Genomic DNA, 230,708 nt, shown 5'->3' with positions numbered 1-230,708 from the left:
AGGGTTAGGGTTAGGGTTAGGGTTAGGGTTAGGGTTAGGGTTAGGGTTAGGGTTAGGGTTAGGGTTAGGGTTAGGGTTAGGGTTAGGGTTAGGGTTAGGGTTAGGGTTAGGGTTAGGGTTAGGGTTAGGGTTAGGGTTAGGGTTAGGGTTAGGGTTAGGGTTAGGGTTAGGGTTAGGGTTAGGGTTAGGGTTAGGGTTAGGGTTAGGGTTAGGGTTAGGGTTAGGGTTAGGGTTAGGGTTAGGGTTAGGGTTAGGGTTAGGGTTAGGGTTAGGGTTAGGGTTAGGGTTAGGGTTAGGGTTAGGGTTAGGGTTAGGGTTAGGGTTAGGGTTAGGGTTAGGGTTAGGGTTAGGGTTAGGGTTAGGGTTAGGGTTAGGGTTAGGGTTAGGGTTAGGGTTAGGGTTAGGGTTAGGGTTAGGGTTAGGGTTAGGGTTAGGGTTAGGGTTAGGGTTAGGGTTAGGGTTAGGGTTAGGGTTAGGGTTAGGGTTAGGGTTAGGGTTAGGGTTAGGGTTAGGGTTAGGGTTAGGGTTAGGGTTAGGGTTAGGGTTAGGGTTAGGGTTAGGGTTAGGGTTAGGGTTAGGGTTAGGGTTAGGGTTAGGGTTAGGGTTAGGGTTAGGGTTAGGGTTAGGGTTAGGGTTAGGGTTAGGGTTAGGGTTAGGGTTAGGGTTAGGGTTAGGGTTAGGGTTAGGGTTAGGGTTAGGGTTAGGGTTAGGGTTAGGGTTAGGGTTAGGGTTAGGGTTAGGGTTAGGGTTAGGGTTAGGGTTAGGGTTAGGGTTAGGGTTAGGGTTAGGGTTAGGGTTAGGGTTAGGGTTAGGGTTAGGGTTAGGGTTAGGGTTAGGGTTAGGGTTAGGGTTAGGGTTAGGGTTAGGGTTAGGGTTAGGGTTAGGGTTAGGGTTAGGGTTAGGGTTAGGGTTAGGGTTAGGGTTAGGGTTAGGGTTAGGGTTAGGGTTAGGGTTAGGGTTAGGGTTAGGGTTAGGGTTAGGGTTAGGGTTAGGGTTAGGGTTAGGGTTAGGGTTAGGGTTAGGGTTAGGGTTAGGGTTAGGGTTAGGGTTAGGGTTAGGGTTAGGGTTAGGGTTAGGGTTAGGGTTAGGGTTAGGGTTAGGGTTAGGGTTAGGGTTAGGGTTAGGGTTAGGGTTAGGGTTAGGGTTAGGGTTAGGGTTAGGGTTAGGGTTAGGGTTAGGGTTAGGGTTAGGGTTAGGGTTAGGGTTAGGGTTAGGGTTAGGGTTAGGGTTAGGGTTAGGGTTAGGGTTAGGGTTAGGGTTAGGGTTAGGGTTAGGGTTAGGGTTAGGGTTAGGGTTAGGGTTAGGGTTAGGGTTAGGGTTAGGGTTAGGGTTAGGGTTAGGGTTAGGGTTAGGGTTAGGGTTAGGGTTAGGGTTAGGGTTAGGGTTAGGGTTAGGGTTAGGGTTAGGGTTAGGGTTAGGGTTAGGGTTAGGGTTAGGGTTAGGGTTAGGGTTAGGGTTAGGGTTAGGGTTAGGGTTAGGGTTAGGGTTAGGGTTAGGGTTAGGGTTAGGGTTAGGGTTAGGGTTAGGGTTAGGGTTAGGGTTAGGGTTAGGGTTAGGGTTAGGGTTAGGGTTAGGGTTAGGGTTAGGGTTAGGGTTAGGGTTAGGGTTAGGGTTAGGGTTAGGGTTAGGGTTAGGGTTAGGGTTAGGGTTAGGGTTAGGGTTAGGGTTAGGGTTAGGGTTAGGGTTAGGGTTAGGGTTAGGGTTAGGGTTAGGGTTAGGGTTAGGGTTAGGGTTAGGGTTAGGGTTAGGGTTAGGGTTAGGGTTAGGGTTAGGGTTAGGGTTAGGGTTAGGGTTAGGGTTAGGGTTAGGGTTAGGGTTAGGGTTAGGGTTAGGGTTAGGGTTAGGGTTAGGGTTAGGGTTAGGGTTAGGGTTAGGGTTAGGGTTAGGGTTAGGGTTAGGGTTAGGGTTAGGGTTAGGGTTAGGGTTAGGGTTAGGGTTAGGGTTAGGGTTAGGGTTAGGGTTAGGGTTAGGGTTAGGGTTAGGGTTAGGGTTAGGGTTAGGGTTAGGGTTAGGGTTAGGGTTAGGGTTAGGGTTAGGGTTAGGGTTAGGGTTAGGGTTAGGGTTAGGGTTAGGGTTAGGGTTAGGGTTAGGGTTAGGGTTAGGGTTAGGGTTAGGGTTAGGGTTAGGGTTAGGGTTAGGGTTAGGGTTAGGGTTAGGGTTAGGGTTAGGGTTAGGGTTAGGGTTAGGGTTAGGGTTAGGGTTAGGGTTAGGGTTAGGGTTAGGGTTAGGGTTAGGGTTAGGGTTAGGGTTAGGGTTAGGGTTAGGGTTAGGGTTAGGGTTAGGGTTAGGGTTAGGGTTAGGGTTAGGGTTAGGGTTAGGGTTAGGGTTAGGGTTAGGGTTAGGGTTAGGGTTAGGGTTAGGGTTAGGGTTAGGGTTAGGGTTAGGGTTAGGGTTAGGGTTAGGGTTAGGGTTAGGGTTAGGGTTAGGGTTAGGGTTAGGGTTAGGGTTAGGGTTAGGGTTAGGGTTAGGGTTAGGGTTAGGGTTAGGGTTAGGGTTAGGGTTAGGGTTAGGGTTAGGGTTAGGGTTAGGGTTAGGGTTAGGGTTAGGGTTAGGGTTAGGGTTAGGGTTAGGGTTAGGGTTAGGGTTAGGGTTAGGGTTAGGGTTAGGGTTAGGGTTAGGGTTAGGGTTAGGGTTAGGGTTAGGGTTAGGGTTAGGGTTAGGGTTAGGGTTAGGGTTAGGGTTAGGGTTAGGGTTAGGGTTAGGGTTAGGGTTAGGGTTAGGGTTAGGGTTAGGGTTAGGGTTAGGGTTAGGGTTAGGGTTAGGGTTAGGGTTAGGGTTAGGGTTAGGGTTAGGGTTAGGGTTAGGGTTAGGGTTAGGGTTAGGGTTAGGGTTAGGGTTAGGGTTAGGGTTAGGGTTAGGGTTAGGGTTAGGGTTAGGGTTAGGGTTAGGGTTAGGGTTAGGGTTAGGGTTAGGGTTAGGGTTAGGGTTAGGGTTAGGGTTAGGGTTAGGGTTAGGGTTAGGGTTAGGGTTAGGGTTAGGGTTAGGGTTAGGGTTAGGGTTAGGGTTAGGGTTAGGGTTAGGGTTAGGGTTAGGGTTAGGGTTAGGGTTAGGGTTAGGGTTAGGGTTAGGGTTAGGGTTAGGGTTAGGGTTAGGGTTAGGGTTAGGGTTAGGGTTAGGGTTAGGGTTAGGGTTAGGGTTAGGGTTAGGGTTAGGGTTAGGGTTAGGGTTAGGGTTAGGGTTAGGGTTAGGGTTAGGGTTAGGGTTAGGGTTAGGGTTAGGGTTAGGGTTAGGGTTAGGGTTAGGGTTAGGGTTAGGGTTAGGGTTAGGGTTAGGGTTAGGGTTAGGGTTAGGGTTAGGGTTAGGGTTAGGGTTAGGGTTAGGGTTAGGGTTAGGGTTAGGGTTAGGGTTAGGGTTAGGGTTAGGGTTAGGGTTAGGGTTAGGGTTAGGGTTAGGGTTAGGGTTAGGGTTAGGGTTAGGGTTAGGGTTAGGGTTAGGGTTAGGGTTAGGGTTAGGGTTAGGGTTAGGGTTAGGGTTAGGGTTAGGGTTAGGGTTAGGGTTAGGGTTAGGGTTAGGGTTAGGGTTAGGGTTAGGGTTAGGGTTAGGGTTAGGGTTAGGGTTAGGGTTAGGGTTAGGGTTAGGGTTAGGGTTAGGGTTAGGGTTAGGGTTAGGGTTAGGGTTAGGGTTAGGGTTAGGGTTAGGGTTAGGGTTAGGGTTAGGGTTAGGGTTAGGGTTAGGGTTAGGGTTAGGGTTAGGGTTAGGGTTAGGGTTAGGGTTAGGGTTAGGGTTAGGGTTAGGGTTAGGGTTAGGGTTAGGGTTAGGGTTAGGGTTAGGGTTAGGGTTAGGGTTAGGGTTAGGGTTAGGGTTAGGGTTAGGGTTAGGGTTAGGGTTAGGGTTAGGGTTAGGGTTAGGGTTAGGGTTAGGGTTAGGGTTAGGGTTAGGGTTAGGGTTAGGGTTAGGGTTAGGGTTAGGGTTAGGGTTAGGGTTAGGGTTAGGGTTAGGGTTAGGGTTAGGGTTAGGGTTAGGGTTAGGGTTAGGGTTAGGGTTAGGGTTAGGGTTAGGGTTAGGGTTAGGGTTAGGGTTAGGGTTAGGGTTAGGGTTAGGGTTAGGGTTAGGGTTAGGGTTAGGGTTAGGGTTAGGGTTAGGGTTAGGGTTAGGGTTAGGGTTAGGGTTAGGGTTAGGGTTAGGGTTAGGGTTAGGGTTAGGGTTAGGGTTAGGGTTAGGGTTAGGGTTAGGGTTAGGGTTAGGGTTAGGGTTAGGGTTAGGGTTAGGGTTAGGGTTAGGGTTAGGGTTAGGGTTAGGGTTAGGGTTAGGGTTAGGGTTAGGGTTAGGGTTAGGGTTAGGGTTAGGGTTAGGGTTAGGGTTAGGGTTAGGGTTAGGGTTAGGGTTAGGGTTAGGGTTAGGGTTAGGGTTAGGGTTAGGGTTAGGGTTAGGGTTAGGGTTAGGGTTAGGGTTAGGGTTAGGGTTAGGGTTAGGGTTAGGGTTAGGGTTAGGGTTAGGGTTAGGGTTAGGGTTAGGGTTAGGGTTAGGGTTAGGGTTAGGGTTAGGGTTAGGGTTAGGGTTAGGGTTAGGGTTAGGGTTAGGGTTAGGGTTAGGGTTAGGGTTAGGGTTAGGGTTAGGGTTAGGGTTAGGGTTAGGGTTAGGGTTAGGGTTAGGGTTAGGGTTAGGGTTAGGGTTAGGGTTAGGGTTAGGGTTAGGGTTAGGGTTAGGGTTAGGGTTAGGGTTAGGGTTAGGGTTAGGGTTAGGGTTAGGGTTAGGGTTAGGGTTAGGGTTAGGGTTAGGGTTAGGGTTAGGGTTAGGGTTAGGGTTAGGGTTAGGGTTAGGGTTAGGGTTAGGGTTAGGGTTAGGGTTAGGGTTAGGGTTAGGGTTAGGGTTAGGGTTAGGGTTAGGGTTAGGGTTAGGGTTAGGGTTAGGGTTAGGGTTAGGGTTAGGGTTAGGGTTAGGGTTAGGGTTAGGGTTAGGGTTAGGGTTAGGGTTAGGGTTAGGGTTAGGGTTAGGGTTAGGGTTAGGGTTAGGGTTAGGGTTAGGGTTAGGGTTAGGGTTAGGGTTAGGGTTAGGGTTAGGGTTAGGGTTAGGGTTAGGGTTAGGGTTAGGGTTAGGGTTAGGGTTAGGGTTAGGGTTAGGGTTAGGGTTAGGGTTAGGGTTAGGGTTAGGGTTAGGGTTAGGGTTAGGGTTAGGGTTAGGGTTAGGGTTAGGGTTAGGGTTAGGGTTAGGGTTAGGGTTAGGGTTAGGGTTAGGGTTAGGGTTAGGGTTAGGGTTAGGGTTAGGGTTAGGGTTAGGGTTAGGGTTAGGGTTAGGGTTAGGGTTAGGGTTAGGGTTAGGGTTAGGGTTAGGGTTAGGGTTAGGGTTAGGGTTAGGGTTAGGGTTAGGGTTAGGGTTAGGGTTAGGGTTAGGGTTAGGGTTAGGGTTAGGGTTAGGGTTAGGGTTAGGGTTAGGGTTAGGGTTAGGGTTAGGGTTAGGGTTAGGGTTAGGGTTAGGGTTAGGGTTAGGGTTAGGGTTAGGGTTAGGGTTAGGGTTAGGGTTAGGGTTAGGGTTAGGGTTAGGGTTAGGGTTAGGGTTAGGGTTAGGGTTAGGGTTAGGGTTAGGGTTAGGGTTAGGGTTAGGGTTAGGGTTAGGGTTAGGGTTAGGGTTAGGGTTAGGGTTAGGGTTAGGGTTAGGGTTAGGGTTAGGGTTAGGGTTAGGGTTAGGGTTAGGGTTAGGGTTAGGGTTAGGGTTAGGGTTAGGGTTAGGGTTAGGGTTAGGGTTAGGGTTAGGGTTAGGGTTAGGGTTAGGGTTAGGGTTAGGGTTAGGGTTAGGGTTAGGGTTAGGGTTAGGGTTAGGGTTAGGGTTAGGGTTAGGGTTAGGGTTAGGGTTAGGGTTAGGGTTAGGGTTAGGGTTAGGGTTAGGGTTAGGGTTAGGGTTAGGGTTAGGGTTAGGGTTAGGGTTAGGGTTAGGGTTAGGGTTAGGGTTAGGGTTAGGGTTAGGGTTAGGGTTAGGGTTAGGGTTAGGGTTAGGGTTAGGGTTAGGGTTAGGGTTAGGGTTAGGGTTAGGGTTAGGGTTAGGGTTAGGGTTAGGGTTAGGGTTAGGGTTAGGGTTAGGGTTAGGGTTAGGGTTAGGGTTAGGGTTAGGGTTAGGGTTAGGGTTAGGGTTAGGGTTAGGGTTAGGGTTAGGGTTAGGGTTAGGGTTAGGGTTAGGGTTAGGGTTAGGGTTAGGGTTAGGGTTAGGGTTAGGGTTAGGGTTAGGGTTAGGGTTAGGGTTAGGGTTAGGGTTAGGGTTAGGGTTAGGGTTAGGGTTAGGGTTAGGGTTAGGGTTAGGGTTAGGGTTAGGGTTAGGGTTAGGGTTAGGGTTAGGGTTAGGGTTAGGGTTAGGGTTAGGGTTAGGGTTAGGGTTAGGGTTAGGGTTAGGGTTAGGGTTAGGGTTAGGGTTAGGGTTAGGGTTAGGGTTAGGGTTAGGGTTAGGGTTAGGGTTAGGGTTAGGGTTAGGGTTAGGGTTAGGGTTAGGGTTAGGGTTAGGGTTAGGGTTAGGGTTAGGGTTAGGGTTAGGGTTAGGGTTAGGGTTAGGGTTAGGGTTAGGGTTAGGGTTAGGGTTAGGGTTAGGGTTAGGGTTAGGGTTAGGGTTAGGGTTAGGGTTAGGGTTAGGGTTAGGGTTAGGGTTAGGGTTAGGGTTAGGGTTAGGGTTAGGGTTAGGGTTAGGGTTAGGGTTAGGGTTAGGGTTAGGGTTAGGGTTAGGGTTAGGGTTAGGGTTAGGGTTAGGGTTAGGGTTAGGGTTAGGGTTAGGGTTAGGGTTAGGGTTAGGGTTAGGGTTAGGGTTAGGGTTAGGGTTAGGGTTAGGGTTAGGGTTAGGGTTAGGGTTAGGGTTAGGGTTAGGGTTAGGGTTAGGGTTAGGGTTAGGGTTAGGGTTAGGGTTAGGGTTAGGGTTAGGGTTAGGGTTAGGGTTAGGGTTAGGGTTAGGGTTAGGGTTAGGGTTAGGGTTAGGGTTAGGGTTAGGGTTAGGGTTAGGGTTAGGGTTAGGGTTAGGGTTAGGGTTAGGGTTAGGGTTAGGGTTAGGGTTAGGGTTAGGGTTAGGGTTAGGGTTAGGGTTAGGGTTAGGGTTAGGGTTAGGGTTAGGGTTAGGGTTAGGGTTAGGGTTAGGGTTAGGGTTAGGGTTAGGGTTAGGGTTAGGGTTAGGGTTAGGGTTAGGGTTAGGGTTAGGGTTAGGGTTAGGGTTAGGGTTAGGGTTAGGGTTAGGGTTAGGGTTAGGGTTAGGGTTAGGGTTAGGGTTAGGGTTAGGGTTAGGGTTAGGGTTAGGGTTAGGGTTAGGGTTAGGGTTAGGGTTAGGGTTAGGGTTAGGGTTAGGGTTAGGGTTAGGGTTAGGGTTAGGGTTAGGGTTAGGGTTAGGGTTAGGGTTAGGGTTAGGGTTAGGGTTAGGGTTAGGGTTAGGGTTAGGGTTAGGGTTAGGGTTAGGGTTAGGGTTAGGGTTAGGGTTAGGGTTAGGGTTAGGGTTAGGGTTAGGGTTAGGGTTAGGGTTAGGGTTAGGGTTAGGGTTAGGGTTAGGGTTAGGGTTAGGGTTAGGGTTAGGGTTAGGGTTAGGGTTAGGGTTAGGGTTAGGGTTAGGGTTAGGGTTAGGGTTAGGGTTAGGGTTAGGGTTAGGGTTAGGGTTAGGGTTAGGGTTAGGGTTAGGGTTAGGGTTAGGGTTAGGGTTAGGGTTAGGGTTAGGGTTAGGGTTAGGGTTAGGGTTAGGGTTAGGGTTAGGGTTAGGGTTAGGGTTAGGGTTAGGGTTAGGGTTAGGGTTAGGGTTAGGGTTAGGGTTAGGGTTAGGGTTAGGGTTAGGGTTAGGGTTAGGGTTAGGGTTAGGGTTAGGGTTAGGGTTAGGGTTAGGGTTAGGGTTAGGGTTAGGGTTAGGGTTAGGGTTAGGGTTAGGGTTAGGGTTAGGGTTAGGGTTAGGGTTAGGGTTAGGGTTAGGGTTAGGGTTAGGGTTAGGGTTAGGGTTAGGGTTAGGGTTAGGGTTAGGGTTAGGGTTAGGGTTAGGGTTAGGGTTAGGGTTAGGGTTAGGGTTAGGGTTAGGGTTAGGGTTAGGGTTAGGGTTAGGGTTAGGGTTAGGGTTAGGGTTAGGGTTAGGGTTAGGGTTAGGGTTAGGGTTAGGGTTAGGGTTAGGGTTAGGGTTAGGGTTAGGGTTAGGGTTAGGGTTAGGGTTAGGGTTAGGGTTAGGGTTAGGGTTAGGGTTAGGGTTAGGGTTAGGGTTAGGGTTAGGGTTAGGGTTAGGGTTAGGGTTAGGGTTAGGGTTAGGGTTAGGGTTAGGGTTAGGGTTAGGGTTAGGGTTAGGGTTAGGGTTAGGGTTAGGGTTAGGGTTAGGGTTAGGGTTAGGGTTAGGGTTAGGGTTAGGGTTAGGGTTAGGGTTAGGGTTAGGGTTAGGGTTAGGGTTAGGGTTAGGGTTAGGGTTAGGGTTAGGGTTAGGGTTAGGGTTAGGGTTAGGGTTAGGGTTAGGGTTAGGGTTAGGGTTAGGGTTAGGGTTAGGGTTAGGGTTAGGGTTAGGGTTAGGGTTAGGGTTAGGGTTAGGGTTAGGGTTAGGGTTAGGGTTAGGGTTAGGGTTAGGGTTAGGGTTAGGGTTAGGGTTAGGGTTAGGGTTAGGGTTAGGGTTAGGGTTAGGGTTAGGGTTAGGGTTAGGGTTAGGGTTAGGGTTAGGGTTAGGGTTAGGGTTAGGGTTAGGGTTAGGGTTAGGGTTAGGGTTAGGGTTAGGGTTAGGGTTAGGGTTAGGGTTAGGGTTAGGGTTAGGGTTAGGGTTAGGGTTAGGGTTAGGGTTAGGGTTAGGGTTAGGGTTAGGGTTAGGGTTAGGGTTAGGGTTAGGGTTAGGGTTAGGGTTAGGGTTAGGGTTAGGGTTAGGGTTAGGGTTAGGGTTAGGGTTAGGGTTAGGGTTAGGGTTAGGGTTAGGGTTAGGGTTAGGGTTAGGGTTAGGGTTAGGGTTAGGGTTAGGGTTAGGGTTAGGGTTAGGGTTAGGGTTAGGGTTAGGGTTAGGGTTAGGGTTAGGGTTAGGGTTAGGGTTAGGGTTAGGGTTAGGGTTAGGGTTAGGGTTAGGGTTAGGGTTAGGGTTAGGGTTAGGGTTAGGGTTAGGGTTAGGGTTAGGGTTAGGGTTAGGGTTAGGGTTAGGGTTAGGGTTAGGGTTAGGGTTAGGGTTAGGGTTAGGGTTAGGGTTAGGGTTAGGGTTAGGGTTAGGGTTAGGGTTAGGGTTAGGGTTAGGGTTAGGGTTAGGGTTAGGGTTAGGGTTAGGGTTAGGGTTAGGGTTAGGGTTAGGGTTAGGGTTAGGGTTAGGGTTAGGGTTAGGGTTAGGGTTAGGGTTAGGGTTAGGGTTAGGGTTAGGGTTAGGGTTAGGGTTAGGGTTAGGGTTAGGGTTAGGGTTAGGGTTAGGGTTAGGGTTAGGGTTAGGGTTAGGGTTAGGGTTAGGGTTAGGGTTAGGGTTAGGGTTAGGGTTAGGGTTAGGGTTAGGGTTAGGGTTAGGGTTAGGGTTAGGGTTAGGGTTAGGGTTAGGGTTAGGGTTAGGGTTAGGGTTAGGGTTAGGGTTAGGGTTAGGGTTAGGGTTAGGGTTAGGGTTAGGGTTAGGGTTAGGGTTAGGGTTAGGGTTAGGGTTAGGGTTAGGGTTAGGGTTAGGGTTAGGGTTAGGGTTAGGGTTAGGGTTAGGGTTAGGGTTAGGGTTAGGGTTAGGGTTAGGGTTAGGGTTAGGGTTAGGGTTAGGGTTAGGGTTAGGGTTAGGGTTAGGGTTAGGGTTAGGGTTAGGGTTAGGGTTAGGGTTAGGGTTAGGGTTAGGGTTAGGGTTAGGGTTAGGGTTAGGGTTAGGGTTAGGGTTAGGGTTAGGGTTAGGGTTAGGGTTAGGGTTAGGGTTAGGGTTAGGGTTAGGGTTAGGGTTAGGGTTAGGGTTAGGGTTAGGGTTAGGGTTAGGGTTAGGGTTAGGGTTAGGGTTAGGGTTAGGGTTAGGGTTAGGGTTAGGGTTAGGGTTAGGGTTAGGGTTAGGGTTAGGGTTAGGGTTAGGGTTAGGGTTAGGGTTAGGGTTAGGGTTAGGGTTAGGGTTAGGGTTAGGGTTAGGGTTAGGGTTAGGGTTAGGGTTAGGGTTAGGGTTAGGGTTAGGGTTAGGGTTAGGGTTAGGGTTAGGGTTAGGGTTAGGGTTAGGGTTAGGGTTAGGGTTAGGGTTAGGGTTAGGGTTAGGGTTAGGGTTAGGGTTAGGGTTAGGGTTAGGGTTAGGGTTAGGTTAGGGTTAGGGTTAGGGTTAGGGTTAGGGTTAGGGTTAGGGTTAGGGTTAGGGTTAGGGTTAGGGTTAGGGTTAGGGTTAGGGTTAGGGTTAGGGTTAGGGTTAGGGTTAGGGTTAGGGTTAGGGTTAGGGTTAGGGTTAGGGTTAGGGTTAGGGTTAGGGTTAGGGTTAGGGTTAGGGTTAGGGTTAGGGTTAGGGTTAGGGTTAGGGTTAGGGTTAGGGTTAGGGTTAGGGTTAGGGTTAGGGTTAGGGTTAGGGTTAGGGTTAGGGTTAGGGTTAGGGTTAGGGTTAGGGTTAGGGTTAGGGTTAGGGTTAGGGTTAGGGTTAGGGTTAGGGTTAGGGTTAGGGTTAGGGTTAGGGTTAGGGTTAGGGTTAGGGTTAGGGTTAGGGTTAGGGTTAGGGTTAGGGTTAGGGTTAGGGTTAGGGTTAGGGTTAGGGTTAGGGTTAGGGTTAGGGTTAGGGTTAGGGTTAGGGTTAGGGTTAGGGTTAGGGTTAGGGTTAGGGTTAGGGTTAGGGTTAGGGTTAGGGTTAGGGTTAGGGTTAGGGTTAGGGTTAGGGTTAGGGTTAGGGTTAGGGTTAGGGTTAGGGTTAGGGTTAGGGTTAGGGTTAGGGTTAGGGTTAGGGTTAGGGTTAGGGTTAGGGTTAGGGTTAGGGTTAGGGTTAGGGTTAGGGTTAGGGTTAGGGTTAGGGTTAGGGTTAGGGTTAGGGTTAGGGTTAGGGTTAGGGTTAGGGTTAGGGTTAGGGTTAGGGTTAGGGTTAGGGTTAGGGTTAGGGTTAGGGTTAGGGTTAGGGTTAGGGTTAGGGTTAGGGTTAGGGTTAGGGTTAGGGTTAGGGTTAGGGTTAGGGTTAGGGTTAGGGTTAGGGTTAGGGTTAGGGTTAGGGTTAGGGTTAGGGTTAGGGTTAGGGTTAGGGTTAGGGTTAGGGTTAGGGTTAGGGTTAGGGTTAGGGTTAGGGTTAGGGTTAGGGTTAGGGTTAGGGTTAGGGTTAGGGTTAGGGTTAGGGTTAGGGTTAGGGTTAGGGTTAGGGTTAGGGTTAGGGTTAGGGTTAGGGTTAGGGTTAGGGTTAGGGTTAGGGTTAGGGTTAGGGTTAGGGTTAGGGTTAGGGTTAGGGTTAGGGTTAGGGTTAGGGTTAGGGTTAGGGTTAGGGTTAGGGTTAGGGTTAGGGTTAGGGTTAGGGTTAGGGTTAGGGTTAGGGTTAGGGTTAGGGTTAGGGTTAGGGTTAGGGTTAGGGTTAGGGTTAGGGTTAGGGTTAGGGTTAGGGTTAGGGTTAGGGTTAGGGTTAGGGTTAGGGTTAGGGTTAGGGTTAGGGTTAGGGTTAGGGTTAGGGTTAGGGTTAGGGTTAGGGTTAGGGTTAGGGTTAGGGTTAGGGTTAGGGTTAGGGTTAGGGTTAGGGTTAGGGTTAGGGTTAGGGTTAGGGTTAGGGTTAGGGTTAGGGTTAGGGTTAGGGTTAGGGTTAGGGTTAGGGTTAGGGTTAGGGTTAGGGTTAGGGTTAGGGTTAGGGTTAGGGTTAGGGTTAGGGTTAGGGTTAGGGTTAGGGTTAGGGTTAGGGTTAGGGTTAGGGTTAGGGTTAGGGTTAGGGTTAGGGTTAGGGTTAGGGTTAGGGTTAGGGTTAGGGTTAGGGTTAGGGTTAGGGTTAGGGTTAGGGTTAGGGTTAGGGTTAGGGTTAGGGTTAGGGTTAGGGTTAGGGTTAGGGTTAGGGTTAGGGTTAGGGTTAGGGTTAGGGTTAGGGTTAGGGTTAGGGTTAGGGTTAGGGTTAGGGTTAGGGTTAGGGTTAGGGTTAGGGTTAGGGTTAGGGTTAGGGTTAGGGTTAGGGTTAGGGTTAGGGTTAGGGTTAGGGTTAGGGTTAGGGTTAGGGTTAGGGTTAGGGTTAGGGTTAGGGTTAGGGTTAGGGTTAGGGTTAGGGTTAGGGTTAGGGTTAGGGTTAGGGTTAGGGTTAGGGTTAGGGTTAGGGTTAGGGTTAGGGTTAGGGTTAGGGTTAGGGTTAGGGTTAGGGTTAGGGTTAGGGTTAGGGTTAGGGTTAGGGTTAGGGTTAGGGTTAGGGTTAGGGTTAGGGTTAGGGTTAGGGTTAGGGTTAGGGTTAGGGTTAGGGTTAGGGTTAGGGTTAGGGTTAGGGTTAGGGTTAGGGTTAGGGTTAGGGTTAGGGTTAGGGTTAGGGTTAGGGTTAGGGTTAGGGTTAGGGTTAGGGTTAGGGTTAGGGTTAGGGTTAGGGTTAGGGTTAGGGTTAGGGTTAGGGTTAGGGTTAGGGTTAGGGTTAGGGTTAGGGTTAGGGTTAGGGTTAGGGTTAGGGTTAGGGTTAGGGTTAGGGTTAGGGTTAGGGTTAGGGTTAGGGTTAGGGTTAGGGTTAGGGTTAGGGTTAGGGTTAGGGTTAGGGTTAGGGTTAGGGTTAGGGTTAGGGTTAGGGTTAGGGTTAGGGTTAGGGTTAGGGTTAGGGTTAGGGTTAGGGTTAGGGTTAGGGTTAGGGTTAGGGTTAGGGTTAGGGTTAGGGTTAGGGTTAGGGTTAGGGTTAGGGTTAGGGTTAGGGTTAGGGTTAGGGTTAGGGTTAGGGTTAGGGTTAGGGTTAGGGTTAGGGTTAGGGTTAGGGTTAGGGTTAGGGTTAGGGTTAGGGTTAGGGTTAGGGTTAGGGTTAGGGTTAGGGTTAGGGTTAGGGTTAGGGTTAGGGTTAGGGTTAGGGTTAGGGTTAGGGTTAGGGTTAGGGTTAGGGTTAGGGTTAGGGTTAGGGTTAGGGTTAGGGTTAGGGTTAGGGTTAGGGTTAGGGTTAGGGTTAGGGTTAGGGTTAGGGTTAGGGTTAGGGTTAGGGTTAGGGTTAGGGTTAGGGTTAGGGTTAGGGTTAGGGTTAGGGTTAGGGTTAGGGTTAGGGTTAGGGTTAGGGTTAGGGTTAGGGTTAGGGTTAGGGTTAGGGTTAGGGTTAGGGTTAGGGTTAGGGTTAGGGTTAGGGTTAGGGTTAGGGTTAGGGTTAGGGTTAGGGTTAGGGTTAGGGTTAGGGTTAGGGTTAGGGTTAGGGTTAGGGTTAGGGTTAGGGTTAGGGTTAGGGTTAGGGTTAGGGTTAGGGTTAGGGTTAGGGTTAGGGTTAGGGTTAGGGTTAGGGTTAGGGTTAGGGTTAGGGTTAGGGTTAGGGTTAGGGTTAGGGTTAGGGTTAGGGTTAGGGTTAGGGTTAGGGTTAGGGTTAGGGTTAGGGTTAGGGTTAGGGTTAGGGTTAGGGTTAGGGTTAGGGTTAGGGTTAGGGTTAGGGTTAGGGTTAGGGTTAGGGTTAGGGTTAGGGTTAGGGTTAGGGTTAGGGTTAGGGTTAGGGTTAGGGTTAGGGTTAGGGTTAGGGTTAGGGTTAGGGTTAGGGTTAGGGTTAGGGTTAGGGTTAGGGTTAGGGTTAGGGTTAGGGTTAGGGTTAGGGTTAGGGTTAGGGTTAGGGTTAGGGTTAGGGTTAGGGTTAGGGTTAGGGTTAGGGTTAGGGTTAGGGTTAGGGTTAGGGTTAGGGTTAGGGTTAGGGTTAGGGTTAGGGTTAGGGTTAGGGTTAGGGTTAGGGTTAGGGTTAGGGTTAGGGTTAGGGTTAGGGTTAGGGTTAGGGTTAGGGTTAGGGTTAGGGTTAGGGTTAGGGTTAGGGTTAGGGTTAGGGTTAGGGTTAGGGTTAGGGTTAGGGTTAGGGTTAGGGTTAGGGTTAGGGTTAGGGTTAGGGTTAGGGTTAGGGTTAGGGTTAGGGTTAGGGTTAGGGTTAGGGTTAGGGTTAGGGTTAGGGTTAGGGTTAGGGTTAGGGTTAGGGTTAGGGTTAGGGTTAGGGTTAGGGTTAGGGTTAGGGTTAGGGTTAGGGTTAGGGTTAGGGTTAGGGTTAGGGTTAGGGTTAGGGTTAGGGTTAGGGTTAGGGTTAGGGTTAGGGTTAGGGTTAGGGTTAGGGTTAGGGTTAGGGTTAGGGTTAGGGTTAGGGTTAGGGTTAGGGTTAGGGTTAGGGTTAGGGTTAGGGTTAGGGTTAGGGTTAGGGTTAGGGTTAGGGTTAGGGTTAGGGTTAGGGTTAGGGTTAGGGTTAGGGTTAGGGTTAGGGTTAGGGTTAGGGTTAGGGTTAGGGTTAGGGTTAGGGTTAGGGTTAGGGTTAGGGTTAGGGTTAGGGTTAGGGTTAGGGTTAGGGTTAGGGTTAGGGTTAGGGTTAGGGTTAGGGTTAGGGTTAGGGTTAGGGTTAGGGTTAGGGTTAGGGTTAGGGTTAGGGTTAGGGTTAGGGTTAGGGTTAGGGTTAGGGTTAGGGTTAGGGTTAGGGTTAGGGTTAGGGTTAGGGTTAGGGTTAGGGTTAGGGTTAGGGTTAGGGTTAGGGTTAGGGTTAGGGTTAGGGTTAGGGTTAGGGTTAGGGTTAGGGTTAGGGTTAGGGTTAGGGTTAGGGTTAGGGTTAGGGTTAGGGTTAGGGTTAGGGTTAGGGTTAGGGTTAGGGTTAGGGTTAGGGTTAGGGTTAGGGTTAGGGTTAGGGTTAGGGTTAGGGTTAGGGTTAGGGTTAGGGTTAGGGTTAGGGTTAGGGTTAGGGTTAGGGTTAGGGTTAGGGTTAGGGTTAGGGTTAGGGTTAGGGTTAGGGTTAGGGTTAGGGTTAGGGTTAGGGTTAGGGTTAGGGTTAGGGTTAGGGTTAGGGTTAGGGTTAGGGTTAGGGTTAGGGTTAGGGTTAGGGTTAGGGTTAGGGTTAGGGTTAGGGTTAGGGTTAGGGTTAGGGTTAGGGTTAGGGTTAGGGTTAGGGTTAGGGTTAGGGTTAGGGTTAGGGTTAGGGTTAGGGTTAGGGTTAGGGTTAGGGTTAGGGTTAGGGTTAGGGTTAGGGTTAGGGTTAGGGTTAGGGTTAGGGTTAGGGTTAGGGTTAGGGTTAGGGTTAGGGTTAGGGTTAGGGTTAGGGTTAGGGTTAGGGTTAGGGTTAGGGTTAGGGTTAGGGTTAGGGTTAGGGTTAGGGTTAGGGTTAGGGTTAGGGTTAGGGTTAGGGTTAGGGTTAGGGTTAGGGTTAGGGTTAGGGTTAGGGTTAGGGTTAGGGTTAGGGTTAGGGTTAGGGTTAGGGTTAGGGTTAGGGTTAGGGTTAGGGTTAGGGTTAGGGTTAGGGTTAGGGTTAGGGTTAGGGTTAGGGTTAGGGTTAGGGTTAGGGTTAGGGTTAGGGTTAGGGTTAGGGTTAGGGTTAGGGTTAGGGTTAGGGTTAGGGTTAGGGTTAGGGTTAGGGTTAGGGTTAGGGTTAGGGTTAGGGTTAGGGTTAGGGTTAGGGTTAGGGTTAGGGTTAGGGTTAGGGTTAGGGTTAGGGTTAGGGTTAGGGTTAGGGTTAGGGTTAGGGTTAGGGTTAGGGTTAGGGTTAGGGTTAGGGTTAGGGTTAGGGTTAGGGTTAGGGTTAGGGTTAGGGTTAGGGTTAGGGTTAGGGTTAGGGTTAGGGTTAGGGTTAGGGTTAGGGTTAGGGTTAGGGTTAGGGTTAGGGTTAGGGTTAGGGTTAGGGTTAGGGTTAGGGTTAGGGTTAGGGTTAGGGTTAGGGTTAGGGTTAGGGTTAGGGTTAGGGTTAGGGTTAGGGTTAGGGTTAGGGTTAGGGTTAGGGTTAGGGTTAGGGTTAGGGTTAGGGTTAGGGTTAGGGTTAGGGTTAGGGTTAGGGTTAGGGTTAGGGTTAGGGTTAGGGTTAGGGTTAGGGTTAGGGTTAGGGTTAGGGTTAGGGTTAGGGTTAGGGTTAGGGTTAGGGTTAGGGTTAGGGTTAGGGTTAGGGTTAGGGTTAGGGTTAGGGTTAGGGTTAGGGTTAGGGTTAGGGTTAGGGTTAGGGTTAGGGTTAGGGTTAGGGTTAGGGTTAGGGTTAGGGTTAGGGTTAGGGTTAGGGTTAGGGTTAGGGTTAGGGTTAGGGTTAGGGTTAGGGTTAGGGTTAGGGTTAGGGTTAGGGTTAGGGTTAGGGTTAGGGTTAGGGTTAGGGTTAGGGTTAGGGTTAGGGTTAGGGTTAGGGTTAGGGTTAGGGTTAGGGTTAGGGTTAGGGTTAGGGTTAGGGTTAGGGTTAGGGTTAGGGTTAGGGTTAGGGTTAGGGTTAGGGTTAGGGTTAGGGTTAGGGTTAGGGTTAGGGTTAGGGTTAGGGTTAGGGTTAGGGTTAGGGTTAGGGTTAGGGTTAGGGTTAGGGTTAGGGTTAGGGTTAGGGTTAGGGTTTAGGGTTAGGGTTAGGGTTAGGGTTAGGGTTAGGGTTAGGGTTAGGGTTAGGGTTAGGGTTAGGGTTAGGGTTAGGGTTAGGGTTAGGGTTAGGGTTAGGGTTAGGGTTAGGGTTAGGGTTAGGGTTAGGGTTAGGGTTAGGGTTAGGGTTAGGGTTAGGGTTAGGGTTAGGGTTAGGGTTAGGGTTAGGGTTAGGGTTAGGGTTAGGGTTAGGGTTAGGGTTAGGGTTAGGGTTAGGGTTAGGGTTAGGGTTAGGGTTAGGGTTAGGGTTAGGGTTAGGGTTAGGGTTAGGGTTAGGGTTAGGGTTAGGGTTAGGGTTAGGGTTAGGGTTAGGGTTAGGGTTAGGGTTAGGGTTAGGGTTAGGGTTAGGGTTAGGGTTAGGGTTAGGGTTAGGGTTAGGGTTAGGGTTAGGGTTAGGGTTAGGGTTAGGGTTAGGGTTAGGGTTAGGGTTAGGGTTATTTCCTACCCCTCTTTGTGTCTCTTTGGGGACTTGGAGTGGTTGCAAAAATGTCCGGGTTGGGAGCAGGGCACTGCTTTCCAGCCTCTTGGCCATTGCTGAGCAGAGCCAGGCGTAAGCCCTGGACACATTGGTAATACTCTGGGACACATGGAGCGTGTGGCACGTTCAGCTGTGCCCTCGGTGGGCAGCCACGCTCAGGGAGGTGATGACCAAGAGCAAGGGGAGCCTGGGCAGCCTCTTCTGCAAATGGTGCAGAGCATCGATAAGAGCCCCTGAGCCCAGAGCAGGACCCAGGGCCCAAGCTCAAGTGCATTTGGAGAAAACAATGGCTCTGTGCACTCAGTGTCACTCCAGTGCCACCAAATGCCATGCTCTGTGTGGCACCAGGGCCATTGAGAGGGTGCTATGGCCACTGAGGTGTTACTGAAGCCTTCAAGGGGCCATCTTGGCCATCAAGGGGAGCTGTGGCCATTGAGGGGGCATCTGTGTGAGCCACTCGCCCCATCAGCACCCATCCATCCACCAGCTTCATCAGTCACAGGTGCATGCAAGGTCCTCATTTAAAATCCAAGACTCTCTGGCTCTGGGCTGCTGGTGGATGCCCAAGAGCACAGGGAGAGCCCTGGCACAGAGCAGGGCTGGGACCTGGCTGGCTGCTCCAGCAGGGAGGCCAGCTCCACATAGACTTAACCCTGGAGTATTTCCTGTGTGTGGAGGAACGTCCTAGTGCTCCACCAGACCTTGGCTTTTTGGCAGAGTTGTGCACTTTAAAATTGTCATTATTTGAAATAAGCTGCAGCCCCAATTACATCTCCCAGCACTTTCCCCAGTGGAAATGGTGTTCAGAGAAGTGGAACAGGTTTTGAGCTGTGCCCACAAAGCCTGAGAACAGAGAAGACAGTGACATGTGGGTATGGAGACAGCCCCTGGAGAACAAAAGTACTCATTATTTCAGGGGAAGAATAAGACAGGATGTTAAGGAGCAACTTAAAACAAATTTTAAAGTATCTTCTTGTGAAGAGGCAGCTATGGAACTTGCTGCTGAAGTGTGTCTGCCTTCTCCTCTCCAACTCTGAGCTGTGTTCCTGGAGGAGGGGGTGGCCAGAGGAAAATGAGTTGGGAGCTGCATCCAGTGCACACTCACAGCTGCTGGAGGCTTGGTCACTTCTTCATGTGCTGTTCCTGGCATTTCCCTGAGCAGTGCCCATCCCTAAAGGATTAGGAGGTGATACCTGTCCCACGGTGGGGGGCAGAGCCTGCTGTTCCACCCTGAGCTCTGCAGCTGTTGCAGCCTGGCTGGCACCTGGTCTGCAATGGGTCTGACCACAGTGAGCCCTGGAGGGACCTTGCAGGGATTGCCTTCACCCTCAGGGGGCCTTGGGCAGGGGGAACCACCCCTAAACTGCTCCCAGGAGCTCAGGACCCTGGCTGGGTCTTGAAATCTCAACTCTGAACATCTCTGCAGTGATGAGAGCTGTCCCAGCATCTAGAATGTCCAGATCCATCCAGCCTGCCATGTGTGGTAGCTGGGAATGGAGCAGGTGCAGGATTTCTGACGATCTCCATTGTCATCAGTGAGTTTTGTCTGCTGGCCATTCCCTTTCTCAAACTTTTCCCCAAAAGTAGTGCTACCTGTTCAAACTCCAGCCAGGGTGTGACACAGCCCCAGGGCAGTGCTGTCCCCTGTGCTGGCACTGCTGGGACACCTCCAGTGCTGGGGACAGCTCTGGAACCCTCAGGACAAGAGAGACACCGAGGGGCTGGAGCGTGTCCAGGGCAGGGAACGGAGCTGGGAAGGGGCTGGAGCCCCAGGAGGGGCTGAGGGAGCTGGAAAGGGGCTCAGCCTGGAGAAAAGGAGGCTCAGGGGGGACCTTGTGGCTCTGCACAACTCCCTGCCAGGAGGGGACAGCCGGGGGAATTTGGGATCTTATCCCAGGGAACAGGGACAGGAGGAGAGGGAACGGCCTCAGGCTGGGCTGGGGAGGCTCAGGGTGGAAACTGGGAAAAATTCCTCCAGGGAAAAGCCTGTCCAGCCCTGGCACGGCTGCCCAGGAGAGTGATGGGAGTCCTCATCCCTGAAGGGATTTAAAAGCCATGTGGATGTGCCACCTGTGGGTTGATGTGGAAAGGGTCCCCTGTGTCATCTGGCTGGAACTGGGAGCTGTGGGGGTGCAGGAGGGGACTGGGGGGCAGGCAGGGGTTTGTGGTGGGGCAGGTTCATGTTTGGTGTGCAGGTAGGGGTTTTAGGGGCAGGCAGGGGCTCAGGGATACAGGCAGGGAATTGGGGTGCAGGCAGGGATTTTGAGGGGTGCCAGGGGTATGGGGAGGCTGTCAGGGGTTTTAGGGGCTGTCAGGAGTTTGGAGGGAAGTCAGGACTTTGGGGGGAAGGCAGGGCAAGGTTTTGGGGTGTAGTCATGGTTTTGGGGGGCAAGCAGAGGTCTAGGGGCTGTCAGGGCTTTGGGGGGTTTCTAAGGGGTTTGGGGGGCACTCAGGGGTTCAGGAGGCAGTCAGGGGTTTGGGGGCAGTCAGGGGTTTGGGGAGCAGTCAGGGGTTCGGGGAACTCTCAGGGGCTCGGGGAGCTCTCAGGGGGTTTTGGGGCTCTCAGGGGTTTTTGGGGCTCTCAGGAATTTGGGGTGCACTCAGGGTTTTGGGGAGCTCTCAGGGGTTCGGGGGGCAGTCAGGGGCTCGGGGAGCAGTCAGGGGTTCGGGGAGCAGTCAGGGGTTCGGGGAGCTCTCAGGGGCTCAGGGAGCTCTCAGGGGTTTGGGGGCTCTCAGGGGTTTTTGGGGCTCTCAGGGGTTTTGGGGGCTCTCAGGGGTTCGGGGTCGGGGGGAGGCACTGCCCGCAGGTTCCGGCAGCCGCCACCAGAGGGAGCCACAGCGTCACCGCCCTGCGGTAGCGGCAGGGGCGGGACCGGGATTGGGAACACGGGGTGGGAATGTTGGGATGGGGATACAGGGATGGGATACAGGGATGGGGATACAGGAATGGGATACAGGGATGGGATACAGGGATGGGGATATTGGGATGGGATAAAAGGTTGGGAATACTGGGATGGGATACAGGGATGGGATACAGGGATGGGGATAGAGGGATGGGATACAGGGATGGGACACAGGAATGGGATACAGGGATGGAATACAGGGATGGGGATACTGGGATGGGATAAAAGGATGGGGATACAGGGATGGGATAGAGGGATGAGATAGAGGGATGGGGATACAGGGATGGGATACTGGGATGAGGATACGGGGATGGGGATACAAGGATGGGATACTGGGATGGGAATACTGGGATGGGATACAGGGATGGGAATGTATGGATGGGAATATTGGGATAGGGATGCAGGGATGGAATGCAGGGATGGAATGCAGAGATGGGATGCAGGGATGGGATACAGGGATGGGATACAGGGATGGGATACAGGGATGGAATACCGGGATGGGGATACAGGGACGGGGATATGGGGATGGGGATAGAGGGATGGGGATATTGGGGTGGAAATATTGGGATGGGATACAGGGACGGGATGCAGGGATGGGGATATTGGGATGGGATACAGGGATGGGAATATTGGGATAGAGATAAAGGGGTGGGAATATTGGGATGAGAGTATTGTGATGGGGGAATAGGGGTAGGAATATTGGCATGGGGACACTGGGATAGGGATACTGAAAAGGGTGTTTTGGAATGGGATACTGGGATGGGGGATACTGGGAAGGGGGTACAAAAGTGGGGGAACTGGGATAAGAGTGCAGGGATGGGACAACTGGCATGGGGGTATTAGTATGGGGGAACTGGGATTAGGAATTGCAGTGGAAGTACTGGGATAAGGGAACGGGGATGAAGGAGCTGGGATGGGAGTACTGGGATGGGGACACTGGAATGGTGGTATTGTGTTGGGGGCACCAGTATGGGGTGAGTTCCAGGATGAAGGAGAACCAGGATGGAGGAAGGTAGTGGGATGCAAGCACACCAGGATGCAGGAACGCTGGGATGTGGTCTGGAATGGAGGTACTGGGATGGGCGCACTGAGGTGGGAATTCTGGGATGGGGTGAGCACCAGGATGAAGGAGCACCAAGATCAGGGAAGGTGTCCTGGAATACAGTGGGACAGGGGAGATTACAGAGCACCAGGACAGGGAGCATCAGGATGAGGAGGCTGTTGGGATGAGAGAAAGTGCTGATGGGTGAGCACTAAGCTGAAAAAGCACCAGGCACAAGCCCACTTATAACCTGTCTGTTACAAAGACTGCTGGTGCAGGACGCAGGGATGGGCTGGTTGGGCTGTGCTTGGTGTCAGAGACCCAGTGATGCCCAAGGGGTGCCCAGCTGCCTCTGAGGTACCAAAGGCTCTGCTCAGAGGGCAGCAAATACCAAATACCCTGATTTAACAGCTTGTTCTTGTCCCTCTTGTTCTGTCTCTCCGCTGAGAGACGTGAGAGAGGCAGTTCTCCTCCTCTGCCCACCCGTGCTCACAGCACTTGCCAGAGCTGGACTGGGTTTGCCCAGGGGAACCTGGAGGATGAAGGCTGTCCAGGACAGGCTATTTGTAGGGGGTAGGCTGAGAGTAAAGTCTCATTTTTAGGGAGCAATAATCTGTTTTGGCCGCTCCCAGGGATTACAGCACCACAGGCCTTTGGGGAGCAAGCTGTTTGCTTCCAGTTCTGTGTTTAATAGATAAAATCCTCTCTTGGAGCTGTTGAACCACTGCTAGAGCAGGAACTCACAGAATGGTTTGGGTTGGAAAAGAGCTTCAAATACCACCTCATTCCACCCTCTGCCATGTGCAGGGACAATTTCCACTGTCCCAGGCTGCTCCAATCCCATCCAGCCTGGCCTTGGACACTCCAGGGATCCAGGGGCAGCCCCAGCTGCTCTGGGCACCCTGTGCCAGGGCCTGCCCACCCTCCCAGGCAGCAATTCCTTCCCAATATCCCATCCAGCCCTGCCCTCTGGCACTGGAAGCCATTGCCTGTGTCCTGTCCCTGCATGCCTTGTCCCCAGTCCCTGTGCAGCTCTCCTGGAGCCCCTTCAGGCCCTGCCAGGGGCTCTGAGCTCTCCCTGGAGCCTTCTCTTGTGCAGGGGAGCAGCCCCAGCTGTGCCAGCCTGGCTCCAGAGCAGAGGGGCTCCAGCCTTGAAGCTGAGTGGTTTGAGCCTGAGAGCTGCCTGTTCTGAATTCCTGAAGGACATACTCATTCAAGATCATTCAAAGACCATTCAGTTCAATGCTGTAGTTAATGGCAACAGATTCTGATGGCGTTGGTTTGCTTGCAGGTTTTTTTCCTCTTCTGTCTAGAATGTGCGTCAAATGTGATCTCATAGATATGCCAATTCTACATTTAATGGCATTTTTAATCCCATCTTCTTATGAACAGCCTAATGGAATAACAGAATTTTTCACTCAAAATAAAATATGCTTTTTTGCCACTCTATTCCCTACTCAATTTTGATCACCTGAGCACTGAACCCTGTTTATTTCTATTTTTCCCCTTCCTGTTTTTCTACCCACCTAACTCACAGGCAGAGTAAACTTTAAACCTTGGTCTTTGGGCTGTATGTGACCGTAAAGCATTTGGAACCAGCAGTGCTTTTGTTAACACAGCCAGGGGGTCCAGGCTGCTGGGATGTGAAAGGATTCAGCTGACTAGGAGTATCCCAAATCCTAAAGCTTGATGAGGTCAAAGGGGCAGGGAGCTCCCTGGCAGGCAGACAACAGAGGAGGCTCACAGGCACCAGATCACTTCTGGGTCTCTGCAGGGAGAGGCAGAGTGTTCTCCTCTCCACCAACCCTTGTAGAGCTCCAAACAGAGGTTGGACATCTCCCAAGGAGGGGTCCTGCCCCACCCAAGGCTGTGTTGTGCAGGTTGGACTTGGACTTTCAGGAAGGCCATGAGGTGGGGAAAAACCAGGGGGGCTGCAACAGGTGAGGTTGGAGAGGGAAATTGAACCCCAGTGTGGATTGAGTGGGACTTTCCAATGTTTCCTTGGTTTGTGCTGTGCCCAGACATTCAGTTTGGGCTTTGATTTTGGTTTAGAATCTGAGGTATTTTAGAGATCTCTCTAAGATCTCCCCCTTCAGTGGAGGTCGTGGAGGTCCTGTGTCATCCATGAGCCCAGGCAGAGGCCTTGGGGTGTCTCAGATGGCATAAAACATCAGTGTCTGGGCAACTAATCAGAACCCTTTCTATTTGTGGTGTTGGTACCACTTTGGGTACGAACCAGCAACAGCAAATGCCACTCTGCAGCACAGCAATGTTTGGGTTTGTTCTTAACCAAAGAGCAAGTCAATAAAGGGGCATTCCACCAGATTTAACTCTGACCAGGAGGAAAAGTTTTACACACAAGACAGACCAAAAACATCTTTTTTTTTTTTTATTTTATTTGGTGTTTTATTTGTTTGTTGGACTTTTGGGGTTTTTTTAACAAAATTATATTTCTCCCCCTGCTCTCCCAAATCCACAGGAAAAATATCCTGATGTCCATTCTGCACGTGACTGCTGCTAGACAAAATCTGGGATGGGAATAATGGCAACAAAATCTGTAGTAGAGAAGTGTTCCAGGCAGGAATATGGTACTGGCATATGGTTAGTGCGTGGCTGGGGATGCTGAGGGTTATGGTCCCTAAGAATCAGAGAATCCCAGAATTATTTGGGTTGGAAGGGACCCTAAAGTTCCCCTTGTTCCACCCCCTGCCAAGGGCAGGGATACTTTCCATTAGACCAGGTTGTTCCAGGCCCCCTCCAACCTGGCCTTGCAGAGACACAGTCCAATGGTCTGAGAAAAATTGATAAATTTTGTGTTTCAGCAGCACTGGTGGGGAAATGTGGCTCCAGGTGAGTTTTCTGAACACCCAGGTGAACACACCAGGAACTGTGCTTCTCCTGGGTCAGGTGCTGAACAGAAACAACCTCTGTGAGCAAACATATCCAAGGCTGGAGCAGGCTGAGTGCTGCAAGCGAGGAGAACAAGACCTGCTCCTCTGAGTGCTTATTCAGGACCTGACTCAGGTGTTGCTGAGGCTTTGCTGCCAGTAAAGGCTCAGATGTGGGAAAAGGACTGGAAGAGGAGGCTGCTGGTGCATCAGGGTCACTTCACTGAGAGCCTATTCTCACCGAGATCACAAGAATTCCTGTAATTCATTCTTTGTGTGACTATGGCACAAATCCCATAGAAAGCCAAGAAAATACCAGCTGCTACTACAGGTGCTGGCTCAGAGGCAGAAACGCAGCTCTGTTTGACTATGCTTTATGTAAACTTTGCTGCCACGTTTCACCTGCCATGAACTGCAGCAGGAGCCCAGGGCGGTTCCAAAGGGTGAAGCTGCTTTCTTCAAAGCCCTTGGATGAGGTGTGGGATGTGGTGCTGCTGGGCCAGGAGAGGCAGCCAGATCCCTTCTCTTGTCCCAAACAGGTAGTGGTGTTAAGAGGAGGGAAGGGGATGGGGAAGGATGGGGCTGTGGATCTCAAGGATTTGTGCCTGACATGGAGTTAGTGATTCCAGGGGGAGCAGGGAGGAGCTCCTCAGTCTGGTGCTTGCTGGAGGTTTTGTTCTCACAGGGACAGAAAGGGCTTCTGCTGCTCTGAGGATTTTTTTATTCCCATTATTATGGGGAGTAAAGAATCAGAGAGTCTCAGAATGAGTTGGAAGGGACCTTAAAATTCATCCAGTCCCAGCCCCTCCACGAGCAGGGACACATTCCACTGTCCCAGGTTGCTCCAAACCCCATCCAACCTGGCTTTGGACACTCCAGGGATGCAGGGGCAGCCACAGCTGCTCTGGGCACCCTGTGCCAGGGCCTGATCATCCTCACAGACAGAAATTCTTTCGTGTATATTTTCCCTTATATTATCTGGATCCTTCCTTTATTTCTTGCTGGTATATTCCCATATATTTTGTGGATGTGGTGTACCAGCCCCTCTGCCACACCCTTTCACCCCAAAGGAATCAGGCAGCAAAAGACAAAGACACACAGAAACTATAATTTCACGCTGAAAATGGTAAACAGAAACCTTATATATTTTTGGGAGTATCTTAGTTGCTTGTGGCCATTATATGTGTTATCTGGTCTTTGGGCTTGCTAGCATTGTGAGGGGTCACAGAATTCCAGTCTGCAGAGACCCCAAGGATCTCATGGTCCAAACTTCCTCGGCAAAAGAAGCTTTCATTCATATAAATCCTAATCTACTAAAACCCAAAACTGTTGTCAGTCCAGACAGAATCCCTGGAAGTGTCCGAGGCTAGGTTAGACAGGGCTTGGAGCAGCCTGGTCTAGTGAAAGGTGTCCTGCCCATGGCAGGGAGTTGGACTAGAGGACCTTTAAGGTCCTTTTTCAACCCTAAACTTCTGAGATTCTGTAGCTTTTTTATTTTACTTTTTTTTTTCATTTTTCATGTGTGTTTTCTCCCCAGTCCCTTCAGTGGGACAGTGCCCTCGCAGGGTGGTCACAGCCCTGCCACAGCCAGGGGTGCCACAAGTTTTGGCGCTTCCCTTTGCATCCGAGCACATCCAAATAATCTATCCAGGATTTCCGAGGCGATGTTTGCAGGTGGATCTTTCCCAAGGGGAGCAGGAATGGCTTGGTGAGCCAAGGCCAGGAGGGATGGTGTCCTCTGATGTCTTCTCTCCCACAGCCCACAGAGCCCCACCCTGTAATCCCCAAACAATGCCCAGCGATTCACTAAAGCCCCAGCACACTCTTTTAGAAGCCTCTACTAAATGAACCCAAAAAAAAAAATAAAGAGAAGCAACTTGATTATAGGCTCCAGATGATGAGGAATCCACCACAGGCCCAAGTCCCACACCCTTCATTTCCTTTGCTCTTAAATGCTTGCAACTAAATTTATCCATCTTTCATGTCCTGCCATGCATACCTGTATTTCTTGATAATTTCTTGTTCAACTAAACTTGCTGTGTCCCGGAGAGAACAAATAGAAGAAGATTTATTCAGGGCTGTTTTTGTAGCAAAGTTCATTCCTTTCTGAAATCAAATCCTGCTTAGGAGAACACACCTTATTTAGGAGAGGGAATCAGGTTTTTTTCTTCTTTAAAACTGTAGAAAATAATTTTCTATCACCACACCTTCAAAATATAATGGATTTTCTCAGTTCCAGGACCTGGATGGATGATGGCATGAAGAGCAACTACTATTGCTCTAATTGCCTGCACTTCAGCCACTGTGAACAAAGCCCAGCTGAGGAACATGGGATTATTATACAGAAATTAAATATCATCTGCTGGAAACTATATTATCTGGAATCCAAAAGCAGGCCTTTCATGAAAAGCAGTTTCTCTCTGCAGAGTGCACTTAATTGTGCTGCTAGTACTTTTTAATTAGTATAATTTGGAAATTGAGTTAAATTAGACATTTTATTTCAGCAGTAGAAGAAGGGGCACTGGAATATCTGCTGACTGAAGGGCTCTGCCTGTTCACTTTTGGTCTAGCTCCAAAGACCTGCTAATAATTATGGAGCCAAGCTAAACAGAGATGAACTCAGCATCTTCCCAGGTTTTACCATTGCTTCTGAAACAAGGGAAATTTCCTCACTCAGTTCAGGGAGGAAACCACCTCCCTGTGTCCTAATCCCTGGGGAAAAACAGGGGTTCTTCCCCAAGTCCTGATGCACAGGAAAGCCTGGTTGGTGTGGTCATCCCTTCCCAGGGGTCCCTAGCTGGGGCAGAATACAGTCATACTATAGAGACATATTAGAAAAGCAAGATTATTTTACAGAGAAAGCTTTTTTTTTTTTTAATAGCATTTGAAGAATTCTTCAAGGAAAATAATGGGAAATCTGAGAGCCATTAGCAAACCTGGGTGCAGAGCTGGAGACAAACATTCTAGCAAGGCCTGTTGCAACAGGATGAGGGGTAAAGGTTTTAAACTAAAAGAGGATGGGTTTAGATTAGATGTGAAGATGTTTTTTACAATGAGGGCGGTGAGGCCCTGGCACAGGTTTCCAGAGAGGTGGCAGATGTCCCATTTCTAGAAACCTCCAAAGCCAGACTCCCCCAGCCCCAGTGCCCTGAGCTCTGGGGGTGAAAAGTGTCAGTCAGAGCAAGGTGAAATACTTCTCATTATTTCTGTCATTTCTGGTGTCACACACTGAGTATTTTGGGGCAAATGAATAGAAGGTTTTTGTCAAGCAGTATCTGAGGTAGAGGGGATAACTTGTGTTGGGCAGGTCAGCTGGTGCCTTCACATTGTTGGTTATTTGGGCAGCTGCAATTTCCTCTGTCTGATGTGTGCCTGCTACCCTGTGTGTAGATATGAGGGTATCAGCACGTCTCTATTTTGTCCCAGCATGGTTAATATAAACCTGCCCTGCTCTGATTCCCAGAGGCCAGAGCATGATAAAATACCTGCCATGTGCCTGACGTGCCTGTGGTTTGATATTTTTATCTCTTTTTTTCTCCTATCAAAAGCAAGAGCATGTCAAACCCTTTTTTATCCTAACAGCTTTTTCAGCAAAACAGGGAATGAAAACATTTCCCTTTTCTCTCCAGTCACCTTACTGGGAAGGCAATGGTGTCAAAACTGGGGTGCCAGCTCTCAGCAGCTGCTGAGGAAAGGAGGGCAGGGTGTATTTTTACCAAACTACATGATAAGATGCAAAGCCTGCACGAAGATAAGCTCACTTACTTTATCGGTGGACAAAGGATAAGTCCTGGGTTCTTGCCATTGCTCAGCCTGAGCTGCTGGCACATGGAAACCACAAGTTTATGCGGTTAAGGACTATCATTTCATAGCATGGAGATGCCCAGTGGGCAAAAGAGGATGAGAGACTTGGGTGCTCTGAGGCATCACATCTCACTGGTGAAAGGAGGGTTGTGAGTCCTTCTCCTTGGAGGAGCAGACTCTGAGCAACCCTGGTTGTTTCTCCACTGCACATAATATGTAAACTATGGTTAGCTGACAAAAATGCACATTTTCCATGCTCCCCCATGGCTGATGGGTGCTGGAATGCTGTTTGCTGCCAATCCTCCTTCCTTTTTGGTGGCTGTGCAGGAAGGGGGAGAGGGGATGTGGCCAGAAAGGGAGGATCTTCCTATCAGCAGGTGAGTCAGGGCCAGGGAAGGCATCATTAGAAGGTGCATGAGAGATAACAGAGGGTGCAGAGAGATGACTGCAGAGGATGTGGGCTCCAAGGAGCAGGAGAAGCAGGAACCTGGGCTGCTGCCATCAGCAGGTGTGGGGTGAAGGCCTCTTTGATGAGCTCTTCCCCACCAGATTCTGGAAGGTTCAGCAAGGGAGCTGAAGGAGATGAAGCACAAGGCTGTAGTGTTACAGTCTGAGAGACTTCTCATTTTCCCAAAGAAAATTCTCTCCCAGGACATGTCCTGAGGACCAGGAGCAAATATTCAAAGAGTCCTTGCTGGCCTGGGGCTGCTGTTATCCCTACAAACACAGGGCTGATTTGCACCTGGCGCAAGCTGACTCACAAGGTGCTTCACCAGCAGGTTAAGGAGAGCTGTACCCATTTCAGAGCAGAAAAGCTAAAGCTGAGAGCACAAGGCTTTCATCTGCCTAGACCAGCAGCCCAGGTCATCCAAGCCCAGGACCACTGAGTCATCCTGCCTTCCGCCTCTCCCCAGCCAAATGTTGGGCCACCAGCCCCATGGAAGTACCAGCCCCAAGGCAGAGCCAGCTCAGATGGTGCAGCCACCCCAGCTCTCTGTGGTGCCCAGCTTGCTCTCCTCAGCCTTGCACATGGTGAAAAATATCCCGGGACCAGAGTACTTGCCCAAAGTTTGGCTTTCTTGCTACTACATCACTCCAGGCAGACTTTTGACACTACAGTTTGCTTAAAAATCAACAGTTGTCAATAAATCTGCCTGTACACAGTATGATACTGAGCGATGAAATGGCCAAGACAGAGACCCAGAGAGTCATGGAGTGGTTTGGGTTGGAAGTGACCTGTAAAGCTCATCCAGTCCCACCCCCTGCTATGAGCAGGGACACCTTCCACTATCCCAGGGTGCTCCAAGCCCTGTCTAGCCTGGTCTGGAACACCTCCAGGGAGGGGCAGTTACAAATGTTTCCCTGTTTTCCACAGGGAAACCTGTGGGGAGGGCCTTCCCACCCTCATTGTAAAAAACTTCTTCTTTATAAATAATCTAAATTCACACATTTTTAGTTTAAAATCTTCACCCCTTGTCCTGTCACTATAGGTCTTACTGAAAAAATTTACCCTCACCTTCCTTTTAAGCCCCCTTTACTGAAAGATTGCAATAATTTCTCCCCGGAAAATCGTATTAGAAAAATATTTTGCTGTTGTCCTCTCTCCAGTGTTCTGGATTTCACATATCCCTCATTCAGTGAAATTTCCCTGCTTCTTCTCCCACTCCAGTTATTAGCAATTCCTTCCCAATGCACAACTATAAGCAGCATCACAATCCTTTGATGCAATTAATATGCACAATAAGCGATTATGGAAAAAAAATCCCATTTGCAGCCAGAGGAAGAGAGAGATTTCTGGGTTACTGTAATATTTTCTGGCCAGCCATGCCTCTGCAAAACATGCTTGTCAAAGTTTAATTTGAACTCTGGCAAAACTGGAGTTATTAATGTCCCTGTCAGAGATGTTTTCTGTCACCCTGTGGAGGTATCTGACAGGATCCATCCTGCTTGGTGTGAAAGGACATCCTTCATCACCATCCCAGATCCCTGCACTGCCTCTGCCAGCTCTCTGCTCAGCCTCCTCAGCAGCCTGACCTTTGCAAATCCTCAGGGCTAGAATCGTGGTGATCCTTTAAATTGGTAATTTGTTCTTACCTGGATAATCATACTTCGTATTTCTGAGGCATCTTTAATCCAAAAATGTAGCTGTGAATTAAATTGGTGGAGGAAAGTACAGTAATTTCACGACTATAAGGTGCACCGGATTATAAGGTGCACCTCCGGGAGTTGGCAAATTTCGCAACTTTGTACATTACATAAGGCGCACCGGACTACAAGGCGCACTTTTTTTTTTGCAGAGAGGATCCGTGCCACGCACAACAAAGTAACGAATTAGTAACAGAATCGCGCTATTGCGGGGTTTACTGGCTCGGCTCGGGACCGGGTGGGCTTGGTCCACTCGGGGCTGCCGCCTGTGCCAGGCACTTCTACTGCTCAGCGGTGTCAGGAGCCAGTGCCACTCGGTGGTGCCAGCAACCCAAGCCATGCCACCAATGCCGGGAGCCCGTGCTGCCCCAGTGCTCTGAGCCGTGCCGAGATGCCATCAGCCTGAGCCATGCCACGATGCCATAAGCGTGAGCCATGCCACAATGGCAGCAGCCTGTGCCGCCCCGGTGCTCCGAGCCGCACTGCGATGCCGTCAGCTTGAGCCATGACGAGATGCCGTAAGCCCGATCTGTGCCGCGATTCCATAAGCCCCAGCTGTGCCATGATGCTGTAAGCCCGAGCTGTGCTGCAATGTAGTAAGCCCGAGCAGCGCTGCAATCCCGCCAACCCATGCTGCCCCGGCACTTCAGGAGCCTCATGCCACTCCTGTTCTCTGGGAGCTCTGGGCAGTGGCACCCCCGGCACTGCGGGAGCCCCATGCCGCAGGAGCCGTGGCCACCCCGAGCCAACCCGCAAGTGGGAGCCGCGGCCACCCCAAACCATGGGACCCCCAGCGCTGTTCCCAGGGTTCCTGCGGCACCAGGGCTGCCGCAGCATGGGGCTCCCGCGGTGCCAGGGCTCCTGCAGTTCGGGGCGGCCGCGGCTCCCACTTCTGGGTTGGCAAATTTCGCAACTTTGTACATTATATAAGGCGCACCGGACTATAAGGCTCACTTCTGGATTCAGACCAAAATTTTAGTCAAAAGGGTGCACCTTATAGTCATGAAATTACTGTAATTAATTATGTCCAGGTAGTCTCATTATTCAACTGAATTATGTGAAATATGGGAAATTAAGGCTATAATTTTAAGCTACGTGGGAGGTCAAGGAGAAAATCCAGCTGTTCTGAGTTGCATCTTCTCACCTGTAGCAGCAGATGGAAAGCAGCATCAGAGCAGGATTTCAACCTTTCCAGAGTAAATCAGTGCTCACAAACCCAGCTCTCCAGGAGCCCAGGCCATTCCCATTTCAGACCTCCTCCAAACACCAGTGAATTTAGCCTTGACTTGCAAACAGCCTTGGCACCCATGACTGTGCTGGATAAAAATGACCTTCTAAAAATAACTGGGAAGTAGGGAAAGGAGTCTGCTTTCATACTCAGCATTTCAACACCAGCTTCCCCTCCCACCACAGCCAGGCATTGCTTCACCCGTGGGTACCCTGCTCTGAAATAGGATTTATATATATATACATATATATAAATACATACACATACACACACACACACAAAGGAGAGAGTATTGACATCTTAGTGCTGTCTGGCCACATTCACACCTCATTACCTCTGTTTCTCTCTAGGTTTTCAGCCAGGCTGTCTCACACCATGAGGTTTGGACGGAGCAGGGACTGCTGGAACTCCACATCTGATGCCTCTGGATCCCAGGCACAGACAGACATCTCCCTTGGGAAGGGGGACAGATGCTTGGGAAGAAGAGCAGAGCCACTCACTCAGTCTCTCTCAGGATGGGAATAAAGACCTTGTCTGTCTCCAGTCCTTGCTCCTACAGTGGGTCTATTATTTCTGTTTTTAAATGACGTCTATTTGCTTTCAATTCAACTGCAGCCTGACCATAATAAGAATCAGTCTAATTCTGGCAGGAAGATTGTTGACCAACTATTTTAAGTGTTTGTTTTCCTGTAGAAGTCTCTGAGGGAGCATCTGAGCACTTAATGGCCATGGCCACTTCCTAGAAACCCACTGAGGTCATCACTGTGCCTCCATCCAGCAGATACCTCCATCATCCTACCTATGCTGGAAGGACTTGGGGAAGAGAAAAGGAATTCTCATTTTAGTTTAATTTTTGAGTACCTGTCTGTATGTAAAACTGAGAATTCCACGGAGGGGATGTATGATTGGAGCAGAACATAGTGCATTGAATTTTGCCTTCAGCCACTCTCTCTGAGGCCTAGATTTGCTCTGAGCTAGAGAGGGAGCCCCAAGCTACCAGCACACCCCAGCTATGAGCCAGGTACTTCATAAATATTCTGTATTTCCCCTTTGAATCAGTAGATTCCTGCCATTGCTTAGGCATTTTAAAGACTTTTGCCAGGGCAAGACCAAAGATTGGCACAGCATTTTTTGAGTTGCAGCTTGTGCTCTCAAATATCTTCGTGTCCCCAACTGCTCTTTCCGCCTCGCACTATTTTCCTGGGACAAAAGTCTTGAGGCTGGAGCGCTTCCCACTGGCAGAGACCCAACAGCTTCCACTGAATTAGGTAGGAGAGAGCTTAGGAAGAGCTCCTAAGGTCTTCCCAGGCATGCTCAGTGCTCCCCCAGGAGCAGCCCTGAGAGGATGCTGAGGCTGGATATGTGTCCCAGCACCTTGTGAACTCCATGCTTGGCAGCATAAGGAGCCAGACAGCCTGCCTGCATTCCCTCTGCTGAGGCAATGCAGGGACTCCCCTGACACCTCACTACCTCCCTAAATACATGCTTTTAATAAAGAGCCAATTTAATTTCTCAAACACTGAGTCATCTCGTGTTATTACCTGGCATATGGTACCCAGAACAGCAGCCACAGCATCTCTTCTGTGAAAGAAGGATGTTTCTGTTCCCTCCTCCATCCCCAGCTTTTACAACTCCTCTCCCTCTTTTCCTTTTAAGCAGAAATCCTCTACTTTCCCAACTTCCCTCCTTTCTAAGCAGTGATGGGATTAAGCCAGGAGCAGGGATGAAAGAAGGAGGTTGTGAGGTGCAGCTCAGAGGGGCTGAGGGGAGCAGAGTTCCTCCCACTTGGGCACAGAATCACAGGATCACAGGATCATGGGATCACAGGATCAAGGGATCACAGGATCAAGGGATCACAGATTCACAGGACCACAAGATCTCAGGATCTCAGGATCACAGGATCACAAAATCACAGGATCACAGAACCACAGGATCACCAGATCTCAGAATCACAGATTCACAGGATCATAGAATCACAGGATCACAGAATTACAGGATCATGGGATCACAGGATCATGGGATCACAGGATCTCAGAATCACAGAACCACAGGATCACTAGGTTGGAAGAGACCTTCAAATCGAGTCCACCTCAGCCCTAGAACCTCAATTAAACCATGGCACTATATCCAGTCTTTTTCAAAGCCATCCAGGGATGGTGACTCCACCACCTCCCTGGGCAGACCATTCCAGTATTTTACCACTCTTAATGTAGAAAAACTTTTCCTCATATCCAACCTCTATTTCCCCTGGCACATCATAAAGCTGCACAGCTCCACTTTGCTCTTTGGACCTGGAGCTGTGCCAGCTCCTGGAGAAAAGTCCCCAGTCACCAGAAAGCTGCCCTTTCTTCCTGCTGGAACACGTGGATAATGAACGCCATGAGCAGCATGGCCAGGGAGCTTCCAACCCATGTGAGGGTGGGAGGGCTGCAGTGGGGCAACAGACACGGCTCCTTCTCCAGACTGGCACCCACTCCTTGGGGATTTGCCTTTAGCCACCCTGCTGTCACCCTGCTGTCACGCTGTCCACATCTCCCCCAGCTCCCTCTCACACTCCCACAGAGGCTGCTCTCCAAAGGATGGGTCATTTCCCAGAAATCTCAGGCTGGAAGTCGTGTGCCCTGATCCAGCATCCAACCTCCTGACTCAGAGTCCCCAGTCCCGCCATCTTTCCCCTTCCAGCAGGAATGCAGGCGAATGCTTAGTGGCATTTTGTGACATTTTGTGATGTTTCTAAGCCAAGGATGCCTTGAGCATGTTGGGGTAGGAGTGGGGTGCAGAGAGAAGTCCCAGCATGCGGGGCCAGGAGCCGGATTTTCACCTGCCAGTGTGTTCACATGTTAATATATTATGGGCTGGTGTTCTCCAGAGAGAGCGAGTTGCTCTAAATAACTATCTGCAATGAATTGTTTTCAGGTTAAAGCTGATACTGGAATTAAAAAAAAAATTATCATTAACACGAGAATGGGTCCCACCTATTTCTCTTCCAACTGCTTCATACATCCATGCGAAATCCTGGGTCTGGGGACTCTTGGTTTAGGGGCTTGGGGGCTGGTGGGGATGTGGGGAGGCTGCATGAGGAGACGAGCTGGGAAAATGGGATGTGGGCAGAGCCGTTTTCTGCCCTGGTGAGCTCAGCAGCTCAGCTGTCACTGGAGAGATGCTATTGGCACACAGATTAATAATTAAACCATAGTATTATCATAGATAAAAATACGAAAATCTAGGCAGTCCCCCTTTGCTTAAAATACAACAAAATAAAAAGAATCTGGAGCTAAATTAACAATGTGCTCTCCCAATTACAGCCACCCTCCGGTGAATATCAGGTTGTCATGACAACCTGCCCAGCAAACGATAAGGCCCAAAATAAAGCACAGCAGGGAGAGAGATCTTTGGAATCCGATTTTGCTGTCAAAGTAGAATTAAGGTTTCTTCAGAGGCCAGCAATTCTGGTGAATTTATGGTTGCAGTCCTTCCGTTGGTGTTCATTAACGTGATCCATTTATCCGGATGAGTGTGACGGTAGGACCAGACAGGGAGCAACAAAGAACCCATGGTTAGAAATAAAGTTAACCTCTTGAATACAACCCAAACCACAAGAAAAAGGGGATGATTCTTGGGTGGGTGTTTTTGAGAGCCTGGTGTGGTAAGTAGAAAGGGGTTTAAATTGGTTGTAGGAACATTTCTGAGTGGCTTTGAGCACCAGAGACGAAGGGATTCAGCAAGCTAGAGAGGTGTATAAAAGATGCTTAAATTCCAGGTTTTACGTTTCTTCTTCATTCTCAGAATTTTGTGTGTTTATATAGAAACACTTGGTTTATCTGCCACGCACAAGGACCTTGGCAAGTTTAAGAACTGGGCCCATGCAAACCTTATGAAATTCGACAGGGCCAAACGCAAGGTCCTATATGTGGGTTAAAGTAATCCCAGGCACAAACACAGACTGGCTGGAGAACGGATGGAGAGCAACCCTGGGAGAAGGGAAGGAGCTGGGGGTGCTGTGGGTGAGAGCTGGACCTGCCCCAGCCTGAACTCCCCTGCCCTGGGCTGATCCCCCAGCGTGGGCAGCAGGGCAGGGGGATTGTGCCCCTGTGCCCCTGAGCTCAGGTGAGACCCCACCTGCAGAGCTGCCCCAGCCCTGGGCTCCAACAGCACAAGGACGTGGAGCTGCTGGAGCCAGTGCAGAGGAGGCCACGGAGATGCTGCAGGGCTGGAGCCCCTCTGCTCTGGAGCCAGGCTGGCACAGCTGGGGCTGCTCCCCTGCACAAGAGAAGGCTCCAGGGAGAGCTCAGAGCCCCTGGCAGGGCCTGAAGGGGCCCCAGGAGAGCTGCACAGGGACTGGGGACAAGGCATGCAGGGACAGGACACAGGCAATGGCTTCCAGTGCCAGAGGGCAGGGCTGGATGGGATATTGGGAAGGAATTGCTGCCTGGGAGGGTGGGCAGGCCCTGGCACAGGGTGCCCAGAGCAGCTGGGGCTGCCCCTGGATCCCTGGAGTGTCCAAGGCCAGGTTGGACAGGGCTTGGAGCAACGTGGGATTGTGAAAGGTGTTCCTGCCCACAGCAGGGGGTGGGACTGAATTATCTTAAGGTCCCTTCTCACCCAAACCATTCTCTGATGCTGTGAAACACCTGCAGCCACCTTCTCTTCAGCCCAGTTTAATCCCCCCAACTCCTCCTTAAAGCCCAGCTGGATGCAGCTTTGTCGCAAGGATAGGTTTGCAGCTCTGAACTGAATCCCGATGGATGCAGGTAAGGACATTACAATCAGTTTGCCCCTGCGCTGTGTGTCGGGTGGGTTTGTACCACCCCAAAGTCTGCTCTGAGCCCCGGGTGCTCTCCCACCTGCCCTGAAGGGTTGGGGACCCCCAGGGTTTGGCCATCTGGGTTTCACTGTCAGATGCCCAGCGTGCAGGACCTTGTCACATCCCAGGATTGTGGGATCCGCAGGTCCCTGCCAGGCCCCCGAAGGGCTGGGGTGAGGGGGATCTCTGTGAGACCCCGGGTTGAGGGACCAGCAGATCCCCGTGAGGTGCGGGGTGCGGGGGGTCCCTGTCAGAATCCCGGCTCGGAGGGGTTCCCTGTCAGATTCCGGGGGTGCGGGACTCTCGGATTCCTCTCACATCCCGGGATTGCGGGGTCCCGCTCAGAGCCCAGGCTGCGGGATGAGGGGTGCCTCCCTCAGAGCCCCGGGAGAGGCGGGAGGTGCCCGTCAGATCGCGGGGATCCTTGTCACATCCCGGGGCTCCCGCTCACACCCCGGCTTTGTGGGGTCCGGAAGGCTCCCGTCACAGGCTTAGGGGCACGGCTGCGGGGCTGTCCCGGTGCGATCCCAGTGCGATCCCCGCCGTGCGGCCCCCCCGCCGCGGGCAGGCCGCAGCCCCGGACTACATCTCCCGTCAGGGCCGGCGCGGGCCGCGGGCGGGGCCCGGCGCGTCACTGCCCGCCGCCCCGGCCCGTCCCTCTGCCGAGCCCGAGCCGGAGCCGGAGCGTCCTCCCGGGCGGCGCCCCCGGAGCCCCCCGCGTCCCCCGCGCCCCTCGCCGCGCCCATGACCCCCTCAGCGGGGCACTGACCGCGCCCGGCCCCGCACGGTAAGCGCGGCCCGGGGGGGACGTGACACAGCAGCGCCCGGGGCGGGAGCGAAGGGGGGCAGCGGGGGGAGCGCATCCCGGCTTTTGTCTCCCTTGGAAAGACGCGAACCCCGCGGCGGGGTGGGGGGGTCGTGCCGCCGATGGAGCCGGTTTCTGGGCAGGTCTCGGCTCTGGCGGTGTCGCGGCGGCCTCGCCTCGGGGGGGTCCCCCCCGCTCGGTGACAAACCGTGCGTGGCCGCGGCCCCCCCCACCCCGGGATGCGGCGGTCCCCGCGGAGAGCTCCGGGGCTGGGTTCGGGTGTGCTCCCGGCCGCTGGAAGCTTCCCGGTTTGGCTGGAGAAGGGCAGGGCTGCCCCCCAGCCAGCCCCGCCCGCGGCGAGCCCCCCGTGGGCAGGAGCACGGGGAGCGCAGGAGCCGCGGCCATCGCCGGCCCCGGTGCGGCAGAGCCGGCGGCGGAGCCCGCACGGCAGCACCGGCAGCACAAAGGTGCCAGCGGAGCATCCCCGCGGGGACACGGCCCCGTGCGGTGCCCGCGGCCGGGTGGTCCCGGCTGGGAGCAGCGCCCACCCCGCGGGAGCGCCGGGCCCCGGGCTGGGTTCGGGTGTAGCGATCGAGGGCTCGCCGGAGACCCGATTTTGTTGTCGTTTTGTGGTTATCGTTTTCCTGCAGAGTCACTCTCTGGCTGCACGTGGTCTCGGGGGCCGTGGTGGGTGACAGTAGGGGACAACAGATGCTGTGGCAGCGGAGCAGCCGGCAGTCGTGAGATGTTTTTTTTGCCACAGCTGCCCCCAGCAATGCTGAGCGCTGGGGGCACAGTTGTTGGGTGTCACTGGCCTCCCCGAGCCTCAAAACTCAGCCCTTGGAGTTGTTTTTCCATAGCGTGAGGCTAAGGTTCACCTCCGGGGCCGTTCCCTGCGTCAGGCTGCTTTGGAAAGGGTGAGATTCCCACCAGTGAGATCCCACAGTGGATGGATCAGCAATGCCATTAGATTGGAAAGGGGCAGGTGCTGTTTCCCAGTGTCCCAGAACCTGGGTGCTTCTCTCAAATGGGCCATTTCCACCTGCCCATGAATGCCACATTCATTCCTTCTCCAGTAATCCATGCTGCTCTTTCTCCACTGCTCAGGCAGGTATGGGATGAAGCTTGAAATCCCAGCCTTGTTAGCAGAAAATGAAGAGATGGGGGGAAGCAGAAAATAGACTGAGCTTTCTGGCTGTTTTTTCAATGCTGAGATGCCAAAATAAGACCAGAACCTAGGAAGGCTTTTTGATGATGGACCATCCTCTGAGCATCCAGATTCTGCCAGGGGGATGGCACATGGGATGGTGAAGGAAACCTCCCACTCTTCTTATGATTTATGTGACCCTGACAAGCAAATATTCACACTTTGTCTCCAGTGGAGAGCATGGAATGGAGAGAATGGAAAAAGCAATTTTATTGTGTCCACCAAAATAATTTTTCCCTGTGAGGATCATAAAGGCTTTGCTCTGCCATTGCTGAGCCCAGGGGTCCAAGCGCAAAACCTTGTGCTGCATTTTATCCCCTCAAGCCCTGGGTAAAATTTGTAGGCTGTGGTTGCCCTGCTCTGTGTTATCTTTGGCACAGACGAGCAGTGGCTGTTTTGGGAAGCTCAGGCTGTGCATTTTTTTTTATAATTTATCAGATCAGATTGCTTTTAAAGCAGAGGAGCAGCAATTGGATGCTGCTGCAGGTGAAGGTGATGCAGGGCAGTGACTTGTCTCAAGTGAGAGTTGGGGGGAGAGGTCCAGCACCAAGCTGGATGAGACTGTGGATATGAACTGAACACCAGCTCTGCCTTTGTGATGTGGTTTGGGAGAGGACTGAGGTACCTGAGGGGCTTTGCTGGGTTTGGCACGTTTTTTTCCCCAACTAAGTCAGCCTGATCCACAGATAGGATGGGAATGGTCTATGGAGGATACCTGAGAGCCATGAAAAGGAGAATACAAAGCATGGAAACATCCTTGATGGATGTTAGCCCTGGATCTGAACTGTGGAAGGGAAGATGGTGGAGGGCTGGGCTTTATCTCCAGAAGTCTCTTCTGCAGCACTTGATCTTGGATGAGGATAATACTCTTCTTTTTGCTCTCTGGAGTATCCTCACATTGGGGTGAGTGGTTGAGTTCACTCTGCGTGATTTCCTGGTGAGGACAAATTTTGCTGTGGTGACTCTCCCCTTCTTTCTCGTTTTGTGTCTCTCTCCTGTTTCTCCTTGCAGCCATCCTTGCTGCTGCTTGATCTTTTCCCAGCAGGAAGGGTGTGAAATTGTGGTCGTTGTCTCTGGTTGAGATTTTGCCCACAGGTCTGCAAAGCAGCAAGAAAACCCTCCCAGACCTAATTTAATTTAATGTTCTTGCTGCTCAGTTGAGTATTTGGGGTCCTGTATATTTGTGAGGAGCTGTACCTAAAAGTATAACAAGCCCCTCTGTTTATTGTGGAAGCTGGAGACAGCTTTTTCAGAAGCTGTTTGGGACACATTTAACATTCTTCCTTTTTGTTTTGATGGAGTAATTAAATATCATTAATGATTTAACTGTTCTTCAGATTGGCAGAAGTGTTAAGACATTTATGTTACACCATTGTTAAGTTTCAGAGTTGACAGTTTGCTGCTCTTGTTTGGGGTCACATCAAGTTGGGGAAAGGACAACACAAGATTGGAGGCATTGAGGCTTCTGGTTGAGTAATCTCCATAAATGCCTTGGGATGTTGTTGTGAAATTCCTGGGAGAAGGGGCAGTTCTGCCACTTGAGGATAATTAGCAGATTACTGTGTCATCTGAAATGAAGGGTTACTGTAGCCAACCAATCATCTTCTGTTTGTTTGACACCCTGGCTATTTTATTTCTATTCATTTATATGCATTTTTGTGCATATATATATATGTATATATTCACTTACAACATAGACGCCTTGCTGGTGATCCTAAGAGAGGTGTGTTTCCTGCTCATTTCAGACTGAAATGGGAACAACATTGCATGTTCTTAAAACCTCTGTGCGTTTAAACTTCCCTGCTAAAATGAGAGGTTTTATTTCTTTCACATCTGTCTTGCTGGATTTTGCTTTGTCATTGTCAGTCTTCTGAAATGTAGAGGTACCTCTGCAATGGCCAGGAAGAGCAGGTGGTGTCTCTATCATGGATGGATTGCAGAACATTTGTGGTGGAAAATTAACAGATTTGAGATTTTTCTGCTTTGAGTTAGCTCTTGGAGAGTCCTCTCAGGCAGTCTGTGAGATTTTAGCACCCCAGGTCGGCTGGGAGCAGCCTTGTGCTCACTCCAGAAAGGCCACTTCTTCCGTCTCCTGTCCTGCAGAGACAACCCTCCACCCCTCCTGTCCCTGGGAGTGTAGCAGTCATGGTCCAGGAGAAGAAGAACTTGGTTTCTGTGGTGACAGAACCAAACTTCTGCCTCTGCTATCTCTGCAGGACCAAATCCTGCCATGCCTGTCGGCCAGGAACCTGCTGCAGGTGTATTTCATAACGCACAGACATTTATCGAGGGCGTCTCCTCCCACGGCAGCTGGCTCAGCTTCATCTCCTTCCCCAGTGTGGTTGCATCCGTGCAGGGGGTGGTGGAGAACATCTGCATTTCCACCTGGATGGGAAGGGATATGGGTGGGGTAACATGGATGTGGCTGGGACAGAGAGATGGGGTGGTGGGTGGCTGTGTGGTGTCCCCATCCCCTGGTGTCACTGTCACCCATCGTGCCTTGGTGACCTGAGGGTGCACGTGGCTGCCCACAAGCTTCTTATTTCTCACTGATGGTTTGAATGGGTATGTTGGGTTTGTGTGGCCAGGTTTTAGTTATGGGGGGGCTACCAGGGTGGCTTCTGTGAGAAGCTGCAGCAGCTTGCCCTGTGTCCAGCACAGCCAACGCCAGGCAGCTGCAGGACAGAGCCCATGCCATCAGGAATGATCGTGATGTCTCTGGGATAACAGATTTGAGAAGGAAGTAAAATGGTTGCCAGTCACTGGCAGTTGTGCTTGCAGCCAGAGAAGAGTGGAGTGAGAAGATGTGGGAGCAGCAACTCTGCAGACACTAAGTCAAGCCAGAAGGAGAGGCAGGAGCTGCTCCAGGTGCCAGAGGTGAGATTCCCCTGCAGCCCGTGGGGGGCACAGGGATGCAGAGATGCACCTGCAGCCCCTGGAGGAGCCCACAGCAGAGCAGGGGGATGGCTGACAGAGGCTATGATCCCGTGGGAAGCCTGTGCTGGAACAGGGTCCTGGCAGGGATGTGCTGATGTGTGGGAACAGGAGCCCATGCAGGGGCAGGTGTCCTGGTAGGACTTGTGACCCCATGGGGACCCATGCTGGAGCTGTCTGTCCTTGTAGGACTGCACCCTGGGGAAGAGTGACCCACACTGCAGAAGTTCATGGGGAATTGTTACCCATGGGATGGAGTCACACTGGAGAAGTTCATGTAAAACTGTCTCCTGCGGGAGGGACCCCACGGAGCAGAGGAAGGACTTTGACTTCTCTCCCTGAGCAGTGGCAAGAACATCTTGTTCTGAACTGATCATAACCCTCATTCCCATTTCCCTGCACCACTGGGGGAGGAGGTAGAGCTGGGAAGGAGGGAGGGGTTGAGGGGAAGGTGTTTTTTAGATTTATTTTACTTTTCATTATCCTGCTCTTACTATGTTGTTAATGCATTCAGTTAACAGTGCAAATTCGAGTCTGTTTTGCCCACAATAGTGTTTGGAGCAGGATCTCTCACAGTGCTTATCTCAACTCATGACCCTTTTGCTCTATTTTCTCTCCCCTGTCCAGCTGTGGAGGGGAGTGAGAGAGCTGCTGCCTGGATTCCAGCCAGGGTCAACTCACTGCAATTTGCCTTGATACAAGAAAAAAACCCAACTTCTCCCTCCCTATGGAGCAGGCTCAGCTGTCTGGGGCTGTTTTGTATAGGCTGTTCCACCCTGGAGAGGCTTCACCACCACCAGAGCCTGCCCTGCACCAGGGCAGAAGCTACTGGGAGACACACAGCTGCCACCAGCTTGCTTACCCAGGCACCTGCGATGAGGAGCCATTAGCAGGGTTCATAATTAATTCTGAAAAGTGCTTTTGAGCTTGTGAAATCCTGGAGGAGCTGTGTAGCTTGGCTGGCATTCACCGGGACCTTGGGAGAAGCTGGTGTTCCCAACTAAGCTGTTTCCAGTGGTGTTGGGGGGCTGCTGGCTTGGGATGTGAGTAGTTGGGTTGGAATGGGAGGGGTGGCACAGGAAAGTGTCACACTGCAGCAGCCAAGGTCCCTGACATCAGCTATACCCATGGCTTGTGTTTGGGATCACACCCCACGCACCCCCAAATTAGTGTTGAGAGGGTCTGCTGCAAGGTCAAGCAGTGATAGAATAAGGGGGAATGGCTTTAAGCTGAAAGGTGGTAGATTTGGATGTTAGGAGAAAATTCTTCCCTGTGGGGCTGCCCTGGCACAGGCTACCCAGAGCAGCTGTGGCTGTCCCTGGATCCCTGGAAGTGTCCCAGGCCAGGTTGGATGGAGCTTGGAGCAACCTGGGATAGTGGAAAGTGTCCCTGCCCATAGCAGGTAGTGGAACTGGATGGTTCCTTCCATTTTAGATTCCTTCCAACCCAAACCATTCTGGGATTCTGTGTTTCTGTGAAATAAGCAGTTGCAACCCTGAATGTTTCACATATTTTGATTAAATCTCACGAGTCTGTCTGTGCTACCACAGTGCTTTTCAACAACAACAGAAATGCGCTTCAGATTTTTCAGGGGTCTTGGCTGTCACCAGCATTGAGCTCTTTTGTGAAGCCAAAGCTTTGTGAGCGACATGGAGCTGGTTTTAGGTGGGGCAGCCTTGGGTGAGATTGGGGCTGGGGCAGCTTTGCAGAGCTGGGCTCATCTTTGAGCTGCTCCTTCTCACATGTGCTCCATGGGGATGTCATTTTTGGAGCTTCTGCAGGTGGCCTTGAAGGATGTCAGTGTCTGTGGAAACACTCCTTGGTGTTCATTGGTCAGGGATCTTGCAGGAGTCCACCTGGATTGAATGTTAAAGAATTTTTTCATCCTGCACAGAAGTGTGTGCTCCAGTCACTGGCAGGAGTATGGTGTAGTCTAGGTCCAGCCAGCCAGACCAAAGAAGTAATCTGCAAATCATGGAATCAGAATCATTAAGGTTAGAAAATACTTCTAAGAGCACCAAATCCAGTCAACAATCCAGTACCACCACCACATTCACTACTAAACCATGACCTCAAGTGCGACATCCACCTGCTTTTTGAACACTTTCAGGAATGGGGAGTCCACCACTGCCCTGGGCAGCCTGTGCCAGTGCCTGACAATCCTTTCAGGGAGAACCTTTTCCCAATACCCAATTTCAACTTCTCCTGGTGCAGCTTCATCCCATTTCCTCTCATCATGTCACTTGTTACCTGGAAGAAGAGTCTGGCCCCCACCTGGCTGCGCCCTCCTGTCAGGGAGCTGTAGAAAGTGAGCCTCTTCTTCTCCAGGCTAAAATGCTGGTTTGCTTTTGGGTGCTTTTGCATTTCCCTGTATTACCCATCCAGAAGCAAATCCCCTGGGGCTGGAGGACTCCTGGGCGCCGTGTGCACCTGCAGTGAAGCCAGGGAGCATTTTAATAACATGCCATCAGAAATGCCATGTTGTGTGTCTGGGCAAGAGAAGAAAAGGAAGCAGGAAGGGTTGTGGTTGTGCTGTGATTGTCAGCTGGAGGTTAATTACAGTGTTTTATGTTTAAGGGGGTGTTTGCACAGTGAGAGGAGAGAGGAGTGTATCCCTGAACCCACAGGAATTATATTCCCTTAAATCAGGGCATATCGTTGATCCAAGGAATGTGTCTTCCCAGCCAGACGATCACCTTGGAGGCGTCTTTGATTGTATTTTTCTTTGGCTCAGGAAGCTGGACTGATGATCTTGAAACTTGCAGCAGTGATTTTTGCAGCAGGAGGTTTCACAGGAGGGTGTGGAGACTCAGGGGGTGCTTTGGGAAATGATTTCTGTATTTTTCTTGCCACGTGCATGTTTCATCTTTGTGAGTGAGCAGATGAACCAGATGAAGTTTTCAGGGTCCTGTCTGTGATGTCTGCAGAGGCCTCTAAAGGAAGAGGAGGCCATGGGTGTGGATAAAGGGCTGTGCTGTGGCCGTGGATGGTTTTCTCTCCCAGCTTTTCCCCCTTCTTTTGAGATCAGCAGTTTCTCACACCCTGACAGCAGCTCTGCAGTGAAACACACACTTCTGGAAAGCTCTTGTGGTGGATGCTGAGTTTTCTATCCCTCCCTGCATCCCTGCTCTGTCCATTCCTATGCCAGCCAGGCACAGGCAGACGAGTGTTTTTCCTGCTTTTGCAGGTGCTCAGAGAAGCATCAGTCATGGGCAGGACATCACAGCCCTGTGGAGTGCTTGGTTGTCAGCAGAGCCGCAGCATCCCTCCCTGCCAGGATGCTTTTAGTGCCAAGATTCACCTCAGGGCACTGGTCCTCCCCCTGCTCCTGCATTTTGGAACATCTGCAGAGCACACATTGTTTTTCTCAAAATTGATTCTGAGAAAAAGCACTTGCTTCACATTTTTTTTGATAGATATATTTTTTTGTCACATAGGCTGAAAGATTCATTTATTGACTGCAGTCACTTTGAAGCTTCTCCCCTGTTTTTGTGCTTGTTTTTTTGTTTGGTTTTTTTTTTTTCCAATGAACAGAAATAAGGCTTGTGCGCTCGGACTGACTGTCACTCGCTGTTCCTCCAGAACCTTTTTAACCCTGGGACTAATATCAGCCAAATTTGACAGAGAAGGGTACATCTTGGAGATAAGAACTTAAAGGCTGTAAGAAAGAAGGTGGAGAAGGGAAATGTAAATTCCTTCTTGTCTGCAAGGAGAGGCTGCATCAGTTGTGAACTTAATATCTGTCTGGGTGCAAGCAGGTCAGTTAATTCTTAAATAAATTACTTGAGTAATTCACTAAAATTTATTTAAGGAAATAAATAACCCAAAACATTTTGGACACAGGGAAGGAGGCACTGGCTGTAGGGATGCTGCCAGGTGTTGGGATGATGCTAGATAACTTTTAAAGGTCCCTCCCTAGCCAAACTCTCCTCTCCTCTCTCCTCTCTCCTCTCTCCTCTCTCCTCTCTCCTCTCTCCTCTCTCCTCTCTCCTCTCTCCTCTCTCCTCTCTCCTCTCTCCTCTCTCCTCTCTCCTCTCTCCTCTCTCCTCTCTCCTCTCTCCTCTCTCCTCTCTCCTCTCTCCTCTCTCCTCTCTCCTCTCTCCTCTCTCCTCTCCGACCCTCTCCTCTCCTCCCCTCCCCTCCCCTCCCCTCATTTTGTGCTTGTGCATGACCACTGAGCTTGCAGCAAAAAGCTGGTGGCTGATTTCTTTCCAGAGTCTCCTGCCTATACTGTATCCTGCAGTTCATAAGGATTTTCCAGCCTTGATCTTAGCCTTGCCACATGTCTGCTAGGATGGATAATCAAGTGTTATTCTATGACTGCTCCTGATAGTGATATTCTGTGTTATCACCTACAAGCTCAGAGTCTTTGCACTCTGAGATGTGGGTAAATTCTGTCCCCAAAAGCTTGCTCGGACACTTTCCAGTCTCAATGCAGTTTTTCATCAGGACTGAGGTCACAGCTGGCAGCATCACCTGGAGAAAGATGAGGCAGTATTGCAGTGGCTTTTCAGCATCAGCCATGGTCCATGAACTTGCCTTGGAGCTGGAGCTGCTGTTAAAAGTGATTAGTGAGCCTCCAGTTCCCAGAGGAGCCAGGGATGATGCTCTGCCCCTCTCTGCTATTGTTCCCATTACAGCTGCAGCAGGAGGCTGCCTTTTCTGTCCCTTTCCCTTCTGCTGTCACTATGGGCACTTTGATTTTTTTTTTTTAAACTTTTGTTGGTTTTTTTTTTACACCGGGGAATCTCTTCCTTTTTTGTCAGCTCAGAGAATGACTTTCCTTACGCTGTTCTCTATTTAGGGCTGTGGGGGAGGAAATGACTCAGCCTTTCCCCCACTCTGATTTGCACAGTCATCCCTTGCTGGCTTTGCCGAGTTTTTTCCTTGTGCACCTCCAGTTACTCTCGCTTCATTCAGCAGGAACATTCCCACCTTCTTGCTGCACGTTCTGGCAGGGAAGGGCACAGTGGGGAGGGATGAGCCCTCAGCAGGATCTTTCCCTGTGTCAGGAGGAGAGTGAAGCAGCGAGCAGGCCGTGCATCCAGACCTGTGGCAGCTCCAGGTCTCCTGTCCATACGGACATCTGTGGAGGAAGGGCCAGCCAAATGGAATTTCGAGGGATGGCCTGGCCATACTGTAAAAAAAAAATGATGGAATATGATGTCATGGGCTCTCCCAGGAGGGGAGGCATCTCGGGTTGAGCTGCTGGCACTGCTGGAGGATGCCCTGCTTGCCTGGGTGATGGTGGGAGAGTGGGTGTGGGTGATGGATGGATGGTGACACCAGCTCCGTGCAGGACCGCTGCCAGCTTGCCTTTCATGGCAGGGCTGAAACGGCTGCTAAATACCAGGGAGGACACACTGCCTGCTCTGCTCTCCACAGGGCTTTCAGAGACTGCTGCTCAGCAAGGAAGCCAATAAATCATCTGCCACTCTAAGTGATACCAGGCATTCAGTGTCCCATGTTCAGTACGAAAAACAAGTGCATTAATTTTGGGTTAATTATTCTCCTACCCTGGAAGCCACTATAGCTCTGCTTGTTTCTGAAGGGAAGAAGGGTAGATGAAAAGAATATGAAGCTCCCAAGCCCCCTAGTATCTTTCCACTCTGCTCCCAAATCAGATACTCAAACCCTGAAAGCAATTTCGATCTGCTGAGGGAATTCCAAAGCATGCATGCTTTGCTTTATAACACAAGGAAGTTTGGCAGCCAAAATGAATATTTGAGTGGTGATGGAGGAGTGCTGGGAAGCACAAAGTTGGTCATCACCTAGAAATACTCCAGTAACCTTTCTTGGGTGTAAACTTGCTTGTGTTCATCTTTTTTCTCCTCTTTTAAGAAATGCAGCAACATCATGAACGTATCCTCACACCTATGCTCTGCTCAAGCCATATCAACTACCCTCTGAACAACTCTATCTATTGATTAAAGCATTAAGAGGAATGTCAGCTTGGAAGCATTTTTTAAATTTGATTAGCTAATTATTTTAACAAAAAAAGAGTTGAACTTTGATTAAAAATACAGAGGGGACTGCAGTTACTGTGTTTTAATGTGCTGGAAGGGAGGTCAGAGCACATAACCAAATGAGAGCATTGGTCAGGATGCTAATGAGGAGAGTTTGGAGGCTGAAGGTCAACAGTGTGTATGATATCTTCTGCGTGACCTAGGAATGTGGAAAATTACTTGTGTGTATTTAATGGGGGCTGCTGGTTTTTGGCTAGTGAACTGTAGTGATTGTAGGAACTTCATGGTTGTGTGAAGCACACAGAAAACACTTGAGTTTACCATCTGTAGGATGCTATTCCTGTGTGAAGGTTAGGTTTAACTTGGATCAGTCAGACAGTGGAGTAATTACATCCTGAAGTACTTAATCAATTCAGAGAATCATACAATCCTGGCATGGTTTAGGTGGGAAGGACCTTTGATATGCCGTGTGCAGGGACACCTTCCCTGGTTACTGCAAGCCCTGTCCAGCCTGGCCTTGGACACTCCAGGGATCCAGGGGCAGCCACAGCTGCTCTGGGCACCCTGTGCCAGGGCCTGCCCACCCTCCCAGGCAGCAATTCCTTCCCAATATCCCATCCAGCCCTGCCCTCTGGCACTGGAAGCCATTGCCTGTGTCCTGTCCCTGCATGCCTTGTCCCCAGTGCCTGTGCAGCTCTCCTGGAGCCCCTTCAGGCCCTGCCAGGGGCTCTGAGCTCTCCCTGGAGCCTTCTCTTGTGCAGGGGAGCAGCCCCAGCTGTGCCAGCCTGGCTCCAGAGCAGAGGGGCTCCAGCCCTGCAGCATCTCCGTGGCCTCCTCTGCACTGGCTCCAGCAGCTCCACGTCCTTGTGCTGTTGGAGCCCAGGGCTGGGGCAGCTCTGCAGGTGGGGTCTCACCTGAGCACAGGGACAGAGGTTGGATATTCCTCAGCTGGCAGGTGGGAGAAGCTTGCTGGTATCAACACAGCTGTGTGGACTGCAAGCAGGAGGCTTCACTAAACCGTCCTGTGCTGTTTGTTGTTGTTTGGGCTGTTCTGAGGTCTGTTGTGGGCTGTAGGGGCAGGTGGGATTATTGAAAAGGTGTCCAGAAAGTAGCAGCTTAGAAAACAATGCTCCAGTGAGGGAGTGTTGGCCTCCTCTGTTAAGAAAAGCAAATGTCTTTTGGAAGGTGGTGGTTTGATTCAAATCAGGGCCAGGAGGGAGACTGGAAAGCCCAAGCAATAGGTGACTGGCTTCTGTGTTCTGGGCTGAAGACTGGGCCCCAGTAATAGATGGCCAAATCTGAGACAGGCAGATGATGGCACAGGTGGGAGGAAGAGCTGAGAACAGGTCAGGGCAGTGAGCACATCCTCCTCTTTGGTCTGCCCTTCCTGTTTGCTTGATCTGGGGTCAAACATCTGGATGTGATCTCAGTCCAGCCTGCATTCTGGGCCTGCAGCTGTGGCTCTTTCAGATCTTCTAGCCCTGAGGCTGCCAGCATGGGCAGAGCTGATGGCAAACCATCCAGGAAGGAGGAGATGAGTAATACAAAGCTTCTGTCTCCCTTTTTACAGGGAAAAGTACATGCATACCCTGTTCAGCACTCACTGCAAGGGACCATCCTCTGCCTGTCACAGTAGGCAGCTTTGCTCAATGGGATTGTCATGTACTTGAATTTCATGTCAGCCTGTTTCCTCTCCTAAAGGTCAGCCAGACCCCTTGCTGTGTTAAGAAGTTTCTTTTGGTTTTGATTAAGCTTGAAGTGCATCTTTCTCGCTTTGTCCTGGAAGTCTGGGCTCAGGGAAGGTCTCCCTAGCTAAGATCCTGGAGTTATTCTGGGTGGAAGTAAGCTCCTCCGGTCCAGCCCAGCCCTCTGCTCAGTGCAGAGCCAGCTTCTGCATCAAACCTGCTCAGGGCTTCCTCCAGCTGAGTCCTGCTGCTGTTTCCAAGCTGCACACCCAGATCTCACACTCAAGTTACATGTTGGCTGCAGAACCAAAGGAATCAAAGCAAAGGAATTTTCCAGTATCCCACTGGAGTTTCCCATGCTTCACCTACTGATTCCCAGACCTGGAGCTGAGCAGCTGCAGCTGTTTGCTGCTGAAGAAGGCTTTCTCCTCCTGGTGTTTACTCGTGCCCCTGCATTCTTCTGCTGGGTTTCTCAGCTCCTGGAGCATGTCACCACTCCCTGGCCGAGGATCTGCCTGTGTGTGCTGGGGAGGCTTATCGCCAACTGACCTAATTATTGTAATCTCGCTCTTCCCTAGATAGTGCAGGTTTCCTTGGCTCTCAGGAGGCTTCACGGGTTTTTCCAAGCTGTTCTTTGATTTATTGTCCATCTCTTAATAATATTCTTCTTTTGCTCAGGCTAGGTGAAGCCAGAGAACGTGGGTTGTAGCCAGGGAGAGTGTAACACTTGTGAACTGCCTTTCCTGCTCCAGTGGCCATCCTGCTGGGCTTGGTGGTCCCAGCCTGCCAGACTTTCCAGGCATCCCCCCTGCAGGGATTTCTTTGCAGCCACACTCTTCATCACAGCTCCCTCCTCTTCCCCCTGCCCTGATTGTACACGTGCATCCTCTTATTGCAGAAATCCTTTGACTGCCAAAGATAACAAGTGAAAATTGTGCACTTTCTGCCCAGCTCTTGGATGGAGAGTTGTTGTCCATCCCTTTTTCTCTTTAGCTGCCCGTCCCATTCTATTTGTTACCTATCCCTTTTTTTTTGTTACCTATCACATTTTTTTTTCTTTTCTATCCCTTCTTTTATCTTGCCAATCCCATTTTTATGTCCCTTATCCCCCATCTCATTTGTATTTTTCTTCCTGATCCCTGGGTTTTTTTTGGTTTGTTTTGGGTTTGGTTTTTTTCATTGTTTTGTTTTTGTTTTGGTGACTATCATTTTTTATTTGCTATCCCTTTTTTAATTCCTTTTGCTGTTCCCACTGTGGTTTCTCCCTTCAGTACTTGCCCCTTTTCCTGTTTACAACATGTTTATTTGGCTAAGGTATAGGCCAGGTGCCTTTTAGAGGTGCCAAATTATTTTTTTTTTCCTCGCAAGACAGGGATTTGCAGCATGTTAACAGGGTTTAACATGTATTTCAACATTAAAAAAATAAAGTATAGGACAGAAAAAACCCTAAATCCTACCTAACAACAAAACAGTGCAGCCTGGGATGAATTTCCTCCATTCACGCACTTCATTTTCTTCCTGGAAGCTGTAGCTGGGATTTTGGAGCTAAGAGCTCCACGGCTGGGCAGAGAATAACCCACGTAACATGGTGCCTTCCTTGCAGGAGCAGGGCTTACTGCTAAGCTTCCCGGTTAAACCACCTGATGGGATCAGCAGAGGTTAGCAGCACCGCAGGGGCTTGGTGGCAGAGGGCTTGGAAAACAAGTCAGCAGCACTGCCCTGGGAATCTGTTTTGTTTGGCATTTTTTTTTTATCCCCTTACCCCACGCGAGATCCAGTTGTACCTGAAAGGGAGTGGGAGAGGATGGAGCGGGGCATCACATGAGGCTTTATCTGCATCAGGGTTTCTGCAGCCCTGGGTGTTATCTTGTGCAGTGCCTGTAGTCTCTGGAGAGTAAATATTTTCTCCTGCGGCAGAGAAGCCCGTGGAGGAGCTGGGAACAAGCCAAAGCAGAGGCATTGCTGGGAGGCTAAAGCCTGAAAGGGCTGGGCTTGTGCCTGGTGTTCCACCTTGCCAGCAGAATTAGGGCTGTGCCAGTGCCTCTTTTGAGGGAGTGTGGATTCCCATTTTCCTTATTTTCCTCTTCTTTAGGAAAAAAAGGTGTGTGTGAACTTTCCTGAGGTTCCTGACTTTTTAACTTTCAAGTGAATTACAGTAACACTTTAAATTACATCTTCTTTCCTGAAGCACTGCTGCATCCTTCGGGTGGGTACCCCAAGTTATCCTCAGATTCTTAGTGAATACTCTCCAACACCAGGCCATAAAACAGATAGTTAATGCTAACTCAATTTTTTTCTTAAACTGGTCTGTTGAAAAGTCATAGTACTAAGGACAGTTGTGGGGGATGAGAGTGTTTTTAGTTGGTTTCAATGAGAATAGATATTTTTATTTGATTCAAACAGGAAACAAAATAATGTCAAGTCCCATTTCAATCCAATGTGAAATCTGGCTTTAATTATTTTACACCATAAGGGAGAGTTGTGGAAATTCCATGTACATCACCACAAAATAAAAGAAAAAATCCTTTGTTTAAAAATACAGAATTCTAAAAAAAAAGTGAAACAATTTTTTTCAGTGTTTTCTTCCCAGTGGTTTGGCTGCAGTGACATGACCAAAACTATTTAAAATTCATCAAGCCAAATCTGGGCTACTGGCAAACAAGTAATTTTGAAAATTCTTACTGTTTTTATGTGATAGGTTCAGATTTTTGTTTCTTCAAGGGTAAATTCCCTTCCTCTGGAGACTGTGACAGAGGAGAAACATGACCCTTGTCCCACACTGGTTGAGGGGACATGCATGGCTTGAGTACCAGATGTCACCTCTGGTTCCTGATGCTGGAAGGCCTTTGGAATTCATGGATGTGTGAGAATACTCACCAGCAACAGGGTGTTCCCATGGACAGGGTCTTCAGAGCAGCTGTGGCTGCCCCTGGATCCCTGCCAGTGTCCAAGGCCAGGCTGGACAGGGCTTGGAGCAGCCTGGGACAGTGGAAGGTGTCCCTGCCCATGGCAGAGGATGGCACTAGATGGCTTTGAAAGTCCCATCCAACCCAAACCATTCCATGGTTCTATGAAAGCTTTTGAAGGAGTGGAAAGAACCTGTCCAAGCCCCAGAGTTGTGTGTTCATCTTGGCATTCTTTGCAACTTCCTTTGAAGCCTTCAAGTCCTGCACTACCTCAGCACTAGGAATGGGATTTATTTTCTTTATCATTCATACAGTATAATTTATTGCAGAAGTGCCTTTTCCAGTTCCATGTTAAATTCTACTGCTGAATTGTTGGGTCATTGAGACCCCTCAGATGGACATCCCTACCCTGTGCTGGCACCCAAAAGCTGGGAATGGTGGGGCTCTACCTTCAAGACCCTTTTATGTGAGACACCATCTGTATGCATATCACTAAGCAGTCTCTTGATCGATCAAATTCCCCCTTATCTCTTTTTTTGTTTCTTTTTCTGCAAAACACTGTAGTTTGGGCTCTCTATTTAATCTGTGAAGTCAAAGGTACATGAATAGCAGGTGTCCTGCTGTGATGTTTCAGCTGAAGCTGCTGATGATTCTCCCCTGTGCTGCACCTGCAGCCCTTCCCCCATGATCCCATTGCGCTGCTGCATCCTTTGGGTGGGTACCCCAGGTTATGCTCAGATCCTGTGGATTGTCCTCAACAAATAATTATTGCTAACTCTAGCTTTTTTTTCTTCATTAGCCTGTAGAGAAATCATGGTGCCAAGGATAGTTGTGGGGGATAAGAGTATTTTTAGCTGGGTTCGATGAGAACAGATCTTTTGTTGAAACAGGAAACAATGTCAAGTCCTGTTTCAATCCCAAATGAAATGTCTTAAATTATTTTGCACTATAATGGAGAGATGTGGAGATTTAGTGTACCACAAAAGAAAAGAACAGGGTTAGTGTTTTATGAGAGAGGGAAGTGAGGCAGGATGGAGGAGCTGGTGACACCCCAGTCACACATGTAATGCATGGCACATTTGTGTCTGTGGTTATGCAACACAAGCTGGACACAAACAGCACTTCAAGGGTATTTTGGGACAAATTTTATGTTCTCCTCCCCAGTACACCAGCAGCAGCACTGGGACTCAACAAGGCTTTCTTGCAGTGCGTGAGGGGAGCCTACAGGAAAAATGGAGGGAGACTATTGAGGTGACAGGATGCAGCTTCAAACTGACAGAGAGTAGATGTAGATTAGATATTAGGAAATAAGTAGGTGGTGAGGTCCTGGTACAGGTTGCACAGAGAATTTGTGTCTGGCACATCCCTGGAAGTGTCTAAGGCCAGATTGGATGAAGTGTGGAGCAACCTGGGGTAGTGGAAGGTGTCCCTGCCCATGGCAGGATGTGGGACTGGAAGATCCTTTTCCAGCCTAAAGCATTCTGTGGTCTGAGACCTGGAGTTAGCAGAAGGGACTGGTGTCAAGGTCACTGACAGCAGGGAGGATTAGAACACAGGGTTGGTGAATCCCAAAGCTGTCTTGATCAGGGCCAGTCCCAACTGTTCTTGCTGCTGGTGGAGGTAAATAGACACTCCCCAAGCTCATGTTCATTTCAAAGCAGTTTACTTGTCATGTCCTGGAAGTATGTGTCTCTCTGTTTGCTTTGTAATAACAAACTCCTCCCTGTCCTGCTCCTGCCTTCCAGGGCTCAGCCGGGTTCCCTGGATGATAAATGTAGCTGTGCAAGTGCTTGCAGCATCTTTGCACCCTGGGGGTCAGCAGGCTGCTCTTCCCACCCCCATTGCTGGCTTCTTGTCATCCCTCACTCACTGCAGTATTACCACAGGTGGAGTGGGTCCACCTGGGAAGGGAATTTTTGGAGATCTGCGGCAACATTGCTGGTGCAGAGCACCCAACAGAGTGATGTCTGGGAGTGATTGCGAAAAAATGCACTTCAAGCCTCAAAAAGGAGGCTGGTGACTGGCCAGTAGATCCCAAAAATTCCTGTCTGGGGAGGTGCTTGGTATTTTTGGGCTGGTTCCCTAAGGCAGGCGTTTTCTTGGTGAATTGATTCAAGCTGCCTCATCAGCTGCTGGAAGGAGGTAAAAGCTGGGGATGGATTTCAGAGAAGAGTTAAACTCGTGGGCTTGGTTCATGCTGCTTGTACAAAGCAAAGCTTGGAGGATCTGGTTTCCTCCTGCCCTAGTCTGGGCATTCCTGCTGCTGTGACATTTGTCAGTGTGGGGCGTTCACAGGGAGCCCTTCCCTGCCACACAGCAGCATCCTTGAGCTAGGTGAGACCTTTGGTGGGTGCTGTGGGGGCTGTGCTGCATCATGTTCCTTCCTGGGACAGCTGCTGGGAGTCCCGTGAAAAACCTGGGTCCATCTGGATATCACATATTGTTTTCCTAAGTGCAGTGGGAAATTATGTGGGAGAATATGGTATTAGATCCCTGTAGGCTGGAAAGTGGATTTGGGGCATCTAGGAAGAAACTCTTTTATGGAGAAATTCTTCCCTGCAATGGTGGTGATGCCCTGGCACAGGTTTCCCAGAGCAGCTCTGGCTGCCCCATCCCTGGCAGTGTCCAAGGCCAGGTTGCATGGGAGTTGGAGCAACCTGGGCTGGTGGAAGGTGTCCCTGCCCATGAGATGAGGTTTAAGGTCCCTTCCAACCCGAACCAGTCTGTGATTCTGTGATCTTCACAAGCTGTGGGAGCTGCCTTAGACAATGCTCTTTGCCCACAGCAGTCACAGGGATCTCAGCTGAATTCAGATGGTCCCTCTGATTGAAGTGGGAGTCACTTTGCCATTACACAATCAGTTGCTGAATGAAAGCTGTCTCGACCACATCCAGTCCATGTCTCCAGGAGCAGGAGCTAAGGAGGGCACTGTGTCCAGCCCCAGGTGAAGGTAAAGCTTCTTGGCTCAGTCTGGGGTCAAAAATGAGCGAGTCAAGTGCCTTGCTGGGGTCTCTGTCAGGCTGTGCCTTTCTCTGCCAAGCAGAGGCTTCCAAAAGTTGGGAAGAGCATGGGGGATGCTGGCCATGACCACCTTTATCTGGCCATAACCACCTTTGTCATGGGTGAACTTGTTCATGTGGTGTTAGACACTGACCCCGCTGGATTCATTCCCTTTCCTCATGTGCTTCTCCAGGCCTTTTGTTTGGTTCCCTGAATATTAATTTATTATTATAACCAGAAGCAGTATAAGGAAACATCTGCTTTTCCTTCTGCATGTACAGAATTGCAGAAGGAACTGTACTTTCCCCAAATCCTGTTCTTTTCCACTAGAATATTTAGAGTATCTCATCTCATGGCTACTGCCTATATGGGAACTGATAAGGTCAATGACTGATGGTCCTGGGGTGGCTGTGATGTAAAAACAAATCTGCTGCTTCTTTTATAACTTAAACATTAGAATGTGGTGGAGTAGTGGGGGTCTAGAGGCAGGTTTGGGAAATTTCATTTGTTTGTGGGTGTAGTTGAGTGGGATTTTTAGGGTTTTTTGGGGTTTTTTTTGGAACTGAAGGTAGTTAAAGATTCAGAAAATCTCTGAATATATTCACTTGTGCATAGTGTTTTTCAGTAGAGCTTAATTAGCTCAGACAGGACTTGGTAAGTTATTTTTCACTTTCCCCTGCAATGTGGCACAGGTTTACTTGATGATTTCTCTTTCCAGTTCTAGCTGAGCAACTCATGTTAGACAAAATGCACAGAGATCCCTGTCAGTGAGCCAGCTGTGGGTCAGAGGGAATTGTCTCTCCTTCAGCTCTTCCTCATGTAACCCCATCCCAACCAGCCGCATACCCAAGGCTGGGAAGGATTTTCCCTTTGGTTTTAGCAGCAGGAACCCACAAAAGGTTTGCTTTTAATGGTGCAGAAGGTGGCTGATGTTAAAGGCATGTTGCTTCCTCATTCCTATCTCATCTTCAAGAAGCGTTGAATTTGGGATGCACCAGAGTCTCCCCTGTCCCTATCCTTGCTGCACAGAAGAGCTTCATTTCCAAAAAAGGGGAAAGCTGTGATAAAGGGAAGCAGTTGGTGGGGGTGGAGGTGGGAGTCCTTAAGGATGGGAACCTCATGAGGTTTAACAAGGCCAAGTGCTGGAGCTGCAGCTGGGTCAGGGCAGCCCCCGGGATCAATCCAGGGATGAGCAGAGGGAGCAGCCCTGGGAGCAGGAGCTGGGGGTGCTGTGGGTGAGAGCTGGAGCTGCCCCAGCCTGAACCCCCCTGCCCTGGGCTGATCCCCCAGCGTGGGCAGCAGGGCAGGGGGATTGTGCCCCTGTGCCCCTGAGCTCAGGTGAGACCCCACCTGCAGAGCTGCCCCAGCCCTGGGCTCCAACAGCACAAGGACGTGGAGCTGCTGGAGCCAGTGCAGAGGAGGCCACGGAGATGCTGCAGGGCTGGAGCCCCTCTGCTCTGGAGCCAGGCTGGCACAGCTGGGGCTGCTCCCCTGCACAAGAGAAGGCTCCAGGGAGAGCTCAGAGCCCCTGGCAGGGCCTGAAGGGGCTCCAGGAGAGCTGCACAGGGACTGGGGACAAGGCATGCAGGGACAGGACACAGGCAATGGCTCCCAGTGCCAGAGGGCAGGGCTGGATGGGATATTGGGAAGGAATTGCTGGCTGGGAGGGTGGGCAGGCCCTGGCACAGGGTGCCCAGAGCAGCTGGGGCTGCCCCTGCATCCCTGGAGTGTCCAAGGGAAGGCTGGACAGGGCTTGCAGTAACCAGGGACAGTGGAAGGTGTCCCTGCCCATAGCAGGGGGTTAGACTGGATGACCTTTAAAGGTTTTTTCCAACCCAGACTGTTCCGTGATCCTATGATTCCCAGGAGGAGAGGACAAGCTGGCTCCTCCCAGCATAAAATCCATCCGGGAGTGGCAGCTCCAGCGTTTTGGCTGGTGGCCAAGATGTGTTTCTTTCAATGCTGCTACAAGTTGGTGTACAGGCACAAAAATGCATTTTGTCAGTGAACCACGGGCATGATTTAATAGGGATTAAGCAGCCTCCATGCCTGCCCTGCTGCTGACCGGGGTGCGCTGCCCCCGCCCAGTCCCTCCCATCGACAGCCACCAGCGGGATGGATTACTTCAGCAGGTTGACATCTCAACTTAGAGTTGGATGTGTCTTTTAGGATTACAGAGCTTTTCACTGCCCAAGTGCCCATTATATTGCCTGGGTGCCTGGAAAGAAAAGATTTCATCCCAATAATGGTTTCCCTTCGTTTATTTACAAAGGGCGATGCGCAGCGGCCAGCACGGGTGTGTGAGCAACTGTGTATGGATGAGCTTGTGGTTGTGATGCTTTTATTTAGGGTGTGGGCTATGCTCTCTGCCTGCAGAGCGCTGCCTGCACAGCCAGCTTTGCACCCTGGCTGCTGCTTCCATGGGATTGTGGCTCATCCCTTGGGGTGCCAGAAGAGCTGGGCAAAAAACCAAAAAAACAGGTGTTGGTTGCCTGAGGATTGCAGCATGCCAGGTGAATCACAGAGGGGCACACACAGGTGCATGATGCACATGTGCAAGCTCATCTGGCAGGAGAACAGCCTTGGTTCTTGTTTTCCAGCACAATCCCTGCAGCCAGCACGTCCTACCCAGCTGCCAGAGTGATGCTGTGTGCTCTCCAAGGAGAAGCAGTGCAGCTTTGAAGAGGAGAGCATGTGTGAAATGCTGTTTCTTCAGATATTCATAATAATTGTTCAATACCTTTACCTGGCAAGATTTTCCTTGTAAAGGTGAAAAATAACAAGGGTAAGATGTAACGTGGGCTCTCATTCCAGTAGCTTATAGTAGAAGCAGGGGAATGTGGAAATTGATTATGTCTGGCTTAAGCCACAGTTTGTAGCATGAACCAGTGTAAAATAGGTTATAAAACTCAGGCTGTTCACAATTCAGGGGTTTGTGGTTGCAGGCTTTTTATGGCCTGTTTCAGATTTTATATCTAGAAATGCTGGCGCATTTGCATGTATTGAATTTGTGTCAAAATCTGTGAGCATTCCTGCTGCTGCTGCAGCCAGAGTGATGTTCCTGCAGTCTCCTTGCCCTGACAGCCCCTGCAATGGAGCATCCCCCCACAGGATGAGCCCATAAACCCACCTCCACTCACCTGATGTTCAGACAGTAGTTTTCTTAGTTGTGTGATGTTTTTTCCTTTCCTTTTTTGATAATGTCTATCACAAGCCAAAGGTAATGTCTTCCCCCAGGCAAGGAAACCCATCTGGTGGAAAACCACTCCAACCTCATGCACAGATTTGACACACTAAAAGACTTAATGTTTCTAAAGGTGATGTGGGTTTGGTTTAAAGAGAAAAAAGATTCACTTTCCAACCACAAAGAGATGCTTATTTCAGGGAAGCAAGCTACATAATAAATGATTGTCTGGGTGAAAATGAGGGATTTCTGGGTTTCTGGTTACTGCTCTCCCTTCCCTGCTAGATCAAGCTGGCTGTTTTGGGTTGGATTCTGCAGCACTTGTCTGTCCCTCTCTTTCCCCCCCCAATTAATTTCTGTGTTTGTTTTGATGGCTCTGTTTCAATGCACTGTGGTGTTTGCCTGCTGGGTTCTGTGCCAGGCTCGTGAGCAGCACTGCAACGTGGCAGCTGGTGGACTCCTGTCTGTCACTGGGGCTTTTCTGCATCACCAAGTACCAGAAACGAGACCTGAGACTGGAGGGATGATGAAATACATTAAATGTTCAGCCAGCTGTGGATGCATCAGTGTCTGAAAAGCCCAAGGCTGGCTCCCGCAGTAAACACTCATGTGGTTTTCAAAGGTGTTTACGTTTTAATTAGAAAAGGGTCAGATATGGAGTATAATAATTTCCATTTCTGGGCTTGATGTTTTGATGTCTGGAAAGGTAGTGGTTTTGGAGCAGCGTATCCAAAAAAGACACGTGATGCTTTGTGGAGATGCTGCAGTACCTGGGTACAGGGAGTCATGGTTCATCTCTGTTGCTTTTATTTTCCATAGTAACTGTTCCTGCGGGCGGCTGGGTACGAGAGCTGCCTGCCAGCAATAAAGATAAACTGCTCGTCTCATTCTCTGAGATGCTCTCACCACTCGAGAAAGACACATTGCTAATTGCTTGTTGTTGGAAATGGGCTGGATGAGGAGAGGGAAAATATTGCTGCAGAAGGGGCTCATTAAAAGGAGATGTTGGGAATCGAGCTGTGCTGATGGCCAGGAATTCCAGCCCCAAACGCAGACAGTCAAAGGTCTTTGTGCCTGTGCCGCTGTCAGAGCGTGAGCTTGTGGGTGTTTGTTTGCAGAGTCGAGACACTCAGGGTGTTTCACCTGACCCAAAGGTGCTGATAAGAAGTTGAAGGGTCTGCACTTCCCTGGTTGTGTGGTCAAAGCATCTCCCTTGTCTGGCGCTGCAGGGACTTAATCCTTCTGTGCTCCAGCAGCAGCTTTGGGAAGCCTGGCTTGGAGTCTCAGTGAGCAGGAAATGTGAGGGAGGTGATGATGGAGGGTTTGACCGTGAGCTGTTCCTCCCTGCCCAGCCCCAGAGAGGCACTGAGCAGGAGAGGGTGTCACCTCACCCTGAATATCCATTTCCACCTGCACAAAGTGATGTCCAGCATCACTGTAGGGGGCAGGGGTGGGAGAACAATAGGGTGGGTTTTGGAGCCTGCACGAGAGATGTGAAAGTTGTTGGTTGCTCATGAGAGAGGATGTGATGTCTGGAACTGGCCTGGGGCCTCTCCCTCTGTCTCCCTGGAGATCAGTTTGATTTGGTTTTACCACCCTCCCGTTCAGGCACAGACAAATCTGGGCTGCTGAGCTGTTCCTCAGTTCATATCCCAGGTGTCTCAGAGCAGAAGGGACCTGCTGGATCACAGTCTGTTACAAACACCCAAGGGAGAAATAACACAAGAGGGATGCTGGCTGTCTTATCACAGAACATTCTGGAAGCAGGTGGCTGCATTGCTACGTGAAGAATTTGCACTGCAGCTGCCTTTTATAGGAAGCATCTCTTGTTCCTAGAAAACTCTGGGATGATAAATTCCATGTGTCAAGACAAAGGCTTCCAGGGATCTGCCAGGATAACTCTGTAGCCTGTCACAACTTGTCTCTGCAGCAGCTGGCCTGTGATGGCATTTCTGAGAAATAAATATTCTGTGCACGGAGGATGCTCTGCATTCCTCCTGACTTCACTTTGGAGTCATGGAGGAATGGAGGATTGGCCTGGGATTTTCTCAGTGTTTAGCTGAGAAGGATAAGTAGGGAAGAGACATCAGTTTTCCAATTAAATATCAATTAGTCAAGCCTAAACAGCTGAGGGCCATGTTGTTGGAGCTCTTGTCCTTTATTGGGCTTTGGTGGTGGTTATACCTTTCAATAATTGAATTTCAGTTCAGGTGAGAAGAAGCCTGATGCACAATGTAGTTCTGCCTGAGCTCTGTATTTTGAGATCTTTCCCAGTGACCTTTTCTAGGCGTTGGCATTGGGTATTAGCTCCTGGCTGTGTAGTTGTCAGGAAAATACACTTCCAACTTTCTCCATTTTGGTTGTGTGTGACAGTGTGGTGTTCCTGTTTTCTCTTGCCTTTGGAAGCCACAACCTTCAAAGAAACTCATTGTGTGTTCAAAACCATTTTAAGAGCGTAGCATCCGTCCAGGGGAAGCAAAACACTGGGAAAATCAATCTTTTGTTTTCTTCCCTTTGTTGGTGCTCAGTCGCGTTGGACCTTGCGTAGGAGCAAGGTGTGCTGTTGTTGTCCTAATAGCAGGTAAGGGTGTGAGTTTGTCTGGATGAATTGGAGCAAGAACTGGCTTGCTCTTGGGTCACCCCAGCCCCCTGCAGCTCTAGGCTGGTGCAGAGGGGCTGGAAAGCTGGAAAAGGCCCTGGGGATGCTGGTGCTGGGACACCTCCAGTGCTGGGGACAGCTCTGGAGCCCTCAGGACAAGAGAGACACCGAGGGGCTGGAGCGTGTCCAGGGCAGGGAACGGAGCTGGGAAGGGGCTGGAGCCCCAGGAGGGGCTGAGGGAGCTGGAAAGGGGCTCAGCCTGGAGAAAAGGAGGCTCAGGGGGGACCTTGTGGCTCTGCACAACTCCCTGCCAGGAGGGGACAGCCGGGGGGATTTGGGATCTTATCCCAGGGAACAGGGACAGGAGGAGAGGGAACGGCCTCAGGCTGGGCTGGGAAGGATCAGATTGGATATTGGGAAAATTTTTTTGTGGAAAGGACTGTCCAGCCCTGCAGAGCTTCCCAGAGCAGTGGTGGAGTCCCCTTCCCTGGAGGGATTTAAAAGCTGTGTGGATGTGTTGGACATGGGTCAGTGGTGGCCTTGGCAGTGCCAGGGGGAATGGTTGGACTTGATGGTCTTGGAGGGCTTTCCAATCTAAACAATTCCATGTTTCAATGATTCTGTAAGAATTGTTTTAGGATGATCTCTTTATGGGTAGCAGTACCCAAAGTGGGTTCCTTCTCCATTGTTGTTCTTCACTTATCAAACTCACCACTTGTTTCTACAAGTTTAACAAGCCTGGAGCACCTTTGGGAGAAAGGGAATGAGCCTACAATTGTCATTCTTATTATTTGCTGATGAAGGGTAAAACTATATAATTGCCAAAAAAACTGCATAATCTTTGCTAGAGCAAGAACCCCATTTAGATCACCCTTAATAACAGCTATTAATAATTATATATTACAGTAATGCTGATAATTGCTAAGTTATAATAAGCAGTTTGCACATCTATTGACTTTTTCTGCTGATGATTCCTTCTTTAATGGTCACAGTAATGAGCACAACATGAGCTCTGTAAAATCATAGGATTCTACAATGATTTGAGTCAGAGAACACCTTCAAGATTCTTTATTCTACCCCCTTGCCATAGGCAGGGATGTATTCCACCACACCAGGTTGCTCCAAGGCTCATCCAAACTGGCCTTGAACATTTTCAGAGATAGGAAAGATTTGGAAGGTAATTTTCAGGCCCGCTCACTTCGGAAGGTAATTTTCAGACCCCCCTAAATTACAAACTGTGCTTTGAAAGTAGAGGGGAGAGAAGGGGGAAGTGGGAAAAAAAAGGCAAATTTGAGATTGATCTCTATTTGTAATGATTAAGGAATGTACCTGGTGTCTGGGAATCCTTTGTGGTAGGTGCTGAGCCAACACAGAGCTGAGGGGTCACTGCTTCATTAAGAGCTCTCACCAATATTTGTTTGCTCTGTGTGGGAAGATAGTAAATGCTTTGATGCTCAAGTGTGGGTTTGGGTTTTTCTTTGGATACCTTTTTTCTGTTCGTGTTTTGAGGGCAAGGTGAGAAACCAGCTCTGGCCATAGATCACCAGGAAGAGCTGGAGTTTTCTTCCTGTGGAGTGATGGTTTCCTTTAGAGAGAGGTGAAGGTACCACAAGATGAATTGACTATAGAGTTTCCCACTAGAGATGCACAAATATCTCAGATATGTGGCTTATGTTTTTTTGCTGGACCTGATGACTTGTGACTTGTTTCCTTTCAGTTTGCTGTTTCTCCTGTTGCTACTTGACAAAGTGCTGGTTGTGCACTGTGGTGAGCACCCCAGAAGTGAGGCATGTGGTAGTTCTTCCTCTACTTCACATTTTATCGTGGATATTGAGGGGGGTGCATCACCAGGGCAGTGCCCTGGGCTTGATTTCCTTCAAAAAACCTTGTAATACACAAAAAAACCTGTTTTGGGTAATGTGAGGCCCGATGAGATGGAGGATAACCTCTGACCCTGCTCACTCCATCCTGAGTGATGCCACCTGCATCATTTGTCCCCTGCCTCGTGCCATCTCTCCATGCCATCACACCCTCCAGGACTCACAGGAGCCTCCTATTCTCCCAGCTCTTTCTTTAGCATTTCCTGTTTGATAATTGGTGCTTTCCATTTGGTAATTGGCACTAATTAGTGAAAAGGGGAGAGGCATGCCCTCCTCCAGGGCTCCACACTCTCTGGGGCTCCTTCTTTTTTCTTTCTTGACTTTCTTCTTTTTTCTTTGTCCTTTTTAATATGGCATATGATTTTTGTTCAGGAGCTAATGTGTGATATTGGTCTACATAATGAGCCTTTTTGACAGTCTGGGCACATTTGGGAATAATTCCTTGAGCAGATGAAATCCTTAGGCCAGAATTGCTCATTCTCGGCAGTTTCCAAATGAAGCCACAATTGTTCAGAAGTGACAGAGGAGAAAATAGTTGAGGAGCTGGAAACTACATGAGCTGGGAACAGATATTTTTTTTTTTTCCCCCTCCCTCTGGATGGCATGTGACTCACTCCAAATTTGCTTAGCAATTTTATACTTGTCTCAAAGAAGATTGTAAATACCCATTCCTGGTGAAGGAGAGGTGAGGAATGGAGTTGTTGTGTCCTGCAGTGTGCTGGCAGCTCCCACATCTTCTCCCTCCCAGCTGCAGGGAAGGAGGAATATGAGATTTAGCACAAGACACTGGTCCAAGTCCTGGTTCTTTCCAAACACAGAGTTATAAAATATCCTGAGCTGGAAGGGACCCACAGGGATCATCCAGCCCAGCCCCTGTCCCTGCACAGATACCCCAACAATCCCATCCCTGGAGCAGTGTCCAAACTCTCCTGGAGCTCTGGCAGCCTCGGGGCCGTGCCCATTCCCTGGGGAGCCTGGGCAGTGCCCAGCACCCTCTGGGGGAAGAACCTTTCCTGAAATCCAACCTAAACCTCCCTGGCACAGCTCCAGCTGTCCCCTGGGTGCTGTCCCTGTCACAGGGAGCAGAGATCAGCCCAGCCATGCTCAGCCCAGGTCCAGGGGCTGGTGGTTTCCTTTCTTTATGCTGCTGCTGGCGTTGAGCCATGGAGAAATAGGAAGGAGAGAGAATTATAAATCCCTTTCATCTTCCATAGAGGCAGTTTTCTGCAGCAAGAGGTTTTAAAAGTGACTTCTGTTGTGATCTCTGTTTCACCTCCTCACTAGACCGTTGACAGTCACAACATTAGCTCAGTGTTATTTACTGCCACTGCCCTAGAGAAGCTTTTCAGTTATCATCCTCTTTCTCACCCGTATTCAGCTCCACTAGTGCTTTGGATTTATTAAATTAAGCATTTTAGTGTGAGATTTTTTTTCTCTTGTGCATATGTCTGGAGGTTTTTCTGTAGCTCGGGATTTAAGCAGGAGGCCAGGAAATATGTCTGTTGTCCTTAAATGCAGGATGGAACATTTTTTGCTTGCCTAGAAGCCCTAAATGCAACCACCTAGGATTATTATAAATTGTATTGGAAATACAGATGCACAGCAAAAAAACATCCTGCCTGTGGTAACCGATAGGCTTTTGTCTGCTGGGTTTTTTATTCTTTTTTTTGTAATTACCGGAGAATAACCGCTTGCTGTGGTTTTTTGCCCCGCTTCCTCAGGCCCCCTGCGTTCCTGGCGTGTCCCCTGAAGGGATGGAGAGCTCCTCAGTGGCATCAGCCTCCTCGGAGGCGGGGAGCAGCCGCTCCCAGGAGATCGAGGAGCTGGAGCGCTTCATCGACAGCTACGTCCTGGAGTACCAGGTCCAGGGGCTGCTCACAGACAAGACCGAGGGCGACGGCGAGAGCGAGAAGACGCAGTCCCACGTCTCACAGGTGGGGTGGAAGGCTCACTGTAGGGTGGGAAAGGGGCTGGGGGCACACTGGTGTCTTCCAGGCTGGGCTGGGGATGTGTGTTCTCAGCTGAAGTAGCTTTTCCCAGGGTGATGTGAAGTGGGACGTGATAAAACCCTGGGTTTGGGGCAGCTTGCTTGTTCAGGGATGTATTTGAGGTGTCCAGCCCGCTGTTAGCAGTCTCATGATGCTGGGTTTGGTTTTTTATGGTCACAAGGTACATTCCTGAAAGTGTTCCTAGCTAGGTTGGATGGGGCTTAGAGCAGCCTGAGATAGTGGAAGGTGTTCCTGCTTATGGGAAGGTGTTCCTTCAGGGGTGGAATGAGATGGAGTTTAAGGTCCCTTCCAACCCGAACCATTCCATGATTCTGTGTATGAAGGATCCCATCTTTATCTGCTATCAGCAGTGTTTGATCTGATCTCTCTGAGCTCTACAGAAGCTGAGGATCTGACCCAGAGGTCTAGGCCTGTTTTATATCATCTGAATGTAAAGAAATTACCAAACAAAGGAACCTTTTTAAGAGTAGATTTTGGTGAAGAGGTCTTTTACAATTTGAGGATCAAAGCCCTTAGAAGTGGGAGAAAATATATTTAAAAATCTAGTGATCCAAATTGTTTAACCCAATCCAAATTTTTTTAATGCAAGGCTGGAAGATGTATGTGTTTGAAGTGATGCTTTGAAGGGGCTTCAGGTCAAACAAGTTCTGCTTATTACTGTATCAAATTCAAAAGTATTATTGAATTAGAAATAAATTAATAGAAAAAATTCTATAACCTTTTCCAGCCTGTCCACTGTGCTACCAATAAACCCAGGCTCCCTCTGCATCTTAAGCACAAAAATTTCTGATTCTCATGGTGGTCTGTGTACATTTATTGCATTAAGATCCTTGACTGCAACAACCAAATCCATCTTCCAGTTGTGGAAATGGCATTTTAACTTTCCTTCCTGGCCTACCCTGGAAAAAAAGGAGCTGCTGGGTTTTTAATGTCAGTTCTGAGGGTGTTCTCTTTCAAGGTGGCTGGGTTTTATTTTAAAAGAAAAATTTATAATAATGCAAGATCTGAACATTGGACTTTTTAATTAAACCACTTTTAGAGGCACCGCAAGTGAAGCAGCTAAATGAGGTTGTATCCCAGACCATTGATGCAGAAGTTTAATTAGGATTTATTGTGAAACTCCATCAAAATGCAGCATTTTCTGTTTCTAGGGCTGTGTATTGGACAAAAAGTGAGGATGGGCTTCTACATGCATTTATCAAACCATGTCTTAATGAATGCACTAAGAAGGAATTCTCTCTTGTCTCACAAATTTTTTTTTGTTTTTTTTTCCACCTATAAGAAATAATCAGGAATTTTTGTTTCTGGTTCTCTCTTCCTGATCAGTTCTTAGCAAAGCAAGGAATAAACAGGCATATATCCTGCAGCTGACTGGAGTAACCCTGGTGGAAGCCAGCCTGATGGAAGGTGGCACGTTCCCTCTTAATGAGAGCTAGAGGGAGAAAGATGGATTTAGAGGAAAGGCACTGGCCTGAAACCAAGGAAATTGTTAACTGCGCGATTCTACCGACAACTAAGTCTTTAATGTTGTGCAAGTTACTTAATCTCTCTGCAGTTTGTTTCCTTATGGCTTTCTCTGCCTGAGAGTAGATAAATCCATTCACCTGTGTGTGTGAGTTGCTTGGATGGTACCACATCCCTGGATAACTGCTCTCCTTGCTGGGGAATGGAAGGAAAGGCACATCCTCCACACTGCTCCCAGGGAAGCTGAATCCATCACCACTTCACAGAATTCCAAAACGTGGATGTTCCCATGATGGGGATGTCCCCAGCCTTGCTCTCACCAGGAAAAAAGAGGAAAATCAGAGAGAAAGGCGATTTTATTTTGCTATGGAAATACTAAGGAGTGAACTGTACCTTGAAGAGACCTTTCCATCCATGTATTTGCACTCAAAATTGTTAAAGGAGATGGGGATACATCTGGTAAAAGGCTCTCAAGAGTGATGGCATCATGAGCCTGTCCTAGGGGTCAGCAGAAGTGGCAGGAGAGTGATGAGCAGCTCTTTATTAAGGGGAGACTGTGAGCTAGAACGGCTCTCTGATGAGGGCAGGGATCATGGGCAGTTGTAGTGAAGACTCTTACTTTGTGGCCTCATCCACAGTGAGCTCTCAGGTGGTTGTTTGTGTGGAAATGACTTTTCATTTTCTTGGCACATCATCCTTGGTGATGGTACCAAGTATTGAGTGTCTCTGGAGCAGCTAAGTGCTTCCAGCATGGAAGATCTCAGAAGTGGGGCTGGTCAATCTACATTTTGTTGAAGGAATGACAAAATGACTTCAGAATTAAGCAACACCTTTTATGTTTGCCAAGTGAAAATTGCTTTTTTTGTTGTTTATCACAAAAAAAAAAAAAAAAAGATGCAGCTCTACGTTTCTTTAGGGAGCATAAAAAAAAGGCAACAAGTGACATCAAATTTAATTATTTTGGTGGAGACACCTTGCTGCCCAACCTTGGGGCAAGCTGGCCTAAGAATCTGCTGATCCCCTATGGCCATGCATGGCAACAGCCAAACCTACAGCTTCCATACTCATTTTCTGTTTTGTTTAAAATGAAAACACAGGGTGTTGGCTGCTCAGAACATGTATCTGTCCCTGAAGCAAACAGAGTTGGAAACAAGAGCTGGGAAAAGCAGAAATTTTCCAACTTTCCATGGAAGAATTCCATGGAAATAAGTGATAAAATCAAATCGCCCTAGTGTGTATCACACACCTGGGATTCCAGACACTGTCAGAGTCAGCAAGGAGGTGTTGGGGCTGGATTTTATTGCAAAACACCATATCAAGTGCTTTCCTACAGTTGTTCCTGCATCTTCCCTCTACCCTCTGTCAGCGGGTGGAGCATTTCCAAGCCAAAGCCTTTGGGATCATCCTCAAAAAGGAGGGGGTGCCACACGTGTGCAGCGATGCCCGCGGCTGGACGGTGTTTTCTGTGCGCTGTGGACTGACGCAGCAGTTTTGCCCAGCCCAGCTATTATTTTACACAATCCCTTTTTTTATCCCTTTTGCAGTGGACGGCGGATTGTAGCGAGCAGCTTGATGGCAGCTGTTCCCCATCCCGAGGGAAGGGCTCGTCGTCTCACGAACATAACCAGGTAGGGTTTGTGTTTAGTTCCTCCTCCCCAGAACTTTGCCCTTATTTCTTGCGCTGCCTTGCCTGGGAGGTGCTGCCAGCTTTCTCTTTCCTGTGGAAGGGGAGACATATCCCTCTACTTGCCATCCAAAAGCTCGTTCCTGCCCAAACCACGGGAGGTGGGCAGCATCCTGATGTGCGGATGGATGCTTTGACCATGAGCTTAAAGGGGAAAAAAGAAGGAGTGTCACATTTATTCCAGAAGATTTTCTTATTGCCACCTGTGCGAGGAAGCTGTTAGCTGACTTGGAAGTGTGAGATGTAGCTGGAATGAGGGATCTTTGTGTAGCTGGGCTTCTCTGTTGTGTGCTGCAGCACAACGATGCTGTTACAGGGAAGAGCATGAAACAGCTGGGAGGGTGAGCTGGCAGAAGAAGCAAAGCTGCACGTGCTGAGAGCCTGTGTTGGTCATGCAGTGACAGGTGTGAGTCAGTTTTGGTGCTTGGAAATGGTGTCAACATGAGTGAGGAGTGTTTACAAGCACTGCTGGAGGTGGCTGTCCCTCCTGGTGTGAGAACCCCCATAGAAGAGGTTTGGGTAGGGTGGGGGCTTGTGTTTGATCATTGTCATCTAGTTGATGAGCTGCTGTGTCACCATGCACCATGAGATGATCAGCTCTGTGAGAACAGCACTTGCCTGAGGAGATGTGAAAATGAGGTGTCTGAAGGAAGGGAAAAGAGCATTTCCAGTTGCTGTGGCTGGTGGATGTCCCACCCAGAGAAGTGGCTTCAAGTTGGTGGCTTTCATACTCTTGCTCTGCTTGATGTCACCAGATTCCTCTTGTGTGTGGGATCCATGAGGGGGAATTTGGGAGCCTCTTGCAGGGTGTACAAGAAGCTGTGCCAGTTTGAGCAGGGCATTTTGGGCACAGCTTCCTCCTACATGGAGCCATGCTGGAATTCCTTGGCCGAGGGATGGGGGCTCAGGCATCCCTCCCTCCCATGGTCCCAGGAGGTTGGTAGCACCTCTACCAACACCTGCAGCCAACAAAGGCAGGGTGTGGCTTTGTGGAGGCTGTGTGCTGAACAAAGGCACTGCTTTGGATGAGCTCCTGAAGGTGCCAGACGGAATTGTGGATTTAATTTATTACAGCTTTGATCTGCTTCAAAATATTCAGCAGCAAAGCCTCATGCAGGCTCCCTCCCAGCACTGCAGGCAGCTGCTGATGTTCAGCTGGGAGGCTGGCCATTTCCATAGGCTTCCTTGGGTAGATCAGGGGCTTTCCCTGGGGAAGAAGCTCCTTGGCTCTTCACCCCAGGGCTCTGCTGACATGCCAGTGGCTGGTGGGGACCACAGGAGGATGCAGGAATCATGCATGGGTGTTACTTTCCTGACATCCTCCATCTGCCTGGTGCCTTGCACTCTTTTGTTTCAGCTTACATGGGTTTATTTGGTTTTCCTTTTTTTTTTCTTTTTTTTTTTTCCTTTATTCCCCCTGGGAGTTAAATGTATTTGATCTCCTCCTAAAGGGAGCTCCTTTCCTACACACAAACACCATTCGCTGTTGCCCAAGCTGCTTATCCTGTGTTTGGGCTCTCTCCCAGCCTGCAGCAGAGCTGGTAATTATCTCTCTCCATGTTTGGCTTCCTTTAACTGTGAGTAACAAATTTTCCTTGGCACCAAAGAGGAGCTGCAAGCTATTGTTCCTCTGTACAGGCAAGCATTTCTTTCACTGTCACTGATATATGAGTGAAACGCTGCTGCTGAGGACCAAGTGCAATTTATTACCATTCCTGGCTGTTTTCACTATCATCTTTCCATATTAAAAAAAAAAAAAATTACTAAGATGTTCGTCTTGAATTACAATTATCAATCACTTTTCTAACCTGCTAAGGAAGAAGCCAGCTAATTATTTCCCAGTGGAGCAAGGGGTTGGGTTTTGGGGGTGTTTTTTTACTTTGTTTGGGGTTGGTTTTGTTTCATTTAGTTTTGTTTTTTTGGTTTTGTTTTGGGTTTTTTTTTGTTTGTTTGTTTTTGTTTAGTTGGGGTTTTCTGTTACAGTTTTTTATGTATTTGAGGGGCTTGGGCAGAAAATGGAATTCTATTTTTTCCTATTGTGTTTCCAGCTGAGATCTCTGCGTTGCCAGTCTTAGTTGAAAAATACTTGGATGTGAGATTTCTGCTGGCTTCAGCTAATGTGAAAATGTGGGTTATGTATCAATGACCATGGTATGCCTCACGTGGTTCTAACCTGGCCGTCAGAAAAGGCATTTATATGGAAATCTAGGTTAGTCCTGGAAATATATTCAGCATGTGGTTCATTTTCTGTGAAGACAGAGTAGTCCAGGCTTGCTTTTTCAGAAGTAATTGGCTTCCTAAAGGTTATAGGGAAGCCTAGAGAGAAGATGACTTTCCCATGCTTGAAAATCCCCCTATGCATCCCCGAGTACTTGATGCCTTTTCTGAAATTCTGGGCTGTATGCTCCAGCAACATTAAGAAAAATGTGCATGTATATAAGCATTTATTGATTGTTGTTGTACAAGTGGGGGTCTGAGAGCAGTTTCTGAATAAAATACTATATAAAGGTGAAAATAAGTGTCTTTATGCAACCTGCAGTCCAGGATATTCCTAAATTGCTGTTTTCTGATGTTGTTGGGTGTCTCTGGAAAAGAGCACCCCAGACTTGTCCTGCTGTTGCACTACTTGGTGAGACATGTATTAGCAGCTATGTGAGACTCAGATGGATGTCAGTTCCCATAGATAGGCAGGTAAGCATCCCATACAAAGCAGTGGGTTAAAAACAGAAATTTCCCCCTGAAACCTCCTGGTCTTTCCAGTTCTGTGGGTGGGTGGCTGTGAGAAGATGGTCTGCTCATGGGGGAATCTCCTGAGATACATTTTGTGAACTCATGTGCTGAGAAAACCGTGGTCTTACAATTACATTCAGCTCATCTGTAATTCTTGTTTCCTACTGGGATCTCTCTGTTTGCTGCATGGCGTGGCCATGTTCCACTAAACTGCCAGGAAGTTTGCCAGGTCTTACCATGTGTGAGCCTTTGGGACAAAGACCAGGTACTCAAAATATTATTTGAACACCTTACTGCCTCCATAAATGAGGAAGGTTTAGATAACAAAATAATTTTAAACTCTTTTATGTTTGGATTTTTCTTCCCCAAAAAGAGCCAGTGGGAAGTTTTTATATAATACTTTATTTGCATTCCCCTTGTGAGGCTGTGGCAAGTAGGAAGCTCTTTGATATATTTCTGAGAGCAATTCGTTAAGTAAAAGAATTCTGGTATGGTGCATATTGAGGGAGCCAGCAGAGCTCTTGGTACATGAAAGGCCTGGCAGGAGCTCCATCCCAGGCTCCCCTTACGTAAAGGGCAGTAACAAAAACCAGAACTCTGCGGGTTTGTGCCGTTTCTCTAGGCAGTGGGAGAGGGAGAGCTGGCCAAGTCCCTCCCTTCCCCAATGTGGCTGGCTGTCACCCATCATCACCAAGCAAAAGCCCGTGTTGTTGGCAGGCAGCAGGACTTTGTTTCCTTCCATCCCTGGAAGTGTTCCAGGCCAGGTCGGACAGGGCTTGGAGCAGCCTGGGACAGTGGAAGATGTCCCTGCCCATGGCAGAGGATGGAATGAGATGAGCTTTAAGGTCTTGTCATTCCATGTCCATGTCTTGTAGTCATGTCTGGAAAAGCTGCCATGTTGCCAAAGCAAGGGCAATAGGAGGTGTGGGGCAATGTGTGAAGGCTGTGTCTTGGGTAACAGCAGATTTCAATGCACAGAGGAACTCAGTTTTAATGGAGAGTGGAAAAATCAATTTATCTGTGCAGGTTTCTCTTGCAGTCCAGAGGCGTCAGTACTGCTTGACTTCCTGGGATCAACCAGGATATCTCACTGGTGGATGCTGAAGAAGAGGTGGGAAGGGGTCATGGCCTTGGGCAGGAGCCATGTCACTGGGTCCAGACTACTGAAGTTAACTGTGAAATTGTCCCACTGGCTTAAGTCCAGTGACATCAGCAGGCAGTGTGTAATGCCCCAAATTCTTGGCTAACCAGATAGGGCTGGAGAGACTGTGGATTGGCAGAATCTCTTAACTAAATTTAGAATTCATTTTCTCTGTGCTGTGGAACGCTGTGTCTCGCTTGACTTGCCCATCCTTGGGTCCAGATCTGAAAGAAAACAAGAGGGATGACTCTGGGAGCACTTTTAGAAATTATAGAATGTTATGGGGGTGGAATGGGCGTTAAAAATCACCCACCTGTTCTGTCACTGTAGCTCTTGATGCAAAGTCCCTCTCCAGCTTCCCTTTAGGCTCCCTTCAGATACTGAAAGGTTCTGTGAGGTGTCCATACAACCTTCTCTTCTTCAGGCTGAACAGGCCCAACTTTCTCAGCCTGTCTTCGCAGGTGGGGTGCTCCAGTCCTTTTATCCACCTCACAGCCTCCTCTGGACTTGCTCCAACAGTTGTTTTTGTGGGGAATATGTTTGGGGTTCTCCATCCCATTGACCTGGTCATGTCATAGCCCAGGGCCAGTTTGTACACTGATTTTGGCTGGGGTTGTTCACCATGCTGAGGATCTGTTGGGGCAGATGGATGCTGGCTGATGCTGTAGACCCTGTTTTTGTTTTTCTAAGAGACAAAGAGAAAGCAAGAGATAAACACTGGCCTTGCCAGTGAGTTCATGTTGATGTATGCCTGCCTGATGAAGGAAGAAAGTAGACCTCAAAGTGGGGTGACCTGCCCATGACAAAAGAGCAGCTCTGAGAAAACCAGTCACTTTTCTGCCTGTAATTGCTGGATGACACTTCCTCATTTAGTGAATGCAGCCCTGCTCAATTATGGTTAGACAGGACTGCTGAGAAAGAAATCAATTCATTTAGCTAATATATAGGTGTAACTTTCTCTGGGACTTCTGTTTGGGCTTGGCCTCATAAAGCAGCAGTGCCTCATGCGAAGCAGACACCTGCCTGAGTGTCAGGAGGTCTGGGAGGGAGTTGCTTCACTGCTTTGCTGCCTGCTTTGGAGAGCTATTGCTGCTTACTGAAGATGGGGGATATGTCTTCTGGGCCTGGTGTCACCAGTGACTCGTATGGGAGTGACTCGTGTGACATCTTGTCACCCTCATTTTCCATCTGGGTAGAGAAGACCAGGTGATGCCTGTCTGTCCATTGTAGAGCTTCCCACACTCTTATTTTTGTGAGACTTTATTCACCTTTGAGGTCTCCATCTTTCCAGGTTTGGATGAATAGATCAGTCAGTGCTGGAGTGCTGGAGGGAAGGGACTACATGAGCGATTTCCTCTGAGGCTGGCACAGGACCTTGCTGACGGGTTTCCATAGCATGTCTGGAGTTCTCAGTGCCAATCTGAGAGCCCTCAGTGTTCCTCCTCTTCATCCTTGTGTGTAAACAGGCGACCTAGCACATCCTTGGCTAGCTTGGCTCTTCCAGTGTTGCCCAAAAAACACAACCACACAGGCTTGGTCCTTTCCCAGGTAGTGCAGAAAGATGATGTAAGGTTCACCTCCTACTTACAAGTTCATCAGGTCCTTTGGTGCTGTGTTGTGACAGAAGTATAGATAAAACCTCTCCTTCCCTGGTGGGAGAAGAGCTCAAAGTGATGTTTGGTGTCCCTTCTGCAGATTGGAGAGGGCTGGAGAAGATGGACATAGACCTGGGAAGGAATGGAGCAGAGTCAGAGGAGTTGGGGTTTCTGCATGACATTTTTATAACAGTCTCTGATGTTCTCATGTAATACTTTGAGAAGAAAGAAGCTAGAAAATTTATTAAGATATTTACAGTAATCTTATGGTTGTTTTGTTGTTGGGTTATTTTTAAAGGAGTATTTTGAGTTATTAAAATAATTAAGCTTTTGGTTTTCCTTAATAAAATTGGAGTGGTTTTTCTAGAATAGGTCTAGGGAGATACTTGGAGTGCAGTGCAAAAATTCTGCGTAACAGGAGGATTTGGCAGCTGCACAAATTGGGTGTGTGAAAACCTCCACTGCAGAAAAACCTCAAAAAGGGGCCTTTTGCACAATAGCTGTTTTCTGTTCTGATCAGGAATAAGATCAAAGTAGAGGAACCATTTGAAGGACTAAGGATCTCCCAGGTGCAGATGTCAGACCCCTGTTATGCTGGGGAATATCTCAGAGGTTTTTGGGGACCTGAGAACTCCATCAGCTTCCTGTTGTATATCCTCTGACCCACCTATAAATGCTGTACATTGAATATTGAAATTTTTACATACAATTGAACATGAATCCCATCCAGAATCCGCTGATACCTTCAGGACACTTAAAACTTGTGCTGCTGCCAGGGTTGAGCTACATCTCTACCAGCACAGCCCACTTCACCCATACTTATCTTCACTGAGACCAACCACGTAGGTGATCACTGCGTTTCCATTTATGGCTTCTGCACTGGGGAAACTTATCTTTTTTTTCTGCAAATAGGATTTTCAAACTTGCACTGAAGCAGCAGAAAATTTTAACTCTTGAGCTGGCAAAGGCAGCAGGATTAATTAGTTCATGCCTCAAAGAGCTCGCTGCAAAGGTGAAAATTGCAGTGTAAGTGAAACATATGATTATTGCTAATTAAAATGCAAATGTTAGATTTGACAGCGAGTTTCCAAAGAAGGACTGCTGGCAGTGGTAATGTGTGTGAGCCTGGCTGTTCCTGAGAAGGTGCAGAGCTTGGCCAGAAGGATTGTCGTGGGTTTGAGCAGCTTCTGGGAATCAGCCTCTAGAGGGGAGGTGTTTTCCCTCCCAGCCCCAAAGTGTGGCTTGGAGGTCCCATCTCCTGCTGATGAGTGTAGACCACAAATGGTAGGTGAGGGAGCCCAAATAAGATCTGGGAGCAAGAGTTCAAGACTGTTTGGGGAATTGGGAGAGACTGGGAGAGCCTTGGTTTTTTTGAGGGTGCGACAGAGTAACGGGGCCAGGTGAAGGGGAATTGGGTCAGAAGGAGGCAAGGGATGGAGTGCTTCATGCCATTACAGCTGTTTCTTCAGTGTTATCAGCTTTGGCAGTCAATTCTGTTCCTGCAGCATGCTGGGTTTGTTTAGCGGAAGCTCATGGTGATGCAAGGTGGAAGGAGAGCAGTGCCACATCTCACCAATGCCAAGCCACAGCTTTCTGCTAGAACTCCAGCCAGTTCTGGAGTTTGAGAATGAGTTTTTATGGGCTTTGCAATGATGCTGGTGAAGGGGTTTTGCTGCTTGGGTGGTTTTTTAAGGAACAAACACTACCTGCATCCTTTCAGCCACTCCTTGAGCATCACCCGTGAGGTTGGTGTGAGCAGCCCAGCTCCCACAGAAGGTCTGCAGAGAGGGTCCATTTCACCATGAAATAGCTTTATTACAGGACACAAAGCCACCAGAAATGTCTGGGATTGTTTCTGGGGTCGTATTTTCATTTTGGAGATTTCAATCTCCCTCAGTAAGGTACCAGTAAAAAGTTGTTCATCTATGGCAATTAGTCAGAAATTTGGGGTAAATACTGAGCTTGGCTGTGCTGGTGAGTTTGAAAATGAGTGTATTCAGGCCATACTCAGTTTGGACAGTTTGCATCTTCAGCAGACATTTCAACAGATTTTAGTGTGTCAATTTTATTTTCAAAAAATTTGTTTTTCAGTATTATTATCAATGCTTGATAAAGATAAGGAAGGTAAACAGGGTGAAATCTCCAGGCCATTAATTGGAGCCAGGAGACAAGCTGGTTTATTGAAATCACCTGTGATTGTGATCTAACTGGTTTGTGCTGTATCCAGTGTCTTTTCTTGGTGGACATTGATGCATGGTGATACCAATATTCTCGTTTCTCACAACGGTTTTATTGTGGCCAATTTCATTTATATACAACTTGAAAACCAGATAATCACCTCTTTGAAGTCAATACTGCAATGTGTTTGAACTTGCTTGAAACTTGCTAGGTTTTAGGGTGGAGAATGTCCAGCTGGGGTGCTGCAGAAACCAGCACTGGAGTGTTTCGCTCCCAATGCCTTGTGTTGGGTGAGTACTTCCATGATTCATGTGTGTGAAGGTTCATGCTGGACCACTGGATAGCACCACCTTAGATGGTTTAGGTTCTGCTGTGCAGCTGTCTCCCTGCCTCATCCAAGTCAGGAGGCAGTGCTGGAGCTGGGGCCTGGTCTGTGTCCTGTAATTAGTGGCCTGGACTGGGCTGTTGTGTTCAAAAGCAGTTTGAGTGGTGAATCCTTTTGGCTTTTAAGGCCAAGGTGGCCCTGCCCTTGCATTGCCAGTGGCAGTGTCTCCAGGACCTCGGGTAGCCCCATGAGAATGTCTGAGACATGAGAAACCCTCTTGAAGTTGTCAGCTCTCACACCAGTCCTAAAACATAGGCTTCCCTTTGTATTTCCCAGATTTTCAGGGTACTTGGAAGAGTTGAGTATTCTGCACTTTGTGATATCCTGGGATTTTAATCACTTTAGGTCACTTCAAAAGCCTCTCTCAAGCCTCTGAACAAAGCTTTTGGAGCAATTACCTTGACAATATCCACCTTTCTCCCCAAGGACCTTTTGGGGTGTTTGGGTAGAGCTGGTCAGGTGAGTTATTCTGGTTTTCAGATGAGTCATTATGCCTTGAGGGCTGAACAAGAAACCTGCAGTTTGATTGACAGCACAACAAGTGAGAGAATAAAGGAGAACATCAGGCACAGTTCCTTAAGAGGCAAAAATAGTCATTTGTGAATGTGTTTCCTGGTGAACTACAAGAGTCCTCAGCCATGTGAATAACTGTACTCCAGCAGTGGGCTGAGCAGTGGGAAAACTGACTGAGAAGTTGGGGCCTGGGAGGGGAATGGAATGGAATGGAATGGAATGGAATGGAATGGAATGGAATGGAATGGAATGGAATGGAATGGAATGGAATGGAATGGAATGGAATGGAATGATTTCGGTTAAAAGGTACCAATCATCATCCAGTCCAACTGCCTGCTTGATTCAGGGCTGACCAAAAATTAAAGCATACAACTATTGGCTTTGTCCAAATACCCTTCAGCAGCTGTAGAGTATGTGACATTGATGAATATGCATAATTAATCCTCATGAAGATAGAGAAGGTAAGTATTTTTTTCCCCAAGCATACACTAGAGCATGAGGGCCAAATCTTATCTTCATCAGAGCCTCCCACAGTATCATCCCTTTGCAATGTGTAAATAGAACATGCCCTCATAGGAAACCCCGCAATCAGGATGGTGGGCATGGTTTTGTAGGTGCAGGCACAAGTGGCCTGGGAGCTGGAGCTCTCCTGTTCCACTGGGTCAGTGGTTTTGGAGTGTGTGGGACGGCGTTGCCCTTGACTAAAGCAACCTGTTTGTTGTTTTCAGGAAGAGTGGGATCACAGCAGCAGTGGGAGCACAGGATCCCGGCCAGGGTCGGGCTCCAGGCAGGGCTCTGGATCCAGGTCTGGCAGCCACAGGAGAAGCAGCCAGTTCAGGCAATCAACCAAGGTATACCTGGTAGTGACATGCTGAAGCTGTGTCCTGTGCTTGCTGCTTCTTGGAGGTGTCCCCCTCACGACATGTTTGTGGTGCGTGTCACACGTAGGCGTGGGTGCATGTCAGCTGTGAAGGACGCTTCAAAGACTTGTTTAAATTCACTCACAGTGTGTGACCCGCTGAGGTGTGCTGAGTGGCTTAGCATTGGCAGAGAAGTCCCTAGTGAGCTGGTAAAGGGCAAAGGAAATAAGGATTTTATTCTGTATTTGAAGTCTTGGAGTATTTCAGTTTTTGGAAATCAAGAAATATCTGTAATTATGTGCTAGCAGGTCTTCATTACAAGGTGAAAGATGAGTGGACAGCACATAGATGTCAACACCATAGGTGTTAAATGGTGACCTTGAGTCCAGCTGCTTTCTGTGTGAGTTGTCTGCAGGGCTAGATGGGGAGTTACCTTCCTACCCTGCCAAAGACTGTAAGAATTCACTTCTTATAAGGTTTTAGGTTCATCCTTGAACTCAAACTAGGGGCCATTGCTTTTAGTTTCAGTCAGCCTGTGTCCTGTCGTCTCTTGGAGTTGCTCTCCTTTATGGACCTGTGAGCACCAGTTGTGCCAGAAGTGGATGACAGACTGAGGTTTGGAACCAGTGGTCAGAGTCCTGGTCCATTCATCCATTTCATCCTCTTGAAGATCTTGAGGAAATAGCTTTTCCTTCTGAGCCATTCTGTGGTGGGAAAGGACCCACAGAACTAGGTTCTATCTAGAAAGTGATGGTCCTTTTTGGTGGGAATGAGGCTCAATATATCCTTTCCTCTTTCAGCAGGGATAATACTGTCTTCCTCAAAATTTCTGTATTTTTATCTGTATTTTTCAAAACCTGCAGTTTTCAATGAGGAATTCCCAAACTGGAGCCTTTTCAGACAGTTCAGTATCTATCTCATCTTTTTTTATTTTCTACCAAAGTGCAGCCAGGGGTTTTAGGCAGCTGAGAAGGAGGAAGAGAGGGGGAAGCTCCTCAAGCTCAAAACTGAAAAATGCCTAAGTAATTCATGGCACAGGATAATCCCTGAATTCATAGCAGGGACCCAGGTGGCCACTTGGTGTTGCAGTGATGATTTAACCTGGTTGCAGTTGTGCAACAAAGGGCATGATTTCGTATTTTTTTTCTGGAGGATGGGAACGAGGCGAGAGGTGGGACGCTGAGCTGGGCTTTAGAAAGCTGCTGCGTGCATGCAAATGCTGACTTTGTGGGGAATTTGCTGAAGCTGCATGCATGGTAAATAGCCAGAGTCCACGTGGGCCTGTCCCTGTTTGTGTGGGCAGCTCCAGGGGCTGGGCAGCAGTGGATGGAGGTCATTTGTGCTCACAGGGGCAGGAGGACAGAGGTTGTGGATGTGCATTTAAACCACAATGTATGCAGGATCTGCTTTACTGGATGTGTCATCTCTCAGTACTGGTGTTACTCTTGAAAGCGTCTCTCTCAATTATCATTCTGAGTGAATTAATTTTCAGCAGTACTAACTCCTTCTCAGTGAAAGAGATTATCTAAAGCTGAGGGTTGGGTCACTGGGAGTTTCATGTTAAAATTGCTGATGGTTATAATTGCAGTCCTGGGGGGGACTGTCAGCAAGTCACTACTTTTCTTAAATACATGCAATTTTTAATCTCTTTTTTTGTACCTGGATTTGAGAATTATCTTTTTTAAGTCTTACTATTAAGTCTCAGCACTGTGCTGTGATCATTTTAGTAAACTCCCTGCAGCACAGGGCTGCAAGGCTGCTCCCTGTGAGCTGACACAGGGACTGGTTCTAAAGACAGGACACAGAAGACCAAAACGGTGTCTTAAAATGGCCACAGTGACTCACGACTTAATGACAAGGGTGTTATCACTGGGCCCTGGCGCCGTCTTTGTGGAGTCTGGCTAATGCTTGGAGTGTCTTCAAGATGTTATGGGGACATCTTCCAGAAGGACCAGGTTTGGGTGAGGGTATCCAGCTGCTGCCTTGGACCTGCAATGGATTTGTCTGCAGGAAGAGGTTTCTCTTCTTTGTGTGATAGCCATGATAGCCTGCACATGCGTGCTTCCATTATACTGCATTTGGATACTTGTAAGGATTTAAAAAACTAATTCCTCTCCTTGGTGGGAGAAGTGTGCTTACATTTGCCTAAAATAAAAAGCTCATATTCTGTAACTTATCACGGGAGTTATTATGTATTTCTGGTAGTTTGTTTCTGAGCAGAGACATGTCGACTTGCAGATCCCCAGGGGTTAAAATCATAATCCATAAACCCCTTGGAGGAGACTTAAAAGGGAGAAGTGTGTCTGTGTTTGGAGTTTCTGGTGTCTAAATTGGTTATGCTGGAAATGGCTGTGAAGTGTAACCATCTGTTCGCTGAGGACATGTGTCCCTGACATTGGTTGGGAAAGTGTTGCTCACTTTGTGAGCAGATTGAGTTCTGGGACATCATTAAGAGATGGCCACATTTTTTTATGGGTTTCTGATGTCTTGGTTAATACTAATAATATTTGAAAATAACAGAAATTATATGACAGGGAATAGGTGGCATCCACCTTCTTTAGCATCTGTTTTGCCAGAGTGGAACCATTTGGACTGAGATATTTAAATAATCTGAACATGTGCAAGATTATGAGTAATCTGAATAAGAAACGTTATGGGGAAAATTGGTTAATATGCAATTCCCTGTGTGCAATTGAATGTATTCATTCAATCCATCTAGACTGAGTCAAGTCTGATTTCCTGGATGGTCTTGAATGGCAAAATCCAACCTCCTTTACTTCACTCGTAAAGTGTGGAGAGGGCAGCCCTCTTTGTGCAGGGAGGACAGCTGATGACTGTGAAGGAGCTTTGAATAACACATGTGAGGTCTTGGCTTTAGATGCTGATCCTTTGGGTTGTCCTTTTTGACAAAAGCAGCTGCACAGGAATATTCAAGGTGTTTCACAGTTGGCTGGAGGTTTCTTATAATACCCATGGAGAAAGGCCTTGGTGGTGCTGGTGCCAGCAGCTGGACAGGAGCCCAGGGTGGCCAGGTGGGCAAGAGGCCAGTGGCCCCTGGGCTGTGCCAACCAGGGTGTGACACAGCCCCAGGGCAGTGCTGTCCCCTGTGCTGGCACTGCTGGGACACCTCCAGTGCTGGGGACAGCTCTGGAACCCTCAGGACAAGAGAGACACCAAGGGACTGGAGCGTGTCCAGGGCAGGGAACGGAGCTGGGAAGGGGCTGGAGCCTCAGGAGGGGCTGAGGGAGCTGGAAAGGGGCTCAGCCTGGAGAAAAGGAGGCTCAGGGGGGACCTTGTGGCTCTGCACAACTCCCTGCCAGGAGGGGACAGCTGGGGGAGTTGGGCTCTGCTCCAGGGGACAGGAGGAGAGGAACGGCCTCATGTAGTGCCAGGGGAGGCTCAGACTGGACATCAGGAGGAACTTTGTCATGGAAAGAAATGTTGATCATTAGAATGGGCTGTCCTGGTGTTGGTGGAGTCCCCATCCCTGGAAGTGTTCAAGGAATGCCAGGATGTGGCACTCACTGCTGTAGGCTGGGGGACAAAGGGGGTTCAGGCACAGACCCTGGAAGTGTTCAAGGAATTCCAGGATGTGGCACTCACTGCTATAGGCTGGGGAACAAAGCGGGGATCAGGCACAGGTTGAACTCGGCCTTGGAGGTCTTTTCCAACCTAAATGATTCTGTGATTTAGTGAATCTCAGCCTGCCCCCTGGACCTTGATGGGTCGTGGTTGTGGACACGGGGCAGGAGGACGGTGCTGGAGTCAGAGCTGAGTTTGTGCATTGTCTGCTCCTTGTGCACAGCTCTGTGTCCCCAAGGCTGAAATTGTCACTCCTTGCCTTCACAGCACACTTCTGCAGCACGTGAGGGGTCTCTGCATTGCATGGGTTCACACAGGAACACAGAGCCAGGACTCCTCCGTGGCTGTGGGAGAGGCTGTGCCCTGGTCAGTATAGCTCTATGTGCCTCCCACCAAATAACCACCTTTCCATCTCTCCTAGAATGGCAACAAGGACAGCAACCTTGACATGCTGGGCACAGACATCTGGGCTGCCAACACCTTTGACTCCTTCAGGTAAGCTGGTTTTAAAATGCTTTAAGAAAAAGATGGACTCGTAAGATGGAATGTGCCTTATTTTAGCCCTCACCAGTGTGTCCATCCTGGTGATGGACCACCAGGCACCAGAGAGTACCCTGGTAGTACTGACATCACTGCTCCTCCTCTCCCTCCCCATTTAGCCTGTGGCACCAAACAGAATCTATTTAAAGCATCCTGTGTGCTTTGGAGAGGCCACTGGATGGGCTTGCAGTACAAACACCCGAAATCAGTATCGGTACAATTACTTGTAGTGACCCCAGAGCTGCACAGGCAAGACTTGAGTCAGCTCTGGGCTGCTGCTCTGGGATTTTACTCTCCCATTAGCTGGAGGTACCATCATGTGTTGACTTCTTAGCTGCCAGGAAGAACTCTTCAGCTGCTGTCACAGTGTGGGGAAAGTAGTGAATCCTTTCTGTCCAGTTTTACAGATAATCTGCAGGTGTTGAGTCTCTGAAGCAGACAGGTTGTGCAAGACCACAGATAACATCATTTCATGGACCTGTTGTGATACTCTCTTGGTACAGAGAGCAAGTATATCTTGCAGAGTGTTTTCTGTATCAAAATTAGAGGCTTAGATCAAGCAGCAAGAGCTCTGTGTATCTAAAAAACAAGAAAAAAAAATTAAAAGAGATGCGTCAGTGTAAATTGGAGGCTCACATCCACGTGCTCTGCAGCAGGGAGTGGGGAGTGGTGCTCCCAGAAATGCCAGCTTTCCTTGTCTGCAGGCTCTGATGTGTCCTCTGCTCTTCAGATCAGCGGTGTTTAACTAGTAGTGGAACTTCCTTTCTCTGTTTTTCCCTGTTTTTCTCTCCTAGTGGTGCAACGTGGGACTTGCAGCCTGAAAAACTAGATTTCACCCAGTTTCACAGAAAGCTGCGAAACACCTCCAAACACCCATTGCCTCACATAGACAGAGAAGGGTGAGTGCTGTGTCTGCAATACTGTGCTCTCCAGGAAGGTCTTTAACTTCTCCTCTGCTCTAGGAACTCTGGCTTGGTGGCACACCTCAGGTAGAAGACATGGGAAGAAGCACTGGACTATTTAGAGTTTGAGAATGCCATGATCATGACAGGAGTCTGTCTGACTCCTCTGTCATCCAGTTCTAGGCTGGAGTGGAGTTGTTCTCTGTATTTTTGCATTGCCTGATAGATCTGGATCCAAGTCTCCTAGACTCTAGGGTGCTAAATTTAGACATCTCTGGATATTGGAGGAAAGATCCTGGCTCAGTGCTGACCTGGTTACACTACCTGTGAAAGACAGGGCTGTTCTCCCCAGCAAGAGTTCAGGGAAGGAGAGAACAGCAACATGTTTCATAAAACTGTGAAATCATTCAACAGCTTCTTTTGGTTGTGACAGCCTCCACAACCTTCCTTAGTATTTTTGGATTCCTTACTGGTTGTTGGTCAAACCAAATAAATGTGTGGTGGCACTAATGGCTCACCAGTGTTGCTTAGATGGATGTCACCATTTCCCTGCAGGTTCTCTGCAGATGTAGAAACAATCACTCCAGGTGGAGGTCAGGCTCTCCTCTTCTCTCTTCTCTTCTCTTCTCTTCTCTTCTCTTCTCTTCTCTTCTCTTCTCTTCTCTTCTCTTCTCTTCTCTTCTCTTCTCTTCTCTTCTCTTCTCTTCTCTTCTCTTCTCTCTTCTCTTCTCTTCTCTTCTCTTCTCTTCTCTTCTCTTCTCTTCTCTTCTCTTCTCTTCTCTTCTCTTCTCTTCTCTTCTCTTCTCTTCTCTTCTCTTCTCTTCTCTTCTCTTCTCTTCTCTTCTCTTCTCTTCTCTTCTCTTCTCTTCTCTTCTCTTCTCTTCTCTTCTCTTCTCTTCTCTTCTCTTCTCTTCTCTTCTCTTCTCTTCTCTTCTCTTCTCTTCTCTTCTCTTCTCTTCTCTTCTCTTCTCTCCAACCCTCTCTTCCTCTTCTCTTCCTCGAGGAAGGAAAAAATTAGAACAGAACTAAAAGGTGGGGGTGCAGCTGATGTTCCATCACTGCCTTGTTTGCAGGGATGGAAATCTTCTCTTGGAGATATTTTTCTGCTGATAATTTGGTTTTGCCAAGGTACTGACCAGTGCCATATGCCTGGTCTGCACTTCTTGTTTAGAAGACAAGTTTAGAATTGTTATTATAACAGTTGATTTGGATCAATTAGAAACATCTAGCCAGGCCAGAAATCCCATACCAGCCCAGGCTCAGCCTCTTCAGTTGGCTCCTGTACCATAAACAGACAGGAAGACTCAGATAGCCTTTTTTTTTTTCTACTCAGTACATAAGGTATACTGCAGGTTTATAAGAGCAATTTTCAGAACATTCAAAACAATGTAACACTAAATTTCTAAGTCACTAAGTCTCTTAGTCGAGTTCAATCCCATTTTTCAGACAAGTTTGAAGAACGAGATGAAGAGGCCCTCTGTAAAATAAGGCATAATGTGCTTCTTCTGTAAAAGAAGATATAATATGGTTGATGGCACTTGCCAGGTGATCATGTCAATGACACCTGCTATGTGCAGGGAGGATGGAACAGGGTTGGTGTTACAGTTTTCCTCTGGTTCCTGTATTGTGAATGCCCACATTGCAAACAGGTAAAGGAGGTAGTGTGGAGGAGAGGTATTTAATCACTTCTTAATATTACAGCTGTAAAAGTGGAGTAAGAAGTAGTGTATCTGCAGAAATTTAAGCAGATGCTATCAGCACAGAACAGTGCATGTCCCAAAATGCATGCCATGTAAATAACCTGCTAGAACAGAGGAAGCACAAAGAAAGACAAAATTGTTCTTATTTTTTCACTTCTAAAGCTGACTGTATTGTGCATTCATCAACTCTCTGTGATGAATCTGTGCTGAGATTCAGCTTGTTGAGCCTCCATGAGTCTCCACCTGCTAGCTAGGCATTTTCCCCTCTTGCTTGAATGGGAAGCTTTTTTTTAACAATCTAACTGTGCAGTGAAAAAAAAAAAATAGGGGGGTAAAAAAGGACTATGCTGTTCAGTGTGTGTTTTCAAGACTAAAATAAGCATTTTATTCCTTAGTCTGATCAGTTGCCCAAGGCTGGCCATGTAGTTGCATCCAGTTTTGTGACCTCAAATGGCTTTTGTTTGGGTGAAACATTTTCCTCCAGGAAGACACCTGCTTTTATTGGAAGATGCTGTTTGTTGGCAAGCTGAATAATCAAAAGGGGAGCTGTTAAGAGAAAGTGGGGAACTGTACTATGTTTCTGACCTGAATTCATCTTTCACTGGCTTTATTTTCCAGTGCTCACTCTCGCTCTGCTTGTGCTCTTCCAGATCAAACATCCTTTTGTAGCTGGTATTTTCTCTTCTTTCCAGGTATTTCCCAAGCACATGCATCATTTGAGTTTTTCAGGTACTCTAAGGAATTTCTCGAACGCCTCTGAAGTATGATGCCAGTGCTGCCTGTGGTCCTGTAGCTGGGGCTCAGCCATGCTGTCTCTAGAGGAAAGCTGCCTTCATCCCCCTAATCCCTGCTTCCTCTTCATCCCCTACCTTTAGCATCAGAAATTCAGCCTGGGACAGCCCCACCCTTTTCAGATTACTTTTTGTACAATATGTTTGTGGTCTGACCTGCAGCTGGCATTATTTGTGCCCAGATGTGTGACATGATTTTTCTCATCTATATCAATGCTTATTATATAAAAATATCTTTCAGATGTGTGTTTCTGTATGTGTATGCCACTATATTTTTACCTTGGTAAGTCAAAGTCAGGATTTTATCTATGATGGAAAGTCAGTTATTGAACCCATCTTGTTTTCAATAAATACAGAATCACAGAATGGTTTGGGTTGGAAGGGGTCTTCAAGACCACCTAGTCCAACCCCCCTGCCATGGGCAGAGACATCTTTTACTAAACCAGGGTGCTCAAGTTGATTAAGGTTAATTAAGTTGCTTCCCTTCAGCTTGCTGGTTTTTGAGCCTGATACTTCAGCACATGCTGTTTTTCTCAATTGTTTCTTCCCATTTCCTCTAAGTCCAAGATCTGTTTTTCTCTGACTTCTAGGCAGTGATAACCTGAGTCTGCTGCTACCAAAGTCTCTACTATGTCATATTTAACAATATATCTTGCTTCTAACTGACAAAACAAAAATTATCATTCTTGCATAATAAAAAATATTATCTCTGTTTATGAACGTAGAAGGATTATATTTATTGACTATTATTTTCTTCTTCTTTATCATCACAAACTCTTTGCATCCACCTAGTAATTATCTTTGGATTGGCTTTTTCCTTTCTTGTTCCAAGAAAGTCCTTCAGCCGCCAGTTCTGTGTATGGTGTGTGAGTGCTTGACTTCTCATCCCCATTTCTTTGTCTTTCAAATTGTCTGTTTATATTTGTATCGATTGCTGGTTCCTGTCTGAGGTGTGTGTTTGCTGATTTTCAGCGCCTTTCTCAGCAGGGGAGCTGGAGCTCCTGTGGAGACCAGCAAATGAGCAGTGCTTCAAAGGAAACGTTTCTTATTACTCTTTTTGTGCTCTCATTTCTGCTGTCCAGGTGGGCTGTGCTTTCAGTTTTACTTGGTCTGGAAATGGAATAACCCTGGGCTCAGGACTGCCTGTGGATTTCTCACTGCTGCTACTACCAAAGTGTTTGCAAGCTGTGGCAGATGGTGCAGGTGGAGAGGACTGAGCAGTGCATTTAATTTTGTATTAACAGCTTTACGCCTGCGTGGGAGTGTTTTGGAGGCACAGCACACTTGCTCCAGAGAGAGCCGCTTTGTTTCCATGAAAGGCCTTTGCAGTAACAACTGATATTCCCCTTGTGCCATAACAGAAAATTAACTGTGTCTCCAGTGAATTTTCACGTGCTTTTGTTTTGTTTTTCTCTTGCCACAGGCTTGGAAAGGGGAAATACGAGGATGGTGACAGCATCAACTTGAACGACATAGAGAAAGTCCTTCCAGTGTGGCAGGTAGGTGATGAGGACATCTACCCCTGCCACAGTGGGGGCCAGCAGCAGCCCTTCCCTGCCTTGTGTTCCCTTAGGAAGCCTCCTCTGCAGAAAGCTGCTGGGCTGTGGTCCTTTGGGGGTTGGGATGCAGATTTGTGCCTGTGGTTTCAGGTGTCAGTGTTGGCCAAGGGCAGTTACCACGGAGACTTTGTTGGGAGGTGATACACTGAGCACAGTATATATCTATATATGTGTGTATGTGGATGTACATGGCGCTCATATGTTGAAGAAAAGGAGATTCTGAAAAGGATCAACCCCTCCTGGCAGCTCCAAAATAAATTGCTGTCAGGAAGCCAGCAGTGCCTGTGTGCTGACCCAGGTATTGCCCCTTTGGGGCGGTGCCCATGTTTATATGCAGGGTAATCTACATGAATGTTTTCTGCAGCCTGTTCTTTCCCCAGATCTCTCTGCAGTTTTGGCAGTTCTGGTTAAATGACCTCTGATGCATGGATGTTGGGGAATAGCAGGATGAGACCCCACAGTACAGAAGTCAGGCTGAATAAGTCAATTTGTCAGCATAATGTAGTTTTCCATTTTACAGAGCAGTAGTCATCAAAGGCACTGAGTTCCCTGAGCTAGGCAAGTTTCAGAGGATGCTCAGTGTGTTTTTGCTGAAGCCTCTGCCTCCAGAGGCAAGGTTGAAAACATCTCATGTGCTGTGTTAGTGTTACCCTTTCCAGTGCTGAGCCAAGAGCTTGCAGGGCTTCTTGCTCACGCGTCGTGCAGGCAAAATCTTTGCTCATCCTGCAGACCATGTGACATTCTGCCTTACTGTTTCTTTTGGGTGAGTTATTTGGCACTGAACACATGAAGGAGTGGAGAAGGGCAGCTGACTTTGGCAGGGAGAAGCCCTGCCTGCAGCTGCTTCCTGCTCAGTCTCTTCCATGTTTGGTATGTCTGGACTTTAGGTCAAGGGGAAAAAACATCAGGTTCAGCTGATACAAACCCCATTAATTCTGCAAAATAAGGTTAGTTTCCCTGGGGAGTAATTGGAAATGAAGAATCAAACCATCTTTGGTGCAAAGAGCTCATTACCTTCAAGAGGATTTTAATCAACAGCTGTTAAATAAGCCAGGTCCTCCTGGTCTGGTTATCATTTCATCATGTCCTAGAAGTGCATTGAATACAATGAATTCATTCCAATATATACATTAGTATCTGGTCTAATTGTTAGTGTGACATCTCTAAATTGGAAGACCTAGTGGAAATGCTGGATTTGATGTTTTGTTTGTGCCTCAGGCAGACTTGTGCAGTGCTGCATTAATTTGCAGACATGGTTACCTTGGCATGTACAGCCAGTCATGTGTGTCTGTGGGAGCTAGGACCCAGGTGGCTCTGGGTGAGGTTTTGTCTTGTTCAACATGGACAAGTGAAATACTTGCAGACAGCTGGTTTAATCCTGACATATCATTGTTAACTGGATTTGAATGCAACCCTGCAATGCTGACAGTGATTTTACTGCTCTTTATCCCTTGTTTTAAATGGCTCTGTGGAGCAGTGGCTGGGGGGAGGCATAAGGGAAGGTATTCCATTATGTGAGCCTGTGAAAGGAAAATCCTTCACCCCGTGGGGTTGTCCCACGCTGTTATGTTCGTGTTGCATCCTGAAGAAGAGGCTTTTCAGGTTGGTGGTATATAAACTCCTGTTCTGACTGTGTTTGAGAGCTCATGGGTTGCTTACAGCAGGTGTGCACAGATGGAGGAGCAAATCTGAGCATCCTCAAGCCGCACTGGGGTGGTCCCCAGTGCAACTGAACCTGTCTAAGCATCCTCCAGCACAACTGGGGTGGTCCAAACCTCCTCCAGCACAACTCAGATGGAAATGTTTAGCTGCTGGGTGTCCTTCAGCAGCCATGGAAAGGTTAAAAGCTCCCCATTTGAGAGAGTTAGGGAGTCCTGCTTGCAGGCTGCTTGGAGATTTGTGTGCATTTGGTTTTAAGGTGTGATAGACACAGGACATGAATCTAGAACTAATCTCCAGTGTACGTCCAGGTCAGTATCAGTATGGGTACCCACAGAGAGATGCAGAGATGTCCCTAATTAAGCAGAATTTTCTGGTTGTCTGTGGGTTGAGCAGAGTGTCCTGGATATCTGGATGTTAATATCCCTATACGTGAGTTTTTACTGCTGGAATCTGTCAATGGTATTTTAACAAAATATTGCCAGGAAAGCCTATGACTATTTGGCAATTAAAAGGTGGAAAAACAAACAAAAGAAGACAAACCCAAGCAACCTTTCCTCAGATCCTCTTCTTTTGTTTGGAATTCGTGCATCCCAGTCCTTGGGGATGCTCTCACAGCATGGTGTGCTCTGCCATCTCGTGGACATGCACAGGCTTCACAATTCCTTCACAATTCACAATTCGAAGCTTTCTCTTACCCCATCCTTTCAAAATCCACCTGAGGTGTTTGTTTTTACTGGTGAATAGGTTTTTATTTTTGAAAGCTTCATGGCTAGGAGCTCATGAGGTCATTGCCTTGGCTCTGCTAATGAGCCATAACCTTTTCATCTCTCCTTACTCATAAGAGTCTGCAGTAAGATTTGGGCACTAATTCACCAAAGTGCTGCCAAAAATTACTCTTTTGAAGGTAAGTGTTCTCCATTCATAAGATCTGCCTTTTACTGCACACCAGGGACCATCTACTGCATAGGGAATTGCAGCTCAGGTGCAGAAAGAATCTTTATTATCCTCTCTATTTTCACATCAGCTCTTTTGTTGAAGGAGACCACATAACCACCTTGGCGTCATGAAGACGTCACAGGGAGGGCTGAGTCAGTGTCTTTTGCTTTTGCTCCCTTTGCCAAACACTTGGGAAGTCTTTCAGGCTTGGGTGTATCACATCCAAGTATTCTGGTCCCAGATTTAGTCTTCAGAGTCCTTGGCAAGCAAACTCTTGGCAAAATCTACACTTACCAGAGAAAATAACTCAAGAGGTCGTGTTCTGCAAGATCACAGGATCATGGAATGGCTTGGGTTGGAAGGGACCTTAAGGCTCACCCCCTTCCAACCCCTGTGCCATGGCAGGGACACCTTCCACTATCCCAGGGTGCTCCAAGCCCTGTCCAACCTGGCTTTGGACACTTCCAGGGATGGAACAGCCACAGCTTCTCTGGGCAGGATCCACCCCAGTCCTTCCTGTGGAACTGCTGTAACTCACAAAGGACACAGGAGGCTTCATGTGACAGGAGTGTGCTGTGAATGCTGCTAAACGCAAGCTGAGAGTTTTGGGACATGTCCCGAGTGTGTATTGCAGAGTTTGCTGGACTCGTGCCTTTAGGATGGGCTTACCCTCCTTCAAATGCTGGGAATGTGCCTTCACTGCCCAGCTGCTCCTTGTTTTGTGTTTTAGGAGGTAGAAATGGGGCACTTCTGAAAGGCATCTTGGGCTTTATTGTTGTAGTGAGATGAACTTGGAAGATGGCACTGATATCATTTGGTTTGGCATCTTACTGCCTTCAGCTCATCTCCTTCCGTTTCCTTACTGATTTTTGACCCTTTTTGTCATATGCTTGCAGTTACAATAAACTGCTTGTTTCTCTTCTGGCTGCAGTCGTCATCCAGCTTCCTTGTTGGAAGAGAAACAAGGGAGTAGCTCCTTAGGAGAAAGGCAGACTCCCTAAGTTGTTCACATTCCTCTTAGCACCACTGTGTTCCTGATTTTGTCCAAACAGGATTAGAAGCACCAGGATTCCTGATCCGGTTTGTAGTTCATCCAGTTTGTAGTTCAGGTGCTTAGGCAAATAGATGTGTTATTTAAACTATTTTCTTTTTTTACACATGCCTGTGTTTGAAAGCAAAAGCAAGCAAGCTGCAGGTTATTCTTTTAGCCTTGAGGTTATGCTGTTTTCCTCCTGGTGCTGAAAAACCACTTGGATTGAGCGACCTACAGGCAACTTCGCCCATTTTCCTTGGGACTCTTTCTCACTGACGAGTATTTTCAAGTCAGACCTTACAGTTCAGTGTGGAGATGGTGTGAGTAAAGCTGGGACCTGTGCATGGGCTGGTCATTTGGGATTCCTGCCCCAGGTGGAACTCACTGGGACATGGTTTGTTGCACTCAACAAAGTGTAGAGGTCTGGGAAGGGCTGGATGATTCCATCCCATGTCCTTTCCCTGTCAGCTCTGTAAGGTGCAGAGATGGACCAGTTCACATGTGGACTTGGTCAGACATAGAAGGTTCCTGAAGAGATGTAAGCCAACCTAGGTGTCCAGGGCAGAGGACAGATGATGGACAAACAATGACTTAGCTGTCACTCTGCAGGGAAGGAGGGGAGATTGGTGTCCAGCATTGGTGTGAGGGCTTGTTGCTGGGTCCTGCAGATCACTGATCCTCCCAGGGGGTGGTAGCAGGAGAACAGGTCTCTTCAGTGCTCACAGACAGGTCTTTGGTGGTGGGGTGTTATTTACTATCACCATACACAGTTGTCACCTCACCACCTCCTGTCTTGCCTGCTCTTTCTGCACTGCAAGGCTTGGCAGTTCTCATTATACCCAGCACATTAAGCAACCCAGATTCCTCTTTCACAGCCTTGGCCATGGTAATGTGGCCCTCTCCTGGCAGGCTATTCTGATGGATCTGGGGTGAGCTGATCCCTCTGCATGGCATACCCTCCCACTGGGAATGGCCTGGTCAATGTGGTGTGTGCCCCTTGTGCTCTGTGTCCCTGCTGTCAGTCACGGGGTCTAACCCTGATGTCCTTTATATGTCCACCACTTATGGAGAGGTTGGGGTGCCTCTCTAGGAGCCCCAGAAGGGGGGATTACTTCTTCCTGCCCCCACTTCCTGCTGGAGTCTGCCCAAAGTGTGTGGGCACAGCACTGCCTTCAGGGAAGATTTCTTGCCCGACAAGCCCATATCCCAAGGGTCTTTCCAATACAGTAACAGCTAAAACCACTGTGGAAAGTCCCTGTCAAAGAGCCAAGACTTACTTGAATATAGGTCACAACATATTGGGAGTCAGAGCTCTGCTCCTGAGTAAAAAGCCTTTGGTTTGCCATGGCTTCCAGTGAGACACAGGCTTTCTGTGGCCCTTTTTTGTTGCATTTAACCCAACTGACAGTGACCATCACCTGGGGCAGAGAGGGCAAACTGCTGTGGTCACCTGTAGCCCCTCCTGCATCACTCCCATGCCAGAGTTAAGGCCACCATTGCCAAGGAGGCAGATGAGGCCATGGAGAACTCCAGAGCACTGGAGATCTGGACCAAGACTGTAATATCCCGTGCAGGGCATCACCTCATGGTTCACACGGACTGTGGTGGCAGAGCACAGTCCCTATGATCCCTGAAGTTACAAACCCTGAGGGCTTTATCAGATGTGCAGGAAAGAAAAGATCTTCTAGTGGGTTTTTCAGATTATGATGGTCTTTCATACCACAGAATCAGAGAAATACTGAAGTTGGAAAAGACCCATAAAATTACTGGGTCCAACCATTCCCCTAGCACTGCCAAGGCCACCACTAACCCGTATTTTCAAGTGCCACATCCACGTGGTATTGGATGGAAATTTCTCTACTGCCCTGGTCAGCCTGTGCCAGGGTCTGACAGCCTTTTCCATTAAGAAATGTTTCTTAATATCCAACTTCCTAATACACTGTGACAACCTTATTCAATGCATAAGCAAAACACTGGAGAAATGGTCAGGAACTTTGATGTTTCCATTATTATTTTATTATTATCATTATTATTTTTCTCATTATCATTATTACAAATGTTTATCATTATCATTATTACAATTGTTGTTGTTATTTTTATCATTATTATGGTTATTGTTGTTGTTATTACTATTATCGTTATTATGGTTCAGAGCGGGTTCCTGATTGTGGAGAGTGAGATGGGCTCTCCCTTCTCAGGGCTTCTGTTACTCTTCTGGCTGTCAGGCAGATATTGCAATGCTGACTTATAATTCCTGGGGATGTCTTCCCAAGCCCCCCACTACAAATCAGGGTCTCTTTGCTCTGTGGTCAGCACAGACATCCTGTTTTGTAGTGTCTCCTGGTGCTGCTGCTGGTCAACTGGGCAGAATTAGGGCCAGGCTGCTGTGCTTGCCAGGATAGGAGGCAGTGGGATGTTTTCACACCCCAGCTGATTGACTGGTTTGGGTTTGGGATGAGCAGGGAGGGAAGGTGGAAGGGACAAAGGTGGTTTATGCTCACTCTGAAGCTTGGCAGTGTTTGGTGGCCGTGGGGACAGAGCTGGTGGAAGAGGGGAACCTTGCAGCACTAGAGGGCACTGCGGCCTCGCTGCATTGGCCCAGGAACGCTGCTCTGGGCAGAGGAAATTAGGCTTTTCCAAAGGCTTTTTCCAAGCAGAAACCGTACTCTGCAGTGTCTCTCACCCTCCTGTGCCAGCTCACTCTGCTGTCCATCCAGATGAGTCCACCTTGGGCTGAGAGTGCGTGTCCAGCTTGGGAAACCTGCAGGTGTTTGTACCTGGGTCTGAGTTTGGGTCTGAGCTGCATTTTGGCTCTGAGCAGAATGAGGTTAAAACTGAAGGTATTTGTGACTCCCTCAGTTACCAAAGCCCTGAGGAGGGCTTGTTCTTAGGGGTTAGACATGTCCCATCCTACTACTCTCTGGAAATCCCACTTTGCACACGCATGTACTCCATGTATTTCCCATGGGATGCTGCAGCAGGGCTTGGTCTGGCAGGATGCTCCTCTCACCTGAGCAGTTCCAGATGTGCTGAGGGGTTCTCCCTTTCTCTGGAGGTGCTACTGCCCTGTCAGGGGTAGGATGTTCTCCTGAACACCTACATTTCCATCTGTCCCTGTCTCCCATCTTCCTGGTTGTACCCACCCCAAGTTAAGGAGATCAGCCTCAGGAGGAGCGAGATGGGAACTATGGGTTGCCCACTGCTGGACCATCTCTGTTCTTTAGGTCCCAGTTTGCCAGCCGCTGGTTTGTACCACAAAATAATATCAATAATGGGATGTGGGTGGTTGCAGATTTTCCTCAGGCTGAGATGACAGAGGGATGGACCAAAAAGATGTTGGAACTAGGCTGGGCTTACCAATAGGAAGTGATGAGTTTTGGGTTCATGACCAGAGTCATAAAGCAACAGGGGTATAGGAGAGCTGTTCCTGGGAAGATGATGAAGATGTTTTACTTTTAGAAAGTCCACAAGTAGTTTTAGTCCTGTAACTGCAGTTTTCTGGGGAATTAACTGGTTTGGGCAAGGGGAATTGTGCTGGGGTATAAATAACAGCTCAATAGGCATTTCAGGCTCAAAAATGTCACCACATTATGCTCTGGCTTAAACACACCAGGGAGCTACTTGGATTTTTCCCAGCTTTACAGCTGACTTCCCTTTTAGAAAGGTTTGCTTTTATGCAGCTATATAATATCCAAAGCAAACCTGTTTTGGTTTTTCCCAGTCATTTCTATAGACTCCAAAACACACCCCTTAAATCCTGCCTGAATTTTAACTTCTCAATAATGTTACATTTTCTTCTCCCTTGTTTTCTCAGGGGATTCATTAGAAAACTGAGAGGGTTTTTGCTGCACTCCCTTGAATTTGCTGAATATTTTCCTGCAATGTGGAAGTAATGTGGAGGAATGATTAAATTTTTAAAACGTTATTAAAAATAGCCAGGAAAAAAAATATCCAGATTTCTAAAGATCCAAAGTAAAAACTCAATGTCACTTTGGTCAAGCAGCTATTTCTGCTGGCTTGGCTATTTCCACATCCTAATCCTCTTCCCTGTAAAAGAGATGAATTTTTAATAAAATGAAGGGAAGGAAGGAATTTTCTCTCAAAAAAATTTTAAAAAGTGGGCATACCACAGGACCAGAGAAGGGAGACGTGCATACATCCCCGTTGTGAGAGGGACCTGGAGAGCCTAGAAACACCTCACTCTCTAAAAATCCTGCTAATGGGGGATGTCCTCGTCCCTAGTCCGACAAAATAGGAGGTTAATGTTTCCTGCCACATTTATAAATTTTTTCTTAACCAGAAGATGCTCCCCCACCCTTTTCTGCTGCCTTTCCTCTGATGTTGTGGGAATAGAAAGCAATACAATAAATGAGACCAGAAGTTCTTAAAATGCGAATTTCCTGCCTGGAGGCAGCAGGTAAGTGAATCCCATTCAGCTTGGAGAGATGTATATATAGCTATGGGTGTAAATATAGGTATTTAGTGGCAGGGTAAGTGTTTATTGCAATGCAGGGTGGTTTGGTCAAAGATTGTCATTTAAGTGGGAAATTTATTGCTGCACACGACGCCTGGATGTCTCTTCCACAGGGAAAAATAAAGACTGTTTAGGAAGGGATTAAATGGTGTTCTCACTGTGGTAGCAGACCAAGCTCTGTAACCCAGAGGTCCTTTTAGTCCTACATTTGTATCGTCCCACATTTTGTGACTTTAAAAAGTACTTTTGGTGGTTGTTTTTTCCAAGATCATGAAATGGTTTGGGTTGGAAGGGACCTTAAAAGCGTTCCAACTCCTCTGCTCTGGGCAGGGACAACTTCCACTAGACCAGTTTGCTCAGAGACCCGTCCCATTTGGCATCGGGACACTTCCAGGGATACTCCATTAACGTCTCTGCTGGCTCTGGAAATGGCTCGAATTTACACATGCTGGCATGGTCAGTGAAAGAAAATTCTGTGACCTCCCCCAAATACCTTTGCTGGATGGTGGGCTTGAATTATTTCATTTGGAAGAGCAAATCATCCACACATTTGGCCACATGACACTACCCCTGTGTCCATGTGTCCCAGGGTTATTCCTCTTTATCCTTCTCCTGTTCCTCCTGTTGTGGAGAAACTCTTTATTGTTGGCTTGCTTTCTTTTTCATTCTTTTTTTTTTTAATAATTTTTGTAATGTATGAGCAGAGAAATCACTGGAGAATGATAAAGCTTCATTTCTTCCTGCTTTTGTGACCCACTTCATTATTTTGTTTCTCATTGTATATTCTTCTGAGGCGCCCTGTCCAAACGGAAAGAAAATATGTGTGGTTATGGGAGCTGTTTGTTTCCCTTTGACTGGGAAAAATAAGACCCCTTGGCTGGGCAAAATAAGCAGGTATCACAGAAGATATGGATTGCTTCTGCTGGTTAGTTCTGGAGAAGTGACTGCTGACATTTGCTCCATCATGCATCTGTGAGCAAGATTATTTCCTAAAGCTGGTGGGCTGTGTGTGCCTTCAGCTGGCCAGCCTTCCTCTTGGTGCTCTGCACAAATAAAATATAAAAATACATATTCCTTTAAGTTTAGGTTGCTGCACATTTTCTAGATGAGAATGTTAAGTTTTGGGGTCATTACTTACAAGTAAATGGTTTGGAGGAGCAGCAGGAGAGATGAGACACCCTGTCTTGTTGTTCCACAACAATAATCCAGACCAAAGGCAGTTTTTAAGATTCAAGTGTGGAACACAGATATGCCCATGTAATTCAGAGTGAGTTCAGGATGATCTCCAGGTTTCCAGCCTGATGGCACCATCCCTGCTGCTGCTGGACACCCTGGGCACACCACAGAATGGCAAGTGGCTGCTCTGCTCCAGCCATTGGGCCTATGGTTAGTCAAAGTTTGATTTTCCAAGGTTTTCTTCTTGTTTGGGTTGTTCCCATCTCTGTTCCCCATGGAGCTTGTTCAGCCCTGCATCCAGGATTTTAGAGCTGCTTGACAGGAGAATGTTACAGGGGAGAGTGAGTCTGTTCTCCCAGGTAAGGAGTAACAGGACAAGAGGAAACAGCCTCCAGTTGCACCAAGGGAGGTTTAGCTGGATATTAGTGAAATATTTTTTCATGGAAAGGGTTGTTAAGCATGGAAATGGGTTGACCAGTGCAGTGGTGGAGTCCCCATTCCTGGAGGGATTTAAAAGCTGTGTGGATGTGGCACTTGGGGACATGGGGTAGTGGTGGGCTGGACACTGCTGAGGGAATGGTTTGGCTTGATGATCTTAGAGGTCTTTTCCAACCTAAATGATTCTATAAGTGTATGAGTCTGTCTCTGGAGTACACAGGCTGGAAGACATCAGGGATGTAGAAGCTTCAGGATTGCCTGTGGTTGTAACAACTGAGCCTGCAGGTGATGGAGAACCTGGGGACTAGGCAGGTGGCTGTGCAACCAATGTGATAAAAAATCATCTCCTTGTATGCAGATTTTTATCTGGAAGCTTGATGATGTGTTTTGATACCTGGATTGTTGTGATGAGGTTTCCACTTGTGCTTTATTTTGCTGTCAGAGCAAAGCCAGCTCCATGTGCCTCAAGGCTTCGGGAGGCAGTGCAGTCTCTGCACTCCCTGAGCCAGCAGTGTCCCGGCACAACAGGTCACCACCCCGATAAGCACACAGGCAAGGAGTCAGGCTCACACTGAAATGGTATTTCAGCCAGAAAGAGCAAAGGGGGTAAAAAAGTACCCTGACCATCAGTATGAGAGTGGCCACCTTCGTGTTGTGCGATCCCAATATCGGTTTTCTGTTTTATTTTTTTATATGGTTGGCTTAACAATTAAAAGGCTACACTGCGCTTTGGTTTTTCCAGTCTGCTGCATCGTGTGACCCCTGTGACTCCGAGCTAAGCCTCGTTATATAATGGCGGGGTGTTTTTTTGGAAAACCTCCATTTAATCCTTTCGGAGCAGAATTTGCTGTTTTTGTTTTCTTTCATATCGTCGTCTTGTTTCCCCCCTCCGCCTACCCCTTCCCCGGCGGGCGCACGCTGGAGGCGTCAGTCTGGGAGCAGGGTCCTTTCTTCCCTTCTTTTTTCTTTTTTTTTTCTTTTTTTTTTTTTTTTTCAAATCTGCAGAGAAAGGAAAAAAAAAGTTTATTTTCGTTTGCTTGGATTACAGCGCCTTTCCCCACCGTCGGGGGGAAGGACTACGTGATGTGCAGCAGGTATTTTGTGAATGGAGCACAACCCTGTGACTCCCCGTCGCTTGACCGAAGGGGGAGGCAGGGGAAGGAGAAAGAAAAAAAAAAATAATAAAAACCACCACCCAGTGACTCCATCTGACTCGTTTTGGCTGGAAAACTTTTTCAGCGCCGTGGTTCTTAAGCCAGGAGGAAGCTTTCTTCTGGCCCAAGAACAATAAAGGGGTCAGCAGCCTGATCCTCCCTCCTACACCCTCTTCCTTCCATTGTGAGGGGTCTGTGCAAATATCCCAGGCTGCTTCTGCTGGGGCCTGAGGGACCTGAGCTGCACATGTGACATTAAAGAGAGACTCCACAAACTCAGTAATCCTGCGAAAAGGAAAAAAAAGAAGAAAGAGAAAACAAAATGAAGTCTCAGAGGAGCTCTATTTCTGGTATAGTGTTACGCCTGGAGAAATTGCCAGTGGGTGTTTCTCATGGTGGGGGGAAATCCGTCCCCTTACCCTGCCTAGGTGCTCCTTGATACCACAGCAGCGTCTTCCCCACTTGCTCGACAAGTGGCCAAATGCACATCCAGGAGAGGTGAACCCTCTTGTCCCACCAGCCCTGCAGCTCCTCCATTTCTTGGATCATCCAAGAGGGGGAATTTCTGCTGCTCCCATAGTGCAGGTGCAAGGCCTGTGTGCTGCAGGTGTACAGGCTCCAGCAAGGATGGGGTTTAAGGAGCCCAGCTGCTTAACATGCTGTTTTGGGGATTCACCACCACCTGCCAGTGCTCTCTTTTTCAAGCCAGCACTTTTAATGACTTACTCCTCAGATGTATATCACAAACCATGAATGTCTGAACCAGCAAATCCCTAGGCTAAAAGGTCTTCAAGAGGTGCTGTGGGGCCACAGCAATGTGCCCAGCAGTCCTCTCTGTCACAAAGGCCACCCGCATCTCTCCAGGAAGGAGGTCATACACTGGTCAGAGGGCTGCTGTGGCTTCTGTGATACTTCTGTGAATCCAGGGCAGTCACAAAACTTGCAGTCTACCCTAGGTTCTGCCACCATGAGTGGTGATTCTCTTTCCAGGTGCTATCTGCCAGGCTAGATGGTATCTCCTCCCAGAGGAGAAGGTGGGACCTGTGGCCTTCTAAGAGAAGTCAAGTTCAACTCAGGAAGCCACATCATACACCAAAAACCTGATGCATTTGCCAGAGGGAGAGCGTGTCATGCTCATCAAGTTGTAGGAACCCACCTTGTTTTTTTTTTTTGGACACAATTAACCATCTAGCGGCATGTGTGACCTCGTGGCGGCTCGCTGGCCCTTGGCACCGCGCGGACCGCGGTGGCGATCTTGCCGTAAGGCAGTTCCTGCCGTTATTATCTCCTCGCTGTGTCGATAACGCTCTGCTGGCGATGGCCAGGATTTCCTCGTGCTACAGAGCTTTCCTGAGGATCAGCTCTGCGAGCGGTGGAGGAAGCAGCCACTGCGAGATTGCTCCTGGCTGCTGAGAACGCGGTGGCCGACTTCAAACGTACGTGCGACCTGACATGATCCGAGGAGCGCCGCGCCGGCTCCTCTTTCCCCTCGTCAGGGCGGGCGGGTGGAAACTCCTCTTCTCCTGCAAGTGCTCCGAGAGCTGAAGCGAGACCAAACATGGTTATGAAACCCTGTCAGAGGTGGGGGAGAGTTGTCCCTTGTCTTGCCTGGAATTCTGAGGGAATGGCGAGAGCACTCGCGACCTGGGTGGAATTCAGGGTCTCACCCCACCCCTCTTGCAGTGCCATGATGTTGGGACTACATGTACCACACACTTTCCTTTAGCTGAAAGGAAAACCCATTTGCAGTTCCATTTTTAAGATTTAAACTCTTTTATTTTTTTTAAAATGCCCATGTATAAGCAAGAAAGATGCAAGTTCTTCTTCCCGCCTTTTCTCCTGGTGCTGGAGCAGCTCTCTGATCTCTGCACACAGAGAGTCTAGCTCCAGGATTTTGGTGGTGCTTCCAAGTATAAGTGATAATTATATTGGCTTTGTTAACCTTGGTGGAGGGCAGGTGAAGCGTGACAGAATTCCAAGACACATCTCCTTTGCTTGTATTACCGAGAACCAGTGCCCAGCTGCCCATGGCCAGTGATGCCACAAAATTAGAATTAAAGTAGTTCCAAGGGTTGCAAGTGTATCTAAGGCTGGGAACCTGCTGAGTTTAAGGTGGAGTTCTGGGACTACTTGGCCATCCTGACATTCCTGTCTGGAGGAGAAGAAAGCTGCCTTGTTTGGCTTCTACTGGCTGTATCTTTTCCTGGCATGATTTGCATACAAGGCAGAATCTGAATTTATTCTGCAAGTTCCTCAGCTTCTGAGAGTTGTTGGTTCAGGAAGAGCAAGGCTGTAGTGCAGCAGCTGGTGGCTGTGTTCTTCTGGGAGATCTAAGGTGATTTTCCTGACATGAGGTTGGGTTAAAAGACAAGATGTTTAGACAGCAGAGAAGTCTTTCTGCATGTGAAAATTAATGATTTAGTGGTAACCTAGAGTGATTTGCAGTTTGGATGGAGGAATCCATCTTTCACAGGCATTTTGCTTATCCAAAGGTACCAGTTATTTGGTGCCTTTACTGTGTTTAGCACAGGTAAATCAGAGGTTAAAGCCCTGGTGGGAAGGACTGACTGTTCAGGAGCAGAGTAATGCAGCAGAGCATGGTTAGAGGTGAATTATAGGGGGACAGGTAAGGGGTGAGAGTGGGACTTGATGGTGGTCCCTTAATCCACTGTCAAGTCCAGGCAAACTGGTGCTCCTTGACAAGAGCAGTCCTGTTTCTGAAGCAATCCACAGAGAATCTCCATCTTCTCTGTCCAGGTTTCTAATCTTTCGCTTTTCTGTTCTGTCAAAGACTTGCCTGTGATGCCTGTTTGGAGTAGCTAGAAAGCCAAGAGGGCTTTCACTGTGCCAGACCTGTCCACCTACCCACAGCCACCAGGGTCCTACCAAGTTTGAAAACTCATATGAAAGAGCGTTGAATGGCAAAACATACCCCAGTCCTGCAAGTGACCTCCAGCCCTTTGGAACCTATTTGGCATCTTGGAAGATTCCCCCTTGGCTGCTGCAGTATGCTCTGGGGTGATTTCATTAATTTTGTGTTGCCACGTCGCTCTTCTTCGCTTGCGTGGCCACCACATAGCTTTTCAGATCTTAACTCGTGCAGAAAGACACGTCCAGGGGACAGGTTCAGGGAGTATCCTGCCCTGGGAGGTGAGGGCTGAGGTATCTGGGAGTTTCTGCTGAAGCTTTAAGGAGTCTCCCTGTGCTGGGAGCTGTGTACAGTAGGAACAGTCATCAGCCTCATCTTACGTGCGCCTCGTCTCACTGGTTAGGATCGCTTCCCCCGTGGAAACCATCAAGAATTTCCGTTATTTCCTTTCCTGAGGCTTTGTTTGGGTGGGGATTTCTGGAAGGTATTTCACAGGCAGGTATAATTAAAGAAAGACATGCTTGCCTGGAGGCTTGACAAGATTTCTTTAAAGCCAGGCCTTTAGCGTGGTGGCAAAACAGAAACCGTTTGTTTCCCGGTCCAGCGGAGGGGAGGTCGAGGAGAAGGGGGAGCTAATCAGCTGGGAATCATCCCAGTTAAATGCGGCACACCAGGGTTAAGGCCCTTATCCAGAAAATCCTTGAAATATGTGCTTAATTTTAAGTCCCTCTGACTTCAATCTGTTTACTCTTGTGCTTAAGTTTAAGCATGTGCCTAAGTGCTCGGCTGGCTGCACGCCAAGGCAAATAGTAGACTTAGGAGCAGAATCGCATAAAGTAAGTGCTTTGCTGGACTAAAGTTCCATGGGACAGCGAGTGCTGTGCAGGTCTGGGATGCTGGAAGGGCACAGCGCTGTGTATCCCAGCTCCATCAAGTTATTCCCTGTTGGGTACCAAAGACCTGAGGCTGTGCTCACCTTGCAGGGAGCATCCAAACAGTGCGGTCTCTAAAGGGGTACCTGAACTTCAGCATCTGTTTTTCTGTTCTGAAGACATCAGCCTCACCTGTAGCCTTCTGTATGTCAGAAACACAGTGTTGGAAAAGTACATAATTTATTTCCTCTCTGTTGAGAGTAAGGAGCATGTTAGTGGAGGAAAATATTTTTGATTTTATCATCAAAGAAGGAAGGGAGCAGATTCTATGACCTGACTAATAAATCTTCATAGGAATTTATGTGGCTGCATTAACACAACAAAAAGGACTCCTGTATTAGCACAAGCTTTTATAATGGCTTTATCTTCTTCTTTCCTGTTCCAAGCTAATTCCTGAAAGCCTTCTTCTAATCCCCAGTTTTGCTCATCCAGCCTGGACTTCTTAGAATGGCAATGGGGCTTTTTTCTTCAGTTTTAATCTACAAATGACAGCACTTAGAGCTAATAACTGTAACCATGGCACGCACGAAAATGAAAAACTGCCATCAAGAAAACAAGATCTGTGTTTTTTGAAAACACCACTGCCAGGGGTTAAGGGAAATCTGCAGCTGGAACAAATACAGCACTCGTCTAACTTCCTCAATAACTCTGCCGGGGGAGCGGGCAGTTGCCAGACTGAGGAAGCGTGGTTAGCCATTGAGTCTTTGAATGCAGCTCCGTTTCCCCCTCAAACCCATGGAATTTATATTAACCTCCAGCTTTTCTTAGCTGGTGGGAATTTTTTCTTTTTTAATTTGCTTGAGTAAGAGCCTCACTTTTGTTGATTTGGTTCACAGGAGGAGCAGAGGAGATGATTCTGCTCCTTGCACCGCGCTCTTGCTGGCAGAAGGCCAGGGATGTTAAATGAATAATTTCTGGCAGTGATAAGGAGAGAAAGGCTGAGGCTGCCAAGCACAGAGTCACAGATGTCTGATGACTTGGTTTTGGGAAGGGCAGGCCTGAGAGATCCTGGCTCACAGGGTTGTCTCCAATCCCAGCAGAGATGCAGGCAGGAGGAAGGACCCCATGTGCCTTTAGCATCTTGTACGTGAGTGTAAAGCAGGCAAAGAGCAATATCACAGCCATAGGATGGCTTGACTTGGAAGGGGTTTTGCACACCGTCTCATTCCAGCCTCCTGCCATGTGTGAATGCCAGTCAGGATGCCTAAAACCACTTGCAGTGAGATACTTGTCTACCTGATTCAAGCCCACAGGAGATCTCAGGTGAGCATGGAGTGTAGCTTGGGAGACATCATTTTGCATCCTAGGGCTCCTGTAGGGTCCCTCTGTGATTTCAGAGCTACTTTGGAGGCAGAGTATCTGTAGAATGCTTGTGGCTGTGGTGCTGGTGGTGATCAGGAGTCCTGGGCAGAGAAGGGAGCTGTCTGAATGGACATGGGGGATGTGCTGGTTGCCAAAATTGCCATCTCTCTGGTGGCAAGCAGTTTGATGTCTCCTTCTGACTTTCAATCACTAAGTGCATCTGCAGTTTTCCTGTCATGCCCCATTCTGCTCTATGCCCATTCCAATCTTAGTGGCCAATATCTCAGACCCTTTCCAGCTTCTGGAGCTGAGCCCATCACAGGCCCAATTCTGCCAGCTACAGAGGCATCAAGGAGATTAGAAAACAGCTGAAATACTGTAGTGAGGAGGGGCAACATGACCCAAGACACCCCAGTAAGCAATGTCTTTAGTGTTGGTCACTTGACATATGAAAACATATCCAGGAGTTGTGTGGTTTCTTGAGTTTTGGTGCTGATTCTTGTTGAATCATAGAATGGTTTAGGTTGGAAAAAACTCGTAAGATGATCAAATTCAACCATTCCCCCAGCATTCGCAAGGCCACCACTGACTCATGTCCCCGAGTGCCACGTCCACACAGCTTTTAAACCCTTCCAAGGATGAGGGATCCACCACTGCCCTGGGCGGCCTCCTTCCATGTTTGACAACCCTTTCCATGCAGAAGTTTTCCCTAATATCCAACTTCAGTCTAATGTTTCTTGTCCCCACTTGGTGCTGAAACACCTGAAGGTGTGTCCTTGTGACCAATATGAAATTAATTGAAGAGGCTTCACTGAGCACCCAGTAGTCATCAGAAAAGCAGCTGTAAATTGTGCTTTCTCTGGCAGGAATGCTGATGTATGAATGATGCCAGTGTCTTTGGAGATGTCATGTTTTAGATTTGGACTTTGCAAGACTCAGAAGAATGGATATGGCCATCCTGCTGCCTGTCCTCTATCAACTTTGGATAGAAAACAGTTTTTGAGGATTCTTTTCTTGGTGGAGATGCCTGATCCATTTCCAGTGTTACATTTGGACACTGCTGTAAAGCAGCTGCAAAAATTTTCTTACTTATCTCCATTTTACTGCTCAAAGTAGCCTGTGGCTCACAGAGGTCTGCAGAATGTGAGTGAAAAAACACCAATGTAATTAATATGTGGTGTGATATTATTGATGATCTATGGCAAGGGCATCGTGTTTTGTGAGCTTTTCCCTGCATTAAAGCCCATTACAGCAGGAGGAATCATAGATCCTAAATGCGTAATGGGAAAATCCTGGGAGGGATCAGATGGATGCTCAGGGAGCAGTTTCTTCTCCCCAGGTACAAACTGCAAGTAAACTGGCAAGGATTAAGTCAGATCCTTGTGTTGCATAGCCCATTAAGGACTGGGACTTTTCAAAGGGAAGACTAGGGCTTTTATAGGATTAAATTGGCATGTGCACATTGGGATATTTTCCAAGCGAGGGTGACTGAGACATGAGATCCTCATGTGATCTCTCTGGGCTGAACTAGACTAAGCAGCAACTTCAGAGAGGAGAAAAGACATCTCTTGGTGGCATAGTCCTGAGGAAAGTGCAATGGTTCTGTCTTCAGCCAACTGCAGACAGGAATACCTGTTGTGTGGGAACGTTTCCAGCACAACACAAGAGATTTTGGGAAAGGAAAGGACCATGCTTCAGCCATGAGGGTCTGTGAGAAATGTCCACTGGTGGGCCAAGAGGGGCTGCCACTACCATGGCCATATTCAAGCTGATGCCAAAATTCCCTTTTGCTTTGATAATGCAGTGTATGGATCACAGGGATATGGATCGTATTTTAAAAAATAAAAAAGTAAAAGCTTGTTGAATTGTATACTATTGCTTGCAATTGTATGGTGTTGAAAACTTCATGTGCTTGGAAGGTCTGGTAGGAAGTGCCAAGGACTGAGCACTGAGAAAGTTCTCCTGTTGCCTCTGGATCTACCCGTGGTGAAAGTAAAAAGAAACCAGGGTTGTGTGGACGGCTGTGAAGTTGTCACTTTGTAAAGAAGGGGTTTTATAACTGTTGCACTGTCCCAAATCCCAGGAGCTTCCCTGATCTTGAAGCTCCTTCAGGCTGAAGCCCTGGTCTGTCCAAACGAAGGTGAGTGGAGGCCTGGTTGTGGGAGATTGCACAGATGGACATGGAAAACACACCTTTTTTTTTTTTTTTGTGGTAATGGTGAAATGAAAATATTCTTGGATGTAGTACTTATCACCTGGGAGCAAAACAGAAGTTCAAGTGTACCTAGCCAGAGCAGGCTGTACCAACACTGGGGATAGCACAGAAAGGTTCCATCTTAGAGTTCCTGAACTCCCTGAGGCCCTGTCAGGTGTTTTTATAGGTGACCTTAAGAATTTACCCCAGTTCTACCTCTCGGTCTCCTCCTTGTGACAGCACCCACCACGATGGAACAGCTGGAGAGACGTGGTCAGACAGCATGCTGGGGGGCACAAATGGGGGTGGTGGGCTTTGAAGAGCACAAGGACAGGAAAAACCAGGCTGGGGAACATCACAAATATAGAAGAAATTTATATATTGAAGTAGAGTGAGGTCCCAGAGGCACTGAAATAGCTCAAATTGTAAGTGTTCCAATAGCAATCTCATAGCACTCTAAAGGCCCAGGTAAAGCTGTTCCTCCTCACTCCCAAGCTGGTGCAAGCCAAGGAAAATGTAAGAAAAGCTTTTCAGAGTAGTACAGCACCTTCTCAGGATGAGCTTGGGCTACCTGGACAGACTGCAAACCAAACAGTATGTGTGGTGCCTCCTGGTCACAACTGATGTGGGCAGTATTTATTCCCAATATTAGCTGTAAAAGGCTCCTTTTTCCAGGGAAAAGCAAACCCAGGTCATCAATGCAATTTATTTTAGTGATTCTTTAAATAATCTGCATTTAAGGACTCCAAGCAATGGTGTGGTTATAACTATACTTGCTGGATAAATGTATTTATTTGTGGATGGGATGCTTTACTGCTGACAGTACAGTTTGTTTTTAAGCCTGACCAGGGTAGAGGAAATACATACAAATAAACAATAAACCTAAACAACACTAAAATAACATCAGTTAAAACAATTAGAGTTACTTCCACTCGCAAAGTATTGTTCCCATTTTGCTACAACATGGGAAAAAGCTCCATTTCCTAAGTCAGCTTGTAACTGATTTGGGATTTGCGGATTCTGGTAACAAAAGGGGATTTCTTTTGTCTGTTATTTATACTCTTCCTATGGCACCGTGTGTCCGTGTCAGTGTGTCTGGAGCACCCTGTCTCCGTGCAGCAGTGTCTCCAGCCTGTCCCCATCGCTGCCTTAGCTGGGCCTGGTTGGGCTTCTCCTCCTGCCAGTCCTGCTGTGAACTTGTGTTTGCAGAGGCAGTTCCTCCTAGGAGACTTTGTCCTGGTTTTTAAAGTTTTATTATCTCTGAATTATGTATAATTCAGGAGCTCAGGGGCCAAGAGTTAAAAATAGACCCCGGAAAACACGCTGTCAGTAATCAGCAGAAGGCGTCAAGAAAAGTTCAGGCCATGTTTTAATTGGGATGCTTTGCCTAATTGTTCTAATGCTTTAATTGCGTTTGCATCCTTCACCCCGCACAGGGAGTTTCATGCCGGGTTGTTCTGCCATTCTCTGTGTGTTTTGTGCCATCCCAGAGCTGGCTGCAAAGGGATCAGGTTGGACAGCTTAGCTGCCACCAAGTATTGTGTCCACCAAGTGCTTTCAATGCTGTCTTGCTCTAGCTCTGTTATCTGCTCTCTGTCAGGAGCCAGTAACAAACACCAAGGAGAGGTGATGGGGAAATAAATGTCTGAAATGACACTTGTTTGGGTCTAGGGCTGCATGTGTAGTGTGTGGTTCATGAAACACCCATCATTCTGTGAGAAGTGCACACCAGAGCATTCACACTCAGCAAGTGGGAATCCAGGAGTTTGTGTCCTTGGGACCAAGAGGGGAGGGAAGAGCCCTACAGGAAATGCTGCAGGTGGATTTAGTGATAACGAAGGGGTGATGTTTAGCTGTGACAGTCCTGATCACAGTCACAGCCATCCCACCCTTTTCTTTGGAAAATGTCTGCTCCATGGTGCTCATCACTGGGGCATGTGTGCTGCAGCCACACATTCAGCCTTTGTTGACAATCTGTGGTTTATGGAGTACACCCCAAAAATGAGGTTAACCAGGAAATCCTTCAAACTGGAAGGAATTACAGTAATTTCACGATTATAAGCCGCACTGATTATAAGTCGCACTTCTGGGTTTCAGCAACTTTTTGGTTTTTGTCCATACATAAGCCGCACCTGATTATAAGCCGCATGTTACAATACAGAGTGTGATAAAAGGTATCTGTTCTGTCACCATCTGTTGAGGGTGGGGACAGTGATCCTTATCTCAATGGCAGATAATCTGCTAATGGGCCATCCATTGAAACCAGGCAGGGCATTGTTCTTTATCTTTTCACAGCCCATCCTTCCTCCAGTCAGTCATTTTCTGCTCATGGCCACTGAGTCCCACTGTGGGACTGATAAAATTACTGCATCCCATTGGGAGTTGCTCCAGCCAGGGGGAAGAGTCCAACATTTCTTACCAAGATAAAAACAGAGGTTTTGGGACACTAAGGGAGCCCCTTTCTCCACTGGACTCCAGAGGAAAACCGGATTTCTCCACATCCCCACTGGAGCTCCGGAGGGAAACTGCACCTTGTACAGGAGCACTGCTCCAACTGAGCCACATCTGTCACTGCAAGGGGACTGCAATCACCATTTAATGGGACTGCTAGCAACACCCTGCCTGACGGTGTCAGGTTGTACTCTGACTTTGTCAGGGTTTGGAGTTTGTTTCTTTGTAGTGCTGTATTTCTATTTTAATTTCCCTAGTAAAGAACTGTTATTCCTAATTCCCATATTTTTGCCTGAAAGCCCCTTGATTTCAAAATTATAATAATTTGGAGGGAGGGGGTTTACATTCTCCATTTCAAAGAGAAGCTCCTGCCTTTCTCAGCAGACACCTGTCCTCCAAACTAAAACAGCAACTTTTCGTTCTCTGTCCATATATAAGCCGCACCTGATTATAAGCCGCACTTTGGGTTCGGACCAAAATTTTAGTCAAAATGGTGCGGCTTATAATCGTGAAATTACTGTACTCAGAATCATGGAACTACTCAGAATCTCAGAACCATACAATGACCTGAGCTAGAGGGGACCCATAAGGATGGTTGAAGTCCAACTCCTGGCCCTGCACAGGACAGGTTTAAGAATCCCACCCTGTGCCTGACAATGTTATCCAAATGTTCCTGGAGCCCTCTCTGAGCATGTTGCACCATGCCATGATTCATCAGGCCAGCACATCCTACTGTCAAGGTTCCACAGACCATCTCTTCTCCACCACATAACTTCTTAGATCAGTAGTGGCAAAACCCAGAGAGTTTTGCTCCTTTTCTGGCTCCTAGATGGCTGAAAATTAATTTCTTTGTCAGTCCTGTAGTTTAATTTAGCCCTGGCTCCAATCATTGAGGTTGAAGAGTGTTGGCAGGACCCACATGTGCTGTGTTGTGGGTGAGGAAGGAATGGTAGAGCCACAACCATCAAGTACTGCAAGGGTTTATCTGCCTTTTGTCTTGCACAGGGAGTATTTTGCAAAATTGTTGCACTTTCTATTCCTTAGATGTTGAGCACCAACTGCTTACTTATTAAGAAACAACTCTTATTGTTAGCACCTTACAGGAAAATATGAATAGCTTGCAATTTAAAGGAACAGATTTATCACTTAGATTTTAACAGAGAGGAAATAATTTCTGTGTGGCTTCCTGACAGTGTTTGGTGTCCTTCCATGGCCTCCAGACCGGGTCAAGGCTTTGGTTTGTGCCTCAGCTCTCTTCTTCCAAGATGTAAAAAATTCCCCTAGTGGGTGGCAGACCAGAGCCATGGGAATTTTCTGGAAGAGGAAGAGGCAAGTGGCCTCTGAGGAGAGAGCTCTGCTGGAAATGCCCGCAGGACTTAACAGATACTCATGTATCACTAGATCATGGACTAAGAGAAATGGTTTGGATTGGAAGGGACCATAAAACTCATCTGTTTTCACCCCCTGCCATGGGGTGGGACACCTTCCATCAGAATCACCTCCAGCAGAAGTGCCAGCCTTGGGTGAATAGAGGTGATGGGGATGCTGCCAGTGGCACTTTTGCCATGTTTTTTACGTGCAAGGTGCTGGCTGGGATGGTTGTACTGAACATATTGGCACATTCAACCCCATAGGCACCATGATTATGGGACTGGCACAATAAAAGTTAAATATATCTGCAGCTCTGTGCTGTCCTGGACTTCCCTGCCTTGGACAATCCATCCTGTAGGCAGATGGAAACCTTGTTGCAGGGAGTTGCAATTCACTGGGTGGGTTTCTGCTGATCATTTCAGGAACCACAATGTTTTTAGGTTTTTACGCTCCCTCCAGCCTTGGCATTTCTGTTGTTCTCTTTTCACCGTCAGATAGGGCACCCTTGATGATTCCAGCCCCACCTCACCCTTCCCACTCCCCCAGAAATAAATCCCACCCTGAACTTTGTGTGCAATAAAATCGAGCGAAACTCCCAGCTCCTACCTCAGGCCTAATAACCTGTTTGTTCAGTTCAGACCTTCTGCAACCATTTGTTTAAGATAAGCAAGGGCGGATGTTTCTTGAGGGCACAAAAGGCTCTTGAGATAAAGCTCCAGCGGGACTGATCCCACACTGTGGCTGGATCACTTCCTTCTCTCATCACCTGAGTGTTGTTTTTTTCCATCAGTCCAGTGCTTTTCTCAGCCTTCTGTTCACACTCAGGGTTTCTGTGTTACTGTTTCCTATTCAGGTGTCTTCACCTGTTCCGCGATCACAGGCTGGGGGTGCTTCTGCTGCCTGGGAATGTCTGTGAAAGAGGTGGAATACGTTGTTATGAGTGAAGGCAGTTGCTTTGTGGCCTGAGGTTTCACATCTGAAAGGCTGTAAAACCACACGGATGAAGCAATGAACCCAAACCCCTAGAAGCCCCTCGAATCTTTGTGAAACACCCACGAGTTCAGCCACCTCAGGCAACAGCTGCACTTGGGAATGCTGCAGTGGAGGAGGAGGGAGGGTGCAGGTTGGTCCCAGATAGGACTGTCTCTTTTGTCAGGCTGTTGTTTTCGGATGCCAGAGGAGTTGCTGTGATTTGCTGCCTCAGGGTAGTCACAGAAGAATCAGTGGCAGCAAAAAGCTCTGCCTCATTCCTTCTTACCAAATTGTGACTTGGGGTTGTTCATGGAAGAGAGGCTGGACCTGTCCCAGCCCTGAACCCCCCGTGACCTGGGCTGATCCCCCAGCGTGGGTAGCAGGGCTGGGGGGATTCTGGCTGGAACTAGATGGTCTTTAAGGTCCCTTCCAACCCAAAATTTACCATCCCCAGCAAAACAGGCAAAGCTGGTGGGTGCCCTCCTCCAACTTTTTCAGATGATCTTGCTGCATGAGAATGAGGCATGAGAAAAATCATAGCAAAGCCTTTTTTGTAGGAGGGTAGCAATAAACCCAACGATTTCCCTCCTCTGTTCCTGCCTCTCTTCCTCATGTCCCTCCCAAGCCAGAATCCCGCGGGTTACTGGGCTGGGGTGTGGGGTGGGATCAGCACAGCAGTGTTGCTGGGGGAGGCAGGTATCAGTGAGGAAGGAGGTGGAGGCTCTTGGGTTGCTGCCGAATGCCAGTGAGATCTTGAAAGCTTTTTATTTGTTCTTTCATTAAGCTTTGATGTAAATGTGTGTGGGGAGCAGCTTTTTGGATTTCCACAGGCAGGTGGACAGGGATGAAGGTTGGACAGACACCTTCATGAGGAAGGTAAAGCACAAAGAGAGAGCACGTGGCCTTCAAACGTGCTGCCTGTGGCCTCTGTTTGCAGCATTTCCAGTAGATGACAGATTTCCCTAGCTGGCCATATGACAGTTGCCTGAGCTTGCCAGACATCACCTTCTCCAAGAGTTGTTTTCCCAAAAAAATCTAAAAATGTGTGTGCACGTCACAACGCAGCTGATCTCCTGGGGACTGGCCCAGAGGGCAGACCATTCCTGAACAGCCCTTCTTTTCCAGAGCTTTTGGCCCTTCTTGTTAGAGCATGTATGTTTATGATTTAAATTGGAACATATGTGCATTAGAAGTCCCATGGGTATCTCAGGTTCTGCTCCAAGCTTCCCACCATGCAAACCACAGAGTGTTTAGCTCCAAAACTGAAAATCAGCCCTATTAGCAATCCTTCCTGTGACCATGGGCTCCTTGTGCTTTGCTTTTCCTGTGGCTTTCAGAACCAGCAGCACTGAAATACTGGTTTGTTACCTTCTCCAGCCACCTGTGAATAAATATCAAGATAAAACCCATGTGGGAAGGAGACCAAATGTGATTTTGCTGCCCACTGAGGAGTTGCAAACCTGCCTATGAAGACCATGAACACCTGAGTTTGAAGGTGTTTCTGGCCAAAGCAGTTGAAAAACCCATCCCTCTTGTAGACCCACTGCAGAGCAGAGGGTGGTTTTCTGCCTTTGTCTGTGCTCAGGGGTTTTGTCTTCAGAAGGAGCATTTCTGAAGACACTACCATGGCTGTCCTGCATAACCCATGTGGGCAGCAGCCTCGAGACAAGAGCTGCGTTATCAAAGCTCTCACCATGCCCTTGGGATTCTATCCCCGCCCACCCATCACCTTTGGTCTTCTCCAGCCACTCCGCCCTACTTGCAATTTGCTGATATTTCCTTTTACATCAGCTTACTGCATCCACAAAAAAAAAAAAAAATCAACTTTTCTCCCTTCCAAATTTAGCTTTGTTTAGGCACCAAAATAGACAAGAGTAGGGATCGGTGACTGTTTTTTTCCAAAACATTGTCTCGCGACCAGGACTGAGGAAGGGAACTGCTCAGCTGGAGAAAGGAGATGTTTGATTTTCGTAAATGGGGACACTAAGTTCTCTGTTCAAGCACAGGCAGTATCCAGGAGTGCTCCTTGGATTAGGAACTTATTCCAATGTAATTAATTCATCTCTGATCCCGTTGACGTCAGCTGCTGGTGGGTAGAGGTCTGAGGAAGCACAGGAATTCTGTGCAAGGAGGACATGCAGGAATGCACCACTGTACATATGGTTTCTAGTTGGAAAGAGCAGAAAGGCAGCTCCTGAGGTTTTAATGAGGTCTTCACTAGAGGAAATTGGTCCTTGTGTGGAGTGGAGATAGTTTCATTTTTCCGAGGTAATTGTATTTGCACATGTGTCAGTTATGCAGCTTAAATTCTTAAAAACACCCCAAGCATTAGCCTGCTGTGGTAGTACAACATTTAGAAACAACCTCACTAATTATTGTACTATTTTTAGCCTAATTTCCTAAACTAGCTCTGGTGATGGGATTGGACTGTGTCTCCTCCTTCCCCTCCTTTTTTCACTCAGTTTGGTATCTGTTGGCCAATTTCAAGTAATTTTTCAAAGGAACAGAGATCTCAAGCTCCCTCTATGCATTCAGTGAAAATGAGTGATTGGGAAAGTGAGTGATGAGGAACACTCAAACCACAGCCCTCAGCAGTGAAGAAGTTTCAGTCTGAGCACCCTGGTCTGGTGGAAGGTCCCTGCCTGGGGCAGGTGGGTTGGAACTGGATGATCTTTAAGGTTCTTTCCAATCTGAACCATTGTGGGATTCTGGGATTCTAAGCTATCACAGAATCATGGAATTCTAGGCTTTTCTGAGTTGGAAGCCATCCACATCATCCAGCCCAGCCCCTCTCCCTGCATATTCACCCCAATAATCCCCCCTGAGCATCCCTGGAGCAGTGTCCAAACTCTCCTGGAGCTCTGGCAGCCTCGGGGCTGTGCCCATTCCCTGGGGAGCCTGGGCAGTGCCAGCACTCTCTGGGGGGAAGAACCTTTCCTGAAATCCAACCTAAACCTCCCTGGCACAGCTGCAGCCATTCCCTGGGTGCTGTCCCTGTCACAGGGAGCAGAGATCAGAGCTGTCCCCTGGGAGGAGCTGCAGATCCCAGTGAGGTCTGGCCTCAGTTCCTCTTCTTGAGGCTGAGCAAGCACAGTGACCTCAGACACTTTCTCATGGGGCCCCTCCAGACCCCCACCTTCATTATAACTCTCCTTTTGGAGCTTTTTCTAACAGCTTTATATTTTGGCTTGGTGAGTTCCTTATGGCTTGGAAGTCCGGAGGAGCAAAGCTCTCCAAATAAGAAGGCTCCAGCTGCCATGCAACAGCAGTTTCTCCAGACTTTTTGCAGTGGTCAGGATGGATGCTGACAATAAATCCTGTCTGTCCTCAGCTTGGTGGTGGTACCTTCTCTGGCCTAGATTTTTCATCATCCTCAGGAACCTTTCTCCTCCAGTACATCTTCCACCAGAGAAACTCGAAATGCTACTATCTCAGTAACTGCTGCTGAAATCAGCTGTAGTTTCCAAAGGTTCTTAACACAGAGAGAGAGGGACTTTTTTTCTGAAGTCAGTGTGTTATGTTGTCATGCCAATGTCACAAAGCTGCTGCTGGATGAGGCACATCCCCACCCAGCCCTTGCCCTTGCCCAGGCTGCTCCCTCATGGCCCCTCGCATGTGGTGATTCCCAGCAGTGCTGGAGCTCCAGGCTGAGATAGATGGTGATGGAAATAAAAGGAGCAACTTTTACAGGGCTTTTATTGCCAGCTGGGGAACGACAATACTGCATAAATAAAATTCATTATGGTTATGACAGCTCTGTGGTCCCTGGGAAATAAATAATACTTTGCACTTACGTAGAGCCTTTCATCCAGGAACCTCAGAGCTCTGTGTGAGCATTAACAAAGCCTCATCATGCCCATAGTAGGATGGTAAATACAGCAGCCCCCTTATCAGATGAACAGACCACGTCAGAGTCGGCACCTTCAGTGGAAAGAGGGCACTGGAAAGGCAGCAGCTGGAATTACACACAGCTCTGCCACTGCCTTGTCTTGGAATCATAGAGTCCTAGCTTGGTTTGGGTGGGAAGGGACTTTAAGGTCATCTCATTCCAACCGCCCTGCCATGGGCAGGGACACCTTCCACTGTCCCAGGCTGCTCCAAGCCCTGTCCAATCTGGCCTTGGACACTCCAGGGATCCAGGGGCAGCCACAGCTGCTCTGGGCAACCCTGTGCCAGGGCCTCAGCACCCTCACAGTAAAGGCTTTCTTCCTAATTACTAGTAAAAAATTTCTTCCTAGTATCTCATCTAAATCTGCCCTCCTTCATCTTGGTGTTGGGCACATGATTTACCATCCTTTCCACCTCAGTTGTTTGCTGTAAGGTGGATCCCACCTGTCCTTGCTGCAGGGGTGGCATGGGCTGACTCATTCGTGGTGGGCAGGCTCAGTGAGGTGCCCCTGATGTGGTTGTTCCCTTCCTACTGGGGTGAGGGCACAGCCCCAGGAGAACTACCAGTTGTGGCTCCTATTGTTTTCCCAAGGTATCCCCAAAATGCTGCTGAGCATCTTCTTTTACAGACATTTTTTCAGCTGGGTTTTGGTTAAATGCACAAACAGCCCAAGGATAGTGGATGGCTTAGGTACAGCAATGTGTCAGGTGTGAAGTGGATGAATTCCTTGTCCATCGTTTATATGGGATTTGTACATATGGGATCCATTCATTTGCCCAGAAATTGCAGATACCTTCATTCCCTGCTCCTTGCAATGGCCCTGAGAGGGTACAACACATCTGTGGATTTTCAGATGTAGGGCATGGGATGTTGTAAGGATGTTTGGAGGGAAGCTGTTTCTTTTACCACGCTCACTTGCTGGGTGTACAACTCTTTCACACTCTCACCCCTTCTATGTTGATGCCTCCTGGAGCTGATGGTGCTTTTCCTTCTGTTTTACAGGGTTACCATCCATTGCCTCATGAAGCTGAAATCGCACACACCAAAAAACTGTTCAGAAGGAGGAGAAACGATCGGAGGTAGGTGAAACCTCTTTAGTGTTTGGGGGGTTTTTAATTATCTCTCCTTCATTGCACATCTTTCTCAACTGCCTCGTGGGGACTTTTTGGACAGTTCTGCTGTTCAGCAGTGTTAATGCATAAACTCTTAATTCAACACTAATATCCTGAAAATATTTTGGGATGCATCCTGCATTGATCCAGGAGAATCTTAAGGACCTTCTCTTCCCCTTTTACTTATTCCTGCATCGCCAGATCCCTCCACTTGTACTCCAAGAGACAGCTGGAAATCTCTTGTCTATAAAAGTTGGTGTCCTTGGGCTTTGCTTCCTCTTCTTCTATTAAAAATCAAAACTTGCTGGGTTTCAGAGTTGGAAAGTGGGTGTGGTTTGGTTAAGAGGGGGTCACAGCCAGCCTCAGGTGTCTGTGGGAAGGAGGTGATGTGCTGTGCAAGCAGCCACATTCGTGTGACATTGGTGATTTCAGTCCACTGAGTTAATTTAATCAAATTTATTGGATATTTAATTGTGTAAAATGCATATTAAATTATATGAGGGCATCTAAAGTCCTTGATAGGAATCATGACTATGGTTAAATGTGAAAAGAAGTGAGGAATAAGGGAGTCAGTTGTGCATGCAGCTTTATTTCTGCTGACTTGTTCTGCTCCAGCTTGAGACAGCATACCCGGGGCAATAAAGCAGTTTTAAAACCACGACTTTGAAAGATGATTGAACAGGAGAAAAAGTGACCAGTGATTTCTCCTAGAATAAACTGCAGTCTGTGCCTGAGCTGTCACAGGGGGCATTTTTGGGGAAGTCCTGCAAACACCTTGGAATGTGTCCTCAAACCTCACCATCACTGCTTGTCTCGTGAACAGCTATGATGCAGTTAACTCTGTGTGGTTTGATTTTCCTAAACTTCACTGAGGGACTAAAAAAGGGTTTCTCAGGCAACCTAGAAACATTCTTCTGTGGGCAGGATGGTTTGCCAGCAGCAAACTCCATTTCCTCTCCTTTTGGGAACTCCCTCGTTTTTAGCTGTATACAATTCGAAAGCCAGTCTAGTCTTGTGATTGGGGTTGGGTGGTAAAAGGTCTTATTTCAGCTGGGTTTCAGCCCTGTGATCACCAGAACATGGTTATAACCGAGTCTTGTGTGTTGCAAGACTAAGCTGGGTGGGCTTAATTGGAGCAGTGGGCTGGGCTCCTCTGAGGAACCACAGTGGAGTTTAGGGAGTTCTGTTCCTGTCTCTGGTCTTCCTCTGCCATACAAAGAGTGCTTGATACTTTGGGAGAGGAGACCCTCAGGGCCAAGAGGGCTTCTGCCCCATGCCCAAGGCTGTGATGAACCATGGAACCCTGTGCTGGTTCTTCCCTCTCATCCAAAAAAATTTGCCAGTTAGAAGGATGGGAGGGAACACACCAGATGTTCATTTCTGTTTCTTTTTTCTTTCTGGTCCCTTCAGATAAGCCATCAGCAGACAGAAGCATTCAGCCCCCCAGGGCATCCCTGCCTCATGCACAGATGGCAAGGAGAGATAGCAAAAGAAACTGCCTTGGGCTGGGGTTGGAAGATCACAGGGTGAGATACAGCCCCGGCCAAGTAGCACTGGGATAATGTCCTAGGAGAAGAGAAAAAAGCCTTAAAATTCAATTGATCCAGCATCATTCCAGAGGAGACCATGGGGTCATTTCAGCCTAAGCAGTCACAAATGAAATAAAATGAAAGGAGAAGAGGGTATGCAGTTCTGCCCAAGTCCTCCACAGTGCTGTCAAAGCGTAGCCAGAAAATGACATTTATTTCAATTTCAAAAAGCTAAGAAGTCTGAGTAGAGGGAGTTGGAGTGAAAAAGTTTTTAAGTAATTATTTAAAAGGAAAAGGCATGGTTCCCATCCCCTTCCTTCACCATGAAACCTCAGCAGCCTCCATCCCCCCGTGCCACTTGTTTTGCTGGTTTTCAGCATCCCCTTGTATCTGTAGTGCATTTGGGACTTGGAGGGAAAGCTTAGTCCTTTTAGTGTCACTTGAGTTGCTCCAAGAGAGCACTTGCTCCTTAAAATTGATTTCTAGCAGTGAGTTAGCTCTCAGAATGTTAATTTCTTGCAGAAAGCATGACAGAAGTAGGGGAAGAAAAGGGCAGGAATAGGAGGGAAGAAAAGGGAGCTGGAAAAAACACAGATGGTATCAGAAAACAGACTACAAAGCTGTTTACACTTTATTGCAGTGCTGTTATCTTAATGTCCCAGGCATCATTCTGGGGCAGAAAAGCTCCATTCCGGAGCTGGTGGAGCCACACAGGTGATATAAAAATTGCTCAGGGTGAGGTTTTATGTTAAGCAAAACAGTCTGGAGTAATGGGCTTTTTGTTTAAAACCTCATCTCAATATAGAGAGAGTCAAAATTTTAAGAGTGTGGATGAGGCATCAGAGGCAGTGAGGCTTAGGAGAAGCCTAGCAGCCATGCATTTGGTGGTGCATGGGCTGGGAAGGGGCTGGAAAACAGCTCTGAATGGCTGGACCCAAGGGAGGAAGGTCTGGTTTCCTAGAAAGGATTGATAGCAGTCAAGGATGAGATGCAGTGGATTTGCAAGAAGAGAAGAGGTTGTTCTGCTGAGTTGGTTAGAAGCAGGTGTGAGCCCAAAGTCCTAGGCACACCTTGGTCTGGTTGTCATGGGGCAGCTTTTCCTCTTCTCCTGAAGTGGTAGGTCCTGAAGCAGCACCCTGGGCCCTACAAGTAATGCCTGTATGGAGTGCACAGGTTCTCCTTGCCCAGAACTTGGCTCATCCAAGGCTGACAAATCCCTGGTGACCATGGAGGGCATCCTCCTGCCAGGTACAGGAGTCACCCTCACAAGTGGCCATCCAGCTTGGGACAAGGTGTCAACCCTCAGTTTGACATCTGCTCAAGTCACAGGTCCAGCTGGCCTTGCCTGGTTTTGGGTGACCTTGGGCTTGGCTGGAGCTTTATACAATACAGCTGCTACCAAAAATTCTGATAGAGCACATTGGTACCCAGAAAGCTGCCTCTTTTTTTTTTTCCCAGCTGATCTTACAAATGGTAGTGATTCCATCCCAGAGCCTGTGTGGGTTTCTCTGGCCTCCCTGATGGTGACATTCCAATGGGGACACGTGTTGGGCTAGTGAAGCACCTTTTGTTTCTCATGCAGAACAGCGCTGATGTCCGGCCCTGCTATAAATAGTGCCTGTCCCTACTTCCTTCCTGTCACCTTTCCTCAGGAAATGCTTTCTCGGTGTCGTGGAAGAGCACAGCTCACCTACCCTGAGGTCTCTGCCACACACCTTTTGCTACCTTCAGGAGAAGAAACCCCAAGGGAGTGACCCATAGATCTCTCCTTGCGTGGGTTCTACGTTTTTATGTTCCCCGGTCATTTTTTTAAGTTTCTGTTTCCCCATCCTTGGAAATGTTCAAGGCCACTTTGGATGGGGCTCTGAGTAACCCGGCCTAGTGGAAGAGGTCCCTGCTTCTGGAGCTGAATGGTCTTCAAGGTCCCTTCCAAGCCAAATCATTCTGGGATCCTATGATTTTCCATGGATGCATGCTTCATTTGTTGCATAAGATAGGTATGAAGAGCAAATTAGGTGTCATTAAAAAAACTGAGCACATTTTCCATAACAGCAGTCAACACATCTGCTGGAGGGTTTGGTTGCACAGTGCTGTAAAAGCCTACAGGAGGTGGTGAGGTCCTTCCTGCAGGGAGTTTATGATCAGAGCAGTAGAGGTATCAACTTCCCCACCTCTCCTGGCAGAAATCCTGCAGCCAGTGTCTTCTCTGCTGGCTTAGAGTCAGGAGGTGTGACTGCCACCTCCTGATGAGGATGGTGCAGGGCATCACTGCTTGCTGGGGTCATGGAAGGAGAGCAGCACAGGCTGGTGCTTTCATACCATGTCCAAAGGCCCCAAAGGCCACTTAGTTTGACCCCTCAGTGGTAACCACCCCCATGGAAGTTTTCCTGGGTGGTGGCAGTACCTCTCCTGCAAGAAGAAAGATACTGTAGGATACAGGGCACAACAGACCCATTTTTCAACCCCTCTCCTCCAGCCTTTCCCAACCCAGTGCCTCTCTGCTAGCAGAGCACAAGCTGTGCTGGGATGTGATTTCCTTGGGCAGGTGGACTCTGAGTTTGGCCCCTTGTTTTTAAAAAAGTTCCCAAAACTCCCATTTTTTTAGGCATTGCAATTTGACTTTGTGTTGCACAGGTTTCCTCCAACTCCCATGGTCTCCTGAGGTGTTTGAGATAGAGGAGCCAGCTGACCTAATCCTCTGTCCTGGAAATGCATGGAAATACATGGACAGAGGCTTGCCCCAGCCTTGTAGGAACAATAAAAAAACATTGCCAGTTCAGATAGGGTTTACAGGGGTCATATGGAGGTGCAATAGGTTAAGACAGGTGGGGCTGTACCTACTTCTTGGTCTTCTGGTTAACAGTACTGAAATGGTTCTGTGTCACTTGAGGAATCGGACAGTTTTCCTCATGAAAACTAAGAAAGGGTTGCTAGGGAAGTCTTAAAGTTTGCACCATTGAAATCACATTGATCCAACATCTTGTTGGGTTTAAAAGACAAAACAGGTTGAGTACCCCACCAAAAGCAAATCCTTGGGTGTGCACAGATGCCAGCTGGTACCACATGGTTCTTTTGGTGGTCCTTGTCTGGGGGCAAGAATAGGAAAGGATGGCAGAGAGAAGAGCAGCCCCATGTCCTGTGGAGGATGGAGTAAAAGGCTAAGAGTTAATCAATCCACTTTATGCAAAAGGCCTCTGAATCCTTTTCAGTAGAAAAAGTGGGAATCTCTCGTGCTGCTTCTTTGCTGCTGGTCACCTCAGAGCCATGAGGGGCTGCCCTACCTGTCCCAGCCAGGACTGTTGGGGATCACAGCCAGCCTCAGGTGAAGGACATCATCTTAAACTGTGACTGAGCTTTGTGTTGGCTCCTCCTTCTCCTGTTGGATGAGATTTTAAGAGAGGTGTTTCTGCACCTGGGAAGTCCATCCTACAGAAATCCCCTGTGTGGAGAGATGCAGCAAAAGGCTGCACAGTTCCTCCTGGCTCATACATGGAAGGAAGGGTTGGGAGCAAAGAGACTCAGGAACCCTCCCCATCTCATTTAGCATGCCCCAGATACTTAAAGATTTTAAGAATTAGAGAAATGCCCCTAAGTTTTCTCTAGCATTGTCTGACTGTATTTACTTCCTAGCGTTAACTTGGCTTTGCACTTAAATGATCAGGAAAAAACAGTCTGGATTATTTTTGTGTGTGTATGTGTGTGTGTGTTTTCTGGACTTAATTAGATTCAGAGCTGGGGGAGGCAGAAATATCCTCCTTCCCTGGAGAGCCCTGGGTGGCTGTCAGGGACGGTTTCCTCTTCCTGAAGCAGGAGGGTTGTGTAAGCACCGCTGACCCTCCTGCTGGCGCCCACGCCATGCACTGGGTTATCTGGGGTGAGCACACAGAGCGGGCATCCCTGTCCCAGCTCCCCAGTCAGAGCCTCCACTGCTGAGAAACCTCCTGGGGCTCATCCCAGCCCAGCCATGTGGCCCTGGCCTGGGTCTTTCAAGGAGATGGTTCTGCCCGGGGACAGCCCAAAGGATAGTCACAGTGGGCTCAGGGCCAGGCAGGGAACGTCCCATATCCGCTGGCGGCTCCACTGAGGAGCGTAGGCAAGCTGTGATATATTTCTTTTCCCATTATATTTAATTTTACAGACCCTCGGGGACACTCAACCACCTACAGTGATTAGTTCAACTGATTAAGCTGCTTTTCCTCTTGTGACAAACTCCTTTTGTGAAGGGTTTTCAATAGCCACGCTGCTCAGGACATTGTTCCTGTACAATTTCCTTTCAAAACACCATAAAGGGCACTCTACCGCTTCACCCTGTCGTAAAACACCACAGGAATCAGCTTGGCCCAGCTTGCTCCTTCAAGGGCAAGATCTCCTCATTCAGGGACAAGATACAGGGTTGGGTGGGAGCTGCAGGACCACATGGTGCTGGAGGGAGATGGAGCCATGAGCAAGGGGGATTTAAGATGAGATAAGATGGAAACCAGAATTTTTCTACCCTTTTTTTATCCTTCTGTTTTTTAATAAGAGGGTCTGGGGTCATCCAGGGAAGTGAAGGATAAATAAACTTGAGAGCACAGAGAAGGAAATGCTACTTCACACATGTCAGCTGGTTCAACCTTGCCTGGCAGAGGCTGGGGGCGGATCCAGATGCTCTTGAGGTACCCGGGGTAAAAGAAGCAGGGGAAGAAGAGCAGTTTCTGCTGAAGAAACATGCTGCTGTAAGCAGAAGGTGGATAAAACTGGCCATTTAATTAAGGCTGGAAGTCAGAGAAAGGTCTGATTGACACCAAAGGAGTAACAGGTAGAGGAACTGGAAGGAGTGCGGCCACACGTCATTCCTCCCTGTGTTTATAGTTACTCCCATGCCCTCTCGTGAGGCTGTTGGGTAGGACCTGTTGTCATTTGGATCAGGTTAGTTCAGCAGCTGCTCTCTAGGTAAGGTGATGATGAAGCAGGGCAGAGATTGTGATGGGAAGGGTCAAGCAGGAGTCCTTTCAACCTACCAGGCATGGTGGCATCACCCTGCCCTACTGCTCTTCCTTCCAGGAGTGGAGGGGAAGGCTCTGCCAGGGGTCACAGCATGGAGACTCCACTCCATGGGAGAGGAGCATGTTGAGAACAAAGCCTGCACTGGGCTCTCCGTTGAAGCAGCAGTCCTCAAGTGATCAAAAAACCACCCCCTGACACTGTGCAGCTGGTCTAACTCAGCCATGGGTGGAGCTGCTGGGCAGCACGGCAGCTTCTTGTCAGGAGGGAGCACTTGGAGGTGAGGTCTGGAGGTTCTTTGGCTCTATCAACACCTTGTGCTGCTTTTTACCATGGCAGGACACAGCATGGCTGTGGCTTTAAACTGCCAGAGGCAGTTTAAACACAGGGCTTTAAACACAGGGCAGTGGCTTTAAACTGCCAGAGGGCAGGATGGAATTACATATTGAGAAGGAATTCTTGACTGTGAAGGGTGCCCAGAGAAACTGTAGCTGCCCCTGGATCCCTGGAAATGTCCACGGGATGGGTCTTGAAGCAACCTGGGGCAGAGGAAGGTGTCCCTGCCCATGTCAGGGGTCAAGTAAGATGAACTTTAAGGTTCTTTCCAACTGAACCCATTCTAGGATTCTGTGATATCCCTGTGCAGTAATCTGAGCCCTGGTACCTGCAGGGCACAGATGATTCAACAGCTCTTGCAGAAGCCATCTGAAGTTCTGCCAGATTTATATCAAGCATCACTCCTGGGCCAGCTTGTCTGAGAGCACATCACCTGCCCCAGCACCATCCCCAGAGCTGCACATGTAGGGTCCTCCCATCATTGAATGCTCCATGTGAAACACAGGAGCAGTGAGGTGGAGCAGTTGGTGTTCATCATCCACTGGGGCATTTGTTTTGCCTGTCACCTGTGTCTCAAGCTGTGGTGGGCTGAGTAGAGGTTCTTCACCCAGCTGCTCTCATTTCTGGCATTGTGGGCAGCACTGAAGCCTTACTGAGTGCTGGGGGGTGTCGGTGAAAATAGGTTTTGAGGTATCAGTGAAAATATCCCCAGCCATGCTTCACCCCCAAGGGCAGGTGGTGTGGCCGCAATCCTGCTGGCAGAGCACACCACAGAAGGGGTACCATGCTCACAGCTCTTTTCCTGATGCTGGCAGCAACCAGAAGGATTCTGCATTTTATGCATGTGCAAGGATAAAGCACTTCTGTAAAAGTCAGTGAGCTCTGTGGGCTCAGCACTAATGGCAAGAAAAAGATAAACCTTTCTGAGTTTGACAGCACATGGTCCTCATGAGCAGGACGTCAGGGGATGCTGTTCTCCATATCTGCTCTGTCCTCCTTGTGTGCCACACAGAAGGGTTAAAAGATACTCATCTAAGCAAATGTTATCCTTTCCTTTCATTGTTCCCTTTCTTCTAATGCCAGGAGGCAGTGGCAGGAGCAAGCCTGGTGCATTTCCCAGCTGCAGGGTTGCCACCTCTCTATTGAGAGTAGCTTTGTCATTACATAAAAACTCAAAAACACAAGACCTTTTATACCCTTTTTTTCCTTCACAGCCTTGTTGACTGAAGTGACCCCTGTCCTGCAGACTAAATTTAAACCAAATAGCCAAGCTGCCAGTAGACTTTATGGCATCAGGAGGCTTTTGCAGGTTGTTTTTATACATCTCTGCCACTGATTGAAAGACTTTATGTATCACTAGCATGTTACTGTTATGAAACCTCAATAGAAATGTGTGGCCTGCTGGATAGGCTCAGGGTCTTATGATGTTGCTTCACCAAAAGTGAAGTAATTGCTCCAGAAAAAAAAAAAAAAAACATAACTTCAGCGTGTGGCTGTGGTGGAGACTGTGATGGAGGTGTTTTTTTTTTTTCTAGGTATCCTTTTACTGTGTGATATCAGGGATTGGTCTGGAGGTCAGTGAGGTATTGTCACTCATGGCTCTTCACAAGTGTTCCAGGCTAGGCTTGGAGCAGCCTGCCTATGGCAGGGATAGAAGAATGTGATCTTGAAAGTCCCTTCCAACCCAAACCACGGTGTGATTCTGTAATTTTTGTGAGCAGTATGGAATGGGAGCAGGAGTTTGTGGTGGCTCTACAGCTGTGGAGAGTCCAAGACTTTGGGGGGAACATGGGAGACCTCATTTTTTATCAGAGACTGCTGGACTTCACCTCCATGTTCACAGGTGCTATTTCAGGTGCCCTAGGTTGTCTCAAACTGCGTGCAAGGAGCTGTCAGACACCAAACCTTGTGATACCAGCAGCAAAATGGCTGGAAGCCAAACAAGATGCTGCAAGGCATCTCCAGTGTCACATCTGGATCCCACTGCTTGTGTCCATAACTGCTTTGACCAGATATGAACTGGAGGCCCAGTTTCCCATTGTGCTCAGAGAGGATGTGTTCAATGAAGTTTGGAGGATGCTTCACCCCCACATAAGAAAAGTTAGCCTGTTCATCGTAGAGAGAACAGATTTCCTTGCTTTATTTTGCCTTCCCATGTTGACCAGAGCCAAGGAAGTCTGAAAAACAAAGAGATGTGGGAGGAGTTGAGCCAAAACACCTCACACTGGAGGGAGTGCTGGGACTAGGATTTGTTTCTGGGCTCTCTTCAGCAAGAACTTCATACACTTCAGACTGGGCATCCCGGTCTCAGCTGGGATTAAGACTCTCATGAGAAGGACATGTAGTGGTAGGACAAAGATGAATGATTTCACACTGCCAGAGAGGGCAGGGTTGGATGGGCTATTGGGAAGAAATTGTTCTCAGTGAGGGTGGTGAGCTCCTGGCACAGGAGAAGTCAGAGAAGCTGTGGCTGCCCCATCCCTGGAAGTGTCCAACGCCAGGTTGGATGGGGCTTGGAGCACCGTGGGATGGTGGAAGGTGTCCCTGCCCTTGGCAGGGCGGTTGGAATGAAATTATCTGTAAGGTCCTTCCAACCCAAGCCCTAAATTACATGGTAATATAAGTACCTGAACCCTTGTTTTTCTTTTCCTCATTTGAAACCAAATATAACTCAACACATCAATCACAAAGCATACAGTGAATTTTAAAAAAGACAGGTAAGGTAGGAGAGAGGCAATGTTGAACTTCTGAGGTCTACCAGCCAGACTGGCTTGGTGCTGCTGACAAGCAGGATTCAACACCAGTCACTGGTCTCTCAGCAGCCTGTGTGAGGTGTGTAGTAGCCTTTTCTTGCCCTTCTTTTTTTTCATAAATAGGTTTCAGTAGAACTGTTTTCATCACAGGTGGGAGGGTTTAGCCCTGAGCCCCTTAAAGGCTACAACCTCTAGCTCAGTGTCACAATCCATTACCAATTTAAACCTTCTTCCAGAAGAGGTACCATCTTCTTCCTTCAGGCAGAGAGCTGGTGGGTCCACTTGATTCATCTGATACGTCCTAAGGGAAGCAGGCTTAACTGGAGGGGTCTGAGGAGATCCTGTTGTGGTTATCAGAAGGTGCATGGCTGGGGTGCTTTTTGCACATTTCAGGCTAAACATGAGCTGACTCAAGCCTTTGGAGTTGAGTGGGATTTTGGGAAATTGCTTGATGGGCTGTGCCTAGGCTGTATTGTGGATGTTTATGTGTTCCCATAGATTTGGTCCTAAGTGTAAAGACAAAATAAATGTATGTTTTAAGTTGTGTTATAGGCACATGAAATCATGGGAGGATTGGTAACTGGCTCTAAAGCAGTGTGATTTGTAGTCCTATTTAAAGGACTTATTTTAAAGCTATTTTTATAGCTTGTGTTTGAGTGACATTATTAATTTCTTTTATGTGGAAATCTGCTCCTCTGCATTAATATTTACCTAATTTTGTGCTCTTAGGCACCATCTTCTTTTCTGCTGTTTCCTTTCTTATAAAAATTGGCTTTCTCTCTTGTTTCCCCAATGGAGCTTTACCAAAAGAAGTCTCCACACTTCTTACCACAAACATTCCATTGGCAAGTCAAGAGGTTGGGATGCATTCCCTTTGGGCCAGGTACTTCTTGTACTGGGAAGATAAAGAATATCCCAACCATACATGCAAGATATTTGTTTGAAAACCCTTTACAGTCAGCTGACAGCCCATATTCATGGAGTTTTCATGCTGTCTAGAAAGGGTTGCACTATTTCCAGAGCCAATCCATTCATGGCCAGTACTAAGACTCCTCTCACAAATAAAAATAGTCACAGGAGCAGCTCTCACCCCGGGTTTGAAGATTGCAAGTTATATTGGGTGAAGGTGAAGGTGTTTTACAGCTGGCATGAATGTGTCAGTTTTAAGGCTGTGAAATTTTGGAAGAGCCTTAGAAACTCGTTCCCAGAGGTCAACAGGACAAAGCTCTCCTGCTGAGTGAGTGAATAGAAATGAGTTCATAATTACAGAGTATAGTAGCTTTTTCACCATTTTAATTGAGGTTTTTCAGAAAGGAAGAGAACTTAAAACAATACAGAAATGTCTTTTGTTCTTTCAGGGCCGTTTGCTGAGGGCTTTGCAGTGAGAGGAGAGGATGTTTATTAGAAACAACAATATCAAGACGTTATTTTAGGTCTGAAGGGCCATTCCTAGCTGGAACAAAACGAAATGCTTGAGATGAACTGGGTACTCAGTGAATATTAGCACTGAGCTAAATTATTTGCAGCACATCACTAAACTTCTGTTGGAACAGAAGAAAGAGAGAGGAAGGGAAGGAACTGAAGAAGTTGAAACACTCCTTTCCTTCTCAGTAGGATTTCCAAATCAAATTAATTAGATTTAACAGCACATGGGTCTGAACCCTTGAAGCAGCATCTGGAAGTCAGGGGTTTATCCTCATCCTTATGCTCCTGTCTTCTCCATGCCCTCCTGGGAGCTGATGAGGCTTACTGGAGGGGACTTTGGGTGTGCAGAGGGAATTCACCAAACCTAACAGGGATGTCACAGCCATCCATGCTGAGCAGGCTGGGGGGAAGTTGAGCCAGCATAGTGTGGCTGTGAAAAACTGCCTCTTCTCCAAGAGAAGCAAATGCAGGACCCATATTTTTCTTTTTAAGGACAAAAGTGAGTCTGGTGGTGCACTTGCCTGCAACAGAAAATAGCAATACTAGCATCTGGATAAATTGGAGTGTTTAGAATTGTAACAATACGAGAAACTCTTCTAAGCAGCTGAAAGTACCTAGGCAGAGATGTTAAAATTACAGGTGCAGTTCTGCCTAATATTTAGAAACTTTGAACCAGTGATGAAGGACAGGTCATGTTTTCAGGAACAACTGCAATAAGGCTGCATCTCTGAAAGTTATCATATAATGGTTTGGGTTGGAAGAAACCTTGAAAATTACCTCTTTCCAACCCCCTGCCATGGGCAGGGACACCTTCCACTATCCCAGGTTGCTCCAAGCCCTGTCCAACCTGGCCTTGGACACTGCCAGGGTTGGGGCAGCCAGAGCTTCTCTGGGCACCCTGTGCCAGTGCCTCAGCACCCTTGCAGTCAATAGTTTCTTCCTAATACCTAATTTAAATATCTCCTTTAGTTTAAAACCATTACCCCTTGTCCTAATCATGGAATATGTCAAAATGGAAGGATCCCATGAGAATCAGCAAGTCCAATTCCCTGTTTCTCCCTGCTTCTTACCTATAACTAAACCACACAGCCAAGAAAGTTGTGCCAGCTGAAGCTGAGCCTCCTCAAGAACAAGATGAAGAGCTCCTTATTGCAGTGCTGGTCCTTCATGATGACACTCCTCAAGGACTTCAGTGTTCATAGTCATGACAATCCCAGCACTGGGGGCTTGTCCTGCCCAGGCAGAGCTGGCAGTGGCAGAGCCCCAGCCAAGGGGTTGGCAGAAGGCAGTTAAGAGACAAATCAGCATTTTGGTTTGACTTTCTGGGAGTTATTACACTAAATTAATTCTCTGGGCTGCAGGTCCCCAGAGGACAATAGGAACCCAGTGGTTTGTTCCTAAGAGGGCTCAGCTGGGTGATTGTGTCACCACAGCCTAATGAATTATGCACCTAATTGTCCGTGTGTGCCGCTGGCTGTGCCTGACACCCCCTCCCAGCTGGGACATCACTCCCCTTATCTTGTGATTGCCATGCCATCCTGCATCAGCAGAGCTCTTAACTTGCAGCTGGATGTGCTGTTGCTGTGCTGGAGCTGGACAGAAGGCCATAAGAGCAAGAGGAGAGAGGTGTGGTCACACAAGGCCACCTGGCTTGGTGACCAGCAGTGGACAGCAGGAAGAGGGTGAGAGGAGCAGGGTATGCATACAGTCCTGTGCTCTCCCATTCTTAATGGTTGGACTAGATGATCTTAAGGTTTCTTTCTCCTGTAAGTACCAAATGACTGCAATTAAGTCTCTGCAGAGTCTTTTCCAGGCTGAGCAACCCCAACTCTCTCAGCCTTTCCTCATAGGAGAGATGCATCAGAACCCTCTGAGCAATTTTTGGTCCTCCTCCTGGGACACCTTGGTCATCTTTACAAAATCCTACAGAATGTTTTGGCTTGGGAGGGACTTGAAAAATCATCCTGTTCCACTGCCTTGCCATGGGCAGGGACACCTTCTATTATCTCAGGTTGCCTGTCCAACCTGGCCTTGGACACTTCTGGGGATGGGGCAACCGCAGCTGCTTTGGGCAACCTGTGCCAGGGCCTTACCACACTCACATTTCTTCCTAACATCTACTCTCCCCTTTTTAAGTTTAAAACTATTCCCCCTTGTCCTATCCCTACCTGCCTGTGTAAAAAGTTGCTCTCTCATTTTTATAAGCATTCTTTATGTACTGGAAGGCAGCAGTGAGGTCTCTGAGGAGCCTCTTTTCTCTAGGTGAATGTCTCCAGTTTCCACAACCTGTGGCCAGAGCAGTGGGGCTCCAGCCCTCAGAGCATCTCCATGGCCTCTTCTGGACTCAGTCCAGCAGGACCATGTCTTTGGTATTGCTTGTATTGGTATTGCTTTGATTTATTTATTTTTACCCAACATGTGAGGAAAATCTTCATTGTGTGTGTATGTGTGGTGTGCTGTTGGGTCAGTGGGGTGTAGGAGGGTCACAGGGCAAACAGCCAGAGAGGTGGACAGCAGAACACCTCATCAGTGTTTCACCAACCTTAAGGTGCCTTTTGGCAAAGGTCTGCTCTCAGCATCTCCCCTTTGGCTGTGAGGAAACCGAGGTGGGAAGGTGGAAAGAGTCTGTAGCTGGACAGGCCTTGCAGTGAACCTGTGGCCAGCAGATCCTCCTGTGTGTGAGCCCTGACACCCACGAGCCTCCCCTGCAGGGCTTCTCTCTCAGTGTCACACACTGACTACGGCTGACTACGTGATGCTGTTTGAGCCAGCCAGAATTGAGGGAAGGAAATATAGCGGCAGGTTCCTCTGCTCTAGGAAACCGATCTGTTATTGAAATGGCTTTCTCTTTGGTGGAGTGTTTCCTGCACGGCTCCTCAGCACTGGAAATGGCTTTATCCATCTACACCTTGTTTTCCACCGTGAGTCCATGGAGGTGTTGCTGCTGGAGTGAATATGAAGTGCGATAACTTGTTTCTTTCTCGTGCTTTCCATCCTCAGATATAAATGTGGCACTGCCTTGGAGCGAGCACCCAGGGCTTCCTGCTGCCAAATTGCTTCCCAGAGTATCTGGCAACTGAGCTCAGAGATAAGGGCAAGCACAGGGTGATACTTTCAGGGAGTGTAAATGCAAGGCTTTATGGCACCCACTGTCTCATATAATGTCATTCAATGAAACCTGGCCCAAATCTGAAGAAACCCAGCAGCACTTTGGTGGTGTGGTTGCATGGTTTGGGTGGTGACTTCCAGTTTTTGGCTACAGCAAAGAGCCACCCTCTCAACAAAAGAGCATCTTCCACCCACTCCTTCTTTCTACAAGCCCAAGATGGGGACATTGGCCCTGGGGACCTGGGAGGGAGCAACAAGCTGAAGCTCTGCAGGGCCTCCTGGCATGGTTGGTGTGTGAAGAAGTTACCAGCTTAAGTTGTTTGGGCTCTTGTTGCAGAAACAATATTTCTGTCTGACCCCAGTTAGCAACTGATGTTTGCAAAATAAAGAAGTCAAGGCACTGGAAATACTTTCCATTCCAGCTCTTGTCTCAGCCCAAAATATTAGTATTAAAAATATTGCATCTATTATATGCAGCTAATATCTCTGCTGGCACATAAATCACCCAGGGATTTTTCATCTCCATATTAAAAAAGAAAGAAAAAAAAAGTTAACTGTGCTCTATTTTTGGGTATTTGTTAACTGTTTTGTTTCCATTTATTCCTACTACAGCCACAGCAGTCTGTCTCCAAGGGACCATCTGTGGGAGAGAGTCCCTAGATTGATTCAGAAGGTGTCAGGGTCATTGACAGGCATGAAGGCACTGGGTCTCTGCTCTTTCTCTGATAATGTCTTCATTTAACGTGACAGCTTCCGGGGCACGAGTGGACAACAGGCTTCTTTCTTTTGTTTAAACTAACATTGCTCCGGCCATTCCCAGCATCGTGCAGATGCTATGAATCTTCCTAATTTCCTGATTAAAGCTGGGGGTGTGGGTCCCCAGGCAGCAAGGACCAGCATCTCTGTGACATCAGAGCTGCAGAAAGGTGGCCCAGATCTGTGCCTCCCTCCAGGCAATGTGTTCCCATCCAAACTGACAAGTGAAAACTCATCCAAGAGAAATTAAACTTCGGGAGTGAATCAGACCCTGGCACGGCTTAGCAATTCTGTGGGAGTGTTAGGGGTAGCATGAGAGAGGAGGCAGGACCGGGGTCAGGAGCAGAGAACTCCTCTTGTTGGAGGTGCCCTGCTCATTGCGGAGGGGGTTGGCTAAATGACCTGTAAAAGGCCCCTTCCAACTCAAACCATCTATAATTCTATGAACTCTTACTTTGCCAGTGGGACAGAGTTAAGTAAACATTCAGGAAACAGCTTAGGATTGTCACTGGGTTGTAATAAATCAATTTCCAGATCAATCCTGACTCCTAAATCTCTGCATTAAATGCTGTAGGTTGCTGTGTCTTGTTTATAGCATTCAGTTTAATGTGTTTTATAAAGGATTCTGGCACACCTAAGTCCAAAGCATCTCTGCAGCTTGGGTTGATGTTTTACTGGATCCCTGTGTCGGAAGTAACTGCTTGCCATTGACTTTGGGTCATCTCATATGTCTGGACAGCTGTCAGGAGATCCTGTCAAATCTTGCCTTAGCTCCTACAGCAAAGACATTTATTTCTTCACTAGAAAGCACTGGTATAAATAGGATATGGAAAAAAAAAAAAAAAACCTAGGATGTCTCCTTGCTGCAGGTCAAAGAGGCACAGGGGTCTAAAGGAAGACAGCTGAACACAAAGGCAGCAGGTGGGGGCTCATTGTGCTATTTAGGATGTGTCTTGGGGGACAGGGGCACAGAGGGATGGTGGTGGGCTGTGTCTGTGCATCTTGGCATGGGTTTAAAGTTTATATCTCTTGGAGGATTATTAGATCTCAGGTTAACTGATCAGCCTGGGTGTATTTTTAAAGGAGGCAGCGTGGAGTCTGAAGTATAAGCTCTTTTATTGCAAAGTAGTAAAAGATGATTCCATATTCATTCAAGCCACATTCTTACCAGTAGTCCGGGATCCGTTTATGTTTGGGAAACATTGTGTACTGTGGTCGTGTCTTAATTTAAACTGTTTTGTCTAAACTGGACTCAGTTCCTTGTCACTGTGTTTTCCGATGGTTTTTATGTAATTTTTGCTGTCTTGTTTAAAGTCCGCTGAGAATCCAACAACGTAATTCCGAGTAATGTAGTTTACAAAAAGAACTATTTCCAAGCAATTTCTACATGAAATCACAGCAGTGATTTCTACACTGGTCCGGGCAGTCAGCCTTGAAGTCCAGGAGGTGCCTTCCGAGCTGGTTGCCTGCTCTGTGCAGCAAGGGCCTCAATCTCGACATCCCTCATGATTTGTGGGAGATCCAGCAAAGCATTAAAAGAGCTGTTTCGGAGCTATCTCACATGCCATCTGTACTTGGGATGTCTTTCCCAAGCTGGTGTTGCAAAACAGCTCCTTAAATTCTTTCTGAAGATTCATTTCCATGAGGCTTGGAAGAAAATAGCTGACTCAGGCAGGCTGTGCGGCCAAGCATTGCAGAGTGTGAGGGCTGTTCCTTGGACTCCAGCAGCAGGGAAGTTTGCTTTTCAGTGCTTTTGAGTCCATCCTGAGGGGTGTTGTGCCACGTCCCCTCAGCCCAGCAGCACTGTCTCTGGTGGTGGTCCTGTGAATGGGCTGGGAGAAGTTCATCATTCATCTGTTTGCTTGTGAGTCGATGGGAATTTTGGATGTAAAGACACAGAATCGCATTAATGCAATAGTTCAGGTTCAGAGAGACCTTTAAAGCTCATCCAGTCCCATCCCCTGCTATGGTTAGGGACATCTTCCAGTAGAACATGCTTGCTCAGAGCCCTGTCCAGCCTGGCCTTGAATGTTTCTTGGGGTAGGGCATCCACCAGCACTCTGAGCAACTTGTTTTATGACCATTGTTGTGAAATTCAGTACTAACATGTTGGTTTATAGTGAGCCTAATTATGCTCTAGAGGACCAAACAAAATCATCTTTAGCAAACAAAGGCAGGTGTGGTGTCCAGGCCCAAAGGAAGGGTTGTCAACAGTGTTTATACCTCAGGACCAAGGTGGTGGCAAAGAGCATTGTGCCCATGGAGGCAACTCACATGAGGGTTTCATAATGCTGTTCCCAGCAGCCAGAGACTCTGAGCCTCATCACAAACATTTTCTCCCCTCACAGTGTTGTTTTGGTTGGCTGTGCTTGTCTTCTGGCGTTCACTGTATGTTTTTAAAGATGCCTACATGTAAGACTTGAAGTATGCACTTCATCTCAGCTGTTCAAAGATTTTAAAAGGTCTTAAATCTTGATCACCACCATTTTGACAGGTGGACTTTCTGCAGTTCCAAGATGCTGTGTCTGTCCAGATGACGTGGGCTCAGTCTAGCAGTTGGGGTGGTCTCTACCCCTGGTGACAGAAAGGCATGAAAGAAGTGTGAATAATTTCATTTTTGTTTTCAGGAGTGAACATGACATCTTGTTCCCTTCTCATCTGAGAAAAATGCAAACAAAAATGAAACTGGAGCCAAGTGAAACCAGTTTGAGAGAGAAAGCCAAAGGGAAAACACAACACAAATCCTGTGTTCTTCATCCTTGAAGCTGGTGGTTATTGCTTTCTGTGGGGTTTTGAGGTTTTTTATTAAATTGTGTGGAACTGTCAAGCTTATTTGAGTGTTTCCCACTCTCAGCCATAGCAAGGATAGGGGCTGGGCTGTGATGCTCCCTGCATCAAAGCAGTGCTGAGTTATCATTATCCATGCACATGGACATCAGAGTGCCTTTGATGGAGCTAAGCTTGGTGTAGAATACTTCCAGGGGAAGTCAGACATCTAGAATAGAAATTCAGACCTTTTCCCTCATTATAATAACAATATTCCCCAGACCTCTTGGTACCAGTTTCAGACACTGTAAAATTCACCAGGTCCTAGCGGGGATGTTTCAGTGCCTCCAGTTTGGACCACAACTCTTAGATGCTCAAAGCCAGTGATGATGGCTGTTTCTGACCACAGCAGTGCTGCCATGCCCAAACCTCTCCAGCAGTGCCTGCTTTGGGATACCAGTCCAGTTGTTTGTGGTCTGGCTGGAATAGTTGAGAAAGACTGGGCCTGGAGACATCAGTTTGTTCAGGGGATGTTTCCGAGGATTTTGCTTCTTTCTGCCCTTTCCCTCTATAGGCTGTTTGCTCAAGGAATTTCCAGGAATAACCCACGTGCCCCATAACCCACATGAGAATTTTACTCTTTGGGTGGCAATTCTAAGAGGTTTCTTTTTAATTTCCCTCCCTCCCTGGAAGACTGCTTTGAGATTTTCAGAAAGAAGGTGAGAGAGGTGGCCTGACATCCCACAGAGTGAGCTCCACCAGTCCTCTGTTTGCAGGAGCAGCTGCTGAGCTCCTTGGGATGCTCTGGTCCCCCAGCCTTGAGGGGTGTCATGGATAGGAGGGATCTGGGGTCATCATGGGAATGGAAGGTCCCACAGAGTCCATTCCTGCACAGATCCTGGAAGTGTTCCAGGCCTTGGACAGGGATTGGAGCACCCTGATGTAGTGGCAGGTGTCCTTGCCCGTGGCAGGGAGGTGGAACTGAATGATCTGTAAGGTCCCTTCCAAACCAAACCATTCTGACTCTGGGATCTTAATCCGTCCCTTGCAACAGCAGTTGCCAATTAGTTACAGGCAGGTTAAAAGCAAGGCTGATCATGAGATACTTCCAAGACTTAGCCTTGTGTTCCTGATCCTCACACAGAGATGAGACCCTGCCTAAGCAGACAAAAGGGTGCAGAGAAACTGTCTGCCAAATGCAGTGAGGAATGTGTGCATTCAAGCACCAGAAGGTGCAAGGCATGGAGAAGGTTTGACCTTGGCATCACTCTTCGTTCTCCACCTCTTGCCTGAGTGTCTGCAAGTCTGTATCACTTTTTAATTACTGGGTGGCCTTGGCTATGCCCACCAGGTATTCTGCACTGCACAAAAGCAGGACTAAATCACAATTTCTGCTCTGCAAGGAGATTATGGTGTCCTGGAGGCTTTGTGCCATAGGGAAGTTGGCTGAGATTGAGGGCAAGTATCCAGGCAGATTCTCCAAAGGCAGGAACCAGCATGTGCAGAGAGCTGGTCCCTCAGTCCCAGGATGGGATTTCAGACTTGAAATTTGGCCATACAAAGTGCTCTGCATCGTGGGGTAGATGTCTTAAGTGCCACTGGAAATGTATAGAATCTCAGAATTGTTTAGGTGGGAAATGACCTCTTAGACCATCAAGTCCAACCATTCCCCCAGCACTGCCAATGCCACACCACTGACCCATGTCCCCAGATGCCACATCCATACAGCTTTCAAATCCCTCCAGGGATGGGGACTACACCACTCCCCTGGGCAGCTGTGCCAGGGCTGGACAGTCCTTTCAATTAAGGAATTTTCCCAATATCCAACCTAAACCTCACCTGGCACAGCTTGAGGCCATTTCCTCTTGTCCTGTCCCTTGTTCCCCGAGAAAAGAGCCCAAGAGCCACCTGGCTGCATCTTCCTGCCAGAGCCAGAAGGTTCCTCCTGATCCTCCTTTTCTGAAGGCTGAGCCACCTGAGCTCCCTCAGCTGGGACCAGTGCTCCTATGTGACTCCTCACCTCTCAGTGTTTGTAGGAATTGCTTACCCAGATCTCTGTGCAGCCACCAGGAGAATGCAGCCCCATGTTGTCCTCAAGCTTCCAACATGCCAGACAAATTGTGGGGGCTCTCCAAAAACTCATCTCACTCATGGGGATATGGGCAAGGATAACAGGACAGAGCAACTGTGATTTAGACCACAGCTGCCCATGTGTCTAGAGCTATTTTCCCCAGACTTGTGCCTTCCTGCTCCTTTCTTTGGGAGTAAACGATGTAGTAAAAACTTGCAGGAATCCTGTATTTCTGAGCACGTAGGCTGGTAATCACCGAGACAGCTGAAGCCTTAGATTTGTTTGCGTAGGCTTCCCCGACAGAGCAGACATTTGTCAGATCTAAATTCTGTTGAAAGGTATCTCATTTAGTTAATTAAATAAAAAAATGGGTGGAGAAACAATAGCAGAAGCAATACAATCCTATTTCCAGCTTGGCAGCCCTAACTGTCTCCCCTTGGTTTTCAGTACTTTTGCAATTTCTTTGTGACTCTCAATGTCTCTTTAGTTTCCATTTTGTCTGGTGGCCAAATCCTGCTGAAGTTGGGGGAGTTTTGAACTGAATTGGAATTTGGCCTTTGAAGTGAAAATAGTTATTTAATGTTAAATGGAGTCAAGAGATAAGAAACCATTGTACTGTCCAGATGCTTTTTCTTGTAGCTGAATTATGGTTCCCTACAAGGCACTGCATCCTTAAGGCTAAGGATGAGCAGAGGGAGACAGAGGAAAGATTTCCCAGTAACTGCAGCATTTTTCTGGGGTGAATTCTTGCTTTAATTGGTGGTATTGCTGTGTGATTCAAGCTTCAGCTTCCTCCCTTGAGCATCTCAGACCTGAAAGCCTGGGTTAGGAGGTGCACTTGGGTGCTTCCCTGGCCTCATTCCCTGGGCTTGGCATGTCACCCCAAGGCATCATCTTGGGACATCACCTTAAGCTGCCATCTGATCACCTACAGTGCTGCCCTTGAAGAAGCATGAGGCTGTTTCCAAGAACCCACAGTGGCAGTGTGGCAGGACACCCAGGTCCCCATTTTGTCCTTTCCTGGGATTCTCTGTGTCCCCAGCACCTTGGTCGCTCCTGAGAGAAGCAAAGGTCATCCCAACCTCCCAGGCTTTGAGATGCTGTGCAGGCAAGAAAGTTTTAAGATCTGAGCCTGTTCTCCCTGCTTTGGCTCTTCTTCCCTGCAGATCCTATTTCTTCTCGGCTTTTCTTCTTTGCTGGGGTGTTGGGAAGATAAAAGCACACAACGAGTCTTTGCCTGAATGCTGGATCACTGTCTAGACCCCTGACTGCTGCCAAGTCACAGACATTGCTCCTTGTTTGCCATTCTCCTTCCTTTGCCTTTTATTTCATGCAATTTTTTTTCCCAAAACTTTTGTTTAACTCTGGTGTTTCCCACCCTGTGGCCAGTAACTGCAGAGCTTTGGTCTGTGTTTGCCCTGCCCCTTGCAATGGGCATATCACCTTTTAGCTGTGCTGTGGAGGAGATCCCATCCCGTCCCATCCCATCCCATCCCACCCCATCCCATCCCGTCCCATCCCATCCCATCCCATCCCATCCCATCCCTTCCCATCTCCCCCATCCTATTTTAACAGCCCCAAAATGAACTATCTTGCACATTCCACATTGGCTTAACTAGGTTTTTTTAATCTTAAACCTGTTTATCATTCATAGCCCTTAAACATTAAAAGTTTGGTTTATAGTATCATCACATCTTTTAAAAAATTGCTCCTGCATACATTTCTTGCAGGAATTTATGGCCAGCTTTAGTTCCCAGCTTGTTTCCAGGCATTTTCCCTTGCTTCCAAAATTATAGCTGTATCTTTGTGCAACTTCTGTAATTTCTGTGCAATGTTTACAATTAAATAGAGTTGCAGGTTGAATTGCTTATAAGCCAAGGCTTAAAGTGCAACCAAACAGTTAAACTCAGATATCTGAGAGAAGAGCAAAACCACAGAAAGCAAAACTCTTGTTCACTTGGGCCTGCGAGGGCTTAGTACTAGATAAGGTTTTAACTAACTTTTATTTTGACATTCCCCTTTTAATAAGCATTGCTCTTTACAAAGTGGTTTATGTGATTGCATTACTGAGAGGAAACAAAGAAATGCCAGGAAAACTTGATGTGGAGAATCTGTACTCATAAAAGCTTGTAGGCTCCAGCAAACAGGAAAGCTTTTCCCATCTCCTTTTTTTCTTTTCCTTTTCTGTTTTTTTTTTTTTTTTCAAATTCCCTGCCATTCAGTTTGCAAGGAAAAAAAATTTTAAAAAAATAAAAAACAGAACCAAACACCACATGCTGAATATTTCAGAAAACTGGATCTGGTGGTCTGAGAGTAAACACTAATTCCTTCCAGTGCCATGAACAAGCCTCTTCGTCCTGCATTTGTTTAACACGAGCCCTCACTCTTTATGGTTAAAAGCCAGTTGGCCTCAGAAATAGGTTTTGACTCCCGGAGATGCCAAGGAATACAGATTCTGTGGGCAGATGGCTTTGGCAGGCAGGGCTGGAGACTGCTGACCATTGAAATGTATTTGTGAATGGCTGCTTCCTTCATCCAAGTGCCTTAGCTGAGCAGTGCCAGTGATGAAAATAAAACTAATTGCTGTGGGATGGATTGAAAGTAAACACTGCTATTCATCCAGATTGGGGTGGGGGTTTGGGACAAGGGATGAGGCTGACCAGGGGTTTTGTCATGACTTCAAAACCAGTACAGAGGCAGACCACTGTGGTCACCACAGCACTCAAACTTGTTTCCTTGTTTTTAGGGCTGATACTGGGGAGATGTCCTGTGTCACCCTCAAGCACTGCTCCCAGCAGCCTTGTAAAGAGCTGGGCATTAAAACATCCCACAGGCTCTCAGAGCCAAGACCAATACCAACGAGACAGCAGGCAGGGGATGCCAGCATGTTTAGGGTAACCCTGGTGAGGATCCAGCCCTGGTGAAAGCAGCCAGTGCCAGGACTATCTCCATCTTAGGTGCATCCTGGATCATGGCATTCCAGCTCTGCCTTCTCTGCTGGGGACAGCCACGCTGCAGCCTGTTTAGAAATCTGAGATGCCTGAGACTGCCAGAGCATTTCTTCCATTCAACTCTTGTTTTTCTGGGGATTTGCCATCTCGACTACCGGTTACAGCCAGCGCTCAGGGGCTTGCTCACTCTTTCTGAGATGTTATATTCTCTCGAGTAAAGCCTTCAGAGGCAATTCCCCCTCTTTGTGGCTGTTGGGTTTCCATGTTACCCATCTGGAGCTCTGTGCACATAGGCCTCTGGAAGGTGTGGGTCCTGGATGCCATGCCAAGTATGATCCTGTTTTCATCCATGCATGTGTCCTGTCCTGGTGTAGCAGTGCTGAAGGATGTGTGTAAAATAAGGCCAACAAAACCATTTGGTGTGGGCAGATTACCAGTTTACTTAGTATCTTGCTTTTTAGTTGTTTTTTTTTTCCATTAGAAATTCCCGATACACTTAAAATAGCTCACTGCCAACCCATGCAGCAGTGTGTCATGTTGGCAGGCAGGAGGAGAAAGTGATGCTGTAGGCCAGGTGCATCAGGAGCCTTCAGAAAAAAAAATCTCCTGGTGTTTCTTGCCTACGTAACTTACTGCTTCTGTTTTTCCTGGTTAGTGTGGAAGTAACACAGAAAACTGGGAGAATTTAACACAAAAACCTGGGAAATTTTTTCCTGGGAACCAAAGTCAGGTTGTCCAACTTCATGAAACCTTTCAGCTGAAATATGACTGTCACTGAAAGAAGTTTAGAGGCATGAGTTGTTAGATGACAGAAAATTGCCTCCCCTTTTGTGGGCCAAGCTGTTTGGTGGAACAGATGTGTTGGCCCAACAGAACCACGAAGGAATGGGTGAACTTCCTTTAACATTCTTCCACTTTTTTTTTTGTTTTTTTTTTAATTCGCTGTCATTCAATTTTCAAAATAAATAAAAAAACCCAAACAGACAAAACAACCAAACAAAAAAAACCTATTTGGTTTGCAGCTAACAGGAATTAAAAACCGATTTTCTGTGACCAGCTGCCTTTTCAGTGACTTTCTTTGACTTTCCAGGCGACAGCAGAGACTTCCCAGCGGGAACAAGTCTCAGCAGCACGCGGATCATCAGCAGGGTGGCACCAAGCATAACAGGGACCACCAGAAACTCTACCAAGGAGGCCAGGCCCCTCATTCCTCGGGCAGGACGGGCCACCACGGCTACAGCCAGAACCGGAGATGGCACCACAACCAGAAGCACTCGCCCAACGACAAAGAAACGCACAGAAACGCCAAAGAGACTGAGAATCTGAAAATCGAGGACAGCTCCGCGTGCACAGCGCACGTCCCCGCAGAGGCACCCCGGGGCCCCGAGGCCGTGGAGAAGCAGTCCCAGCAGGGCACCCCCGAGCCAGAGACCAAGAGGAAAGACAGCGTCCACGAGCGCGCTGGGGACAGACCCAAGATCAACTTGCTTCAGTCTTCTAAAGACAGGCTGAGGAGGAGACTAAAAGAAAAGGTATTATTTCTTGAGTTCCTCTTCTTCTGAGAGTCTCCATGCAAAGGGACTTTTCCATCAGTGCTCCCGACTTACCTCACACTTCTCGTGAGGTGTTTTGTGCTTCTTGAGGAGGCCTTTTATTGAAATAAGTGAGGCTCTGAGCTCGACTTCTTGGTTGAGATTGCTACCAGCTTGAGTTCTCCAAGGACTGGGAACTCTCCCCTTTTCCATGGGGGAAGGTTGGTGCACACATGAGCTCCCTCCTGGTCTGAAGAGCTCAGTCACTTTCCAAAAAAAAAATCTAAAAAAGACAGTTTGTCTCTGCAACTACAGAGCTAAATCCCAGACTTTGACTCTTGAGTGCTGAACAGTTGGACTCCACTGCTTTAAAGCTGATATCCATTTATCTCTGCAATGAATTGAAATGCCCTTATCTCCCCTCTTCCTTCCAACAACCCAACAATAACAAAAGTATTACATGCGAGTAATGGAGGAGAAATCCTTTTTGGAAACAATATTCAGCCACAGATTTCTGAGGAATTTGGAGATGATATCTCCATTTGCCCCCTATGAAACTTAAATTCTTTCTCTTGAGGTTCTTTAGTCAGACTGTAAAAAGCATCCATGGGTTTATCTCTAATGAGATTTCCAAAATACAGAGCAAAAATAACCTGAACATATACAATTCCATGGGAGTGCATGTTGGAAATGTATACCTTTGAATGCATGAGCATTTACTATTTTTGGATGTGGCATGAGGGGGGATAAGAGATTTTGTTAGTTATTTTTATGTTCTTTAAAGCAGGGGAAGTGTAGTGGAGACTTTCAGAGTATTCATTTTAATGCTCTTCTCAGAAATTTAGAGTCTTGTAAGAATAAAAATCTCATTATCACCCATTCTTGGGTGGGTGTTGTCAATACAGCCAGCCTTCCCATGGGAAGTTTGGACAATTCCCTTGGGGATTGGGTTTGTCCAAAAAATTGCTACAAGTTTGTATTGTATAAGATTGAGCTGGAGGGGTAGAAGAGAACAGACCAGAACACGCAGGATGCATGCCTGACGCTGGGGAAAAAGGAACAAATGCATAATGAAATGTTGAAAAGAGGCAATAGATTCTGTGGTAATGATGGGAAGTGAAAAGTGTAACAGGCAAGAGAAGGAAAAGTCAAGACTCTTTTGAATGCTGGGATCATGTGAATTCTTTGATCTCAATTTACATCATTTCATATATATATTTAAAATACATATTTATATTTAGATATATGTAATATATACTTACCTATTTTATATAAGAATGTATATATAAGATATTTTTGTGGGATTGTTGTTTCAAGATTTTGTAGACATCAGTGCAATTCCTAAAGAGAAGCAAAAAAGTGCCCATTATCATGAAGTCACAGACACCAGAAACTGATGCCAAAAGCAATCAGACGTGATCAGACTTTGGTGTCCTGGCTCATGACCCTCAAGCACATCTTCTCCCTGAGCTGAGGGGTAGAACTTTGGGATGGAGGGGTGTGGGAAATGGAGAAAGGGGACATTTGTGGGGCAAGATGCATGCGCTTGTGCTTTCCAATGCTGAGATTATACCACTGTGCCACTAAAAAATGCTTTGTCTTTTCTCTCTCTGTTTATGTCCTCCCAATCCCCTTCCCCCTTTGCTGTTTGTGCAAGGACATGGGCTGATATATCTGTTTTTTCCTTGTGTAACAGACGCCTTGTCTTTCCCTTTTCACGGACCAGGACGAAGTTACGGTGGAAACCACCGACCCTGAAAAGAATAAAATGGACAAACTAATTGAAATTCTCAACAGCATGAGGAACAACAGCAGTGACGTTGACTCCAAGCTCACCACCTTCATGGAGGAGGCCCAGAACTCCACCAACTCTGAGGAGATGTTGGGGGAGATAGTCAAGACCATCTACCAGAAAGCGGTGACGGACCGCAGCTTTGCTTCCACAGCAGCCAAGCTCTGTGACAAAATGGCCCTGTTCATGGTGGAAGGAACCAAATTCCGGAGTCTGCTCCTCAACATGTTGCAGGTAATGAGATGAAGTTAGTTGTTCAGATACCTGTGGCGTCATCTCAGTTGGTCTTACCATTTATTTGGAGCTGAGCTGTTAACAAATTCCTTTTGAGCCCAGTTGATGAGTTCAGATTGCACCTGTTGTTTTGTCTGTGCACATCTTTAAGGGTTACCGTAGATAATGTGACACTTGAGAGCATTATCAAGGTCCTCCTCGTCTCATTTCATGAACTCTACATGGAACTGGTGCATTTCACACAAAGCCCTGTCTGAGTAATGAGTCAGTTGCTTGAGGCACCGTCCCCATGGCATGAAGGGAAATGAACTGGGAGTGTCTTGTCAGTGTAGGCTGATAGAGTGGAGGGTCCATCTCAGCACCAGCAGCACCAAGACAAGTCCCTGATGGTCTTAGACACCAGGATGGTTCTTGAGCAGGCTTTTGTCTGTATCACCTGGCTTCTGATTCTGGTTTCTGATTGCCAACAAAACTGAAATAATTGCATATTTTCTCATTCTGGGTGACTTGTGTATTGGTATGTGGAGAACTGGTTGGTTGTTCTGCTCCAAAACCATTAGTGACAGCTAAGTTGCAGAGGGGAGGAAAAAGCAGCAGCTCTTTTTATATCATGGGAATATCGTGGTCCATAAGGTTAATGGTTGGACTTGGTGGTCTTGGAAATCTTTTCCGGCATCTATCTTTTCTGTAACAATGTTGGGTGATGAGAAGAAAGAGCTGTCCCATGGTCTGCTGAGAGGAGTGTATTTTACTGCAGTGCCATCAGAGAGGGCAGTTGTATTCTGGGAGGGTGTCACATGCACCTCCAGTTTTCTGGAGGTGAAGAATTGAAACCACGAATTCCCATCCTTAATGTAAGGTGCATTTCCATGTGGCTGTTCCCTCACACACGTCTCATCTGTGGGACATGCAGAGCTCATATTTCATTTCCCTGCTTTCCTTACAACTGTGTTGCTCAGCACTACTGCAGTTTTTCACTCATCTTTTCATTCTTCTTGCTGCTCTTGTTGGAGATGCTCTCTAGGATGCTGTGGCTGGCTGCCTGTACATTGAATTGGCTTTGGGGCAGCACAGCAAGCAGGGAAATGAGGAGTAAAATGAGTGAAAATCTGTGCCCAATAATTCTGTACAGTGACTGGTCCAACTTTGCTTCTCTCTTTGCTTTGTGTGTGTGTCAAACACAACATCTCTCCCCATACCCACTTGCCCTGCAAAGCCCTTGGCCAGCATTCACATCTGCCCATCACCTGTACCAGCTGGGGATTTTTCCCAGGTGAGTACTTCCAAAGGGATTATCAATCAGAGTGAGGGAAATTGCAGACAGAATCAGTCCCAGAATTAGCAGCAAGGGGCTGGAGGGAGTTCTGAACCTGCTATGCATCCCATTCTTACCATACCAGGTCACTCTTGCATCTTCCCGTCTTAGGTTGAGTGATCTAAGAAATCCAGAATAAAGCCCAGGAATGATGACCAGGGAGCAGCAGGGTGTTAGCCCACAGCTGATGCTGATGGCAGTCCTGGGTTAGGGAGGGTTTGCTGGGTTAGGCTTCCAGTTTGCTTTATTCTCTTGCCCCAGCAATTCCACCCATGCGAACAGACCCAGTAAACTGATTTATACTGCAGCATCCTGTACAAGACTGAGTGGCTTCCCATTCAGCTCTTCACAGCATGAATGCAGGATAAATAATGTATCTCCTATCTCCAGAGAGACTCAAAGTGCTTCCTAGGAACGTGTAGACAGTCACAGATGGAAGCGTTGTGGAGAGCTGGAGAGCAATGAGGTGCAAAGAGGGAGCAGGGTGTGCAGGTGACTGAGTTCATGTGCTGAGGCACAGAGAAATATGCAAAAGGGATTTGTTCAGCCCCAAACTGCACATCTTTTATAAATATCTTGATGGGGCAAAAGGTGACGGATCACTACAGGTCAAAAGCAAAGTGCTGTATGAAATTAAATAATTTAGCATTTCCTTTCTGGTAGCAATGGACTTTAACTTTCTCCAAGCAGTGTTTTGTTTTCCAAATGAAACAATCAGATGCACTTAAACTGATTCATAAATACTTCCCCTAAGCCCTAAACCAGGAATATTTTGAGGTATTTAGGTTTGATAGCCCTGGCTGCAGACAGAGCCAGGCATGGGGCATGAAAGAGTCATTGCAGCTGTGTTGGTGTGAAATAAGGATGTTGGTTATCAATATGGTATGTTTGAACTGATACAATATATTACCAGTTTTAATAAGGCATATTATTTAATAAGGCATATTTAATAAGGATATTATGTCGTGTTACAGAATAATGTGAGTATCCTATTAATGTATGCACATATATATGCACATATATATCTACACAATTTATATATATATCTATATGTTATAATAATATTTTTATGTGAGTGATGATAGGACATTACCCAGCTACAATCCTGGCCCTTCCACCATCAGATATTTTCCATCAGCCATTTTTAGACAATTCACCGTTAATTAAAAAAGAAAAATAAACCTTGAATAAAACGCTTTCTGCAGAGCAGGATTTGTGTCTCTCTAGCACCTTTCAGACTAATCTGATCCCCGGACGTAAGGAGCTCGGCTTGCTGGGCACCGGCGAGCTGGGGAATTACTGTGCCGGGGTGTGATAAATCGGGATCAGCGTGATCCCTCCCCGTGCTGCTGGCGCCTGGGGCTGCACCGCTCGCCCCCCCATCTGCTCCCTGCAGATGCTCCTGTTTTGTAGGGGCTTGTTTGTCCCTTTCCCTCAGGACTGCAATGGCAGCAGCTCACCCTCCCCAGAGGACCTCAGGAATTGGTGTATGAACCCACTGAGGTGCCTTGGTCGTACCTACAGGCAGCATCCCTATACCTGCAGACAGTGTCCTTGTACCCTGCTGGACCTTAAAATAAGCAGCAATGATATTTTTTCCTGCAAAACAGGCAGTGAACAGTCTCTTTAACCTGGCACCTCTTCTATTTTCAACTGTTGATAATGTGCTCATGCTCAAGGTGCGCATGCTTACCTCAGGGCACTTGTTTTGATCCCAAAAGAGATGCCAGTGCTGCAGCATGGGAGTGTTGTCACAGCATCCCCCTCCCTGCCAGCAGCTCCTCTGAAGATCTTCTCTACAGCCAACATGGTCCACTTCATCTTCTAAAGGGATCCATCAGGAAAACTCTGGTTTGAATTTCTCCTTCACTCCATGTTTTGGTCCAGAATCTTGGCTGAGTCTTGAATTTGGGTGCTGCCAACCTCTCAGGAAAAGAGATGTGGAAAGGGGAGCTATGGGGTGGACAGCTGGTAGAGCTGCAAAGTGGGAACTTGGTACTGGAGGGATCATTTGGCATCTCAGCTGTCCAGCTCTGGCACAGGCTGCCCAAGCAAGTGGTGGAGGCACCATTCCTGCAGGGATTTACAGCTCTGTGGTATCTGGGGACATGGGTCATTGGTGGTCTGGGCAGTGCTGAGGGAATGGTTGGACTTTATGATCTTAGAAGGCTTTCCCACTAAACAAATCTGTGGTTCTGTGATTTGGGTTTGATTTTCTCCTCATTGAGTTTGGTTTAGTCTTTTGGTAGCAAGAGAGATTTTGAGCTGTGTGAACCCTTGGGATGAACCTGGGTGAGCTCAGCCCAGGGAGCTTGGATGTCTGGGTACATGAAAGAACATCTTAGTGGACGCATACACAAGTTCTTCATGCCTCTAGAAATACCTTCTTAATACATTGAAAGTAATTCTCCTTTGAGAGGTTTTTGCTTGTCATAGTTTCACTCACTGGCATGCCCAGGCTTTTTTTTTTTTTTTCCAGTGTGGGGGGTGTTAAGCAATGTGCCACAAACCCTTCACATGTAACATAAGTTGGAGTACTCCTCTGCTGGAACAACCACGCTCTTTATAGCAGAGCTGTGTCTGCATCTGAGCTATGCAGAGCCAAGTGTATTATTAGAGTGGACATCACTGGGGCTGTAATTGTACACTGCTCCCCTTGGCAACCACGGCCAACAGCACATCAAACAGAAGGCTGATACCTTCTTTTAATAATAATAAAAAAGAACCCCGAAAATCACGCAATGAACATCCCGACACAGAGCAGCAGAGCCCGCTGGCCTGCTGCCAGAGCCTGTGCCTGGTGCATCCCTGCACATGGAACTGCCTTGGTGCCAGAGGAGCAGGGCTGGTTCTGCCGGATGCCCTGTGGCTTGCCCTGCTACGTGCCCTGCTGGATACCCTGTGGCATACCCTAATGTATATCCCATTTCACACCCTAATGCGTACCCTAAGGCACACTGCATTCCATACGTCATAGGATACTCTGTGGCATACCCTCCTGCACACCCTAATGCATCCCAGAATGTATGTCCTAATGCATACTCAGTGGTGTACCCTGGTGCATATCCTGTTGGATACCCTGTGGCATTCCCTGGTGAATATCTTGTGGTAGAGCCTAATGCACTTCCCATGGCGTATCCTGTGGTACATCCTAATGCACACCCTACTACATACCCTAATGCTCTTCCCATGGCATATCCTATGGTATATCCTAATGCACACCCTACTGCATACCCTAATGCACTTCCCATGGCATATCCTATGGTACATCCTGATGCACACCCTATTACATACCCTAATGCTCTTCCCATGGCATATCCTATGGTATATCCTAATGCATACCCTACTGCATACCCTAATGCACTTCCCATGGTATATCCTATGGTACATCCTAATGCACACCCTACTGCATACCCTAATGCACTTCCCATGGCATATCCTATGGTACATCCTAATGCACACCCTACTGCATACCCTAATGCACTTCCCATGGCATATCCTGTGGTACATCCTAATGCACACCCTACTGCATACCCTAATGCACTTCCCATGGCATATCCTGTGGTACATCCTAATGCACACCCTACTGCATACCCTAATGCACTTCCCATGGCATATCCTGTGGTACATCCTAATGCACACCCTACTGCATACCCTAATGCACTTCCCATGGCATATCCTGTGGTACATCCTAATGCACACTCTATTACGTACCCTAGTGCATTCCCTATGGCATACCCTATGGTATACCCTGGTGCATACCCCATAGTATATGCTAAAGCATTCCCTGTGGTATATCCTAATACACTCCCTAATACACATCCTATTGCACACCCTAATGCCTACTCTGTTGCACACCCAAACACATACCTTATCATTTACCTTATTGTATATCCCGTGGGGTACCCTGTGGCATACCCTGATGAATACTCTATGGTATATCCTATTGCATTCTCTATGGCATACCCTAATGAATACCCTATTGCATACCCTAATGCCTCCCCTGTTGCACACCCGAATGCATACCCTATGCCTTGCCTTATTGCCTACCCTATTGCACACGTTGGTGCATGTCCTGATACATTCCCAATGGCAAACCCAGTTGCACACCCACACAGGGTTTATTCATCATCTTACTGCAACCTCTTGATGCCCCAGAAATGGCCCTTCCTTGGTTCAGTGTGTGTCTGGGTCTGGATGTAGAAACTTCATGGAAACATAGAACATCCTGAGCCAGAAAGGACCCACAAGGGTCATGGGCAGACCCCCCAACAATCCCATCAGAGCATTGTCCAAATGTTCCTGGAGCTCTGGCAGCTTTGGGGCGATGCCCCAGCACCTTTTCCAAGCTAACCCTCCCTGACATAGCTCCAGCCATTCCCTGTGTCCTGTCTCTGGTCACACAGAGCAGAGATCAGTGCCTGACCCTTCTGTGCACACCACAAGGAAGTTGTAACTACAGTGAGTGTCCCCTCAGTCTCTTCTCCAGGCTGAACAAACCAAATGCCTTCCGCCCCTTCCTTGTGTGACTTCCCCTCCAGACCCTTCCCCTCTAGACCTTTGAGATCAATAGTGTGGGTTTTGGCAGAGGTTTCATGTCAGTCTCAGTGGCCTTGGTTGAGTTTGAGATAATTGGTGTGACCATTTACAGAGGGGCTCAACCAGGAAGGTGGCCAAAAATACATTGCTGTCATCCCAAATGGGGGATGGAAGAGGAGGATTTGGGCTGACGCATTTCTGGGGATGTAGATATGAGGCACTGGAAAACTGAGTGATTCCCTTTAGTAAATGTGGGTGCAGTGTGAAGTGTTTGCTAAGCTGAGCGTGAGGATTTGGGAGGAATGAGCTGAAGCTCTTCCTGTCCTGTAGCCTTTTTAGTCTGAGGAAACAACCTCCCAGTGATAGCAGCCCTTTCAGCATTGTAGGGCTTTAAGTTGCAATGATAGACACTGGGTGGATACTGTGGGAACTGGGACATGGAAGATGCTTGGACTCGATGATCTTACAAGTCTTTCCCAACCCTAATGGTTCTGTGATGTTCTGTGTTATTCTAAGTAATATATTAATGGTTAATGCTGAAAGGCAGATTTTTTTTTTCCCCTTCTCAACATGATTATTGGTGAGGAACAGTTTGTGGTTTGGCAGTAGTGGAGGCAGGAGGATCCAAGTGTGGCTGGAGAGTATCTGACCTGTACACCATGTCCAGCACTGACTGAAAAAACCCACCAGTCCTCTTTCTGTGGCTGTTTTTAACATAATTTAATTACAGATTGTCCAATCTATGCACATAAAACAGAGTGGTACCACTTGTCCCTGAAAGAACATTGCCTAGCAGACAAAAGAGAGGTTGCTTTACTGAGAGGTGGGGGAAAAAAGGTCCCAGTGATCCTGGAACAAATTCTAAAGCCATACAAGAGTGTCATATGCCACAGAGCAGCATTACATCCATCCCTAGATCTGCACATGAGCCTTTGTTTTCTTCTCCAGGGAACTTTGATGAGCTCTTCCCCCAGTGAGGTGGAGATTCAGTGGGGAAAGCCTCCTTGGCTCGAGCTGCTCTCCATGGCTGGCTGTGCAGATGAGGAACATCTTGGTGGTGAACCTCAGAATGGATGCCAGCTCCTCACGAGCACAGAAATAGCAAATGATGCTGCCCTTGTGTAGACACCTTCATTTAGGGGTTTGCAGTAACTTGCAGAGCTTGGAAACCTTTCTTCCCTTACATTTCTGATATTGATAAACATCAAACCGCCCTGCTTTTGTAAATCACTCTGGGACTCCCCAGCAAAAGCTTTGTGTAGCTTTGAAGAGATTTATTTTCTAGACGCCCAGGCAATTCAAAGGCAGTTCTAAATTTGTGCACACTCATATATCTATGTAGTGCTTGAAGGGGCATGGGGAATGCAGCCCCGTGGGTGGCTCCGAGGAGCATCCCCAGCTGCTGCATCCTCCTGCTCTCAAACAGGGAGAAAAATAGTGGAAAGGAGACACATTCCCTGTTTTTTACCCACATTTGTGTTTCTGGAGGCACCCTCCAGTTTTTTGCAGTGCATTGATTATTTTGTTTTTATTATTTAGTATCATACTATTTTTATCACTTGATTCTTGTATTCAATCACTTCTTATTTTGCTCACATGTAAATACATGTGCTTATTGCATGCATGTTATTCATATTTATAATATTTATATATACATATATATTTGCTAATGACATATAGTAGCATTATATAACATACAATGTTAGCAATTTTTTTTTTATTTTTTTTTTTTTTTTAAATCTTGCTACGGTTTGGGACATTTTTTTCTCCTTCTTTTGCATAGTCATCCAGGGCCAAACATACCCCGTGCAAGTGTCGGCAGCAGGCAGGAGAGGGAGCCCGGGGAGCAGGCTGGCAGCCTGCCTGCACCAGCCGGTGAAGGGCAGGGCTGGGCATCAATTCGAGCTGGCCCTGCTTTTACCCCGAGCCTGGCCAAACCGTGTCCACCTGCCCGTAGGAACAGAGCTGGGCTTGGCCAGGGGAGGCTCGAGAAGCTGCTGGCACACGGGTCCCGTGCGGGGCTGGGAGTTACTGGAGAGCCCTGGATTAAATGTCCGGCTGCATGCTTTGAACTTGCCACTTGTCCCAAGCGGAACGGGGGCTATAGGAACCACCCAGCTGCTCTGCAGCCTTTCCATGGCAAGGGAGCGTGGTGGGGCCAGGGAATGCACCTCCCTGCTCTCCCAGCACCTTCCTGGAGGGTGGTGGTGAGGTGAGGGAGGGGTTAATGGAGGCCAAGATGTCAGGTTTTAACGGAGTGCAAAAAAAAAGGGCACTTCTGCACTGACAGGAAGGAGGGGATGGGGACAGGAGCGGTGCCACACAAACACTAGGAGCTGGGAATAGGTGAGCCAGACCCTAAATGAAACAAGCAGTGGGTTTGCACTGCACATCACTCCTCAGGCTGAGCCCAGGGGTGGGTTTTGGGGATCGTCTTGAGTTGCAGTTGGAGGTTGCCACAGGGCCACTGACGTAGCAGTGGAGCATCACAGGGAGTGCCAGGGGGATTATCCCCACTGCTATGCAGGTGTCCAGGAGTCCAGAGTCTGCCCTATGCAGCCACACTCATGGCTCTGCACAGGAAGGGTGTTTTATTTAGACTCTCAGTGCAGCATGCATTTGAGAGTTTGATGGGAAGCAGGACTAATTTAAAAAAAAAATCCCTTCCAGTTTAAAGATTGGCGTATTTTATTTTAAATCAATGTGCTAGTAAGGTTTTGTTCCTTTTACTTTGCAATGTTCAAATGTGTTGCACAGAAAAAACCATCGTCTTTAGTCCATAAATTTATGTGTGGTTTCTCTTGGCTTCTTTTCACCTTGGAGGGGCCAAGATTTCAAAGCAGCAGTGGGGACCAGCCCTGCTCCAGCACATGATGGGACCACAGGGATGGTGCTTGGTGTCTTATTGTCCCTCCAGGCAGTGGATGCCCTGGGCATCTGCCAGTGATGGTGGGGCCATCAGAGAGGCTCCATCCTCTTGCTTGTGCGTGTTGGTGGTGAAGCATGTCAGGAACACCCCTGGCTGAACTGCTGCTGCCTGCTAAAAGCACAGCTGAGTTCAGAGCGGGAAGCTGGGGTGGTGGGACCCGTGCACACCGTGTGCATGGGCTCAAGTGTGGAGCAGAGGCTGTTCTGGGCTCTAGGTGGAGACTGCAGACTGCTCAGCCTGCCTTCATCCTGCTTTCCTCTTGCCTGCAGCCCTGGGACAGAGCCAGGCAGCAGCCTCCTGCTGGGGTGGGCTCCTGGCTGCCCCCAGCCATTGCTGGTGGGTGAGGATGCTGGGGGTCCGGTAGAAAAAGCAGAAATAATTTTTTTTTTAAAGCTTCAAATCCATTTATCCATTGATGAGAGGAGAGGAAGGGCAGGGGGACACTTCAGTGTTGAGACCTCTCCCGGCTGGGCTGAACTGGCATCAGCTCCTGCTCTCTTTTGCTCCCGAAAGGCTCAAACCCATGGGATGTGGGAGTATGTTTCTGTCAGCCCAGGGGCTCAGCTGGCCCAAACACCCTCCTCACAGATCATCTGCTCCTGCTTGCTCCAGCCCAAGTCTAGCTCAGGCTGCCACAGCCACCCCAAGGTGGGAATTTTGGGATGCCGTGGGGTTGGACGATCTATGCAGACACCACAGACGCCTTGCTGTGCCTGACCCTGCTTTTAATTGATTGCCTTCACCTCATCTGGGGATAGGAGTTCTGGAGTCGTTGGGACCCTGTGATGCATCTCCCTGCCTGGGACTCATCCCACAAATTCCATACCCCTGGTTGTTTTGTCAGGGAGTGAAACATCCTGCTGACACAAAAGCACCCTGGAGAAGCAGGTGCCAGGGACATCACCACATCACCTCCTGTGCCAAGGCTAGAGCAAATGGATGTACCAGCATCACCCTAAAGATGGGATTTGGTTAGAAGGTTGTTAGAGAGGGAAACACCTCTTTTTCTCCCTGGAAAAGGGGAAAATGAGATAACATGTGCTTTGCCCGTCGCTCTGTTTACGTGGACACTGGCCCATAGCATACAGAGGATGTTCTTGTGTTCACCAGCAGGAAATCTCTTGTTTTAAGGTTTTCTAGCTGAGTCACAAGTTTCTGTACCAGATTCAGTTTAATGCCAAGTGAGCCTGACTGCTGTGGTGGTACCCAGAGGGATGGTCCCATGGGACCTGCAGCTTGAGCACCCTCAGCATCCCCCAGGCATGCTTGGGCTCAGGGTTTTATCATGCTGGGTATTTATTTTGGTGTGTAGCTATCTGTCAAATCTGGATTTGGAGATTGAATGCTTCCAACAAAGTCCCCATCCCCTTTGTCTCCTCTCTGGTGTTCATTTGCACCATGTCATCTCTTGCTGTGCACATTTAAATAAGAAATTGCAAAATTATGCTGGGAAGTGGCTTTGGTTGTTCCTGGCAGCAGAGGAGCTACACTCTTGCAGGGTGAGGAATGAGGCTTGAGGATTATTTCAGGTCCCTATCCTACAGTTTGCTGGGCCTGATACTGGTTCAAAACACAGCATCCGAGACCTGGAGACAGCAGCAAACAATGCTTGGCTGCAGGATGTTGCCCTTCCTTGACACATCCTCTTGACATATCCTCTGGTCTCAGCAGCAGTGCTGCCAACTATGGGGTGTCCCCTCCACTCTCCTCCCCTCACTGAGCCTCCAGAAACAGTGCTTCCTTTCCCCACCCAGTGATAAATTTGTCCACTTTTCTTGCTTCTTTTTTAAAATTACTGTTGCTCTAAATATTATTTTTTATGAAACAGAGGATAAAACAAGCATCTCTGGCAGTGCTGGGAATCCAAACTCAGTTGATAAAGCCAGGTTGGACAGGGTTTGGAGCAACCTGGTCTAGTGGAAGGTGCCCCTGCCATCTTTTTGCATCTCAGAGAGGTTGGAAGAAGATGATGTTTGAGGCCCCTTCCAAACCAAACCATTCTGTGATTCTGTAACAACACTTCCAGTCCAGGAGCAGCAGGAGCTGAAAATGAGGGCACAGAAGTGTCCACCAGCTAAGGAGACAGTTTCAGGCTGGAAAAACAAAACCTTTCCATTTCTCCTTTGTTCATAAGAGTAAGGTGTGTTTCCTTGCATCTCTAATATTCCAGTCCATGCCATCCAGTGGTCTTACACAGTGATGCTCAAAGTCTGCCAGCATGTGGCAAAATACACCGTGGTAGTCATGGACATCCCTTTAGACATACAAAGGATGGAGGAATTGAGGGCTTTTGCAGGTTGATGTTGTTTTCTGCATCACCTTTCTGTAACCTTATCTTTCCCAGCATGGATAGGCATTGCAGGGTACTCCATACCTGTGTGCTTCAGGGGATGAGCAAGAAATACTAATGTATCTTTGACATCCATTAAAAAAATACAAAAACCAGCCAAATACAACATTTCTCACAGCAAAAGCTCCCTGGCTACATAGAATTTGTAAATATTAACCTCTGAGAAAGACTTTCTGAGCTTCTTTGTGTAAATAACATTTTGTTAGCAGACTGGCACTTCACCTCCAGGTCTCAACTTTCAAGTGGTCGCTTTCCCCCCGCATCCCAGAGCTGCATTTCCATCAGGGAGATCCAGCACTGGCACACGATGCACGTGGTGGTGGGAGAGACGTGGTGAGAAGCAGACAGAGGAGATAAGAAGGATGACAGCCCCTTTGCTCTCCAGCCTGTTTGCTCAGCAATGCTGAGTGCTGGGCCAGAGCCACCACCTCCCTGCAGACTAAACAGTTGCAGTGTTTTCTCTCCCATGACCGAAAGAATTTAGTGAAGGGTCCCGGTATGAAACTTTACACGAACTCTGGGTGCCACGAATATCTCTGGCTGGGAGTCTGTTAACTCCTCCGGTTCCTTGATCATCCGTGCAGTTCAGTCCCAGGGCACATGAAAGGAAGACCCATCCCACGAGGGATCTGGCCAGCTGCCTGCAGGACCCCCCGTGCTCTCCCACCCACCAAGTTTTTGTGCTTCCATCTTTCTGTTTTTTTTTTTTCCTTCTTTCTTTTAAAGGACTGAGAAAAGAACTCTGGCCATAGTGGAGGTCTGGAGTCCTCCAGGTCAGGACATGGACCTGTTAGAGCAGGTCCAAGGAGGATTCTCCAAGGGCTGGAGCCCCTCTGCTCTGGAGCCAGGCTGGCACAGCTGGGGCTGCTCCCCTGCACAAGAGAAGGCTCCAGGGAGAGCTCAGAGCCCCTGGCAGGGCCTGAAGGGGCTCCAGGAGAGCTGCACAGGGACTGGGGACAAGGCATGCAGGGACAGGACACAGGCAATGGCTTCCAGTGCCAGAGGGCAGGGCTGGATGGGATATTGGGAAGGAATTGCTGGCTGGGAGGGTGGGCAGGCCCTGGCACAGGGTGCCCAGAGCAGCTGTGGCTGCCCCTGGATCCCTGGAGTGTCCAAGGGAAGCTGGATGGGATTGGAGGATCCTGAAATAGTGGAAGGTTGCAGGTTGGGTTGGAACTAGATAACCTTTAAAAGTCCTTTCCAGCCCTGATTCTGTAATATCTCTTGCCCCTTGGACCTATTTGGAGCCACCTGTGTGCACTGATGTCCATCCAAAGGTTGTCCACTTCCCTGTGGTACCCAGCTCAGGGACTTCCACTTCAGGGAGAGATTTTGGGGATGGAAGGATCCCCTGAGGCCTGATTCATCCTTTGGTCCTGGCTGCAGAGAAGCAAAGGCCAAACCTCAGTATCTTGCCCAGCTCAGCAGATGGGTAGTCCCAGTCTCACCTCATGGTGAACACCACCAAGAGGGCACTTCCTTAGGAGGGTCTTAGCATCCCACAGGAGAGCATCCTGCTGCCAGCTACCAGGCACCCAGGAAAATCTCTCCGTGGAGTGAACTGATGTGATCCAGGAGTGCCTGTGCAGTAAAGCTCCCAATGTCAAACAGTATTAGCTGCCTGCCTGTTCCTGCCCAGTTTCATTCATTCACAGGGAAGTTGGCCTTTCAGTGGACACAGCTTCATTTCCATTGCAAGTGGAATTCTTCCAGCCCTGTTGTCTGGACAAAGGAGAACCTTCCTCCACAGTCATCTTATATCCCTCTTTCCAAATTTGGCCTGTCCCCATAAATCCCTTGTCACCTCCACCTTATAAAGAGGACACACTGCAGAATTTAAAATAAAAATGCATCCTGCTGGCAAAATCCAGCTGGTCCCTGCTGCATCCTTCTTTCTGGGCTGCAAGGCTGGGCATCTCCAGACATGGCATTTGCAGGATCCATCTGTCAGCTACGACTGGGGTGTCAGTCATCACCTCAGCCTGGTGTTGGGAGTGGGATGAGCGTTTTCTCAGGCACGGAAATGACCTCTGAGCAGATTTGGGGATGGTGCTGGGGCTCAGACCTTGCCGTATTGTGGAGGAGGGTTTGCAAACTGCCCACCAAACAATCCCTACCCATGTGAAGTAGCCCAGAAATAGGATTTTGTGAGATTTCTTGAAACTGTTATGCTTTTATACGGAGCTTGTGCTATGGGAAATGCAGCCCATGGTATGGGAGATTCATAGTAACACATTTTTCCATGAAGTGGGGGTATCAGCACTGCTGTGGATGCTGGGATGTGCAGGGATTTGCTGTGCTTGATCCTTTCTCTTCCTACCACCTCCATGTAGTGAGGAGGGGATTGCTGGCCTAGGGATGGGATTCTCTAGAGGACATGGATTCTTTGTCTCCGTTTCAGGGGGAGGACTCTCCGTGTCTCCAGAATTCCCAAGGTAGCCCAAAGTCTCCTGTGCACACTCATAAAGGCAAAGGGCACTTCGCTGCCTCCAGATTCCCACAGTACTGGGACAGGCAGGAATAAAATTAATATAACAGGGAACTCCTGCACTGCTGCAGAGGAGCAAGGCTGCAAAGGGGGAGCTGCTTCCTCTGGGCATTACAGGGGGTGTCTGCAGGGCTAGGTCAAACTGGCTACTCTGATGGCAGCCCAGCAAGGAAATTAATTTGTGTTTCTTCGTGGTCCCTTGTCTCCTTTTCAGTCCTCCTCTGTGGGACTGAGAGATTGGCTTGTGATTCTCAGACAGGTGATTAGTTCCCCATGTCTGTGTGTCCTGCAGATGGCAGGTCTGTCCCTCGCTCGCTGCAAGGTCTGGCTGTTAATGGTGTTTTGCTCTGTCTGGGTTCGTGGGATAACAAGCCTTTAAGGGAATGATAAACTGCTGTTACCCAGCTGAGCTGACACCCTGGCACGTGTTTGGAAGCCCAGAAAGGTGTGAAATAGGAAGGACAGCAATTAAAATTAAGTGACGAGGAAGACAACTCTGTCACCTGGGTAGTGCTGGAGGAGGCACTGGCAAACATCCAGGATAAATGGTGATTGCTGTTGGTTGTGTGCAGGCCAGGCTACTGAATTCATCCTCCTGGTCCTCTCAGAGCTTCTACCCAGACAGTGCTCTGAGATCTCTAGCAACTGTGAAGTTAACAGCAAAACTTTTGTTTGCACATCCATCATGCTCCCACCAGGGTGATTTCAGCCTCAGCTAAATCAATAACTAACTGCTTGCACCTCTGCAGCCCCTCAAGAACCTCACAGACATCACTGGCTGAAACCGTGAGACACCCACATGGGGTGGGTGCTGATGATCCCAGATTTGGAGCCGGACAGAGAGGTCATTGTGAGACCAGGGGGCAGGAGGTTCAAGTGACCACTCGCCTGGTCACCTCCAGGTGTTTGTAGACATGAGTATCCACAGCTGCTCTTGGCTCTGGTCCTCTGCTGCCTCAGTTACCCAAACCTGAGAATGTAAAATTGATTATGTTTCTTGTCCTGGGAGTTTGCCTAGTCTCTGTTTTAGAACACCAGTTTTCTGACCTTGTTTTCCCCTTCATGCCCAAATCATTCTGTGAGTAGTAAGCACTGTGTGTCTGCCTGATGGCTGCAGAATCTTTGTTGAGTTGTTCTTGTGAACTGGAAGAATTCCATATCCCTGGATTTGGTCAAGGCAGATTGGATGGGGCTTGGAGCAGCCTGGTCTCCATGACAGTGGAGACATCTGTAACAAGATGATTTGTAAGACCCCTTCCAACCCAGACATCCTGTGATTCTAAGAATTGGTTAGTGACATCTAATGCAATCTACAAACCATCCAGTGGTCAGATGATGTGTGGAACGTGCCTGTGGGGTGGTGGTCACCGTCCTGGTAGCCTGGACCTTCACCATGTGGTGCATTTCAGAGCCCTCTGTGATTAAAACCATTCACAGAGCTGTGGCCATCGTGAAGTCAGGTCCATGCTGAAGGTCACTGGTAGGATTTCCTGCTTTTCCCAAAACAGCCATAACCTCCTGATAAGATGTTCAAATGGTGCAGATCCAGCCTGGAGGAAGCGACGTGATGAAAGCCTGTGGGAGTGAAATGTCTCATGGTTGGGTGAAGCCAGGGCCTCTGTGAGGCTAGGCACAAGGTGTCATCTGTAATTTAAAAGCTTTATCTGCTTTAAATGTCAATAGCTCCTTTGTTGGAGTCATAATAATTGCCATGATTCGCATGTCTCAGACACACGCCCCAGAGCACTTTGCAGAGTAAGATGAGCAAATCATTCCCATTTGTTACTGGATGGGAAATCAGGGTACAAAGGTGATTGGGGCCCACACCAGGCTGGAAATAAGCCTCAGTCTCCTGTACTGCTGTTCTCCAGGTTCTACATGGAAGCTGTAGGCTCAAAGCAGATTTTCTGTCAGCACCTTACTGTGCTCTGCCTTGTCTCTGTGCTGGCAGTAGAATGGGCAGGGTTGGTGTGAGGGGATCTCAGTGAGGTTCTGTCCTTGGGTGCAGGCAGAGAGGCCAGGAGCAGGTGGCTGGAGGAAGAGCAGAACCCATGGAAGAGCTGATGGTCACGTTTCATTTCCCCCCACCTCCAGCAGAGGAGTTTTTGTAGTGGTGTCCATAAAGTGAGACTTTCCCAGTGAAGCTGTGGGTGGTACAGAGGAGCTCAGTGAGACCCCACAAATCCATGGGCAGAGGGGTTTGATCACTCCCTGGTGCTGTCACAGGGTTCTCCAGCACCTCCTGAGCTCCTTCCAAATACCAGTGCTCCAAACCACTCATCTCACTGGTTTATGATCCTCAGGAAGCAAAGCTGCACACCAGAACCTCCCCCAAGCCAGGACCTAAATACACATAGTATTTAAATTCTGAGCAAGGAATAATGCAGTGATGTTAATTGTGCAAAATGTAATTTATGGAACCCTTTCTAGGAAGGTCTGGCAAGAGAGCAGGCAGAGTCTGTGCTTCTCCAATAAGGGACAGAGGCTGTCCAACCTCTACCCACCAGTTCCCTCCTCCAGCCTACTGGATTTGTCTCAGCCCTTTCCAAAGAGCCATTTAGGGCTCCAGCATTTCGCAGAACATTGCCAGTAAGATCAGCTATTTAGCACAGCCTATCTCAGCTTTTTATATAGCTCTTAGCATGGATATCTAAGCATCATATATTTCTTTTTGTGCAGTATTTCTGACTCAGTATTTCCTGCCTCCTTGACAATGACTGAGTAAACAGCGGAGCTGCCAGAGGAAGAACCCTGTGTTTACAGAGCAACAAGCCCAAATGTGCCTTTTTTTTTTTCCCATCAGAAGGTGGCAGTGCTTAAATTAACCCTCATTTTTATCCCTCACTAAACTTTTGCCCTCAAACTTGTTGCTACCAGAGTCAACCATAGGTTGGTGGGCCAAGATCTGGGGAAAAGTTATTTGGAACGTGTCTTAAAAAAAGTGCGGCGAACTCCCAAGGGAAGAATTTTCGGCTGCAGCTGTCTGAGCTGGAGTGAGGGCTTAGATCCGATGGCAAAGTGCTGCTTCTCATCCCACTTGACTCTGCTGCCCACCAAAAAATGTTAGAGGATGGATTTGCCTCCTCTCCCACAGAGTGGCTCTTCTTCGTGGCTCTTCTGGCTTGGTCCTAGTCTTGGAAGAGTCTCATGTCCACTGTCACAGACCAGTGTTCCATGAACTGCATCTACACTGGGATGAGGAGTGGGCTTTCACTTGGCTGCAAGAGTGGGCACCCCCAGGAAAAAGGCATTTTGAATTTCCACTGCTGGCAGGAGCCTCAGCCAAGCTTACAGAGGATCCAACAGTGGACGTCAGAGGTTTTGCTGAGCCCTGGGCCATCTCTGTGACGTGTGAGAACACAGGCCACCCTGAATTAGTGCAGTTGTTTCGGTAGACAGTTTGAGATTTGGTGAGGCTCAACAATGATGAACATGCTCAACCTTCAGATTTGTGCCCCAAACTTGTCCTATATGAGAGCTCTTTAGAGGTCCCTGTGGCGTCCTCCCACTGGCCACATGGTTTCCCAGTGAATTCTTCTCCCAAACCAGGCAGAGAAGGGAGGCCAACCCTACCTGGTATAAATACATTTTATTTTAAACTATAGGCACTGACGGAAGGTCATCCAGTAAACACACCCAGATTATCTACAGGCCAGAGCACCCCCAAATTAGTAATACAATTCGTGTTTAAAAATACAGCCAAACTGATGAAAGATAATTTGCTTGCTGCCCTGACATCACCACCTAAGCATGGGGCAAGCCAATCCACAGGTTATTTTTATATAACTCTGTGAGGCATTTCCAGAGCAAATAAAGTTCAGTGGGCAGGGCAGTGACCCGGCTGTCTGGTTCCAGAGCTTTTCAGCCCCCTCAAGGCTTGTCATCGGTGTGTGGAGGTCTGTGGGTCAGGGCACAGCTCCATCGGATGTGCCCCAGGCACACAGGACGTGGGGATTGTTTCTGCCCGACAGTTCCTCACCTCTCCCATGAGCTGGCTCTGGCTCATCCCTTTGGGTTGCACAGCCTTTGGAGCTGCTCTCAGTGTTCTCAAAGGGTCACAGGGCCCGCTGTGGGCATGGCTGACCTGCAGCAGGTGAGTCACGTCAGTAATCAAATAGCCCAGCTGAACCTTGGTGGCAGCAGTGGTTTCCTCAAACTCCCCAAGGCAGAATGGGGCACCTCTGCATGGGTGGCACTCAGTGCACACCATGTATAGGTCAAACCTGCAGTCTGAAGGCCAAATTTAAGGACAGAGCTCCCTGGACCACTTTCCTGTTGCATGCTGTGACAGTGGAGTAACACCAGCCTGAGGCAGGTGAGTTTCTCAGGATACCCCTGGCACTCCAAGTGCAGCTACTCTGGAGGCTCCTGCCAAGCCCAAATCTGGCCTGTAGGCAAGCATGGTCCAAAGAAATTCCTCCCACTGGCAAGATGCTCTTCCTAGTTTGTCAGAGGAATTAGTATCACTCCCCTTCTTTTGTAAGGTTTGGCCCAACCTGAGTCTGCAAAAGAGCAAAATTATTCCCGCTGTGGAAATGCTCGTGGTGCCTTCAACATCCACCCCACATTCCATCCCCCTCTCCCATCCTTCATGGGGGTCCCTCAAAATCTGCAAAAGCTTTTCTGTGACTGATCCTTTCTTTTACAGAGATCTTGTCCAACTGCAAAGGTAGGGCAGTGTTCATTGATGTCCCTGCATCACTCACCGGGTGCCACAGGGGGAAAAAAGGAGAGTGATGTGTGGTGGAATCCTTTCCTGCCCAGCTCCCATCCCAGGCCTCATGAGTTTGGTTTGGTTTGCTGGTTGGTTTATGGAATTTCCAGGGAGTTGGTGTGTTTGATGGTTTGGGTTTTTTTTATAGAAAGTACCTTTTTTAAAAGAAAATATTGAAGAGTCATTTTTCTTTCTTGCGAGGGTGCAGAGCAGGGAATGTTTGAAGCAGGTGCGAGAAGGAGCAGAGTTTCCTGCAGTGGTTTTTATTCTTTCCCAGTGATCTGGGACTGCAGAGCCTGTGCAGTTATCCACACTGCTAGGGATTTCATAGCATGCCCCAGGGATCCCAAAATACAGCGCAGCTCCCCAGGTACATGAGTGTGGAGCTTCCAGGCCCAGGCAGGACAGGAGGTGCTGGAGGGCATCCAGGCTCTGAGGCAGGATGGGCTGGGGGCTAGAGCTGGTTTGGATGCTGCATGAGATGCAGGAGACAGTGCCAGGAGGTGGAGAGAAATTAAGGAAAAGCTCCAGAGTTCACAGGAAACTTTCTGTGCACTATATGGGTGGATGAGACAGATGAGGGGCATGGGATGCCTGGCTTTTTAATTTCTCATTAATTCAGACAGATATCATGTCTTATTTTTTCTTTCTTTTTTTTTTTTTTTTTCATTAAAATTCAATTGAAAACTCCAGAACAAGTAATCAGGTAACCTTGGGGTGATAACTTGAGCTGGCAAATAAATCCTCCATCACTTCCCAGGGAAGGGCTGGTTAATGAAAGGATGAACTCTGCAAACTCCCCCAGAGAGTCTGGGGAGACCCAACAGGATTTGGCTGCAGGTTGACTTCGAAGTCACAGACACAGTTGGGCAACTGACTTATGGAAATGGGTGTAGAGAGGAATTAGTCATCACTGTTTGGTTAATAAGTGCCTCGGCTATTTTACAAGTCTTTTTTCCTGCATATGCAAATACATATTTTATTTTTCCTTTTGTAATGAAACATATAAATAGCTCCTGCCTTGGAACTTTTGTGCATACAGTTGTGTCATGAAAATAATCATTGTGCTTTTGCCTGGCTTTCTTTAGCAGCTGCTTCACGTAGCTTTGTTCTAAAAGGAAGATCTCTTGTATGTTGTCCAGGGCAAGAGAGCAAACTTTGGTGTGGTGGCTTTTATATCTCCCTAGCTTTGCAGAGAGCAGCTGCAGGTCAGAGTATTTGCAGCAGTGAAGCCCTTTGTCTCAGGCAGTAGGAATAAACAGAGATGAAAAAGATAGAAGGTAATTTATTTAGTTGCTGGATTTCAAAGGTTGTGCAACCTGCACCTGGAGCACGCGGTGTGGAGAACAAACTTGTCCTCTTCTTCAATATTCCCCTGCTTAGTGTCTACTGAATTTTAGTACCAAGGAAAGGTCACTATGGAGACAGACAAGCAAAGTTGCGTGGGATGTCATACAAGAACCTCTGCAGCATCTCTTAGAGCCCAGGAAAACCTTCTTGACTCCAAGCACAATGCACTCCCTTGTGCCATCCTCTAGAAGGGTTTTTATTTGCTTTTCTGTGTTGCCTTGTGTTCTTTGCCATGTGCTTCCATCACATACATCCCTTTTCATACCCTGCCTTTCAGATCCCTTCTTTCTCCTCAGCTGGAGGTCTGATGGAGAGGCAGCTATCTCCCTGTGTGCTTCCTCCTGTTGCTGATCCATAAATCACGTCACTGGGATAATCCTTAGTCATAGCAACCATCAGCTCGGGCGCAGGGTGACCTTTTAATGCCAAGCCCAGGCTGCCCTGATCTTCTGGTTGGGCAGGGAGCCAGTCTCTGCCATTATTTTGTGAGACACCAGAGAGCAGCCAGACCATTAGGATGCTGCTGGCCAGACACTGGGTCTGCTGAAGATACTGGAATGAATGGGCTGGACAGGTCGATTTGGACCAGCAAGCCCAGCATAGCCACCAGCATTTCCTCTGTGTTTTACTTAACCTCTCTGTTGCTGCTTTTATTCAGTCCTGGTGGTGCTGGCTTCTTCCCTCCTCACCAAAAAAAACAGATCATCCAAACCCAACTCAGTGGTGCATATGGAAAAGTGACCCGGTGTCTGTTAGGGTGGACAGTGGGGCGCAGAGGACAGACACCATCTCTGGTGCAAGCTCTGGCCGTTATTGCAGGAGTTGGTGATATTTCTGCAGTTACTGCTTTCTGGTGGCTTTGCTCTGTTGAAATTGCAGCCACTCCGTGCACGTTGAGTAATCTCCCCACTGTTACTAAAGAGTCAGTCTGTCTGTCTGTCTGTCCTCCCCCCACCCCAAGTTTCAGTTTCCTCCTAATTCTCCCTCTCAGCAGCCGTTGCCTCTGCCGTGGTGGTGCAGTGTTGCTGATGCATTCTGTTGTCTCTGTGCCTCTTGCAGAAGGATTTCTCCATGCGGGAGGAGCTGCAGCAGCGGGACGTGGAGCGCTGGCTGGGGTTCATCACCTTCCTCTGCGAGGTCTTCGGCACCATGAGGAGCAGCACTGGGGAGCCCTTCCGAGTCCTTGTCTGCCCCATCTATACCTGCCTCAGGGAGGTAAATGCCTTCCCACTTTGTCCTTCCCCACCAGTGGGACAAGCTGTTGCAATGCTCTGTGGAGATGCCCATGGTCCGTGGAAAGGCCGTGGCTGCCCCAACTCTGGAAGTGCCCAAGGCCAGGCTGGATGGGGCTTGGAGAAACCAGGGATTGTGGAAGGTGTTCCCGCCCACAGCAGAGTGTCAGTACTAGGTGAAGGATCTTTAAGGCCTTCCAACCCAAACCATTCTGGGATTCCATCTTTGCTTTATTATTCCTAGAGGTTTGCTCTGCCAATGTTTCGTACTTCAAAAGTACCTACATCTGCAGGCATGCTTGGCTCTTCCTGCATATTGCCTTTCTGCTTGTTAAAGCACAACAATTAAAGCATGCACTTCCTTTGTCCAGTGGTTAGAAAGGACCAACAGTTGAAATGGCAAACCAAGCACTGGAGTTTGCAGATCCCAATGTTGTGAAAATCCCCACCTAAGCAGCTTAAACAGCTTCTTAAAGCAGGTGAAGCCACCTGAATAGATGAGACAGACTGAGGGGAGGAAGGAGGGAGAGAAAGGAAGTCCCTAATGTCCTTAGACCCAGCCCAGTGCAGCAGAAACCCAGCCAGGTCACCAGGGTTGGGGATTTTTCAGAACCTGATCTCCTGATGAGCTCATTGTCCAGCTCCCCATGGCTCAGAGTGGTGGCAGAAACCGCAGTGAGTATGTAAAGAAAAGACAGCTCAAGTGCTGAGAGGAGGAGAGGGCTTCCCTCCGTCCTGTTTTAAAGATGGTTTTATCTCCTGCTGGTGCCTGTAGAAGACTTTCTCAGAAAAACCCGCCTCGTTGCCCAGGGTTGGAGCTGTGAATCTCAGATTGTCAGTGGTGCTTCTGTCAGGCCATAAATAACTCGCTGTAAAATAAGTTCTCCGCTAGACCTCAGGCAAGGGAAGGATAAAGAAAGTGCTGGTGATGACTTTTTTTACACGCATGGGAAGTTTCCTCTGAATGCAAACACACCATAAACATTTTGTCTGGGTGGTAGCACTGTGGGCAGAGCTCACAGATGGTGACTGGAGCAGTGAGGAGTGCAGGCCCCGTGATGAGGCAGACATACCCAGAGGAGGAGATGGGAGAGGGATGCTAAGAATAGCCAAACTTCCCCAAAATCTCTGCCCACGGAGCTATGTGTCACCTTCTGGGGAAGATCTTGACGTCTAGCAAAGCCCCCGTGCCCATCCGGTTCCCATCGTAATCGTGACACAACACAGCCCTGATTCTGCCAGAGCTTTTCCCTGCCCACTCCTGTCTGCCCTCACCATGCTGTCACTGTCCCTCTTGTCACCTTTCTACTCTGTAGGGACACAGTGGTGAGCCAGAGGTGTGCAGAAGGACGTGAATTTCTTATATCAAGGATATTTTTTGCTACAGGGCAGCTCCATAAAAAGATTCACTAATTATATCGAGATGTCATGCGTAAATTTGCTCTTAAAAATACATCTCTGTTCCTTAGCAGGACAGGTCTGTCCCTGTGGTGTTGTTTGTCACAGATGACTTTACTAGATGATCTTTAATAGCGAGATGATCTTTAGGTCCCTTCCAAACCAAGCTGGTCTGTGATTGAGAAGACTCTTAGCTTAGGTGACACGGGTGAGCCTGACTCTTCTGTCTCCCGTGCCCAAAATGGTTGTGCTGTGACTGCTCTCTCCACACTGCTTTGACCTTGGTTCAGCCATCCCTCTTCCATGGCTCTGGAATGGATTTTCATTCTTTTGCCCTTTTTTTTGTCACTGGCAATGACAAAAGGGGGTGTCACCATGGCCTGTGAAGTTTGGGACTCCCACATGCCTCAGGACAAGGTGTAGTAACACTCACCATGGGGTTTTTTTCCCTTCTGCTGATCAGAATATCCCCTAGTAGAGTCTCAGCCCCTCACCCCAACTCCTTTCATATTGAGTATTCCCCAGCAATCTCCCTCTGTGCTGCCCACAGTCCTGCATAGCTCCTTCTGCCTTCATCCACCCATCCTTAGACCATAAATCATTAGCAGAGGCAAGATAACATCTTTCCCTCTGCCTGTCCTTTCAGCTTGCTTGCTTTTTAGTTTCTCTTTTTATTTTTTTTTCCTTTTTCCCTTTTCCTTGATAGCTCTGGCAGACTCAGCCAAAGGTCAGCAAGGCAGTGAGCAAGAGGAAGGGAAAATTGCCTGATGACTGAGGCAGGAATGTCTCTTCCCTTCCCCCTGCAAAGCTTCCTCTCTCCAGCTCCTTTCCCCCCAGATAAAATAAAAACTTATACACACCATCATTAGCTGTGTGGGAGGGAGTGAGGGTGGCCGTGAGGACATCAGTGCTGGGTGGGGAGGAGCTGGTGACATGGCTGGAGCATCGAGTGACAATGCCAGTGCTGTTTATTGAGCAGTGTGGATGGGTTGGCATTGTGGGCTGGGAAGAAAGAAAAAAAACAACGACCATTTCAGGTGAGGCTGGAGTGATAAATGCTGGGTTTGTTGGCTGATTGACCCGACGCCCGTCGCTGTACTCAGGGAAGCAGGCAGGCCCTCATGTCAAACAAGGCAGTGGGTGTTTAATCATGGCAAAGGAAATTAGGGTCAGAGCCACCACCTCACCCAGGCTGCCTTTTGGGAACCAAAGGAGTGGCTGTGCCCCTTGGCTTAAGTACAGTCCCTACCAAATCCCCATGCCAGAGGGCTCTGCTGCATCCTCCTCCATCACCTGAGCTTGAAGTGAGTGGGGGAGGAAGGGTCTGCCAACACATCCAACACTGTGATGCGTTTCCCAGGAGCAGAATCCCTAACAAATAAAAAATTTTCATTTCCATGACTGTTTTGAGGGTTTTGGGGTGAGGTTTGTGCTGGCTGAGTCCTCACAGTGAGGTCTGGTGAGGTCAGCACTGGGATTTTAGGCAAAGACAGGGTTTGCCAAGGGAAGTAAAAGGTGGGTCCAGCTCTCATTAAAATGGTTTAATGGAGCACAGTGTGTTTGGATGGTGGTTTGGACAAAAACATGTTTTTCTGCTTGGAACAGTGCATATTTTAGGCTGGAGAAGGGTAATGGATACCCAAGGTCGGCCCAAAGATCAGACCTGTAGACAGCTGGGGAAAGGAGGAGAACCCTGTGCAGATGAGAACACGAGGTCTATTGCAGCCCTTAGATCTGGGAAGCCTGGGAAAAGAATAACAAAGCAGAGATGTTAAATAGAAATAAAAGCACTTTCCTCCTATTCTTCCCTCAGAGCTTCGGGGAATCGAGGGCGAGCTGGAAGAGGGCATTGTTCCTGGGATAAAGGCTTTCCCCAGGGATGGTTGTGCTGCAGTCAGAGCACTGTGGGTTCGACCTTTGCCTGCTTCTAGACCTGGCTGTTCTCACTTGGGACCAGTGGTGGCATTGTGGAGGATCACATTCTTCCATGAGCCTTTTAGCAGTATTAGGAATTGTTTCCTGTGCATGGTGGTCTTAAGCAAGAGTGATATCCCACTCTCTCCTTCCAGCCCTATAAGCCCTCTTGTCTCTGGCCTCACTTTATTTCACAAAACCACTCAAAATTTGTTCCTGAACAGCTCCTTCCAGGATGGTGAGAAGTGAACATGCTAACATCTTTCCTGCTCCAAAGCCTCTGCCCCATGTCCATACACCAAGGGCCATGCTGAGCCATGCTCCAAGAATGCTTCATGTTGCATGTCCCCCAAAACAACTGAAACCAAGAGAAGAACCAAGGGACTTTGGTTCTTGCAGCCTGGCCATACTACTTCTTTTCTGTGGCCTTTGGCAGAGTCAGCAAAATGAAGAAAATGGATGGTTAAGGCAAGGGAGCAGCAAATGTTGGCTGTGGCACCGAAGATGTAGAGATAATATTATTTACCATCTATTGTTCACTGATTGTCACCACTTTTGCCTTCCCTGCTCTTCCTCAAGCGTGGTTGGAGCTGGCTGTCCCTCATCCAGCTCTGTGCTCCCATGTCAGTGTGTGAGTCAGCAGGGTGGCCATGGCCCATCCCAGCTCAGTGCCCTCCCAGTTTCATCCCCTGGTGCTGCTGGGGATGGGGAGACATTAGGACTGGATCCCGAGGGGCCCAGCCCAGTTCTAGGTGACATCTGAGGTCTGCAGGGAAGAAGGGATCACAGCCAGTGTGATCCAGGAGGTTTTCCTCCTCTGGTGTCTCTCATCCTCAGTGGATGTTGTTGGGACACCAGCCCAGGAGGTGCCCTGGGGCTGGGAGCTACCACCTTCCTGCCAGCCCCCTGCCAAGAGCAGCTCAGGTGGTTGGTCCCAAGTGCTGCTTTGGATGTATTTGTGTGTTCTTACAATGCCCTTTAGCAGCCAGGTAACCTGAGCAGTTGTCTATGGCAGCAGAGCAGGGAGGTGGAAAAACTGGCTCAAGAGACTCAGGCTCAGGGTGATGCCATGTGGCAATAAAGCCACTGTGGTCCCTCGAGGCACCTCACCAGCTGGTATCCCACAAGGACAGGCAGCACAGGGAGGGTTCTGCCGCCTCTCACACCCCATAATAACTCTGTCCCACTCCTTACCCATGTCACTGTGCTCTTCTCCTGCACAGGAATGATCTTTTGTTGAAAGTTTCAGGTTTCCTCTTAACATTTTGCTTCACCTCACTGAGGTCCCTCTCATTGGCAGCTCCTTGAATACATTTCAGTACATCTCAAACTTGCTGTCAACTTCCAAACTTCGTGAGATTGTGCTCCTCACCTCCTTCAGGTCACAGATAAGGATGCTAAATAGGGCAGGTCCTGGGATAACAGCTTGGTAGTTAACATCCCTGGCCTTCAGGCAGATTTGGGTTGGAACCCAATGGCTACAATCCCCTGAGCCCAACCATCCAACCTGTTTTTTTACCCACCTAGTTGTCCTGGCTTGGATACAAAGGGACTGGATATCAGGGGTGACAGGGAGCTGCCTTGGACAGGGCTGTTGGGGCAGGTTCAGAGCAAACCCCAGGATCACCACAGAAAGAATAACTAAGCTGCAAAACTCCTTTGTGCAGGAGGCTGCAGGACCAATTCGTGGAGATCCCTTCAGCTTGGGGGGTTTATTGCTTCTGAGGCTGGCTGTATACCCCAGGGGTATCCCTTTAAGAGGGATGCAGTCATTGGCCTGACCCAAGACAGATGATTTTAGGGTCTTAATACCAACCCTGGGGACTGAGGGCAGCTCCCAGGCGCTGTGAATCAGCAGGGATCAGACCCAGCAGGCTGGCAGCAGGCAGGACAGTTGCTTCTCTGCAGGAGTTGTCTCCTACCTCCAGTCTGGTTGGCAGAGACAGTCCCATTTCAGCATCGTTTAAAATCTTGGCACGCTCCCATGGCTTCCCTGCCTTGGTACACGCTGCTAACTGAAAGCCTCGGGGTGGTGGTGCAGGGAGGATAAATACTCCCTGTCTAATTGCCTTCCCCCCACGTCTGAGTCTGCGGTGCAGCGTGTAGACGGGTATCCACTCCCCTCCCTTCTCTTAGTGCCTGTTATCTCCTGGGGCCATGCTGCGTAATTTAGCAAAATATTCTAACACGGTAATTAATGTCTGAACTTCAAGAGGGCACTGCCTTTTCACTGTCTCCTTCAGAGGAAGAAAAAGGAAAACCTTCCTGGCTGCAGTCGGATGAGCGAGGAGGGTGGTGCTCCTTGGAAAAGAAAATTGTATCTTTTAACGTGGGTTGTGTTGGGTTTTGTTAATCACTCTCACTTTTTAAAAAGCATCAGCCTTCTGAGTCGAAAAAAGAGTGTTTGACAGTGTAATGAGATGCTAGGATTTTTTGTATTACTCGCCGAGTCAGAGAATGAAACTGAATTTTTGCTTTATCAAATGAGCAAAGGCACCTAGGGGGTTGGATCTTGATCCCACACCACACTTCCACTCAGAAAGCTCCAGGAGGCCAGATCTGAATAGAGAAAATAATGAAGAAGGGGCCTTACATCCTCACAGAAGTCGCCTTCTGGTCCCCCCTGTCTGGTTCTGCAAAAAATCAAAGATTTGGTCTCCAGTCCTGTGGGACTGGGGCAGACTGAGAGGTGTTTTGTCTGGGGAAAGGATGAAGGAGGAATGAGAACTGTGGGCATGGGAGGGAAGGGATTTCAGGGAAGGAGTGAAGAAGAGGGACTAAGGGTCAGGGATACCAGGAGGAAGGAGAAATGAGGAGAACAAGTAGGGAATTGTCTTGGGAGTCCAGGAGATGTGGGTTGAAGGCACGGAAGATCTGGGAGGAAGGTCTGAGATTTGGAGCAAGTGGGGCATGTGGGTGTAAAGGGGATATGGACTTCCAAGCCATGGCAGGAGGCAGAGTGCAGGAGCAGAATCTACAAAGAGCAAGGGTGAGTGCCTGTCTGTAGGATCACACAGGGCAGGGGTGGATGTGCCTGTAACCTCTGTGCCTGCCATACATACTAAATAATTAACCATCCAAAAAGCTCCCACACCCCCAGACCCCCATAGCTGTGCTGGCAGAAACACTCCTATGGATGCACATTGTTTGGGAAACAACAGATTTCCTTTAATCCTGGTCATTTTGATCAGAGGGCATAGTTAAGGTGGAGGAGGTCAGGTGTTACTTGGGAGCAGCTGAGGACAGGCCAAACTGAAGAGGGCTGCCCAGTGCCTATAAGCCCATCTGCCCTGGTGTGTATTTTATGTGCAGGAACATATTCTTGGAAAGCCACAGGACTCATTTAGTCCCAGCACTAAAACAGTGATGTTGTATCTTAAATAGAGAAAATGCCACCCTCGTTTCTCTGGGACCCGTGGAGAAGGCAGAGGAAGCAATTTGTGCAGATAAAGAAGTGAAGTCAGATACCATCTCACAGGATGGTCCCTCCTCCTCGCGTGCCTTTGTTTTTCTCCCTCGCCCTCCGTACCAGGCATTGTTAGTTCCCAAAAACCCTTTCAATGGGATGTAAACACAACTATTTGCGTCTGCCGCTGCGCGCTCGCTGCCTCTGCAGAGCCAGGAAAGCGCAGAGCCTCCGGCCAGCCAGGGTGGAGCCCGCTGCAATCAAGCACCATGGTCTCGCCACTGTTTCTTTCCATGTTTTGTGTTTCCCCGGGACCCTTGGGATGAGATCACATCCTCCTCTCCCAGGGTTATTATGTCTTCGGACGGGCAGGATGAAGCCAGTCGTCTGGGTGGCTTGAACTCCCTGTGCACCCAGACTGGGTGGCTCTGGTTGTCTGTCCTGCTCACCTTCAGGTCCTGGAGGTCCACCTCCAGCCAGGGGATGTGTAACCACCAGGCTACTGTTGGATTGCAGCGTCTGGGTTGATGAGTGACCAAATTTTCTTCATCATTGTCTCCAGTAATTGCCTCTTAATGGTTTCCATCTTCGCAGGAATTTCTTCTACCATTCCAGATCCGGGGAGAGAGAGAGTGTCGTGTTTCATGGTTTCCCTTGTCTTGCAGTGGAAAGGAGTAGGAGGAGTTTCCCACGACTGGGTACAGGATTTTGTTCCTCTGACCTTAATTCAATTTGTTGTTAAGTATCTCTGAGTTCCTCAGGAGCCTGACAAGGAGGATAACCAACATTTTGGTTTACTCAACGCAATAAACAAACTAATCTCTTCTTACCATCCTCCCAGGGAGTCCTGGTTGCGTAATAAGAGAACAGAAGTCTCCTCCTGAGCTGAAAGGAGCACATCAATGTAAAAGGAATTGGTGCCATGAAAACCCATTTAGGTTCTCCAAAGTATGTTAAAGTGTCTGCTGTGGACATGACTCTGATGCAGCCATGCAGCGACAAGCAGTTCAGCACAGAGCTCTTTGCCCCCTGGGCCACTTTGTCTGGGCAGCTGTTTGTGGGATCAGCATGTGCTGGTGGTCTCTTCACGATGGAGCATCAGGAGCTGATGTCAGACATTCTCACCCAGACAGAGACCGCAACATCCCAGTCAGGCAATTGGGAAGAGGGTTCCCTCCATGAGACACACGATCTGGTGGCCCCTTGTGCATATTCTGTAGCCTTGAAGGCTTCCCAGATCCCCTGAGAGGTGTGAGCAGAAGGGAGTGGGGAGAGAAACACCTTTGCTAGTGGAAACAGCTGGGCACAGACTGCCTCTCCTAGCTGAGCTGTGTTTTTAAGTCCCAACAAATCACGTTTTGGAGCGTGGCAGAGCCTGTGCTTTGTGCAGAGATCAGCACAGGCAGCTCCATGAGGGGAAAGGTTTTCTCCAAAACTTTGTGTTTGGGCAACCTCAGCATCAAATGGGGGAGCAGAAAAGATTTCACTTATGCCTGTGAGCTTCTAGAAATCTGTTTCCATGTGCTCACTTGTTTCCTCTCCAGAGAAAGTCAGTCTCATCTGACTTCCTCACTCCTGTGCCAGGGTCTCAGCACTCCCATTGTAAACAAGTTCTTCCATCTATTTAGTCTGAATCTTCCCTTTTATAGATAAAAACTATCATTCCTTATCCTGTCACTACAGTCCCTACTAAAAACTTAGTCCTTATCTTTGTTATAAGAGAGATGTAAGCTCCCTTCATGATGGAGTCTCTGTGATGATCCCGACCACAGGGCTGGAACAGATCCATCTCTCAGAGCACCAAGGCCATCGTGGCCCTTCCCAAGTCCCTTTCTGGTTAAAAGCAGGGCATCTCCCCCACACTTCCAGTTCAGTATGTCCACCCTGCTTAAGCTCCAGCACAAATAACTGATCTTCCACTTCCTCATGGAAATGTGTCTCTGTTTTCCCCCAGAGCCTTGCTCCACACCAGTGAGCCGATTGCTGCACCAGGGTGATGCATTTGCAGCATTCTGGTTCCCCTGAGGTCATGCTCCACAGTCCCTGGGAGGGGGGAACACTGGGAGGCACCTCCTCCTGACCCAGGTGTGGATGAAAAGCATACCTGTGGGCAGCCTCAGGCCCGAGGCTGCCTGGGTGTCCGTGCGTGTTGCGTGAACCCGAGATGCCCGTCGGGGAGCCAGGGCGAGCGGCGTGTGGACTGCGGTCAGCCCAGCTTTCCCTGGGTCTCACCCCAGCCTCTCCGTGGCTCTGGGTGGATATTTTCCAGGTTTCTTGCGCTTTCACACTGGAGTCATCACCGAAGCGTCATAAAACACTGCATGCTAAGGGGTAGTTAGTGGCCGGCATTGCTTATGTGTCGTTTTGCAAGCGATATTGTACACAGTAATTAGCACTGCGCCTTGCAGGAGAGGTATCATTGCATCTGGAAAGGGTGATGTGTGCGTTGGGCTGCTCCCACCCCATCTCCTGGGGAGAATTGCTGAAGAACACAATTAAACCTGTGTGGTTTGGTGATAAGGGGTGGTGGGGCGGGTTCTCCTGTCCTCCTCGTGGTGTGCGCGCCCCTGAGAATACCAGGTAAGCACTTCAGCTTCTCAGCAGGCCAGGTGATCTGAGAAAGCAGATAATAAACCCAAATGTTTGGGGTGAGCCCCATTGTCTTCACTTTTTGGTTTGCTCTTGGTGCTCTGCACTCCACACACATGTATCCATTGCTGTTCGGGGGACCAGGCTGGCTCTGTCCGTGGTGAGGCACAGCTGCGCTTTTGGGGCTCCTTTGGTCCTTCAGGCACGGCTGCATGTCCACCCCATGTGGCTTATCTCTGCAGAGATGTCAGAAGAAGGTTCTGGGGCCATGGAGACCAGAGGAGATGGGTCCCAATAGCACGCCATGAATACCAGTTATGCTCAGGGCCACCTTGCAAGGCACTGCAAGTCGCCACAACACGCAGCACTCCCAGGAGCAGACCCTAAAGCTTACTTTGGGTTGCTTATGCAAATACCTGGCACCTGGGGCCCACCCAGGCACACTGACTGCCCAGGACCTTGCCCAGTGCTCGTGTGTTGGAGTGACATGGAAATTTGAACAAGAAGGCACACGATATCTCACACCCGTCTGCAAGGCAGCGAGTCCAGCACCAGAAACAAAAGTGAGAAGCCTTTCGCAACTGAGGCTGGGTATTATATGACTGGCCGGGCAGATTCTGGCATGCAGCCTCCTCTCTTAGGAAATCAGGCAGACTCTTTGTCTGCTTTCCAGCAGGAACTGCTGCTTTCATTGCCCGGCTTCGCCCGATACAGGGGAAACCGGCTGGAGAGCAAAGGGAAGTTTTTCTCGCAGACAGCCCCAGCCTCGGGGGGATGATTACAGGTTAAACTGAGGAGCGCGTGAGTCCCAGCTCACCTGCCCTGTTGTCTGCCTCATGCTGCTCTTTCAGATCCCTCGTCCACGTCCACCAGCTGGTTTGAACCCTGTGGGAACTCGGTGGAGAGGGATGGGATGGTGCCCATAGTGGGAGTTGGGCAGAGGCACACAGCAGGGAGGAGCAGCTATAAATAGTTAAATAAATAATAATTCCAATGTGGGAGTGCTAATTTAATGGGTATAGAGTGTTTACCTTAAAATATTTTAAGTAAATATGAATTAGATTGCAAACAGGGAATGCAGTTGGCTGGGTGGTCACACGAGTGCCGGGACTTTAGGACTGTGATTTCCCTGGAGCTCTCAAAACATTTTCACTGTTTTTTTCCTGCAGCCCTGGTCAGGTCTGACTCAGGGGTCACAGAGCTTTGGAAACACTGTGCTCTAGCTGAAGGAACTACCCCAGTGCTTTGAGTGCCTGGTGCTCACATGGGGCACCATCAGTGGGGATGAAATACCCTTTGAGAAATACATGCAAGTTGTCATTGATGGGTGAGGACATCCATGGTGGGACCCCAGGCAGCAGAGTCCTTGCAGTCAGCAAGGTTCACTGCCCATGCCAGGCTCCCTGATCTCTTCCTGTCATGCAGGAGTCAGAAGCAGATAGTGCCTGCACCCAAGCATGCTACAAACATGACCAGCAACATGCAGAGAAACAGTGACTTTGTCTGATCCTCCAGGCTCCAGTCCCTTGCACTGATGCAAGTGGCTGGCAGCCATCTGTGGCCATGGATTTGGACTCTGGTTCTCTCTGCTGGGCTGTCCCCTCCTGCACAGGGATATTCCTGGGCTTGGTGGGCAGGCTGTGGGCCTCCCCAGCCTACAGAGGCTCACCTGTAGTGCTTCAAACTGGTATCTCTTGGCACCCTGATGGAGCAGTGGAGCATGTGGTACTTGGGTCAACAAGGTGGGGCACGTGGTGCCTTGGCTGGCTGACTGGATGGATGGATGGATGGATGGATGGATGGATGGATGGATGGATGGATGGATGGATGGTGCAGCACAGGGTGCCTCTGGGGCGATGGAGCTGGTGGATACTGCCAAGTCACACCAGATGGTGTCCATGAGGACAGGTTCAAGTTGGAGGCTCCCTGCCCAGGGCTTGGGTAGAATGTGTTCCCTGTTTCATCATAGGTAGGTGAGACTGTTCCTCATTAGCCAGGTATCTGAGCATTTCACAGGGACATGTTCATCCTCACAAATACCTTTTGAGGTAGGGAAGCATGTCCCAACCCTGTGTGTGGGAAGCTGGGGCAAGTGAAGTTGCAGCCTTCCTGTGACCACATATCCTGGGCAGGGAGCAGGATCACTGAGGAGACCATGGCAGAGGAAGGGCTGGAGTCAATCCTAACTCTACTTTCATGCTTTAGTTTTAGTTATGCTCTTTACTAAAGAATACCAAAGATAAGAAAGGTGCTGTTAAAAGGTGTTGTCTGTTACTTTATTTGCAGCCCTGCTTCATGCCATGCTCATGAGCTAAATACCCCAGGAGGGAATATCTGGACTACTGCCTGTTTATGTTTTTCCCTAAGTGATATTTTTTTTCATTGTTGGTGTTGGGTTTAAAATAATCTCATGTTTTCTTGTGAAGAATCTGAACTGTTTGTGAGAATTTAGAGCACATGGCTTGGGCTTAACCAACATTTTCCAAACAACTTAGCAGAAAGATAAACTGGAGGGGAGCGGGGCAGGAAAAATAAAGTTGTATGATTTGAAAACCGTGGCTAACAGGAGATAAAACCAACAGACAACGTGCTCATTGAGATGCTGTGAACACCATCTTCAAAGAGAACAATCTGCTGTCTGTCGAAAACAGAAGACAAAACTCAGAGAGGAGTGATAATTTCCTTGTGTTACCTCTTCTTTCCCTTATTTTCCAAACAGCGTAGAGCTGGTAAATGGACATTTATTTGTAGAGAAGAGGAAACATGGAAAAACAGGAGTGGGAAGGAGAGATGATAAGGCCTGGAGTCACAATACTGATTTTAACTAACGCATGTAACTTTGGGGTAACCTTGAGTTACAGTGAGCAATTTTTATATGGACAGTTTTTATCAGTTCAACTGCTTTTTAAAAGTCTGCTTCTCTATAATGGAGTTCAGAGAATAGTGAAACCAGTTTTCCCATTTTTTTCTCCTTTTGCTCAGTTGTTACGGCACACAGGGATTAGCTCAGGGGCATCAGGGCCTGTTCCTCCCAAAGTGATGGGATGAAAGTGGCTATAGCTTCAAGTGTTTCCAGTACCTGTAATTGTCATAAATATGGGAACAAAGAAGAATACATGTTTTTGGTCCTGTTTTGAGGATCCTTGCTCATGGTTTCAGTGTTTGTGGGGTGACACATGCTGAGCTACTACTTTGCCATTGTGGGGAGCTGTTAACCCTTGTTGCACACCCTGAGTCTGAACCAAGAGAGATGGGTATCTTCCAGCACCCTCCTGTGCCGTGTCCAGCAACATGAGAGCAGAGCAGGGTTGGGGTTGGCGCACCTGAGACTGTAGTTTCACTGGCACCCCTTGCCCTTGCACCACTGTGTAATCAGCCTAGAAGGAGCTGTATTAATTACAGTGAATTGGATGTAACTCGTGCAGTTTTGTGGCTGTTAGAAGTGTCCCCACAGGGATGGAGGGTTTCAGGGATGTGTGGCAGAGCCCTTCCTTTCCAAACAACCACTCCTAGGCCTGTGCTGCTCCAGTGTTGTTGACTAATGGCTGCATTTATTCCCTGTGTGTGTAAAATGTTTCTCACTGCCTGCCATGGGATTAAAAAAGCAATGTAAACTAACCAAAATTTATTATGAAAGTTGCTAATCTAAATTTTACCCCATGTTTTGTCTCTGCTTACTCTAAATTTTTGTGTGGACAACCTGTTTTCTCCTCTCCTACTGATTCTGTGTCCTTTTCCTCCTGGAAGTGTCAAATGCCAAGCTGGACAAAGACACAGAAGGAAAGTTGTAAGGGAGGAGGAGGAGGAAGAAGATCATGCATTTCTCACTGCTTGTCTCTTCTCTCTTTTGCAGTTGTTGCAATCTCAGGATGTGAAGGAAGATGCCGTGCTTTGCTGCTCCATGGAGGTAGGGAAGCACCTCTACATCTACCCTGATCCTCATTGCTTTGGTCCTTCCATCCTTGCCCATGCATGTGTCAAGCAGCTGTTGGATGCTTCCAGACCCAACAGCTGTGTGGCCTCTGTGCATTTTGGAATGATCAAGCCCATGGTCTGCAATGATCATGAACACCTTCCACTGTCCCAGGCTGCTCCAAGCCCTGTCCAACCTGGCCTTGGACACTCCAGGGATCCAGGGGCAGCCCCAGCTGCTCTGGGCACCCTGTGCCAGGGCCTGCCCACCCTCCCAGGCAGCAATTCCTTCCCAATATCCCATCCAACCCTGCCCTCTGGCACTGGAAGCCATTGCCTGTGTCCTGTCCCTGCATGCCTTGTCCCCAGTCCCTGTGCAGCTCTCCTGGAGCCCCTTGAGGCCCTGCCAGGGGCTCTGAGCTCTCCCTGGAGCCTTCTCTTGTGCAGGGGAGCAGCCCCAGCTGTGCCAGCCTGGCTCCAGAGCAGAGGGGCTCCAGCCCTGGAGCATCTCCGTGGCTTCCTCTGGACAGGCTCCAGCAGGTCTGTGTTCTTCCTGGAGGACCACAGAGCTGGATTCAGGACCCCAGGTGGGGTCTCAGAAGAATAGTTTAGGCAGAAGACCACTGTGAGATAAGAGATGGCCCTTGAGACTCTCATTGGGCTGCTGATGCATGTAAATGGATGCAGGAAGTTTGGTAGCTGGGGTCCCGTCACAAAATTACATCATCCTGGTTCCTTCAAATCTCACCCTCCCATTAAATTTTTAAGCACAGAAACAGCTTGGAGCAAAAGTATTGGAGCAAAAGCTACCCTGTCACTCGCTGTGCTCAGCAGCAGTTTTGCAGAGAAGCAAATGACTGGACATGGCACTCAGTGCTCTGGTCTGTTTGACAAGGTGATCAGTCTCAAGTTAGACTCAGTGGCCTTGAAGGGCTCTTCCAACCTAATTGATTCTATGATTCTGTGAAATGCAACAGAGTTTTATTGGTTACTTTTTTTGGGAAGTAATGGGCCCATGGGGACAGATGCTTTTCTTGCAGAGAGCTGTTGAAGTTACAGCCTGAATAGTTAAAATACAGCAAAGCAGATGACGCGGATTTGATTTTTAAGGCAAGGGAGCTCTGCTTTGGGGAGCCTCCTATGGACTCCTCACTGTCCACCCCAAACTTGGACCTTCTCTGTGGAGCTACCTAGGACTTGTGCTGCTTGATGGAGGCTCTCCAAAGAGTAATTGTTTTAGAAAAAGCCCTTGGCTCTCTTCAGCAAAGCAGCGCGACAGGTATAAATGCAGATCTCGGCAGGGCAGGATTTGTTATGCACACAGGAGCGTTCTGCTTATTCCAACTAATGACTGGGAGTCACTGGGAGCTCTGAATCAGCGAGTAAATGAAGGGCCAGGTAGAAGGCAGGAATACCACATCACAGCCTGCACTTTGTTTTGACAATAGCATGATTTTTAGGTGGGATTTTTTTTTTTTTTTTTTCAAAAGCAGTCCGTCGCTGCTACCTTTGAAGTCAGTGGGAGCTGAACCATTCACTCCTCCAGCAGCTTGGTGCGGATGCTTTTGAAAACCTCGCCCTTCGTGTTCAGCTCTTGGAGCCTGCTGCTGGGTGGTTTTGGTTTTCAAAAGCCACAACGCCTTTAACCTTGCCTGCACCAAGCAGGGCAGGACCGAAGGGATGGGAGGCGTCTGTAAAAAGCCGGAGGGGTGTTTTGACATCACAGAATGATAGAATCCTAGACTGTCTCAAGCTAGAAGGATCAGTAATCCATGGTTGACCCCTTCTTCTCCCGACAGCTGCAGAGCACTGGCCGGCTGCTGGAGGAGCAGCTGCCCGAGATGATGACAGAGCTGCTGGCGATAGCACGCGACAAGATGCTGTGTCCCTCCGAGTCCATGCTGACCAGGTCCCTGCTGCTGGAGGTCATCGAGCTGCACGCCAACAACTGGAACCCCCTGACGCCCACCATCACTCAGTACTACAACAAGACCATCCAAAAACTGACGGCTTGAGGGGCAGGGCAAGGTGGGGTGGTAAGGGACGAGAAGAAGACATGCGCCTTGACGGGACCCAGCAAGAGCTTTTCTGATTTAAATCCCCCAGCAGACCAAACCCCAGCATGCTTGAGAATACGTTCGTGGGGTGGGGAGGGAGCAGCATGTTTCTTTTTCAGCCGTGTCGCCAAGTGCCACCCCTCCTCCCTGCCGTGGTTTTGTTTTAGGGGTTTCTTTTTCTGAACTCATTGCTCAAGCAGCAGCAGCGCATCCCGCCGGGTTATTGTTTGGCTTTCGAAAGAAGACAGAGAATTTGGAAAAGGAGGGAAAAAAAAAAATAATCTAAGTGGGGGCTAGTATTGTTTTCACGCCGTCCTCCTGCCTTGCCCTGGCCAACTGGCAGGAGACAGCAGGCAGCAGATGTCTCGGGAGGACAAAGCCAGGCACACACTACACCAGACGCTCATAATTGATGGCTTTTGTCAAGCGGGGCTTGCATTAGGTCCCCCCCCTCCTTCTCTTGTTTTCAACTTTCTGTGTGTTCCCCCACCTACCCACCACCCCTTCAGAGGCAGATTGGAGAGCGGGACGACTTTCTTATTTGCACTGGCTTTTCCTTCCCTCGAGCATTCGTAATTTCTCCTTATCTTATTGTATTGTTGGACGGACAGTTGTGAGCAGCTCGGGGACGGGAGAGCAGCGCCTTCCCTCGAGCTGGGTGACGGTTTATGTGAAGATGCCGAAGCAGAAGGAGTGTTTTAAAGGAGTCCTAAAGCCACTGCAGAAGTTACATAGCCACCGTCATCTTGCCAGTAACCTCCTCGGTGGATTGAGAAATGTGTCCTTTGAGCTGGGGGCTCTAAAAACAGGGGATTCTGTGGCTCTTGCTGTTCAAGTCGCCGTTATTCCTCAGCCACTATAATCATTTAACTTTTTTTTGTAATAATTTTTTTTTTTCCATTGAAGGAGTGCTTTATTGTTATTACTGTCATGGTTGTAATTATACATTTAAATCCAGGCCTGTTATAGCTGGGCCTAATAATGTACAGGGCAAGGGAGAAATGAAGGTTTGATGTTCTTTGGAGACTGGTAAAGAGAAGACAAGCAGCGTATAGCAAAAAAAAAAAAAAAAAAAAAAAAATGGAAAAAAAGAAGAGGGAAAAATAGGAAAAGCCAAAAATAGAAGTTTTGAGCCTGGCTTCTAACTAGCTGAATATGCTATCCAACGTTCCTAGGTGTGCAGTGTGCAGGAGCAGCACTCAGTGTCAGCACTGTCCCACGCTCAGTGTAAGTGGCACAGTGCCATCGAGGGATGGTGACATCTTCAGAGAGGCAGACTGTGCCCGGGGATCCCCAGCTTGCTCCAAGAACCCCTCATGGCTCTGTGCTGGAGCATCCTGAGGGAGAGGACAGCTGTGGGGGACGGTGGGGAGGTGCCACCCAGAGGGTGAGAGGCTGATTCGGGGCAACGCCTGAATCATGAAAACACGGTGGGCTCCTTACTTGCTGATCCAGCAACACTTTGACTTAGGAAATCCCTCCAGGTGCTTTTTCTAGTGAAGCCTAGCGAGGGTGAAGGCTGCCACATCCTGCCTGCAGAAGCCGAGGAAGGCATGATACTGTCAGCCCATCCTGGTTTCTTCTCACTGTTCAATTTATTCCTTTGATGACAAGAGAATTTATGCCACAAGGATGGCGCACACGGACGCCGGACCAGGCGGGCTGGGCCTGAACTCAGCAGCTCAAACCCATTTTTCTGAGCAAAACGTTGCGTTTCTGGTGGCCTGTGGAGAAGAGAGATTTCACCCTGACCTCCTTGGATGTGCAGTATGTTCTTGGGTGCCTTATGAATGTATTGGTCTGTCTGCGATGGGGAGGAAGCTTTTGCTGCAAAATTTAAAGGGCAGGAATTTTCAGCAGAAAATGCATTGCAAGGGGGTGAGAGTCGTGATGCTGCAGTTCAATACTATCTGAATTTTTGTCTGGTTGTCTGCTGATCCAGTTTTCATTCTGCACTTGGAGCAAGAGGAGCTGGAAACAGGAGCTTCAGTTTTCCTGTCTACCTAGAGAGCAGCAAAATGATTGCTGAGTTCACTAGAATTGTCTGGAAAAATTAACTTTTGCTTCACTTACTCAAGCCCAGAAGCTTCGCACAGTGACGGCGCCTTGCGTTGGGTCAGCTTCGTTAGTAGCAATGTGGTTTGATAGTATTAATGAGCAGATGAACTTCATTAAGACGGCAAAGCCCATCAGTATTACAAGGCTCAGGGCTGTGCCCATTGCTCTTTGTTTTTTCTGCTCCCTGAAATCTCAAGGAGTGGAGGAGAAGGGGATATAACACCTCTCACAGTGCACTCAGGCTGAGTGTCAGTCTTCTGGGAGAAGGCCTGAAAAACAGTTTTGTCTTGTTTTCTTTCTTTCTTTTTTTTTTAAGAACAGAAAAGTCCTGTAGCAGGGACAGCAACCTAATGGGCTGGAGTGCCAGCGATCCTGCCACCAGTGATCCAGACTGCCACTCTGGCCCCTGCAGCTTCTCACTTCCCACAGAATTTTTTCTTGGGATGTAATGAAAGAAGAAAAAATAAAAGAAAAACACAGATAATTGGGGATTTTGTTTCTAAAAACTTGAATTTTCACCCATCAGTGCATCAGGAGGCATTCAAGTCTAAGCCACAGGGCAGTATTCCTCCTAAATCATTTCCCTACCCCTACCTGCTGTGAGAGCTTGTTCAATTTTCTCATTGTGGGGCAATCCTGCAACCCCCACTGACCAGGCTTGGCCCATGACTTTCCCTTCCAGCACTGGAAATGAAGAACTTTTGTGTGAAATCCGTCGTTTTTTAATGTATTGCCATTTATCTCTGCTATTAGCATACATTCATCCAGCCATTAACTGCTTTGATACATCAGTCACTGTGTTGATGTCCGAGAATCAAAATGTTGACCAAAAATGGGGTTTTTTTCCCCAAAAATTACATGCTGCCAATGGTATCTTTCTGAAGTCCATCAGCAGGAAGCCGGCAGGCACATGGCATCATCATTCACCAAGGTACTGTGTTGGGGAAAGAGGCACCACGAGGATGTTTGATGGACAGGATGGAGAGCAGCACTGGGGAATTTTTGGGGGTGAGAGCACCTGGGGACCTGGAGTGTTTTCTTCTCTTTCTTTCTTTCTTCTTTCTTTCGGTTTTTTTTTTTTTTTTTTTTTTTTTTTTTTTTGGTTTTGTTTTTTTTAGTTTTAATTTTTTGGCTTACTTTACAAATGGTCGCCAAAGAGCGTGATTCTCCAACGTGCATTTTTAGATGCAAAGCCACCAGGTACATCTCCCCACATCAGCCAGATTCCATCTTTGCTGCTCAATAAAAGTATCTGTGTGGGGTTTTGCTGTGTTGTCCCCATAGAGCTACATCAGCAAAGGGGAAAATAACCCCCTCAGGCCAAATGTGTGTGGGGCCAAACCTCAGGGTGGTTGTGGATGTGCAGCATCACCTCTGTGCCCATCTCTCTGGGATGCAGAGCAGGTTTGCTCACACCCTGGCAGGCTCCCCAGCTTATTATTCACCTCATTCCTGGTAAAAATCTTTCCAAACTGATGGGTTTTGCTACACAGAAAGTGACTTGCTTGGTTTCCCCATGAGGGATTCCACTGTTGTTCAGAAAAGTCTCGTGTATATGGAGGTGAAACAAAAATGGGGAGGAAAAAAAGGGAAAAGTAAGTGATTTGCTTGGTTCCCCTCTTCCCCTGAAGGAGATTAATTAGTATCTATTCTTGGCATGATTGATGGCTTTGAAAGAAAACTTGTCAGAATAACTTATGATTTATTTTCATGCTTATTTTTATAACACCCCTCACTTGGAAATCTCTCAAAATCTTAAATATGATTTTTTTTTTTTTTTTTTTTTTTTAATATTTCCCTGCTGGGTAATTTATGGTTTTACACTAATTTTGCTCTTCTTGGTGGTAGCTATTAAGCAGTCCTGGTGATATTTTCAGTATTTTTTCAGAAGAAATCATACTAAAGGTTGCAAAGTCCACTGTCAATAGCCAAGGGAGCTGCGGTGTCCTGCAGAACACGGAGTTAACGCTAGCAATTATTTTTGTTTTTTTTTTTTTTTTTAATGTATTTATTTGCATTTGAAAAAGCGACATTTTTAATTTAATCATATTTGTTAAACTAAGCGCTTTAAAAAAATTCTTAAAAATTAAAAAAAAAAAAGGAAAGTGGTTTTGGGGAGAGTAAAGATTAGATATTCATACTTAGAGAAATCACAAACTCATCGTTTTCAGCATTTCAGAGACTGTTAAAACAAGGGAGCTCATAACTCTTTGTGGCGATTCAGTCTTTGTTTATAGAACATCCAGACCCACTGTATGCTATAAAATGCATCATCTGAGTAATAAATGTTTAAAGCTTGACATTTCCCCATCTCTTTGTGGGTACGCGCTGTCGCTTCTCCTGCCCCGGGAGGGACCATCCTTTGGCTCAGGATGGAAGGAAAGGAATGTGTGGGTGGTGGGAACAGAAAATGCCTGGTGGTGGAAATGCAGCTCGGGAGGGCTGTGAGGGGACCCTCAGTGTTCCTGGCACATCCTTCTGCTCCTCCTGTGGGGTTGGTCCCTCTCCCCGTCACTGCTCACAGGAGTCAGGGTGGGAGCTTGTGGGAATGGTGCAAAGGGCTCAGAGCCCCGTGGATGATGGATTGAGCCCCTCTCCTGATCTGCCTCCCACTCCCCTCCTCCCCATCCTCTGCCCAAAGCCAATTTCCCACCTCTTTTTGTCCTACCTCACCTGGGCCTGGGGGTCTCTTAGATGTCCCCCCTGATTTAATCACACTCCATCCAGTGCTGCAGCAGCAAGGGCTTAACCGCTGCTGCCTGATAAAAATGGTGTTTGAAAATTATAGTGAAGATGTTTATCACAAAATCAAGGAATATTCTGAGTTGGAAGGGACCCACAAGGACCATCAAGCCCAACTCCAGTGAATGGCCCATACAGGGATGAAGCCACAACCAGCACCATGCTCTGACCAACTGAGCCAATCTCAGAAAAAACAGGTGTACTCCAAGGTCTCCTCTGGAATACCCTTCTCAAGCTTAATTTTTGGCTAACCAAAGTGTCTGCCTCTTTTCCTGACCTGAAGGAGATAAAAAAAGTAGGGAAAAACAAGATGGAAGGTGAAACAAGGAGTGGAAACACCCCCAGGATCCCACAGGGAGATTAATGTTGCTCCCCACATTTCCCACTCCATTCCCAGAGCATCTTCTCCCTCTCAAGTCAATGGCTCACAGGACACAACTAAGCACCAGAGAGCCCAAACTTCCCGGGGTCACCTCCTCCCAGAGCCAAAATGTTTGCTGCAGAGAGCAGGGCATTGTGGGAAACTCCCTGCCTTGCCCATCGTCAGTGGAGGTGTCCTGGCTCCAGAGTGGTTCCTGCATTCCCTGCACACCTCACCTTCTCCCACAGCTTCCTTCAAGCAATGATGGGCTTGAAAGTGAGCCTCAGAAGGCTGGGTTCAAGAACATTTAGGACTTAGATGGGAAACTGGGAAGGAATTGCTGCCTGGGAGGGTGGGCAGGCCCTGGCACAGGGTGCCCAGAGCAGCTGTGGCTGCCCCTGGATCCCTGGAGTGTCCAAGGCCAGGCTGGATGGGATTGGAGTAATCTGGGACAGTGGAAGGTGTCCCTGCTATGGCAGGGGGTGGAACAAGGGGGTCTTTAGGGTCCCTGCTAAACCAAACCATTCTGAGATCCTATGAAATAGTACACCTGACCATGTGCCCCCCTTTCCAAAGATGCACCCCTAAACATCCCCATCATGAGCCCCACCCTGCAGCCACCCTACAGCTCTTGGGTGTGCTGGAGTTTGGCCTGTTTGTAATCAGGGGTTTGAGCATCTGGACCGGCTCTGGGAAGAGTTTATCAAAACTGGAGTTGGGCTGGGAGCAGACAAGCCAAGAGCAGAGACGATCCCTGGGGCCCCTGGGACCACCAAGATGTATGAAATGAGAAAATAACCTGCAGTAACACAAGATTAGGAGCAGATGGATGGGCATCACTACAGAGCCGAAGCTTTCAAGATGCAGGATATTTCTGTGAATTCCTCACGTCTGCCAAAAACCCAGACAGCAGCAAATAAAGACTCCATGGATCAGAGTAAGATTGCTTGGCTTCCCTAAAACATGGCAAACCTGAGATAGCCAGGATGCAGGATGTTCTCCTCTTCCAGCATTTCTGCATCTCTTCTGAGTGTTAAGGCAGAGTTTTTAAACGCTCCTGCTGGTGGCAAAATGAACAACAAAGATAAATAACCTTAATGTAACTGCATTGGTGCTCTGTTTCTCTGCTGAACTCTAGCTTAAGCGATTATTGCTTGGGATGCAAGAAAAACAATGATATTAAAACAACAGTGCACATTACAAGGCTGTGGCCTCTGCCTTTTGTATTCTGTGATCCCCAATTACAAAGACTTGTATGGCTACATAAATGTGACTGCTGAGCCTGGCTTGATGTCTGTCCTGCTCCCCAGAATTTCTCTGGACTCCTAGAGAAAGATTTCTGCAAGAAGTACTGCACCCTTGGGCTGTAAATTACCGATGTAAACATTTTCAGGGATGCAGACATCACCTCTACCTCTTGGAGAGGTCACTGTGGTTATCCTTGCTGCTACAGGTGAGTGTGGGGTCTCGAGGATGGGCAGTCCCACAAATGCATGTTTGGCTTTGTCTGCCCAAAATCAGTGGGAAAAAAAATGCCAAGTCCCTCTCAAGAGAAATGCCAAAATTCCAGAATTGCATTCTGTCCCAAATCATCCCAATTTTTCACCGAAGTGTTTTGTTTCAATGTATCTTGTGTTGCTGTAGCAGTAACATTTAAACAATTTGGATTTTTATTACCTCAGGCCTTTTCAGTACCTTCCCGCAGAGCTTTTCCATCCCAAGTTTCCACTTTGGGAAAATGATGCCAGGAGATGGCAACAGTCTGATGGGACAAATCACCTTTGCCATGGTCCTGGGCTTGCTTCAGCCTCTGCTGCTTTCCTTCCAGCCCTGCCAGAGGAAAATGCATCAGTGCTTCTCTCCCCACCGTCATTGTTGATGTCCCAATGCCTGACACAGCAGCCAAGACTTCAAGTTGGACACCAGGAAGAATTTCTCCATGGAAAGGGTGGTCTGGCACTGGAGAGAGCTGCCCAGGGAGGAGGTGGAGAGGCCATCCCTGGGAGTGTCCAAGGAGTGAGTGGACATACCACTCTTGGCTGGGTAATAAGGTGGGGATTGGTCACAGATGGAACTCATTGATCTTGGAAGGCTTTCCCAAGCTAAATGTTCCTGTGAGGATGGGTAGGACTGCACAGACCCCAATGGTGACCCTACAGCCGAGGCTGGTGGTGGAGCTGTGAGCAGAAACCAGGTCTTGGAGCAGATCCTTGGAGCTGTGAGCAGAAACCAGGTCATGGAGCAGATCCTTGCAGCTGGTGGAAGAGTGGGAACAGCTGTGTGAAGAACTGGGCTGCAGTAGGGGTCTGCATGGGCAGGAGAGGTCGTGGAATCACAGAATAATTTGTGTTTGAAGGGACCTTAAAGATGGTCTCATTCCATCCCCCTGCCATGGGCAGGCCAGGACGGTGGTCCATGAGATTCTGTGGATCTAGGATCTGTGCAAAATCCAGGTGATTATGAAGTCCAAGTGGTTATTTCCACCCTTCTGCTGGCAGCACCAAGCCTGGGTTTTATTTAGGGGGTGCTTGAAGGTACAGATGGAGCATCCAGGTTTCCCAATCCAAGGGACAAATCCTGCCTGCTCTTGCTTCACACAGGCACCAGGGAGGAGTTCCTTCTGGCTGTTGTCCTGTGGGTGGAGGTGGGCAGCAAGCAGTGCTCTTTCACCTTTAAAACCAGCAACAGGGAGCTCTGCAGGAGCCTGAGCTTTCTTGGCACAGCATCCTGGAGCCAGGGTGCCCTGCACAGGTGGGTCACAGGAGCACCATGGCCAGGTGTCAGCTGAGCTGGGGCTTCCCCAGCTGCCATCTGTCAACCACAGCCAAATTATGGCACCTTCTTTTTCTTTTTCTTCCTAGGATAAAACCCTAAAGTAAATCCTGATCAGCATTTACTACTCCCTGCCTTCATGGAATCTCAGAAATTATTTGGGTTGGAAGAAACATTAAATATCATCCCAATCCACCCCCTTCCATGGGCAGAGTCACCATCCACTATCCCAGGTTGCTCCAAGCCCCATCCACCCTGGACATTTCCAGGGATTAGCAACTTTCAAGCTCAGAAAGCAATTTTAAACTGACTTTTTTTTTTCCCTATAATTTAAAATTTTGGGGTCCAAAAGAGGTCAGTATTCGAAGCAAGGATGGAAGATTCTGTAGATTAGGGTGGGAGGAGAAACTGCACTGGGGGATGGGTTATCCAAAAACCTGTCTGGTGGTAATTACACATGTCGGCTGATGAAAAACTGGTTTGAGGGCAAACACCGTAAAAATATTGCTGTGGGGAGAGAAAGACGACAAAGATTGTGAAATCCAGTCGGCAGATTGTTTTACAGCAAAGGTAACTTCTCTCCCCAGGGCTGGATTTTACAACTCATGTAAGAAACCAACCCCCAGCTAGCAGGGCTGCCCTGCTCTTCTTTTCAAGCACAAAAAATGCAGAGTATTTGTCAGAAACCATGGGTTTGTGCTGATTTCTTAGAGATAAATGCAGTCTTGTCTTGGGGGGGAAATGATGAAGCATTTGGGGCAGGGATTGTGTTGCATGTGGTGACTGCAATTAGTTTTTACAATCATTGCATGTTCATATACTGCTGTATATATTCTTATATAAAATTGCATTTTCCATTGTTTTTTGAGCACTTGAAGGGTGCTGCAGGGGCTCACTACTCTCCTAAGGGGGCTAAAACCCAAATGACCCAACACTGCTGCCTGAGTTCTGTTTTTCAGCTCAATTTTCACTTTTTTTTTCCCTCCATTTGCTCTCCATCCTGTAATTTAGATTTCCCTTTGCTCCCTCTATGTTTGCAGGCAGGTTTCCAGCTCTGTGCTGTCACATTTGGCCCCCTCAGCTCCCTTTTCATAGCTGAGGATGTCTCCTCCTTGGGAAAGATGAGTTGTCCTCCTGCCAGTCACCTCCTGCACTCGCCTTTTTGGGGACAGGTGATCATCCTGGGTCCCTGCAGTTCACGTTCAGGTCCCCAGAACCTTGCACGAGGGTTTTCTCCCTTTGTTAACACTTTGTGCAAGCACTACAGAATCCCAGAAGAGCAGAATGGTTTGGGATGGAACCTTCAAGATCATCCAGTTCCACCCCCTGCCATGGGCAGGTGTGGTTTCCACCATCCACTCTCGTTTGCTCCAAGCCCCATCCAGCCTGGAACACTTCCACGGGTGGGGAGTCCATAACCTCAATTTTCCCTGGGGTGAACCGGATTTGCATCCCAAAATCCCCCTAGGAATCACCACCCCTGTAAATGCCAGGAGGAGGTTGCAGGGAGCCTCATCTCCTCTTGTGCTTCCAGCCCCTTCTCTCCCAGTTCCTCCCCCAGTTACCCTCTTCTCCTGCTCTAATTCCTCCCGAGGTGCTGGATTTAAGTGACACTCCTAAGGGAAGCAATGAGAAAAAAAAAAGCCAAAGCAGTCTGACAGGCAGCTGTCCCTTGGAGACCTGTCCCAGCCTGGGATGGGGACAGCCAGCCCCATGGCACGGGGATGCACCGTGGGGGATGCTCCTCTGGGGTGTCTGGGACATTTGGCCTCGTGCTTCTTGTCCCCCCTGCAGGTGGGCAGGAGTTTTTGGGGACGTCCAGGGGGGCTGGTGAGGGTCAGGGCTGGCTTACCCCCAGGGCGCCGTGCTGGAGATTGTTTTCTGGTGGGAATTGTCAGGACAAAATTAGAAGTAGGTTGAACTTTATCTGCAGCTTGAACTGAGGCTGAACTCAGCCCTGTTTTGTTTTAGTTTTTCAAAGTTCAGTGGAGTTCACAGGGAGGGAGGCGAGTGGGGGGCACTGGATTATTTTATTTTAGCTTGGTCTTTCTGTGGTTTCACTGTAGTTTGGCTGCTTCCTCAAATTGGAAAGGCTCTTCTCGTGGTATTCCTAGCCCGAGGTGGGGACGTGGTGGCTCAAATACTGGTACAGGATTTATTCCATTTCAGTTGGATTTGATCCATTTCAGGTGTTTCTGGTTGGGGTAGTGCAGGGCTGACCAAGCCTTCCCCTAGCTCAGCCCTGGGTCTGCCCCTGCCCAGGATGAGAAGACAAAGGGGAAAACTGGACCTGCAGCAGCACCACAGCAGTCTGCACTGGAGATGCTTCAAGAGATTTTGGGCACGTTTTCATCCCATGCCAACCATCTGGGCTTCCAGAAAACCGTCCAGCACTGCCAACACTTCTAATCTTTATTTTTCATGTGGCCACCCCAGAGTGGAGATGAATTTGCTTGCCTGGGCACACGCTGTGGGACCCATGAGCCAGAGCTGCGCTGTCCCTGACCCCGTGGGTTGTGCAAGCTGCTGGCCCCGTGCAGAGGTGTGTGGGTGGTGCAGGGAGCACGTACAGTGCTCTGCACCTCACTCTGGGGACACAGCAGTCTCCTCTGGGCCGGGGGTGTGGTGAAAGCAGCAGCACAAGGTTGTGGCCGTGGAGGTTTCACGCTGAATCCATCGCAGAGCTGCAGAGGGACGGGTGGCACTGCGTCCCTCCACGCCAATTGTGTTTCCCAGCCAGCTGGCCATCCCTTCCCAGAACAGACAGGAGGCTCCTGACACATGGTTTTTCGCCTCCTAAATTACTCAAGAGTTTGTAGGAACTTCAGCAATTTTTTTGCAAAGATGCTTCCTAGATCACGGACAGATCCAGGGAATGTGTTGGGCAGACTGATTTCCTGGAATGGGACCTACTGGAGGAAAAGTCCCTCCAGGCTGGCTTCTAACTATGACTCATTTGATAGCCATTCAAGGACTACTGGGAAACTTGTCATTTGTGTCTGTGAGGCCTCAGACAGAGTTTCATCACCAATTCTGACTGTTCTGCGAAATAAAACCAGCTAATGTCTACCAGCAGCCCTACAATTTCTGAGGTTTTTGTAGGACGTACCACAGGGTGATTTTTTTTTCTCCCCTACATGGTTTCATTCCCAGGTGCAAAGTGATTTTATCCCTGTGGCACCTGGTTTTCTTTCCTCCTGGCAGGGTGAGCTGCCCCGTCCCATGGAGGGTGGCACGGGCTGTGGGTGTGCCTGAGCCGCCACCGCTGTCAATGAACTTTGGCACCTTAAACCGTGGAAAACCCGACGTGCCAGAGGGAGGGATAGGTGCCTGGCGTCCAGGAGATCAGATTGCCCCAGGGGATTTGCTGGGAGTCCCATGATGAGCCTGGAAGCAAGCCCAGACGGCAGGGCACCACCGTGCTTTCCACCCAGGGCACTCAGCCGGGGTCCCTGGAGGACAGCTGGTGGCCTTTGTCCCTTGCTGTCACCATTGTGCGTGCACACCCCAACCCCACATCACCCCAAAGCCTTGAGGGGGTGAGCTGAACCCACCACATGGTTTGGGAACCCCCAGCTCTGCAGGGGATGATGGCACATGGCAGTGAGCAGCCTGGAGTGAATCCCTCCCGTGTTCCAAAGGTGTATCCACCAGGCTCATCCCAGGGACAAACACCTTGGGGTGGGTGGGTTTTTTTGGGACAAGTCTGGATCTTCAGCTGTGGCTCACTTCCCTGTGCTGCTCCAGATGCAGGAGATGTTCTGTTCACTCCCAGTTCACGTGAGCTGCAGCTTGGCCACCAGCATCATCCATCCTGCTCGGCCTCCTGGGGTCATCCCAGGTCCCAAGGTCTCCCTTTTTCTCTCCAAGGTGTCCAGTGGGATCTCAGCACTGGCTGTTCTATGCACAGATGAGTAACCCAGTGCTGCAGAGGGGTGTTTCAGTGTCACCCATCTCTGCCCTGCCCTCCCTGTGAGCTATTCCTAGGAGTCCTTGCCCAAGAGCTCTGCCTCCAGGAAATGCCATTATCAGCTGCCTGCATCGGCTGCTCCACTTGGAGCTCCCAGGGCGCCCGATCCCAATCCAATTTCTACTGGAGGGAGATAAGACAAGGAAAGGAGATAAGGGCCAGCCAGCAGGCTGGTCACCCTGACTCACAGAGGACAGGTGTCAGCATAGGGGCTGTCAGAGCAGCCCAGAAAATGTTGGGTAGGAATGGCATGGGCAGCCAGAGTTCCCCAGCCTGCTGGGACAGCTGAGTGGGACATGGACTGAAACACTTGGGGTGGATTGAGGTGATGAATTCTCCTCCTTCTGGGGCATTCACAGCAATATACACAGAAAGGTTTCAGGTTCAGGGCTAAGAGTTGTGAGAACATAACTCATGCTGCAGGGTGAGGTTCCTCCCCAAAAGCACAATCTCACACCAAGCACCCCCCTGGCACCATCCCCTCCCCTCCTGGCAGTACCAAAATTTGCCAGATCAGCGACAGAAACAGAAAAACAGGTTGGTCAGGGACCACCCGTTTGTCCTCCCAGCTGGTCAGTGGCAGCTGAACGCCTTTAATTAAAACTAAATGGTTAATAGGAAGCTGAGCAAAGGTCTCCTCTCGGCTGCCGGCACAGGTGCCAGTGGAAATCGTGCCGAGGGCTGAAGTGCTCGGTGTCGAAACAGCCAGACTCCACCTTGTCTCTTTGCCAGGGCACCACCATTACCACAGACTCTCACTCCCAAATATTGCTGGCCCTGGTGCCACTGAGCCTCTGAGGAGGGGCATCCCCACGGACCCTTCTGCTCCTTTTCAGAGGGGGCTCTTGTCTCTGCCCTGCAGGTTTGGTAGGAAGGGGTTTTTCTAAAGCTGGGACAAGTTGTATTTTGACTCTTGCCCACTTGAGAGGGGGGGTGGAGAAAAATGAGGAGTTACCCAACACAGAGCAGTTTCCCAAGGCTGAGAAGCAGGAGGTTGGAAGTAATAATTAATCGACAGCGGCTGGCAGGGGCTTTGCTCACCTCAAACAACCTGGTCTAAGGGTCACTTCACAAAGGTGTCTGCAACTTGGAAAGAAAAGACCTTGTCCTGGCCTGAGGGAGATAAAAAGAGAGAAAAAAGAGATGGGAAGTGAAACAAGGAGTGGAAACACCACCAGGATCCCACAGGGAGATTCGTGTTGCTGCCCACACCTCTAATCCCCACATTTCCCCCTCCATTCTCTAGTGCCAGACCATCTTCTCCCTCTCAAATCAGGGGCTCACAGGACACAACTAAGCACCACAGAATCAGTGGTCACCTCTTCCCAGTGCCAAAATGTTTGCTGCAGAGAGCAGGGCATTGTGGGAAACTCCCTGCCTTGCCCATCGTCAGTGGCGGTGTCCTGGCTCCAGAGTGATTCCTGCATTCCCTGGCACACCTCACCTTCTCCCACAGCTTCCTTCAAGCAATGATGGGCTTGAAACCGAGCCTCAGAAGGCTGGATTCAAGAACATTTAGAATTTAGATGGGAAACTGGGAAGGAATTGCTGGCTGGGAGGGTGGGCAGGCCCTGGCACAGGGTGCCCAGAGCAGCTGTGGCTGCCCCTGGATCCCTGGAGTGTCCAAGGCCAGGTTGGACAGGGCTTGGAATAACCTGGGACAGTGGGAGGTGTCCCTGCCATGGCAGGGGTGGAACAAGGGGGTCTTTAAGGTCCCTTCCAACCCAAAATACTCTGTGTTTCTCTGATCATCACCTTGATGAATCAGACATCATTAAACCCTCATGAAAACACAATTAAATGTATTTCAGTGTGTATTCTATTCTCCAATGGACAAATTAAAATATGAAGGAGAGTAAATGGAGCCCTTTGACCAAAATGTCTGCAATTTGTGCAGACTTTTCAAGCAGAAAATAAGTGTACTGTGTTATTCTTGCATTCAAAACACCCTCAGCAGACATGTAGTTCATGCTCAAAATTCACTGCTTTGCTACAACAGATGCCAGACCAGGTCTTCAACTGGAAGAAAACATTCCTAGTGCTTGTGTAGGGCTGGAGATTTTTGCTCTGCTTGGGGGTCTGATGTCTCCTGTCTGAAAGTAAAACCTGCTGTGCTGTTGTGGCTGATGCTTATCTCACTGAAAATGCTGTTCCTGGAATTCCAAGGTCCTCCTTATCTTCAGCAGAGTCAACTGTATCATCAGAGATAATTGCAATAAATAGCACAGAATGCTTTCCCACATCAAAATGACTTTGTGGAAAAAACCCATCATTTCAGAATGGATAAAAATGTGGTGTACTTGACCCATTTTCATTTAATGCCTGGCAAGGCTGCGCCCTGCCCAGCACAAGCCTGGAGACTTCACTCTGAATTTCCATGGGGTCCTGTGAGCTGGAACTGGACCAGTCCAGGGTTCCAAAACCGTATAGACCTCAGAGGAACCCTGGATTTCTGGTGGGTGTTTGTATCTCTTTGGGAATGGGAGACACCCAAGGGATGGTTGGGAAGTTGGGAACCACTGAGCTGGTCCTTGTCAAATCCCCCGAGCTCCCAGTGGACCTATTGCAGCCTGGTGCTGAAAAGAGCTGCCCCTACACACCCATCCCTCACCTCTGCAAAGCCATGGAGAGCTGGAAGATAGCTATTACATTCTGGAATAACGAGAAGAAAAAAGGTATTTTAATAAACAGCATTTATCTGGATAAGTGGTGTCTAATGAATCCTGGTTAATGACTTACTAATAAAGGTGGTAAACTGGTAATAGAGGGAGTCTGGAGGATGGTGTGTAAAGTGCTTAAAAATCAAAAAGGAAGCTTGAAGGACCTGGTGCTGTTTAGTCTAAAGGATTTAAAAAAAAAAAAAAAGACAAAGGGATATTGTAAATCATAAAAAACGGCCGCTGAGAGAAAGGAAATAAACCCTTCATTATCACAAAAGAAGGGCTGAGAAGTCGTGGGCTTAACCTGCAGGAAGGAAGATACAGCCAAGGTGACAGACAGATAATAAAGGCCTGGAAAAACTGGCTGAAAAAAAACCATAGTAATGCCGCATTGAAGATTTTTAAGAACAGGCTGGAAAAACATCAATTGCAGGTGGTTTAGGGATGTCTGGATTGCCCTTGGGATTATCAGGGGGTTAGTTGGTTTTAAGTGCTCTCTTCCAGCACCATTATCTATAAATTCAGTGTATTTTGCTTCCTTGACTGGGTTGTGTTTTGAAACGTAAAGAAATACCTCGCTTTGGCCTTTTCCTCACACCAGTCCTCCTGCAGGGAGGAAATCTTCCCTTCCAGCAAGGACAGCAGATATCCAAAGCGGAGCGACAAACCTGGAGCAGGGATCACCAACAGCAAAACCCAAGGATGTGATAGACATTACTCCCGATATTCAAGGTCCAGTGCTGCACAGGTGGGAGCTCAGTTCCCAAAATTTTATCATCTTCCAGACAGGCGTACCAACCTTGGGGAGATTTGTGCCCATGAGATGCTGAGTGTCTGTTGATACAGTCCCTGGCACAAAGACCAGCCTAAACATGATAAACCCTTTTGAACTTCCACACTCTCAAACTCCAAGAACAGACAAAATTGTGGGGAAATGGCAGTGAAGAAAAACAGCAGGCAGTGCTTTGCACCCCCAGAGCTTTTTTACAGAGGAGGGATGTGGCATGGAGAATCACCACGAGAAAAGCTGGGCCTGGAGAGGCTCTGTTTGGGAAGATCCCAAAAATGAATGAGGTTTCAAGGAGGGGTTACAAGAGGAGGGTGAGCAGGGAGTGGTTAGGAGGAATTTTAATTAACATCAACGTTTGCAGTGCTATTTAATAAGGTCCAAAAAAACATCTGAGTGTAGTGAAAGCTGAAACCTGCGTTTTCAGAGCAAACAGAGGCGAGAGTGGGGCTGGGGGAGCAGGGGTGCGGGTGAGTGTGGGGTATGAGGAAGAGGGGGAACATTCTGGGGAGAGAAAAATTGTTTTGGGACAATTGCAAGGTGGAACTGAGCATCCCTGGGGTGGGAGAGGCTCCTGGGGCTGTGCCCAGTGCGGGAACACCCCAGGTGACATCTGGGGAGGTAGAAAAACCAGCAGCATCAGGAGCTGAGGCTCTTTGGTGACCCACAAAGCCCAGCTGGTGGCTGCCTGGGTTAAACACCTTGCAGAAGTAGCTGAGCCCTGCATTCCCGAGGGGATGGAGTGGAAGGGTCTGACCTTGGGGAAGGCACTGGGAACAGCCACCCAGACCTAGGGCACAGGGACTGGGACAGCAGCAGCACTGCAGGTTTTGTCCCCTCTGCAGGGCACTCAGTGGCCCAGGCTGGGCTGTGCCAGCCCAGGCAAGGCCAGCAGAGGTGCAGGAGAGGCAGCCCAGCCTCAGCAGCTCAGCCCCATCCCCTGCCTGAACTTGTCGATGGGGCTGTTCAGAGCGATGACATAATTACAGTTTCAATCGCAGATTAATAAGAACTGGGTTTGTTGCTTTTTTTTTTTTTTTTTTTAACAAACTGTGAGGCATGCCTGGACTGGAAGGGCATTGAGCTGAGGGTGCCATGCCCTCTTTGATGTCTCCTGGCGTGGAGGAGCTGCAAACTCCAGCACTCGTGTCCCAGCTGCAGCTCCCCTCCCAGTGCTCTCCTTCAGCTTCCCTTGGGTGTGTAAGAGGAGAAGCCACCCCCAGCCTCTAAATTAAACCCTGCTGGTAGAGGGAAGTCACTCCAGATGCCACCAAAGGCACCAGGGCTGGTAACTGGGAGGAAAACTGTGAGGAAAGGGAAACTGAGGCAGAAGGAGTCTGCCTGAGGTCATTCAGAGAGTTTCTGTGACGTGTCAAGCTCACGTCAAAGCACAAGGAATTTACCTTGAATTCCAGGTAATCCCCATTCAGGGATGCACTGTGTGGCTGTGAGATGGGAGAGAGCTGAAAATCCGAGCCCCAAGTCCAGCTTTTAGGGTTCTGGATCTGAGACACTGCTTAAAGCAAAGGCAGAGAGGGGCAGAGACCTGTTGTTTCAGGGAATGATGGATACATCAGGAAATTTCTATTTATTTCCACCATAACTTCTGGTCTCTGCGAGATCACCCATTTCTCCTCCTCCCCAACACTCAGCCCCACAAAGCTTGGACTAGCTGAATCTCTCCCATTATTCAGGTTTGGATGTTGATGGAGGAGCTTCTGCACACCCTGGGGTTGTCAGAGCTGGGGCTGTCCCTCAGCTGCTCCCAGCACGAGTCCCAGAGCCCAGCCAAGCCCTGCCAACCCAACCATTAAAAAAAAACTAATCACCCACATCCTCAGCTGACTTAAAAGCCATGATAACCATGATAACTCCCAACAACCTTTTTTTTTTTTCTCTCCTCACATGTCCAGACTCCAAGTCTTCATACTGCACTCGTCAAAATTTTCCTGCACTCAGAGGACTGCAGAGTTGTGCTTTCCACTTTCTTACACTTACCCAACTGCTGGAGCTCACAAGGTGCTTGTGAGACTCTTGTACCCAGCTGGGGGACACCAAGCACAGCCCACAAGTGAGAACCTTTCATGGAGCTTCAAAACCCAGTGAGACTTTGGGATGTACAACCACGACCTGCTGCTGTTCCTTGTGCTTTCCTGCTCTTCATGCTGACCACCTCCACTTTCAGGTCCCTTTTGGACATTCCTCAAGTTCTGTGCTCCTTATTGCCCCAGCTGAGGTTGTTTTACAGGACTGTTCATCTTCCTTCAAGGGGATGGGTGTATTTGAAGCTGCTGAGCTCTGAGCACCAGAATCACTCAGGCTCCATCTCCCTGGAGTTTCCCAAGCTACGAGCAGGTCTGTATCTGAGATCAGCTTCCTCTAACAAACCCAGTCCCTATCTAGGGATCTGCTTTCCTGCAACAAAAATATGCCCCAGGTGAGAAGTTTGCCTCCTGAACTCGGTGTGACCTCCAAGAGCTGAAAGACTTTGGATTGGGAACATTGAGCTTGACTGTGCTGAAAATCAATCCAGCCCTGGAGCCTTGCTGCTGCCAAGAGTCGTGATGCACCTCTGTAAAAAAAAGTCCCAAGAAAAGTTATTTTTGCAGTATACACACTGAAACACCAATGCTGTGCCAGTCCAGCAGTCTCTCTCAGGCCAGAGGCCTCCAGGGAATGATCCCAGCTGTGGGTTGAGATCCCACTGCCCTTCTCTCCATGGGCAGCAGACAGAACTGGCAGCTCCTCCAGCTCGGGATGCTGCTGCTTGCGTTTTGTAATGCTTCAACTGCAGCCTTTTGTCCCCAGAAAACTCCCTAAAAGAAAAAAATAAAACGAAGAGCCTGAAGGGTTAAAGTAGCACTGGAAGTTTTACGAGTCCAGGCTGCAGATGTTGTAGGCAGGGAGATGAAAGCAAACCCTCTGCCCGGTTTGTGGAGGCTGCAAGCCCTGAGCAGCCCCTCTGGTGGAGGCAATTCCCTGCTCCAGCCCCACTCCTCGCTGCCTGCTGGCTGGAAGTGGTTCTGCTGGGGAGCCCACAAGCAGCACATCGCTGCACGAGGCCTCTCCATCCCACTGCTCGCTCTTGATCAATTATTAAAACCAGAAAATTCCCCAACCATGAAATTCATCCCAGCTTCCCCGTGGCATGCTGGGCTGGAGGAACCAAACCGCAGGGCCTGAGCTTCCAGGGAAGGAGTAAATACCACTTCCAGCAGGGCATTTTGGGGTGCTGGACCATCTCCAGTGGTTTGGTTTTGTTTGTGCCAGTGTTCCCCCGTCGCTCCTGCACTGCTCACCCACTGCTCTGCAGGACCCCACCCCACAGCTCCCATCAGGAGGTTGGTTTTCCTTCTTTCACCTGCATCAGGTCTGGTTTCCACTTTTCTTTCACTGGACCCCTTTTGCATCATCTTCATTTTGTAGTTTCCTCCTGTCGGCCTTGGCTTACCTTGCAGATGAGGGGCAAAACTTGTTTTCTGACCCATTTTCCACTGGAGATTGGCTCTAAACTGAGCTAACAAGCTTTGGTAGCTGTGGCTACTGGGGCCCAGTTTTGTCCCTTCACTGGCTGAAGGCTGGAGCCAGAGCTGTCCTGTTCCTTTCTTTGCAGCATGCCTTGTGCAAAACAGATATCTTTGGGCTTAGAATGTGGGGTTTTTTCCTATTTTAAGCATATTCATGCTGACATTCTCATCTGGGCAGCTGCAAGGAACAACAAGAGACCCCCCTCAGCTCTCACACAACAACTCCCTGGAGGTCTGGTGGTCCAGCTCCAAACCCAGAGTACGGATGTGCCTCAGAATAACTTACATATTTGCTACAGGGCAGAGGATATAAATACATCCATGGTAATGCCAGTCCTATGTATCGCCTCGACAGCAAAATTAGTACTTAGTTCCTTGCAATATGTGGGATTTTTTTTCCTTTTTTCCCATGCGTGTTGTAACCCTGGTAACCGACAGCACCCGCACCGACGACGTCTGACTCGCGCTGCTTTGTTCCCGTCTGGTACAAAAAAAGGCTGCAAACACTTCACCACGCTGAAAGCTAATGAAACCACCCAGATTTGACTCTCAGAGCTGATCTAAAACCCTGATCTCCCCCCTCCTTCAGCCCTGACCTTGCTCGGATGCAAGGGATGGAGCCAAGAGCATCGAGCACCTGCCCAGGACATTGGCACAGCCTGAGCTCAAAGGGGCTCAACACCTCTTGGCTGAAGGAGCTCAGAGCTCCCACAGCCTCCCCACAGTGCCTACAGACTGAGCAGGGTGTGGGGGGTGAAAGGGAACCCTTAACCTCCTCTTTCAGCCCAAATATAAATACGTCACATTGCAGGTGGCGCTGGGCACACACAGACAGGGGACACAAACGCCACAGTCCCTCTGCACAGGGTGGCCTCACCACCCAGGTGGGTTTGTGCTCCTGCTCAGCACTGCTTTTCCTTGCTCAGTGAGCATCCCAAAAGGTCAGACAGCAAAGCACCAGAGCCCAGACAAAGCACACCCTCGTTCCCACCGCAGGGTCCCTCGAGGAGGATGAGTCACAGCACAGCTCGAGCTGCCTCTGCTGCAGGACAGCTCTCACTAAGGTCTTCTCCCTGCACCCAGCCTTTGCTGGTTTTGGATGTGGGAACTGAATGCACTCTCAGATTTCCACCTCATTTTCTGACTTGAACATTGTCACCACGTTCAGGAGACATCCAGAACCACAGAATCATAGAATCCTCAAGGCTGGAAAAGACCTCCGCGGTCATCAAGGCCAGCCCCGTGTGCAGCTGACAGCCAGATGCAGTGTGTGAGCATTGGAGCCCCTTGGCTTTCAGAAACCAGAGTGTCTGAAAAATAACCCAAGAGGATGGTCAAATTCACCACCAGGAGCACTTTGGCAGTTCGTGGTGGCGATGCATGACAAGAGGAATCATCCTGGGCTTCTCCACTGAAGCTGATGACAGGGACCTTGGCTGGTAAACACTGCACAGCAGCGACTTCCCTGTTAACCACAGCAGCCACCAGAGCCTCACAAGCATTTTGGGGTTTTATTCATTTCATCTTCCAGCCACACAAAAATTTGTCCAATGACTCGCTGGAGAGGCTGGGGATGTTCCTCTGCCTCGTCTGTGCGAGGCTGAGCAGGGCTTCTGCCGAAGTCTGGTGGCGCAGTGAGGTCACAGGGGACAAACCTGCCCAGCCGTGAGCTGGCTGCTCAACCACAGTTGTTCAGGGCCAGTCCTGGCTTTGCTGTCCACCCCCCAGCACATCACCTCTCATTACTTTTTGTTGCAAGGTCTGCAAAAATATCTGGTGCGAAAAAACCACGGTGAGTCCATGCTACTGTGCAGATAAATGGCACAGGAGTAGCTCCATCTTCACTTCTTGCTCTGAGTGTTTCTCACAATTGGCTGTCCCAGCCCATTTAGACCTCCTCCCTCGAACCACCAGAGATGTGCCCCTACTCTGGCATCTTCTTTCCAACATGACCCCAATAAAACAAATTCAATTTTTAAACGCATGTAGACAACACAAAGAAAACGCTTGTATGGATGTGTTTTGTTAATTCTTCCTAAGCCAGTTTTTCTCTGGTTTGCCCCCACAAGGGTTTACAGACCAGAGGATGGATGATGGATGGATGGATGGATGGATGGATGATGGATGGATGGATGGATGGATGGATGGATGGATGATGGATGGATGATGGATGGATGGATGGATGGATGGATGGATGGATGGATGGATGGATGGATGATGGATGGATGGATGGATGGATGGATGATGGATGGATGATGGATGGATGATGGATGGATGATGGATGATGGATGGATGATGGATGATGGATGGATGATGGATGGATGGATGGATGAAGGATGGATGGATGGATGATGGATAGACGGATGGATGGATGGATGGATGAAGGATGGATGGATGGATGGATGATGGATGGATGGATGGATGATGGATGGATGGATGGATGGATGATGGATGATGGATGGATGGATAGATGGAGGGACAGAGGGATGGATGGATGGATGGATGGATGGATGATGGATGGATGGATGATGGATGGATGGATGGATGGATGGATGGATAGATGAAGGTTGTATGGATGGATGGATGAAGGATGGATGGATGGATGGATGGATGATAGATAAGATAGATAGATAGATAGATAGATAGATAGATAGATAGACAGACAGACAGAGACAAATTCCCAGCTGAGCCATCATTTACAAGCTGAGGTAAAATCCACTGGGGCACCTTCACACCAGTGAAAGCACAACCAGCACGAAGAATCAACTTTTCTGAGGATTCATGGATTTGAACTGCCTGGAGCAGCCAGCCCATAACCACCACACTGTCCTGAGGGCTGCATGGGCAGAAGAACCCATTCCCCTTTTGGGCTTGCAGGTGCCTAAAGGAGGGTGAGGAGTGAGCTGGGCGTGAGCATCACCTGGCACTGGGATCATGGCTCTGCACCACCTGCAAATCCTGTGTGGAAAGCCATGATCTGAAGAGGGTGGAATTTTACCACCTTCCCTTGAGTACCTCAGCAGCTGACACTCTGACAATATTTGGCATTTAGGATAAAATTTTAGGGCAAAAATTGCATTGTTTGACCCTTCTTTATGGAACTTTTCAATTACTGGTCAGCACCACTGGGGAAAAAAAGGCCCCATTGTGCTGCAATTTCACATGTTTTAGTGTATCATCAGAAGATTGAGCACTTATGATTCTGGAGCCATGATCCAAAGCAAAAAAATGCAGTTAGCAAGAACAGACTGGTTTCAGTCATCCCGAATTTCCAGATAAATTCTTTTCTAAGAAGGAGAGGAGGGAGACATGTCCCGCCATCCACTGGGAAATCTGGACTTCAGACTGTCTCAACCACCTCATGTCTGAGCCTCTTAAGCAGATGAGATTTCCCTAAGGTGATTTCCAGGGAGGGAAGAGTGGAACCCGCAGATAAGCTGTGCAGAGCACCATGGCAGGCGAGGTCCCAGGGCCATCACTGCTCTGATTGAGAATGTCTAAGGGGCTGGAGAGTGCCTGAATTTAGGAGCTGGAGGCTTGGAGCAAGAGGGACATCGTGTTGCTGTCCCAGGAGTGTATTGCCAGCTGGACATCAGTGTTTTCATTTTGGAAGGAGCTGGCTTTGTCCTTGTCCACAGCTCCTTCGTCTGCACTTCTGCTCAGACCAGGTTTATACCAGATCAGCACTTTGTGTGGCTGCAGCTTTTCTGAGCCCTACAGATGGAATTACAGCATTGGCAAACTCTTGACAAGGGGAAATTCTTCCCTGCTTAACCTCTAGTCTCTGTTTTAACCTGTCACTCACCCCACATCCACCAGCCCAGAGCTGAACGAGTGAATGGGGACACACATGAACTGGTACTCAGCATCCTTCTGTCATGTTCCTAATTTTTTTTCTTGTTGAATGAGGGCTAAAATTAGCTCAGCAGGAGGTGAGGGCTGGAACATTTCAGCTAAAACTGTCATAGTATTGAAAAACCATAGTTTTGCTGATTATTTCTCAGCTTTCTTACTGAGAACAGCATTGCACGGCCTTTTATTTTGACAGATGAATGCAAGCAAAGATCTCTTAAAATAAAGTGATCTGCCAGGCTTTTCGGGTCATTGTCCAGATTATTCAATATTTGGCCTGGAAAGGCATGTCCAGCTGAAGGTCCAGCCAGCTCAGTGTGTCACAGCCATGGCCAGGGAGAGTCACAGAGGGCGAGGTGAGGTTGTGGAGGATATCCCTGACCCTGACTGCACCCTGCAAGGACACAAACCCATCATGGGCACTCCTCCACAGACTGACTCTGGCTTTGTTGGATCATTTTCCTTCTTTGCCTTTTCAGAGAACAGCAGAGCAGCTTAAAGCCCATCCAGTCCCACCCCCTGCCATGGCAGGGACACCTTCCACTGTCCCAGGCTGCTCCAAGCCCTGTCCAGCCTGGTCTTGGACACTCCAGGGATCCAGGGACAGCCACTTCAGGCCCTGCCAGGGGCTCTGAGCTCTCCCTGGTGTCGGGGAGCAGCCCCAGCTGTGCCAGCCTGGCTCCAGAGCAGAGGGGCTCCAGCCCTGGGAGAATTGTTGTGACCTGATGTATTCTGGAAAGCAGTTGTGGAGAGTTTGTTTAGGGGTACAGTTTTTTCATCCTTTGCTTTCAGCTTTCAGTATGAGCAACTTTTTGTAACCTCTGTACCTCGCAAGTGGAAGTCTTGGAAAACAGGAAAGTTTAATGATTTGGTCACATCTCATGGACTAATGAGTGAGGACAAAAATCAGATCTTAATTCAAGGGACAAAGCAGTTTGTGCAACAATTTGGTTTCAGGGCCTTAACCACCAGGATCCAGCGTGTACCTCATGGAACAAGGTGAAACACATGAAAACACCTCTGCAAGGCAGAGTTCTGTGGCTGTCCACGAGGCTCAGCCTCAGATTCAAAGCTATCATCTCACCTCTCGTGGGTTAAGAGCCAGCAGCCCAGTTTGGAGGAGGGAAAAGCTCAAGAGAACCCAATATTCCCTATCTCATGGTTAATCCAGAGTAAAACCGACCCAGCTGTGGCTGCCCTGGAAGTGATCCAGGCTGGACAGGGCTTGGAACAGCCTGGGATAATGGAAAGTGTGCCTACCCATGGCAGGGGGTTGCATCTAGTTTAAGGTCCCTTGCAAACCAAATCATTGCACGATTTTTCTGATTTTTGTGGTTCTTAGACAGCTGGCTGTAACCCCAGCCTGATCCTACACCAGGTAATAAATTTCTAGATTTGGAGTGATCCTTCTAACCCCAGGTCCCTGCTGCCCACAGAGACCTGCTCTTACAGATCAATGCTACAAAAACTAAAGAAGAAACAGCCAAGGGTTTTGTGAGGTGCATGACTGCTTCATCCTTCACCTGCAGTGCCTTTGATGGTGATCCTGGAGTTCCTGATGCATGTCCTCACTGCTGGCTTGGCCCACTGCACCACGCAGGAATGGTGTGATTGTTGGACAGCTCACGTCTGGGAGCTCAAGAATGAGCCAAATTGCAGCCTAGATGAGATTGTTTCCCCTCCTGTCCTCCCAGGTGTGTCTTAGTGCACACATCAAGCCAGACAGGATGGGTGCATCCATCCTGCCTCAGCTTTCCGTGCTCATCCCCACCTGAAGGATGACTGAAGGAAACTCACCCACGATCTAAATCCATTTTGAAGCAGGTTCATGTGCTCAGCACCATGTGTCCAGCTGAAGGCACAGCCCATTTGGAGACAGCCAAATGCAGTGTCAGTAAATCCCTCTGGGGAGGGCACATCTGTGCTGAACAGAGGGCACAGCAGCTGATGCTCAGAGACCGACCTGATGTGCCCACCCACCCCTAGAGCCAGCACAAGCTGAAATCACATTCCTGGGATAGGGTGGGAGCTCACAAACCCATCTGGCTGCTCTTCTTGACTCAAAGTCCTGCTCCACGGAAGGCAGGAGCAATTTACAGGGACTTGCCCCTGGCAGAGCTCATGTGCAAGGAGGATGTGGAGCAGGGAATGCCTAAGGGCAGGGTGAGGAGGGAAAAAGGAACAACCACCTTTATCTCCAGGGGCATGGGAGATGTAAAGGGCAGGAAACAGTCGAGGAAAACCCAAGGACTGCTGGCTTCCTCCTCATATTTTCCTCCTCACCTGCTGGCACAGGCCAGCAATGTCCCAGCAGAGCACAAGGTGTTTGTGAGGCAGGGACAGGGTCAAAGTGGAGCTGTGTCCCCAGCACTGGGGCTCTTTCAGGCTGAAGTTAGGAGAAACAGAACAAAAACAACCCAGCAGATTTTGGGCAGCCAGTCCCTCCAGGGCTCATGTGGTGCACCCAAAATAAGGAGCCAAAAGCCATGGGCACCCAACCAGGCCAACAGAGCCCAAGGTTCAGGATGATCCCACCCAGGTGTTCCCCACCTCAGAGAGGCCCCACTGAGGGCTGGGGTGGGTGCTCCCACCTCTGACCCCACACAGCACTCACTCACAGCAGCATCTCTCCAGTCTGCCTCATCCACACCACAAAAAAAGCTGCTTGGCACAGTTTGGGATCAAGTGTACATTTTTATTTTTTAATGGAACATAGACTCCTTTAGAAAAAGAAACATTCAGCTGGATGATAACACCCATAGAAAAAACACCAACCTTGTGTTCTCTTTTTTTTGTTTTTTTTTTTAATTTGGCATTTGTTATCTGCATTTATATTAAAGCAAAGTGCATCTTTCTTACTTTTTTCTCGTTTATACACATTGCACAATACATAAATAATGATGCTTATAAAACATCTTTATATTTACAAGTAATAATATATTTATATATAACATAAAATACATTTTTTTCTTTAATAAATCTCAGGGTTTTTTAAGGAGTCCTTTCTTTTGTGTGGGTGTTTTTCCAAAGCACTACAATGCTAAAGTTCCAAGAAGAATGCTCTCTTGTTCAATTAAACCTTTATATTTAGAAAAATAGCTTATGTTAAGGTCTAAACATGCTCATTGAGCTAAGAACAGTGTAAAAGTATCATACTCGTGTATGAATTCAAGAAGAAATGAAAGCACAACTGCATTTCCAGATAAGATGGTACCTGGATAACCTGATCTAAGCAGGTTACGACACACCGACTGTTGTGAACACTTTTTCTCTTGTTTTCCCCACATGTTTTTCTTTAGTTTAGTTTTGATTTTATTTTCTATTTTATTTTTTTTTTTAGGTTTAAAATTCTGTCACTTCGCATTCTCAGCTCAAAATGATCAAGCACGGGCCACACGCCCGAAGTCCCTCCGCTGTTGTTTCCTCCCCTCACATCAATCCACGATCATAAAAAACATAGAAAAAGCAGTGGAACAATGAACACAGTGACAAGACATGAACCCAGCAACAAGAGAAACACGAAAGGTCGGTAAGAGACCTGTCTGGGAAGGTTCTGCACCATCCTTCGGCGGCAACGCGGGGTTAGCACTGCTGGGGAAGGGGTCTCGGTGTCGCCGTCACTGGGAAGGTGGTGCCTACAAAAATACAGTCATCTCCTTGTGTTGTCCAAGAGAAGGAGCTGTAACATAGAGCTAGTGGCTTTCAAATCCGTCGATCCCCATTGGATAATTCTTGTCGAGAGGCGTGAAGTAATTATCTCGTATGATCTATCCCCACTTGCACCCTTCTCTCGCCCTTCTGAGAGTTATTGGTCATTCACACTTTTAAAAAATAGATATATTTATCAAAATACCCCCAAGGCGAAAAAAAAAACAAAACAACAACAACAACAAAACCAACAAACGAACAAACAAAAAATCTTTCATAAGCTATTTCTCAAAAAACGAAGAAGGGTGAACAAAACAAACAAAACAAAAAAACAACAACATCAAAAAAAAAAGTCTGCATGAAAAGCAAGCACTCAGAAGGAAGTAATAGCAGCAAAGTAGTATAGATGTCATGAGTTCACTCTGTCTCGAGTCACCGGTTGTTGAAAATAACCTCCAACCAGCAGGGGCAACTGCTGATGAACTGTCTGGTGTAGCACTGGCCCCAGCCTTTCACAAAGCTGATCTGCACGGTAAATCCGGTCCACGGCTGCTGCGTGAACTCGTGGTCGTTGGGTCTCTGCAAGGTGTACGCCTTCTCGTAGTCAAAAGCCTTGATGGAAAACCCTGGGAACACTTTGTGAACCAGCAACGTCCTGGAGTCGGGGTTGTCCAGTGTGGCTGACTTGATGAAGATGGGGTAGCTGCTGCGGTTGTACACCCACACCCCGTCCACTTCCTTGGTGAGCTGGATGCCGTAGCCGATCTTGCTGCGCACCTTCTGCACCAGCTGGCTTTTGTTGTCTGAGTTGAGCTGTCCGAGGCAGAAACCATTCCCCTGAGGTAGATCATAGAAGATATCCAGGGAGGGCTCTTGGACAGAATACAGCCGACCCACGCGTGTCTTCTCTTCCCAGTATGCCACCACACACCAGTGTGACCTATCCCCTGGCTCCTGAAGAACTTGAGAATCTGCACAACAACAAGGAGAAAAAAAAACAAAAATGGGAGATTTAGCATCAGGGGAATTAACACAAACCAGCAGGACCTTGCCTGCCATGTCCTCTGCATACATCAATGTCCACAGTGCATCCACTATTTAAAAAAAAATCTCCTGTGTAGTTTCAGTGCCTAGTTCTTGTTCGATTTACAGGTCCTGAATAACAAAGGCAACGACAATGACATAGCCACCCTCACCCAAACCAACACCAGGAGCACCTCCAGCGCCAACAGGAGAGGTGAGATGCTCCTGCAACCAAACACTTGGACCCCCTGATTTACACCTACTGAACGATGGATTTATTTCCATACATGACAATCTACTGTGCACAGACACAGAAAAAAATGAGGTGCTGCTAAGAAAGCCACATTGAAAGTCACCCCACAGGACCCAAGGGGATGAGAACTTGACTGCTCTGGTTCACAGGGCTTTTCCCTGCCTGCAGGGCCTGGGTGATGGACAGCATGGGGACATGAGATGCCACCCCAACTATGGGAAGCACCAAAAGATAGAGAGAACCAAAAAAATCTCACACAATTATATTAAAATACCAATTTCATGTTGACAAAATTGTCCTGAAAACTTGCAAAAAAACACAGAAATTCATTTGTGTAGCCCTTCTCTCAACTCCCTTTCCCACAGTTACCCCATGCAGCACAGCAATGATGTAGGAGGAAAAAGTAAGGCAGGAGGAGGGAAAAAAATGTAAGAAAGCCCCTTTTCCTGACAGAGGATCCTGAGCAGCCTGGCGCTGCTCCGTGGGTAATTCCTTCCAGTCTCAGTAGACATGTTAAGACCTGGGAACTATTCATCTCTATAATAGTATTTAAAAAAAAAAAAAAATTCAAGCTGGGAGTGCAAGTTAGTGAGCACTACCAAAATAATCCCCTGAACTATGAGAGAAACTGCTGGAGCTGCGATGGTGGGTGACCCAGCAACCAAAATCTCTTCCTGCAGACCCCCCCAACCCCAGGGCAACATGCTGGCTGCTTGCTCTCTGTTTTTTGCTGTTAATAAACCCATTTCCCCAGCTTTCCTCCCATCTTGTTCAAGAAGTGCACTGTGCTTTTAAGAGAGGAGAAGAGAAAGAGAAAAAAAAAAAAAAAAAAAAAAAGCCCAGCCACACACTTTTAATTTCCTCATTTCTATGCCAGCAAGGAAAATATTTCTCTAGTTGCTGGAGGCAGCTACTAAAAATGGGCCTGACTGTGTATGTCTCAAAATAGGGACCCTCTTTCCCAGGTTAAAGCAGGGATGGGGGCTCTGGTCATGCTGGGGCGGTCCTGGGGCAGCATCTGTCGAGGTGCACCCCAGTTTGTCCCTCCACTCCATTTTTTTGGTGTGTCCCAAGAGTTTGATGTGGGTAATTTTAAGTCCTGCCGAAACCTGGGACTGAGGAGGGGCAGTCTGGGTTACTTCCTCCGTGCAAAAGTGCATCCAGAGGGGCAAGAAACAACCCCAGGATGGAGCTCCCATCACCTGCCTGGGAGGGAGAAGAATCTGGGAGGGATGCTTCTGGATCCAGGGGAAGGATGCTCCTTGATCCAAAGGGGGATCTCTGCTGACCACTCACTACCTCTCTTCTCACTGCCAGCCTGCCAGTGATGCTCAGAGTCTTTTGGGTTTTGTTTTACAGCAGTTGAGGGAATTTTGGACCCTGATGAAATTCCTATAGGTTTTCATTGATTTGAACATAAAAGCATCCCTTTCAGGAGGTTGTAGGGGGGCAAAATAAAAGACTTTTTCACCTGGTATTTTTGCCTGCATTAGTGAAGACCATGTAACAACTAGTTCACTGCTGCTTAGAGAGAGCTATTTAATGGCTACAGCATTTAAGGAAAAGAAAAAAAACCCCAAACCTACCAATAATTAAAAAAAGAAAAAAATAGAAAACTGCCTTGGCGGTGAATGAACAGACCATTATGGAGGGCTGGAAGTTCATGAATGAATCCCACTAGGTTTCTGAATGACATGGGGTGACCAGACCTCAAGGACGAATCTTAGGTAATCCGGGATGTTTGAGTTTTTTTTTAAGGAGCTGATGCCAGCACACAGTATAAATATGCCAGAGCCTCTTCCGTTTGTGGGATTCGGCTGTTGACTGCATGTCTAGTCAAAAATCCATGAGAATACAAGGGCTGGGCTTGGATAAACAGGCTCAGCCTCCCTGCCAGCCACCACCAAAGCTGCTTTTTTGCAGTTGTTGGGACCCCAGAGGAGCCCCCTTGCTCCCCACCCACCTCCCTGGTTCTAGCATCCGCCAGGAAAAGGGGTGGGAAAAGCCAGTGGCATCACTCCGGCGGGAGAGGAGGTGGCAGGAGAGAAGGAAAATGTGACTCAAGAGATGCTTCCTACAGTGACAGACTTTCTTTTTTTTTTTCTTTTTTTTTCTTTTTTTTTTTTTTTGCCAAGAGGCTTTTTTTGGTGGCAATAATCATGGATCTGTGCAAGCGAAGCAAACAGAAGTATTATGCTCAAAAAACACCCTGCTGGGCTCACCCTGTGCAACCTGGGGTCATGGCAGGTACCCACCATCCAACTCCCTGCTGCAAACTCACACAAAATCCCAGATCCCAGGAAAACCCACAGCCACGTCCCCCTCAACACATCCTCGTGTGCGACAGCCCATAGATGGCTGCAAACCCTTTGGGATCCCTGTTTTGAGTTAAAAGCATCGTTTTTACGAGCTCCTCAGTGCAAACAGATCCCTTTCTAAATGCCTGGAAAACTCCCAGCAAACTGGGAGCGTTCCCATATCCCAGCAAACAATGATAATGTTTAATGCTATAAACATCTGCGCTATTATTTCGTTATTAAGGATCCCTCCATTTGCTGCTATCACTGGGTTATTTAGGATTTTCCATGGTTTCCATTACAGCCTGCCTTGAGGTTTCCATCAGGCTCCCCTCGGTGCGTTGTGCAAGCTCATTGTGAAAAAATAATAGTATAGAAATAACTGGAAATAAAGTGAGTTTGCCCTCAGGAATTCAGGGAATTAGTTGTATTGATCACTCATAGGCAGGTCTACAGAGAACATCCACTCACACCAGCTCCTCACAGAGGGGGGAAACCAAGGCAATACCCCAAAGCACCCTGGGGTAACACTTTTTGTGATTTTGGTGCAGATGGTTCATCACTAGTGATGCCCCAGCACAACCATATTACACACCATATCCCATTCCCACTGGAAAACTCTTTTTTTCCATATTTTTTACACCTTCCTGGATTTTCCTGAGGGGCTGTCCCAGTTTTGGCAGTGCTTCCGTTGTCCCCCATGAAAACAACATCCCAGCTCAGTCTGAACGTGCCAATCAGCACAAGAAGCTCTGAGGTTCCCCACCACTTGCTTCGACCTCCAAAACCAACAAACCCTGCCTGAACTTTCTCAGGAAAAGACCACATCCAGGATTTTCCACACTGGGGGTGCACATGCTGTCTGTGGGCTCAGGGCAAATTCATCAAGTCCCACACTTGGTTCTTCCAAGCTATGGCAGAAGGACTCACACCTCACCTTGCTTGGAAGTGGCAGGAAATTTCTGGTGTGGCTTTTCTCTACATCACATGTTAAGTTTCAATTTGATGAGAGCATGTCCTCCATACTTTTTCTTTCCAAGCTCCAGCAGTTTTATTAGGAGTTTGGGAAGGAAAAGTTATCTTTTTTTTTTTTTTTAATTCACAGAGAAGCACAGCATTTTAGCAAAATCTAATTTAAAAAATAATAATCATAAACTAAAACAACACAGCTCCTGTCCTGGGGTTGTTTTAGATCCGTCCTTCGGATCTCAGCCTTGTCCCAATGCCAGGTTCGTGAATGTAAAGGGGAGCTAGGTTGGGGATCTTTCAGTTTTTTTTAGCTAAAGGTTTTCCTGTAGTCAAGCAACCTTGAAAGAAAAGAGCAAGTTTAGCACACACTGAGCTATCTGACCCACCAGGACTGCTCCCAGCAGTCAAGGGCTGTCAAAATTGTCACCAGTACCTGTGACAACAACTCTGTGCTGAAAATGGGAATTAAATGGCCTTACTGATGAGGATTTTAAATGCCTCTAATTGGATGTTTCATCAATGACATCAGGTTTAGAGGCAAATTAATCTATCCAAATGTAGAAGAGTTCAGAACTATGGATGTACATTTTTCACAATAAATGTACATATATATTTGTTTTTCCAAAAAGCAGTTTTGATCCTGAGCATTTTTTCACGCTCTTCCTGAAGTTCTCACCATCTCCCCCTCTCCTCTCCCTCATTCTGGGGTCTGGATTTCCCATCAAACATCAATCCTAGCACAAAACTCACATTTACCCTGAACTGCTAACAAAAGTATCCTCATTTTCAAAAATGGTTTGGGTCGGAAGGGGCCTCAAAGCCCATCCAGTCCCACCCCCTGCCATGGCAGGGACACCTTCCACTGTCCCAGGCTGCTCCAGCCTTGGACACTGCCAGGGATCCAGGGGCAGCCACAGCTGCTCTGGGCACCCTGTGCCAGGGCCTGCCCACCCTCCCAGCCAGCAATTCCTTCCCAATATCCCATCCAGCCCTGCCCTCTGGCACTGGAAGCCATTGCCTGTGTCCTGTCCCTGCATGCCTTGTCCCCAGTCCCTGTGCAGCTCTCCTGGAGCCCCTTCAGGCCCTGCCAGGGGCTCTGAGCTCTCCCTGGAGCCTTCTCTTGTGCAGGGGAGCAGCCCCAGCTGTGCCAGCCTGGCTCCAGAGCAGAGGGGCTCCAGCCCTGCAGCATCTTTGTCACACTCCTCTGGACTGGCTCCAGCAGCTCCACGTCCTTGTGCTGTTGGGAGACTCCCAAGACCTGGAGAGAGCTCTGCCTGTCTTTCCAGGAGAGAGCTTTCTGCTGGGAAATAAGTGTCATGGGCACTGCCAAGGAGCAGATGAACAATTACAGTTCTTCCTCCTTTATCCACTAGCACACATGGAGGGCATTTGTGCTTAAAAAAAAAAATTGTTTGGACTGCTGTCAGCACAACATGTCTGGCTGGGGCCAGGGCTGAGACCAAGCTCAGCATGTCTAGCACCCGATAATCTCTCTTGGCTGACCTTAAGTGGCATTTGTGTGTCCAGGACAGTTCCATGACCCTCATCTTCTCCTACCCTTAGAGATGCAAGAGATGGGAACACAAACCTCAGAGGTTTTCAGGGGGTTTTGAATGCTCTTCTGGAGGGTCCTCAGGACTACTCCAGTTGAACTTTTGCCCCTCCTGTTACTGGCAAGTGCTGATTTTGTAGGGTCTCAGGAGAAACATCCCCCTGACCCTTCAGAGGTGAAAGGCATTATATCAAGGTGTGGAGAACACAGAGCGTAGTATCCTCATCAAAACAAAGAAAGATGGGCACCCAAAAAGGTAATCCCACTTCCTTTCTAGTCTTTCGGGTGACTTACAGGGTGGAAGAATAGAAAAAAACAAACAAAAAACAAAAACCCAATCAAATAGATAAACAAACAAACAAAGAGAAATACCTAAAAGCTGTATTTCCAGGTGCATTCAGCAAAAGCAAAGGAGAAAAACCAAGTCCCAATTAAAGGATAAATCCACATTAAAGGATATATCCTGCTGCAGAAAAGGGGCTTTCTGCCTTCAAGAAGGTTTATTGGTAGCCTGGAGACTCCAGCCACAGCACTGTTCACCCCAAACCTTTTGTATCTCCCAGCACACAAGGGCTTCACCTCCACCAGGAGCCCCTGCTTCTGATGGCTGGGATGGTTTCTGAGAGCCCAGTTTCAAGCAGGGTCCTGTGTTAAGCTCCTGTTGTCAGCAGAAGAAATAAACTCTCACCTTCTGCAGGGATGGCACCGCCCTGGGGGGCCGTGGGGTCCCTCCAGCTCCCCAGCACAGGAGCCCCCAAGAGCTGAGACAGTCTGTCACGTCAACACCTGCTTAGGGAGCCTTTAATCTGTGGATTATTGACATGATAGACCATAACATCTCTTTAGGAGCCATTACAGCCCATCGTGTCAGTAGGTACTTATGCAGTCCTTAATCCGTGGATTGACAGGCTAGACCATAAATTTGTGTCTATGTCTAATTAGACGGCTCTTATTACTCAGCATATACGGTAGTCATGCAGGCTAAAGAGCCTTAAGATTACTTTTTTAATTTATTAGCAAGTTGTTCAATCAATCACTCAAATGGCTCCTTGTTCCTTGCAAAATCAGTCAACCTTGCACGAAAATAAATGTTAAGTTTCACCACAAGATTTCAATTTGCTGATGTTTACTAAGATTGAGTCTGATGAGGTCAAGCAGGATAAAATATGGCAGAAGCCATCAGGGGAAAGAGTCTCATATTTCCCCATTTTTCATGGGCTTTGGTTCAGGTTTGTTTTAGTGGTGACCTGAAAGTTCAGGAGCGCTTTGCTCAGTGCCCAGGTGACCCAACCAAAAGCTGCCATCACCTTCCCCACAGCTGGGAATCCCCCTTGTGAAATCAGGACAAAAACGAGGCCAGGTGAGACGGTGGGTAGAGATGATTCACCCCTGAGGACATCCCCTCAGGTTCCCACCCCAGCTTGGTGCTGCCCTGAGTCAGCCTTCCCCCAACCTGGAACCCAGCCCTGAACTTTTCAAGGGTTAATTCAGCAAGAACATGAAAGTTAAAAAGAAAGAAGGAAGGAGAGAAGGCCTGCAAGCATGTTGTTGCAGAGCTACAGAGACTCTAGAGCAAACACCACTATGGCAGATGCCAAGGCAGGACCAGGAGTAATTTCCAAAAATATTAAAAAACATATTAAAAAATATAAGGTGATCCATGTCCCCTGCACTTACAGGACGGCAGAGAAAGAGCCCAAGTGAAACTGCCGAGTTCACGGAGTCCACCAAACCAGAAATTTGATTCATAAACATCCTATTAGTCACCGCTACTGTCTAATTACGGTGATTAATCAATTACCCTGGCTAAAAACGACTCTAGAAGAGAAGAACTCTTTTCTTGTGACCATTCTCTTTAAAAGCCAAGCAAGGCTGGAGCTACAAGGTGGTGGGGCGGGGGGGGAAAAACATGCAGGCACACACCAAAAATGCCTGTCTGCCTGTCTCCAGTGGTTAGAGGAGCCAGCTGACTCCAGTTTCCTCCATACCAGGCTTCAGGCCTCATCAGCCATGCAAATTATAGAGTACCGTGCTGTCTGAAGGCCGAATTTCGACTCAGCTCAGAGAAAAGCCTTAGAGGAAGGGTGGGGATGAAGAAGCCAGCCAAATCCATTCATAATATTTACAGTAAATGGGCCTCTTTGCTGTTGTTTAGTATACAGTCAGCCTAATTATTTTTGAAGTTTTAATTTAAAGAACCTTCTTTATCTGCCTCTCCTTCTGCACCCCTCAAAGGTGTGGGAAAACTTTTCCCTTGTTTCAAAAAAGCAGTAGGACGGGAATCCCTTCCCCAAGCTCCAACTCGACGGTTGGGTGGGACAAAGGGATGCTGCAAGAGGTGAGACCCTTCCAGAGCGGCCCTGCCAAAATTCTTGGGGTTTTTAAGACTCACAGGTCATCCAAAGAGTCACAAGGGCACGCAGAACCAGGTGGAAACCCCCTAGAAATCCTATTTTTGCTGCTTGTGTCCCCGTTGCTGTTCTGTGCTGGTGGCTTGCTGGCTCAGGAGGTGGTGCAGGTGCTCCACTGCCCTGTGCACTCCCCAGCCTTCTCCCCTTCCTCGAGGCAACCCGTAATAATCCCACTTTTGTAACAAATCAGCCAAGAGACTCGTCTGGAAAACACAGCCCAGCGCTCTTGAGATGCTGCCCTGGGAGCTCCGAGTGACTCAGGGCTGGTACCAGCCCCAGCTCCCGGAGAGGAGCCACCACCTCCATGCTCCAGCCTCAGCAGCTACCAGGACACACCTCTTCCCCACCCATACCCAACCCAGATCTCAACCAGAAACCTTCTGAGAAAGAGAAACCAGCGCACAAAGGGCTCCTGACTTACTGCAATGCAAATCAGATGTGAGCAGGAGCTTGCCAAGAATCTCTCTCCCGGCTTGGGCTGTGCTGGAGGCTCCCGTGGCAGCATCCTGCCCATCACCTTTCTGGGATAAATCATGCCACAGGTGCTGAAGCCACCAGAGGCCACTGAGCAGTGCCAGCCATGGGGTCACAGCCCTCCTCAATGCACTCACCCGGCCGGGGTTTAGAGGATGACCTTAAAAAACTTTTTAAATTAAAAATAAAGCTTCACTGTAGCAAGGCAGGGATACAGACACCAGCACCAGGGATCCCACCTCCAGGACCCAGGGATGCCCTGGGAAGGGCAGGGATATAGCCCCCAGGAAAGCCACAGCCCTCCACTGACAACATGTAGCCATGTGGCTTACACATTAAAAACCTTGTTAAGGCCTTAATAAAACCTGAAGTAAAGCAGTCTACAGTTTCCAAACGGATACCCAATACACAGATGCGTGTTAGGATTTTTTCCCCCTCTAACTGCATTACACACAACACAGCATCACTGCTGTTCTTATTCCAATACTTAAAAAAAAAAAAAACTCTTCCTGCAGCACACTGACACAAAATTCTCCCCTAAAGACTGAAAACAGATGTAAATACATGTTTGTCCCCACACCAAAAAAATTTAAAAAATTAAAAAATTAAAAAGCCCACTTCCCCCAGCAACTTTTCCCAGAGCAGCATCTCCCTCGCAGGGATGTAAACCCATGGAAAAAGCAGAGTAGGAACAAAAGTCCTTTTCACATTCGTCGTGCCCTGCTCCATAACAATTATGAAAACTGTTTAGCTGGGCTGGCATTTGGAGCATTTACTGCATTCCTGCCAATAAATTCCAGTCCCGGATCCGATGGAAAAGGCTCCCTCCCTCCCCTTTCCCCTCCCTCCCTTGCCTTCATTCCTCCTGGCTTTCTTTACAACCTAATACCCTGTCGACGCGGGGCCAGGGCCTACTTAGGGGGAAAAAAAAACACCCAGCGCCAGACTGGAGACAGCAGGCAGACTGAAAAAGTTAATCATTACTTCTGTCTGCCTTCATAATCTAATCACGCCTATTCCTAAGAGCAGGCGGCGGAGCACGCCGTACATAGAATATATACATATATACATGTATACATCCCAGGGTCACCGCCCAGGGATGGACAGACGGACACACGGACAGCACCAACCCGGGCAGGGGGCAGCCACGGGAGAGACAGACGGGATGGATGGCGTTGGGAACGAGTTCACAAGCCTGGCCATGCACACACACACACACACCCCTCCCCTCGCCTCTCACTTTGCTCTGGATTAATAACGCGTAGCAATTATAGAGAATATTATATTCATTAAGTAATTAACCCTCCCGGCGCTCCGGCGGAGCTGGCACCCCCTTTGCACAGACAGAGGCCAGCAGAGGTTTGCCCCAGGCTATAAAACAGGGCAGGTCGGCAGCACACAGGTTAAAAAAAAGCCTCAAAACTCCTCGTGGCAACAGCAGAGCCATGTCTCAAGTGGGGACCTGCCATGGCCAGGGTGGCATCACCAAGAGCCAGCAGCATCATCCTCACATGGGGACAAAACTCACGGGATTTGGGGTGTCACCAACAGCCAGCAGCATCCTCACAAGGGGACAAAACTCAGGGGATTTGGGGTGTCACCAACAGCCAGCAGCATCCTCACATGGGGACAAAACTCGGGGGATTTGGGGTGTCACCAACAGCCAGCAGCATCCTCACAAGGGGACAAAACTCAGGGGATTTGGGGTGTCACCAACAGCCAGCAGCATCCTCACAAGGGGACAAAACTCAGGGGATTTGGGGTGTCACCAAGAGCCAGCAGCATCCTCACAAGGGGACAAAACTCAGGGGATTTGGGGTGTCACCAACAGCCAGCAGCATCATCCTCACATGGGGACAAAACTCAGGGGATTTGGGGTGTCACCAACAGCCAGCAGCATCCTCACATGGGGACAAAACTCAGGGGATTTAGGGTGTCACCAAGAGCCAGCAGCATCCTCACAAGGGGACAAAGTCCATGGGAACTGGGCATCACTGGGATGCAGCAGCATCCTCCCATGGGAATGAAACCCAAGGGGTTTGGGCATCACTAAGACCTAGGAGCATCCTCACACAGGGATAAAGCCCAGGGAATCTGGGTCTTGGCAAGCCCAGCACCGCTCCAGCTTCTCCAGAAAATAACTGCAGTGCAACTCTCAGGTGAGCCAAGGCTTCATGCCCTTGACACCCAGGATACATTTTCCATGCTTGGCTGTGACAAAGAACAGTAAAACTACAGGCCTCTGCTTATGATTTATGGGTTTGTTCCTTATCGTGAGCTAAAAACTCTCAGACTGCCTTCCAAAGAAAATGAATTCATCAGTTCAAATGCAGTGATGTAACTTCAGGCTCCCAGTTCCTTTTCCAAATAAAACTCCTGTTACTTGATTCCTGCCTGAAGAATGATTTTATGGAGTTATTGACTCTGTCCTGGGAAGGTGCTGCCGAAGCCTGGCCACGGGGTCACTGACAGCCATCCCGTGTGGGCGAGCAGGACTTCAACCCATGGCTTAATTTCTTTCTGTTTTGCCACTTTCCCTGCTTTTCTACTCAAAACCTCACCTTGCACACCAATGTGCAAACAGACACTCAACTCCTCTGGTATTATTTTGCATTACCCACCATGCAGGCTTCTCCTCAGCAGTGATTTTTATCACCCATAAACTCGACCCATAGCCTTCCATCACCAAAAAAATCACTGGATCCACAGCCAACCTCACCACTGCAAAAGTGATACACCTGAATTTCCACCACCTTACTAACAGCCAGGTTTCTACACCACAAAGTCGCCTCATATTGATGAAGGTCTGGTTTCTATTAACCTGTGCAATTATAATATAGAATTCTATATAAATATGGAACATATTCAGTATACAATGAATATATTGAATATATTCAATCTATGCATCTATAGAATATACACATTGTATGTTGACTATATCTTACATAATTATAGCTATGTTGAATTTATTATATCCATACCTGTGTATTCAACCTACACATAGAGGTGGAATCGATTTTGCACAACATTTAACCATTCACAGTCTCACTCATTAAGTACATCTATAAGATACATATTTACAACTAGGGTCAAGAGCCCGAGCAGTACTGAATTATTCCTTCAATGGCAAAATTTACCTTTCCACAGGCTCATGGGAGCCAGGACTTCACCCCAAAGCTGGCTCACCAAATCCCAGCACCTCAACAGGGACGGCTGAGGGAGGGTGAGGAAGGACCACAGAGCCAGGCACGGGTCATCACACACAGGGGAGCATCACCAAGAGCATCACCAGCACCTCCTGCAACTTCAGCACTGCCAGCACAACCCAGCCAGGGAGGCTGAAGCCAGTAGGTTTTTTATGCAGTGAGGTTAAAAGGGTAGAGAAGGGCTGAGCCAGCTCTTGCAGGGTGGTTTTTTTTCTGGGTTTTTTTTTTTTTTTTTTTTTCCCTTGCAAGTTAAAACCAAGATAATGACACTGGGTGGGGACCAATTTGAAGGGCTGAGCAGCCAAACCAAAATTAGTCTCCCGGCCAAGAGCTTCCTAGGCCTCACAGTTTGGGGAAGGAAGCTGAGAAAAAGCATGAAAATAAAAAAAAAAATTCCTCGGGAAGCTGGACCGTCGCGCTCAAGCAAAGGTGACCCTGCTAGTCAAATATTTCTCAACATAATAAAAATAAAATCAAGTACTGGAGCAGCCTCCCCTGGAAAAGCAGGGCCTATGAGATGGTGTTTTTTCCTCCTTTTTTCTCCTTTTCTTTCTTTTCCCTCCCCTGGCACTTTCTTTCCTTTCACTAATAACTATGTTTTCTTGCATTTTTTTTTCTTGGCTCTTTCCTCATAAAAGACTGATGTAATTTCCTGTCTTGTCCCAATGTTTCCTGTTAATTAACAGGGTGAAAGTTATCATCACGCATTTAAATGGCAACCCAAAAGAGGGGAGGGGAAAAAATAAAACAGGGGTAAAAATAAAAAAGGAAAGAAAAAAGAAATGAGAGTTTGCTGTCTGTTAGCAAACATCACATCCCCAGCAGCACAAAACACGCTGGAAAAAGCTTTTTGGAAGTGATTACTTGAGCCCATGGGCAAAGACCCCCCAGAGGGTGGCAGCAGGTCTGTGCACAGGGGATCCAAGCCCCCACCCTGCCCTGGATGGGGAAGGAAAATCCCTGCAATGCTTGCCCAGAAAAGCTCTTTTCTTGCATTAAAAAGGAAAATAAGAGAAGAAGGGCAACAAGGAGATGGAGAACAGGAAGAAGAAAGAAAACAAGTGGAAGAAGAAAAAGAAGAAAAAAGTAAAGAAAGTGAATAGAAAAAGCAGAAGAAGAGGAAGGAGAAGATGAAGGAGGAGAAGGGGAAAAAGAAGCAGAAGGGAAAAAGAAGAAGAAGAAGGGAGGAAAAGAAGGCAGAAACAGAAGATGAAAGAGGGAAAACAGGAAAAGACAGTGGAAGGAAAAAGGCCAAAAAAAAAAAAAAAGACAGAAATAAAATAAAGTAAAATAACTTGTAGAGAAAGAGGCAGGCAGCAACACCCAAGATGTTGCACTTATTAAAATAAGTTGAAGAATAGAGGAGGGGGGGAAAAAAAAAAGAAAAAAAAAAAAAAAAGAAAACCCAGGGGCTAATCCAAAGACAGCACAGGCGGAAATCCTGTGAGCCGCCGAGCTCCTTCCCTTGGCTGCCCTCAGCCCCGTGCAGGATCAGGCTCCTCCGTGCCCTCTGTTCCTCAACAGCAGCCGTGACGCAGCCGGTACCGCGGCGGCACCGCGGCCACGCCAACGGCGGCCGAAAACAAAGCGATTTAGGCAAAAAGCGAGGGTGGTTAGAACAGAGACTGTGCCTCAGCGGTTAATAATATCCCAGCGCTGAAAATAAACTGGGAAGGAAGCTCCTTTGTGACAGTAGGCAGGCGGCCAGGCTGCGGCGTGGGTCATTCACGCCGGCGGGGGACGGCAGAGGGGTTGGCACCCACTCGCCACCCAGCCTGTCACCCTGCTGGGGCACAGCTGGGGCTGGGGACAGGGTCTCTACTCACAATTCTCTCCTGGGCACCCTAAAAAGCGCAGCACCCCGTTGTAAGCCAGCAGGGAGGTTTACGGTGTTGGCCACCGTGGCTGGGAGCAGGCATCCCCCCATGCCAGTGGCAGGGAAATGCATGTGGCTAATGTTACTGGTTCCTTTAGTGTAAGTGATACCCACTGGCAGACAGTGGGGATGGAAACGATGCAGACCGCATCCCTGCCAGCCCGGGGCTGCTCCTCTCTACGAGTGTTTTTGTCACATCGGGTTTTAAATGTCCCCAGTGATCAAGTTGCTCATCAGGACGGCTGCCGCGAGCAGAGCGCGGTTTGAACCGGCACTCAACTTCCAAAATTCACCTTCCTAGCCTCCTTCTTCCCTAAAAACTGCCAGGTTGTGGGATCAAAACACAGGTTACCCCATCACTGTTCCCACTACCATCCCCATCATGATGGACTTGCTGTTTCTGGGGTCTCCTGCATTTTGTCATCAGCTGTTCCAAAGGCACCGTTTGGCTGGGAAAATCTACTGGCGTCTGGAAAAATGGGTTTAATGAAGCTGTACAGGTATGGATTGAAACTATCTAATGGGGCCAGCACCTCTGCTATCATTTCTTTTTAAAAACACATTGTAGAAGAGTATCTAGGAAAGGCTCAAGAGGCTCTAGAGCACTTAAAAGTAATTATTAAATGGATTCTATTTGCTTTGGAAGGATTTTAATCGGCGGAACGCCCGGAGCAGGGAGGAGGATCCCGCCCGTGTCCCAGGGGGGTCCCCACAGGGTGAGAACCCCCTTAAAAAAAAAAAAAAAAAAGGAAAAAGGAAAAAAAAAAAAAAACCCTCATGGGGCTTGAAGGAACCGGAGCGGGTGGCCAAGCCAAGAGCCCGGGGTCGGTGCCAAGCACCAGCTCCCTCCTCCCAGTCGGCCACGGTCAGATGATGTGCGAGGCGAGCCGGGAGGCTCCTAGTCTGGCAGGCAGCCTGCTCTGCTCCAGAGGCTCCAGTGCTGTCATCCTGGCATTAACCCCTGATAACCTTGTCCTTTCCAGGACGGGACTGTGGTTTTTAGGTAAGCAAGGAGCAGGGGGGTCATGTCTCCCAGTGAGGCTGGGAAGGAAAGGGTGCAACGCCCTGCGACGCTCAAAGCAAATTAAAAAATATTAAAACGACGTAAGCTCAAAAATAAACCAAAAATAAGTGACTTAAAGAAAAAAAAATTCCCAAGCAATTGTTTATCCCTGGGACAAATATACAATCCTAGTTCCACAGGAAGATGTCTCAATTTCAGATTATAATAGGATGCCAATTTGTAAATAAAGGCATTTCACAGGAGGTTATAAACTCCGTAGGGGAGGGAGGTGGAAGTAGGGGGAACGGGAAAACACAGGCAGGGCTCTGGCGGAGAAACAGGACAGGATCCTGTTTACATGGGCAAGGGGAGAGCGACGGGAAGCCGCTTTGGGGGGCAAATATCTCCGGATTTGGACAAGGTGCTTCTTCCCCGTCGAGCAGATACCAGCAGGGATCAGAGGCATAGTGAAACATTCCCGGCCTGCCCGCAATTTTGGAATGAAATGTCAATCAGCCAAGAGGTCCCTTAAACCAGACAAGGTCCCACAGCACGGAGAGCCAGAGTAGGGAATGATGCCAATGCTCTTCCAGCCTGGGGAAGTCTTTTCCCTGTGTTTTTGGTGTGGAGTTGGGAGGGAGAAACTGAGTCTGTGCCTGCTACAGAAGAGCCTTGCTGGTTTCCCAGACTCAAGGCTTGCAGAACCTTGATCCTGCACCCATCAAGCATCATCACTCAACATCCACTGGCTCTTGGAGACCTTGAGGTGCCTCCAGAGTTTGGGTAAATCAGCAGAATTGGGCCAAAATCTGGATTTGGGATTTTAGGAACAACCTCTATAAAAAAGCAGTGGATGTGGAGAGGGCACAAGACAGCTCAACTTGCTCTCCCTCTCTGAGGACAAACTCTGGGTTTCTTGAGAGCTTTGCTTTGCCAGCAGATCCAGCACTATTCACCTGTCCTGCTGGAGTGCCACCTCCTCACCCACCATGGTCACCACAACCTGCCACCAGCCAAGAGCCACCAGCCCCACGCCACACTCAGGTCAGGACACAGATGGATCCAGGTGGATCACATCCCATGGAGACCCAGCACCACCAAACTCCACCAGCTAGCTCACTTCTACCCTTGGAGCAGGGCTTCTCCATGGGCCACACAGGAATTTGGCTCCCACCAAACCACGGGCCAGCCACCTCCAGCATCTCCAAACATGGCTTTGCTCGCTTGAAAGAAGTCACAACCAAACACATCTGCTGAGAACAAGCCAGCTCAAAATACAGGAAAACCGCCCTCTGTCTCCTATTTACGGGAATTATTTTTATCTCCAATGGGATATTTTTGCTCTTTAACCACATTTAGGACAGAGAGGATCTGGCTAGTAATACCTGAGCACAGCCATGTCAGTGGGGGAAAACGTGAGCGAGGAGTCCTGACCTACCCACAGGCTGACCACGGACAAAAATAAAGATGATATAAGAAAATAAATAAAGCCAAGAATACAGAAGCAAGAGCCAGTGCTGTGGGGGAAGCAAGGGGTGCAACAGCCAGGGAATGGGATGGCTGGGAATGACAGAGCAGAGGTGGGATGAGGAGAGGACACCAGCACGGTGTGAAGGGCTGCCCAGGATTGCACTCCTGGGCGACAAAGGAGAACAGAAAGAAGAGGAAGGGAAGAAAAAAGCAGCTCAGGAGCTATTGCAAGGGGGAAACACTCCCCGTGCATCCCCCGGCCGCGCCGCTCCCCCCGCCACACATCCTCCAGAGCCTCTGGTTTCCATCAACACAACTGCCTGCAGCCCCACTAAGAGACAGAGCCCAGCAGTGGCTGATCTGGGACTCCTCCTCATCAAAGGCTCCTCAGGGAGAGCCGCAAGGACGCTCGCTTTGAGCCCCTGCAGCGCTCCACCATCCTCTCAACCCCTCCGTGCATTCCCCTGCCGCAGTGGCCGTGAACCCCAGGCTGGCCCCATTCCCAAGTTCTCAGTGCTGAAAGTGATCTTTCTTGCCAAATCCTGCTCTTCAAGACATCAGAGCAGGTCTACTGACCCTGGTGCTTCACCAGCACCCACCACAGGTCACTGATGACCAAAGGCTGCAGTGCTGCAGGGTCCCACCACCAACAACAACCACCTGTGATGTCTTTTCCTCTCACACATAACTCCAGTTGCCAAATTATCAAAGTAATTACTTTTTTCCCCCCTCCCTTTTCTTAAGCTGCTTTCATCAAGGAGCTGCAAATCCAACACTGTACAGGTCTGGAGGGGAGGGGATGAGGGATGCTGGATTCTCCACCCGGCATCACCCGTCCCTATCTGCCCAAACACAGATAAGACCAAGCCAAAGCGCCGGCCATGCACCCTGCCAATAACCCATTAAAGCCCTCTTCAAACACACTCTCATGCTAACTAAAATATGCAGGAGGGGGTAGGAAAAAAAAGGAGGAGAAAGTGAGCTTTGGAGGATTGCTCCAAAGTGCGTTTATTTTCCTTTCTTGACTGGGTCTCTCCAGTTGGGAATTTTCAGCACTGCACTTCTGCGCGCGGAAGGGAGATGCCAGTAAATCAGAGCAAATTCAAAACAAATGCTCTTTCATGTGGAGGCATTCGGCTTTGTTTCAGGGCTTGGGTAGCTAACCATATCCCTTCAAGAGTCAACTCTCCTATCAGCTCCTCATTAAACTAAATGGCTACAATTACATTTGGGGAGGAAAAAAGAGCGGTTAATGATCGTAAAAAGGTTCTGTTTCCAGGCTTGGGGAGGGGGGGAAACCTTTGATAAGGGAGACAAAAAAAAAATAAAATCCAATGAAATAGTAACAATAGAATAAAGTAAGTGAAAAATGCACTTTCAGGTGGAAATGTGTTTTCATTTGGGGAAGAAGCTCAATTAAGGAGCTAGGGGTCCCCTTCCCGCGGCCCTTTGGGAGGCACCAGGAACGAGCCATGTTATTTCCTGCAGCCCAAGCCCCCACCTCCTGCCTTCCCTTCGGGAGCAGAGCTGCCAGACGAGATGTTATCAATAGGCTGAACCTTACAGAAAGCCCCCTTTTAAAAGCGAGTACTTCCTCTGCTTATTTCATGTGGTATCCTGTGGAACTGAACTCTCTCCTCCCCTCTGCAAAGGGTGTATTTCAGGAGGAAAAAGAAAAAAAAAAAAAAAAAAGGGAAAAAGATCTAACAACATCCTTATTGTGTTGTTTTGCTTCTTCTCTTTTTTCTTTTTACAGACGCTTTTTTTTTAATTCCCTGAAGCTATAGGCTCCAATGGTAAAAAAATTTTTAAAAAAACGCAAATCCTTCTGCCTTAAGAAAAAAAAAAAAACCAAACAGCAACAAGTTTTCCTGTTCCCTCTCCCTCTTCGTTTGATTAATTCTCATTAGGGCCTTTGAACAAACAATATGCTCCCCTCTCAAATAACAGACAGGGTATATATTACACCCAAAGAAAAACAAACAAGGCTCACTTAAAGACATCACATCCACAGCAAATGCAATTCCTGGAGAGAGGCAGGGGCAGATGCACGCGCGTGCGGCCGCCGCCAACCTAATTCTGAATTCCAGTTTCAGGGTGATGAATAAATCATAAATCAAGGAGACATCCCCACAAAGGCAAGCACCTTCAAACATCAGCCAGTACCTGCAGGTACATGGTTTCAGACACTTTAATCCTGGTAGAGACACTGAGGTGGCCAGTCTGGGGTGGGAGATGAGGTGCTGGAGACATCACACCTTGGAAATGGGGTTGGGAGTTGGACTAGATGACCGTCAAAGGTCCTTTCCAAACCACTCTATGTCTCTATGCAAACTCCAAGAGGGGTGGAGAAACTGCCTTACAAGCCTCCATCCTCTAACAGCAACTGGAGGCTGAAGGAGATGGCAACATAGGAAAACAATGGAAATCATTGAATACATCAGGAAGGGATACAAAAACATCATTAACACTCTCTCTGCAACATCCTCTATAAAAAAACAGGCCACCTTTCCTCCTCACACATCATAAGCATCAGATGGGGAATGGTGACCTTATCAGGAGCAAAATCTGAGCAGGGATCTCATCCCAGAGACAAGAGATGCCCCCACCACCAAGTCAAGGATTTTACACCAAATCCTTCTTTAAGGTACAACTGCACCTGCTCCCATAACCTACACACCTGAATGAGCAGTCAACCAACACTGCTTAGCCTTGCCCTGCCTCAGTCCTTTTGCCTCTTCCTGCCTTAGCCCAAAAATGAATGAAGCATAAGGCTGGAATTCAAAGGAAATGCAAGCATTCAGGGATGGAGAACCTTGTCTGGGATTTCAACACATCCTCTGCACAAGAGGTACACACTCGGCTGCTACTGAAATGAAACCCAACTCCCCCTCCGAGCATGCCCTTCTCAGCGATGTGCATTCCCAAAACTCCCCCGGCATCACTTCGCCTTTTGTCAGGACCCTCCACCAACACGACCTGACCCACGGCCAAGATCAAGGGCAACAAGAGATGTCTTACCTGAGAGCCCCCCAGGGGCTAGACAATTAGTTCCCCCTGTTTCAGTGGAGGAAGGCACAGAGTCTGGACAATCTGCAGGAGCAGAGGGGAGGGAAAAAAAAAAAAAGAAGTCAGTATATAGGTGGTTCTTTGCAGACTCCCAGCATTGCCCCAAGCAGAACACACATTCCAAAGGGCTTAGCAGGAAGCGATTACTAATTGTCCGTGCAGAGACGGTAGTTCATCAAGAGGCATCCACCCTAACTCGTTGTCTCAGTCAAGGCTGTGCTTCATCGCCAGCCAGCGCTGATTATAGACCAGCAGAAATTACAGGCTGGCTGCCACCTCTCTGGACAAGTCACCAGCTAAGGAGATCAAGGTTGTCGCCGTTCTGATGTAAGCGAGCTTCCAAAAATGCTTAAATCGTGGCTTTGTGCACCCAATTTAGCCAAAACCTGTAACTCACCGAAATGGGAACCGAAAGGGAAACATTTCATTGCTGCCCTTTTGCAGTGAATGGGCTGAGTTTGTGGTGTGCTGCTCAATTTTCGTCACCACCAGTTGCTGGCAGACCTTATTGCCACCTCCTGGGCAACTGGACCTACTCCTGTGCGCACCACCAAAGGGCAGGGTAAGGCAGGCTGCTCCATTAGAGGTGTCTCCAATGCATGCAGGTGCTGGAGATCAAGGTTTGGACCTTTCTGTCCTAAGCCTGCTCTCTTCCAGGTGACAACAGCCAGAAGCCAACACTGATCTCCTGGTCCTACAGACCAACACCAGTTTAGGGACCACAAGCTGAAGAACAACCCTGAGAAGACCTGTGAAGTTCGTGCAAACTTCTGGTCCTCAGTAACTTTGGGTTTCACCAAATTTGGGCTCCCTGGGCCCTCACTTCACTCACATCTGTATCCCAAAGCAAGGGCCACCACCAGGAGAGCCGAGATGATTTTCTCCCTACTGATAAAGCAATTCTGCCAGATCCCACCCCTGAAATACCAGTGAATAAGAAATTCCTGTCTGCATAACCTCATTTTATCAGAGTAAAGTAAAAGCCCTAACAGGAATATACAGTTTAACAGGATATACTTAATCAAACTGAAAACAATAGGGGAGACAGGAAATAGACTTACTTGTGAAATACTGTATATGATACGCTCTCTAAATGCCTTGTCGTGCTCTCTATGCTTTAAAGAAATAGAGTTTTTACTTTTTTTTTAACCCCTTCTAATCCAGACAGGAGATTCCCCTGTCATTCCCTGGGATGGGTTCAACTGCTTGAGCTACAGATGCTTTCTGAACACGGGCTGGACCACTCTGCCCTGCCATGGGCTCCCTGTGCTGCAGGTCTCTGAGGAGTTCCTGAGGAAAAGGGACATACCTGGTCCTTTCCACATTGCCTTGCTCTAGAGATCATACCTGACCAGGTTCTCTGTCACCACGGCAGGCAGGACAGAATCCTATCCAACCTTCAAATACATAACCCTAGCAATGGGGAGGTGTGCTTACACACCTCATCCTCGGCTCCCTTCCCGTGTCCCACCACCCAAAACACAATTCCCTTCATTCATTAATCACCCCCTGAGCTTCCTTTCCAAATCGCAGAGCTGGTGCTGCTCAGCTCCAGACCAACCTCCTGGGATGAACCCAAGGGCAGAACCCTCAAGGGGGGTCTCTGCCCTGTGTGTGGCTGGATTCATTGTTGCACTCTTCCCATCGCCCACAGAGCTGCCCAGGACTCTCGTTAGGAGGGGTTCGTTTTACCTTCAGCACCGAGAGGTCGCAGGATCAGACTTTACCCAAGCCTGGCTCACATCAATCTCCTCCCAACGCTGCCTTCCCACAGCACAAAACCATTGCGGAGACACACAATTATTCCTTGTGGCCACCAGCCCAACCTTGCAAGGTGTCAAATAGCTCCTGGGAGCTGCCAAACCTCCAGCTCCCCTGAAAGCTGACACCGCAGGAGGGCATTCGGCAGCAGAGACATCTCAGCGAGTTTCCTGCACTCTCACACCAGCAGCACCATGTCCAGCCACGCAGGAGCACAATGGAGCCACTTGCAGCCCCTTGTCCCACCTACAGCTCAGTCAAAAACCTGCCTGAGTTATTTGAGGCACTGCTGTCCACCTCACTTCCAGCACAGCTGCTGGCGGCAGCTCCAGCAGGGACGTCAGGAATGCTGAGTGCCACACACCTTCATCCATCCCTGACAACATCCCGGGTGAGGAAGAGGGAAAATCCTCTCCTTGATTGAAGTCTTGCCCATCCCTGGAGGTGTCCAAGACCACGCTGGAGGTAGCTTGGAGCAACCTGGTCTAGCGGAAAGTGTCCCTGCCCAAGGCAGGAGGTTGGAGTGAGATGAGTTTTAAGGTCATTCCAACCCAAACCATTCTGAGATTCCATGAATGAACAAGCCAGGCTGTCCCACAGCCTTCCCTCAGGTAACTCAGTCATCAAGGGAAGATCTTTCTGTTCTACAACAAGTACAAAAACACCAGATCTATCCTACCAACACAGCCTGCTGTGGCATTTCACTGCCTGCAGCAGATTCCCAGCTCCTTGTCCATCCCTGCTTCCCTCCAGCCTGTGATGCACCCTGTCTCAGCCTCCATCACCTCCAGAAAAACCAATTTAATCCACACTGGTTAAGGGTTTTAAACAAAAAGAGAAGAGAGATTTAGACGAGACTGAAGACAGAAATGGTTGATGATGGCAGGGGAGGTGAGGCACTGGCACAGGTTGCCCAGAGAGATGCCAGATCCCTCACCCCACAAACGTTCAGGGTCAGGCTGGATGGGACTGGAAGCAACCTGGTCTAGTTGAAGATGTTCCTGCTCATTGCAGGAGGGTTGCACTGGATGGTCTTTAGGGTCCCTTCCAAAATAAACCAGTTTAAAATAAACCTCTGCCAGAGCCCACACCACTCCAGGTTTATTATCTGCCTGTCTCTCCATATGAAGCACTTACAAGACATGGCATGAAACACCTAAAAAACTTTTACCACCACTACCACGATGGAAAAGCAGAAGTTCCCTGCTCATTCCCAGCTCCACTGGCAGAGCCTAAACACAGGGACAGTTCCCACCCAAGGTCCCAGGTGAGAAGACAGCTGATGGGCATAAGTCAGGTAAAAAATCTTCACCCCTTCCCACAGTTCTCAAGACAGGAGACGACACCGAGGCTGGGACGGGAAAATCTCATTCCCCCTGCAGAGGAAATGCTGAGAAACCCTGAGCTTGCAAAACCCACCTACCACCACAGACTTCCAGGCTCCTCTGGTGGCTGTCACAGCCCTGTTAGTCAGAGCTCAGCTGCCAAGTGGATTTTTCTTTCAAAAAGGAAAAAAGAGGAGGACTTTTTTGTGAGTAACCCAGTTGTTGCTGTGTTTCCGATGGGCAGCGTTAATCACTTCCTATTGGCCGATAGGAATAACTTTTCCTTTCGAAATGGCACATTCATGTTCTGCGGCTTTTCTGTTTACACACATTTTGCTACCTTATGTCAACACTTGCTAATGAATAAATATATCATTCGGCTAACTGAAAATGAGATCCTGGCGGAGGCAGATTGGATGTTTAAATCCTGCTAATAGATTTTATCCTAACATCTTTACAGGAAACCAAAACCAAGCTTTAACCCTTCTCTCCCGCAGCTCCAAACCCCTTTGCATCCCATGCCAGGATCATCAATGAGTGCAGAGAAAAACCAGAAAGGCAAAAATAGGAACTTTTGGGGGAGCACTGCAAGGACACAGTCAAAATTATGCAAAACCCACAAAACTGCATGACCCACCAGACCCTCAGAGTCTATTACAGAACAACTCTTCTGCCTCCCAGCACACGCTCAGGATGCTGAACCTACTCTGAACCTACTCCCGAGGTCCCTCTTTCATTCATGAGCCTTTATCTCCTGTTTTTTTCACACCAAGGCAAGATAGTTCATGCTTTGCAACCCAATTGTTTGTTAAACAGTTTTATCTATTTCCGAAAGGCAAAAAAAGGCTTATTAGTGCTCCCAAAGAGTTTGCAGAGGGGGAAAACAACAGTCCATGCTCTGAGGGAGCAGCTGGCAGGACGAGACCCCACCAGCGCACCAGAGCAGCCCCAAGGTTGGGGTTTCTTTTGGCCCTGAGACCCTGGAGAGAGGTAATTTCACAGACACAGTTCTTTTGGCCAAAAATCCCCAACCAAACAACCTGATACTGTTCTTCAGGAATACCTACACATCCACCTTCGCAGTCCCACGCCTGCCACGACCGCGGGACGGGACCACAGAGACCGCTGTGCCCCAGCCCACTCCAGAGCCACTAATCCTCAGGAAGCCAGGAGCTGCTCCTCCCGAGCTCCCCGCGTTTCCGACTCTCCCCACCTCTCCTCCTTCTCCCAGCCTCATTTATCTCACACCCGGCGAGCTCGCTGCCAACCAAGAGTTTATGCAGACAACCGCAAAAGAGCTGGTGCCAGCCTCAAATGGGCTTCTCCCCTGGCACCCTGACATTCAATTACAAGCAACAGGCATGCACAGCGGGGCTAAGAAGTTTAAATCTTAAAAAGGTTAAAAAAATAACTTTTCAAACTCTTTTCCCATTTTTTTTTTCAACCTGATGAGGTAGGATTAGGCTCCTGTAAAACTCAGAGAGATTTCTAACCAAGCAGTTCATCTGTCAAAGTTCACTGGGATTCCCAGGCATCAGGAAGATGCTGTGCTGGATCCCAACCTAAATCCCTAAAAATTCACCCAGGGGTGCAGAAGCACTGCCATTTCCAACTGGAGCCTATGGTTTTCCTGGCTGACTCAAGCAGCACAGGCCTGCACTGCACTGCAATCCCTCCTGAAGTTTCCTGCCAGAGTTTTAAAATCCTACTTTGTGCACAAGGTGGCTCGGATAAGTTACAGGTTAATTCTTAGAAGGATAGCAGGAGGCACAGAAGCACACAGGCAACCCAAAAGCAAAAAGCATGACAAAGGCAGGAGACTGTTTTCCGTGATAAAGGGACTGTTTTGCCATTTTTTATCTCTTACACTTGCATTGAAAAAAGTCTACTTACCAGTTGGTTTGAGAAAATCCATTGGATATCTGGAGTAGGGTGGAGGGGGAGACTCTGGAATTAGAGAAGTACAGAGAAAATAAAGGCAGAGCCATGAGAAAGAAAAAAAAAAAAAAGAAAAAAGATAGGAACTTATGATAACAGTGGCATTCTTTTAGCAAAACTGTTTGTCTTAGCTCTGGGGGTTGGAGGCAGGGCAGCGAGGCGGTGATTGCCTTGATATTTAGCTGTCAGATAAACAAAAGGGGCCGTCTGGCGCCAGTCTCCCTGCTATCTGCCGCTCGGGCTGTCTGATCGGGGCCTCCTTGGCTCGGCGGAGCCGCGGCAGCGCCGGGGCCGCCCGGCCCTTAATCCCCCGGCACCGCGCGGGGACGGCGGGGAGGCAGCGCCGGGGCCCCCGGGAGGGGAGGGGGTCCCGGAGGTGGGGGGGGGTCGCCCCCTCCCCTAAATACAAAAGGAAATACCTATAGACCACGGCAATGGAAAGTTTTTGTGCGTGTTCTGCGTTTTGTTGTTTGTTGTGGGTTGGTTTTGTTTTGGTTTGGGTTTTTGGTTGGGTTTTTTTTTTCCTCCAGAAGGAAAAAAAAAAAAGTTTTGTGGGCCGGGAGGTGAGTGGGGCTGCATCCAAGTGTCCCTGTATCCACTTCATCCAAGCATTCCCTGCATCTCCTCCAGCCCCTGCACAACTCCAGCCCCTGAATCCCCTCTAGCCCCTGCACCCCTGCACCCTCTCCATCCCCTGCACACCTTCAGCCCCCGCACCGCTGCATCCCCTCCATCTCTCTCATGCCCTCCAGCTCCTGCACCCCTAAATCCCCTGCAACCTTGTGCTGCCATTCCCCCGTATTCCCACATCCCTCCAAGCCCTGCACACCTCTAACCCCTCCAGCCCTGACACCTCCCGCATCCCCTCCATCCCCTCCATCCCCCGTACCTAGCTCGCAGAGCCGGCTGAGGTGGTGCGGGTTGCAGCAGACGAGCTCGGAGTGAGCCTTGCCGTAGGATTCACAGCAACATAACCGCTTCACTTCGGAGCAGTGGCGGAGGTCGGGCCAGCGGAACACCTTGCACAGCAGCACGGGCAGCGGGTACCAGTGCTGTCCCAGCCGCGAGTCGGCCTTGGCGGGCAGCAGCAGGCAGGGGGTCCGCGCCCCGCCGCGGGACTCCACGGCGTGCAGCAGCCCCTCCAGCTGCCGCTCCTTCAGCCGCTTCAGCACGGCGTGGGTCAGCGCCTTCAGTTCCGCCTCCGCGCCCGCCGCCGCCCGCCCGCCGCGGCCCGCCTTGCCCGGGCAGCACCCGCGCCCCCCGCCCAAGTGCGCCCGGGGCTCGGCCACCGCCGCCGCCGCGCCGGGCTCGCCCGCCGCCGCCTCCTCCTCCTCCTCGCCGCCGGGCGCGCGGCTCCGCCAGAGCCGCCGGACGAGCACCGAGCGTTTGGTCCTGAACATGCGGGACGAGAGGAGGGGCCCCCGGCTACAAAACGGGCATGTCGTCCGCCGAGCATGAAGGGGCCGGCAGGCGGGATGCGGCGGCGGCGGGGGGCAGCGGCGGGGGGCAGCGGAGCCGAGGCGGGCTGTGGCATGCGCCAGTCTCCGCGCTGGGGCCGCGGGTCCCGCCGCCTCCCGCGGGGGGATGCGCCGGCCGCGCCTCCGCCCGCTGCGAGAGAATTTACAGAAAAACCGGATCGAGAAGAAAAAAACCAAAACTGCGAAAATTAAAAAAATTAAGAAAAGCAAAAAAGGAAAAAATGAAGGCGGGGAGGGGAGGGAAAGGAGAGAGTCGTCGCTCGCTCCGGCTTTGCCCGAAAAAGCGAAGAAAAACGGAAAAAATCCTCGTCTAGAGCCCGCGGCGCCCGTGGCGGGGGCAGGCGGGCGGGGGCTGCCGGCGCCGCGCCGCCGTGCGCGGGTGCGGAGCGCGGCCCGAGCCGCGGGAGAGCCTCGGCCGCCCCGGGGCCGCGGCGCCCATCAACCCGCCACGCCGGGGAGCGGGCGCGGCGGCGGGGATGCGGCGCAGGGCAGAGCCAGCAGGCAAAAGCAGAAAGAGCGAGCCAAAAAGGCGTCTATTTAAAAGGCTGGGGAGAAAAAAAAAAAAAAAAAAAAAAAAAGAGAGAAAAACAACAAACGAAAAGATTAAAAAAAAAAAAAAATTAAAGATAAAAACCCCAAAACACCAACCCTAAGGTTTGGACGTCGGTTTAAGCATCTGTCACAAAAGAGGCGAACGAGCGCATCCAGAGTGTTGTATCCCTTTTTAAAAGCCCAGGTCGTCCTGATGTGGGGGTTTCGGGGTGGGCTTTTATTTTTTTTCCCCCTCCTTCTTTCCAAAGGTTTAATCCACACGGAGTCTTGATCCGGCTGCTACGAAGAGAAAGAAAGGAAATAAAGAAAAAAAAAAAAAAAAAAAGGGAGAAAAGTGGGGCTATGTCCCTTCCTTCCTTTCTTCCCCAGCAGCCGCGCCGGGCCGAGCCGGGCCCGCCGCTCCCGGCGGAGCTTACATGGGTGCGGGGGTGCCCGCCGGCCGCCGACCCTCTCCCTGCTGCCGGCGCCTCTGCCGCGGTGCCTTTTTTTTGCTCTTCACTCCTCCTTCCTGCCTTCCTTCCCCTCCTCCTCCTCCTCCTACTTCTCCTCCTCCTTTCGTGGGGTGGTTTTTTTTTTTCGTTTTTTTTTTTTTTTTTCTTTCCTCCCCCTTTCCCCCCCCCCGCCTCTCCCCTCCCTTCTCTCTCCGCAGTCAGCCGCCCTCCCCGCACCTCCGCCTTCCCCCGGGTGCGTGCGGGGGGAGCGGCGGCGGCGGCGCGGGGCGCGGCGGGAGCGGAGCCGGCGCGGTGCCTGCGCCCTCCCCCGGCCCCCCCGCACCGGCGGCGGCTTCGCAGTGCGCAGCGGCCCGGCCCGGCCCGGCCCGGCCCCGTCACGTGGGCGTCTAGACACCGTGTCGCTCCGGGGGAAAAAAAAAAAAAAATAAATATATCTATATATTATATTTATCTCCAACCGCCTTGCGCAAGAGGCGGCTCGGGTTGCCGAGAGGTTGTGGGTCCGTGTGTGGTGTGTGTGTGTCCCCTCCCCAGCCTCCCTCTCCGTCCCTCCCGGTGTGTCCCTTCGTACCTGCTGTGGGTGGGGGGTGCGGGGAGAATGGGGGGTTCCCCCCCCGCACCCCGCGGGGCACCGGGCGGGGAGCTCCTCCCGGGGCTGGGCTGTGCCGGGGCTCTCTGTAAATGTTGGAATATTAAACCAAATCAGCGTAAAAATTCAAAAATCGGTGCGGGACTGCGTATCGAGAGAGGGCACATCGCAAAAAAGCCGTAACGATAGTAATGATGATGATAATCATATTAATAGTAATAATAATTTGTGCTTTTACAGCACCTGTCACCGAAGGACAGGGAAATACACCGTGGAGGCTCGGTGCGCTCCGATTCCAAACACGAAGCAGAAATGACAAACACGTAGCACTCCGATATTCTCCTTACGGGTGCTACGAGCGGTAACAACCCCCGGCACCCTGGGCGCTCCACAGATTCCCCCATTCCAGCTCTGGACCTGCAGAGGGTGAGGAAAACCGAGCCACCAAGAGGCTGCGCTCTCGTCCAGCCTTGGTGCGCTCTGCGGCCGAGCTGGGAAGTCCGGCCAGACTTCCTAGCGCCAGGCTTGGCAGGGCAGCAGAACTCCCCAGGGGTCCCCGTCCTGCACGCACTCCCACGGAGGAGCAGCTCCTTTTTCACAGAATAGCTGCGGGCGGATGAGTTGCTTTAAGGTCACTCTCCGAGGCAGTTATCGCGTCGGAAGTAGGAACCCGGACTCTTAAATCATGTTTGCTACAAGCAAGTCCAGTTCAAATCCAAATCCAAAGCGAAATCCGAAACGAATGCACCCAACTAAACATGACACCAGATAGAGCACACATAAAACTAACAGGTAGGGCATCCCCTGGGTGCAGGTCCTGGATGCCTGAATTTCGGGTAGGCAGGAAGGCAGGGATCATTTAAGTGCCCAGTTGTGCATGTATTCACATGAG

At 48.6% G+C, this 230,708-nt stretch overlaps 2 protein-coding genes and 1 long non-coding RNA gene across 6 annotated transcripts; 1 reads left to right on the top strand and 2 right to left on the bottom strand.

Moving 5' to 3' along the window:
* The first annotated feature begins 35,384 nt into the window (after positions 1-35,384).
* On the top strand, positions 35,385-176,663 carry CTIF (cap binding complex dependent translation initiation factor). Of its 4 annotated transcripts, none has more exons than XM_033085919.2 (12): positions 35,387-35,495; positions 63,436-63,648; positions 66,732-66,815; positions 80,277-80,350; positions 81,190-81,294; positions 85,212-85,287; positions 113,203-113,279; positions 137,081-137,522; positions 139,249-139,548; positions 160,293-160,448; positions 173,626-173,679; positions 175,484-176,663. In XM_033085919.2, the coding sequence occupies exons 1-12, from the start codon at positions 35,490-35,492 to the stop codon at positions 175,697-175,699; spliced, it is 1,803 nt and encodes a 600-aa protein (XP_032941810.1). In that variant the 5' UTR covers positions 35,387-35,489; the 3' UTR covers positions 175,700-176,663. The 4 variants fall into 4 exon arrangements, with proteins under 4 accessions (XP_032941812.1, XP_032941810.1, XP_032941809.1 ...); XM_033085918.2 differs by having other exon boundaries at positions 35,388-35,495; positions 139,219-139,548; XM_033085920.2 differs by lacking the exon at positions 35,387-35,495 and adding an exon at positions 36,263-36,335 and having other exon boundaries at positions 139,219-139,548.
* Positions 176,664-201,144: 24,481 nt separating this feature from the next.
* SMAD7 (SMAD family member 7) lies at positions 201,145-228,258 on the bottom strand. The gene is made up of 4 exons (XM_033086360.1): positions 227,635-228,258; positions 226,701-226,754; positions 221,674-221,745; positions 201,145-203,089 (listed from the first exon to the last, which is right to left on the bottom strand). Exons 1-4 carry the CDS (start codon positions 228,143-228,145, stop codon positions 202,551-202,553), a joined length of 1,176 nt encoding a protein of 391 aa, XP_032942251.1. The 5' UTR covers positions 228,146-228,258; the 3' UTR covers positions 201,145-202,550.
* A 756-nt stretch (positions 228,259-229,014) lies between these two features.
* On the bottom strand, positions 229,015-229,326 carry LOC117010959. The gene is made up of 2 exons (XR_004420798.1): positions 229,192-229,326; positions 229,015-229,054 (listed from the first exon to the last, which is right to left on the bottom strand). It is a non-coding gene; the product is annotated as an uncharacterized LOC117010959 (long non-coding RNA).
* Positions 229,327-230,708: the final 1,382 nt, after the last annotated feature.

The sequence above is a fragment of the Catharus ustulatus genome, chromosome Z (genome assembly GCF_009819885.2).
Source record: "Catharus ustulatus isolate bCatUst1 chromosome Z, bCatUst1.pri.v2, whole genome shotgun sequence".
In the NCBI taxonomy this organism is placed as follows: Eukaryota; Metazoa; Chordata; class Aves; order Passeriformes; family Turdidae; genus Catharus; species Catharus ustulatus.
Note: the sequence above shows the minus strand (reverse complement) of the source record. Positions and strands in the feature narration are given on the sequence as shown.

Excerpts from the sequence above, each read along its gene's own strand:
- CTIF (XM_033085918.2), top strand. Across the intron at positions 80,351-81,189 it reads AACACCTTTGACTCCTTCAG|TGGTGCAACGTGGGACTTGC; the intron begins GTAAGCTGGTTT and ends TTTCTCTCCTAG. Across the intron at positions 139,549-160,292 it reads TGCTCCTCAACATGTTGCAG|AAGGATTTCTCCATGCGGGA; the intron begins GTAATGAGATGA and ends TGCCTCTTGCAG.
- SMAD7 (XM_033086360.1), bottom strand. The coding sequence starts at position 228,145 with ATGTTCAGGACCAAACGCTCGGTGCTCGTCCGGCGGCTCTGGCGGAGC. Across the intron at positions 226,755-227,634 it reads CAGCCGGCTCTGCGAGCTAG|AGTCTCCCCCTCCACCCTAC; the intron begins GTACGGGGGATG and ends CTCTAATTCCAG. Across the intron at positions 203,090-221,673 it reads AGCCCCTGGGGGGCTCTCAG|ATTCTCAAGTTCTTCAGGAG; the intron begins GTAAGACATCTC and ends GTTGTTGTGCAG.